This window comes from Cheilinus undulatus, linkage group 11 (assembly GCF_018320785.1).
Source record: "Cheilinus undulatus linkage group 11, ASM1832078v1, whole genome shotgun sequence".
Taxonomy (NCBI): domain Eukaryota; kingdom Metazoa; phylum Chordata; class Actinopteri; order Labriformes; family Labridae; genus Cheilinus; species Cheilinus undulatus.
In genome coordinates this window covers 42,497,265-42,737,065 of record NC_054875.1, presented here as the reverse complement: position 1 = coordinate 42,737,065, position 239,801 = coordinate 42,497,265, and the positions used below count along the sequence as shown (strand labels likewise).

Below are 239,801 nucleotides of genomic sequence, written 5' to 3'. Positions count from 1 at the left end.
CAAATAAACACATAATATAATGTGAGGGGAGTAGTACAAATTAATTCTAATCTGTCCACCTTAAAAATAATGCTCATTAATTTAGGGAAATTATAGTTCAAAAATAAATTAAAATGTGGCTGGAGAAGGGGGCCCTGTGTAATTTTCTTTCTGGGGGCCCAAAATCCCTGGCTACACCTCTGTAAACACGTACCAGATACCACTAGCATCTTTGTGTTTTACACCACAGGTCAGATTGAAAAGAGACCAAAAGATGTCGTGATGCACTCTGATTGCTCTTTTGATCATTAAAGCAAACTCTGAGTGTATTGTATGTTGATGTCATTATTGTTAACTTAATCTATTGAGACATTGAGGTACTCAGCTTGTTTGATCAATACAGCAAGCATTGAGGATGTATTGTGTGCAAGCAGAGACTGCTAGAGTCAACTCTGCTGCTTCTCTTCAGCCTTTGGCTCTGGCTAAACTTACTACTTCTATCCAAACAGCTATAACTAACAGTAATAACAATAATTTATCTTAACAAAAGATAGCTGGATGGATGAAATGCAGGCAGTTTTCACTTTAAAACTTTTAAGAACTTTTTCCAATTTTTTTCTGACTTAGTGACATCACTGATAAGTACAGATAAGATGAATGCAGCCTCCACCTCCTGCTTCTTCCTGCATCTCCCTCTTCTCTCATTTTTTTTTTGTCTTTTTTTAAATTTTAGCATCTCTTTCTTTTATCTGTATCTTCTCTCTATATGCATCTTCCCTTTCTCTTCTTTTGCATCTTCCTCTTTGATTATCCACTTCCACTCTGCTTTCTATCTGTATCTTTTCATTATCTGCATTTTCACTTTTCTTTTTATCCTCTCTTTATTTTTGCATCGTTGTCTCTTTCTTCCTGCATTTAAAGGCCAATTGATTGATTCGCTGATTGATACCTCATAACTTAAAATAACGACACCTCTCAGCCAGGAAAGAAGAAAAAACAACAAAAAAAGAACATTAATGATACATTTCATTCTAGCAAAATTTTATTTCCTAGTGGGAATGCAAACCCTCCCGTACAAACATGCTTACGTAACCTCAATAGTGGCCTTTTGCCATCCAAAGTGTATTTGACTTCCTGCACTTTTGCAACCAGTCATTTAAAAACAATACAAGTTACACAATGAAGCTTTATTGGAAGAATATTTTCAAAATAAAGCTGTTTTTGGTTAGAGCATATTTAAAACTCTTTTATAAGGAGCTGCATGTGGATCAGACCCATACACTCCCCTCCCCCTCTCTGCACAGGCCTGATAATGTCGGGGTCCAGTAAGTTCAGGTATTAGACACACGGCACATTGTCAGATTAATTGTGTGATTGTTCTGTAAATATTAAATGTACCAGACTTACATGTTAATCCCTCTGTCCCGCTCTGGTGTTGCTCCTCTGTGGACGAGTTTCCATTTAATTTAAAAAATGGGTGATTTATGTTTCATGTTTAGGCTGCGGCCCTGAGAAGACAATATTGTAATTACAGTAAGCTTCTTATACGCTGATACAATTATTGAGGTGAGGACTTTGTATTGTCGAGTGAAAGTGGGACCTTATGCTCTTTCAATTTAGAAAACAACACAAGTTTTACCAGGATAAAGACATTTGATCCTCAAGCATATGCCGCGTCTTTGTGGAATGAATTTATGTCAAAGAGCAGCTGGTAATACATTATCACCTTTCTGCTGCTGGTTGGCCTGTGGGGGATTGTGAACGCTTCAGCCCTGATTCACTTGAAACAGGAACGTAACGGACCTGTGTGGAAATTACTAAGACATAGCAGTCAGTAGTAGTCAAAATTTTTGAAATTATAACCTGTTATTTTGATTATCAGTATTATCAGAAAGTATCAAATTTAAAAAAAACTATTTCATCAGCAGGTGCTTAGGAGAGGAAGGAATCCATCCTGAATTGCAAGCTAACAAATGCACGCCATCTTAGTTGCACTGTTACTGAAACACCGCCAACATAACTGTTCGGTTTAGACAGCATGGTGGAGTTTGCTTGCAGTTATTTAATAAAGGATTAAATCAATAAAATAAAAAACAGACTGTATAGAAAATATAAAAAGTCTTTTTTGGTGTCACCCAGTGGGTGTGCAATCTGACTCCAAATTTTGGTCAATTTAATGCCAGGTAAAGCATGGAGCTGAGGGTCTTCCCAACAGTTTTAATACACCCACCTGCCAGGCCATCCACACCCCTAATTATTAATATCTTTTATCCTTCATACAATCAAAACAGATGAAACCTAAATAAAATTCTCTGTCCATTCCTAGTGGACGAGTTTTTCCTTTTATGACCCAGGCTTTCAACATCTTTACTTTTTACCCCCCACAATGGGTATTTTTCACTTGGTAACTTCTTCAGCCAACCTTAAGTGAATGCCTTGAACAGTGGCCTCATTTTCAAGTTGCCAAATGTCTCGTGTTGTACTCTTTGAGCTATATTCTTAAGTGCAGCATAAGAGATAAATCACTTAATAAAACCACCTATTCTCAAATAATGTGCATACACAGAGGCTAGTCTATGTCTTCTGAGAGAATTTGTACAACCATACACTATACCTGCAATGATACAAGAGTCAAAGATGCTGTAACACCAGTTTAAGAGACTATTTTGCATGGATATGGTGTCTCTTTAAGTCTGACATGCCAGATGAATTTATTTCACACATCCATCTGGTAAACCTTCTATAGACAGCGTTTGGGAAACGGCAGAGCCTTTGAAAAAAAAACTCGAAGGGCAGATGAACGTTCTGTCTGTAACATCTTTAAAGGCCAATCAGAGCAACAAAACACGTGACATAGCCGCTACCGAGGACTAAACTCACCTTAACTCTTGATCACCCTAACATAAGAATAAAAAAAATAGATTAACTTCAGTAAAGTGCATGGCCTTCAGAATAACTTGTACTCCTTGTTGCTCTTCTGTAAGAGGGCGAAGCGGGGTTGACAAAATAACAATTAAATGTTAAAACAGATTTTGATCAAACTCAGAAACAAGGCCTCAGCCAAGGTCTGTGATTCTTGAGTGCCCTTCCAGCTCTAGGTTGTTAACTCTTTGTGTCTTGTTTATTAATATGGGAAAATATCTATTCAACAAACAATAGATGCCAACTACATGTGTAATCCACTAATTGATGGATTAAATTGTTGTATATTTGTAGATCTATCTTGTAATAATTTGCTTGATTTGAAAATGATGGGGGTCTTGAACCCAGTTCGGGGTCCAGGAGTCCTTATTTTTAATCAAAATACTTGTCCTTTTTTTCACAAATTTGTGCGCATCTTCCCCTATACTTGGTCCATTAAGATCCAGGCAATTGCCAACCTTCGCTTCTTGGTAAAACAGTTTTTGTTGAGTCTTATTCTCCCTTGTCCCTCTTTTTTTTCAAGGTGACAGTTTTCTTTTTTAGGAAAAAAAAACTGTCGTGTTGTAGTTTCAGCTCTAGGATAAATGTTAGATGCCCATTTTGACCTGATTTGAATACTAATCTGTGTTACAACTCTTACAAATCCAATCTAGGTTTCTGTGCGGCCACTTTGCCTGCTTTGATGCTTTTTCCGGGTCCGTGAGGTCAGAGAGGGGCCAGATGTTCCTGTGCACCCTGTGAAGGTCAAATGCAGCAGCGTGTTTGTACTGATGGAGGGCAGATGTTCACCGGGTTATCCTATCCATATGGCTGCCACTCCACCACGAGCCTTTTCACAGCAGCGCTCTTGTAAACACGCTTTAGTTCCCTGTTGTGTTTTTTTTTCTGCCGCTGTAAAACATGTCCTAAATCCAATCACCTCGGCCTGTAAAGGGGATGATGTTGATGAATGGGAATGTGTGCTGGTTGTAGTGACCTATAAGCCCCTGGTGAGATTACGGGCAGCCGGGCCTGTTCAGGGCAGCAGGAAGCAGCCGGAGCTTAAAGAGGGATTGTTTGGACAGACAATGGTGTCTACCTGGTTTTAATCCGTGCTCACAGAGAGTACAGGGGGATTGGCAGAGTTTAATAAATGAAAGTGCTCCTATAATCAGGATTTGTCAAAGTGCCCCTTTGTGTTAATCGGACATTTTTTACAGCATGCTTTTTGACATCTGCCACAGCAGGTGGTGTTAACCCCTCCACTGCCCCCCAGCTGCAGACAGCGTGCAACTCCAGCAGACGTCATGCAGAGAAGTGTTCTGAAAAATGGCATTAATGATGATGGAAAGAGAGCAGTGTCAAGATCTTGTATTACATATATGCATACAAGTATAGAATGATACAGTACTGGTTAGAATACAAGGAGATTTCCCTCCATGCTTGTCTGCAAAGGCTGGATTCTTTCAGAAGTTGCTAAAATAAAACATAAAGTTCTTAAACTTGGCACACAAGTTGAATGAAGATATTTAGCAACTGATAACGGTGTTAATATTGCACAATAGGGGCATGTAATGCCACTTAACACTCAAAATGTGCACAAATCTGCAAATTCTGTCCAAGTCTGTGTCCAGGCAGGTTCAAGGGGATCAAATGAACCCCCCAACCCCCAACCACCTACTGCTAGAATGGATGCATGCCTCTTTAATACAACAGTCAATATTTCTTAACTAATACAACTAAATAAAAATCAAACCAAGCCATCTATACAGCTTTTATAAAAGCATTCCTTTTTCATTTGTGTTCAGAACTTGCTCGTATGCAACTGGACATCATAAACTGTACAGCAGAGTCCTGCATGGGAATTTTGTTCTTCAGCGAACTTTGCAATATTTCTAATTTTGCTCATTTTAACCATTACCAGTAACTTTCTCCTCTGTAAGGGAGAAATTTGGGTGGATATCAGGCTTGCCTTGCTGTGTGCTTGTGTTGTAAAAATAAGGATTTATGATGTTGGATTTTTGCTGATAACCGATAATCTGATAGTTCTAAAATAATATATATATATATGTTACAGTTTTAGTGTGGAAAAGAGAAAGCAGCACCCTGCAAAAGAATGGGAACAGGAGACCCAGGAGACTTGAGCTCTCAGATAATGTAAGTGTGCGTACTGTATTTACCGCTTTATACTGCACCCCTAATTACTAAATTCTAGATGTATTTCCTGGAAATATTATCTTGATTAACTCTTACCTGCTAATACAAATGATATTGTGCATCTCTAGTTAAAAAGCAACAATAATCTTCCTTTTCACATCATTTGTTAATTCCACCACAGTAAGCTGTCTGGAACAATCCAGAGCCTGCAGTGATTTTTCCCTTCTTCTTGTCTCTGCTTTGCCTCATTGCTCTGGGTTTTGTCACAGGTAATGTTCACATGTTGCTCTGAGGTTTCTAGAAGATTATAGGTGCAACCGCATCATCCTGAAGTGAACATCTACTCAGAAAATAAGGCTGTCTATACTGAGGATGATGCTTAAACATCTGCAGACATTTCTTAGAAGTTATTAGAATCAGGAATGATTTCTTCATCCCCAGAGGGGGAATTTGGTTCTTGCTCATAAATAGTAAACCTGTATGAAATACAGAAATAGAAAAAAAGTGAAAACAGTGAGATAGCATAGCTTTATTATGGCATAAAGATTATGCATATGGCCTTAAAGAGGTTAAACTTTTGTCACCCTTGTTTTGTGTTTTCAGATTTGTTTCACAGCCTTTCAAGAGGTGAGTGCTAAAAATGGTTAAATGCACCAGACACCAGGTAATTGTTCTGCCCTAAAACAAGCATGCATACATACAAATATTCTGCAGCCGTCCTGCAGACACCCTCCACCCTGAGCTGTCTCCAGCCCAGCCTCATTACGTCCATATCTAAGGCTAATAGAACAAGCATGTGTAATTACTTCACTGTTCAATGAAAGCTGCATTTTAATAATTAAAGTCCAGCATATCAGCGATAAAAGCATAATAAAATTGTTTTAAAATCAAGGATTACATGGGTAAATCCTGGCGGGCCAGATGTGAGAAGAGGAGGGGCCACAGCACTCTGGGACCAGATTAAACAGAAAATCCCACAGGACCGCTGCTGTCTTTCCCCTGCAGCTTAGAGAGCTTTTGTGGACTCAACATGCTGTAATCCACCGATTAGCTGATATAATCACCTGTAAATACACCTTGGCCATGAAGTTAGAGCGGCCCGCAGCAGCAGACCTCGCTTGGCTCTGCAGAATGTGAGCTGGTGGACTCTTAGAGTCTGATTTGAGCTCACTGAAACTCACTGAGAAGCAGAGGCGGACAGTGGAAGCGGGCAGCTGGAGTGATCTGAATTCTCAGAAACTCAGCTGAACACATTATTACCGAGTTCTCCTGTAATACGCTAAAAGAGATGTTTTATAATAATTTTTTAGAGCTTTAGATTTATTTTGAGCTTTTTCTCTTTGTTAGAAAGGACAGCTTTAGAGAGAGCACATGTGGGGAGAGCATGTGGGAGCAGTATCAGGAATCAAACCTATGACCAATGTGATGAGGGCATGAGCCTCTGTACCAGGCCCCTGCTCTAACCCCTGCCAAATTTCAGGACAGTCACATTTCTTTTCATTTTTTGTTTAGAATTTTTTAAATTTTATTTAACATTTGGTCTGTATTGAATATTTTCACTCTCCGCATATAAATACAGAGGGTTGGAAAGCGAGGGAGTGCACGCTGGTGCACGGGTAAGCACTGTTGTGCTCAAGGATAAACTGATTTTATTACAGAGGGCATAAGCCAAATTAGATTTGCACATATTAACAGAAATCATGGTATAACATTAGGGCCCGAGCACCGAGTGGGGATTATTTTACTTACACATTTGCCGTCATTGCATGGACTTTTGAGACCCTTAACATTTCTGAATTCGCGGGAAAATTTGCACGTACATCCGGTCTCATGAAAATGTTGATATTTTTTGGGTCTCCAACATAAAAATTCAGAATTGCAAAAATAACGTCCCCTAACAGTTTTCAAAGTTAAAGCCCCCTCCTTTGACTTTGTCGTAGATTCATGAAATTTTGTGTGCAGGTGTGGCTTGGGGAGATCTACAAAAAAGCCTCTTGGGCCTGCACTCTATCTCCAACAGGAAATCCACCATTTTGAATAAATATGAAAAAAGGGGCTGTTTTTGGCCTTTTCCAGGGGTCATAACTGGATTAACTCCTCTGAGGGAGTTCATCCAATCGACTTGTACTTCAGCACAGAGCTCCTTGACACATGGATGATGAATAGTTATTCGGGGTTTGAAAGGTGTGCCCATGGCCAGCCCTTAAATTTGCATATTTCTTTGGTAAACAGGAAGTAGTTTATAACTCAGCTGTGCATTGTCCAATTGGACTAATATTGCTCAGGAATATTGATAGCCATGGCCTGCACCCACTCATATGGTCAGACTTTTTACAGATCAAAGCGCCACCTAGTGGTGACAGGAAATGTCAAGGTTTATGGTGCAAGCTACAGTTTAAAAACTATCCAAGATATTCACTTCAAATTTGTGTCAGGAAGGACTAAAGAGGTGGATTTAGCTTTGTGAAAAGTAAAATTGACTTTTTTGTCAGAGGGTGTGGCCTCGGCGGGGTGACAGAGTCAAGAGTCACCATTTTGTCTCACCAAAAATTTTTAAACAGTCATAACTCTAGTATGCATTATCATATCTAAGACAAATTTAATGTGCTTGATAACAGTCCAGGCCAAAACACATCCATACTTGAAATTTTAAAAACTTGTACAGCGCCACCCTCTGGCAACAGAAAGTCACTACTCCTGAATTTCAAATCGCAGTACCTACATGGTTGGACAAATCATTCTGAAATTCACACAGGCAGTTCCCAAGGAGTTGGCCTTACACATATACAATGGTCAAACGTCTACATTAAAAGGTGTGGCCATGGCAATTTTTTGTTTGCCATAAAACAGGAAGCGGATTTTTCAAATGGTTATAAGACATCTAGAGCAATGAAACTTGACCCAAAAAAATCTCATTGGCATTCTGAGATGATTGATATTCATTTTGTAGGTGGGCATGGCCTATTGGCTCAATGGCGTCCCCTAGAACATTTAAAAAGTTAACACCCCCCCCCCCCAGTTATCCAGTGCTTGCAAAACTTGTAAAGCCATGAAACTTGGCAGAAAAACACCCAGTAGCAAAATGAGATGATTGATAGGATGATTTTGAAAATTCTTGAGCTTGTACATCATTTTAAGTTCTATAAAAAAGCCTTTCGGACCCATGCCATAAAACAAACAGGAAGTCTGCCATTTTTATTTTTGTGGTCAAAAAGCAGCACATTTAGCATAATTATCACTTCAGCCAGCCAGAATCCCTTTTCTTCTTTGTTTTGTTTTGTTTTTTGTTTTTTTAATGTCAATCAGATTCATTAATGTGCCTGAAACTGCTGTAGTAGGCATGCCAGGCCAGTAGTTGGCAGTGTGACTGACAATGAAACCCATGCATGCACACCTTTCCTTCCTCCTGGTGGTGTCTATAGACAAACATGGCTGACACACAAATGTTTGTGTGGACAGATGAAGTCGGGTTGTTTCCTAGTGACAGTCAACCTCAAAATAAATAGATTTAAAAAAAATGGGAACATATAAACGTCGGCAGGAATTGAACAGCACAAACAAACAGCATATTTTTGTGTGGTCTGTGCAGCACCAGGCCAAGATCAAGCCTCTGACGGACTAGATGCAGAACATGGAGCAGAAGAAGAGACAGCTGGAGGAGAGCCAGGACGCTCTGACTGAGGAGCTCGCTAAGCTGCAGGCTCACGGTTTGCACATTTATATTAACCATTAAAACATCTTAGCTCAAGTAAAAACAGGTTAACTTGATGGAATTTTCCTCTTTGTTTTTCATCAGAAAAAAGACACGAGATGTCAGGAGAGGAGAAGGAGAAGGAGGACATCGACACGATGGGGACGGGGACATAAAGGTGAGGAGGAAACACGTCACTGAGAATTTCTGTTACAGAAATGTGAAATAGCTAAATGTTTTTGTGTCTATGTGGCACAGAAAACTCTGGAGGAGCAGCTGGAGAACCACAGAGAGGCTCACCACAAACAGCTGAGCCCACTGAGAGACCAGATCGAAGACGAGCAGAGGATGCTGGACGAGCTCACAGAGTAAGTCTGACTGTTTAAAATCAAACTACATTTTTAAAGACGTTAGAGACCACAGACATAAGAAGAAACACATGGCATGAGATATTTGAATCAAAGTCTGCAGTAAAAAAGTATACTAATTATTTCGACCAGTGTTACTGAAAACTGCTAAAGAAAAGAGCCAAATTCATAAAAAAAAATACCTTTGCAATAGCCACATTTAAAGGCATAAGTGGTATAAAAAGCAGAATGGTAAAAGGTTCAAAATTGGAATAAAATGGCAAAAACTGGTGAAAAGTCTCGAAAAAGGAGTTACAGATAACAAAAATGGTCAGAAAGCAGCAAAAATGTGCTAAAAATAGTGAAAAGTGACTAAAATGGCCAAAAAGCAGAAACAGAATTAGTGAAACGGTGAAAAATAGGCATTAAATGGCAAAAACAAGGTGACAAGTAGCAAAAATGGGGGAAAAGTGATATAAAAAAGGAATTATGGATGATAAAAACAGTCAGAAGCTGCAAAAATGTGGTAAAAAATAGTAACAAGTGACTAAAATGGGCAAAAAGCAGCAAAAATGTGGTAAAAATTAATGAAAAGTGACTAAAATGGTCAAAAAGCTGCAAAAATATGGTATAGAATAGTGAAAAGTGACTAAAATGGCAAAAAACTGAAAAATGTGGTTAGAAAATAGTGGATGGTGACTAAAATGGGCAAAAAGATGCAGAAATATGGTAAAAATGAATGAATAGTGATTAAAATGACCAAAAGCAGTAAATTATGGTGAAAAGGTGCAAAATTTGGATAAAATGGCAAAATGGGTGAGAAGTGACATTAAAAAAGGGGCTACAGATGATAAAAATGGTCAGAAAGTGGCAAAAATGAAGTAAAAATGAATGAAAAGTGACTGAAATGGTCAAAAAATGGCAAAAATGTGGTTAAAGAAAATCAAGAGAAGTGATTAAAAGGTCAAAAAGCAGCAAATAATTGGTGAGAAGTTGCAAAATTGTAATTAAATGGCAAAAATGGGCGAGAAGCGACATAAATAAAGGAGTTACAGATGATAAAAATGATCACAAAGTGGCAAAAATGTGGTAAAATAATGGTGAAAAGTGACTGAAAGTGGCAAAAAGTGGCAAAATGGGCTAAAAAATGATTTGAAAAGTGACTTAAATTGTAAAAAGCGACAAAAATGTGGTATCAAAAAAATGGTGAAAATTGAGTTAAATAGTCAAAAAGTGGCAAAATGTAGTAAATTATTGGTGAAAAGTGACTAAATGGGCAAAATGCTGCAAAGAGTGTTAAAAAAAATGGTAAAAAGTGTCATTTAATGTCAAAAAGCAGCTTAAGTTGGGTGAAAAGTGGCCAAAAAATTGCCAAAAAGGGGAAAGAATTGCAAATAGCAAAAAGCAGGATGAAAGTGGCAAAAACTACAAAATTGGCAAGAAGAAGTGGCACAAATGGACTAAAAGAGGCAAAAATGGATTAAAAGTGTCAAAAAAGGAAAAAAAAGGGAGAAGAATTAGAAATAAGGGTAAGAAAAAAAATAAAGGTTGACAATTAAAGCCTCCTGTATAGAGTGGAAACAAACTGATTAATGTGACTTGATATGGATCATTCCTGATGTAAAAGTTTTTTAAGGTCTTCTGGGGAAAAATACTTTAAATGAAGACATAAAAGAGCCACGAACCATCCCAATGAAGCCACACATTGAGATTTACTCATTTAGACTAATAACTGTTTGTGACAAGGCTTGAACTGGATCTGGAATTTAGTCTAAAACTGTCTAAACCGGGCCTAAAATTTTGACTTCAAGTCCACAGAGACAAATAAAGCAGTAGAAAAATCAACAAACCTATTCATGTTTGATGTTTTTTAGATCTAGGATATTTCCACAGATTTGATTGGTTCTCACTGAACCACTTTATGCTGGTTTAAATGAAAGTTTGTTTTTATTGTTTTTTCAAACCAAAGTAGTGACAGTCATTACGACTGTCTACTGTGTGTGATCCTCATGAGGAAGGATGTAAAATCCTCGTACCACTCCTCTTTACTGAGCCAGGAACTTTTAGCTGCATACAACTGTAGTCTGGCTTTACACTGGCTCTACACACACCTGTTACATTGTTGTCATGTGAAGGTTCCCTACCTGGGGTCCGGGCACCGCTGGGGGGACGCCTATAATGGACTTTTATTCATAGAGTCATGACTGAAAATGTAATGTAAGAGGAAGTATTAGAGCCCTCTAAAAGGTCCAACAAAATAAAGAGGATCTGTACATTTCTTGGAAAAAGGTGACATTTAAAAGTACTTTTTTGAGATGATAAAGTCGTATTTTTTCAAGAACCTGAACTCAGAATTTTCTAGTTCGAAAGTCCTAAATTATTTCATCATGCACTTTAAAATTTCAAGTTTGTAATGTCAGAATTGAACATTCTAAACTAGTGAATGTACAAGGACCCAAACTGAAAACAGTGAATAGAAATGTCTCTTCAGAGTCTGGGGAATAATGATAATGTGATCATTCTTGGATCATTTCCTCATTGATCAATCATACTAAGAAAAATCTCCTGATTAGGCCATCAACTGTAGGACTTATGGAAGGAAAACAGCTTCTTCTCTTGTCATTTTCTTCTTCCACGGCTCTTTTGGATTTTATAATGACAAAAAAATCTACCTTTTAGTTGATGTAAATGTCCAGTTTTATTTTTCTGGTAAATTTATGACTTGTTAAATAAGAAATTTTTGAGATTTTATTTAAAAATTGACTGAACCTTCACATTTTTGTATTCTTATGGTGGCTCTAAATGCTGTTGTAATAATGGATAGTTTATATGCAGATATTTATGAAGAACTCGTTTATGCAGGCTTGTTATGTTGGGATTTAGTCAATAAAACAATTAAAAATGATGTTTAATTTTTCAGAGATTGTCCTGGGGGGCTTTAGAGTGTTTAGAGTAGAGGGACCCCAAAGAAAAAAGGGTGGGACCCACTGATGTAAAGATCTATCATTTCAGAAATGTTCTGCCTTGTACCATTTTTGAAGCTAAATAACTGTTTGGAGAAATTTGGAAACCAGATGAACAAAATGAATCTATGTTGATGTGGTTTGTTGACATTTCTCCAGACAGTTACTCTGTCGTTAAATAGCGTCCAATCAGAGCTTAGCAAGAGTCTCCTCTCAGTCTGAACCAGGGTCTGCTGCTGGAGCAGGAGAGGCTGATGTCAGACTACGACAAACTGAAGACTGAAGAGCAGGAGAAGGATGCCAAGCTGCAGAAACTCATGTGAGTGAAGGACTCATCCATACGTTTATTTATGTGGAATGTGAGTTCATGTGGTTTTTGTTTGCAGGCTGCTGAATGAGCAGAGGGAGCAGACCAGAGAGGACCTGAAGGGCCTGGAGGGTCAGGGTACCAAAGTATCATTTATTTTGAAAGGGCATTTGAACGTACGGAAATCAAGAAAACGGACAACATCACTCGTTTTTCGATTTGTGTCCAGAATCGAAAAACGAGTGAAGTTGTCCGTTTTCTTGATTTCCGTACGTTCAAATGCCCTTTCAAAATAAATGATACTTTGGTACCCTGACCCAGGAGGAGTCAGGTGGAGGAGAGGAGAGGAGAGCGTGGTAAGTATTTCCTGTTTCTACAGCGGCGGAGATGAAGCCCCATGAGGGGCTCAGTGATCATGCATGCAAATAAAGACTCCATCCTGTAAAACTCCAGCTGTGTCTGCGTTTTTGTTGCATAACCCCCTACTTACATCTCTGACGGCTCCCCAGGGGGGCGCTGCGCCGCGTCCCCCCTTCCCCATCAGGCATGCCTTGATCCAGGTACCGGCCACAGTGGGGTTTGAACCCCAGCATCCCTGTGCAGAACTGGTCTAGTCCAGTCCTCTGTGCTACCGCCGCCATACCTTTCACACTGCCATCTCTTCTCCTGGCGCATTTATCCTCTTTGTTCAGGATGTGGCTTTAAAATTCACTGAGACCAAGATGGGAGTCGAACCTGGAACCTCCAGACTCTGAGTCAGTTCACTATCTCTTTAGGCTACAGAGCCAGACATACAGCAGAGTCTCAGAGGGGCTTTTCCTTCTTCATTTGGACTCAAATCTTGAAAACTTAAAGACATTGGTTAGATTTGAAAGGCCAACTCCTGTCCAGGTCTCCTGAAGTCTAGATTTGGACTCAGACTTTTAAAATAGATGAACCCATGGTAAGATTTGAACCTGTGAACTCCTGATTCATAGTCAGTTGATTTTTCCACTAATCCACTGAGACACACGCCTGTTTATGTTTCTCAGAGGATCTGATCTCTGCTTTTTGGGGACTGGACTTAAAAATGCACCAAGAATAAAACCCACAACCTTCCAACTCTATGGCAGTCCTCTTTACTCCTGAGTCAGCGATTTACACCAGCAGCTTCAAAAATCCACAGAAGATTTGAAGACCGTTTTCATACTAGAGAGGAGATATGAATAGATATAGAAGCATTGACGAAAATGATGAAACAAACTTGTACACAAGGGAGAGGGAGTGAGACTGCAAGCATGCAGGAGAGATAGAAAAACAGTGGCTGAGCCAAGCGGAGCAGAAAAAGAGCTGTGAAAATGACAATACAGTGATTTGTTCATAATTTGGAGCTGCATTCAAAATTTTCATGCCTCCTTCTCATATATGTATATAAGAACCATATATGGGTACTACTGAGCATAAACGTGTTTCATGAAGCGGAAAATATGATGACTAGTTGCCTATAAGTATTGGTCTTCCTGGCTACCAACCTCCTTGCTGGTGCTTGGTTGGGACATTTCGCTCCAGTTCTCTTGAGTCTCTGCCCTGGACATCTTCGTACGAGGCTACATACGTCTGCTATTTCCTTGCTGGAGTGTGACGTGATTTGTGTCATGCGTAGGTGCAATTAATCGCGTACAAACTAATAGGGTTTTAGAATGGTATTATCTTTATACTTCTCGTCCAACCACAATCAAATTCACTCTATCTGGATGGCGTGGGTAGGTTTTTGGTTTTTTTACAGGTTTATTTTTGGGCATTTTGTGCTGTTATTTGATGGAGGGGGGGCGGTGGATGGGGTTGGGGGCAGGGAGGGGAATGCGGTGGGGCCAGATTCGAGCCCGGGCCGCCCGCATGCATGGGGCGTGCGCCTTATCCATTCTGCCACCTTCGCCCTGTGCACATCGCACCGTGCTGGATGACTACGGGAACAGGTTACGATCAAACTTAGCTTAAACTGCATTATTACTTTTTAACCGTCAAGTTTTCAAGATGAATCAGAAGTGTTAAAGCGCCAATGTTAACAGCCCTAATACAAACTAAAATAAAGGTTAAAAATTAATTTTGACATTTTACAAGTGTGGGAAACTGATTGATGTGACTCACAACGGATGATTTCAAATGTTGAAATTTCCCTTTTTTTAATGTTTTCTGGGGGATTATTTTTCCAAGTACGACTTGAAAGACCCACAAGTCGTCACTAAGGGGCCAAATGTGGCTCAAGAGGCACACAGTGAGTATCACTGTTCTGAAATAACAAATATTAACAGATATACAGTCGAACACCAAACACCTGGTGTTAACTGCCAGGTGGTAGTTTCTGTCGATTGAGTGAAAAGTTATTTTTTTACAGCAGTTTTATCAAGACAACTTTGTATAAACTATTAAATGCCATGATCATTTTAGTTAATATGGGCTAATAGAATTTTAACTATCTCAGAGCCTAAATTTATGGGTCATGCATTGTGTTGTTTTGGCCTTTTATTGCTGAGCTGGTTTGTTGCAGTTTTATGTGTGTTTTTGAGTGTCATGTAGTTTAAAGGCTGGGCAGAACAAATGAGCTCAGACTATAAATGCTGTTGAGTGTGGTAATGGTTTACTTGCTTTAAACATGTCCCAGGACAAATAAACTTTTAGGGAAGCCCAGACCCAGTTTAGATAGCAGTGATCAATGCGCCTTTTCAGGCTTGTATGGAAAACTTAACGATCACGTGACCAATCTAACATGTGATCTTAAATAAGGAGCACTTATGGAACGGACATTGATGACTTTATTGTTGGAATTCTTTTTTACTGAGAACTTTCTCTCACCATCTGCTTTCTGATTGTGTTAAAAACATGAGAGAATAGTGCTCTGACCAGTTCATGTTGCTTTTAATGCAATATCATTCCTCTCACATCACGCCATCATAAAGGATTAAACCATCAGAGGAGGGATTTGAACGTATTTTATCCTTTTTATTTCTGTAAGACACTTTAAAGTCATGATTTTGGTTCATAGCACATTCATGCCTGGCAAATTATTAAGACTACATCAACAAAAAAAAGAATTTACAAATCATGGAAGCAAATAATATAAACAATATCTTATATATAAAACATAGCAGGCATAATAAATATTACACATAAACAAAAAAAAAACCCTAAAGTAAACAGAGTTAACCTATTTGGTTGGGGTGATGTTTGGAAGAGAAATCACTGATCTGAAAATGTTCAAATCTCCTGGAAAAAGCAGCTCTGCAGATTCACTCGGTACAAAAGATCAACCCAAACTTTTTGTTCAACCTCTTATTAGTGTTGCCATCGCAAAGAAACACGAGAAATGAAACATGCCATTGGAAATGTGCTCTAAAACAGGCTAGTGTAGACTTCTGTGGTGTGGCTTGTGCACTTGTGCATGTTGTTTCTTACATTTAGGCTTCCAGAGTGAAAAATACGCTCATGTCAGGGTAAATATAGTGCAGGAAAATTCTCAAAATAACCTTTATTCAACCATTTTCAGTCATTATTTTCTGAGATTAACTCCACAGGGCAGCTACTGTGTCTGATGGGTCTTTGGGGGCACTTTTCTTGGGAATCTTTCGGTCTTAAATCTTTGGGTGTCACCGCGCTCACAGGAGATGGTAAATCAGTTTGGTTCAGTCAGGAATCAAGGACCATTTTTCATTCGTTCACTCACATTCAAACACATTCACACATCTGTACATAAAGAAATAATTAACTCAAATTCATTGTGACTGTTAATGTAAATTCACTCCTTTTAGTGATTCTTCTACTTAACAAAGATAACTGTGCAATTTTTTAATTTTTTTCTTAAAGCAAACCAGGAGTAGTACAAATATTAGGAGGACGTCCCAGGTGCTGTGTTTCTTCTTTATCTTTCACCACATGTAGAGAGCATTTTCAAGTCTTAGTGTCCCTCTTGTCAGTCGGAGAAGAAGCCCGTCTCCGGTGCAGAGTGCAGGGATGGTCCACGTTAAAGTCCAAGCCCTCCCTGTTTATGCTACTTCCGTTGCAAAGTGCAAGCAGTTAATGTGTCCCTGTGCCTCTCCCTTCTGATCAAAAAATCAGAACAACCAATGCAACAGCAAAAGAAGAAGAAGAAAAGTAGGCTTGTTATTGTTCAAATGCAAAAAAAAGTGGTTCGATCAGTGTCCAAAAAAGGAACCAGGAAGGGAGAGGGCAGCGAGAGAGAGAGTGCATTTTGTGTCTCGACAAATTCAGTCCATCGAAGCAAAACAAGTGTTGTTCCTTAGTTCCACCTTCAGCTGGAGCGGTTATACCTCCCTGGAAGAGAAAAGGCAGAAAACTACATTAGTGCATGGACTTTTTAAAGAAAAGAAAAATGCAATATCTATAGCTAAACTCTATATAACTCTTTTAGGATTCAGGGAAGGCAAACTCATTTATAGAGAGGAAAAACTGCTACTCACAGTGCTTTAAACATTTAAAAACAGAGCATAAAAACCATCAGTAAACACCATTAAACTACAAACTAGAGCAGAATTATTCTGCAATAATGTGGAACTGTGATTATTATGGAATTATGATAAGCTGAGTCTTTTTGCTTGATTTTCATGAAAAATTTAGAGAAAAATGATAGTTTTAAAGTAGGGCTGAACAATTTTGGAGAATCTAATTATGAGTTGTTGTTTTTTTCCCCTCAATATTACGATTTAAAATTGTTTTTTAAGTTCCTTATCCTAAATATTTTTTAACAAACAAGCTATTCTATGTCATCATAAACACAATATTTGTTTCAGTAAACTAAGGCTGAATAATTTGGGAAAAATACCTTATGGTGTTTATTTGGACTTACTGCAAATCAGTATGAACTGTTACATTAAAGGTAATGATGATTTAAAAAAAAACAAACATGCAAAGTAGCATTTTTTGCAAACTATTATAGAAAAAAAACACTTGTTGAATGTTTGCATGATGTTTAAGCATAGCATCTCTACCTCAACAAATATATTTAACTGTTTTTTGACACTCATTTCTGGTCTAAGAAATACAGCCATTCCTGCGATTCAAAAAATAGCAGTAGGACATATTGTGATTTAATCTAAATTGCCCAGCCCTATTTGGAGGAGTATATTTCTCAACTAAAAAAAATATACAAATATTAAAGCATTCAGGGATGACAAAACTGCTTTCATAATAACTTAATATTTTCCAAAAAAATACGTTTTTCCTTTGTTGAAAATAAAACTGCAAAAAATGCAAATACGTAATTGCACAGCCTGATTAATTGTGCATCACTAATACAGACATCACTCCAACTGAGGCTTGAGTCTTCTCTTGAGGTTTCTTTTAAACACAGGGAATAGTAAAAAATGCTTTTTAGAAAAATTATCAGTTGTACTTATTTGTTTGTGCCAGACTTTATCCGACCATGTTACCTATGTATATAATTAACATTTTGGGCAAGTATTTTTTTTATCCCTGATGTTAAAAACTAAAGGGGTATAGCATAGCATGCTGGCTAAGCTTTGCCCATGCACTGGAGCAGGGGTAACAGATACAGCTTATTGTGCATAAAAGTGGACATTAGTTATTTGATTTAAAGTATGGAAATACACAGAATGTAACAATAACCAAGTACCAAAACTTGCATTCTTCCTTCAGACCAGCAGGGGGAGACTCACTGTTTGCTAGGAGTCTTTATTAGAGATGCACAAGTTTCACCTGAAGAATATCTTTATGCTGATTCTGTGTCATTAACAGCAGAATCTATGCATGTACCCCACAATGTTAAGTTTGTAAAGTTTTAAGCAAAACTGATAGACCTATCTCAGCTAAAGTTTGTTTCTTATTTCATCCTCACTCCCTAAACTTTACACTGTGGTCTAAGGGTATTAGTTTTAGCTCTTCATTATAGCTTCTTTTATTCCTTGCTCTTGAGAAGAATATATTTTTGTGTTCTGAGGCTAACACAAGCCTTTTTTCTGTCAAAAAGGTAAGAAATTCAACTAAACAGTACATTTAAAGCTCTAATGCTAACATTATATATGTCATTTGTTTATTACAAACATTAAACATTGAAAATATGATCATTTCTGTTATTTGTAAGACTCTTTATTAAAACAGCATGTAAAATGTTTAGCTTAAAGGTGCTATTTGACTGATGTTACAGCAAAAAGGCCAACAGCTAATGCCTTTGTCAGCTAGGGTGGGTGTTTTCTTCACAGACATTGCAAAGCAAGATCCAATAAGATTGCACATAAAGTGTTATTTTCCTATATAAATGTTGACTTACGATGCAGTGAGGGTGGAGTTGAGGACCAGAGTGGTGCGTATCCTGTACAGCTGAGCTAGTGTTAGCTTCTTGTGCTGCTGGGCTGGTGACTTCCTCTTCTTTGGTGACATTTCCCCTGAATCACTGGTGGCCGTGGACTCGTTTTTCCTATCTACACCACCAGATGGAGCCGTTTCCCCATCTGAGCTGGTGTTACTCTCTGTTGGTCCTGCAGCCTCTCTCTGTGCCCGCCGCGCCTCTGCCCTCCTCAGAGTGGCACATAGTTTGTCAGTGGGCATGCTAACACTCAGGCTGTCGTCTGATTGGTCGAGATCACTGGAGAAAAGCTCCAGGCAGTTCTTTCCGAGCTCTGACATGCTTTTACTGTGCACCAGAGTCGATGTGTCCATGTCCCTGCGTTCTGATTGGTCCTTGGCTTTGTCGCTGAGTGAGTGCGTGTGGGAGGCGGGGGTTTTACCATGGAGGCGCTGTAGTAGGTTGTCTTCAGAGCGGGACAACGTTAAAGTTGAAAGCCTCTGCAGGCAGTGAGGGCGAGGCTGAATGTGAGGTCGCCGTCGAGGTTTAGAGGACTGAACCACAGAGAGCTGAGACCCCAGAGAGCCGGCATCCTCCTCCTCCTCCTCTTCCTCCTCCTCCGCCTCCTCTAACCCCACATCCTCTCCCTCCTCCTCCTCTGTCTCCTCCCCCTCGCTCTGTCCCGGCTGAGGTTGGAGTTCTCTAAGAAGAGACTCGGGGGAGAGGGTCCCGTAGGCGCTGTCCATAGAGAGGGAGCGACACTGAGGGTCCAGCTCCTCGCCGTCTGGCCCCGTCTCTGAGTAAATGTTTGAGTGGACTCTATGAGGGCTGGAGGAGTGAGACTGCTGGACCCCTGAGCCCTCAGATAGAGGGGAATCATCAGAGTCTGTTTTAATGGGTGCTTCCAGGTTCATGATGGGGGTAGGAGGGTCCTGATGTTCGCCTGGTTCATCGACGTCCATCACTGACAGAGTCTCAGTGGAACCGTCAGAGAGACTGAAAGAAAAGGGACGATTGGTTAAATGTAAATGACAACAAAAACTTGGAGCTCAAAATAAAATGTGGAAGTATATTCCAATCTGCTTCTTTCATAAAAGCTTACTTTAACCTTCTGGTATGACTGGATATTTTTGTTCTTAAGGGGAAGATTTTTTTTGCAGTTTTTTTGTGTGCCATGATTTTTCTTTTTTTTTTTTTGTTTAAAGTTTTTTTTTATTGATACATTTTTGAAATTCCAAATTTTACAATGGGCCTTTAGTTTACTGTGTATGAATTGTGCAACCTATTAAGTCATTCCTGACAAAAGAACAATTCTTTGGTGAAACACATTCATTGAAAAAGGATAGACAAAATTATTTTCTCCACAATTTTGGGGGGAATTTTTTTTTCTTCAGCTTCAACCCTGATCAAAACTTCCCAATAGGTAAACATTCTGGGAATATTTATCCTGCAAATAACAGTTAAAATAAAAGATACAGATCCACTATAGTGCTTGTGAAAAAATCCCCCAGTCATTGTTTTAAAAAGTCAAATTTTTGTGAAACAATGGAGACTTCTTCTATTGAAATTGGCATTTAAAGGGTTAAAATCCCTCAAATATTAAAATATTAAAAGTTTTGATAAGGTCTGATGAAAGAATTAATAAACAAAGGGTGGTATGATACCAGAGAGTTAAGACAAAGAATATTCTAAAAATTGTCCTATCTTTGCCAAGTTATTGGGTTGATCTAATAAAGAAATAAAGTAGTATTTAATTTCTTTGTGTGCAAAAGTAGCTGATAAATATTTACTTAAAGAACCTGGTGCATTGCTTTAATGTGTCTGTTTGTATTCTGTTTTCATGATATGTTTATAGGGTTTAATTTTGTTAAAGAATTTTAGACATGATTTAAAGGCAGACAAAAGTCAAAGGAAATTTTCTGCCTTTGCATTAGACACATTTTCATATTCTATTCAGTTTTTGGTTTTATTTATGAATTAGTTCTATGAATTTTAATTAGGGTTGTCAAAGAAACAAGGCTTTTAATTGCGAATAATGTTGGAATTTTTGTAGTTAATTGTGATTAATCGTCCCATTTTGAGGCTTTACTAATATGCATTTAAAACAGTTTTAGTTTTATTCTGGAATTTTTTAAACTAGGGTAACTGTCTGCTTTGGTACTTTTATTTTGAAAGAAAATAAGGAACCTCAAGCAGATCAAAGATCATGACATAAACTGATAAAGGAGCTTGTTATGAATAGAAAAGGAAATAGGGGAATGGAAGAAAGGTAAATGTCTGATATCACAAGGTGACTTCTGACTTGTCCACTGAGCTGTTTGTGAGTTTTTTAAGTGAAATGAGACTTTAAGGATCAGCGGTGGACTGATTTACATCACTGTGGCTGCAGTGGCTTAACCAGAGTGTTCTAGGGACAATAAGCCGTGTAAATAATATGATTTTTTTAAAAATGGATGCACTTATAATGAACCATAATGTATCACAATTAATGCATTAACTCTTACTGCTCCAATTTAAATTGCTCTAATTGCTTTGCCTCATTGAATCAGAGCATTCCAGAAAATTCACATTTTCTCTCCCTGGGTAAATAAATCAGCTGATTAGTCCTGTTTAAGACTGCTATTCAAATTGTTGAAGCTTGTGGAAAAATCTCTGTAAACAGCAGAATTTGAGCCTTTATGACGTTTTAAGTGCCTGGCTTATTTTTTACCAGTCAGTGATATCCTCCCAAGAAAATGACACTAGTATGGTTTCTAAATGTTGAACTATTCCTTTAAGACAATGCAAATTCAAATCTTTTTAATTTGTCTTTAAGGCACAAAGTAACCCCAATCCTACACAAAATTTGTGAAGTACAAAACAAGTTTGTTATCTGCAGATGAAATTCCCTTAACAGCAGTATTTTCAGACATTTTACTGATATAAAGTCTTCTATGGTACCTTGAGTTCTGCTGCTCTTTGTGCCTCAAACACGGTGAACTTGCAGCAGAGTTGCTGCTCTCGTCTTCCTCCTCCTCTTCCTCCTCTCTGTCAGTGCACCTCTTCAGATTGTTCTGCTGTCGGAGAACCTCCTCAGTGCGGAGCCTCTGGAGCTGATTCTGCAGAAGATTGATACAACCATGTTAACAAATGAAACTACCAACCACTCCATAGTATTTATCAAACATTTCAGAGTAAGATTTGCTGTGGCTCTCCAACCTGGACGTTGCAGATTGCATCGATCCAGCTTCGCCCCTGGGAGGCGCTGTTGGCTTGGAAAGTGTAGGCAGCCACTGCACTCTTAAACTCATTGAGGTAGATGAGGATGAATGAACCTGTATAGGCAAAAAGAAAAGGTGCAAAGATTCAGCATTAATAAACAAAACCATCACTGGCATCTGTACTACTTTCAATCATTTCTATAATATCGACAATATGATGATAAATGTTACTTTTTTAAAGGCATTTAGACTTTTTTGGTAATTGATGTATATGTGCATTAACAGTGTGCCTCCTTTTTGATAAAGCTGTCAGAAAAGTGCTTTAAAGGTAAAACTCACCGGGGTCTTTGAGCTCTTTACAGACAATGTTATGAATGAGCAGAGGTTGTCTGATGATCTTAACTTTCTCCACTCTTTTTACTGGCTTTGTTATGAGCAGCAGGTCAGTGAAGAGGACACAGTGAACGTCCATCTGCAGAGGAAATAAAATCATCTCAGGTCAGACAGAAACACTTTACAGGTCTGGTGATTTTATGGGGAAAAATGAGACGACTTTGAAGAAACGTGAGAAACCAGATGTTGAATCAAAGAAGTGAAGAGCTCATCGTGTGAGTCAGACTAACCCGACTGTCTTTGCCCTCTTTCATCCTCAGCGCTCCCTCCAGATGCAGCTGTCGGGTCTCCTGCGGTGACGTTCCTCTCATGGGAGCCATCAGGTCAAAGCGGTTGTACTCCTTAAGGATCTGAAAGTGAGAAGATGAAAGCATGAAGCTGGATCAAACTCAAAACTGAGGAAACCTCTTGAGCTTTATGAATCATTCCCTACCTTCTCCACTTCTTCACTGCTGCCCTCTACAGCCTCGTACGAGTCAATGCGGGCAGATATAGTAGCCAGCTTCTGTTGCTCTTGACGTTGTCTCATCTGAGAGTCAACACTGTTGATGAAGCCTTCGACTGCAGCCACCTTAGGGAAAAAAACACAGAAACACTTCTTTTAGACTTCTTTTACCAGGAAAAAATCCAGCATGTGTATCCACTTACTCTCCATCCTTACCATGCCATTGACGATGTCCCGTGCTGACGGCTCGTCTGTTTTCTTGAGCACGCTCTTCAGCAGGAGTGGATATTTGGTGAGTCTCTGGTGAGGCTTAGCCAGCATGTCAGCCAGCTTCAGACGGTTACACTGTTTATCAGCCTCTGCCCACTGAATAAAGCAACACAAAGACAGGAAGTTCAACATTAGAGAAAACTAACAGAGTGGGTACGTATGGAGTTCTGTAAGTCTGTTTTTAGTGTGAAGGTGAGAGAACTGACTGTGATGTATGTCCTGAAGAGCTCGTTGTCCCTGAGAAGTGTTCGCATGTACTCCATGCAGCCCTCCTCCTCCATGCAGTAATGGATGTAAGGCTGGAACCGTGAGCCACACTGAAAATGCACAGAAGGAAATGTGCATCAGATTAAACTATCCTAATATGCTTTCATCATGTTCCAGAGCCAGTGCTCTAGCAGTCTTCTGCAGGAACTTGACGCGTTTCAATCTAAGAGGCATTATTTAAATGAAGCCCTAAGGAGATTATTTTACCGCTGCTAAGATGATTTGAGCTTAGAATCGCTGTGCAATTTAAAGCCCATTTTGACCTTAACTTTGAGTCTCTTTACTGGCTTTGCAACTGAATTTCAGCCTGATTTTGCACCATTAGTTGTACACTGTACATTTGAGCACAACAGCTGATGGTGGCCTCATCATTCGCTTCCAAACGGTCAGACTATTTTCTTTTTTATCAAGGTCTTTTTCTATTTTTCAAATATATAACAAAAAATATGAACAACTGCAACAACATAGGACAGTTTCTTTTTGTTTCAAGAACAAGAAGATAGATCACACAAATACACTAGGGAAACAGAAGACAAAAAAAGAAAGCGTAACTTCATTATATAATGCAAAGTCTGCATACTCTAGCACAGTATAAGCAGAGTCACAAGCCATTTTCCCAACATCAGGGCCTTTTTTTTCCTAATTGCAACCATGCAAACTGTCTGACAGCATTTAAAATAGTGCTACACAATTTATTAATAATGTACAATTGCAATTGTACTGGACACTGGACACAGAACTTTGCAATTGCAATTACAATATAATACATGCATGGTGTCATGAGTTTACCAGCTTAATTGTCAAGGAAATTGCCGGGATAAAGATAGCTTTTAAGTGTTAATTTTTCTCAACTCAAAACATCCAAATATAGAAAGTAAAGGTACTACAACAAAGTGCAACCGTGGGAGTGTTGTCAACTTAAAGGCTTTTCTGCAGGCATTTTGTAAACCTTAATACAACTTAATACAAAAATAACTGCAGCCTTTTATACGAAGTTACGAAATTGCACAGCCATCTCCCCAATTTTAGGCCTGTTTTCCTGATAGCAGAACTGTCTGGCATAGTTCAAAATGCGATGGCAGCAGCAAGCATGCATGCATATGTGATGCATCTTTCCATTCCACACACTGAATATGTGCACGAGAAAAATGTTGGCAGGGAAAAGCTGCAGATCTCCAGCTACCAGAGAATAATTGCTCTGATTTAGCTTGCTGGTTAGCCTGTGTGTTTTTGTTCATGTGATTGTGTCTAAGCCTTGCAAAGGAGACAATGGAAATACACAAAAATGCACAAACTTTACTGACAACTGTGAATGCTCCAATTGTCATGCCTGACAATCAGACAGAACAGAGTGTTCACATAAATCCTGAGATTTGGTTGTACAGTGTAAGCATCAAGACTTTTATAGGGTCATGAAGTGCACCCCAGGTTTTACAGGACACTTGGGGAATGGGCTTGCAGTATCTATATTTTTTAATTCTGCAGCTGCAGCCAATACTAGTCTTTTAGTCATGTGCTTTGATACATAAATAAGTGTTAAATAAGTTAATGTTTTTCAATCTTAAGACTAATGCTGCCTTTTTGTTCATCCTTGGACTACTTTGTATAATTTTCCCTCAAAGTGGAGGCTGAAGAGGTAAGGCAGATAACTGAGGTAAGTTTCCTTCAAAGGTGTTGTCAGAAATAAAGATCCATCTACTCTTAATGGAGCTCCTGGTGGTTATGAACATTATAAACAATGTCCAAGATGCTCATTTTGAGCCGTATTGTGACAACTCAAAGGGTCTGACTTAACCCTTGAGCACAGTTACTATTATCAGCCTGTAAAATGACTCATTCCCCACTAACTAATCTGTGTTTTTCGTAAAGGCCAAGGCTGTAAGCAGGGTCATGTTTCCTCGATAATATATGGACAACGTGACTACAACTGACCGTCCTGAAGCCGTGGTGCAGGTCAGTGGGGTCGAGCAGAGCCCGGGCTTGCCTGGCCTTCTCCAGGACCGGCAGCATGACCTGATTCCACAGGGATGTGTGGAGGCGGACAATCTCCTGAACGTTACTGAAGAGCTTTGCGGGCTCCACCTCTGTGAGCAGGCCGCTCTCCTGCAGGTTCAGCAGCCCACACAGAAATAGCTGCAGAGAGGCAGAAAAAAAGCTGATAAAAGCCTGAAAAGGTTATCAGTCTTTAACTTCAAACTAAACATTTTATCAGCATGCAGGTTTGTGATAAAGATTCTTTACTAAGGCTTTTACAAGAGGCTCATTGTGTCTGTTTATCTCATAGATTCTATCAGTATCTATTAGTGTCAGAAGAGTACAGCAGTCCTCTTTGGACTTACATCAGTGATGACTCGGAGTTTCTTGATATACGTGGCCTCTGTGTGCAGCAGCTCCCATATCGCCTCCTGCTGGTGGAACTGCCGCCTTGTCAACGTCTGCACACAAACACAATATATGATTAAATCAAACATAAAACCCTTGATTATTGTTCCTTCAAACTGCAAACGCAACATTCTTTATTTCTTAGAAATCTCATTTTAGCAAGGCATTATAAATGTTTGAATAAGGAAGATAATGAAGCTTTAAATTAATGTGAAGCTCACATGGAGGAGTTCTGAGATGTTGGGCATGACAGAAATACAGCAATAGCATTTGCACTGAAGAACTATTTATTATTAGTTATGCATTTTTGCTGGACATTTTATTCTACTACATTGTGTTACATTTCAAATAATTATTAATGCCTTTAAAGCCAACCCTGAGATTAAGTGATGTAAAAAAGCTAAAGGGATTTGAATTAAATAAATTCAGTGTAACTATCTCTCATCCCTAACATGATTATTTAACCAGATGTGGAATTTACCACCAGTCATTCACATGTCTTATGTAACTTATCATCAGAGGTATGTAAAGTATGAAGTACAGCAGATGAGCAGCGATACAGCGCTGTCTGTGTGATAAATTATATAAACATTAACAGCTGGAAGCCAGCGACAGCGTCTGATAGCACGCAGTTACTGACAGCTCAGCGACATACTGTTAAAGCTCTGTGCGCTTCAATCTGGGAACCAGAGGTGTAAAATGTGACAAAGACAAAATGTTAAGGAAGTTCAAGAGTCAGATTGGAAGCAGGATGCCAGTATGTGTTTACACTGTAGGTTAACAGCTTCCCTTTTCAACAGAATAACAATTTAAAGGAGAACCATTTTTCTGTTGAAGCAGGTCATAAAACAGTCTGACGAGCAATGTCTCTGTGTGACCTGAAGGGCAAATGATTGTGTCAACATAAGGTTCATTTAATGCCTGTTACTGTAACTGTCATCACCAGGTCATCATCAGATAGCAATTTACAACATGATAATGCTGACAATAAAGATGTGTCTTCATAAATACCAGAGATGCAACATGTTGGATTTTTGCAGATATTAACACCTATAAATGTATACATAGTTCAGACCTTTGACATGTTTTAAAGTTTAAAGAATGCTAATGATAGAAAAAAATATTTCAGCTCACCAAGGTCTGTTAGTCCTGCCTAAAACTTCAGAGATGTAATTGTACATATGGCTGATAAAGGCCGATATATACAGCCGATAAAAGGCTGACATTAACAGCTGAGAGGGTTCGATATTTACAGCCAAATGTAGGCTTATATTTACCGATGATACAGGCAAATACTTACATTTGATATAGACTGATATTTACAGCCAATATAGGCTGATATTTATAGCTGATGTAGGCCAAAATTCATAGTCAGTATAAGCTGATAGAGTTCAATATTTACAGCCAAATAGTTGATATATTACAGTTGATATAAGCCGATATTTACAGCTGATAAATGCAAATACTTACATTCAAAATAGGCCGATATTTACAGCCAGTATAGACTAATATTTAATGCTGATATAGGCCAAAATTCATAGTCAATATAAGCTGATATTTATAGTTGATAGAGGCCAATATTTACTGTTGATATAGGCAGATATTAACAGCTAAATATGGCCTAAATATTGACAGTATATTCTATTAAAAATAAATATGTCATTTGTAAATATTGCAGAAATGTTCATACCTGCCAATAGTGATTATTGCTTTTTAAGCCTATATCTGCAAATACAGATATTTTGCTGACATTTTGCACATCACAAATAAAGGGAATATGGAAATTATCTTTATTCTGCAAAATCATGGCCAATATGATATTTGAATTTTTTTATATCACAGATTAAAAAAAAAAAAAGAAAAAGAAAGAAAGAAATTCAACTTCCCGAGTGTTGCATGTACTGAGCTTAGGCAGTGAAATAATTTTTCTTTAACTAAATACATGTTTATGGCGAAAAACAGCTCTTATAGTCCTGGATATCCACAAAAAATAAATGCACAAGATAACAGGCAATACAAAAAACACTAGCCTTATTAACATACAGGCAGCCCACACCCCATGTCAGGTCCCCCATACCTCTGAGTTGTCCAGCAGCGCCTGCCAACTGTCCTCCATCACCAGGTTGGTCTCCTCCTCCTCTTCCTCCCAGGAGTCCTGGTGGAAGGAGAGCTGCCGCGGCACCTTGGGTAAACCAAACAGCGTGTAGGAGTGCAGCTTACTCTGCAGCTGCTCCAAACGGTCCACCTCCTATAATCAGACAGGAATAATTCAGATTAATTACTTTAAATGAGGTTAACAGCGTGTCAGTGAGAGGAGACGTGACAGTAACTGTTCATTTCTGTCCCTCTGTCTCGATTTATTGTTGCTTTTAAAGAGTAGGTCAAGACGTGTCCTTGCATTAGCATACAAATCCTGTCCTTACTGGCGCCTAAATTCTTCAATCCAACTGGAGCTCCTATTCAGGCTTTTGTTCAGCCTGCATGGTCTGATGTAGTTATGAAAATGAGCTCTGTGCATTGAGACCACTTTAACAATAGAAGTAGAAAGAGTGGGGGGCAAAAGCTACAGCATGGAGGGGGGGCACGGGCCGGTGGTTCATGGATCGTGACACATGACGTTCTTGTACAACTAATTTAGAAACAAAGTTTGGTACTTCTTTCAAAGTTTGGTGAAAGGACAGACTGACATCAAGACAATATGGAGGGGACACAGGTTGGGGTCCTGGGGTGGGATCTCTGGCCCTGAAGGGGTTAAAGGGTGAGCAGAGATGAGGCCTGCAGTGACAGGTGACTGACAGATACTGTCTCTGTGTGACATCTGCGTCTGTTACAGCCCATGACCTCAGGACAGAGCATGACAATGGGAGCGTGTGTCATTGAGCTTCATTGGAATAAAAGTGGATTAAAAGTAGTTTAATAATTCAGTTTAATAAATTAATAGGATTTTTTATTATTTCATTTGGTGTTTTTGCCTTTAACCAGAGAGAACAGGACAGTGGGCAGTGTAGGAACTCAATAACAAAGAGTGGGGGACATCATGCAGGATAGGAGCCACAAGTCAGATATATATCAGCATCAATAACACAATCAGCTTAATCGAGTTTGTTAATATCAGTATATCAGCTAACACTAAAAACAGTATATAGTCACAGTGTCTTTATACGATAAGTGTATTTCCCATAATGCATCACTATTCTTGTAAGCCTTCAAGCTTGGACAGATTGAGTCTTTTCCTCCGCCTCCTCCTTTCCTGAGGAGGAAAGTGCATGAGCCAACAAGTCAGGAGACGTCAAAGGGAAATTACCTCACCAGGACTCGGGGGATCTGGCCTTCTGACCTCCTCCCACTGCTGCTCTGCTACTGTTCTGTTTGCTTCTTACTGTTCTTTTTCTGATACAAGTCTGGGCAACACATCTGCCCTCTGAAGATTTAAATCTCTGTTCTTCACCACTTGTATCTATTTTGATCTCTGCTGCATGGTTGGAGTTACCTTGCCGAAGGGTCCGGCTCCAGTGTTGGAGCTGAAGAAGCCACTGAAGCGGCTGGCGGCACGGTTCTTCCAGCTGTCAGGTCCTGTACCAACGCCAGGCAGAGAGCCGCTTATCTGTCCCAGAGAATCCGGGGTTGGGATATTCGCCTCCCCAAGGAACTCTGTCATGTTCTTCCTCCGTCTCGCCTGACCCTGAAAGAAGGAAAAAGCATAATTAAAAGAAAAGAAAAATGAAAGAAGAGAGGGTGGCAGGGATAATTTTGTCACTTTGGTGGGACAGCACAGAAGTTTCCAGCCAGACGGATGGAAAGAGACAATGCAGGAAAGAAAGAAATGCTTGGCTTTAGGATAAACAGGAAATCAGAGGGGAATTCTGTGCTTGGGATGACATCAGCAGGACCGTTACAGCCGTCCTGATGATAAGACACAAACAGGAGAGGGAAGGACGGCCACTTCCTCGCTCTGAATGCATCATTACATCACAGGGAGCGGGCGCGAGGTTGTTCCATAAGAACAGACGGCCAGAGTCTGCTCATTGTTCCCTTTTTCTATTGTCACGCTGTCAGCGGGCCCGGTGAGCGGCCGCACTCATGCAATCTCTGTCCACTTTACGAGCAGCAGCAAAGCAAACAAACAGGGGCCAGGTCAGTATCTGAGGAAGCAGTTGTTTTTGCCGTTAGAGCAAGGAATCTGCTGCTGCTGCTGGGGGAGTCACTCAGGCCACTGACCCCCCTCTGAAACACTGGAACTTACATTCCAGGACACTGACACTGCTGCTGAAACTGAGCGACCATTCCTGTGACATTCCTTCACTGATCACCCCACAAACACACACAATGCCTGTAAACACCTTTGGCCAAGGCTGCAGGGCTGCTGGGTATCACTGATTCAAAGGTGGACATTTGCTTCAACAAAGAAATCCAAATACAGTGAATACAGTGACAGAGCTTTCCAAATGAACAGTATGTAATTAGAACTACTATGCTTAATTAAATAGTTCCATATAGAAATTAAATTTAAAGTAGTTTCAGTCCTTTTTCATCCAAAATCAGTCAATATCTGCAAGTTCGAACTTCTTAAATGTAAAAATTGCGTTGAGTGCTTGCATTTGTTTTGCATTGTTCTCAAGTCTGAAGTAAAATCCAATAAATCTATAGGCTTTTAATGTGTAAGTTGGTCAGCTGATTGTTTTTTTCATGTTCTAATGTAAAAAAAAGCGTGATCATTGTTGGATGTCTTGCTGGCAGAATGGGCAAAAACTAGAGAAATTAAGGTTAAATCAAAAGAAAATTTAAAAACAATGGTTGTAACTTCAAAGCCCGAGAGATTGGGACTGTTGTTTTGGACTTTACTAGTGCGCATACATCCAGACAAAGACTTTGCATACAGGTGCAGAACAAGAAAATCATCTACTGCAGAAAAAAAAACTCTGCACACTTTCCAGTTTCCAAGGAGCAACTGTAAAAGCCAAAGGCAACATTTTTATCCGAGTAAAATCCGTAAGATCAAACTAAAGTTACTCATTGGGAGCTGAACAGGGAGCAGACCTTTTCCCTTTTTCTACTGTTGAAATAAGCTGATCATGTCAATTTGGGGCATTGATATTACTCTACTTTATTCCAAATAAAGTTCAGTTAAAAATCTTCACATTAGGAGTTACTTCTAGACTTACATCTTAGTAAAAGAAATTAGCTGCTTTTTAACTGATGTCCTGTATACAAGACAACCTTAAAGGAAGATTCCAAGGATTCTAGGCTATCATCCCAAAATATTCAGTACACTTACATGCAATTTAAAATGATCATATTATTGTGGACTGAACTTTTTAAATCTAGACTTTAAAATGCATGTACAAATGTAAGTCCACAGGTGTAGATGGTTAAGTAGTGCCTCATGCAAATGGGCCCAGGTTCAAGTCTGGCCACCACTCCCTGCCCCTGTTTCTAGCACTACCTACAGTCCTATCTCTCCAGTAAAGGTATAAATAGCCCAAAAAACATATCTGTAAAACCGATTAGTAAACTTGAAATTGTGCTAAATAGAATTTCTTGAAATCCAGCTAACAGTCTAATCAGTCAGGGATGCATGGTAATGGATTGTTGCTTATATCCCAACTTTTATAGATTCATTTAAGCCAGAACCAGCATAAATACGACTGTCAGACCTAAAATTTTACTCCTCAAAACACACTTAATGATTAAAAAATGACACGAAGGTGTGTTGATCCTCGCTAGTCCAGAAGTCCAGAAACTCATTCATACATACAGCTGATGTTCACAGCTGATATTTTGGTTGTACATATTTGCAGAAATGTTGATATGATAACCAACTTTTAAGCTAATATCTCCCGATACTAACATCATACTGATAATATCGTGCATCCCTAACTTCCAAACTGGACAGGGGCGCTCTGTTCAGGCTCCACAGATCATCTCGGACATTTGCATGCATGCATGCATTTGATTTGTACCCAACAAATGTACTCTTCCAAGCTGTAAACTTTCATCTGTTCTCCATACAACTGCTTGGCTGATTGCTAGAATTATGCACGTTCTCATCAATAAATCAGTGCTCCTGCAGTGCTTGTATACTGGGAGAAGGATGGTTGTCCAGTTAAATCCTCTGGTTGAGCTACAGCTGTAGTTTGACTTTACTGTTCTAATTGTCAGCCTCATGATGAAAAGTTTCCACATCAGAAATCCAAAGTTATTAAATCAGATGGAGTGATTACTCCCTTGTAGGCAACAAAACAGACACAAGTACATCTTCACTAAAAAGCTTACTTAAACACTGTCACCCTTTAAAACATGCCAAAGAGTTAGCATAAAATCTTCCAGTCTTACATCATCTATTGAGGCTGAAAAAATTAAACTAGAGGTAAAAATTGAGAGGGGAAAAAACACAGGAGCACAGACTTTCAAGCTTTAAATAAATGGAGACAAAGTGCACAAACCAGCCGATTGGACCCACGCTTTCAGACGTAAACACCCTCCATTACACTCCAGATGAAGACTTATCAAAGTATAGGAGTGCATGGCATGTATATAACAGAGAGAAATGTAAATGTTATGAATAGCTTTAGACGAATTGTTCTGCATTACACAGGTTCCCATTTTAGGAAGAACCTCCCGAGACCTTTTGTGCAAACACTTAACTGGACTAAAAGGCACACAAGTGGCCCGTCCAGGGTTGCATAACAGGATAGTAAATCTGAGTGGGGGGTCCTGCAGGTTTTCAAACAGCTTCTTGGCCTTTTATCTCACTTTGAATGATTACCAGAGAGGAGAGTGACTTTACTGCAAACAGACATGTTGGCTTTAAAGGAAAAAAAGAAAGTAGAGAGTGAAGGAAGCGAGCACAGCGCAAATTTAGGGACTTTTTCTGGGGCAAGTGGTCAAGGACACAAGTGTCAGGAAGGGTGCAGACCCCTGAGGAAAAGTTTGGACACAGTGCGAATGACACGTCTGGGCAAAATTAAACTGAGAGTAAGATTTATGCCTTTATAAAGACAGAAAAAGACAACATTTGAGCTTTTATAATAAGATTGAAGAGAATTCTGTACTAAAAGATGATATGCTTTAGTTAAAGATTAAAAAGACGGATGAAAAATGGAATATCGATAAGAAAGCGGACAGGAAATCGTTATTAACTGACACACAGGGGTGGAAAATAACCAGTAGTTTCCCAGCATGTTAACAGTGCTCACCATTGAAGCCAGTGGCATGTCAAAATTAACAAAAACCATCCTAATCCTTCAGTCCCACTCATGGATGGCAGCCCATTCTGGAGCCAGCTCTTCTCTCTTTCTCATCCACACCGTCTTCTACCGCTCAAGATGCTGGATCAGTCCGACAACTCTAAGTCCGAGACAACTTTAACCCGTTATTCCACCATTAAGAGGCTCGAGCTGAACTTATTTTCAAATGTCCTGTTCCAGCTGACAAGGTCCAGGTTTTAGGTGTCAGTCTTGTGCGTCCCGCCGTCCCCGACAGCAGCGTCTCTTTGAACCCGGGACGTGTCTCTGTCTTGCCCTGCTGTCCAAACAGTCAGTGGGAGCATTTCATACAGACACGGGGCTGAAGTCATAGCAACCAGGAGGATCCTGCCTCATTGTGTCAGGACAGGAAAGAGGAGGCAGGGCCAGGACGTGAAAAAAAAAAAAAAAAAAGAAAGGGACGAGGAGGCTGATCTAAATATTTGGAGGTGGAGTCAGGGAGCTCCCTCGCCAAAAAAAACAACACATCCTGATGCTTAAAGGTGCCAAAAGTTCTTTAGGGTCAGTCTAAACTCATTTCTCAGACGTAGGAATAAGCAAACCAGTCTGGTTTTGTGAATTCAAACATTTTTTCATAGTCATCATTTCTCAAACTGACCAAATATCAGCTTGAAATTCCCAAAAATTTACCAGACAACTGCAGGGTGACTGTAAACCAATGTGTCACTATGTTTTTTTGTTCTCATTTGAAGTCAGTCCACTATTCTTTGTGCTATCTCAGATCACTGTTTGTCCTGGAGACCTCTGAACAATGCCAGGCTGGTTGGCCAAAACAAGGAAAAAAGAATTGCCCTGATAACAACCAAACGGGAAATTCCCTTTGTTTACCTCCATGCTTCAGCACTTTAATAGGCTGCTTATGAGGCTGCTTTACTGCAGATAAGCTACAGTCAGCAACACCACAGTCTGGAGACTCTGCAGAATAAAATATAGACATCTCAGACCTTTTTAGTTTAGCATATAAAACATTTCTCCAGCATTCTGGAGAAAAATTCTGACTCTGGTCTTTTGTTCTATAAAAAAACAATGGGTTGAGATCATTAAAATGTGCAGTAATAGATGATGTATAATGCAACTGAAAAGTTAACTTCATCTTTAAACTTAGTAAGAGTAAAGTAATCCATATTTGGTGAATAAACCTGGTTTTAAACCAGATCTTTCATGCACCTGCATACTCTCCATCAAGTCTTTTACATTTCACAACTAGATGTGTCTAAATATTTGATACTTTGATGCATTTCAATAACATATTTCAGAATGACAACCTCTGTTCTTCTTACAATCAATAGATTAAAAAGAAATCCCCAAACCTTAAAAAACTACTTCCATTTAATAAAACAGGTAAGTTGGAGAGAAATAAATCCGTCCATATTAAATCCATCTAAATTCTCTTAGCTCCATTGTGGCTTTTTCTAGATGCTTCTGCATGCTACTTTTGTTCTTTGTGGTTTTTTTCAAGCCAGTTTCTTAATTTGTTGTTTACTGATAGTTTCTGCATCCTCTCTCAATCTGTATCTCCCTCATGTTTCTTTTTCCATCTTCCTCTTCTTTTTTTTCTATTCTTTTGCATCTTACTTTGTCTTTCTGCATCTCCCTCTTCTCCTTTTCTGCATCTCGCTCTTCTGTCTTTCTGTATCTCCCATCTCTTTTTTCTGTATCTTCCTCTTGTCTTGATCTACATCTCCCTCTTGTCCGTCCCCCCTGCATCTCCCTCTTTTATCTTCTCATTCTATATTCTTCTATTCTTTTTTTATCTCCTTTTGTCTTTTTTCCTCTCCCTCTTGTCTCTTTCTCTGCATCTCCCTTCTCCGTCTTTCTTCATCTCTCTATTCTTTTCTGCATCTCATTCTTCCCTCCTATGTTGTCCTCGCCTTTCATCTGCATTTCCCTCTTCTCTTTTTGCATTTCTCTCTCGTCTTGCTGCATCTCCCTCTTCTGTCCTTCTACATTGTCCTCTTCTTTCTTTCTGCATCTCACTCTTCCCCAGCTGTATGACCCTCTTCCCCTTTCCTGCATGTCACTTTTCCATATTTCTGCACCTCTTTCCGCTCCTCCCTACTTGGTCTTTTTGTATCTCTCATCTCTTTTTTTCTGCATCTTCCTGTTCTCTCTTTCTGCATGTCCCTCTTTGTTTTCTGCATTGCCTTCACCTTTTCTGCAACTTTCTCTTCTCCATTTCTGCACCTCTTTCCTCTTCTTTCTGCATCTCTGTCCATCCCTTTACAACAGATTAATGTTTGGTCTTTGTGCATTACGTAACAAAGAGTACAGTCTAGACCAGCCCTCTTTGTAAAGAGTCTTGAGATAACATTGGTTATGAGTTGGCGCTTTACAAACACGGATGGATTGATAAAGACAGAGTTATGAGTATCACCACCTGGTGTGTGGATACCATGTGGCCATGCTGTCTGACCCGTGACTCTTCTTGATGAACCCCCCCCGGTAAAACTATGACCTTTTGAGTGTCCATGAGGACTTCTGTCTTTAACGTTGAACTCCATAACTTGTTATCAGCCTGCATCGTGCTGTCCCTGTGCATTTTTGGAGCCTATTACTTTAAGAGTGGCTGTTGGAGACCTAATATGGTTCTGTTCTTCTCAGAATAAACTAATGTTGGTGCAAAAGAACACTATTTTCCCTATCACTAGTACTGGTGTGACTAGTGCATTGAAATTTAATGGTGGCATAAATGGCTTCCATGCATACAGAGATGATGATTTAAGGATTTTCAGTCGCCTGATTATTTATCAGCTATATTTCATAGTTTAGCCACAAGGTTTTTGCCTTCCCCTGATATAAAAACAGCAATTTCAAGACTCCTTATGTTCTTAAAAACCTGCCATGGACATTTTCTTCAATGCATTTGGAAACTAACTGTAGAAATCCAGAAAAAAGAGCAACAACTGACTGCTTCACACACAAAAAATCTGTTAATTCCTGAAAAAGTTGGTTATATTTTTACGAATCGCATCACTGACATAGTTTACTCTGGTTCAAACTAAACTCTGAGTCACTCTGGTCGTGTCTGCCTAACTAATTATGTTTACGAGGTTTCCCCTGTGCCCCATGTGTAAACCTGTCAGTCAGAACCGAGGGCAGAGGGAGCTCACATACTAAACTGCTCTCTGGGAACTTCTACTGAGGGTCCGAGGGGGGAGGGGGCAGTCAGGTTAACGATATCAAGCCCCTCTCAGCTTTATCTTATCAGAGAGGTTTGTGGCGTTAACCTTGGCCCGGAAAGCAGAAAATCTTTAAACAGGACGGGATTGTATCAAAAGTAAGTGGTGACAAAGACAGAGCAAAGAAACCCCACCCCACCCCCTGCTACTGCCTCTAACGTTAGCCCACTGATAACGGCTCTCCTTGATCAGGTGGGTTGATTAACGATGGGAAAACAGCATGACACTGACCTTCCAGAGAACTCCGACTCACCAGCACATTTCTGGACAAACACCACCAGGAAATGGAAACTCAATGAAACGTGCTGCACGTTTCAAGGCCGGTCCTGCTGACCGACAAACACTGAAGCTTCTTTCAGCCTCAGGTGAGAGGGAAAGGTGCCAAAACAAAGCTGCTTTAACTGAAGTGAGTAATGGGATCCCAGCCAGCGTCAAAAGCCAGCCAATACACAAACACATGGACTTCACAACTCGGAGAGGATGAGATCAGAGAGCCAAAACAAAGAGGAACCATCAGACTTTTTTACTAGACTGTGTGAAATTAAGTCAGGAATTTAAATCAGACACACTAGGGCTGAATCCAACCTTGTTTCCCTGACAAATATTCTCAAATGATGGGGGTTGTTTTGTATCTGTGTGGATAGAATGCTCCGAAATATCATTGGTTTACTATCAAAGTAACAAAAAAAGTCATTTTGGAAAGAATAACTGCAAAAATAGTAAAAGATGATCAATTTTCCAATCTACTTTTTAGACTTTTTAGAAAATGTAAGGCTCTTTTATGTCATTTTTTTGAATTGTAAATTTCATTTCTGCTTAATTATTGCATGTTCAATAAAGACATTCAGCTTACAATCAAGTAAAAAAGGTAAACACTACTAGAAGTCCATATTTGGGATATGGAAAAGAAAAATAGATGGTCATATATGCAGAAAAAAATACAAAATTCAACAATGATGATGATGTATTTTCTAGTGGTGCACGATGTTATCGGCCTGATATTGGTATCAACAAATATCAAAGTTTCTGCCAATATTTACACACAATATAATACACATAGACTGTAAATTTTGTCTATATATCCTAATAAATATGTGGAATTTCAGGCTGGACCAAGAGACCTATGGTAGTTAAGGTATTTTCTTTATTCTTTAAACTTAAACTTGTGTTTTACGTATTTAAGTTTGTTTCTATGTTCATCCTCAAACCTTACAGTGAGCTCAAGGACTGAAGTTTTAAGACTCATAAACATATTTAAATACCAGTATCGATATCAGTATCAGCTACAATGAATCTGTAAATATCAGCACATCAGATATCAGCAAATATCCAGTATCATGCAGCCTTAATATTTTTGAAATTCCACTTTATTATTCTTCATTGGCAATCACACATTTCTTACTATTTCTTGTATTTGGAATTAAGATTCAGTTTAATATCGTGGCACAAATGAAAACCTCAAATCTTTTTGCCCTTTTTGTTTACATCAGTGAGGTTAAAAATGGAAAAATCTTCAAAATGTAAAAAATAAAGAAAAAAAAATTAACATAAGTGATCACCTCTTTGAACCAGTGTTGACAATTTCTAAATGTGATGCAACTTTTTGAAAGTGTTGTTTTCATTGCTGCTTTTTATTGTCTTTTATTGCATGTCATGAGTTTTTCCATATTGTTTTCTTGAATGGTGGATTAGAAACATTTCTTTCACACCTAGAAGGCAAAACAGGAAAAACAAAAAAAAAACACCCTTATAGTCTGCTAAAAAGAAAAATAAAGTGCATAAATGGTCATTTTTTTATACTTGTTCTTTTTAATTATTCTGTTTAACTGATTTTTATCATTGCCATGTATCGCAAGTTCTTGGGGTTTTTTTTGTACTTTGACTAAAGACCTGCAGTTTACAGGAAAAAAAATCCCTTTTTGTTTAAATTTGAGAGGTAAAAAATGTGCAAAAATAATCCCAAATGTTGTATAAAAATAATCTATTTATATATTGATGCTGTCTTTTTAATGAGTCCCTTTTAAAATCCCTTTCTTTATCTCCATATTGCATTTTGTCATTTCTATGTCTTGTAATTTAAATAAGAATATACAGCTTATCATCATTCTTAAACTAGAAAAGCCCTCACATTTGGGAAACTAAAAACATGATCAAGTTTTAAATCCTTTTTCAATGAGATGCTTTGGGTTTATTGCAGTTATTAATGTAGTAATATTAATTGTTTTATCTTTTTTCCCTTTTATTTCTTTAATTCCTTGTTTTTTTTATTTTATTTTATTTAGCTCCCCTTCTAAATCCTCATCATTTTATTTATCATATAACAGATTGGGACAGTCTGAAGGCTGATTTTAACCTGCAAGACTGTTTAAAATCCCTCTTGAATCCACACCTCTGTGTGCCACTATTTCAGCTGATTATTAGCTGTTATCACTCTTTATTGTTAACTGGGAACTGTGCCGGTCTGAGTGTGTTTGATCTATGATATGATAAATTGCTGACATTCTCGGCCAGGTTTTCTTTGGAAAATAGATATCTGATCTCAATGGGACTGATCTGATTAAATAAAGAAAGAAATTAATTTAATATTTGGGTCTCCATTATGCTGTTTTTTCCTCCATCTTTTGTCCTCTTGGTTTCACTCTGATTATTCTCTGACTTTGTTGTTCCTCTTTTTGGAATTTTGCATGTTTATCAAAGTAAACTCTTTCTTTAAAGCTGGTAGTAGAAACATATAATAATAACTATTAAAATCAAGCATCCTTTTAAATTATTAAATGCTTAAAATAAAAAATGTCAAGCAAGTGCTGCCAAACAGGCAGTAACAGATAGAGTCTTATATAACAATCATAACTGAGTTTTACACATCAGACGTGTCAGCGAACGCCTCACCTGATAGTCAGTCAGTGACGGTTTTGTGTCATGAGGAGGCGACTCAGGGATCTCTGAGTCCACATGCAGCAGGTCCCAGCTGCGCCAGGACGTCAGACGACCAAAACGAACCATTTTCACGCAAAATCCTCAAAAAAACTTCAAAAATATTTCAGTAAACAAAGAAGTAAATCCAGAGAGTCAAGAAGAGTCCATGTCTAGATCATAAGCTCAGATCAGAGAGGAGCATCATGTGTGTGAGTGATCCTGCAGGTAACTCTGCTCTGCAGTCACACACTCCACAGTCACAGAGGAGGAGTGTGTTCGGCTGCCTCCTCCTTCAGGTGTCAGGGGAAGTTCTCCGTTTCATCAGCTCACACACAGGTACACACACCTCCTCAGCCTGCTCAGCATGGAGCTCCACCCACACCACCAGGTAAATAAAGTCGTGGCCTCCCAGATTTAATGAGGCTAATTAGATCATTTACTACCAAACACATGATGGCTCTAAACCGACTGGGTGATCTGGATTTAATGGTAAATGTGTTCAGAAAAACTCCACCCTGAGCTAAGATAAGACACAAATCAAATATTGTAGCAGCAAAAATCAGACCAGTTTGCTTCCTCGATTGCTTTACTATAGTTTGCATGTAAACATAAAAGATGTATAAACAGTTCCTGGTTGATTACTAAATGTTTCACATGCATATTTAAAGTTCCTTGTGGTCCACAGATTTACAGTTACACATTCATGGGCTACTATGAGTTCATATTAAAACAGATACGATGATCTAACAGTTTCTCTTTCAGTCTCATATTTGGGGAAAACACCTTCACAACTCAGCAACTGAAAAGACAACTAGGTATTTACCACAACAAACAGTTTAACATCAAACTGTATATTTTTAAAAATCATTAATCACAAGTAGCAATACAGTTAAAACAATTGCATTTTAGGTAGTTTTTATAACTCTAACTCATATTTTAAGCACAAACATCACTTGATAACTACTATTTTAAATTGGACTCTTTATAACATGATTTTTTAAAATAATATATAAAATATATGATTATAAATCATATTAGATTTCTCATTGTTTTTTGCTAAACATCCCGTGACCCCCCTTGACTGTCTCGTGACCCCCCCTGGGGGTCCCGACCCCCACTTTGAGAACCACTGGTGTAGTAAACAGCTAAGAGAACAAGTCAAATGGCTTCTCCACTTTGTGTTATCAAACATTTACCCTTTTACTTTTCTCTTACTTCCTTTTCAATCCAAACAAGTTCCTCTTTTGTGGTTGAATTCATGTCATAACCTTTGATCTACCCAATGTTCCTTATTTTTTCAAAATAAAAGCAGGTCTTTACCCAGCAGGAAGTTGATAACCCATAGTTCAGGATGGTCCAAAAATCCGACATGAAAAAAACAGTTATAAATGAAGACAATGTAACAAAAAGTGACAAAAATTAGATTAATTGCAATTAAAATTTCTATTATTTGACTGCCCTAACTTTCCTACATTTCTTTATTTTGAACTCAAGATAGTATTTCCTCAGTTTGTCAGTGGCTGTTTCTTTACTGGGTCCTAATGTCCCGATTCATAACATTCTTAAACTCTGTGCATAAATTGTTGGGAGGTGGGATGGGTTTATAAATTCTTTCTAATTTATTTATACGTATGTAAAGCACTTGCTGCTGGTAAATTCAGATGAAAGGTGCAAAACAAATAATACTGGATAAATTGATAGTGTTGTGCATTTCATATTAAAACTTAGACTGTAGAGTGTCCCACCTTTGGTCACTGAAGCGGTCTTTTGAAGCAGGTCGATGTCAGCGCTATGTTAAAAACACTGCCTAGGTCAACCTAGTTGTAGAAGAAGAGGTGGACAAACAGCTTTCTTTAAACATTACTGCTGTACAGAGGGTGCCCCTAAAAATGCAACCTATTCTGACCAAAATTTTAAATCGGACCAGGCTGTAAATATGCTTATTTCTGATGTAAACAGTCATTTTAACATGAGATGTATGTGACCGCTGGTGCTTTAACAGCCAGCCCCAAGTGGACACTTGAGGAACTGCAGCTTGCTACCTTTCAGCACTAACTTCATTTTTGCTTGATTAAACCCCATAAGATGTTCTTTACGTCTCCATTTCTCACATTTCCTCCAAACACATTACCAACTCAATGACAGACAGTTCTCACTCTATTAGCACACTGTACTGAGTGTTTTAAAACAGCTCAGCTTAGAGCTTCACCCTTCAGATCAGACAGCCATTGTTATTCAAAGACCCTCTGTGTTGATAAGTCTGATAGGTCTGCTGTGGGAATATCTCCACAGAGATCGGCCTTTCAGTTGTGTAATTTAGGAGGTAAAAGTGTTTGACCTGGTTAGACAAAGAGGAAATAAACAAGGACAATAGCTTCTGCTGTTGTCTTCCTCTCTATATCAAACACAGAGTTTATTGTATGAGCAGAGATCCGTACATGCATACAGTCTCAATCTCAAGCTGTGTGAATACAGTAAAGTTCCTTCAGCTGTGGAGAAAAGCACACGTGTCTGTTTTGGTTTCAGAGCTCAGACAGTCAGACTCTCATTTATTGTCTGATCAGCTGTAATGTTTTCGCTCTCTCTGTCACCACGGTGTCTACAGCCTCCAGGGAATGTTGGGGCTTTTATCAGATACGGTGTTTTCCAGTGCTGACTCCTCTATTATAAAACAAAACAACATTACCTACATCCTCTGTCTATTACATAACAAACCTTTTCCAACCCAGAGGCAAAGCTAAGACTCCTCTTCTTCTCAGCTGTCACGGAAGTTTATTACTGATGTAGCTGGAGTCAACTTTTTATTGATTACTGTGTGGTTTAAGATGAAAGAATAAAGTTTTAAATAGCCTCAAGCTTGTCCAGGATGTCTGAAAATATCTTTCTCTACTACATTTTGATTTGTTCTTTCAAATTAGAATCAAGAATCAGAAAGCTAGCAGCCCAGTTCAGTTTCATTTTTCCCTCTTTAACAATTTCCAACATTTAAAATGACAACACACTTTCAGGGAACTAATCTAGACCAGTGGTTCCCAACCTTTATTTCCTAAGGGCCCTCCCACTCACATCTACGAAAAGCCAGGCGCCCCAGGACCCACTCAGAAAAAAAACACATTGATTTTTATAGTTTTCATGACAAAATCAAAAAAAAAACAGGTCTACAGACACTTATTCTTAAAAAAGATGTATGCATAAACTATTCACTATTATTATTAAGGATCTGTTGATTATTAAAAAAAAAACTAGAAATTCATAAGTTAATAGGCCATTGGTTTTCAAGAAAAAAATAGAAATTCTTAAGTTTTAGTGGTCATAAATTTAAAAGAAAAAAAAATTAGAAATTTTAAACTTTAAAAGTCATACATTTATGTCAACCAAAACCTTAAGTAAGTGAGATTAAAACGTCAAAAGGTTGAATATCCATCCACTGTTTTGGTTTGGATTTCTTGTACATTTTTTACTTTAAATGTTGTGAATTTATGATTTTAAAAACTTGATATTTTTATATTTTAATGTCAAAATGTAATACTTAAAATAACCTTATATTTTTTATTTTTTTTCACGTAAATTTACAACTTCTTAACTCTGAAATTCTGAGTCAGTTTTCCTGTTAACATAGACTTTATTGTCTCTAAAAATTTTATTTTTTCTACCTCGAAATGTTAAAGGGATTCTCGTATTTTTTTTAATCTTTTAGGTCGCCCTAATGCACTGTCATACATTATGTTTCCTATCATGAATTTTAAAAACACATTTACATCTAGTTTTGACAGCATTTAAGCAGACAAGGTCCCACACCTCCCTGAAATCTGTGGTGCCCCTCCTAGGGGTGCCTGGACCCCAGGTTGGGAACCACTGATCTGGACAACACTTCCTCTATGAAATCTTTAAAAAACTGAGGACACAGACTGTTAGTAGAATTCTATAAACTAGAAAGTGTCTGCTATTTCGAATCACTGATTAACCTTCATAAAGGAGTCTTATATCACCTAAATGCTGCGCCATATATCACATCACAATGAGCGGTATGCACTCTGGTGAGGTGCGCGTGATTCTTGGGATGCTTTTCTCAGCACAACACCGGGTCACACAGAGAAAAGGAGAAATTACATACTAAGAACAAACATGGCCGATTCTTTTTTTAAATAGAAAAGAAAAAAAAAAGTTTTTGTTTTAAAAACAGAAAATGAATTTTCAGTTTTTGTTTCTTAATATAAGATCAAAAGAACAACTGACAGGTTATTTAGGTGGTTTACTGTTTAGCAGAGGTAGGCATGACCTGAGGCCTCAACAGAGTCAAATTAGGTTTAAGTTAGAAATGGCTTTCAGTGATCAATGTGTGTATTTTACATGAAAAAGAGTGAATAAAACAGCATTAGTACAGATTAAAAGTCCCTTTATCTCCCAGAAATAATCAAAATGTTCAAATCAAGTATAATACAGTTATGTTCAATGTCATAGAAACTAGTCGTGCAAACTACAACTTTTGACTTCCTTTCTATTGAAACACAAATATAATGAGTCAACACAACACACCTTAGTTCAGTGGCTCTCAACAGGTGGAACCGGACCCAGAAGTGGGTCAGGAGGCGCTTTGAATTGGGTCACCAATGAGTGCCAGGAAGAATTAAGTTTTCTAAAGCCTATATACGGAATCTCTAAGTGGATGTGCGGTAAATTAATACATGTTTTGTCTCAGGGTTGGGGTGGGTAGGTTTCCCAAAATCACAAGGAAATACCTCTAGTAATCCTGTTTCAGGAAAACGTAAGTACTGTTTTGGACAGTAAGGAAGTTAGCTAAACTACAAAAAGAAATTCTACTTTCAATGAATATTTATTAATTTATTTACTTACTTATTTATTTATTTGATTATGTATGTATGTATGTATTTATTATTATTTATTCATTTTTTTATCTAATTATTTATTTACTTACTAACCTATTTATTTTCATTTATTAATTAATTTATTTACTCACTAATTTATTTTCATTTATTTATTTTACTTACTTATTTTTTATTTATTTATTTACTAATTTACTTTTTTACTTATTTACTTACTTAATTACTTATTTTTTATATATATATTTATTTATTTACTTACTTACTTATTTATTTTTTAATTTCAAGGGACAATGCACATTAATGAACATGCATATTTAAATGGGCCAGGTCATAGTCATAGTTACATTCAATGTAGCTTGAGCTCCTTGAAGGTAAAACAGCTAGATTTTTTTCAGTGTACATTCCTGCAGACATGTTAAAACAATAAATCTGTGGGTTAATGTGTGGTAAAATGGTTTAAAATAAACCGTCTTGTCTTGGTATAAAATCTCCTAGTTGATTTGACAAAAGATGCCAAACTCAACAAGTTAACCTCATCAATAGAAGCTGCGATCCAAGAATCAGAGCTGGAGAAAAACAGTAAAAATCCGCACAATATTTCACATTTTAATTAACGGGAATCGCCTCACTCAGTGCTATAATATATTTAAAAATATCCAACATGCTCCCACCACATTTAGCCTACATCAGGGCTACCGTTCCACCTATTCTGCATGCACAACCCTTCACAAGCTGAACTCAGCAGCAAACCCTGAGTCCTCCAGAGCACCTGTATGTGATCACTACAAAGACCCTGCAGCACTTCCTTTTGTCTTTGTTATTTTTTCCATTACACTTTATTTTGACAATTATCGCTTTGGGGTAAAAGGTCAGCTGGAGCGGTCAACATCCAAAATTTTCCAGAGCTGGAGGTCATTCCTCCAAATCTTTTGTTTTTCTCACCAGAAGGATCTGGAGATGAAGTTCTGACCTCTTCAGTCTTTCTCTGTGCACTGTGAAAGTAGGCCAAGATGTGCCAGAAGCCCCTTTTTATGACAGTCCAAGACCCCGAAGGTTTAAACTTTACTATCTTGTAAAAGAGAGGGAGAAGCAGAAAATGTTCACGTTTACCTGCTGCATGGAGAGAAAGTGAACAGTTTGTCCTAAAACGTGACATTTAGGTCAGACTTAAAGGTTATTAACGTAGTAAGATCTGTGTTTAAGACACATCTCTCTACTTGAACCACATCAGTGTTAAAAAAATCATTTAATCTTTACTAAACTTACTTATAAACAAGCTTTTCAGCAAACAGTTTTAGGAACCATCACCCTGATTTTTACATAACACTTAAACCAGCTCCTGTTTTTATCTATTTCCTGTGTGAAGGTATGACATCGATGCATCTGTGGCATTTTACTGTAATCTGATCTGGAGTAGCAGGCAAAGATACTAATATGAGGCTGTTGTAGTGACAGTATGAATATTTTAAGGCCAAATGAAGGTAAAGACTCATCAAGGTGCCACTTTTCTGTACCTAATTTAAGGAATTATAGGTTTCCAAAAAAACAAAAATCTAGGGGGATTGTGGACAGGCCAGGGGCAAATATTTTTGTAGAAAACCCTGAAAAGTGTATTTTGCATAAAATGTGACCTTTAATTCGCTGGTGAGAGAAACTTATTTTGATTCTTCTGTATGGCCTCCATATAGAAATCTTGAATAACTATTAAAGCTATTTTCTGCCAGTACCAGCATCATGCCGGTGCATCTCTATATAACAACTTTATAACTGAGAGTGTGGTTTTCTCACTATTTCTGACACATATAGAGGATCCATTACTGGTCATTAACCATCTTGGAAAAAAAAACCCAGATCCAACAGAGAACTCTTCTCTGACTCTGTGATGAGATTAAATTATAGGTATGATATCAAAACTGTGATGAACTTTAATGTGGGTTATTTCCCAGACAGTGATTATGTGGCAGTTTACCCACAATCACTCTTGTTTTCATGCTGCTACAGCAGCGAATGACCGTGTTACATAACAGGGCCACCTGTCAGAGCGAGGATCAGCGTACTGTATGTGTTACCGGGAATCACAAAGTCCCGAAGGGTCACATATCATATCTTTATGACGACTGTAAAACCTTCAGTTTCTGTTCCTGGGAAGGAGGAAAGATGAGTGAGCGTTTCTGTGACTGCATGACCCCCACAGTGCAACTGTCAGGATTTAGAAGAAATGCCATTAAAAGATATACGTTTCCTGCAGATTAAGTTTTGTTTTTGCTCAGACCAGACGTCATATCATTCTACATATAGAGCAAAAACTTCCTGAGAGGAGACCCTGGGGATAAACGGCTTCAACAGGTTAAATGAGTCACAGAAACTGAAGTGTATAGACGGGAATCTGAACTTCAGGCTCTACTTTCAGTTACAGCTATTTCAATTCCACTGATTGAATTTAACATTAAACTAAACACAAACACTGTGCGTGGGTTTGGGTTTGATTGATTCCTTGTAAAATATGACGTGCTTAATGTTTCACTGATGTTTGAAAGGTGTTTTTCTAACCCAACACTGACCTGATTCCTGTCTTACATCAGCTCTCGATACAAAAGGACACATTATTTGCAGATGGTGTAATAACTACAAGGCGCAGACGGGTGGCGGTACTTTATGGGAACTATCAGCGAGATCGGAATGCATATTCAACCAATCAGAGAGCCGCGTCCGAGGCTCCCTGTTGAAAGATAATCAATCTGGATCATCAAAGCTCTCTGCAGTGCATCCCAGCGCTGCCAGGGTCCATAAAAGCTAACATGCATGCGATCATAAAGCTGAATACTCTGCAGATAGAGGACATCGCTCCTCTACAGCCTCTCCTGGCGTTAAGACTCAGAGATGCCAGGCAAAGAGACCAGCCGCTTGGCAAATATCTCGTTTTCTTTGAGCAAAAATGCTCGCAATTCAGTAAAAAACAGGCATGCAGGTTTACAGCGAGTGCCAAAGATGCTGCCATAGAAACTGAAAAGGCCGCACTTGGCGGCCGCACGTCCAAGAGGAGCTTTTGTCCTCCAAACAAGTGTTCATAAAACAAGAGCTGGCACTAAAAACAGATCACAGGATTTCTGCTGCTGAGTCTGTGGAGACAAAAGTGTCAACAGACCTTAATGAGCTTTGGTTTCATGGTTCTTAGAGAGACTCAAATAATCAAATGAGTCATTCTTACCAAATCAGTGAACAAAGACAGAGGAGGTGGATGTGCTGGGCTGAAAGTCACAATGATCTGCTTATTATTTCTCAATCAAGTCTGTATTTGTCAGGTCACTCTTTCAATGGAATTCATATGTTAATGTGGCTTTTAACTGGTTAAATAATGACAGATTTGTCTAAAAAAAAAAGTGAAATTCACTCATCACAAACAATCAGGTAGACATATTAGGTGCTTTTTTACAGCAGGAACTGTGCTGCAGGACAGCAGGAACCAGGGTCTAAATGTAGTTCTGGGAAAAAAAAACCCTACCCCTTAAAGCAGTGGTTTCCAACCTGGGGTCCAGACACCCCTAGGGGGCCACCAAAGAGCTCAGGGGGGGGTGTGGGACCCTGTCTGCTCTGGCATTTTCAAAATTTGATGTGCATATAGGTTTTTGAAATCACAAATAGAAACAAAATCTACAACAGTGTGTTGATGCCAGCTTTAAAGATTTTGAAATAAAATTAATAATAACATGATGAGAATCTGCTCATTTTTTATTAAAAAAAACAACAAAATTTTAAGGAGGAAAAACATTTTTTTGAAATTATAAAGTCAAACTTTTTGAGGAAAACAAACTCAGAATTTCTCAGTTCAAAAGGCTGGAAAATTACAAGAATAAAATCAAAATTCCTGAATTTAGAAATTCTTTAGTTTTGACATTAGACACTTCAATTTACAACAGTGTAAAGTGAAAAATTTACAAGAAACCAAACTGAAAACAGTGGTTTGATTTTGGATTTTTTTAACTTCATAATCTCAAAAATTGTGAGTTTTGCTTCATGTTTATTCTCAACTTTCGAAGTTAAATATTTCTCATTTTTTTTCTTATAAACTAGCAACTTTTTAGACATAAGAATTTCAGTTTTTTGTTCTTGAAAATAAACAGATTGTCTTTATTTTCTTCTTTTTTAAATGTGGCCCAAATATACCATCGTAATAATAGAGTATATGTAGGCCTATTTTGATGGGGTGTTCATAATCATAACAATTAAAATTGATGTTAATTTTTCCTAGTGGGTGCTGGGGGGCTAAGCTTTTGTCAGATATCAGTAAGGGGGCCCTGAGGGGAAAAAAAAGGTTGGGAGCTACTGCCTTAAAGAGTCCCCACTTGGGTGTTAGTGCCTACCAAGGGCCCAGGAACTATGAGTGCTGGTGCTGAAGTTTCTGACTGGTTATTCAAGCTGCGTTTCCACCAGGTGGTCCAGTTTGTTTGAGAACTGTTTGGTATGGTTCAGTCTGGTAAACCCCAAAATAGTTTGTTTCACAGATACCTATAACCTCTCTCTGTCCAGCTCCCTGCTCCTCCTGGTCACCGACACTCACCAGGAAGGTCTGCAACTTCGTGGTGCATGGTTGGTGAACTGAAGTGTGTCTATTGTGCATGTAGCTCCTTTGTTTAGGGACGGATAGGTAAGCTTGGTACGCCTACAGAAGGGGGCCATAAAAGTAGGGTGGTAAGGATTAGTTATTTGGACCCTATCTAACTCCTAATAATGGAAATGCAAACAAACACGCACCAAAATGAACAGGACTGCTAGGTGGAAACAACCTATAGCTGAAAGAATGATCACCCACATCATCAGGACTCAAATGGCTGCAAAGTCTTACATTTCTCTCTGTCCCTGTCAGTCAATCTGGACAAGTGAAAATCTACAGACATTTGATAACTTATAGACTGTCTGTCCTCCAACCCAACCCTTCATTACGTACATCAGAATGTGAATAAAATAAGGTGTAAATCACAAAAAACTGATATCAAAACTACAGTAACAGTGTCTGAAAAAGGCAGTTACATAACAGCCGGTTAAACATTAGATCTTTGGCATTGAAATCTTAAGAGGAAAAGATGTTATAAGGCATAAAAATATTGATTTACTTTGTCTTCCTCAACCTGGCTGTATCAGGAGCCTGATTGGCATAATCTTCCTGGGACTTTAGACCCCAGTAGAAACACCAACTGTAGAGCCATTTACTTCCTTTAAGAAAGGCTCCTGGAACTAAACATTCATGGTACATTCAGTCAAAAAGCACCTAAAGATATTGCTCATCTTACTGCCACACCAATGACAACTGCATTCAGCCTATATTTACTCATACAACTGCCCTTGGACACAAACACTTAAAAGAATCGCATTCTGTATTCCTGTAAACAAGAAAAATAACATAAGGCTATTTAGTTTATTTAATAAAGGGACAGGGTATAGGCTTTCTCTATAGGGAAGGTATCCTTCAATGACTTCTGTTGTGATCTAGCGCTTTATAGAAAATAAACTTCAATAAAATTAATCCGACCTTCAAGGAGGGCGGAGGGTGCCGTTGGGAGGGCGGGGCACCCTCCCAGTATAATGGTAGGGGAAGCACTGATGTATATTACTTTAGATTAGAGTGCAGAGAAATCTTCTCCTTTCAAGCCCTGAAGCTGAAACAGCCCTATGATAATTAAATGATAATTATTCAAAATTAATCAAAACAGAGCACCTTTGAATCAACTAGAGCCTTAAGCTAACTGTTTTATCACTATAGAAATGTGTGTTCAGACACAACCCAGCTATTAGTCAGAGTTCAGCAGAAACATGAACACTATCAGAAGCTCAGTGGACTTTCCTGATATCAACAGATGCTACATACACCAGTGCTGCCCCCTTGAGGCCTGAATCTGAACTGATTCTATCGCTGAATTCAATCCTCCCTCATTCACAGCCAACAAAACAAGTCATTACCTGCAGTGTGGTTGCAGTGAAATGGTTTCTCTGAGAGCACTCTCAGTGTTAGGGGTTTGAGGATACAAACAAAACAATAATAAACAGTTCCCTTCACTTCTGGACATGACTAAAACTCTGATTTCCTCAGCAACCTCCTCTGTTTACGTCTCTGCGGTGACTAACTTTAATGACGTACCGCACAGATGTTTATAGCATTATTGAACACAGCCGCTACCTGTTCCTCTGCCCAAGGCATCAATGATGTCAACATCAGCGGATGAACACATGACCAAACTCATGGGTAAGAGGGTCTAAACCTGCCTCAGGAGGTTCAACAATCAATGACATGTTACAGGAAGATAATAGAGAAACGTATGTATGAGCCTAAGGAAAAACAAAACCTCCAAAACAGAAATTAACACCGTAAGGAAGAAAAATCAACACATTTTGAGCTCTGATGGCGAGTTACACCTGGCCATGGACAACCAATATCATCAACAGTCACTGTGAAAATCAGCTGATACAACTGAATGTAGAGAGAAAGATATGTCATGATAAAAGAAGTAAAAACAAGGTTATTTTTGCACAAATTTTGATTATGAATGAACAAATATGTCTGTATTTGCCAAAATAAACTTGCAATTTAGACAATATGTAGGAATTTTCTTGCAGTTTCTAAGGATTCTTCCCTCTACCATTTCTTTGTCTTAAGAGATAAACATCTTTATTTAGAACTCAAGAACATTTTGATGCTTCTGATCATTAAAATTATGGTAATTGTGTTGTTTTTTTTTTTAAAACAAAGCACCAAAAGCTTTTAAACCCTTGTTTTATAGGCCCAATAGTTAAAAAAAAAGGTCAGAATGAAGCTGTTAGTCTATTGCTGCTTTGGTGCTGAGGGATTATCACTGTGTCTCAATGCTAAATCATGGCTTTTAAGAGCTTCAGCTGCAGACCCATGGAGTAATTTGTGAACAGGGATGCGCCACCACATGAACCTGATGACTGTCTGCCCTATTTTCACATCTCGTGTTTGGCAGCCAAGCAAATCAGGATCCTGCAGACCTGTCGGCCTTTTTGTATCTTTCACCAGTGAAAAAAAAAAACACTTCCTGTGGCTGCAGGAAGTGCTGAAGTGGCAAAAAGTGTCCCAGTGTGAGCTCATCATCATAAGAGATTCAGAGGGTTCAGGGCTGGCATGCACATACATGAATGTACGCACCAAATACACAAACAGGCTGCAGACAGAGAGGGAAACCCACAAAAAACATTCCCAGGTTTGATCTGGGCAGATAAAGGTGATGCAAAACAATGAGCTCATGATGGGATTATCATGAGACACTTCACTTGCACAAGGCATCATGGGAGTGAGGGAAGAGGAGGTGAGGTGATGGAAAGAGTAGTAGGTGTGTCAAAGCAGTGCGAGTCACTGGGCGTGTCTGTGTGTGTGGTTTGGAGGGGTGGTGTGTTTTGGTTTGATGAGTCTGAGCGTCATGTGACGTCTGATTAAGGAAAAGCAGCTCACCAGCAGATCGATGCTCTCTTTGCGTCCCAGAGATCCGTGCTCCACCTTCTCGGTGCCGGGGGTGAGGATGTAGGGGCTCTGACCTGCAGATGGCTTCATGTTGGGCAGACTGAGTGACCGCATGTCCTTCACACCCTGCTCCACCTTCAGCTCATCGCCGGCCCGAGCTGCACAGAGAAAAGCAAAGTGTTGAGCTGTCTGAGGAGAGAGTGCTGTCAGACTGAAAATCCCAATCCCTTACATTATTTTTTGACTTTTAGAATGATTTTTAATTGTTATTTCTGAGCCATTTTCAACGTAGTGTCTCACTCTAAGTTTTTGTTTCTTCAAGTCCGATCCTTTAGTAAGCTTGCAGTAACAAACTCAGGATGATTATACTTAAAATGTGCCATAACATCCCATTTTCAGGCTCTTTTTGCATTCTTTTTCATTTGTTCATTTGTGCACTGGATGATTGCTGCTTACAGCTCATGAAAATTAAAAATCCACAATCTTAAAATATTAGAATATTGTGGAAAAGTTTAGTTTTGCAAAGGTTTCCTGATTCTTAATTCTCTCACTCTAGTTCAGCGTACACAACCACGATGACAGGGAAGACTGCTGACTCGACAAATGTCCAGAAGACCATCATTGTCACCCTTCATAAGGAGGGTAAGCCACAGAAGATCATTTCTGAAAGGGCAGGCTGTTCTCAGAGGCTAATCCAAGAACTTAGAGGTGGACTGAGGCTGGAGTCAGTGGATCAAGAGCCACCACACACAGTGTGTGTCTATTGTCGAGCCACTACTAAACCATATACAAAATTATAAGCGTCTCACCTGGGCTAAAGAGAAAAAGAACTGGACAGTGGCCGTGTAGTCAAAATTTCTGTTTTCAGATAGAAATAAATGTATTTGTGCTCTGTTGTGTCTGCTAGATCAGTAGTTCTCAACTGGCTGAGCATGAGGACCCATCTCCACCTCAAAATCTTCAAGAACTTTCCTCTATCTAATGAAATGTTACAGTTTGGGGCATAAACAGAAAATAAGAGACAGTACAAAAGAAGTTTGTCTTACAAAGCACATCATTACAGAAGGACAAGTACGTACATGCTTCATTTTACTCATTTTTTCCTTGAGTCAGCATGGAAATTTGGTAATTTCCCATGATATTTCCTAAGTATCTTGCAAAAAACACCAGTTTTAACCAAGAAAAGAAGATAAAAAAGTTAAAATCTTGAGAAAAAGACTTGACTTTATTTGCCATTACAACAAAAGTTCATGCATCATAAACTTCTTCCTCTATTTTTTCTTTGGCACACATCACGATCCACTGGAAGTTGCCCAACCAGTTGAGAATCACTGGTCTAGATGAAACATTTCATGTGAAAATAAAGGTCCCAGAGTCTAAAGGAAGATCAGAGAGGCACGGAATCCAAGGTGCTTGAAGTCCAGTGTCTTCAGTTTGCACAGTCAGTAATGCTGCTGTTGGTCCACCGTGACTCAGAACTTTCAGACATTCTGATTTCCTTTTCCAGCAGGACTTGGAACCAGCCCATAGTACCAGAAACTGGTTTTGTGACCATGGTATTATTGTGTTTGATTGGCCAGCCAACTGGTCTGACCTGAACTCCATAGAGAATCTTTGAAGAATCGTGGTCAAGAGGAAGATGAGAGACATCAGACTGAGCAATCCAGATGAGCTGAAGGCTGCCATCAGAGCAACCTTCATTACACCTCAGCAGTGCCACTGACTGATCGCCTCCATGCATCCAACCAATTACTGAGCGCATAAATGAGCATAGTTTTCCAGAAGACCAACATTTCTGTAGTATAAAATCTTTTTTAAATCAGTGTTTGGAGATTTTTGTAGCATTTTGAGATAGTAAATTTTGGACTTTTTTTTAGCTGTAATCATCAAAATGAAAACATAAAAGTCTTCAAATATTTCCCTTTGAATGAAATGAATCTAGAATATATAGAAGTTTCACTCCTTGAATTAAATCACAAGCACAATTAAACATTGTCCTGATAGTCTTAGTTTTTAAATGCACTAGTATATAAAAATGTATTTTTTTGGACTTTTGTGGGCAAATTTAGTATATTTGAATGCACAAATGATGTTTTTTCAACTATAACAAACTCATTAAGTCAAGTATTTGCTCATCCAAAAGTTTAAAAAGCAACACAGGCATTTTTTCAAGGCAAAGAGGCAAATTTCAGTCCATCATTTACTGTCTTTTAGCTCTATTTTGGTCTTTCTTGATTTTTAAACTAGATATCCTCTTTTGTAGCTTATACCTCCCTTGCATTCATGAATTAGCTGGTCATTTTGTACATCTACAATTTGATGTTGCCCAAGAGGAACATGATACTCTAGGGAGCTTGCAGAGAGTATTTGCCTTCTTGACAAAACACACCCAATGAGAGGAGGAAGGCGGTGATAAATATTGAATTTGCATGCTGTAAAACCAAAACAATGAGCTGAAAGATGCAAAACTTTCCCCAGAACTGATAGGAGGTGGAGTCAACTGAAACATCTTTAACCACAGTCACTGTGAGTCATGTAACTTCTTGTTAACTCTTAAAAAAACTTGATGTCTACATGAAGGAAAAGTTAAACAGAAAAGGGTTAACAGCAGAGCTGATCATTACGATTTCTCAGTCACCGTCCTCTTAAAAACCTCTAATTCTTCACCCACGTGCATGAACAGCTGCAGACTGTTTGCCCTGTTTGACCTCAGTCCTTCAGACTGGATGTAACTCCAGACTGCGGTCAGAAGCTGTAGGTTTGGAGGGTAACACTTTCTAAAGAAGAGGGATTAGTCACGACACAGGATCTTTTTTATGGAAGCTCTGAATGGGACTTTGATCCAGAGACGTAACCGCAGCGATCGCAGAGCCGAGGCATCACTCCAGTTTCCACTGAAGACAGAGACACTGCGGTGCTACTGACGTCTTATTTACAGTCATGGGAACCTTAATAACACATGTGACATTCTTACTAGAAATTCTGATAATTTTATAAGCATACAGCCCACTCCTTTTTCCTGCTGGTCTGAAAAAAGGCATGAAAGGAAGCTGGACTACAAAAGGAGTCCTGGCTCACTCATTGTTAGAGGTACACTCATAAGAACAGAGTGACGTCTGAAATACACCACGGCTGCAGTCATTAGACAGAAAGACTGATGATCATGATGATGAACATTTCCTATTAATGAAATTATGATCTACTGCAGGATTAAGGGTTATACTTTGTCTTAGACCCATCTAATTTCAGGCATAAAAATAAGCCTATGTGAAAACAAAAAAGAGAACATTTACCAAAAATAAGAGGTAAAGCTTCAGTGTTTTTCACAGAAATGTACATTGTTGTTTGCCATTTTTTTCAAATATTCAGATTCTTTTTTGATAGCACATGCTTTATACAACACAATATCCATAATTTTCATTTTCAAGTGTATAAAAAGCGCAAAATCTACCAGAGAAAAGCAGATATGGTCATATTTTTGACCCAAAACCACCACAAGCAAAGACAGAAGGAGTATGCAGCTGTGGCTGATCAAGTATAGAGAGAGGGACAAACAAAGCTGTGACACAAAGAAATGAGACACTATTTTTTGGTTGTTCAACATCAGTTACACTTTTAGAACTCAGAAACACATTAATACCTCCTCACAAATGTACAGGAAGTTGTAGGATTTTGCTTGATTGATGTTGAAGTTGCAGTTAATCCTGCATTAGGTGTCTGTCTCTCTGCTCAGCGGTCAGAGCAGGGGTTACAAAAACTAAATTAAACAATTTTGGTGTCTTTTCTGAGGCTGTGTTGTTAAAAAGCATCAATATTGTGTCATTTTCAATAGCATTGTACTGCAGTATCTGTGGATATTGATTGGGTTCAAAACAGTGTTATTGCTGCTACACTAGAAAAATTGATAGAGTAGGTTGTTCTCAATCACCTAATCATTTCATCCTCTGCATGGTAGATAAGGAAATAGGAAGGGGGTCCCTGTTGGTGTCTTAAAAAAATGATAATATTATCTATCATAGTGTGCAGGATGGACCTTACTGTATGCATGGAGTATAAACAAATGTTGATGCCAGAGTTTGTCATGGCTGTCTTTTCTTCTTTGAGCAGTTTTGCAAACCCGCCCTGCAGATATCACCACTTACGTGAAAAGCAGATCAGCAGGAGAGATTGAGGGGGAGCAATTGTGCTTCTGCAAGGTGCAAAACAATCATGCCTAGTGTTTAAAATCCTTATATTAGCAGCAGATAAACTCAGTGAATGTTCAGTTCAATGGCTAAAAAAGGAGCCTCCTCTCTCAAGTAGGTGTCTCTAATTGGTTCAGACAAAGGATGAAAGGTAGGGATGATGCTAAGCTTCAACACTCGTAATAGGTCTCGTGTTGTTCTCACCTTTGACTTTGAGGTAGTGTCCTCCAAAACGGTAGGCCTCGAAATTGAGGGATAGCGGCGTGTTGGACTGATCCAGGAACAAGTCGACCCGGGACAGCTCAATGCCATTCCTCTCAAACACCGGACCCAGAACCTCCCTGTAAGCATTCACAGACATTTTTTTAGTTAAAACACACTTCAAACTCCTACAGAACATTAGGAGGCTGCTCCTCCCTCCCTTTCTTACCTCAGGGTTTTCTTTTTCATTGCAGGTACTATTTCCGTGTTTATGTCCACGCTGAGATCAAACTTGAGGCTGAAGCACTCCTTGCTGGGGTCCTGCAGGGGGAACAGATGCTCTGTTAGTTTACACAGATGGAGCGGCTTGTGCTGTATGTGAGCTCTCTGAGGATCCACAGGGGGGCTCTTTCTCCCTGCTCTGCCAGATAAAGAGCAGTCTTGGAGATACCACTGTGTTGCACATATGTTCAGGAGAATAATGGCTGCTGTTGTCGTATTATGTAACTTGTTTCCTGTACCTTTGTGAACCATGCTCCGACTCTTTCAAGGAATCAGAAATGAAACTGATGTGTCACGGGGGACTTTTTATGTTGCACAATAAAGCCCCCATGTCTGTCTGATTACTTACGTCAGTGTGTCGTCTTCGTGGCTTCTTCTTCGCCAACTTCATCCCCCCTGTTTTACGCTCCCTGGAGAACATTTATCCACACATTACCACTTTTATACATCAAACAAGCTCTACACAAGAGAAAAAGCCTGCTTTGTGTGACTCTTAGGGCTTTAAATCTATCATCGGACACGTGTCATGCCTGTATCTTATCCTGAAGAACACAAGAGCTCTGCACTGAGGCAGGACTACATGAACACCAGTGATAAAATCACAGAAGGATTTGCTTACCCGCGGTCGTTGCTCCCCTCATCCTCCTCCTCAAGGTCAGAGGGGGGGCTGGTGCGTGGGGGACAGGAGCGTGTGGACACGTTTCGAGCCAGGATGGAGGCTAAAGGTCAAAAAAACACAGCAGTCAGTCCTTCTGTCAGGTGAGAACTAAGGGGAAACTTTCATCAAGATTTAAAAGGTCAAAGCTGCCTGAATTCACAGTTAGATTTCTCCACTACCAATGCAAGGCAAATAAGTTTCACATCACAATTTCAGCTGGTTTCTGAGATTTCTGCATCCACCATATTACAACATATCGGTCTTGGAATGTTCACATAAACTTATTACAATTCAGTGGGATTTCTCCATCTAGATTCACCATCCTCCAATGATTAAAAATAAAGAGACTTACTACATCTTTGTTTTCTTTAATATCTGATAGTTCTCCGTACATTTACAATCACCACAGCAAAAATGAGCTGCCAATACCTCCTTCAACACACTTGCAATTGTCCTAATTTGCTAAAGTATACACAAATACAAACTCCAGTTCCAAAAAAGTTGGCACATTGCATAAAATGTAAATAAAAACAAGAAACCATGAATTGCTAATCCTTTTATAATCAATTGAATACAGCACAAATACAAGATATTAGTCTTTTGGACTAGTCAAGTTTGTTGGTTTTTGGAAAATCTAGACTCAGTCTGAATTTGATGCCTGCAACACCTTCCAAAAAAGTTGGGACATGAGCATGCTTACCATTATTTTACAACATTTTTCTGCGTAAGCATCTGTGGACCAAAGACAGGAAGTACTGGAAGTGGAATTTGTTCCGTTTCTTTCTTGTTTTACATCTTGTTTCTCAACAGTGTGGGGATTCCTTTGTGCTTCATAATGCACAATACATTTTCATTGACAGACATGTCTGCACTACATGAAAGCCTCTGCAGTACCCGCACTCTTTACTGTGAAGCCATGCTGTTGTAACTCATGCAGATTGTGGCTTGGCATCATGTTGCTGAAATAAGCAGGGATAGAAAAAGACATGATCTGGGTGGAAGCATATGTCACTCCAAAACTTGTACAGACCTCTCAGTATTAATGGTTCCTTTGCAGATGTGCAAGGGACCCAAGACATGGGCACTAATACATCTCAATAGAGGCCTGCCAAATAAATGGCTGGGCTCGCGAAAAGGCCAGTAAATAGGGAACCCTCTTAACAGCATTTTATCAAATCAGAAATCATAACAAAAGGTTTGGAGCAGACTAAGAAATAAACATTGCAGGTTAGTATCCATTAATATCACAAAACAAAAGGCTCAAGAAGAGGTGGTTTGGATTATGGATATTTATCATTTTAAGCTGTTACTAATTATTGTATGTTGCTGGTTGTATTTTCTGTGATTGTCTGTTTCTTTTTAAAAAAGCACTGTTTTATCTGATGTGATATTTTAATTTCATTTTACTGACCATACAATGACAATAAAGGTGTTCTATTCTATTCTGTTCAATGGATCCGGGGCATTCAGTGTTTGTCTTCAACCTTGCCCCTTAATGAGCCTTTCAGGATTTCTCCTTTTACTAAATCTTATACCATCAATTTCATTGATTAACCCAATGACTTCTGGAATGTCCCAGGTATTTTTTGGGTTATTCAATACCTACCCCAGTCTTTTCTTCCCCTGTCCCATCTTTTTTGGAACACATTGCAGGAACCAAATTCATGTGTTTACATAAAAACAACTTAACAACAAATGATATCAGTATGATCAAGAACTTAATATGGTTGAAAAAATCCCTGTATTTTGCTTTTTTCCATATTTCACGTCCCAAATTTTGGAAAAGGGTTTGTAGAAGTTAATAGGAGTCAGGTGAAGTTGTAGCCAGGAGACCAAAGCATCAGGCAGCTCAGGATTGTTTTCTAGTTAACAAAATCAAAAGTACTTTCATAAAAACTGGTCCCAACAAGGTTGTGGATTATCCAGCATAACTAGACATTTTAAGGCCCTGAGTAACCCTAAAGGGATCCAGTTTGATTTTGGTGAAGGCAGGAGTCTTTGGATTATCACCAGATTCATTCCAGGCCTCTAAAACACAGTGCACATTTTAGAAAAGCAATTTAAGTGGTGTTTTTATTTTCCCTCCATGGGGCCAAATTACTCCCTTGAAATTAGACCAAATATCATTGCATTTTAGAAAGGTCAGAATTAGAATGGCATTGTCCTTGTCATGTATAGTTTGTGTCCTACCTTACTATATCCAGAAGTGACAAAAAACAAGCTGCAAAATGTCCACACACATTTTCTAAGTCGACTTAAAGAGGCAACATCTCGCTTGATCTGAAAATTGTGAATTTACTTCTGGCTTCTACAGCCAGAGTTGGCTAAAATGTGTTTAATTAGAACCATGTGTCAGCAACCACTGATACAGATTTGTTCAGTATTTAAGCAAGGATGACATTGGTTTACGTCGTTTCCGTATTTAGACACTCACAGCACCACGACCCTGATGTTTACTCAGTGAAATCCTGTGCTGAGCTAATGGCTATGACACCACAGGAAGACCAGATAAAGACATACCTTGAGGTTGTAAGTCAAATCGGGGGTGCCGGTCAAAGTGCATGTTGTCTGTGTTCTCTGAATGGCAGCGTGAGTCACATGACTCACACAGGTGGAGGGGGCTTTTGCTGTTCAGGTCCTGGCAGTCTGGGTGGTGGCAAACCTAAAGGAAGAGGGACAGAGAGAAATAACAGTCAGAGAAAGTCATTCTGGAATACATTAGGTTAGAGATGTTTCTGTTTGTTCACTTCCTCATGACTAACTCTGATACATAGACTTTGATTTTGGCAAAAAACAAGAATCCCACCAATATTACACTCATTATATGTACTTTTTTACAGCTTTTGGCTTTACGGATGGTTATGATATTATGAGTATGATCATTATGTGACCCTGTTTGGTACACTTAAGACCAAGAAGTGGATTTGCTAGAAATAAAGGTGAACTTTTCCAGCAGCTTGGCTCTCAGCCTTTCTAAACATCCTGCATCCACTTAATATTTTCTTTATTTATTTATTTTTTTTTGGGGATTTGTTGGTCTTTATTTGATAGGACAGCTTCAGATAGACAGGAAGTTTGTAAAAAGAGAGCAGCGGATGATAAGCAGCAAAGAGTGTCATGATCTGGAGTCTAATCTGAGGTCAGTCTGGTGAGCACTGTAGCCTCTCTAGTGCCCCAATGTATGACATTAACCCAATTCACAGTGCTGTTTAAAACCTCCTTATCTCAAGGTGTAGTGATAGCAAAAGCTTCATGGCTACGTCGTGGAAATGCACTGTGGAAATACCTTTAATGTTACATGAATCTCATGTTTTTCACCTGTTTTAACTGTCCTAAATGTATATTTACAAGTCCTAAGTAGTTTGGAAACACCAACATTCAGCATTAAAGTTCCTGTGAGGAACCTATGCTCTGGTATCATGCTTTGGTATGTATAATTTTTGTTTTTTATTTATAACAAAGAATGTCAGACTGCTTTCTTTAAACAGTCGAGTGAACCGCTCATTGAAAATCTCTGCAGTGAAGTGTATCTAAAATGCTTCTTCTACAGCATTTTTTGATCATTTTGTTTGACATCCACCCTGCAGATACATTTATGCCTCATTTCAACTCATATTTCAACAACAAAGTAAGTGAACATGTAGGCCTGTTGAACCTTAGCAGGTGTTGTGAAATAATTCATTAAAAAGTTGTACGAGCAATGAGATTTTTCTGTCAGCACTATTGCGTCATATGCTAGCTGTTTTGATCCTGTTGTAGCTATTTAGCCTCGAGTTTTTCACTTCAAAATTTATATACCTATCAAACTGTCAAGAAAAACTTACTTCATATCAGACTAATGAATGGAAAATAACTATATCAACACAAACGTATTTTGGAAAAATAACTCAGTTTTACAATTTGGCAAAACTAAACTGACACGTTCTTTATAATCTTTAAAACTCACTTGAAAATTCACATATCAACTGATTTGAAGAAAACAGCTAATTAGAGGGTAGTTGGTTAGAAGCCTGTTAGCACACTGTCATACGGTCTCTCTGAAATCTAATGCAAATGTCAAATGCGTTTCTAAGGCCAGTCAGATATCACAGAGATTCCTATGAAAATTATTGGACTTCCAGATGACTTGCTTCTACAAAGAAAACCCAAGTGGAAACGAAGGCCTGAAGACATTAGAAAAAAATCTTTTGAAGTAGCTAGTATTCTCTCTGCTGGTTTCGTTTGCTTTTATGGCTTACGAGGAGGCATCAGTGTTTATTCTGATTTTATTTAAACCAGCAAAAATTCTTCAAAGGAGCCAGTAATTTGGAATTTCCCCTTGTGGGACTAATAAAGGAATATCCTATCTTATCTTATCTTAGTAATTAGAGGGGGTGGGAGAAAAAAAATCAATAGAGCATAGTTTTGTGATATTTTGTCTGGTGATATATCACATCTTCTCGTCCACCAAGTATCGATTTTTTCAAATTAATTGCTAATATGAACTTAACTCTATGATAAAGGAAAAATAAAATCAATTGTTTGGACAGTTGTTTTTCCAGTGAGGTCCCTCTGCTGACTTCACTGGACAAAGGGTGCAACAGCGTCATCTATTGGACAGAAAAGCAAGTGACACCAATTATCCAGTATCATAGACTTCAGCTCATTTTAGCAATTAATTTGAAAAAAATCGATACTTGCTGGAAAATAGGATACGATTTATCGCCAAGTAAAATATCACAAAGCTGTGCTGTATTGATTTTTTCCCTCACCCCTACTGTAAACCAACTTAACACTGCAACAGTAAACTAACTTCAAACTGTAACGATGCAAAGTTCATTTACAGAGGCTGGCTAACGTTAGCAGCGCTAGCACCACCAGCCTTCGATCTTTTTTGCAGGTTAACATCCACACTCCTGAACTGAACATCGTCATTCAATGCTCATATGTGAAAATATATAACCGGACACAGCCTCTGGAAAACTTTATACCCTTTTTCATCAAAATAACACAACACTGGGCTGTTCCCAAGAGATGTTATCGTTGCTAGCAGTTAGCGATTGTTTGCATATGGAATTAAAGAGCATTGTGGCAGCAAGGCAGCAGAAAAACTAAAACCTGTGGGCATGAAATGACAAGAAAAATGTCAATAATTAGTTTTACTGACTTCTAATTCTGGTCCCAACCAGAAAGGAACCCAACCTCAGTCAATTCAGCTGGCTAATTGTGCACATTCCTACTTATTATTTGTCAAACCTTTGCTAAAAGCTGCTGTTTTGGACAAGACAAGGATATTAATGAGGCTAACAAGTTAGAGTCTTGAATCGGCGCATTAGCTGCCATACTCTTCAACACCTACAACAACATTTTAGGAAGTATCCGCTGTATTTCCAGTAGTGATAATGGTACCAGTGATGTTACATTTGCTTATTAAAGAAATATTACATCCATTTAAAATAATGAGCTTCAGGCACAAGGAGAAACCAGTTACATCACATTATTTGCTCGCTCTGTTGGTATATGCCATTGTTGCAGTACCAGAATGGAGAGGATTTGTCTGCTAATAACAAATATGAATACTGGAGATGTGCTCCTATTAAGTTTTGTGGAAGAAGAGGGCTGCAGACAGCTGAAAATGTTTGTCAATTTGGAGGACAGGCTACCAACAAGACAGACAAATTTAAAAATGTGCAAAAGACAAATGAGGAAAGTTCAGTAGATTTGCAATGTGTCTAAAAAGTGCTGGTTACTACAGACTTGCAGAAAGCTCTCACCACACAGTCACACATTACCGTCTCTTGTTATTTCATTCAGACATGCAGAACTGATGAGCAGCACACCACAGAGAACACAGTGGATCACTGCAAAGGCTGTGCCTGACTATGTTGGCTTTGCAAGTCTTGTTCTTAAAAGTCATGGTGGGTATTTGAACACTGATATTGCTGAAAATGCCCATTCTCAATCATACATCTCTATGTGAAGTTCTTGCATTAAATGCAGACATGTTTTAAAGTGCAGAGCCAAATAAAAGGCAGAAAAAAGTCCCAAACATTTAAAATAAACAGCTCCCTGCCTCCCTATTGTTTCTGCCATCATTAAATGACCACAAAGTCTGCCACAGGCATTCCTGAGGTTCACAGACTCCCACTTCTCCACCATCTGTCCCCCTCAGTGGGAGGACGACTAATTGACTTAAAGTTAGTTTTTCACCTCGTGTGCTGACCTGAGACCAGCTTCGCCCTTACATAATCTAAATTCCTACTGGAGGAAATGAGGCAATGAAACAGACTACAGGTCAGGAACTGGGAGGCTTCCAGACCGCAGAGCTCTGAGAAGCTCTGCAGACAAGGCAGCAGAAGGCTGCAGGATTACAGCCCAGACAGATCCCAGCGACCCCCACCATCACCCACTCACCCTACTGCTCTCTCCTTCACCTCACCTCACCACGGGACCCAGTGGCACCAAGGTGCTCCTCTACTACGCCTCACTCCGCCCTGTGTCGGCTCAGGAAGCGAGGATGTATGTGGAGATACAATGGAGGTCCTGCTAATGAACTTCCTGTCATTGTTTCCATGTGCTCAGGAGGAGCAGGGTGTCTGCATGTGAGTAAATATGTGAGCACAGTGGGGGGTCTGAGCACAAGAATGCAGCCTTCATGTAAACACAACAACAACAGACATACAAGAATTAGACTCTAGAGTAGGGATGCTTGATTAAGGCAAAATCAAAACCTTGATCAGAGTTTCAACTGTGTAACAAATCCTGCAGGTTATTTTTCCTTGTTCCATGCCTAACCAATAGACTTGAGCCTGAATTGACTTCTCTGAGTCCCCTGGTTACTCAAAGCAACCCTCACCCCAAAGATCACACATTTCAGATGATACTGACACTCATCCTCACCACATTCACACACTGATTGCAAAGGCTGCTATGGAAAGCAGCCATCAGTATTAACTAATCCCATGCATACGCATGCATGCACATTCATATGCAACTGATGCAGTGGGTGCAGTTTGGCATCCAGTATCTTGCACAAGGACACATCAACATTTGACTGCAGCAGCTGGGGATCAAACCCCGACCTTGCAGTTGATAGATGACCAACTCCTCCACTAATCTACTGCCACCTCAAAATGCACCACCAATGCGAAAAAGGCAATGAGAAACAAGGTTTTTGCATGTAACAATTTGAAAATAGGAAAACAAAAATCTTTGTAAGCTGTTATCATGAGGTTATCTTTGGAGTTCATAACTGTGCATGAGTCTGTGGATGTCTGGGAGGTGGGTCAAGGAGTGTAAATTGTGGCTACAACAGAAGGGTTGTAACCTGACATGTCATGATAGACTTTCACATATCCACTGCACAGGATATCTCTCACATCTACCTGGGCAAGAGCCCACTGAAGCTTTGACTGAAGGCTGTGAGGACTCAGTTGGGTTAAAATCTGGATCTAGTAGTGTAGTCCAAGGCAGCCTTAAAGCACCATCAATCTGAGAGGGGTTAAAGCACAAGCTATTTCTAAGTGATGTTCCTAGGCAGCTTTTTACCTATCTGACTAAACATTGCTCAGAAAACAGGCCAATTTATCACATGGTCATTTTGTCAATGGGTATACGATGTGAGGGTTGTATGCAGAGTAGAGTGTGACTAAAATTAGCATGTAGCTCTGCCAGCCTTCATTCCTCTGTGCAGGTTAATATCAAGCTTAATGTGGCTTTTTCTTTCACTTTGGATGAGTAGGTATACATGAGCCTACAGCAGCCTAAAACACTGCTATATTGCTGTTATAACAACATGCTAACTGCTAACTCCTTACGTTTATGTTCCGCAAAGAGTCCAGAGAAAACTCTGACAGAAAGCTGGCATTCACTGGAGGGGCAGCAGGCTTTTTTATAGTTTTAAAAGAGCATTTGACCTGAGTTTCAAGCCTGCAAATAAGTCTAAATGATTCAAAAAGCTTGTGCTGGCTAATTTGAAAACTGCATTTTAACTGGCTAACCATGCATATTCTCTTTGGAATACTTTTCATTGGTTGAAATTTGTAAAGCTCATTGGCAGACACAGAGTGGACCAATAGCATTGATTTCTGAAAAAAATTAAACTCATGAGAAGTGAAGATACAAGGTTTCTATCTGAGAAAAGTATACAGAGTATTGAGAGCAGAACGCAGGACTGCACACTATCAACAAGAAACACCACCAGCGGATAAATACACAGACCCATATGACTGAGTTTGTTTGACCTTTTTATCGACTAGGGGTTGACTTCCTGTCATCTTCTTTAGCTCTTTTACTTTTCAAACAAACCAGAGGACATGCCATGGCTCCCTCTGCTCCTCACTTAAATTAAAGTGAGAGCTGTTTTGGTGGGAGGGGCAGAGCACACACAGTGCTGTAAAGGAATAAAGGGTGGGCTCCATTTACATCACATGGAGAAATTAGTACAACATTGCATGCAGCACAGAATTTTCTTAATCCCAATATTCTCGATATCATGATCCTTGGAAGGTAAATTGTAATTTAAATCAAAACTGGACTAACTTCTCAGGGCAATTATACGGCAAGGAAAACTCTTAAAAGTGTTTGATTTTAGTTGCTGTCTAATTGCAAATCATGCCTACACAGTTCCATATTTCCTGGCTAAAACCAGACTTTATGTGCAATAAAGTTGCTCAAATTTCGGTACAAATGTCTCTCTGGTACCCTACCGTCACATCCTGCAGACTGGAGCAAGAGTCTCCCCCATTCCTCCGACTCGGCTCTGTTTCCATGCCAGCAGGCACCCAGGACCCCAATAAACATCCGACTTGCCCCCTCGTTGGGTCGCTAACTCACTCTACAATGTGAGCCACAGTTAGGGTCTGTCTTTTAATCCACTCTTCTCAATGTCTAGCCAGGTATAATCACAGATTTTAAAGAGTAGGTCGCCGGGCTGGAAGCGGACAGGACGAGAAAGGGGGGGAGGGATAGGGTTAAGGAAGGGTGAGGAGTCCCAGTAAAGATATAAACCCAAGACAGGAAGAGAAAAAAAGGTCCATCCAGAAGCTTTTCAGAAGTACAAAGCCCCCCCTAATCTTGCAGCCTAATTGGTGCCTGTGCTCTGTCAAAGCCATCTGACGGTCCTGTGGAGATTAAACAGCCCCGCTCTGAGCTCAGAAAGCCAGGGTCTTCTCCTCTTTTTCCCCTCTGAGCCTTTCTTCTCTGTCCTCTGCCACCACCAGCACCGGCTCCTCCCTTCCGCTCATACACCCAGGATCAGTATGCCCGGGCTGAGCCCCCCGACCGGAGCACAGAGGGAGGTTTAAAATAGTACGGGACTGAGAGACAGGAGTCAGCCAGGGGAAGAGGACAGCCTTGTTAACTGTGATGGACGTGACAGGCTCTTCCTCCAGTAAACATGACTGAATCCAAGGATATGAGAAAGAAAACTCACAGGAATGAACTCGCCACTGTGATTAAAGTTCAGACCACTGAGTGTGTGCAAACTTCAAAATACCATTGCTGATTCCAAACTGAATTTTGAAGCTAACTGTGGAGTGGTGTGTAAAAAGGCTCACAAGTGGTTGCACTGTTTAAGAGATAAGACAATAGTTCATCTTTTTAAAAAATCCCTGTAAGTTTTTAACTGATATTGAAGACTGCCTGTCAGAGAACAGTTTTTTTTAATCAAACTGTGCTCCTGTTCAGTCCTGCGCTCTCTGTGTGGTGACTATGACTGCGGAGGATAGGAACACTGTGAAACAAAGATATTTCTCAATCATTGCAGCTGATGACGTTTGAGAAGTTGCAGGTTCGAAGGAGTGAAGAGTCTCACCTCCGACTGAGTCACAGACCTCAACCTATGATCTGACAACCACACGGCTCTGACAGACAGCTTCAGAGAAGCAAACAAGTCACAGAAATCTGTTACAACATCACCCACTTCTGCTTCTCTGAAGTCGACGCCAATGCATGCGCTCATATTTCTCATGTAGCCAAGTCAAATGTCCCATCACACAGAGGTGCCATGTTCTCCAGGAGGTGTGCAGACGGACACTGGGGCCGGAGACACCCAAGAAAATCAGAAGCCATATTTAGACAATAGCTCAGATAGGTAGGCCTTCCTCACAATCTAATAGGGCGTTCACATTCCTCCTGCAAGTAAAGCTCCTGGAAAATATCTGACTCTTTAGCCAAGACAAACAAGTGCATCATGGGAAAAAGAAAAGAAGAGCATCAAAAAGAAAAACCTAGAAAAAGCTTTTAATCTTACGTTCTTGACAAATACCTGGAGAAAAACAGCTAGAATAACTGCCTTTAAGCTCAGGATATGTGCAACAGGGATTTTTGTGATGCTCAACATTCCAATCAATGAGAGGGATGATTGATACTCAGGTAAGAGGATGACTTGACTCTCTCCATCCCAGATCTGGATCAGTTTTTCCAGCACAATACAGACAAGTGGAGAGGAGCGAGAGACCGTGCTGAACAGCTGACAGGAGGCCATGCATGCCTCGGACTGTGAGTGTATGTGTGCGAGACAACATGTGTCATGTGAGCGGGTGTCGCGTGTGTTCCCCCTGCATGCCTGCTCTCAGATCTCTCCGGATTAGTGGGGAGGTTCAGGGGGTGTAGCATGAGTGACCATAGATGAAACGCACAAACACACACCCTCACCAACAGCTGAGAACACACTCCGTCAGACTCGCAGCGGCCCTTGACTCCAGCTTAGCACATCCAACGCCACGTGGCACCTGCTTATGCACCCTCGTTTCCACACATCCTGAAAACATGTGAACACTCGCACATGGGCTGGGCGACACGGAGAGATTTTAAGACACACTGGTACACTTTTAAAGCAATACCATTTAGATTAGTACAGTTTATATTGATGTTAATGTGAAAATAAAAACAGATGCCAGGCACTAATGCTCATTAAAAAGATTATTTACAGTAAGAACCACTGACAGTAATCTGCTTATTGACCACAAGATTATCTTTCTGATGTTAAGCCTAATGGGGAATTTTCATTTTATTCATTCTATCTAACTAAGAAGAATTTACATGATTATTAAAGAGCAAATAATACTGACACCTCTAAGATGCCGTAGTGCAGGGGTCTCAATGAGGGGCCAGATTCTGAATTAAGGTCTAGCTTCAGAGCCTAACAGGGTCAACAATTAGCCAGAAAGTGTCACCTCATTTTTAACAATAATGAATAATGGGGGAAAAAATCCATAGTGCTATGAAGTTAAATGAATTTGAGATTTAAAAAGTCAAAATGATGAGTTTAAAAGCTCAAAATATGAGATAAGAAGTAATACTTTTAAGTTCAAATGGAAAAAACATGAAACTTCAAGTCAAAATAATGTTTTATAGAGGCAAATATGTGAGAGAGACATTTAAAATCATGAGTTTATAAGATTAAAAATTAAAAATCATGTGTCTAAAATGTCAAAACATGAGATTACAGTCTAATAGTTAATATAAAAGGTCAAAACATGAGCTTAATTCAAAATCATGAGTTTAAAAGTTCTGAAATATTTGATAAAATTCAAAAATAGGAGTTTAAAAGGTTGAAATATGAGCTAAAATAGAGATAACATTTGAAGTCATGATATTTATTGGTCAAGATATGAAATTAAAATCAAAATAATTAATCTGAAAGGTCAAAACATGGGCTTAAATTCAAAATCATGAGATTAAAATGTCTAAACTTTTGATAAAATTCTACAATAGGAGTTTAAAAGGTCAAAACATGGGCTTAAATTCAAAATCATGAGATTAAAATGTCTAAACTTTTGATAAAATTCTACAATAGGAGTTTAAAAGGTTGAAATATGAGCTTAAAGTCAAAATCATGAGTGTGCAAGGTCTAAATATGAGCAAACATTTTAAATTATATTTATAGGTCATAATTTGAAATAAAATCACAAATCATGAGTCTAAAATATCAAAACATGACATTAAAGTCAAAATTATTAATTAAAATCACGCATTACACAGGTCAAAATATGAGATAAAAGTTGAACAAATGAGTTTAAAAGGTCAAAACTTGAGATAAAATCCAAACTCAAGAGTTTGAAAGGTCAAAATATGAGATAAAATTAAAAATCATGAGTCTTTAAGGTACAAAAATGAGATTAAAGTCAAAATCATTAATCTAAAATGTCAAAATATAAGCTTAAATTCAAAATCATGAGTTTTAAATGTCTAAATATTTGATCAAATTCAAAATTACGAATCTAAAAGGTCAAAATATAAGATAAAACATGAAATTCATGCATTGAACAGGACATAGTATGAGATAAAATTTGAAATCTTGAGTTTCAAAGGTCCAAATATGAGATAAAACTTAAAATCATGAGTCTAAAAGGTCAAAACATAAGATTAAAGTCCTAATAGTTAACTTAAAAAGGCCAAAATATGAGCTTAAATTCAAAATAATGAGTCTAAAAGATCAAAATATGAGCTAAAATTAAATTCAAAATAAAACACCACGTACAGACCTTCAATTACATATCCCATCACTATGTCAACTCTTTGTCAAAACAGGAAGCAAACCGCTTGACGTGCAAAGTAAAGCCTGCAGTTGATCCCATTAAACTAGGGGTGTAACGATATTTATATTTGCCCTGAGCTGTCACAGCTTGGGGTCACAGTTTTGATATGTCAGAATGGAAAAACAGCATCACACATGGTAGCATTTGCACGCCAGACTAGATGCCAGTGACTCTCGTAACTGTTTACTAAATGAAGCTTAGCATTAGTTCATTCAGGACACTGAAGTCATTCGCCCAGCTGCAATCAGCTGATGGCCAGCTGATTTCAATTATTGTCTCCAAGCTCATTCTCCAACACGGTGCTCCGTTTAAATATGACGTCCTCCTCACTGATCACTGCTTCACCAATGTGGATTACACCACTGCTGCTGGCTGAGCTTCACCTCCACCACCTCGGCCTACTCCTTTCTAGTCTGAAGCTTCTGTTGCCCCTTCATACTCAGTTTTATGCTTCCACAGAGTAGACTGCTGCAAAAGTAATTTTCAGTGTATTCAAATGCAGTGTCATAAGCTGCTTAACTAACCCGGAGAGCATCTTTTGAGCAGAGCCTTAAAACTACTAGAACTAGAAAAGCACTATGCAACATCAGGTCCATTTTCCATCTCCAGTACTAGGAACACCATGTGTTGTTTCTTTACAAAATAGAGATATTGCCATTAAGACAAAAAATATGAAGGTGTGGTTTTTGGTCCATGTCACCCAGCTGTTACTCCTAGACTCCCGTGCACACGTGGACTTACAAACACAGGCATGCCCGCTCTGAGGCTGTGTCATCGATGAGCCAGGCCCGTCTCACAGCTGTAATAAAGCTGCTCTTGTTTGAAAGAAGATGACTGGAGTCTTCTGAGGTGAATCAGGATTATTACCTTAACGTTTAATCCTCCAAACACTGGCACGCTACATCTGAAGACGCTCCAACACTCTACAACACTTACCGGGGCCCCCGACACGCGTTAAGAGCTTGATCTGCTTTGGTTCAAACAGACGGCTTTGCAGGGCACAGCTGATGCTAAAGACATTAAAGCTTGGAACGGTTATAATGACGTTAGAGTTGAATGTCTTACACATGATTTATAATCAACGATGGCGTTTGTGGCTTTAGAGTAACAGGCTTTCAGTTAAATTTGGCAGAGGCGTCCTCACCACCATCTCGATTCTGGCTCCTGAGGACACTTTTAAATCTGTTTCGACGGGCTGCCACATCCGTGCAGGCTGGAAAATCGGCGGGTAATCAGTCTTTGTCGGAGTGTGGAATTATATGACGCATTGAGGGAAAGGCTGATGATAAATTCAAAATCCAGATTAAAGATCTGACTCCATGTGATACCCGGCCCATCCGTCATAAAAACAGAGACACTGAACTCAGTAATGCTCTTTGCTCTGACAAGAATATACTGATAACATTCATGAGTTTGAAAAGTCAAACTTTACTGGCACGGACCTCCTGCCTGTTTATTACCCGCTCCCTCAGCACTCCCCCAGGTTACAGCTTGTCCTGCCAGAGCGCACCTACTACTTATGCAACAGCATGCATCACTGTGTGAGCACATGTGGAGTGTTTGTATCAGGTCAGGGCACGAGTGAAAGGAGGGTATGTGAGCTGTAGGCTACACTTTCTTACACCGCCAACCATCATCCTGTGTCATCAGAGGAACAACGGGATTTCCCAAGCTCACATACGTACTTACAAATATTCCAATCTACTAAATTCAAGTGTTTTCTCCAAATCTGGACTTATTTTCCGTTATCTTGAGATGGTAATGCTGATTTTCCCAAGATGATGGGTTAACAGTTTCATAATGAGCATCTTCCTCAAGGTCTCAAGACATTAACAAGTTGCAATTTTCTTTGCATCAGGGAAAAAAATGAGTAGAGGAAAGATGCTCTGCATACGCATGCACTAATAGAGAGGTGCCAGAGTGAGGCGACTAAGGAGCGGCTAAGTAGTTTGGAGGTTCAGTACCTTGCTCAAGAATACTTTAGTGCCAGGACTTGAACCACAGGTCCTTTAGTTACTAACCCAAGTCCTTACAGACTGACCTACTGCCACCTCCAAGTGTGGACGCATGGCCTACAGGGCTTTTAGTAAGCCTGATATGGTGTATTTTCATATGTGGCACCAGTGCCGGTTTTCCATTATGATATGTACTTGGATAGCACCTCTTCAATGTGGGTGGGTTGTCATAGCAAAGTTGCGCTAAACTGCAGGGACATCCAACACAACAATGAAGGGCATGGAGGCAATGGTTCACCTGGCTACTGGTCCACAAAGTACTTTTGCAAAGTACAGGAGAGTTTGGGAAGTAACCCGCAATTTCATAGGATGACTGCGCCGCGCACCGAAGGTGAGCCACCTCAACCACTGGAAGTAAATCTGAAGCGCTGCGCCACAGCATGCAGCCCTGATCAGAGGGCAGAGATCACGGGAGGAATAGCATGTCAACAGCGGACTATTTTACCTTTTGGGGTTAATTTATCATCCTTTCTGGTATAAGTCCATGATATTATAGGTTCCGCCATTGGGTGAGTACATTAGGAAGTTATAAGGTTAATGTTTGCTTACAGAATCTGTGGTTTTATGTAAAATTATTTGGCTTAATATCCTCAAAAGTTAACTTTCCCTCGTCAATGGCGCTGTTGTAGCTCTGTGACCCACTGACCTCTCGGTGACCCTTTGATCTCGCTGCAGGATGAGACATAATGTTGATGTAGTGATGATTTGCAATCAGGTGTCTGTGCATTGTGTTTTATTTTGAAAGAACCGGATATTCTACGCTTGTGACTTCCTTTTTTGGAGCTTTCTGATCGACGGGTATTGACGCGGCAGCGGCCGGCGTTGAAAATAGACCTGCAACGTATTTCAAACGAAGCGAAGCGAAATGGTGCTCCAGTCACACACCACTGCCGGTCTGGAGCGACGGCTGTGGAAATGCTCTAATAGACTAGAGAGGAAGCCATTTGCTCTGCAGTACAATTCGCCGGTGGATCACGACGCGGTCGCTGTATGTGGAAATTAGAGGTAACAGTTAAAAACAAGAGGGTATTCATTCTCAAGCTGGGCATTCTACTAGTGACGCTCCTTCTGAAGGCACACATTGACAGCAGTTTTCAAACTTTTGTTTGGTCAAGGCATACCTGAAGACATGAAGCCAAAATCTCAAGGCCCACTGTATTCATACCCATGCAAAATAGCTGCTTTAACAACTGTTACGGTATCTTTGGTTTATGTTCAGCCTTAGTAAAAATGGTAAGAAATCCGGGGTGCAGTGGTTAGGTTGCGCCCCATGAATGCAGGTGACCTGGGTTCCCAAGTCCCAAGTCGTTGGCATTTTGCTCCGCTCTCTCATCCTTGCTTCTGACTCTATCCACAGTCCTCCTCTCTAAAATAAAGAGCCCAGAAATTATGCATATCCTGAGATTTCCATGGCACACAAAGACTCGCCTCAAGGTACATAACCATATCTAAACCACTGCTCTAAGACCACTCAGGGGTTGGCAGTGTCTTCACGTCACATTTGAGTAACTTCTCAGCTCGCTTCAAACCTTGGCAGAGGTTATACCACCTAAAGCAGCAGGTGCCAGGGACAATCCCTTATGAAAAATTAAAAAAAAAAAAAATGGCATTGAGTCGAATTAAGACAAGTCAAGCAACAACATAGAAGAAATGCATCTGTAGAGTAAGATGCATTTTGATCCAAATATCTGACTGCATCTATATAACATATATTACATATATAAGGAATTTACAACAAATACATCAAATGCATGACCTTGCAAAATAGCCTTTTAGTCTGCAAATTAGATTGAATTATGTCTACAATATGGCCTGCTGCAATTTATAAACTGCAGAATGTGCAATATTTCTGTAACTTGAAATGTGTGGAAACACCAGTTAAATGCAGAAATTTTGTGCACATTATGCAAACACTGAAGAATCATTTTTTTAGAATGGTTCACAAAAATCCTCCTCTTCATTTTTAATGCATGTTTTTTTTTTTTTTTTTTATCAAAACAAGAACACAGTGGTCTTTGTAAAAGCTGCTGCTGCTGGAAAAGCTCAACCTCCTCCACCCCAGCCTCCTCTTTTATTGCTTAAAGCTTGTTGCACCCTCATCTTCAGATTCATGCATCTATGGATTAATTGCTTTTGAAATAATTTCATTATTTTCAATATACAATGCCATAAATGTGTCTATCCGTACGGGGGTTTTTAGCCATATGCTCCATGGAAAGTCAAGGCATGCTGCTGACTAAATGGGAGCATCTTTAGAGCAGAGCCTTCTCTCTACATCCATGTTACTAAATGTAGGTTCAACAGAATATATTATTTCTTGTATTTGTTGAAAAAAAACATAAGATAAGGAACCCAATACTAATAGCAAATTAAACTGCAATATTCAGGAAAAAAAACAGTTTGATCATTTTTGTGACTCGTTCAGCCCTACTATCAGCTGTGTTATGGATTTGGCTGCATAAGTTCACTTCTAAGCAAGTGTATTTATCTGTAAAATTATCTGCTGAAGGAGCAAAAGAAATTTGTCTGTTGGTGTCCAAACATTAGATCTCTATTAAAGTGAAAGTGCATTTATTTTCCATATTTTTTTCCAGGCAGGTGTCCTTATTTCTATTTTTTATTTTTATTTTTTGTAGACCTTGAAAAGACAGATCAGGTGTCAGATACCTGCAGCTTCCAGTAAGTATTTTAAAAATTTGGACAATAAATGAGAAAAATACCCTTGCTTAGATCTGGCTTTTTGCAATGTTGATAAGTGTAGATAAAATATACCTCCCCTGCTATTGGAATGATGGAGAGAGAGATGTTTTTTGCAGGAAGAGGCCTCACTCTGTTTGTTTAAGTGAACTACAAAAACACAGTTCAGTCAAGGACAGTGATATTAGAGTGATGTTTTTCGACCTTTTCTGCCCTTTCTGCTCAGAAGCTCCCAAAGGTAAGATTCATGCTTTATTGAAGGCATTTTCAGACAATGTTTTTGAGTTAAAAACAGGACCTGAAATTGAGTTTTCCCTCACATGCCACTGTGGAAGGTCACAGAGTGTTTCCTATCCACCACTCTGTATTTTTAGGCCTCTATTAAATCCATGTCTTTTACTGAATCCATTCAAAATAGTGAACAAGACCAGACACAGAACTTACTGACTGATCCTCTCTTATCCATAAATACTCGACAATATTAGGAGCCAAGAAACTAAGACATTAAATGAACAGATCTCTGCTGTGCTGTTTTTTATATGTGTTTGTGTTATTTCAAAGACTAAGGACTGTCTCTGGAACCACCCAGCAAAGCTAATGTTTAACGATGAGAATTAGTTTTAATTTGAAAGTATACGCTTTATAAAAAGGCTCACATTTTGTTACGTTCTCTTACTCTACATCTGTCTGACAGCAGGCTGTTCCAGTGCTTTTTGTTGGTCTCAAAAACACATAAGGCATAAAATAAACATGTAATCCAAATAAATGAATCTCATTTTTTAATAACTAAATAAAGTTTTATATATTTGAAAAGAATACATCTGTCATTTACCGAAAAGTTAAACACTTCCTTTTTGTTTGTTTCAACTTACAGTGCAATAAAGGGCTGAACGATTAAAAAAAAAAAAAATTATCGCCTCCCAGCTCCCACAGCCAATCACATCTCTTTCTCTCAACACAGCAGTGTACCTAAATATGACATACTTTTCACTAATCCCTGCTTGCATTAATGCTGATGCACCACTTTGCTGCTGGTAAAGCTTAGCCTCCTCCTTAATATCATTACAAACTCATAGGAGGGTTTCTAGCTATGCACTCCTAGGAAAGTCAAAGTGGCTGCTTGACTAACTCAGGGGGGATATCCATTTGCAATAAGATGATAAAATGTATGAAGAAAGTGTTCCTGACTTAAAATATCTAAGTGCAATTATTTTGACTCAAATTTCAAATTCTACAGGAATTGTTGTATTGAGGGGAATAATCATTTTCATGTCATTCTCATTTTTTTGTAAGAAAAACATACAAAAGAAGTAAAGTCCTTATATGCATACATTCCAAAAAGGTGACACTTCAGTGCTCACATGATGTGCAGAGCATATCTCTGCTGCAATTTTTTATTACAAAACTGGTAGTCTGACTCACAATTCAGGTTAAAGAAATATTGCTTCATCTGCTGTTTGAAAATTGCAATAGGACATATTGCAATTTAATTCAAATTTTGATGATTGCCCAGCCTTTATCAGATATCAGCAAAAATCCAATGTCATGCTCTTCACTTGAGACCAATGCATGAAGATGCCTCTGTATATGGATGTCTTCTCTAACTGACTAAACTGGTGCCTTGTCACAGTTGTTTCCAAAACTTTAGCTACTAATCACATCAAGGCAGTAAGTATCAACTCAGTAATACACAATCATGAATCATGCTCTCCCCTAGACTGAGGACACAGAGGAAAAGGCTACGATTACACTGTAGCTCAAAGTGACCCAAATCTAATTTTTTTGCTCATATGTGACTCATATCGGATTTTATTCTGACAATGTAAACAGCCCAAGTCACACTGAATCATCTTTTCATTTCGGATTCAGGCTCTTTCATATGTGCGATTAAATCAGATCTGATCTTGACCAGTGTGAACCACCAAACAAGAATAACAGATCTGAGTAAAGGATCAGAATTGAGCATGAAGGTCTGCAGTGTACAGATAGAACAGCGGTAAAAGAAAAAACGCTCCTTCTAACCCTGGAGACTGATGCAAATCTGTAAGATACTCAAAGGTAGGTCATTGATTTTTCGTCATTCATTAATGTTATAAAAATGCACATGCTTCTTTTTTTTGCATGCAGATTATTGTTGGATTTTAAGTTGTTTTTTATTTATTGATTAAACCACAGTTTCTACATAGTGTATCACAAAATTTTTCAACAAGAAAAAGCACGAGAGGTTTTCTGCGATGCTTTAAAAAAAAAAAAACCGATAGAAGAAGAAAAAACTTACAGTTAGCAGAAAAAAACATTTATTTATACTGGATACCAAGACTTAAAGGTGAAAAATTTAAGTTAATAGAAGACAAACACTACCTGACCAGATGTTCAGTTTAATACTGTGAATGATAGATGAGATTTAACAAGCAGAGCTCACCCAGAGATGAAATGTACTTCACCTTGAGGTTTAATGAGGCATTTATTGTGTTTTGTTTAATGTTGAATTATGTTTGCATGCGTCAGACTGAAAGCATGAGAGTGTGGAGGGCTGAGGTGGGTCCAGGGGAAAAGTATAAATGCACAACACATACATTTCTGCAGAAAAGAAACAATATGAGGGAGTAAAAACTCATCTTTCTCTGACATGTTCCCACACATGTGCTGCTCTATCAAATACAAACACGCACACAGCTGTGTGTTACCATGGTGACCACGCCCATAGAGCAAAGTCAACTCCCTGTCATTGTTCTGGGCGGCCATCATCAGCCTCCAAACACACAAACTATAGAAAACATGGAATCAAAGCCAGCCTGAATCAACACAAAGCACAACAGCTGAGCTCACACTCTATACTGAGGACAATGGAGAACACGGTTCGGTTAAATGGAGCTCAAAATGTTTTGTTCAAGCCAAACTTAAGTCCCAAAAGAAAGGCCTTCTAGCACTTGAGTCTATGTTGAGACTGCGGCTGACATCTAGCTACATTGTGTTTAATTATACGGGCCAACTGTAATGCTAACCATCAATCCACTCCCACAGAAAAGTTCCTGTTCTAACATGAAAGTCATCATTTGGCAACAGCCTCTGCAGCAGAAAGTTATGTTAGCGCTCCTCATCCATCAACGCAGCCTGCGAGAGACGGCTAACGGTGGCTTCATATCCAAACTTTACACCCAGTTTGCTCTGTCAGAAGCTATTCTAGACTCAAAAACACACAGAGAAGAGAAAAATAAACTCAAGTGCATCCTAAAAAACACACCTTCATGCTAATGACTGGTTAGCAGCAGACCAGGTTGCAGAGTCATGCACGGTCTTGTTCAAATAGTACGTCTGCTGAGAAGTTAGTCAAACAGCCATACAGACTTTGGTCAGAGCAACTCACTGGTCCTGCAGCACCGAACCAATCAGATTAAGACAAAGTCAGACATGAGGACACATCATCAGTGGATCATAGTCTACGACTGACAGACGCACAGTCGCTGTCTCATTTACAGTCAAATACACCCAGGCACTGACCCTTTGACCTGTGCATACATTAAACTGTGTCATACAGAGGACAGACTACACAAACACAGGTGTTCCTTTACATGTTCTATGCAAATACTGAGAAATATTTCCATAGATCATGTGTCTGTCATTACTGAAGAGCTGTGGCCTACTTTTTTTTCAACTGTCCATGCTCTGTTGATTATTTGGAGATTAAATGCCAAAACCTGTCAGAAAATGGTTTTATATGTTGCCAAGTGTTTTATTCAGCCCAAAATGTTAATCTCAAATATTTTGACACAAACCAAATGAGATTCATTTGATTTGGCACCCTTAAGTCAAAAGGGATATTTGCACCAAGGTTGAAGAAAATTCCCCAGTGCAATCCTGAGTTTCCCATGCACAAGCAAGTCTGGACATGAGGCCTATTTACCTTGACCTTTATTCTGTGGTCTCCAAAATCTATCCACTTTATCCTTGAATTAGACTGGGAATTTTTGCAAAGTTTGAAGGAAATCTCTGAAGGCATTAATTAGATGTTGCATGCACAAGAATGGCCAAGATGGACAGATTGACAGCCTGAAAAACATGCTGCCATAAAGCCTGGCTATCACAGGTGGGGATGCATTAAGTTCCAATTGAAGGGGTCTGAGCCAGACAAAAGCTCATTATTCCATCTTAAGGACATTCTTCAGTTGCTTATACTAGCTGGACATTAGTTTGTACCATCCAGGAATTAATTGTTACAGAGCAGCTGGTTTAGCGGTTAGCCAGTCTACTTAGCTTTGTCGTGTACTAGGGCGTAAAGATGTTCCGAGGTGGCTATTGCCATATTTGGCTAAATGCGTACTTACATTACTTTTAACCAATCAGTCTAAAGAGAGCAGTGAAATTCATCACAGGGTCACTGTGTCAGTGGGTATATGATACAAGGCTGGTAAGCTGAGTAGAGTGTGGCTAAAGTTAGCAGCTAGCTCCTCAAGCCTTTGTTCGTCTTTGCAGATTAATATCAATGTGGCTTTTTCTTTCACTTCGGATGAGCAGTTATACACGAGTATAACTCAACAGTCTACATGCAATCTTATTTCTAGTTCAAAACACTGCCGTAATGCGCTGTTTCCACAACATGCTAAATGCTAAACTTCTCATGTTTAGGCCCGGTGAAGAAGCAGAGGCAAGCTCAAGATCATTGCAGTTTTGAAAGGGGATTTTAAACATGTGTTTATAAAAATGATTGTTTATCCAACCTATAAATCTTGCTCCAGCTAACTTGATATTTAAAGTTAACTGTTTGGCCCGCTAACTGTGCACATCCCTACCACGACATCTTACAGGTGGCAGTGTAGTCTGATTAAAGGAGCAAAAAAAAAAGTCATCCTTAACCAGTCAAAACATGTTTTTAGTTTTTGTGATGCAACAAGTATGCCACAGCAGGGACAGCTAAATTACACAATATGATTAGTCATTCATTACATGTGTTCATTTACGGGAATTACAACAATTATCAGCAGACTGAAAGAAGTTATGTCTATCTAACAGGCTAAACAGAGCAAAGGGTGTAAAAAAGGCAATAATTCTCAGGGCATTATGCAACTGATGCAATTATTTCATTTTGCCAAGAAAATTCCACCTCCTAACAGCCATATTTATTCAAGCTTCTCACCAAAACATGCATTTCTTTTTCCAAGATCAGCATTTGAACACATCATGGCGATGTTTTCTTACTTTCACCTAACAGTCATTCAACTGACTTGGCTTTAAACATATTGAGAATGTAACTTAATACTGCCTTATTTAAATAGCTAAATAGCTTTTATCCTGCTGCTTGCAACATAGCAACCAAACTTAAGTATGCTGTAGCTCAGTTTGAGACCTAGAAACTTCAGGGGGCCACCAAAACCCCTACTCAATAAAAAAATATTTACCTTTCATCTACCATAGTTCTATTTCATAAACCGGAGATTTCAGAGTGCTGTTTTGCTTTCAGATACATCAATTGGGATGAGTTTGTGGGGTAGCATAGTACAATTAAGGAGCCACCGCCATTTATTTTATTTTAATCAGGCATGTACAAAGTCACTTAAATTTTCTTTTCTTACATTCATTTTTATAAATTTACTCTGAGGGCCGGCAAACTCTTCCCAAGTATCATCAATGTCTCCAAAGACACGAATCAGTACTCAAGATTGCCTAGTGAGCAGCATAGTAGAATGCTTAACAGTGTCACCAATTAATCTAACACAAGTTAAACCTGATGGAAAACATCAGACAAAATAATCAATATAAAGATTACAGAAGTTAAAACTTTTGTTTGGTTACTTCTGAGACTTTAATGATATGGAATCATGTATTTTGTTATCCTTTTCTATTTTTTCTTATTGGTTATTGTCAACGATCTATTGTGGCCCTCCTCTAGGGCCTGCATTTTGGGAGGCACTGCATTACCTGACTGACATATTTAACTCAATCAACTTATTACAGAGTTTGGGTAACTTAATAATTGATACTTTGAGTGGAGGAGCATGACCATAACTGACTTGCAGCAGCAGCTAGAGTTAACAGAGATTGACAGTTAAAGGGGTGCATCTTGGCTTGATTTGATTCATAATGTTTATGTGAATAATACTTCTTAGCTGGCAGCCTGACTAGCCGTTTTGATTTTACTACACTTCAGACACAGTGCTTCTCTCAATAGTGGACACTACAGCATTGAACTCAGTTGATCAGTAATGGAGATCAGTGACTGCAAGCATTAATTCAGACCAATCAATCAAATATCTTTACTGAAAATCATCCACTAATGATCAGTTGCCGATCAATTAGGGGCTCTCTAGTTCTTCTTTTTAAAATGTATACTTTACTTTAGCAAGGACAACCATCTGAGACCTTCAAGGATAAACTTAACTTAAAATTATATCAAATATACCAGTATGAGAAAAAGAAAAAGATGCATGCACATTTATCAACATACATTGAAACATAATAATTTCTGTGTATAAATGATGTGTTGTTAAACAACAACATATCACTTTATTAAAAACTTAATTAATGTGTTTTAAATGCCTAAAATCTTAGTGAATATCCAAATCAAAGTAATAAGCATATAAAATGTTGCATAATTCTAAGTCAGTATGCCAATATCCATTACATAATAATTTTTATTGACTCGGTATACTTCCAGGAAGATATGAGCTTACAAGATAAATAAGAAAACCATTATTATAGGGCTGTAGATAAAAATAGCTCTCAATTGTGTTGAATCTGAGAGATTTTTCTTGAGGTAAAACACTCATTTAATATAGTTTAAGATGGTTGCAGCCAAAGTTCCTAAGCATAACTGTGTCAGTTTAATTGCTGACATTAGATTTATCTGTTTTGTGGCTTCTAAGATAAAGAAAATAAAGGAAATATGCATTATAGTTTTGGACTTACATATTCCAATGTCTCATAATTGAGGTTATAGGTCATCCTCTCAATATCCAAGCAGATCCTGTCAGTAACTAAGCTTTCCTGGCTAAACTGTGCCATTAAAATGCCGTTTAGTGCTCAGCTAAAACATACAAGACAATATCTTTTACTGCATTAAGCGTGATTGATTGTAAAAGAAGAGTTAAAAGCCTGCAGAGTGATCCTGCACTTCATCAAGCTGTGCTGACAGACACAGAGGCGGGTCAAACTGTGGCTATTCTGCTACCTTTCTTTTTTCATCGTCCTCCTGGGAGCGCTGCACACGACCCCTAAAAAGCCCCCGTGTACTCTGGACAGGGCCTGCTTTCCTAAACATTACACAGAGTGGCCATTAGCGGCCTGTATGTGGGACTGGAAGCGGCCTGCAGAGAGTCTGCAGGAGATCAAAGAGGAGAGCAGGGGCAGGCCTGACCTGGCTCTGATTTATTTTTCAATAAATACATGATGCATCTGTTGAGGAGTGGCACCGGAGAGCACCGCCGCCACTGCTGCTGCTGTTACACACTTTCTTCTGTTGCCATCTGTCCTCCGGGAGGCAGAGGAAAGCCAGGTTTTTGATTTTTACTGCAAGCCTTATGCAACAAGACTGCCTGTCTGCCTGCCTGTTCTCTATTAACTGACTCCGCTTCATTCTGGTGCAGACCTGAAGACTAAAGCACATATGGAGTTACTCAAACAGAGGCACTTGTTGTGTTTCGTCCTCCCAGGAGAGAATGTGCATGTGTGTTAGTGCAGCACATATTATGTATGTTCATCAAAGGAGCCGCTGTGGTGTTTCATTCACTAATAGACATCAAATGTAGGACAAAGTGTGCTGTTGAACAGGATGAAGTCATTCAAGACCAATTAGTGTAAGTGGAAATAAAAGAATGACAGCAGGTGGACATAATGGTCTCCATAAGGGGAACCTGACATTTATACACATGGAACTTCAAAGCATTATTTCTGCCTATTAATGCTTAATTTATAACTGCCCTGCTTAGACGTGGGAATAACACAACATGAGCAGACAGCTAGTCAGAAAATGAACCACTGGTACAGCATTGTAACATCTAGTTTCTCCAGTTATGTAGGTTAACCTCAACAATGCCATTCATGATAAAGCAAATTTAGTTTTAAAGATTATTTTGGGCTTTTTGCCATTATTTAAAGGCAGCTGAAGACAGGAAATGAGGGATGACATGCTCTAAATAACACCAATATTGGCATTCAAACCTGCAACCAGAGAGTCAAGGGCTTAAAGCACCTGCTCTACCACTTCAGTCAAACAAGTAATAATAAACTTTATCTCTTTACATGATGATAGACGGTAGAAGATTTAATCATCTTTAGTTAGCAAAGTCCTTAATGACGGCTGACGACTATATTAATGTCTCTTGCAAATTTGTTCGGGAAAAAAACCTGCAAAAACGTCTGAATATGTAATGAAGACTAATGCCACATCGTAGGCTAATGATGGCTTTCTGATGATCATTGTAGGAACAGCACTGTGTTGGCACTTTAAAGCAGTGTAACTCAACCCTGCTCAACCAAAGAGCCAAATTGTAAAAAAAATACACTATATTGCCAAAAGTATTTACTCACCTGCCTTGACTCACATATGAACTTAAGTGACATCCCATTCTTAATCCATAGGGTTTAACATGACGTCAGTCCACCCTTTGCAGCTATAACAGCTTCAACTCTTCTGGGAAGGTTTTCCACAAGGTTTAGGAGTGTGTTTATGGGAATTTTTGACCATTCTTCCAGAAGCACACTTGTAAGGTCACGCACTGATATTGGACGAGAAAGCCTGGCTCTCAGTCTCCTCTCTAATTTATCCCAAAGGTGTTCTATCGGGTTGAGGTCAGGACTTTGTGCAGACCAGTCAAGTTCATCCACAGCAAACTCTCATCCATGTCTTTGTAGACCTTGCTTTGTGTACTGGTGCACAGTCATGTTGGAACAGGAAGGGGCCATCCCCAAACTGTTCCCACAAAGTTGGGAGCATGGAATTGTTCAAAATCTCTTGGAATGAGCATTGGAGCACTGGAACTAAGGGGCCAAGCCCAGCTCCCGAAAAACAACCCCACACCATAATTCCCCCCTCCACCAAACTTTACACTTGGCACAGTTCAGTCAGACAAGTACCGTTCTCCGGGCAACTGCCAAACCCAGACTCATCCATGCAGATGCAGAACTGTGATTTGTCACTCCAGAGAAAATGTCTCCACTGCTTTAGACTCCAGTGGCGGCGTGCTTTACACCACTGCATCCGACACTTTGCATTGCACTTGGTGATGGATGGCTTGGATGAAGCTGCTTGGCCATGGAAACCCATTCCATGAAGCTCTGCACTGTTCTTGAGCTAATCTGAAGGCCACATGAGGTTAGGGTTAGGATTAGGGTTAGGGCTCAGTGAAGGGTAACCCTTCACTGAGCTCCTGAGAGCAACCCATTTTTTCGCAAATGCTTGTAGAAACAGTCTGCATGCCTAGGTGCTTGATTTTATACACCTGTGGCCATGGAAGTGATTGGAACACCTGATTTCAATTATTTGGATGGGTGAGTGATTACTTTTGGCAATGTAGTGTACTTTTGCAAGAGCCACAGTCTAAGTGGTGAAAGGTGGCAAAAATTGGTTTAAGTGGAAAGAAAGTGTCAAAAAATGGTTGAAAAGGGGCAAAAACAGGGATAAGATGGCAGGTGAAAAGTGACAAAATGGGGAGAAAAAGTGGCAAAAAAGGTCAGAAAGTGGCAAAAAAGTGGTAAAAAAGGAGTGAAAAGTGACTAAAATGGGTGAAAAGGGGCAAAAAGAGGATTAAAGTGGCAAAAGGCAGTGGCAAAAATGAGCAAAAAGCACCAAAAATTGATTAAAAGTTGCAAAAAAAAAGAAAAAGAAAAAAGAGGCAACAAATTGCAAATAAGGGCAATGGAAATATACAGACAAAAAATAAAGGTTGACATTTAAGTTTGATAATAAAAGCGTGTACTGTAAGTGTGAGGGAAAAAAAGGATTAGTGTGACTTGCAATGGACAATTTCTGGAGTCAAAGTTCCCTTTTTGTAAGTTTTTTGGGGGGAATTATATTTCAAATGAAGACATAAAAGAGCCATAAATCATCACAAAAGAGCCAAATGTGGCTGAAGAGCCATGCGTCGAGTATCACTGTTTAAAAGCTTACTAACTGATTTAAAACAGTTCAGTAATACATGTGTATATATATATAGTGCATCTGGATGCACAATATTATCGGTATAAGCGTTGTTCCGATTCAGATACCAGTAGTGGAAATATAGGCATGGTTACCTAAGTTATGCCTGTGTACACTTTGTACAGAGGCTGGTTTCTTTAAAGCAGATGGCCCAGGGTTTCAAATCCTGCAGGTTTCCTGCATGGCACTCTACTTTTCCAACTTGCCCCCATCTAAATAACAGCACAAAGGCCAAAATAAATCTTTAAAAAAGTGCAGAAGGTTGGCATGCTTCAGTGACAAGTCAAGAGGATGACTGCAAAATCACATCTCAAAGCTCATTTGGAAACAGACACAAAGAATTAAGAAGCAGCAAGGGATGTGCACTAATAGTCGGCTAATCGGTACCCTGTAAGATCCCCTAATTATTGATTATATAGTTGATTATTTACCATGTCTGTTCAGGCCCAAAGTCTCAGTGGAAATAATCAGTTGAAAGTGTAACACAGCTGCCCACCATTAGTAGCCCAGTGGCTGGACTCAATTGCTACTGTGTTGCTGCCTCAACGCTCTAATCCAGTGTAAACGATAATGGACAGACAGCATCAATAGCATCTTGTAGGAGCAGCATGATTAGCCCTACTTTGTTCCAGAAAATGAGGATAAATTTGTATTAGACTGTGTCATGCTGTACTCCTGTATAACAAAATTCTGTATGACAGTATTCAGCAATGGCCTGACGTCATGACCTACAAAAGGATCAAAAGTCTGCAATGCTAACTAATGCTAAATGCTAAGTTTAACCACATTCTGCAAACCAGCCTCATAATGCCACTGTGATCCCATCTTAGATAAACTGTGCAATTGTTTGACTGTTTCGTGGACTTCAGACCAGTTGACTGAATGCAGTCTAACTGTAAGGATGCTTTCACATTAAGCACAATTGTTTCGACCCACACCACAGCACGACTGCTCCCCTTTCCTTCTCCCCCGTTGGCTTGCTTTCAGTTTAGCAAAACTCTCCCATGCCAAGGTCCACTTGCATATATGCTCAGTCTGACACAGCAGGTGGCAGTATGCACATAGCTGGTTACAAAGATGACCACCATGGATATTTTTTAAGAGATATTTTTCTGGCCTTTTATGCCTTTATTTATAGGGGAGGACAGATAGAAATGGAGAGTACAGGAGAGACATTAAGGGACGAGGCCATCCTACGTACATGGGGCACCACCTTACACTAGGCTATCCAAGCGTCCCACCATGGATATTTTTTAAAATCATTTTTAAGATGCAAGCAATGCCCTTCTTTGTAGTCGCACATCTAGGTGCAGCTCAGATGATCAAATAGGCTCATGCTATGTGGATACAGCAATTTGAGGTAACAGGGGCGTTTAATGCATCTGTCACTCCACTTGTCATTTGACACCTGTGGTCATTCATAAGGTGAGTTACAGCAGACCATTTGTTGACTTCATTCTATGATTTCAAACATTTACTGAGAAAAATTGTGAACAGACTGCCACACTGGGAAAAGAAGTTCAACTCATAACTCTCTGTCCTGTATCTGGGCGCGATTACATTTACATCTCATTTGAATGGTGCCAAAGTCCACTTGAAACATGTCTGAGACCACCTTCCTAAGGGGGCCTGGGCCTGTTGCCTGGGCGCAGTTCATTCGCATCCACAGTGACCAAAACAAACCCAACTTTGGGCTCAAGTGTACTCAGATCCAGGACCGGGCCCCTAGTGTGAAAGCACCCCAAGTGAAATTATTTCAACTAGAAGAAGTTGTGAAAAACAACGGCATCAGAATTGTAAAATTTGTCCTTTTAAACCCCAATATGTGCCCGAATTTGTAAAGATTGCTGCGTCTTTACTTGTCCTATCAGACTTCTTATCATGTGTCAGCTCTCCCTGGTTACAGCTGTTATCTTTGAGGGTAAAACCAACAGCACAGGTGGGAAAGCAATGAAACAAAAGTGCTGATAAACCTGAATTGTACTTGAAAGATCCATATCACATCAAGTATATCTGAGTGCAGATCAGTTTATGACTCATTCACTTCTTTTTAAATGCAGGACTTCACAGCGTAACTTGGACGCTGGATTTCAACATAACCTCCTCCTCTTTATGGTAAGAAAGATGAGGTGTGTTTTCCCAGATTGCACTTGAGACATTTAGGAGAATTGGGTCATTTCTGTGACACTGCTTCCATATTTATACAAGAAGAAGTGAATATCTCCATAATCCGCTCAGCATTAGAAGCTTCTATTTGGGTTAAAAATAGGGAAAATGACAGTGTAATAGCTTATTCACAGCAACTGCAATATTTGGTATTAACACTGTTATCTGTTCAGCCTACAGGCGATCAGACACAACCTGGAGCTTTGCAAATAATCAGAAGGTTAAATCAGACTCTGTCCAAAGGTCTATCTGACACAACAAAGAGGCAACTCCAGGTTTGAGCGTCTGTCCCAAGAAAACAACAAACTCAGGAACAAACATGCTCACAGGAAATACAGCAGTTCAATTTTCTGTGAGGTAAACTCTGCATTCCAGTCAAAGGTATGTTTCAACATGCACCAAAGCTTTTCTTCAGAGCAATTTTACCTCTTAATCTTCAAGAACTCGCTACATTTGAATGCATACAGTTGATTTTTTCCGCCATTATTAAAACTGCAGCAATTCCCTGCAATGGAAGAATGTTCCTAATGTCACTGTGGATTTAACTCAGAGGAATTTTCATGCAAAAGCAAACATATCTCATTTCTTTTTAATTGTTTGTAGAGTTACTTAATCTAAACCGACCCCAGGCCCCCGAAGCACAAATGTTTACATGACACCCAAATGACACATGCCACTGTCACTGTGCTGTCAGTGAGGAAAAACAACCCACTCAAACGGCCTCTTAAGGACAGAAACGCCACTAAATCCTCTTAGAACTAAACACAGCCAGGCCTCCACAACGTTCAGCTCAAGATGATCAATACCAGCACATAAAAAAAAAAACAGAAAGCACTCACCAGCAGCTGCTCCCTCTTTCTCTCTCTGCTCTAACAAAGTCAAGTGTACCGATTGCTTGTCTCAGGCAACGCTGGCTGGACTGTGACGCAAGCAGCCTCCCTATCCATAGCTCCAGGGCAGGAGAAGAGAGAGAGATAGACAGACAGGAGGGCGGTGAACGCAAGACCAAAAAAGGAGGAAGTGAGAGGAAAAAAAAAAAAAAAAGAAAAGACGAGCTGGGTACTCCAAGTTAAACTGGAACTGAATGCTCTGAATATGACATGGAAGTTGATTATTTGGAAACCACTTCTAATTACAAAAGAATATGGAAAGAGGAGAGCGCTGCCGGGTGCCAGAGGGTACACCGGTCAGATGATATAAGAAGCAGATGTGAAATATGCAGACATACAAGGAAAAATGTACGCAGAAGTGCTGCTCTGCACAGATGTGAGTGTGAGCTGCTCCCAAAGCTTCATTAAGAGAAAAACAATACAGGGGTTTAAAAAAGAATCAGCCAGAAAGTGAATGTTGGAGACTTGGATTAAAGCTGCAGTGGGTCATTTACTCACTCTAGGAGTGTTTCAGACTTTTGAAGGTTTCTGAAACAGCAGAACTCATTCCTTTTTTTGCCTTTCAATGCAATTAAATCAACAGTTCTTGAGGTTTTATGCTTTTGGTTAAATAAAACATGACATTTGATGGTGTTGCATTGAATTTTTTAAATTTTTGTCTTTTTTTTAATGGAGCTGACAATTAATTAAGAAAATAATGTGCAAATGTCAACTGTGATTTAATTACCTTTCGTCAAATTGCTCTGATATGTTCCCATTTTTTTTGCACCATGGTTTTCAATAATAAAATCTCCATTATTTTGAAAATCAATAGCATTTAAAAGTAAGACAGCCTTAAAAGTTCATGCTTATCATGAGGGAGGGACACTAGAGATGAATCAATCCTGTAAAACTTGCAGGGAAATTCCTGCCAAGTGCACAAATACTTTTGCAGTATTTTGGTAGAAAAGCAGTTTGCATGCAGTTGTAGTGGCTCCATACCAATGTTAGCCAGGAGGCATCGTGCTCTTGGGCAATACATCTATCTGAGCCACTACTGAGTCTGCAATATCTCATTCTGACTCAAGATGAGTGGACCATATTTTGCATGTCAAAGGTAAAAGTCTTTTGGCCTCACGTTCATCTTTTGCTCTTTACATATTAACTCATTGAGTGCCAGCCCTTTTATAAAATGGAAAGTGGCTTGTGCCAGCATTTTTGGTCATTTTGAGTCATCTTTCAAGACCCACAGAATATTTTGTACAGTGATTCTGAAAACACCAAATAGCTCAAATGAAAGAAGAGACTCTCTATTTTATCATGGAAAAAAAACATTTGTTTGTAGCTGTTCTTGATTTATCTGAAGTTAAATAGAGGCTAGTTTCACCAAAAAGACCACTTTTTTCTAGAAAGCTGAGAAAAATGCATTTTTGTGAAAGAGAGTCTGTCAAGCAGAACAGTAATTTGAATGTTATAATTTTGCCTTCAATGACATAAAAGACATCTGAAAATTGTATTAAAAATGTTATTTAATTGTAAAATAAATAACAATGCTTCCAGTCACTGTCATGCCATTCACACTCTGGAACTGGACGGCCTCCACGGGACCTCCCTACACACTCACGTCCTCTCCTGCTTGTCGCTGTATGCATCCAGCTGGCGAGAGGCTGCCTTACTTCCCCGATGCACGGGGGGGAACCTTGCGGCATTCTTTAGCCTCTTTGCCGGCCGAGGCAGATCAATGAAAGCGCCAATCCCTGGATTCGCTGTCGTTAAGTTCAGTGTCGGTTTCAGTGAGTAAGCGATTTCTCAGGCAAAAGTTTAAAGCTTCTTCCAGCATCTAAGTTAGACCTTTTAGCTTAGATTACCTCCGTAACGATCGCTCTGCTCTTTGACCCCAGGGTGTCCACCTCTGATGTTTGATCTACCGTCACTTCCGACTGTAGTGTTCCGACTACGTATCCCAGAAGCCCCAAAATTACTCACAGGGAGCGTCAGAGCACCCCCTCGTGCCAGCCGCCGAAAAAACACTTTGACGTATATATATATGTCAATGGCACTCAAGCATTGGTTTTTAAATGTCGTATATATACGTCAATGGCACTCAAGCGTTAGTTTTTAAATGACGTATATATATGTCAATGGCACTCAATGAGTTAAGAACAATTTTCTTCAAACATTGCAGAAATGTCCACTCAGACTCAAAGAAGAACTGGTTTAATGTTAGAGGTTGTTTGTCAGAGGTCAAGCTCATTTCTTGCATCCAAATGTGGTATCTCAAAAGTACTTTGAGGGGTCTTCAAACCTGGCACAAATGTTAACTCTGACATAAGGATGAACTGGATAAATGTTGGGATGTTCAAGGTAGCCCCAGCATATATCCTTGACCACCACTGTTCTATCTCTACTCCAGTGATCATATACCTCATGCAGGCATGTATCTGCCACGTTATAGTTCTAGTTTGATAATTAAAAGCAAGAAATAACATGATGCTCTATTTTTGTTGCCATAGTATCAAAACAGGACTAGATGTTGTTTAGTGTTTACTGGTAACATACTGAACATCTAAATGGTGCTATTACGACAACCTTAGTCATACTATGCTGCGTCTTATTTACCCTGAAAGTCAGATGTCAAAGCTGGGAGTAACATAACACCCAAGCTGACCACGTTCTAGTCATTATGGGTTGGTTACTGTAGTTACGAGCCGAGTTTCTGAAACAGAATTCCAATTACAGGGACTATTTGGGATGATGCATCTTACTGCCATCTCGGAATTTCTGAGTTCCAGATCAACTGAAACCACAAGTCCGACTCTCAATTTTCATTGAGAAATTTTCAAAATGAAAACAAACACTTTGCTGAAATTAGACTTCGGCTGATGTTTCATTTGGCTGATATCATGTTGCTATTGGCAAATGTGCTTTCCTTATAGGCTTAAATTATAAGCTTTTCAGTAGATGAATGCTGTGTTAAAAAGTCAGTATACTGTGTTAGCCCAACTAAAACTGGACTTCAGAATATACTTGAACATACCAGTCCAACTACAGTTTTATAAAGCTGAATTTTCTTGTATGTAAATATCCAAGTTGGTCTAAAACTGGCCAAGTCAAGCTCTACTGTTTCTGTGCCAGGCTTTGACCCGCAAGTAGAGCAGCATAAATTTGTAGAATGCATCTGCATTAAGAAAGCACTGTAAACATTACAAATAGTATGCTTCTCATTTCTTCTATAAGCAAATTAGCCCATGTATAAAATGTTCGAAGCTGGGAAGTCGTCCATGTTTTCCCGTATCTGGACATGCACACATGTTGCTGCTTGTAAATTTGTTTGTCTAATGTAATGTCTGCATAAGGCATTTTATGTGTAGATGTTTATAGACAACTACTCAAGAAAAAATAAGAAAAAATTATATTTATGATCTGGCTGAAACATCTACAACAGGAACCTCAAACACGGTGCGGTAAGCAATGTACATTACCCAAGCTGGAACCAGAGTAACACACTGAATTATTGTTTTTTCCACTTTTAGAGGTCATGGTAAGTGGCTATTTTTTAAAACGGTGGAATTTTAATTTCCTGAGGGGGGTCAATTTAAATTTAACACACAACAAAGGGAAATCTAAAAGGGTTAGTGTTAGGCACCCAGACCCTAGACGTTAGGTTTAGACAAAGGGGGAAGGGATAATATCAAAAATAACACACCACAAACTAAGGAAAAAACGAAAGAGAGTTAGGGTTAAACACCTGAGCCCAAATGGTTCAGGCTAGGGTAATGCCAAAGAGGATTAAATTAAAAATAACAAACCACAAACAAAGGAAAACCCTGAGAGGGTTTGGGTTAGGGTAAGGCAGAGAAAATCCAGTATAACCCACCACAAACTTAGGAAAACTCAGAGAGGGTTAGGGTCAGGTTAAGGGGGATGAGATCCAAAATAAAACACCACACAATAAAGAAAATCCTGAGAGGGTTTGGTTAGGGAAACGGAACTAAAATCCAGTACAACCCTCCACAAACTTAGGAAAATCCTGAGAGGGTTTGGGTAAGGACAAGAGAGATCAAATCCAGTATAATCCACCACAAACAAAGGAAAACCCTGGGGGGGTTAGAGTAAGGGTAAGGGAACTAAAATCCAGTATATCCCACCACAAACTGAGGAAAACCCTAAGAGGGTTTGGGTTAGGGAGAAGGAACTTAAATCCAGTATAACCTACCACACAATAAGGAAAACCCTGAGAGGGTTTGGGTTAGGGTAAGGGAGATAAAATCCAGTATAACACACCACAAATTAAGGAAAACCCTGTGAGGGTTAGGGTTAGGCACCAGAGCCCTAAAGGTTAGGGCTAGGGTAAGGGGCAGGGGGATAAAATGTAAAATAACACACAATGGTTAGTATGTCACTTCCTGCCTCACAGTTGACGTCACTCCATTGAGGAAGTCTGTAATAGATGCCTTTCAAATTCTGATCATACAATGTTGAGCTTGAAATACGACTTGACCAATACAATAGTTAACTGTATTATTACGACAGTATGGGATTACTGCTGATTTATAATCTGCAAATATTTCTCCTAATATGAGCTGAAATAGCACTGCATTTATCAGTGATATAGGACAATAATCATGCACCTTATTAAATAAAGTTTTCAGTGTGAGCCTTAAAATCATATTTTCCTAATCATATCACTTCCAAATCATTGCACAATCCTCATTAAAAAATTAATACCATGAGCTGACACTAGGGCTGGGCAACTAATCAAAAATTACATTAAATCACAATATGACCTTCTGCCATTTTCAAATCGCAGAAGCTGCAATATTTTTTTTTATCACAAATTGGTGTCAGAATACCAGTTTTAACATTTTTCTGCAGAGATGTTATGCATTACATAACATGCAATCATTCAAGTGCCATTTTTTTAGAAAAGTCCCAAAAAAATCCTTACTTTCTTCATTTTTTGTACATTTTTCTGATTAAATTTTGAGGATGACACAACCATGATCACTCCCTTCAAGACAATAATTGATATCCAGTTTGCAATACGAGCCAAAATCATCACAAGTAGATATTTTTTCAAAATTGCTCAGCCCTAGTTTAATCTAATAATGTATTGGTTGTAATATAGCATTATTTATTGCTTGTGGTTGTTGGAAAATGCATAAGATGGGAAACTTAAGGAATGATTGCGTTTAAAATCGCAATCGCACTACTGGAAGGAAAAAATTGCAATTAGATTTTCTCAAATCGTTCCGTTCTAGCTGACATATTAAACCTTTTCCCCTTAAAAGCTCCCATATTCCATCTCAGTCTCCAGCAGCATTTTGCAATTATCATCATTACTGGTGAAAATATGATTTTCCAATAAAATACATCTTAGTTTCCAAGTGGAGTCTTCCAGTGCCTTCATTCATCCAAATGAACAACCAGAAACCACGAAACACTTCATTTACTCCACTATATGGGAAGTAAGAGCTCATAATCCTGATATTTAAGAGGCAGGAACCAGAAAATGATGGACATTTAACTTAAAGTGTAACCTAAAACTAGACTTGGAACGACTAATCAGTGACCAAAGTATTACTTTAGATCAAGCAACTGATTTAATGCTGCTACACCAAGGTTTAGCGCACAGTAAGTTCCTCAGGAAAAGTGCTGTCACAGATGAATCTGATATTTACCATAGAAGACGAACTCTTCCCAGTCAAAGCAGCCTCTTTGAGCATCAGTGAAAGCTCCAATCAGTAACTTCAGGGTCCGATATAAAACAGGTGGTAAAAGTTTAAGTCCCAACTTGAGTCCAGCTCTTTCTGTAGTTCCTTCCGATGAGTTTTGTGTGTTTGTGTTGCTTTAAAGTTCCAAAAAGAATCTTGAATCCTCGGGGTAAAAACACCGGACGGGTTTTATCTGACAGAAGGCGAGGGTCGACAGAACGTGACGGAGCTGAACGTCTCACTCTGTTTACTACAGCAGCCTACTGGGAGCGCACACACATATCACGGACCCCGCCCATCCTCTCAATCACACCCCCACATGCTCACACACATCCCGGCTGACTCATGTGAACTCCCACTGAAACTGAGCCCTGCTCTCCTGAGAAAATTCAGTTTTCCCTGTGACGAACTTTTCGCTGCTGTTTCAGCTGAACCTGATTTACACCAAATGTCACTGGTTCTCCTTTTTTTTTTCTTTTTTTTTAGGTTTCCGTGCTGAAGTTTCACGCTGGATTTAGAGCTCTGTTTGAACTCTGGCCCTGGGCTGAACAGAGGTTAAATGGAGGGAGGGTCAGCTGGGTTTCTTTAAAGTGCTGACCAGGAGGGAAGAGGGGGAGATAAATCAGCAAAGCTCAATGACACACTTTCAGCGTAAACAGGTAATAAATAACACTATGATCAGTGTATCCTCTGAATCACCACTGGATTTAAGATAAGAGGACAAACAAATAAAGAACAAAAAACTGAATCACAATAAATAAACAATACATTAAATCTTATCAGGTTATGGGGGATTTCCATTTCTGACTGTCTAAGTAATGATCAGGTGTTTTGTCTGCTGTGACTCTTCAGATGAACCTGATGATGTCACGGTGACATCACCAGATTTATCTCACCTGAGATAAGCGTCATGTTTGGAAAATTTACCAACTTTTAACAGAGGCCTTGTTCACATGTGCACGAAGTTTCAGAGAACTTCCTTAAGTTTTCAAGGTGACTTGTATGTGTGATCCCAAATGGTCACCCAGCTCTCTAGTGAATCATGCAGGTAAAGTCAGGGTGATGAAGTTTATATCCTGTAATCAGCACAAAAGAATAGACTGTATGTATGTGACAGGAGCAATCACCATGCTTGTAATAAACCTAGAGATGCCTCGATTGATTATCAACTAATTTTCATTGAAAATACAGTATAGGAACATTTTAACTAATACTTCTTAATACTGGCCACAGACTGCGACTGAAAGAAGCACTGCATGCACTGTAGAGCAATTAAATGGGCTAACTGAACTGCCACGATAGCATATTAGCAAATCAAATTAAACTCAATTGCAGCACCTTTAACTGTCAGATTGAAAAAAAACCTCCATCAACTCATCTGCTGCGTCTGAAAATCAGTCATCCTCCATCCATCTATCCTCTCCCACTTATCCAAGGCCAGGCTGCAATGGAAGCAGACTAAGCAAGTCAACCCAGACATCCCTCTCCCCAGCAACACTTTCCAACTCCTTCTTGAGTATCCTGAGGCATTCCCAGACAGGATGCATGATCCCTCTAGTGCATTCAGGGTCTTCCTGAGGTCTCCTCCCAACTGACAAAGACCTCCAAGTGGAGGCACCCAGGATGTATCCTGATCATTCGCTCAAACTATCTCAACTTGCTCCTTTGGACACAAAGAAGCAGTGGCTCTACTCTTTGTTCCCTCCTAATGTCTGAACTCGTCACCCTATCTCTAAGGCTGAGCCCAGCCACCCTCCGGAGAAATCTCCTTTCAGCCAGTTGTACCGGCTAGTGAGTTCACGACCACAGGTGAGGGTTGGGAAGTAGATCGACGGACAAACTGAAAGTTGTGCCTCTATTCGCGGCTCCCTCTTCACCTGAATGGTCCAGCACAATGCCTGCAGCGCTGCTGACGCGGAACAAATCCACCAGTCAATTTCCCCTTTACCCTCACTTGTGAACAAGACCTGGAGATACTTGAACTCCTTCACCTGAGACAGAGACTCATCCCCCACCAGAAGGGAGCAATCCACTGTTTTTCGACAGAGAATGATGTCCTCGGACTTGGAGATGCCCTCTGATTCAATGATTCAATTCTGATTCAATGAGCCGTTTCTGTGTCTGTGGCTTTAAATGTTAATGAGCTGCCAGACTCCGCCCCTGACAAACACCCCTCTCATGAAATGGATGTGGCTCTCCTGACGTTACAATGTTACAGACACTTTTATCCAAAGTTACGGACCTGACTGAGATTTGAACCATCAATCTCCCAGAGTCAAGTCAGTAGGGTAACCCGCTGAGCTGGCAGCTGAGAGGAAGATCAGGAGAGGTGGGCTGAACTTTCCTCCAAGCAGGAAGGGCTAACCGGACCTGGGGGCGTGGTTAACTTCCCACATGAGGTCATGAGGGGAAAATCTGAGACCGGCTTGTTTCAGTACACATTTCATAAAAAGTGGAGAAAGAGAGGGTGGAAGGGAATGGAATTTTCAGGTATTTGAGGGGATTGTGGACAGGCCAGGGGCACATATTTTTGTTAGAAAAGCCAGAAAAAGTGATTTTTGCATAATATGTCCCCTTTAAAACATAAAATATGATTATATTGGTGTATTGGCTGATCTCCTTCATGGATTATTGGTGTCAGCAGAAAAAAAATCATGGTATGCCTTATTAACACTGCTTTATTATGCTGTCCTTTCACCAAATTGCTCTTCTTTGCTAGTTTGCTAATATTGGGCAAATGTGGAACAGCTTTAGTTGGCACTCTACCTGCAATGAAAACAGAAAAACTTTGCTAAAAAACAGTTGAATTATGGTAAATGAAGGACCCTGTGCTATGCAAGTTTGGCAGTAGAAGTCAGCCTATCTCAACCATGCTACCTTTCTCAGTTAAGTTCTTCGGTTACAAGTCAACTAATTTTTAAAAGATGCAAAACTCTATTGCAGGTTACAGCACACAAAGCCAAAGATGCACTCACACTAGGCGCTACCACCCAGAACTAAAGCACGATTATCCACCATCCCCAGTCTCCCACTAGCTTGCATTCACTCCAGGCCCAAACCATGCCTAAGCAGTTACCTCTCATACATGCATCACCATGTTTACTAAGAATGGCTTTGAAGTACTTTAGTTTACAAGAAATGTGGTCTCAGTCAGCAAAAAGGAGAACACAGAAAATATGACTGCAACTTTACTGACTCTGTGGCTTATTTTGAGTCATTTTGGTCAGAGACGGCGCTCTAGCAATTCTCAATTACACAAGGTGGTCAATCATCTGCAATAACACCTCATATCTACGTTGTATACCTTGTGATTGAGAATGAGCTGTACCATGGCTAAAGCAAACTAGACGTTAGGGGTGAAACGGTACAGACTGCCTATTGCGAGTGCGGCCTTACTCCCATTCAAGATTCCTACATGTGAGAATTTGCTGTCTTCTGCTGATTATATCAGAGCAGAGAGCTGATTTATTGGTTTTGGACCTCTGGTCAGACCATAAATACACATGTGATGACATAATCTCTGAGTTAAAAATAATCTGTTAATAAAGAAAATATTTGGTACATGAAGTGATGATGAAAAATCCTTGTTTGCTGTAACCCTTGTGTGGGAGAGTTTAGTGTGCGTGTGCGTGGTGTAAGAGCGAAGTATGATTCATAGCCTAATGTCCTGTTACAGTCTGTTGCTCTGACCACAAACACTCAGCCCTCTACTCTCTGTTCTTTTGTCATTCTGGTTAATCCAAGATGAAGCATGTTTAAATCCCCCCACAATTAGCCAGTTCGCAAAAACAATTCAAACTCCCCCAGGCAGCAGAGAGGAGGGGAGAGGGTGTTTCGAGTTAAATTAGAGGGAGCAGGGAGGGCTTTAATACCCTCAAAACTCCACCTCTACATGCCCTGTGTCTTCAAAACAAGATGACCTGTTGAGTCCATGTCCGCCTGGATGCCCCCCACTGTTATCCTTCATTAGGGGGGTGCTGTGTTTAAAAGAGTGGACAGCAGCGATGCAATTACCCTGAAGGATTAGACTTCATTGGCACTGCCATTGTTGGAGGAGAGAGATGTGGGAGGACGCGAGTGACATTCCCTTGATGCCTAACCTTGGCATTAACCCTTAAATATCTACACGCTTTGAATGCTTTCAAGTTTTAAGGGAAATATTAGGGTTGTCATGATGTTAGTGTTTTAAATTTCAGTGTGATTCAAGTAAAAATCAAACAATACTGATACTTTAAAGGGTGGGAAATATGGAAAAAGATATTACAATTTATGTAAGGCTGGATCACAATTTTCCCATTGATTTTTGGGGCTAATTCTAAATTACTGACCAAAAAAACCAAACTAATTTCCCATATCATTTTTCAAATAGACAAATAATGAGTTTCAAAGTTGGTTTTATCTTGTTGCTCTGCAACAATGCATGAAATATTTTAAATAATTGCCTTGTGAGGAGAGGTGGAGAAGCTTGTCAATCAAGGAAACTGCAGAACAACATCGTCTCTGATCTCTCACCTGACTTAGGATGCCGTCTCTCGATATCGTCAAAGCAAAGTAAGCAAACATTGTGCAGAATGTGCAAAAGTGGTTCCTTGCACCTTGATGGTTCTAAAAAAAACAGAAGCAGTTCCATACAGGCCAATTAGAGATTAAGTTTTAGTTTCATTTTCCGCCATGATTCCTGGCTTTGCAGAAGCAGAAGGGGGTGACAGAACATAGACATTTGCAACTAGAGAGCAATTCTCCCAATTCACAGCTTTAGCAGATTGTTGATACATTCTATTTCTTCACAATATAAAATCATCCTATCCACATCCACACCCCTAGCACAAACCAACTCATAAGTATGTGGTGCGACGACATTGGCTGCTACAGTGTAGGCTCAACACAGAGGCATAAACCAGGCTTAGCACAGCTGCAGTCTGTTCACTGGGGCTGCATCCATGAAGTGGCTAAAGTCAGCTAGCCTGCCCTTCCTGCTCTACTACCTTTATGCAAACAAGCACAACAAACAGATAGCATCTCATATGAGCAGCACGGTTTGAGAGTCTTTTGCCCCACAAAATTTAGATAAAAGTGTGTGCAGGTTGTGTCAAGTTGAAATGCCGTATTGACCAGAGCAATGTATACCTACGTTGTGCTGGCAGTTCTAGCTCTGCTTACATTAGCCGCATTAACAGGGCTTTCTACTTGGCTACACCCACACTCTTCAATTCTAAGGGGGCACGCTGACACAAACGGACGGGCATCTCTCTCATGAATGTAATGGTTTTGATTCCTTCTGAAATGTAAAAAGAAAAGTAGCCAGGTGTAATGAAGTGAGTAGCTCGCTGTTCGGCTGACAGCTGGCACACGACGATATAAACCACATTGTTTTCACAGTAGAACCGCTATAGATCTCTATATACCTAAAACAGCCAACGGGTCAAATTTACCCGTCGTTAAAGTGCCTTGATTTTCATAAATAGCACTGATCAAGGATTATTAATTAACCACTGACATTGAACAGCTTATTAACCACAGACAGCAAACTAGATCACTGTTGGATCCGTCACATAGATTGCTAATCCCGAAACTTCCTCATCACTGGATTCTTCTTCATTAAAATCACTGAGATTACCTTTTGACATTGAACAATGGTAAATGTCTTTTTCCTCCCTGTTGTATCCATGTTGACGGTTGATCTATCGACTTCTGATTAGGCATTGCTGCAATAGAGAGAAGGTATTTCCATTTTGCCATCTATTTATTACCGGTGTGAAATAAAACAGTGGGAAAATCAAGGATTTCATACGGGGTAAATTTGACCTGCATGGTGGTTCTAGACATATACGCCCATTAACAAAATTTGGGTTTAGGCAAAGATTTTCTCATGACACTACATGCTATGAAACAAACTAGGAAAAGTCAGACTGACAGTCTTTAAAATTGTATACACACCATGTTAGATTTAATTAAAGGGGTAAGTTTTACCCATTGACAGTTCTAGTGTTAAGTAGATAATTTCAAATAAATAATGCTCAATTTTACCTGTTTTGTTAGCATTGTTTATTTTTGGACTAGCTGGACAGCCTGAATTAAAATTTCAGTGTAGCTGGCTTGTAAAATAATTGGCTAGGAACGTTCCTAGTTTAAATGAGCAAAATTATAGGTTAACTCTTGCAGAGCGTCTAAACTGCACACTATTATAGTATTACTGCCATGCTATTGTGTAAAATAGACTGTATGTAGAAGTTTGCTAGCTATTTTGATAGATTACAAACCCATATTCCAAAAAAGTTGGGACACTGGGAAAGCATTCTTCTTGTGATACTTCAAACATTAGTTTCTTGAGATGTAAAACAAGGGTTAACATGCACCTGTTCTAGCTTTTTTTGGAATACGTTGCAGACATCCTTCAGATTCGTTTATTTCCAAAAAACAAAAAAGAATGTGTCAGTTTTACTATCTTGTCTTTGTGTTTTATTAAATTTGACATAGGTGAGTGAGGGTTTGCAAATCACAGTGTTCTGTTTTAATTACATTTTACTGTCCTAACTTTTTTGGAGATTGAGGTGTATACTTTCTCCCCTGTATGAGAGTTGGTTTAACAAAGTTTCTGTATTTTTACCCTCAATTATCAAAATATAAATGATAGCAAATTTTAGTATACAGAGGTTTCCAGGTATTTCGATAGACCAGGGGTTCTCAACCTTTTCAGACTGCGACCCCAAGATAAAGATGCCAGAGACCATCATGCACAATTTTTAATAGTCATGTGCAGACAAGGCCGTACATTAAGGGGGAAAACTGGGAGAGCTTTTTGGCACCCAGCCAAACTGGGGGAACATAGAGGTCAGCAAAACGACGGTCCATTGTAAAGCTTTGATGTCCATATTTCATACTTAACCTGAAAAAATAACCACCCTTATCAAAGTAAAAAAAAAAAATGTTTTTTTAAATCATTCATGTAGTAAAAACCCTTTTTACCAATGTAAATCCCATTTGTTAAAAAAAGAATCTAAATTGTTTAAAAATTTCTACAATGGGTTAATAATGGCAAAAAATGGTCGAAAAGGTGGTGAAATTGGATTTTAAAAGTAGCAGGAATGGGCTAGTAGTGGTAAAAATGTGTTAAAAATGGCAAAAATGGGTTAAAGTGGCAAAAATGGGCATAAAAAGTGGTAAAAGGAATTGAAAGAGTGGCTGAAATGGTTTAAAATTTGAAAAACTGGGTGGAAATTTGGTGAAATGGGATGAAAATTGATATAAACTGGCAAAAAGAGTTAACTGAGAAAGAAAAAGTAAGCAGACATTGGCAGAAATTGGTTAAACTAGTAAAATGGGCATATCAAATGATTAATGTGGTTAAAATGGGGAAAAATTGGTGTAAAAAGTGGTAAAAATTGGTAATAGTAGCAATAATGCATCAACAGAGGCAATATTAAACATAAGTGGCAAGAATTGGTTTAGAAGTGGCAAAAACGGGCAGAAAAAAGTGGTGGAAAAAGGTTTAAAACTGACAAAAATAAGTGTTAAATAGCAAAAAAGTGTTAAAATTGGTGGGAAAAGTGATGAAACGGGTTAAAAAATTTTTTTGACAAAATTAGTGTAATGTGGGAAGTGTTTAATTTAAAAATTATTCTTAGTTTCTTAGGGCATCTGGAGACCCCCTCTCAGTGCCTCGCAACCCCAAAAGGGGGCCCCGACCCCAAGGTTGAAAACCACTGCGATAGACTACAAACCCCTATCTTAAAAAAGTTGGGAAACTGGTAAAGAATTCCTCTTATGTTACTTCAACACTTAACGCCTTGATTCCCCAGATGTTTGAAAAATGTTGGAGGAAAAGGTGATTCAAAATGAATCTCTCACATTTTTTAGGAGTTGGGTGTATAGTTCCTCTTCTGAATGACATGATTTGTTAAGATTCTAGCATTTTCCATCAATCTTTAAGAAAATAAAGATGTTTTAAAACATGTGGTATCAAAGAAGTATTGAGGTACATAGGGAGTTAATTTGAGTGACACAAAGGTGAAAATGACAAGGATGAGCATGCTAGTGTGGGGTGTAAAAAAAAAAGAAAAAACAGTGCAGAAAAAGGATTAAAGATGAATTATTCAGCCGTGACACTGCAGCTGGAAGTTCCAGGGTTTCGTGGCTGGCTTCAGTTAGGGGTGATTTAGAGAGCGAGTGCCGTAATAACAGGTTCTGAATCGGAGATTTTTCAAACCTTATTATCGCCTCTCTAACTAAGCTGTTCTATTCTCACAGCGTTTCATTAGGCAACGCTTGTTTATGTTCTCCAAACACTCAAACCAACAATTAGAGGGGTTTGCCATGAGAGGACTCCTCGCATGCAAGGGATTTAGATGGGGATGGTTGTGGGGGGGTTGTTATCTCAATCTGCCTCTTCACTGGGGGCCTCCTCTTAAGTCTTTGAACCCCAGCTATATTGGTCGGCCCATACGAGGCCGTTTCCATAGGAGCGTCGGTCAGGTACCCTCTTCCTGTTATTCCCTGTCTGCCGCGATGCTGCTTCCTGACAGGGATGCTCCTGGGAGGTTGAACTGGCGTCATTAGAGCACCCCCCCCCCCATACAAACACTGCTACCTCCCTGACAGGACATTGTATAGATGTATGGATGGATGCTCATAAGTCAGTGTCCAGCTTGTTTATTATGGCTGAGTGCCTTTGTTATGGCAGAGTCTCTTTCCACTAACCCTCAGGAGCACACATCCTCTCTTTACATTTCAGCAGCGTTACATCATGATGGCGGGTCAGTATTTGATCTTAAAACTCAGCGGGGAGTCTTACAACAAAGTAGAAGAAGTTTTACATACATAAATGATGAATAGACTTCAAACAGATTATGTAACATTTGTTGAACAGCAGCCACTGTGACCACAAGTAGCAATTACAGGATGATGGCATTTCAATTTCGCCTCACATCCCACAATTCTCTTCAGTTTGTTATTTTAAAGCTTTTCTTTCCAAATAATTACAGGACTAAAACATTTCCATGTGTAAAGTGACAAAGCTTACTTATAGCTGAGAAACTCAAAGAATTATCACACAGTTGTAAAGTTTCCTCCACCACAGGAACATTATAGTTAAAAAGCCTGTTTAGCTTACTTTTATGCAGTTCCCTCTTCCATATCAGTGAAAAAATAATCGTACATCTCAAGCCCTTACTGTGCTCTTTGAGATTAGGTGTAATGGTTAAACAAGTGACCTTGTTAACTGGTGACTTTCAGTTAATTGTTTCATTGGTTATCATCGTTACAACATACTTTAAAACTGAACATTTTCCATTATACTTATCATACTTAAAGTCCCGTGTCATTCTCTGCTCTTGCTCTAGGCCAGGGCATAGGCCTCATCTAGGCTCCGGCTTCGCCCTGCAGCTGTGTGATGTAATACAGGTACGGCAACTCCACATGGACAAACCACACAGAGTTTATTATCTCATTAAAAAAGTCATCAGCTGACTTCAGAGTGTGGCAAGTAAATCATACGTTATTTGCCCATCACATGGAGTAGGTTAAAAGTAAAAGGTCTCAGAAACTGCACTTAAGTAAATTTACTTTGCTACTGTCCACCACTGGTCAGTAGTTAACATGGCCACTCATTACAGCATACCAACGGAGTGTGACATTGTGCCAATTTTGGGTTCTAGAGATTATCTTATTAGATTTTCCCAGTGTGGTGTGAGCAGAGGTGTCAAAAGTATTCACATTCATTACTCAGGTAGAAGTATAGATACTAGGGTTTAAAAAGACTTTGGTAGAAGCTGAAGTATCAACTCAAGCTTTTTACTCAAGTAAAAGTATAAAAGTACCGGTTTCAATCCAATCCAATCCACTTTATTTATATAGCACATTTTAAAAACATTCAAGTTTACCAAAGTGCTGCACAGTAAAATCATAGAAGTCACTAACACTGCTAAAATAAAATAAAAAAAACCCAACAACAACAACAAGAGAAAAGGCATAAAAGCAAGCAAGAACAACATAAAAACAATTAAAAAGAAATAAAAACACAAACAAATAAAAGCCATAAAAACACAGGAGTTAGGACCAAAAAGTCATAAAAGGACAGAGATCACACAACTCTCATGCTGAGTTAAAAGCCAAAGAGTAAAAATGAGTTTTAAGATGTGATTTAAAAGTCGGTAGGGTGGGGGATGTTTTAATTTCGAGGGGCAGTTCGTTACACAATTTGGGAGCCACTGCAGAGAAGGCTCGATCGCCTCACGTTTTTATTTGGGTTTTTGGGACGACAAGCTTAAACCGATCAGCAGACCTCAAGGACCGGGAGGGGGTATAAATATTTAAAAGGTCAGAGATGTATTGGGGGGCTGATCTATTCAAAGATTTAAAAACAAACAACAAAATTTTAAAATGAATTCTAAAATGAACCAAATTGTTGAAAAATACCTTTGCAAGAGCCACAACCTAAGTAGTGAAAAGTGGCAAAAATTGGTTAAAGTGTAATAAAAAGTGTCAAAAAATAGCTGAAAAGTAGCAAAATAGGCAGGTGAAAAGTGAAAAAATGGGAAGAAAATGGAAAAGATGGGTGTAAAATTACAAAAAAAAAGATTAACAAATGAAAAAAAAGGTCAGAAAGTGGCAAAAACGTGTTAAAAAGTGAGTAAAAAGTCACAAAAATTGGCAAAAAGCAGCAAAAAGGTGGGAAAAATTGGGCAACTATGGGGAAAAAATTGGCAACAAAGAGCAAAAGTGGGTTAAATGGGCAAAAATTGGCAGAAACTGGTGAAAAGGGCCAAAATGAAGTGGCAAAAATAGGCAAAAATTAAAAAAAAATTGATTAAAAGTAGCAAATAAGGAAAAAGAGGCAAAAAAAATGCAAATAAGGGCAATGGAGAAATACAGACAAAAAAATTAACATTAACAATTAAAGTGTACTGCAAGTGTGAGGAAAGAAAAAGATTAAATTAGACTTGCAATGGATAATTTCTGAAGTCAAAGTTACCCTTTTTGAAGGTTTTCTCTGGAATTATATTTCAAATGAACAAAGAGCCACAAATCATCACAAAAGAGCCACATTTGGCTCAAGAGCCACGTGTTGAGTATCACCGTTTAAGAGTGTGCAAGGCTTAAAGGGACTTTAGATTTAAAATCCACAAAAAACTTAAAGACCCAAACAAAAGTCAATCTAATTGTTTAAATTCTAAATTGATGTACATTAAAGAGCCTGCATTATTCAGTACAGTTTCTTTCTTTTTATTTAATCTTTTTCATTGCAATGCTAGTTTTTTCCAGGCTTGAATACAAATTTAAAGACAGTTGAAGATTTCTAATTTTTTTTTTTTTTTCTGATTTTCTGGATGGTACAGGATAAGCAAAAAAGCCATTGGCTTCTGCCTATCCCCTTTCCAGTTACTGATTGATAAATCTGACATTAAATGATCTTGTTTGACGTTTGTATTATTCACATATATGCAACCAAAACAAAACCACTCATTCATTGTTCAGTCCTACTACAGCAGCAGTGTGGTTTATCTTAATTGAGAAATTTGGCACAGATCTATCATGAGAATTTTGGGGTTCTCCCATTCGTCATCAGCACATGTTGTTTTATCGTTCCAAGTAAAATAGGAGTAACACCTTTTCTTCATTAGTAAACAAACGGCTTACTCTACATGTGTTTTGAATATTCATAAGTCACCTCTCTGAAGTCACTGTGGTGTGACGGAGACTGAGTCACCGTCTCGGTTTCATCAGCTTCTCTTTCTGGATGATCACGTCCCACGGCGCTGGAAAAGTACAGCAGAGGAAGACGCTCCTCTGTGATTGGCTCACAGATGACTGTGTCTGTACAAGAAGGAGCTGGCAGCCTGTTGTAGCCTGTACGGATGGCTGGGATCCACGCTATTACAGTCTAACTCTGCTGAGGAGTAAAAACGTCCACAAGAAAGTGTCTGATTAACCTAACAGGGCAGACACTAACGACCTTTATAGGATAAGTGAGATGTATTCAACTTCTAATAAAAGGTTTTCTGCTACAATGATGCCAGCTGGCACACAACACAGAAGCGTATCTCTAAGTAAGACTGATGATCAATTCAGTCATTCCCATAAAGAGATTCAATTTTAAAGATCTGTCAGAAGTGGCTGCTGACAAAGATGATGTAAACTTACACTAATCATAGTCACAAAGCTGAAAAACACGTCAAAATGATGTGTGTTTCTTAAACTGAAACAAAGATTTATTATGTAGGCATGTCAATTATAAGAGAACTGAGCTCTAAGAGGAAGAAAAAGTGGTTCATATGCACGAAAAAGTAGCCAAAGAGCAACCAGAGTGCTGTTTTCTTACTTTTAAGACAAATGGAAGCTTTCTAAAACCACTTCTACTCTGTTCACAGTATAATAGTAGCATGACTGTTAAAACTCCCTCATGTATTTCGGCTGAAATAAACAGGTCTGACTGAGTCTCCATTCTTTCCAATTGTCTCTTCCTATTAGCTAAACTGCTTGTCCCATTCAGGGTCATGGGGGCACGAGTCGACCCAGTCATCACAGGGTCAGAGGCAGGGAACGTCCTGGATTGTTCACAGGTCAATCACAGACCCTGAAGCTAGCACATTTACAAAGATCCTCTTTTGCAAAATGGGCTAGCAAACTGGAGCATCAGTTTATCAGGTGGACCACCACTTCAGACCAAACTATTTTCTATCCCTCTCCAGTTATTTGACTGCTGTAAAGTTTTGTTGAGTCACTCAAGACGATGCATCATTGTGGCCTTAAGTAATAAATCTCAGAAACTAGGGCTGTCACAATACCATAATTTTGAAACAACACCAGTAAAAATAAAACCTAACTGGTACTAGGAATGTGCACAATCGGCCTGCAGAACGGTTAAACCAGGTGCTGGCCCATAGGCAAAGGCTTGAGTTCTCAGTACACTGGTTGCGGAGTTGATTGTTGGTCTTGGTGCTGTTTGGTGAATGCTTTTCCCCTATCACTCTCCCCATGTTTCCTGTCTGTCTCCAGCTGTCTTGTCTGAATGAAGGTAAAAAAGTCCCACAATCTTTGTCAAACACTCTGTCCGAACTGTTACGGGGGTCATGCACTCCATAATAATCAGGCCAATTGTCGGGCGGAAACCGTCGGGTCTTCGCTGATCAGTCAGTCACTCAAGGTCCCAACTTGTTGATTCATGGCAGCAAAACTAGTGTTCTGTAAAACATCAATACTTAATGACCAAAACTCCAGTTTTGTATGTGGTGAGCACCAGCTAAGCAGACACAAGCATTAAACAGAGAATCAGGAAGCAAGCTGACTGAAGGAGGAAGAAAACAAAAACACAGCCATGACAGCAATAGTAAACGGGAAGCATTAAGTCAGATGGATGTTAGACATGAAGGAGCAACTTGTTGATTTATGGCAACAAAGGAAGCTGGACTGAAATGGCAATCGTAATAGACTTAGCATGTAGCTAACAGCTAACTACAGTAGCTTCGTCACTCTGAAGTCCACACTACATTTGGTGTTTTGAGAGACGAGATCAGGCCGAGACTCTGGTAGTCATAAATATCAGTAAAATATGTAACTGTGCCATCAGGTATCAATGGTTGCTTATTGCACCACACATTCAAGAAAGCCCATCATTAGCCCTGAAGAGTTTGAATGAAGCCCCAGGAGTAAAACAACCACCAGCCTGCTCTCCTGGCTCTGATGGACTCCTCTCTTTGCATAAGTTTAAGGCATGTATGGTGCTAGGGATTCACTGGGGGCCAGAGTCAAGCTCTACACATGTCAGCCAGTTAAGGCTTGATGACGTCCTCTTTCGTCCGGGCCTTTTCAACCCTGATGATACACCCAGAGACTGCTGGTGGTTTTGGGCCCATTTTTGCCACTTCTCACTTTGCACCAATTTTGCCTCATTTTAACCCATTTTCATCATTTTTTCTGACCACTGATTGCCAATTTTAACACACTATTGCCACTCTAAACCCATTTTTGTCCATTTTAAACCCTCTCCACCACTTTTTTTCTGTCCATTTCTGCCCCTTCTGTTGTTTCCTCCGTTGAGCCATTATTGCCACTATTAACCCCTTTTTTAACCATTTTTTACAACCATTTTTGCCAACTTAACCCTTTTTTTTTGGTTATTTCTGCCACCTTAATCCATTTTTATTGCTAATTTTTGTCACTTTTATCTATTTCTTGCCATTTCTAACACATTTCTGCTACTTTTAAAGTTCCATTTCACCCCTTTTCTAATTCTGTTTTTAAGATAAGGTATTTATATTCTTAAGATGGTTACACTACAGCACAAATGAATAAAAACAGAAATGTATTGCTATGATAAGAGTTGCAGTTATTCAGGTTGAATTTAGAATAGCGGCATTACAGCTTAGCTTTATAATGGACTGTGATTTTGCTGACCTCTATTGCCCCCCAGTTTGCCTGGGTCCCAGAAAGACCCCCCCTTTATTCCCCCCCTTATGGGCAGCCTTGTCTGCACATGACTATTCTTGAATGTGCATGACTGTTCAACCACCTTCAGGTACAGTGGGGGTCCCCGGTCTGTGGCACCTTTATTTTGGGGGTCGCTGGCTGAAAAGGTTGAGAACCCCTGCTCTAGACCAGTACTCTCTACCCCTCACTCTGCCCTTAAGGTGTGGACATTGTTTTCTAAACAGATTATTTTTCCCATTCCTCTGGTAATATGCAAGGGCATCCAGAGCATGACCGGGGTTGTGCCAATCCTCCATCCTGCCTGATGGTGCCCTCAGCGGGGCTTACGTGCCAAATTGACCTCTTACTTCAGCCTCAATTTTGGGCCCTAGCATGCCTCAAAGCTGTGCACAGTACTATATATCAGTTTTGACCAAAAAGAGTTTGAAAATACTGGCATATCTGCAAAAATTCAACATTCCTACAACATGGCATTCTGCACAGCAATCGATCTGAATTATCTTGTTTTCATTATAACTGATTATTTTTAGCTATGCAATGGTCCCCCAGTCGATTTTGAAACTTCTTTCTGCATATGAAGCTCCTTTAGTCAAATCCTGGCCAGCATAGCAGCAACATAACCTGTCCACTAAGTAGCTCCTGATCTAGTACATCTGTGGATATGAGAGAGGAAATAAAATGCTGGAAAAGGTTTTACAGTAAATCTGTCTTCATTAACAAATTATCGCGGCTGTATTTCACGGCCAACTCCATGATAAAATGGATTTTTTCACTATTCCCCAGCTCCTCTGATGTCTAAATGACTCCAGAGTCATCAGAGCATCGCAGACCACCGTTTCCATTTGTGGACTTCATAAATTCAACTTTCCAAGAACTTTACAGCTAATACTAAGCTCACATCCTGATGCATTTTTCCCAGAAAGCAATTTAAAGACTGTGTAGTCTGCAGTCACTCACAGGCTATTAGAAATACATGTGGAAATATCAGCACAAGGAGAGAGAAAAGAAAAGAAAAGAAAGGAGTATAAATCATCCAGTATAACATAAAATGTAAGGCTTTTATCCCTACCAGGAGCTTTTTTAAGCATTAACAGAATATTCCTCAAAAGCAGCAAAGGCAAACGAAGGAGGAGGAGGCAGGTGATCTAAGAGGATACACACAGCTGGTTTAAATCAATTTACAGTCCATACATACTGTGTGTCTGCTTCCTTCCTTGCAGGAGAAGTGAATCCCTGCAGGCTTAAAGATGGACAACAATCAGGCTGATGGGAGGGTGTTAGTGTCGCCGCATGACACCCAGAACTTAATCCATCTCCAACAGCACCTAATAGCAAAAAATAGCACCTAATACCGTGCACCCTTCGACCCCTTCACACATACAGAAAGCGGGCATCGAGCCCAATCAGAGTGTTTACTTAGCGGCCTTAGCGGCTCCCTGTCAGTGTCGGTTAGGTGCAGGTTAACTGAAGTCAAGGCCGGGTTAAATCAGCACATCCAGGGCTGCTGTTTTTTAGAGGTTGACAGCTAAAGGTTAAATGATTCAAAGCCTAGTAATAAGGTGATCCGGTGGTCGCTACATCAAAGAGGTGCGTGCGTGCGCTCATGACTAATATAATATTACTTCCCTGAACGCAGCAGCGAAGGATTACTCATATATGTGACTGAATGAGGACAAGAGAGAGAAAGAACAAGAGAAAAAAGAGAGAATGGGTGCCAAACAAAAACACAACAGCGAGGGTGGGTGACGCCATGAGGCTGACAGGCTAGGTTTCCCTTGAAATGTGAGGCAAGTTCGAGCAGAATTTCCATAAATATACAACAGATAAAGTGCACATGAATACACAATTCTGACAAGTTTTAATCCCATAAATTTATGACAACTGGCACTTTTGAATTATCTCCCCTGCAACCATTGCTGTAAATCAGACTTGTGGTAAACTTCGGCCCCACAGCTGTGTCACGCATACTCCTGTCAAACTATCATGTCTCACTAACTAAACTCAACAATTAGGAACACTCAGTTTGTTTACATGCACTGAGAAACTAGACTTTTTAAAATTATAATTATGGATAAAGATAATCACGATGCTGCGTTTTTATGCCACTGATCATTAAGATAATGGGTGCATCTTTGCAATCCAGACATTTTTCTCTTTTGATATGGCTGAAGATCATCAGGATGCTGTATTTTTTGATGCCACTGATAAATAAGATGATGGAGATTTTTTGTACCTACTTTTCCAAATGATCAGATTTAGATTTAATTCCAATATGGGCTACTGCAATGTTTCCCAATCATTTTTCCTTGGAGCCCCCTCTACATCTACTTAAGAAAATCAGAGCCCCCTCAGGACCCAGGAGAGAAAAAAAAGTGACATACTGCTGTCAAAATCAACATTTATTTCGAATTGTTCCACTGATAAAACCCTAAAAAAGGCCTGTACATGCTTATTTTAATCAAAAGACCTTTGTATAAACTACTTAATAACTGCTTTATCATGGTTTTTGTCAATATTTGCAAATCTACTTTTGCACCCTCAGAGCAGACAAAGCCTTGCACCCCCCCTAAGATCTTTGGCGCCCCTCCTGGGGGGTCCTGGGACCCGGGTCATGAACCAGTAGGCTACTGCAATATTCAAACGGCAGTAGGGTGATGACTGGTGTCCAGAATATCACTGTCTTCGCTCTGTTTCTGCAATATTTCCCTCCGTGCATGGACATAATACTGCAGGTGTATCGGTTTAATTAGTAACTGTGTTAACTAGTGACTATCAGCTGACCTAGATTTATAACTGATGATGGATACATCACTCATCATTGTGTCCTATATGAGAAGGTTGGTTGGCCTTCCATTGAAAATAGGCACAACAGACATTTGATTTTATATATATATTTAAGGCCCTCATTGGAAAACTACCACCTTACATCTTAGTTTTGCTGGGGTGGAGCTCAAGCACTCACCTGACCCGCTGCACTGATTGGTTAATTCTTAAAGTTCCTTGAGCTTGCACCGAACTTGGTAAAACTACATTTTCCTTTGATGCTCCAAGCTCATGGAACAAACTCCAACAAACTCTAAAGGTTGAAGTCCTACCCTCTCTTGCAGAATTTAGGACCTTGGTTTCCAGTTGCTTTTGTTTTAATTGATTTCTGCTGGTTTTGACTGATTGTATTTGACTGTTGTTTTTTCTTGCTTGTTCTAATGTGCTTGTAATCTTGACGACATTGGTAATGAGGGAAACCTCAATGTCCTTTTGAGAGTAAAAAAAGGTTTGAATAAATGAGTGAATGAATGACTGGGTTATACAAATCCAAACTGAAACAAAAGCTATCTTAAATGCAAAACAGTGGAATTTCAAAGTGTGACAAAATACTGAGATAATTCTGTATTGACTGCAGAAATTCTGAGATTAACTGCATTATCCAATACAAAGCAATGAATTTAATTTTAACACCTTGTTGTGATGTGATCTTACTAAATTCTTGCCAATGCAAGCCCTTCTTCCTCACTAATCAATGCAAAATTGATCATTTAAGTTACAGAGTTGCCCCATGCAGCAAAAGCTTTGAAAAGGTTATATAAAGTTCCGATACCAGTAACAGAAATACATCCAATACTGCTTAAAATGCAGGTATTGGTATCGGTGAGTACGCAAGTTTATGCAACAATCTGATGATGTTTGGTTTGACTTTATTTTGTGTCGTTTAGCCATGCTAACTGTTAGCGCTATAAACTGGAAATCAATTCTTGTTTGCCGCCGGAAAACACTGCATGCATGAGCTACCATTTTAAGAGCAGCGAAGAAGAATCAAAGGACCCACTCCAGCAGAGTATGGTGGCTGCGTGACAGTTTTTTTCTGCATTTGTTAAAATGCCTTCCAGACGGGCGCTGTCATACATGACAAGAAGTGACACAGTAAATCTGATATTGAGCGTATTTTTACCCATTTTAATCCAATTACAATCATTGATTACCACTAGCTTTAATGCTAACCGTAATATTGTTTACCCTTTGTGAGGGTCTGTCAGCCAATGGCAGGCTGGCTCTGTAATCATGTCATGCTGCCTGGAGGCGTGTTGGCAAAGAGGGGTGCACCAGCTGCAAAACAAGGGTATATATCTAGGGTGTGTATTGTGTTGTTATAAGTGTAAATCTGTTATGTGCATTGGCCAAAAAGGAAATGATTTGTACTTTAACATTTCGGTGAATGTGTCTTAGGGTCTTCCATAGAAATCCTGTCTTGGCTTTGAGATTTATTCTAAGGAAGCTCAAAAAGTTCTCGTCAGCTGTCTGAAACTTTTCCTCATCCATTCACTCTCTGTCAAACCGAGAGTCTCTGAACATTATCCCTCTGCCTCCAGCTGTTTGGGCTGGGAGGGCCCCGTTTCCCAGGCGACCCACACCTTACGAGTTGTCTTGTCTGGTCCTGTCCTGTCAGAGCTGGGAGAGGGAGGGAGAGAGATGAGGGAGACTGGGATAGGAGCAAAGAGGAGAAGGGGGGTGAGCGATCAGCAGTAATAAACCCTTTTATGTGGGAGTCTGGATCAAGGCAGCAAGCTCAGACTAGCATTGAGCACTAACCAACATAATCTGAAATGAATCCCACCAACTCAGCCAAGAACTGAACCTTGTCTTCCAGTTGGACACCTGCAGGCTGATTTTAAATCCTGCTGGCTTGAAGAAGCCCGCACTAAAGAGTCCAAACACACCAGACGGCCCTGTTGGACATGCATGTATCAAGTATTAGAGCGTGGAGTAAAGTAAGCTCTGTTGTGTAATGTGGTGACAGCGCTGAGCTACGGCAGCCCAAGAACAGAGGCTGACACCTGGTGTGATTTCAGTAAATTATGGTGCAGGTGAGCTCATGCTGTGACTGGAGGAGAGACGCAGCCCCCGACAGGAGCTGATATACAGCAGGAGTGGAGAAAAGGCAGGCACGTCTGGGAATAAACCGGTTTAAATGCACTGCAGGTCCAGGCTGAGTTTCTTCCTCTCTTTCCCTGTCTGTGTTTGTGTCTGCTCCATGTCCTGCTGCCAAACCGCAGGAATATCAAAGAGACTATTCGTAGTACTTCAACTCCAACATAAAAGTTTAATGCTCTTTTTTCTCATTCTCAGTAAGAATTCTTTCTTTGATGCGTCTAAATCTGAAGTTAAAGAGAGCTGCAGTGAAGGGACGAATTTGTCTCTCTTCTCTTCCAAAAATGTGCCTCAGACTTGTGAGGGAAAAGCAGAGGGAGTGAGTTACAGACTGAGGCCTGTAGGTCAGAGTTGCCGTGACATTGCCCCCTGCTGCTTACAGCCTGTTACAGCCAATGAAGGTGTCAGTCTTGAGCAACAAGCAGTGAGAAACACGCTGCCAGATATCGTTACACAGCACAAAAATTTAGCTTTCTATGGTCCGGAAATGCCAGAAGAATCATGACTCACCTTCTTAGAGTTCTCATTTCACACAGCAATGTGCTAAAATCATCAAGATATACGCGTTATTGTGACATCTGGGGAAAACTGCAGTTTACTACAACAGAAAGATCACTGAAGGGTCAAGAAAGAAGTGTAAACTAAACAGTGACTCACAGTGATGTGGATATTTTAAGTCTGGAAGCCAAATGATAAATCTTAACTGTAATGACTGGTGCTTTTATTCAGAGCTGCTCACTGACGACACAGCAGGAAACACAAGGCCAAAACTCCAGTTTTTCTCTTTTTAGGTCATCAGTTTGCAGATTTGTAATCGAGGAAAAAGAACATCATTCAGGAAGTACAGTGAATGCAGTGAGGGCAATCGAATGAATCAAATACAACGTGATTTACTATAAATGTAAACTGTAAAAACCAATTACATTTTAAGTTTCTGTTAAAAAAGGATGTTTATCCCATCCACATGAAATCTGTTTTACTGTTACGAGAGACATAAACGAACAGAATGGATTCTCCCTGTGTAGAAAGCTCATCAAAATACGACCTCTGAAAAAGGCCGTCAGAGTTCAGTAGTAGCAAAGTCTATGAAAAACATGCATCCATACCATTTATTTGACTGTTTTATTGCGATAATGGGTAAATGTAAATGTTTAATCAGTATTTGGACTCATTTATCTCTATGTTTTGACCAAGATAATAAAGTAATTTCTCAAGATCTCTTGAAAATCTGGTAAAAATTACACATCATCATTGGGAAAGGGTGTGTGAAACATGCCAGTTTTGTCCTGTCTTTTTCTAATCATAATTTCTGTTCCTCCAAGAGCTCAAGTGCAACATTTTAACTTACTGAACGTGCATTGCAGTGTTAATTTCGTCGACAGCCTTTTGTTCTATGACAAACTAGACTAAAACTAACAAAAATAGATCTGTGATGACTAAAGCTGACAAAACCTCAGTTCAGTTTTCATCAAGATGACTAAAACTAGACTAAAATGTAATGTAGTTTTCGTCTGATATTCAAAATCTGTGATATTTCTCCACTGTGGGTAAATCTGTCAAAAAACAATGCATCTGTATCTCTTCCATCTCTCAGCTGTAGAAAGCAAGGACCCCAGGTTTGGTAGGGTGCATAGAACACACTACCATGACTTGGTACCAGATTTAGGCAAGAGAATAAATGCTTGGACTAAAAGTAAAGACTAAAATGTGAGGACTTTTTATGGACTTAAACTAGACTAAAATGTTTCTTTTTTTTTTTTAGGTAAACTTGTGACCCTAAATTGCCCATAGGTGTGAGTTTAAGCGTGCCCATTTGTCTGTCTCTATATGTCAGCCCTGGGACTAACTGGCAACCTGTCCTGGGTTCATGCCCCCCTGCAACCCCCAAAGGGATAAGCCGTATAGAAAATGAATGGATGGATGGAAAAGTAGAGATGAGTATTGAAATCCAGTACTAACACCGTACAGGTACCAACAAGTCCAATTCCAACCATACCGCATTACAAGGCAGATTTCGGTGCTTCATTTCGGTACCTCTCTTCCCCATCATTCCAACAATAACGATACAGACAGAGCTTTTATTCAGCTGCCGACTTTTAAAACACTTTTTCTCTTTAAAGTATCGATTCAGGCACCGTTTATGTACCAACACCTTTAACAAAGATTTAGTACTGGTTTCTGAAAAAACCCAAACAATATCTAACACAGCATAAGCAAACTGAATTTTACTTTTGGTGTTAAAGTTGAGCTGTAACCTTTTCTTTACAAGCGCACTTTATGTTAGCTTAAAGGGGTCAAATTTTACCCTTTTGTATGTCTAGAAACCCCTCTGTTTCAGCCCTGCTCAAAGGGAGCTGTTTCTGTGTCTGTGGCTTTAAATGTAACTGAGCTGTCTGACTCTGCCCCTGACCACGCCCATCTCAGGAAATGGATGTGGCTTAATGGATGTGGCTCTCCTGATCTTCCTCTCCAAATCAGGAGAGGAGGGCAGAACTTTCTTCCAAGTGGAGAGGGCCAACCGAACCTGGGGGCGGTGCTAACTCCCCCTTATGATGACATTAGGGGAAAAATCTGAGAACAGCTTGTTTCAACGCACATTTTCTGAAAGGTGGAGGAAGAGAGGGGGGAAGGGAATGGATTTTTCTGGTACTCCAGGGGATTGTGGACAGGCAAGGGGCACATATTCTTGTTAAAAAGCCTGAAAAAGTGATTTTTGCATATGTCCCCTGTAAAACAGACTACAATTAATGGCCCCTGGCTATTGCAAAGGCATAAACAGGCAAAAGCCAAAAAAACACTCATAATAAAACATTTTTAAAGCAGCTGTAGCCGACGTGGAATGTAGTGCAAGATACAGGGCAGTGTGACTTCAGTGTGCTGGCTGCTTTGTTTTTTCTACTCCATTTAGAACCATCAGCGACGTGCGTTGAACCACTTTTGAAGCACACTTTGACCTCTCTGAAGAGACAGATGATGAGGAACAGCTTTAAAAAATGCCTCACAGGTTGAATAGATCATCTGTGAGCTGATACAGGTGTTAAGAAAGCTGTTTTTTAAGGGCTCAGGTAAACCTACTCAACTCTGTTCAGCAGGAGACAGCAGACAGACGAAGTACAGCTGGTAAACAGAGCGGAGCGTTTTGGAGCAAAAACGAGAGTGACATCCATCTTTCTAAGTCACAGTGGGCCACGAGTCTTTCCCTAATCTTCTTACATAATAACCCTGACCCTGACCGGGGGGGGCAGGTGGCATCAGGCATGTTTGTCCTACACTGCCCCCCCTTAAGCCACAGCAGGTCTTTTAAACACAAATGTACCTTTAAATACACACTTGAAAACTCTGTCTGCCTCGTTCACACTTCTGCAAACACATCCTGTTAAAAAGGAAAGATGGAGGGAGACTGTCATGTGAGAGGGGCCAGGAAAAGTGAGGTTTGGAGATTCAATAATGTGAGGAGCAGAGAGAGGATAGTTCAGGTTAAGCTCTTTGGCTCTCTCTTCTTCCCCCCACTTTATTATTCTCTGTTACCATGGAGAAAAACTATATATAACCTCCTCTCTCTGCTCCACGTGCTGTTTGAATCTTTGTCTAGCAGTCGTCTTCTCGCTCTTTTGTTTCTGCAGAGAGGACAGCAGGGGATGACGTCTCGGTTTATGGTAGAATCTCTCCTAAGCTTCACTCTGTAAGCACGAGGGAGCTGACAGACCAAAACAGACAGACAGGCAGACAAGACCAGACACTTTGTCGCTCTCTCTTTACCGTCTGGCCAGAAACCAGAGGCTTCAAAGGAATAATTCATTTCACAGTCTAGTGGCCCAACACAGAGCTCCGACATGCACGCCCTTTTTAACACCTAAAAGAAGAGACACAAAGCTTCATCTACGGCGTCTGTAATCCAACACAAGAGATGGGAAACACTCTGAGAGCATCCAGCCAGTATCAGCCAGGGTGTGCATGCTGGATTTGAAGCTGATGCATTTTAAGTCTTTGAGTGACAAAATCATGTTTGTTTGTTTGTGTCTCAGGGGTTTAAGGCTGTTTGAGAAAAGTCCAAGCAGACGTAACTGTTCCCAGAATGACAAATAAGTTTCTGGTTTGACATCTCTATCAGGAGGATGGTGTTTGTCAGTGACTCAGAAACCTGCTGCAAATCACAGAGGCAGAAAAAGTATTTTTAGGTCAGAGTTTGGTTAGTTCTTGGCACTGATGTGAATTGGTTAAGGTTAGGGGAAATAAGGGTTTGGTTCAGTTTAGAGGATGTGTGTCATCATGGTGACAATAACTGCAGTGTGGTTAAGGTTAGGGGATCGTTGTGGTCATGGTGACAAGAAGCCAGCAATGCTTGTTGGTAGGAAACAGGAAGAAACAAAAAGATAAAACATACAGTACAGTCGTGGCAAAATGAGGATGTGATAATCCATCCAGCTCAAAATTCTTGAACGCTTAGAAGTTTTTTTGGGGACATTTGCTGAAACAAAAGGCAATATCTTATCACAACATCGAGGGAGAGTCTAGACTTCACAATGAAGTTTAAAGCAGTGACATTTAACCTCCTGAGACCTGAGCTTTTATCTGGAAAGCATTTTTTAATGTTCTTCGACTTATCTAGGATAATTACAACCTACTTAGTTTAAAAGCTCAGCCTTCTCTTAGAAAGGAATTAATTTTGACCAAAAATGGTGTCTTATATCAACAAGGAATTACTTAAAAATTTCTGTGAAAAGTTCTTAAATATACTTTTAAGTTTCCAGTAAAAAGTACCCAAAAATGTATTAAAATACACCTGAAATGTTTCAGTGAAACTTTACTGTAAAGCTCCAAAAAATTTCAGGAAAATTCCTAAAATTTTTCAAAAGTTTCCCTTATTTTAAAAAACAATATACTTCCCAAAATATACAAATATATTACCCAAGATTCCATTAAAATTCACCCAAACATCCTGAAATATTCCCTGAAATTTCCATAGAATTCTAGTAATTTCAAAGGACAACCCCAATTTCCAATCAAATAAAAAAAAATCTAATGTTAGAAATTATTAATGTGTTATAGAAAAGCCCGAATTTAATGTTCCCATAAGTGAATGCATGGTCTAAGGAGGTTACGCTTTGCTCCAGCGTTTAGGGACGGATAGGTAAGCTTGGCACCCCTACGAAAGGGTGCTGAAAAAGTGGGACAGTACAGATCAATTATTTTGGGCCCTTTCCAACTTTCATCTTTAGTATTAACACTGTACATGTGTAAAGGGGGCGAGGTGATGCAACAAGTTTTCTACAGGCAGGACAACTGAATTACGCTATGAGATGAGTCCTTCATTGCATGTCTTCATTTATGTCAATTAAGACTTCTTGTCAGCTTCTGCACCAAATCTAAATTTCTTTTTATTAAAGTTACATTTAAACACATGTAGCCACTGACCATCCGATGACCATGCTGCAGGATGAAACGTAATGTTGATAGTGATGATTTACAGTCAGGACTTCCTGCATTGTGTTGTATTTTGAAGTTGACCGGGTACTTTGCATGTTGTTCCAGCTGTTTGGATCGATATGCTCTATGCAGACTGAAACAATATGGCAGTAGCCACTGTGACCTGCAGCGTATCCCCAACGAACCGGAATGAAGTGGCACTTTAGGGACGCACCGGAGCTGGAACAGAGTGCAGGCAATGGATCTGCTCAAACTGGCAAGAGCTCTGCAGTGCGATTTGGATGATTGGGAAAAATCGGATCATAAGAGCCAGCAGAGAAAAACTGCGCTTTGTGTGCATGTTTGGCTGTGTATGCATGTTAAGGCTGTGTCCTCTGCTGTCATGGAAAGCTGAAGCACAACATAAGATACAGATGAGGACACCAAATATCACGCTTTTGCAATATCAACATGGATGTCATGTCAACATACAGTGCTGTTAAAACACTTTTAAATGTCCAAATATGGTTGCAATACTGTCATATAAACAGAAAATATACAAGCTGTTCCCCCAGTACAATAAATAAAATAACTCACAGATATCATCATTTAACCCCTGATATGGTGAATAATGGGCACTTTAAACAAAATAGATAAATACATAAACAAATATGTCACTAGGTCAACTTGTTACAACAGCAGCCCTTAAAATGTGCCCGGAGGAGAAGGCTGATCCCAATCTCATGTCTGTTAATTATCAGTATAAAGCCAACAGTCAGTTTGCTTATTGAAGGATAAACATTGGAAACAGGTACAGCTGGCCAGGCTCAGTTTGAAAGTTGAAAAGGACAATGCACCTGTCAGCATCTATAAAGCTCACCGGGTTTGTAAAATAAGCACTATCTGCTACAGCTGAACGATTGTGCATGACAGTCACATCCAACAGCATGTGATGTTAGATGTTCAAATCCAGAAATGGGGTGGTGGCTCCACTTTTTTAACACTGTTGCTCCTTTATTGGATCATAATCCTGTACTTAAAGAAAATTGTAGTATACTTTTAAGAAAATCCACCTTGTGGCGTGCTGGTGTCATTAAAAAAAGACTGCACATAAGAGATGGTACTATAAGAACTCCAACCTCCCCAAAAGGTGCACACTGTGGACTTGCTGGATGCAATGGAGTTCGTTTTGGCAAGATGATTGTTTTTTTAACTTCAAGGAGATCCCTAAAATTGCCTTCCTCTGTTGCAAACTGATGCAACTTTTGCTTCAGACTTTATGGTTATTATTTTGGATAAAATCACCCGCGCTGCTTCCAACTTTTGTATCTAGTCCTGGCGCTAAGCCAAGCTAAGATATGGCACACTGTAGCTTATGTTGTATGCACTAATGGCATTGATTTTCCCATTTACCCTGCAAAAATGTGACTAAGACTGCTATAACTGTTCCTTCGGTAAGGTTTTTAATATTATATCAGTGTAAGAAAGTGTGATTGAAGACATTCATATTTTCCAGGACATAAGGACAAGGTGATCTTCTGGCTGTCACAGTTGGCGTTGAAATCCATCCCTTCCACAAACCCTCTTAAAGCTGGCGTGCAGGTTTGAGCGCCTTACCTTAGAGGCCCTCCGACGATCAGGACACTCAGGGTGCTGGCACACCACCCAGTCCTCCTCCTGGACGGGCTTGTCATCTGAAACAGAAACCACACATCAATGTGACATCTCTCTTTATCACTAAATCACCAAACCAGCCACCCGGCCGGCCACACGTCCATTAACACACCTTTCTTGGTAAAGCTGTAAAAACACATGAAGACCGAATCCCTGCCTGTGTTTATGTAAAGACCGAGTGAAAAGAGAGGGAGGGAGAGTGACTACAAAAAACACTCTCACAGAGAAGCCATGTCATAAAGTGAAAAAGGAGAAGTCTGGTTAAAGAGATTTCTTGAAGGAAAGGTAAACAGAGGGAAGAGGGTGGGGTGTGTTGTTGGGAGGAGATCACAGAGAAATGAGTAACGACCAAAGAGGCAGGAGGAAAATGGAGCAAATGAGAGGAAGCCCCATTCTGGGTTTTGCTTGAGAGTGCACTCGTCGTGAGGAAGCTCGCCGTTCTCCACTCCACAATAACAAATCACCATTGTCAAATAAACCTTTAAAATCTGCCTGACTGGCCGGCTAACACTGCATTCAGGCTATGATAAAAGGCTGTGTTTACGTCTACATCTTCTACATGTACACACACGATAAAGATATCATAACAGAGACTCTGAGCGCAACAATATTTATCCGTCTGCCTAATGAGAAAAACAGAATAAACGTGCAGGAGGGAGAGAAAAGCAGCAGGAGAGTGAAGAAACGGAGACGGGGGCTGTTGTTAAAAGGTCTAGAGTTTGAGTGCAGTATTAATTCACTGACCAAATAACGAAAACACAGCTAATTATGACTGAAAATGTTCATCCACTAACTTTATCAATGAAGAAGTCTAGGCTTGAGGGCAGCTACAAAGGTCAGGGTTAGGAAATAATTCACCATACATTTTAAAAGCAAAAAAAAAAAAAAAAGTTTTTATTTCTGTTGCATGTTTAAAAATGTAAATAATTTCTTCATAAAATGATACAAGCTTTTCTTTTCTTCCTTTCTCCCTTTTTCCTTCCATCCATCCTTCTTTTCCTTTCTTCCTTTCCGTCCTCTCTTTCATCCTTTCTTCCTTCTTTCCTTCCTTTGTCCCTTTCTTTCCTACCCTCCTTCAATCTTTCCTTTTATCCTTCCTTCTTTCCCTCCATCTTTTCTTCCATCTTTCCTTTCTTCATTCCTTTGTTTTCTCCTTTTTCCTGTCCCTACATCTTTCCTTAGATCCCCCCTTCCATCCTCCTTCTTACCTCTCACCTTCAATCTTGCCTTCTGTCCTTCCTTCTTTCTTTCCTTCTCTCCTTCCTCTCTCTTTTCCTCCCTTCCTTAATACCTTCCTTTCTCCCTATCTTCCTTTCCTTCCCTTATTTTTCCTTCGTTCCACCACTCTTTCTCTCTTTCCTTCATTCCCTACATCTTTCCTTCCACCTTCCTTCTTATCTCCATCCTACAACCTTTCCTTCTATCCTTCCTTCTTTGTTTCCCTGCATCTTTTCTTTCTTCTTTCCTTTTATCTTTCCTGTCTCCCTTTCTTCCTTCCATCCTTCATCCTTTCTTCTTCCTTTCCTTCGTCTCTCTTTTACAATTTTTTTTTCTACCTCACTTTCTCTTTATTATTTCCTTTCTTAATTTTCTCCATTGTTCATCACTCTATCTTTCCTTCGTTCCTTCCATCTCTCTTTCTTACCTCCATCCTTCAATCTTTCCTTTATTCCTTCCTTCTTTCTTGGTTCCCTTTCTTTTTTCCATTCTTCATTCCTTTCTCTCTCTTTTCCTCCCTTCCTTTGTACTTTCCTTTCTCTCTTCCTTCTCTTCTTTGTCTCCCCTTCCTACCTATCATTCTTTTTTCCTCTTCTTTTCATTCCTTCCTATCATCTCTTTCCATTTCCCTACATTTTTTCATCCTCCTTCCTTCCTTTTTTCCTTCTTTCATCCTTCTTTCCTTACTTCCTTCTTTCTGTTTTTCTTTCTTTTTTAATCCTTTCCGTCTTTTCTTCTTTCTTTACATCCCTCCCTATTTCCCTCCTTCCTCCATCTCTCCTTATTTCCTTCCTTCCTTCCTACCCTTTTTTCTCTCCATCTTCATTTCTTCTTCATCCCTCTCTATCTTCCTTGTTTGTTTGATAATATAGCGTAATGAGTGCACCCACTGCACATAACTTCAGTGTCAGCAATGCCAGGATTTCCATAAAAGTTGGGACAGGCTTAAGTGCGAAATATTAGCAAAAAGGCTAGCACCCATTTAAGCATTCATTGACATTAGAAAGTCATCCAGAGTGGGTGCCATTAGGCTCTCATGGACCGAGCATTTCTGTGGGCAGACCTGACTAAATTAAGACTTGCTAGAAACAGAACTCTGACTGTAAAAACTCTGACAAAAGGTAAGTTTAGTTTTCATATTTCTGCATGTCATCTTTCAAAACACAAGCAGAGACCACGTCTGAGTTCATTCATGGTATGTTAGTATTTTCTTTAGTATATCTTAAAGTACTGATAGTGAATCAATTTGAGTGTTTTGCACTGACACAAATTTTACAATATAGGTGAGAAGAACTGGACGTTGTTTGCAGAATCTTTCCAACGTGCTAAGATGACCTGCTCAGTATCTGGCTATCCTGCAGAGCTACACTTTTATATGATTCCTAAATCAGAGGTAATAAAGACACTGCTGCTAGAAAATGAAGTCACCTAGCAGCTGAACTTTAAGGCCACTTTAAACAATAATTTGTCTCCATGAAAGAAACGCTGCAGCCTCTCAGAGCCGGTGAACAGCAACAAGTCACCCTGAGTCATCCACTTGGCTACTGCTACACTCACAGGTCAAGGGTGCCGCTGAGGAAGAGGGAAAAACGCTGTAATTGGTGCATACCGCTGAGCCCGTGACTTCCCCACTGGGGAGGGAAGGGTCAACCTGTCTGCAGTGAATTTGCTCAATGGGAGTAAAAACAAGACTGAGAGTCTGCAGCCACGCTAGCTGCTCTGTGAGACTGGACTCCAGCACAGCAGTGCTCTGAGATTAATGCTAATGTCAACACGCCGGCTCTGCCAATGTTAACATGCTGATGGTTAGCAGGTGGAATTTTAGCATGTTCACAATCGGCCTGCCTGTTAGCATGCAAAGATTTCAAGGAAAGACTAAACAGAGAGAGCAGCTGAGGCTGATGGGATGTGAGATTTTCCTTACAAAAAAAAAAAACGGACACATTTAGATTCTATGCTGGCATCACCGTTAGGGTCGGGTTTAGGCCCCCCAGCAAAGACCAATGAGAGAGCTTCTCCATGCAGCTAAAATAAGCATAGCAAGTCAACATAAAAGCAATAACATGGCACACTGAAATATGAAATATAAAGACATAAATACCCAACAGTACTTGGTGATCATATATGAGTATTTTAGCATGTTTCTAGGCCAGGTTTAACTTGTATAAAATAAAAACATACATGCTCACTTCTGCTGTAAAATCCCGTTCCTGTCACAAATCATACATTTTTATGTAATACATACCATTTTACCACACAGGAATCCACAGATTCATAGTTTCAACAAGTCTCTTGGAACCTACCTAGAATAAGCTAGCCATAATTTGCTTCATATGAAGGTATTTGAAAGGGCTTGAACCTTGCTGTTTGGACAAGGGGTCCTCTCCATGGACTTTTTGGATCATAAAAATCTTTTATGATGCAATTTTATTTGCTCTTGGCCACTGTGTCCTCAGCCACATTTTCATGCTGGCAACACTCATTTTCAGTGCAAATACAATACAGCATTTTCAGAATTTAGCATCCTGGGTACACCGCAGTGACCAGTCAAAGTCAATAAGGGGCAGGACTCATGACACAATTGCTGCCAACAGCAATGGTAGAGGAAATACAGATCTGACTCTTCTTTCTGAGGGTAGAAGTCAACTTTCATAACCACACAACAATAAACGTTGGTGAGAAGTGCTCTGAAATGGAGGTTGTGGCCAGTTAGGGCTTGATGATTTGGGAAAATATCAAATAATTTTTGTTTTTTTTTTTCCTCAGTGTTGCAATTGTGATTTAATAAGCAATCATTTGCCAGACTCCACCTCTGTCATCTTGAAAAAGCTCCAATCCAGAACGTTTGTACCGAACCAAACACAGCTTGGACCAATCACCGTCATTTCAAGAGAATGAGGAGGTAGCTGTGGGCGGGGTTTAGTTATAGTAGCTGTTTGCTATGGCTGCCTCCAGCGTGGTGATTACCTTAGATATAGCTCTAGTTTAGCATCAATTTTACTGGATGAAATAATTTTACCTGCATGAAATAAAGAATAAAAACAACACTGAAAGCTTTTCATGATGGGAAAATGTTTTCGCTCGTCTGCCCACCTGTTTTGGCACGGGTTTATGAGGGAAAGGGTTAGCTGTTGTGCGAGGGGTTGTATACAACGGATGCTAGTGGAGTGATTAGCTCGGACTTAGCTGCAGCAGCAGTTTTGTCAGAACTGGACAATATTTCTTTATTAAAACAAGGACAGAGAGCAACACCGAATGCTTTTCATGATAGAAAAGATGTTTTCGCTCTTCACCTGGTCGGCTTCGGCATGGGTTCAGGATCGTTACAGGTTGGGTTTATCTGTGTGTACAATGGTTGCTGCCGCAGTAGCTTTTAGCTCATATGTAGCTGTCGGAAAGTGGCAGTTTAATCAGAACCAGACCGCATTTCTAATTAAAGAAAAGAGCAAAGAGCCACACTGAAAGCTTGTCTCGGCAGAGAAGACATGTTTTTGAAAAATCCTGCCCTTCCCAAACACTTTCTATGAGAGCTTTCCCAGATGATCAGTAATATATCTATTCAATGTATATTTGAAACAGTTGATTTGGTGTGTCAGGTAAAGGGTTATGACATGAACTTAACCAAGAAAAAGGAACTTGTGATGGAAAGAAAATGAAATAAGGGTAAGGCAAAGAGGTAAATGTTTGATAACACAAAGTGCAGATGACTTTTGGCGTGTCCACTGAGCTGTCTGTGAGGTTTTCAAGGTAAAATAATAATTAAGGCAGCGGTACGCAACATTTTTTCCCCTGTAGCCCTAACATGTGTAGGTCTACACATGTTATTCTAACCAAAAGACCTCTAAATAAACTACTTATACAGTTGAAACCAGAAGTTTACATACACTATATAAAAAGGCACATAAACTTTTTTTTCTCACCATCTAACATTAAATCAGATTAAACTTTTCCTGTTTTTTGTCAATTAGGATTACCAAAATTATTTCTATTTGCTAAAAGCCAGAATAATGAGAAAAGGATTTTTTTAAGACAATTTTTATGACTTTCTTCAAAGTCAGAAGTTTACGTACACTAAGATTACTATGCCTTTGAACAATTTGAGAAAGCCCAGATGATGATGTCATGTCTTTGGAAGCCTCTGATAGGTTTATTGACAACATTTGAGTTAATTAGAGGCACGCCTGTGGATGTATTTTAAGGCACACCTGAAACACACTGCTTTTTTGTGTAACATCATGGGAACATCAAAAGAAATCAGCCAAGATATCAGGAAGAGAATTGTGGACTTGCACAAGTCTGGTTCATCCTTGGGTGCAATTTCCAGATGCCTGAAGGTGCCACGTTCATCTGTTCAAACAATTATACGCAAGTATAAACACCATGGGAATGTCCAGCCATCATACCGCTCAGGAAGGAGACGGGTTCTGTGTCCCAGAGATGAACGTGCTTTGGTCCGAAAAGTGCATCTCAACCCAAGAACAAAAGTGAAAGACCTTGTGAAGATGCTGGCTGAAGCTGGTAAGAGTGTGTCATTATCAACAGTCAAACGAGTCCTGTACCAACATGTGCTGAAAGGCCACTCTCCCAGGAAGAAGCCATTACTCCAGAAGAAATATAAAAAAGCCAGATTACAGTTTGCAAATGCACACAAGGACAAAAACCTTAATTTTTGGAGACATGTTCTGAGGAAACATGAGGAAAGAACATTATGTGGAAATACTGAAGCAACAGCTCAAGACATCAGCCAGGAAGTTAAAGCTTGGGCGCAAATGGGTTTTCCAAATGGACAGTGACCCTAAGCATACTGCCAAACTGGTTACAAAGTGGCTTAAGGATAACAAAGTCAATGTTTTGGAGTGGCCATCACAAAATCTGATCTTGATCCCATTGAAGATTTATGGGCAGAGCTGAAAAGGCATGTGCGAGCAAGGCGGCCTACAAACTTGGCTCAGTTACACCAGTTCTGCCAGGAGGAATGGGCCAAAGTTCCTGCAAACTATTGTGAGAAGCTTGTAGAAGCATATCCAAAACGTTTGACCCAAGTCATACAGTTTAAAGGCAATGCTACCAAATACTAATGAAATGTATGTAAACTTCTGACTCTCAAGAAAATGATAAGAAATTGTCTAAAAAATGATTTCTCTCATTATTCTGGCATTTAACAAATAGAAATAATTTTGGTAATCCTAATTGACCAAAAAGAGGAAAAGTTTAATCTGATTTAATGTTAGATGGTGAGAAAAAAAAGTTTATGTGCCTTTTTATATAGTGTATGTAAACTTCTGGTTTCAACTGTATGTCTTATCATGACTTAAGTTCACATGTGCAAATCTAATTTTGACAACCCCATAGCAGACAAAGTCTCATGTCCACCATGAGATCTACTGCGCCCCTACTTGGAGGTCCCAGACCCTACATTTGGTACCAAGGGATTAAGGAAAGGTGGTGTACTTATTTCGAATAACTGTGGCTGCAGGGAGACTATGCAATGACTTAGCCAAAGTGTGGTGAAAGGGACAATAAAGCATGCAATCTAAAAAGCAATGCACTGAGCAATTCTTTAACTCTGAGTTGGATTGTAACTCATGCAGGGATAAAATCAAGCAAAATAAAGAACCTAATTTCAGACAGTTCTGCAGTAATTTTGCAATACACCCAGATAGAGTGGAATACAAACTGTCCCTTCTTGTTAAATTCAAATCATTGCTATGTGATGAGTATGTTTGATCTTTATTGGACAGTCATAACAAAAGTCATAGTTAAAGTTGGTGTTGGCAGTGGTATAACTTCATGGGCGCTGATATTAGCCCCAGTATCTCACCACACTTAACACTACCCAGTCCTAGTGATAACAATAAGCCACAGCTTTTAACCCACTCAGTTTCCCACTGCCCTAAATCCATGCCTCTCCTCAGCATCCTCTCCTTTTTCTTCTTGATTGTCTGGTAAAATCACTCCATCACTGCTGAAGCTCCATCTTCTGTCCTACTTGCTCATATCTTGCTGACTCTCCCGCTTTTCTCGCTCTCTGACGAACTGGAATTTCTGAACTCAGCACTGCTGATTAAGCCAAAAGCAAACACAAGCACACACTATACACGAACACACGTGACGGCAGACAATGAGCTCGCACTCTAAAGAGACAGTGGAGCATCCCATCCACGCAGCTCTCTGCGCTGGCTCACTCACCACAGAGAGACAACGCCTGGGGCAGAGACCCATTAGGTACCCATAAATAAAACCAGAGAGGCGAGAGGAAAGTTTGAGTTGGTGTTCACTTGAACACGCAAGATTTACAAAGTATTCCAACTTGTCAATCTCAGTTTCCTCATTTTGCAACCACAATATAACAATCCTTCCTTCACGTCATGTAAAATGCTGCAATGGAAATGATCAAGTGCTGGAATGATCCATCTACTGACAACAGAGCTTATCCACATCAAGTCAAGTCATCATTTATTGATTCTTTGGGTTTGCTAGCTCTACCCTGCAACACAAGAATGACACTGGTCCTTTATTTTCATGTCTCATAAATGTTTAATCTGCCGGTGAACATGCTGACTTTTTGTCTAGGAGATTATACAGCAAAGTTGGAAAATACATACTCAAGACTCCTTTCTGCAAGGCTGGGATTTTCATTTAATCCAAGTCAGCTGGAAACATTAAAAAGTCGGCCAGGGAGGGATTTCAGCCGATAAAATAGACCATCGTCGGCTAAAAGTAAGAGACCTGCATTTGTTTGAGGTAAAAGAACAAAAGTGTGAAATTTTACTCTGAATTTTGGGCATTTTTAACCCCAATTCCAAAAAAGTTGGGGCACAGCGTAAAATTCAAATAAAAATGGAAAGCAATGATTTTCAAATGACATAAACCCACATTTCTAACAAATCAGATGTTGAAGCTGGGACATATTACTATTTCATGGAAAATATTAACTCAATTTGAATTCGATGGCAGCAACACATTTCAAAAAAGTAAGGATAAGGCCATGTTTACCATTGTGTAGCATTCCCTTTTCTTTTTAAAAACAGAATAGAAACACCTGGGGAGTGAGGAGGCCAGTTGCTGGAGTTTTGGGAGAGGAATGTTGCCCCATTCTTGTCTGATTGAAGATTTTATTTGCTCAACAGTCCTGGTTCTTCTTTGCTGTATTTCTGTTTTATGATGGGCCAAGTATTTTCTATTGGTAAAAGGTCTGAACTGCAGGCAGACCAAACTCTTCTACTGTGAAGCCATGCTGTTGTGAAGTATGCAAGGTCTTCCCTGAGAAGAGACACTGTCTGGATCGAAGCACATGTTGCTCTAAAACCTATTTTTCAGGAATGATAGTGCCTTTCCAGATGTGTAAACTGCCCATGCCATAGTCACTGATGCAACCCCATACCATCAGAGATGCAGGATTGCAGAAGTGTGCACAGATAACAAGCTGGATTTGCCCGCTCCTCTACAGTCTGCAGGACACAGGGTCCATGGTCTCCAAAAATTCTGATCCATCTGACCACAGAACAGTTTTCCATTTTGCCTCAGTCCAATTGAAATGAGCTTCAGCCCAGAGAATAAGTGTAAGGCTTCATCTTTGCACGATACAGTGATTTCCAGTATAGAATCCCGCCTGTTTTTAATGCAGTACAGCCTGAGGGCCTGAAGATCACAACCATCTAATACTGACATTCAGCCTAACCTTGGCAGCTGTTTTTAATTTTAGTCTTAGTTTCAGTCTTTAAATGAAATGCATTTCAGTTTTAGTCAGTTATTTCTATCCTTTTTAGTTTTAGTCTAGTTTCAGTCCATAAAAAGTCCTCACATTTTAGTCTTTACTTTTAGTCCGGCATTTATTTTCTTGCTCAAATCTGGTACCTTAACTCAAGGTCCCTGCTTTCTACAGCTGAGAGGCAGAATAGCTACATATGCATTGTTTTTTTGACAGATTAACCCACAGTGGAGAAATATCACAGATTTTGAATGTCTGACAAAAAAAAATTACATTTAGTATAGTTTTAGTCATCTTGACGAAAACTAAACTTACTTTTTGTCATTTTTAGTCATTAAAGATCTATTTTGGTTAGTCTTAGTCTAGTTTTTGTCATGGAAAAAAAGGCTGTCGACGAACATTTTTAGTCATAGTTTTAGTAGATGAAATTAAAACTGTTGCACAGAGATTTCTCCTGATTGTCTGAATCTTTTGATTATATTATTTACTATGTTTAAAGTCTTTGCAACTTTACGTTGCATAACATTTTTCTGAAATTGTTGCACAATTTTAGGTGCAGTGTTTGGCGAACAGCTGCCCATCTTTACATCTGAGAGACTCTGCCCCTCTAAAATGCTCCTTTTATACCCAGTCATGTTACTGACCGGTTGCCAATTACTCTAATTAGCTGCAATATGCTCGCCCAGCTAATTTTTATTTGTACCACTTTTTTTTTGTTCCTTATGCACCGTCCTTACTTTTTTGGGATGTGTTGCTGCCATCAAATTCAAAATGAGCCACTACTTTTTGAATGAATTTTCATTGTTTATGTTCTATTGCAAATAAAATATATTTATGGGATTTGCAAATTATTGCAATCTATTTTAATGTACATTTCACTCAGTGTCCCAACTTTTTTGGAAATGGGGCTGTGTGTTGTCCTAAAAGACTGACATTTATAGTAATAGCATACAAAGAGGGGAAAAGTTAATTAAGCAGTTTTTTAGAGTGCATCTACTTTTGGATCAAGACTCGAGTTAAACCAGTTTTGCTTTCACCAACATGTCTTGTTGTACACACTCATCACTCCTCTAACACCGCCACTTCCTTAACAGCTCCACCAAGCCTCCAAGTTTAGGCAGGGAGAGGCAGAGCCCAGCACAAGTTTAGCCGTAAGCCTTACCCACGTTTTTATGAGGAATGTCAAGAATGCTCCTCTCTGCCTTCTGTTTGGTGAGATCTCATCATGGCACATGAAGAGGAGGGTGAACTTGGTCTTTTATTTGGTCAGGCTTCAACTCCTTTCTTCAATCCTACATTGTGTTTTTTAAATCCCCTCAAACTTTCCTCCCTGTATGTCATGTAAAGTGCACCTCCTCACCAGGAGAAGGTTACTGAAATAGTCCTAAGAGATGAACACAGATGGCAGACAGGCGTGATAGCATACGGTAAGGGAAACCTGGCAAGGAGATAGCCGTATCAGCATATGCAGGGAGGCAGCGAGACAGGAAAGTGAGACCATACATTACATAAATGAGGCATCAGGATACAAAAAGTAAGGGGAAAGTGAGGGATGTCTGGCATACTGTCAGGGTCTGGGTAAAAGATGGAGACCTACGAAGAAAGAATGGGAAAAATACATGTGTGAACTAAATGTCCTGAGAGCCAACAGTCAGAAAGGTGAAATATTTCTGTGGAAGAACTGAAAAAACAAAATCTAGAAGTTTCTACTTCTTAGAAAGTGAATGTAATCTTGGCTATGAGTAGTGACTGGAGTTCACTGCCATAAGCCAGGCAGCCAGTATTCAGTCCAGAAAGTCACCAACCCAGCCAAGAAATACTCTTTATACTAAGCTAATCAAACTATCTGGCTACTACTACAACGATGCAATTGTCTAGGAAGTTTCCAGGTCAAGTACAGGACTTTCACCAAGGAGACTGCTGCTGAAGTCCAAGATTAAATTTAACAACAATGCTGACTTGAATTTTACTTAAACTAGACACTTTTCCTGAACCGAACCAAGATGATTTGATGTCTAACCAAGTTTGGTCAAGTTTAGGCATGAATATTACTCAGTAAAGCTAATGAAAGAACTTTGGTTTGAGCCAAAACTTTGAGTCCATGTATTCTTGAGCAAAAGACAAAAGCAGTGGTGTTACAGTCATGATTGAAAGAGCTTTCACAAAACCTTTAATTTCACAGACTACTGGGGTAAGGGAAGGTAACTCTATTTAATACACAGTGGTTCTCAAATGGTGTGGCAAGGCACACCACCAAATAAGTCAGTTTGTCTATCTGGCCACTTCTTCTGTTCTGTAAAAAATCCCCCATTCTTTCTCCCCATAACTCCTGTCTCACTTCAGCTGTCCCATCCAGGTTAGGCAAAAGCCCCTCAGAAAATTATTTTAAAAATCCCACTTGATTCAGCAGCTAGGTATACCAGATGCAAGCATAAAACCTATTGGCCCTGTTCGCGTCATGTTTGCGAACAGGGCCAATATCGGCCGATACCGGTGTTGAACCGATCCATCAGTGCATCTCTAGGTAAAGGGAAATAAAATGTCATCATGGTGCATTATATTATAACTTCAAGAAAAAGAAATGCAGCTGTCAGTGAGGAGTTTGACTGAATATGAGTTAGACATCGAAGGCTGTGATATCATTTGGGCTTTCTGGATAGCAGTGCTGCTCGATGCCCAAACGATGCACAAATTGATACTTTTCAGTAGAGATGCACGATATTGTAGTTTTACCCATATATGTCGATACTTCCAAGCTCATTTTAGCCAGTATGGCACCATTATACATTTTTTTTTAAATTGTTATTAACAACAAGTGTCTTCTGTGCAAAGAGAGACTGAGTCAAACTGGGCTGAAAGAGGAGCAGGGAAGTAGACAGTCTGGTAGTCATTTCACATTTGGGGTATCATTCAAAATGTTGAAGGCTCATGATGGGCCCTCCTGAGTATGTGGCACTAAACCATCTATAACTGGAAGTACAGCTGTAAATTTTGCTGAAATACGATTCCTATACCAAGGTGTTGGGTATCGGCCGATACCGAGTGATCCGATACCAGTGTGAACTTTCTGGACTGACTGTGCAGACTAGCAAATTGTTTTAGACCTATATTTGACTCAGAACATGGCTTAACAAATAGAATCATAATTTACTGCATCTCTGTGACCAAGCTGTTTTTCTGCTGATTATTGAGTTCTACTGCTAAATATTAATACAGGGGGCTTCCCTCTCACTCCATTATGCTCTGTTTTGGTAGCATGATGTGATGATGGAACAGCCTGGGATTGGCTTACAGACCCTCACAAAAGGGTGACCAATACAGTGGTTAGTAATTGCGTTAACATTCAAGCTAGTGGTAATAAATGATTGTAACTGGATTTAAATGGATAAAAAAAGACGTTCAATATCAGATGTACTGGTGTGGATTTAAACATTTAAGTCATCAGAAGTTACACGAGTTCCAGGCTCGCTGAAAATGCTGATGCAAGGGATTCAAAGGCATCAATAGCGTCAACGGGAAGGCACAAAAGCTGGCTTCAAGAAGAAACACAAGTAAGAGGGAACATCTTGGTTCAAAAGTTAATTAACTTTTGATAAACTGTCACTTCCTGTCATGTATGACAGCGCGGGTCTTGAAGGCATTTTAACAATCACAATCAGAGGAAAACTGTCACACAGCCACCATTCTATGCTGCTGCAGTGGGTCCAATGGTTCTTCTTCGCTTCTTTAAAAACGGTAGCCCCTTAGACTGTAGCCCGTGCATGCAGTGTTTTCCGGCAGCGAAGATTAATTGATTTCTGGTTTACAGCGCTAACAGTTAGCATGACTAAACAAAGCAAAATATAAAGCTAAACCAAACAGTATTGGATCAGTGGATAAACTCATCAGAATCAGAACAACCCTAATTTACAAAACATTCTGGTGGCAGACCACCCCTCTCAGATGCCAGTTCTGCGGACCACCACTTTTTTTTTTTTTTTTTAAAGATTTATTTTTGGGCTTCTTCATGCCTTTATTTGACAGAGGAAGGACAGTGGATAGATTCGGAAACAGGGAAGAGAGTGAGGAGAGACATGTGGCAAAGGGCCCCAGGCCGGATTCGAACCCGGGCCGCCCGCGTACATGGGTAGTGCCTTAAACCACTCGACCATCTGTGCTCCCAAGACCACCCCTTTTGAAATAAAATCGGATTTCATGCCGGGTTTGGTTAAGGGTAGGGTTAGAACACCAAAAGTTACTACTCTGACCTGCAAAACCTGCTGACCCAACACTCTAACACTCTAATCACCCAACACTCTAATCAGGAAAAAAAATGTCCTCCACGATAACACACTAACGTTGCTAACGTAGCTAAAGCTAAAACTAAGGAAGCTATAGAAGCTTATGTAGCAAATGTAGTTATCATTTTCTACCCTGACAGAGTTGGTGTCTCACAGTGGAAGTCTGCAGAGCAGTATCTAAAAGACCTCTGTGGATATTAACAAGATATATACTGCTGATACATCAGCTGTAAATGTCAACAGATTTTTTTACATCTGACAACATTCATAACCTTTATCTGCTGATACTAATATCATACTCATAAAATGTACACCCCAATTTCTAAGTAGAAAAACTACTTACTTATTTCATGTTCTTTGATCAAGAAGTTGAAGCTAAAGTTGAAAGGAAAGCACAAATTCTGTATGAAATGTAAAGATATAAAAGCTAAAGGGCAATAATAGACCGTTTTCTGAGCAGGGAAGGCTGAGACAGTTCAGCATCTTTGGCTAAGACATACCTAAAAAATCAAACCAATATCCGACTTATGCTGATTTAACTATTTTCAACAACATGTGTAACATCCATTGTCATGACACCTCAAAGACTGTTCAGTAAATAACAGAGCCAAGCCTTTGCTTCCTCAGCCCCTCAGAGTTCCTCTACAGGTGAATGAGTCTGGGTGAGCAGACGTTACAACACGAGCAGGTTGCAGCTGTTTTTAATGCTGAGGGTTCAGTGGTGGTGGGGGCAGGACACAGCCCTCCTGTTTAATGTTGTTTTACCCCCATAGTGGTTAAATCACACACATGTGCATCACACGCTCCCCTACCCCCTCCCTCCATCTTTTACCCTCCTCCACCACATCTGAGCCAACCCGAGGTCTCGATGTTTTTTAACGGAGAACCACAGAACAACAAGTGTAAACTGTTCCAGAGAGGGGCGGAGGAGCAGATGACTATCTTCAGTTTACAGCATAAGAAAAGGAGTAATAACATATTTATTCAGCTGAATCATTAGGGAATTATTTAATGAAAGAACAAAGCGTCTCTCAGTGCATAACTGGGGCTCTTCATGACTGTTACATTACCGTAAAGTTTTAGACAAAAACTCAATACCCTGTCCCCATGTTTAAGAGGGGTCATGAGGGGATTACTGCATATCTTGAATTTTTGGGGGCATTTATGTCAGACAGTACAGTAATTGGTCAAGTATGAGCTGGTTATTATATAATAGTGTGGCCTTTTGTGTTGGACTGTTCTTTTTATGGGCTTAATTTGTGCTAAAGAAAATAGAAGCATGTTCAGCTGTTACAGGAACCCGTGGCTGAGTATGACCTGAGGAATGTTGGTGTGGATCGGCTTGGTGAACGTAGGTTAAGAGCTGGATAAACCATGAACTGTTTTTTACTGAAGCCCAAATTAGGACGCAGAAAACAGATGGACTTTGTTCATGTCACATCATATATCCAGAGCTTCATTCTGCTGCTCAAAAGAGCTGTGACCTAAAAAAATCAGCTCTACAGTTAGTCTACTGTCAGACCTGAGGCTGCTGGTGAGACCCTTACAGCAGTAAAATATATGAGATTCTCAATCTTTATCAATTTGGATCTGTCGACAGATTTTTTTTAAACTTCAATACAATTAAAAAAATTTAAAACCTGTTTTGTATAGATGGCAACAAAAATACAAACCCTAAACCTAATAAAAACCCTAACTACCCATAAACTCAAGACATCAGTGTCATTCGATGGCAGTTCTTCCTTCGGTAGTTGTGGTTAAAGATGCCCCGATTATAAAAAATCAGGACAGATGCCAATACCAATGTGAAGACTAACAATGCTGATATTTTAGCACTTCTTTTGGTATTACACTCCCACATACCATGTCATAACAGTGCTAAACTTTTAGATAGCATCAGGCAAGTTCTTCTTAAGTTAAAGAAATGAATAAAAATGGTGTAAAGAAATAATTGCTCTTCAAGGTTAAGAGGACAAGAGGTCAAAATACAAATAATAAATGACTGTCCAGGTTATTTATGAACAAAGCCCGTGGTGAAAATTGGTGGTCTACACTGAAAAATGAGGCAAAATTCCTTTTTTCAGAACAAACTTCTCCAAGGGGACAATATAGTGCATCGTATCATATCGTATTGAATGGTATTGTGTTGTATCATTTCATATCCTGTTCTATCATATCATATTGCATTGTATCAATGCGCAGTAATTTAATTTAATTACAAAACTGAAAGAAAGTAAGTTTAGTTTTCAAAAAGATGACTAAAAGTAGACTAAGATGTAATTTAGTTTTTGTCTGGCATTCAAAATCTATGACATTTCTCCACTGTGGGTAAATCTGTCAAAACACAATGCATCTATAGTGATTCTGCCTCTCAGCTGTAGAAAGCAGGGACCCCAGGTTTGGCAGAGTGCACAGAATACAGTACCATGATCTAGATTCATGTGTGAGAATAAATGCTTGGATTAAAAGTAAAGACCAAAATGTGAGAACTTTTTATGAACTAAAACTATAAAGGGTAGAAATGACTAAAATGTGACTACAACTAAAAGGCATTTAATCTAAAGACTAGGGCTGAGACTAAAATTAAAAATAGCTGTGCAAATTAACGCTGATCATATGGTGTCGTACTGTATTATATCGTGTCATGTAGTATCCCATTCTATCGTATTGTTTCGAATCTTATTGTACCATTTAGTATTTACCACATTGTACCACACTGAATCTTATCATGTCATGTCACATTGTATCAAATTGTATCATATCATGTCATGTTGTATCCTATTCTCTTGTATTGTTTCATATCATATCGTGTCATATCCTATCCCATTCTACCATATCGTATCGTATTGTATTGAATTTTATCATGTAATATCGTATCCTGTCATGTCGTAATGTCATGCCATATTATATCCTATTCTATTGTATCGTTTTGTATCCTATCATATTGTGATGTACTGTATCATATCCTATTGTGGTGTGTCATTATACACCATGTATTACTTCTGTCGATGTCCAGAGGAACAATAGCGTCATACATACAGGATCTAGATAAAAACAGAGAAAGCAACTAAATGCAAACTTCTGTAAAATGCAAATACTATCACAGTAGCCAGGGATTACAATATTATCTAGGAGTAACTTCACAAAATTGACATTGACTGGACGCTACATCAAGCTGTAGAGGGCTGTTGCCAAACAGCTGGAAAGGTTCCTGCTTCAGATCCCTGTTGGACAAGGCCTGTCAGTACGGTGTTTGCATGTTCTCTCTGTGCAGACGTGGGTTCCCTTCAGGTCCTTTGACATCCTCCCACATTACTAAAACATGCCGGTTAGGTTAATGGTGATTCTAAATTGCCCGTAAGGCTGAGTATGAGGGTGTCTGGTTGTTGGTCTCTCAGTGTCAGCCCTGTTACTGGCCGGTGACCAGTCAAGGGTGTAACCAGCCTTTCCCCCAGTGATAGCTGGGATTGGCACCGACCCATGGATGGATGGATGGATGGATGGATGGATGGATGGATGGATGGATGAATGGACACTGCATGCATATGCTCTCAGTTCTACTACTTTAATGATAAAAGAGTATTATGTAAGAGTATTATGAAGATTACATTCTTCATTGGAAAGTTAAATAAAGTTATAGATATCCTGCTGAGATTTTTACATCGAACAGAGTTATGCTTTCCGAAAATGAAAATAAACCCTGCTCTCAGACCACACTGCTGTAGCATTGCAGCACTTATAAAATGAAGACATTTAAAAGTCAGAATGATAACAAGACACAAACCTCTACATTCATTTGATTGAAGTAAGTGCTTCACATTATCCATATAGAATTAAAAATGTGTGTTTTGTAATGCTAAACATGAACATGCAATAAAAAGTGTGATTAATCCCGATTAAAACTGCCATAATTTCAACCAAAATATAAGAAAAGGGGAGAAAAGCACCGTTTAAACTAATAAAATAGGTTGAAATATTCAAGTACCAAATATTGCCAGTGCATTTGCACAGTCTAGACAGTGTGCAGGAATTTGCCTGCAACTTCTGCAGATTTAAACCCAGAAATAACCCTATAACAGGCGTCTAGGTCTATTTTTTGTCATTTAGGCATCAGAACAGGTATCAATATTTTTTATTTTTGCTTAGACATTAAAAATTCTGGTACTGTGACAAGACTAGTTGCAAGGCTGGGCTTGTAACTTAGGTTGCTAAAGGCAAAGGTTCCCAACCTGTGGTCCAGGTCCCCCTCAGCAGGTGCCAAAGGTCCCAGGGGGGTATGAGGCTTTGTCTGCATAAGACAAGGCTGGAATCACTAGCTTACATTATAAGAAGTGTGAGTTTTATTACTGATTTGGTTCTTTTTAGAAAAGGAAAGGCATTGAAAGATGAGGATCTGTGCTTTAATAGTAGGAAAATGTTTGTAGTGAAGCTCTGGGCTTGATTACAGAGATGGTGAAAAGGTAAGGATCAAAGCCTCGCTGTTCTCTCTGTGGCATTCCTCCTTTCTGTCTCTGCCAAACAGGTCTGCCTCAGCAGGCAGCGTCCTTAAGCTGACTAGAAAGCGGCCCTGCTTTCTAAAAGTCTGGCTGGCAGAGAGCGGAGGATGAACATTCCTCCCCTGCCCTGCGTTATCACTTCCCCTTCACTAATGGCATAAGTCGGGCAGAACAGTGGAAAGTGAGTGCCCCTGTGCCACGTCAAAAAAAAAAAAAAAAAAAAAAGAAAAAGAAAAGAAGAAAAAAAACAGACAGAGGAGACAGGGAAGCATTTTAGTCCAGCTTTGCACTTCTTCAGCGGTAAATATTTCATCTGTGGAGTTTGTCTCGCCCGCCTTTCCCCTCACTCCACTCTCATGTGAGGTTTTCTTCATGCCAGGTCACTGAGTGCTTTCCACGGAAGAACAGAGCAATGGAAAAAAAAGCTTTCCATGATGGCGCTTAAATCCTCAGCTCTGAAGTTTGAGTGAACCAGGTCATCAGCTCCCAGCAAAGTTACATATAAGAAAGTGAAGTCATGTCTGAGCCATGTTAAATGTTACACAACATCTCTCATGTCATGCTGGATGAATACAGATGAGACTAAGTGGACTGAGTCAGGACTACACACAAGGTTTCCAATTCTTTTTTCATTATGTGGAATAATCATATAATACATAGAGATTTTCATCATACTGGGCAGCTTTATAGCTTTTTACTCATTCCCAAGCATGAATGATTTCCATCCAAATGTCCGGACTTAACTGTTCTTACAGAATTACAGATATTGGAAATGTATTCTGCAAATATTACTGCAATCCAAACACATGAGACATCCAGTCCACCGGGCCTTAGGTGAACCTTTTACAGACTTCTACAATGTCTTTGACACACAAAAATAACTGAATATTTACCAGAATTCTCAGGATCAGGCTGGTATGAGCAGAGCAACAACAGAGCTTAATGCTCCTTTATAATCTTAATCGCTAATTGTGAACATGTCCAATTAGCATTTAGCCTCACAAAGTTGATGGATTGGGCAGATTCCATGTCTGTCATCAGGTTGAGCCATCTTTACAAGCTTCCAGCTGAAATGTTTGTGCCTGATCCAAGAATGAAAGGACTAATCAGTGTCATTTAAGGAGAATGAGGCAGTGGCTGAGTTTAGTTTTACTGCAGGCCAGTAAACATGTTGACAGGTGAAGCTGTTAGCTTGGATGTAGCTATAGCAGCAGTTTTATCGGACCTAGACAACATTTCTTTATCAAAAATAAGAGCAAAAAATCACACTGAAAGATTTTCTGAGTGGTAAAATGTTGTGGCTCTTCTCCTAACCGGCTTTGGAAAGACTTTTAACTGGCTCCACTGATAGTTAGCAATGATAACAGCTGCCTATCAAACAGAAGTGCTTGTGAGTGTACAGAGCTACTGTGTTTACAGCTGCTTCTCTGACCACTTTAACTAGGGATGCACTACACAGCTACATTCGTTTATCAAATTAGCCATTTAGCCCAAGATTCACAAGTTAGTAAGACTAATTACCTGTCATTTTTTTATAAACACCGGCTTTAAATCCCAGTCTGCAATGCACATTTAAACTGTAATAAACCTCCAGCCACTAGAGGCTGCTATAGCTTCAGTTAAGTGTTGCTGCCTTCCTGTCTAAGCTTTCCCACAGCACCATATGTAGAAATGAGAAGCTAAGCAGCTAGCGTGTAGTAGGAACAGTGTGGTATGACAGCTTTTCAAGTAATAAACGGTAATAAAGTGGTATGTAGGCTAGGGGTGGGTGAAAATTTCGATTAATCGATGCATCGCAATACCCCCCCCCCCCAAATTCAATATCGATTCACCAAATCCTCTGAATCGATTCACCCTCTGGCCAGTGGGGGGTCACTGTGTATGTGATTCGCATTGTATGGACGGAGGCCGCACTTCACCAAACAGCAACCAACCATAACCATGTTATGTGAGGTTTATCACAATTTTACAATTTAAAGTTTACATGCACTTTACTTTTTCATTGTTTATACAGAACTGGCATATGCTTTACTTTTGTACTCCTTATGCACAAATAAGTTATTATTGTGCAAATTTTTACTTTCAGATGTTTTATTGCTAAAAAATGTGAGGTGACCTACCACATATGTTCACATGGGCATGAAAATAATAATTAAAAATTGTCAACAGGTCATTTGTGTATTTCTGCTTCTTACTGAATCAACATCAAAGCATTTAAATCAATATCAAATCAATATCGAATTGAATCGCAACCTAAAGAATCGAAACCGAATTGAATCGTGAGGTTCTTAGCAATACCCAGCCCTAATGTAGGCTGTCAAGGGTTGAACTCATGTATAACCACGTATCAAAGCACGATATTTATCTGCAAAGAGGAATGCAGGTTCGCAGAGCTCGCTAGCTCTGAGTTTGTTAAAATTAAGTTCACTCAAACTACCTTAAATCTTCATAAAACCCTTATGAACAGTTCATACCAAGGTCTTTTGCTAATAAAGCTTGTGGTTTGGGCTATTGTGTTTCTTTGATAGCAATATGCCATTTTTTCCCAGTGGATCCTGAGGGGGGCGCAGCTCTTCTTAGATAATACGTGGAGGATGAAGGGGAGGCTCAATGGAAAAAAGGTTGGGAACCACTGCTTTAGATTATAGTTCAATGCAATTTAATTGAGCATTTAGCCTAATGGGAAATAGAAACATAGGAACATCCTTATTTTTCACATCACAGCACACTTCTAGTCATCATGGACAAAACAATCAATTCACAGGTTAAAAGATGCCTTCAGACAGTTCTTTAAGCCATTATTATATAAATCTCTCCAGTGCTGAGCTCAAGATAAACCGGGTCGATTGAGTTCACCTCACAGCTTGTATTAAAGCTCCAGACAAGGCAAAAAGACACTCTGCATAGCAAGAACAGTCGCTGTATGTTGCTGTCATTATACACATTAAACTTAAACTATAATGATAATGCTGCAGAAAGCTTATGTTAATATTAAGGTTCATTTAGACTATGGGGTTGGTGCAATGAAGATCCTGAAATGGGTTAAATTGATCTTGAGAAAATGTGTAGAGTTAATTTAATAATGTACAGGGACTCTTTTTTTTCCAAACACAAAAAACAAAATTGATTTTGATACATTACTGGTTTTTTTGTAGTGTCCAACATAGACTTTTTATCCCTTAAAAGTCATTCATAGACAAAAATGTCCACTTAAAATAACTGCAATGAAAATATTCTAAGGTAATACATTCCACTATTTTTGGTTTAAATCTTTCAATCAACTCCAGTCCTGATCAAAACTACCAATATTCAATTATTTTCCAGATTTAAACCCTTGAAATGCCAGTTTGAATACATGATGTCACTGTTTTATATGCAAATCACGAACAGATAATGAGTTATTTTGTATATGATACATGATTTGGAGCTGGGGTTTTTTTTATGTTCTTGCATGTGTTAAAGATCCATCCATCAATTTTCTAAACCGCTTATCCCATTGGGGGTCGCAGGGGGGCTGGGGCATATCCCAGCTGGCATTGGGCGAGAGGCGGGGTACACCCTGGACCGGTCACCAGCCAATCACAGGGCTGACATATAGAGACAGACAGCTAGGCACACTCACACCTACTGCCAATTTAGAGGCTCCAATTAACCTAACGAGCTGGTGGTGGTAGGATGCCGGAGTACCTGGAGAACCCACACATGCACTGGGAGATCATGCAAACTCTGCACAGAAAGGCCCTGACCGGGAACCGGGGAACCAGGAACCTTCTTGCTGTGAGGCAACAGCACTAACCCCTATGCCGCCATGCAGCTTGTCTGTAACAGTAACATATCTTATCAAAAAAGTATCAAATAATTACATTTTTTGACAATGTTAATGAATACAAATTAGAAAAAAATCAGGGAATTGGAACAATTGAAACAAACTTTGAAGAGGCAAACAATTTTGTAGCTACTATGTGAACCAAATTCAAAGTAGAAGAAACAAATCTGTGAGAGGAAAATTCCATGCACACTTGCTCTGTAAAAATGTCAAATTAGTCTGATCACTCTACAAAACAACTAAGATTAAAAGGATGAAGGTAAACCTACTGCCCTGCCTCCAGGTTCACCTGTTTCATTGTCAGTAAACACACACACAATCACAAATCCAGCACTTAGTCAGGTGATCCGCCTCAGCTTACCACACAGGTCATGGATGACGTCCAAAGAAGAGGACCAGGAGTAGCGCTCCATTCCCACTTGGGTGAGAGAAGTTGGCAGTGCCTCCAGCTCATACGCTCCTCGCTTCTTCCAGTACAGGAACATAACGAGCCCTACAGCTACCTAATTCTTATAATTAGAATAAAAAAAATCAAACTTTTTAAATCATTAGCCTTAAACTGGATCCATCCCATGGTGTTACCTGTATAACTGACATGTCTAACCAGCTCCTGACCTCCAACATAACACGATAATCTGATCTCCTGCAGACAATCAATGCAGACTTTACATCAACCATCTTTCTAATAAAAACCTGCCAGCTTGACTCAACTTTTGCTCTGCCAACTGCCAACCACCTGCACTATTACCTCATGCTTCTAACCCTCAGAACACTTTGCTTTGAATGTCCTTTCCAAGTCTTATTCTACTTCAAGTCCCGTCCAAATGTGCGAACAGATTTCCCTCAAGTCCAATCCATTACACCTCCAGGGGTACTTATTATTGAAGCCAACCCTGGAGCACACTTCAAGGCTGCCATCAAGGCTTGAATACGCAAGTTTTACGTAGGTAACAGGTGATATAACTGTTCACACTTCCTTCAAGAAACAAAGCCCAATACCAGCCCTTCAAGTCAGGATTTCTCTGCTTTATCCTGTTGTTTTCTTTAGTTCTCTGTTCATCATCCACTGAAAGAATCCACCCACCAAGCGGTCCAAAGCACCAAATGCTTCCCTCTCTTAATCCATTTAGCAGAGCTATTCCTGACCAAATTAAAGGCGTCCTGCTGCTAAAAGATTCTGCAAATGCATCTCCACGGGAAGGTAAAACATCCTCCTTCGCTGCCTTTCAGGAGTTTATCCATCGCAAAGAGTTGGTGTGAGAGGAAAGGCTGCTCATGTTAAAGCCCTGTGTAGGATCTCCTGGTGATAGGGGGGCTTTTTCTGCCCACACCATCAGACAAGTGTTGTATTCATGCAGAGGTGAGTTGCATGCTGGGACTGGCAATCTGGTCCAATGGCTTTTTGGACTAGGCGACACAAAGATCTCTTTTAAAACCTCCTCCTACATCCAGAGTGGACACACACTGTAAAAGGCTGACATTTTTCTGCATTAATTAGTGCCCGCGCCCTTTATGTCTCCTGAAAGATTTATGCCTTTTTATGAATGCAGCAGCTCTGTGAGGACTGAGCCCAGTTATTTCTGTGGAGGTACAATGCATACATTGGCCTCCTGGAGATGAGAACACCAATAAGAGTCCATTCTGTCGGCTTCTTATCTCAGAGAGCGCGTTCAGCATCTGTAATATCCTCAAAAAACAGCAGAAGGGTTAAAGCAACATGCAGACACATATCTCAGCCAGGGCATAATATTTTCCCCACTTGCTTACAGCCTGATGCTCTGCTATTATGCATCTAAAAAGGGAGAAGAAATACTGTGAGAATGTGCAGCACCAGCCGGGGGAAGGGAGGGACGTTGTCACACACAACGACCCACATGTCCAATTTTGGGATAAGAAATTAGAGGGTAGGATGGGAGCCGGTTTGCTGCTCAGCTCTGGGCTTTGCAGACATATGGTAATAATCTGAAGCAGCTTTGAGCACGCGGCTTCCCTTTTAATGAAGAGAGCAGCCGTGCAGCATGAGAACTGGGCTGCAAACACAAGGGCCAATTTCCACCTCCTGCAGAAACAAAGAGGGAGGAAGACGAAGCATAAGACAGCCCCGCTTTTATCGTCATCCATCAGATCACCTTTTAATAAAAAGATACCTTTTCCTTAGCTGTCCTAATGCCAGAGAGTACCTGCTTCTGATCTTGTTCAGTTGTCAAGTACATTTGTTCTGATCTCATGCAAAAAATATTTAAGTAATGAAAAAATAATCTCATTACTTTTACTCAAGAGTGGACTAAATACAAAGAAAACAGACTCAAAGTCCAGGGTGAAGAGCTCTGGCAGCTGTGTGCAGACACAGACAGCGTTTCTGACGTGGTCAAGCCCAGATACCTGTTGGACCAGGACGCCGGTGGAGCTTTTATCCCTTCGCCAACTACAGACTGAAGAAGTCCAAGTGACGTCACCCACTGGTTACTGAAGCCGTCTTTTGGAGCCCATCTGTGGTGGCTGCCAAATTGAAAATGTCTCAAAGCAACTTTAAGTCAACCCAGAAACAGACTAAGAGGAGGAGCTGCCTTCTGACAAACAGATACAACATTCCAGCTCACAGCCACACCCCTGATTATGCATAACTTTCATCCTTCTTATAACCAATACAGATGAGTTATAAAAAAAAAATCACCCCCACACTGTGTGCCCATAAAGACGTGAACTATTCTGACTACAGTCGATTTTAAACCAGGCAGTAAACATGTTTATTTATGATGTAAAAAAAAGTCATTTTTACATTTGGTGTGTGTGTGTGTGTGTGGGGGTGTGTGTGTGTGTGTGTGTGTGTGTGTGTATGACTTCCAGTGCTTCTGCAGCCAGCCTCAACTGGACACTGGAGGAACTGCAGTTTTTGGCACTTCAGCATTGGCTTAACCAGAGGTTGCAGCTGGTTAAGCCAATGCTGGATGAATGGATGGAGGGATGGATGAATGGATGGATGAATGTATGGATGGATGTATTGATGGATGGATGGACAGATGGATGTATTGATGGATGGATGGATGGATGGATGGATGGATGGATGGATGGATGGATGGACGGACGGACGGAGGGATGGATGAATGGATGGATACGTGTGTATAGATGGATGTCCATATGCATGGACGGATGGATGGATGAATGAATGGCTGTATGGATGGATGTACATATGCATGAATGGATGTATGTGTGGATGGATGGATGGATTAAAGTGATCTCAAACTGAGGTTTTAAAACAACAGAAAACCACAAATAAACAATTTCAAATAGAAAGAAATACATACTATACCCAGGAAGTCAGCTGAAAATCATTATAAGTCTATAATGCTACCAGTAATACAAAGCTTAAACTAAGTTTAGTCAAACTTTAGGTTTTCAATCCATTATTATGGATGCACAAATGCATTTTTTAAACATCAGTATGGCTCATTACCTACCCCGTTGACAGACATCAAGCATCTGCAAATACTGTCAGCATGAACCGATGTCAGTAACAGACATCCATCTGTTGTGTTGTTTCACATTAATGCTAGCATTAAGCATAATTATCAGCTGATTCAGAAAAGAGTCATTTTTAGGTAGAAGATGTGACCAGGTGGACAATCTTTGACCGTGTTTTATTATCAAATGTGAGAAAATGTCAGCATTGTGGGAGTTTATGTCCAAGTGAAGGTACATGACAAGGTGCTACAAATCTCTGTGAATGGCATCTGATTTGGTCATACTTAATTATTGATTTTACATTAGAGGAAAGTTTAATAGCTGCTGGAAGGAGCCAGGCTAGTCCTTTCCTCTGCTACCTGTCTTTATGCTAAGTCAATGTCTTATACTTCAAGCATAATGTATTGACATACTCCTTTAATAAAGCATTGTCAGTAAGAACTTCTCAAATATTGTACATGAAGTAAATTAAGTCCTTTATTACATATTTATTTCCTACACATTCAGCATTAATTTAAAAATAACTAATTCATAGTGTAGCACCTCTCATTTGGTTTAATGGGAGACAGAAATAGCAGGTAAATTGTCCTCATCGTGTGCCAAGCGTGAGTGAGCTGGCTGCTGAACAGAATCACACTCAGTAAAGTATTAATGGTGTGTTGTGTAATGAGTGTGTGAGCGGCTGCTTTACAACGAGACTGTAAATGAGGCTGTCCAAGTGTGTGCGCTAAGGGCAAAAAAGTGTGTGAGCAGGAGTGTTGACAGAAGGAGTGCAGTTGAAGGCTTGTGCGTGCCCATGTGGAGGAGGTTTGAGGGTTATATTTAGCAAGGTGGCCCATCAAACAGGCTGAGGTTAACCCTTCATAGCCAAAACAAGACCGGGACTAGTCTGAGACTCAAAGAAGTGCAAAGAATTTAATCAAGAAACAACCGTTTTTGGCAGTCTTCTATTCAAATAAGCCAGACTGTGTGCAAACATTTGCTTCCTTAAGCTATCTAATGTGATTATTTGTTGATCTTCTTTGTCTTGTATAATTGCTCCATGGATAATATTTAGGTCCTTCTTAACTTTTATAGTTGTAGTAGATGAAAACTCAAAATATTCTACTCCAGTTTCAGTCAATAAAGAAGTTCTTACATTTTAGCCTTTGCTTTGTCACATTTGTGGTCTTTGAACTCATTTAATCAACCAAACTGTAAAATTATCAGAATTGTAAAACAGTCATCTTATTGGATTGGATTACTTTGATTTAAAATACACTGATGAAAATACTGACATACTTATACACACATTGGAGAAATATCATGGATTCTGAATGTCCACCAGTCCAGCACTATAATTTTAGTTTTGTTTTAGTCATCTTGATGAAAATTAAGCTTCCTTTTTTGACAGTTTTTATCACCAAAGATCCAACAACGGTAATCAGCTTTTATTTTAAGTCACACTTTCAGTAAAAAAATAAATAAATAAATAACACTGGTACAGTTGCTTCTTACTGTGCCCAGACGTAATCTCCTTGATTGTGGCAATCCCTCAAATCAACTTTTTTTATGCTACATGTGGATAATCCTGCAGGCTACTATGGATGGACTTAAGTTCTACACTCAAACCAATCCCTAGTTTGGAAGCACCAGATATTGGGTAATACCATATTTAAATTAACAAAAAAATGCAGGCAAACTCCTGCAGGTTAGTTAGCATACACAAAAACAAGGAAAACACCCTGTGGAAACAGGTTCTACACGGCTGTTGCATTTAAAAGATAGTGGTTTGTATTAGGGACGCGTGAAATTAGGCAGTCACATAGTGAGACACAGGGCTACTGTTGCTAGGTAGAGTTGGCCGTCACGCAATCTAGGGCTGAGCAATTAATCACAAATAAGATTAAAGCGCAATATGGCCTGCTGCAATTTAAAAATCGCAGAAGTTGCAATATTTCTTTAACTTGAAATTTGTAAAAATAGCAGTTTAAGTCATTCATTTCTTGCAGCAGCAGAGATTTTATGCACATCATGCAAACATGCAAGTGTCAATTTTTAAAATAATGGTTTACATAAATCTCCTTTTTGTGTTTCATGTATGTACAGTGCTTAACAAATTTATTAGACCGCCACCCAAAGTAAGGTTATTCCACAGCTGCCCTAAATTAACAGCATTGGGAATTACCAAAATGATTTTTTATGTTTCTGCAATGGTTAATACACCATTATGGAAGCTGAAAATGATTTTTTTAATGCTAATATATAATCATTATTGTTATCCATGAATTTTCTAATTTACTGACTTACAAAAAAACTGAAAAAACAGTAAAGCACATTATTATTTCTTGATTAATTTGTCAAATTATAGTTATTTACTTGCATTCCTAAACAGAAAAATTTGTTTTAATGGTTAAATGTTACGCTTGATGAATTTCTGACTTCTCAGAGAAGCCCAGTGAGCCGGCTCTAATTTGGATATAAAAAGGTGAATTCAGTTTGAAATCCCTCATTCCTGTCGGGAGCTCACTGAAAATGAAAGAGTCTACATTAAAGCCCTTCATGATGCTGGATGGTCTCTGAGACAAATATGACAGGTGGCCTAATAAATTTGTTAAGCACTGTGTGTTTTGTTTTAGTCTAAATGAGTGACATAAAAATTATTATCCACTTCAATAAAGCAATTGGTATCAAATTTGCAGTATGAGCAAAAATAACTAGCCCATTCTATCCTAGCAGCGGGCGAGCCAGCTTCACCTCCTCCACCTCCATTATAGCTTAAAGCTTGTTGCACCCTCATATTCAGGTTCATGCTACTATAATTAATTCCATCTGAAATAATTTCATTGTTTACAATACACATCATCATTTATGTATCCATCCATATGGGGGTTTCTCACCATGTGTTTCCTGGAAAGTCAAAGCCAGCTGCTTTGACTAAACCAGGGAGCATCTTCAGAGCAGAGCCTTCTCTGCCAAGTAAAATGGCAGATCCATTTTGCAATAAAATGGTTAAATGTATGATGAGTAGGTTATAATATAGAATGATTTATTGCTTGAATATGTTGAAAAATGCAAAGTTGAGGGACCTTATAATAATTGCATAATAAATCGGAATCACAACATTAGGGAAAACACACAATTAGATTATTTTTTGCAAATCGCTCAGCCCTAGTGGCAAGGCACTTTTGCTCCCACTTGGAAGCAATGTTTTGCATACTGCCACAGTTTTTGTGTGACATAGACTGTGCTCTCTCTTTTGCTCTGTTGCAGCTTTTGATTGAAAATATGACTGAAGTTCTTGATTGTGAGGGGGTTTGTTATTTCTAAGGGACTGAGTGCCTAAATTTGAAACAATGTCTTTAAAAAGTAAAAATAATAACTTTACCACTTTATCAAAATTCATGTTCAATGGTGTTTTTTAAAATTTTGATATGAAGACTGACACCATAGTAAAGTCCTGCAAGAAGAGGCTACACATGACCAACCCAATGTCATGTAATTGAACCGTCCATACAACTGAAACCAGCTTTTACCAGAAACAAACGCTGTTTAAGTTGTTCATATGAATAATCCTCTAATTGAAAGAATCTGGTTAAGATTGCAGAGGGAGGCTGCTACTGAGAAGCCAATAACAGAGTCAATGGAAATCAAAAACACGTATTCCCTGAAAGTACAGTTATTGTGAAGTGGAGGGTTTCTATACGTATAAACACTCATTAAGCCTGGGTGGAGGCTATACATGTCTATTTAGAGATAAATATTTGCCATTATGTTTCTCAACTTAAAGAAGGTGTGCATTAGAGTGGGAAACCTTTAATTATCTGCTGCAGTATGAAGAGGAGCAGCTCACTGCTGGTGTATTACAGCATGAAGCCCTGAAGTGAGACAATTTTTCATCGTATTCACTAAATTTAAGTCGAAATGTAGAGACAAACACTGAGCAGTGACCAACATACGAGCCTGTAACTAGGTTAAAGAGATTCTGAATGCAAATTGAATGAAAATGCAAAGCAGAGCATAACAGATTGTTCTCTGTCTGATGATGATGCAAAACAGTGGAGCAGGACAAGGACAGAGAAAAGCCCTCGGGGGAAAAAACACAACATCTGAAATTTCAAGCCAAGAAACATGTCTACTGTTAGTAAAGCGCTGTCCCACAAAAGTGAGAAAACAACGACACAAAGGGCCGAGAACAAGGGTAACAAGAGCCGGGGACTTAAGAGTAGTGTAGCAGTCTCAGCCTCTGTTTACTAGTATTTCCAAGTGTTCTGGTGAAAGAAAGGCTTGATGGGAAAGTTACAGTAGACTGAGGAAGGGGAGAAAATTGGCCTCCAGCTGTGAACATGTTTATGAGTTCATCTGTGACTCAAAACAGCAAAAGTGACACTGCAGGGGAGAGAGTGAGGCTACAAGACCTGTTATTTCTGTTCACTGTAATATCCACCTGAGTTTACAAAGAAAACAGGAAAACTTTAACATTTAAGGTAGGTACTTATTTAGATTTTCAGCACTCAGTTACAGGACAAACTGGAGCAAAGAGACCATTAGCTTAGCTTAGCACATATACAGGAAACAGTGAACCCGGGCTGGACCAAACCAAAGCTTTTAGATGCTCTTTACAGCACCAGGAAAGGTTTTTAACACTTCATATCTAGTCTGTGGCTTTTCGCTGACCAGGAATCAGGACCCACCACCTCCTCCTTATTAGAAAAAACAATGTTCAACCACTCAAGCTGATTTCATGTAAACTGTTGCAAGGACTGCAAATTAACCATGGCTAGATGTCTTTTATACATTGCATCGGTTGCACTGTAATTAAATGCAGCAATGCTTATGTATTGTCCCTGATGAATAAACATATAAATAAAAATAAATGAATAAATCTGGACACAAACTCTGCTCCCTGGGTTTGTCAAGCAGCATGCTTTGACTTTTTAGGGAGCACATGGCTAGAAACTCCCATATGGATGGATGCATTAATGAAAATGTGTACTGAATACAATAATATTAGTTCAAGTGCAAATAATCCATAGCAGCATGAATCTCAATATGAGGGTACAACAAGCTTTATGCTATAAAGGAGGAGTCTGGAGTGGAGGAGGTTAAGCAGCACGGTGCATCAGCATAAATGCAAGCAGGAATTAGCGAGAACTGTGTCATATTTAAATACACCACTGTGTTGAGAGAGCTGGGAGCTCCCACAGCCAATCACGGCTGGGCGTATGACTACCGTGTACTGCATGAACTAACACTGAGCTTCATTTTCCTGGGGCAGGATAGGAATTCTATCATTTCAAAAGAAATGTCCTTATTATCTTACTAAAACCAGCTTGGGAAAATAAAATGAAACATTGAGAAAAAGTATGACATCTACTCAGTATCACAGGAAACCCCCTCCCCTGCCAGTGAGCAGAAAATATACATCATTCAGTATGCTATTTTGGTTCTGGCTTGGGTAGCATACGTCATTTCCCTTCCCAAGGTTGATGTCGTCCCATCATAGAAGTCTACAGTGAAATGCCATACCACAGAGTTCTGCAGTCAAGACGCCGCATCACAGAGGTCTGTATCCAAGACGCCTAGAGTTCTGCAGCCAACCATAGATTTCTGCTGCCAGATCCTCTTGCATGAGCTGAAGATTGAATCCACGGCCTACCGACTGCGAGACAACAGACTTACCTACTGAGTCACAGATGCCCCAGTGTACATGATGTCGCTGGAAGAAGGTCCAGTAGTTACTACATGAAAGGGGGCGTAAATCACCACTTACTGCAGCTGAGCTGCACATACCTCTGTCAATAAACCGATTCTACCCTGGTACAGAGGCAAGGTTAGTAGTCAAATCAAATGGTCTAATCAAGCTGTTATCATACCTCAACTTAATTGTGCATGTAAATCTATACTACCTATACTTACACCATCTTTCAATTGTATCTGTATACATCAAAATATATCAAGTAATACCACAAGGAAGTGGCACAAAAAGAAGAAACTCAAACAAAGAGTTTTCAAAGGAGAAAGAACAGTCGTGTTTGAAGTACAACCATTCAATAACATTCATTTTTTCTATTTAGTTTACTGTATACTGTGTAGCTTGTAGTTTCTGCATAAAGAGAAGACATGAGGCCTTTATGTACTCCCTGCTGTAAGGAAGTCCACTTTACAGGAAGTACAATACAGAAAGGATGAGATTCAAGGAAGGAAATTAACTTTCTATCAGATATGAGGAAGAGGATCAGAGAGTCATTGCATCTTTGCTTTCTGATGCAGGCTTTGACCAGAGAAAAATAAGCTGCACTGCAAGGTGGACCAGTATAACAATAGGAAAACATGTAGTCCTCAATCAAGACTAAAAGAGCACAGATAAACCACAGTTTAAGTCATTCAAAAGTATAACAGAGTCATGCTTTTTAGTAATGTTGCAAGCTGTGCAGAGCCTAGACGTTTTGGTGCAAAAATATAAAGATGATTTGCAACGTCACGCATGAAGCTGGGATAAATATTCATGTGCAGTTGGAAAAAAGAGAGAAAAACAAAAGCAGGGATCACTGTGACCCAAAGCGACACCAGGAAAAGGCAGAAGTGCAAAGAGTAGAAAAGAGAAAGGAAATCACTGCCGGAAAAAAGAGGAACAATGGAAAGACAGTCTGAAGAAGGAAGTCTGAACTGTAACAAGCCACGAGCCAGGCAGAAATCACCAGCAGACACACACGTCAGGGCACACACACCCAGATCACACCATCCCAGTCTGGCTCGAGTGCTGCAGACAGACTAAACAGTCCAAATGTTCACTCAGAGAACTCACTGCAGCTCCAGAAGTCTGTTAATAAAACAGTGGAAGGAGCTTGATTGGAGTTTGCCAAGCTGTCACGCAAATGAAGACGTCGTAACAGATTTTTTTTTCCTCAGTAAGACCATCATCTGCTGCTTAGGATCATGTGCTGTGATTAAAAACACCAAAGCAGCTGCCCAGTGCTGATTGTGATCTTGCGGCTGCAGTGTTTTTGTAACTGGTGAACCAAAAGTTAGATCATGTTCACTATTTACACTGAGCAGAAATCTTCCAACTGCAAAGAAAAATCTGAATCTGAACATCTACAATTCACTGCAAACTCAGTCTGCTGATGAAGACGATGCAATATCATCGTCAGATTCATCATAGACAAAGCAATGAGACTGTTTTCAGAGATACTATTTAAGAACAATTTTACAAAGCAGCCCTGTTATACAATAAAAAGCTCCAAAGTGGCTGTTAGAGAGATTTTGTGATCAATTTTCTTTGTTAAAGTGAAGAACTTGACAAGATGTGACAGCTTAACAAAGTCACATGGGACAGACAGCAGCTCAACCATCAGCATGTTTCACTCTGACACTAAAGAGCAGCCAGGTAACAAGCCAAACATCATCCCTTTGAATCTTTGAGGTTGAAATTAAGCATAGTTATGAGGTTAAAGGTGTGTTCTCTCCTCCTGAAGTTTAATGTCTGTAATAACAGCAACTTGAAGCAAGTGTGCAATTTGCAGCTTCTCTGTTTGCCTGTCAGGGGCTTTAATACGAGTTGGGCTTAAGGTGGTTTGTCTTGAGTTCAGTACTGCAGCGACTCATAGTACAACAGCTTACACATGTTTAAAGGTGTGCTTATACTGATGATCATTTGTTTTAAGTCCATGATGTTTCAAAGAAGAGGGCCGTGGGGATAAACAAGGCCAGAGAAGCAGCTGTAGACTCTGTAGTGTAAACTTGCTGGTACCACTGCTAAAGCAAAGTTAAATCAATGACACAGTACCACCGATAAATCCTTCGAATTAGAAGTCTGTATTTGTTGTTGTACCCTGAGAGCTTTAATTGTGAAGGCCCACATCAGGAAATGTTGTGTTTTTAGTAGCAGTTAAAGTGAAGCTTAAAACTACTAGGGATAAGTTTCAAAAAGTGGTACTGTCATGGTACCAGTACCAACACATCTGATACCTACCGGACCGAATTACAACACTAATATCAGGACTTCGTTTTAAAACCCTGCCACCCCAATGCAACCCCCTGCCACCCAATAAAAGGCAAGAAATATGCTACAGAATTTGTGTTTTTTATGTGTTAATTTAAACCAGTTTCCTTTAATTACACCATGTTTAACTGGCACCTTATTAAGATATTTCTGTGACTTATTTATGATACCCATACGGTTTGTTTTTTTCTTTTTTAAGATTTATTTTTGGGCTTTTCAGGCCTTTACTGACAGAGGAGGACAGTGGACAGAATCTCAAACAGGGACAAGAGAGCTGGGGAGAGACATGCAGAAAAGCACCACAGGCCAAACCCGAACTCGGGCTGACTGCGCACACGGGACACGCCTCAAACTACTGGGACAGCTGCATCCCAACCCAGACAGTTTTTATCCTCCCGCTGACTTCAGCACACTTTTTTCCCTCATAAGTATCGATTCAGGCACTGGCACCGCACAAGGAGTATCGATTTAGCAACGGCATCAGACAATACCAAATTGATACCCATCCCTAAAAACTACAGCTTCAATTCTAAAGAAGTTAACACAGCAAGACCTATGAAAACATTTTTTTGTGATTTTATGCTCAGAAATTTTTTTGGTATGCCACTACAGGTTTGTTTAAGGGGGAAAGTGGGTTGTAAACGTTGAATATGCATTTAAATGCATTATCTCTTTTAATTCTGTAATTCCGTGACATAAAACTTTTACCATGAAAGGCAACAAAACACCATGATATGATATGTCCTCATTTCACCCTACAAAATGGGATGTTATTTTGATACAGTGATTAAATATAGAATTGGGAGTCTGTGTATTGTATTGTATTTTGAAATTGACCAGATGCTCTGTGCATTCTCATGCCTGTTTGGGTTGATCTGCTCCACTTGAAATGACGCATTTTGGTTGCGGCTTCGACTGAAAATAGACTTGGCAAGTATTTAAAGTAAGGCAGAGTGGAGTGGTGCTTATGGCACGCACTGGAGACAGTCCAGAGTGCATGCTGTGGAAAAGGCTGACTACAGAGACAGCGATTTGCTTCCGAGTGCACTTCATATATGGTTGCAGCACAGATGAAGTATGTGAAATTTGATGGTCAGGTAAAAACTTCACTCATCAGTGTTCACTCTGGCAGCTCACCCTGAAAATAACTGCAAAAATGCAAAAATTAGGTCAGTGGAGCCTGCAGGGGAGCCATCCTGCAATGTCAAAACACAGGTAATATCACACCACCGTGATATCATCATGAATTTCTCAAGGAATAATGACAGTTGAGCTTTGTTGCAGCACTGTCATTAAAATGCACTGTGTAAAGATCTACTAATTGCTTTAACAAACTGTCATCTAGTCTATTGTTTTGCTTGGTGGTGCTATTATCCAAAGCTCTGGACCTGCTTTATGGACCTTTTTATGAAGAGCTGTGCGGCCGACTGCTCTTTGAAAGATAAAAAAATAAAAACCTGAACCACAGCTTTAGCTTCAGGACAACGTACAGTTGGAAATCTAAAGTTCTGTTGCCACAGGGAAAACTTCATCCACTGATGAAGATCACAACATTATCAAAAGCTCTAAACCAGCTTCATGAACCTTGTGGTGAAATTATCAGTTTGGGGCATACAGTCATGATATATTACTTCTACGGCATAAACATATTGGCACTTAAAATCATGATGATAAAATGTCCAACCAAAACACATTCATGTAATCCTTCATTTAATCCAGAGCGTGATTTAGCCTTCCCACAGCTGCCCCCTTTATTAACAACCGGCACTTTAACACCCTAAAGATTCATCATAGTATAAGAGCTGTGATTTAAAGTCCTTGCTCTTTTTTATGTGGGTGGACAGAGACCAGACAAGACATCTGGTCCGAGATTAGACCAGTGTGTTTAAGACAGGCTTAAGACTCCGGTGGCCTGGAACACTGACGGGTTCCAGACTCAACCAATTAAGACTGCTAAACTTTAACTCCAAGCTCACTGTATGAACCCATCAACTGACAGAACAGTGTACATCAGACATGTAAAGCCTGCAGGGGAGGGCTTACTGGGTCTGGAGCTCCAACAACTAGCAGAAAAATAGATGACAGATCAAACAAGATTGTAAGAGTCTGCAGCATTTAAAACTATTCATTTATGTTCTTGGTCATTTGAAGCAAAAGTGCCAAGAATGAACAGTTCCTGGTAGGGCTGGGCAATAGATCACAATTTTAAGAAACACTTTCATTTGAGATTTAGGTGAAGACACTATCATTTATATCAACATAGCCTATTTTGATGTTTACTGCAAATATACAGTAGATGTCAGGCCTAATGCTCAGTAAAAAGACTGTTTGTAGAAAAACCACTCATGGTAATATGCTAATTGACAACAAGGTAACTGACTTACAATGTTCAGACTCAATGGGGGTTAACTATTTTATTTCGCTAGGAGCATTTCTATTATTAGTATAATCAAATAGTACTGTTACCTATTTAAGACCACAGCAACTACAATAGAATTCCTCTTTAAGCACACTGGAGCTACGCTTGTCATTTAGAATGTGCGATATAAATAAACCCAACTAGACTAGAAAACCAATACTGGGTAATTTGTTGTTTTCAGTTATAAAAAATATTGCAGGCAAACTCCTGCAATATCTAAATGGCCAAAATATGTTGACAACATTTTAAGAGTGGTTGGAAATGGCAAGGAGTGAGGGAAACCCTAGCTCCTTCCATTTCCACCAACTTGGACAATTGTTGCTGAATGTTGCCAATGTATTTGTGCAATTACAGTGCTCTTGCTCTTTGAGTCAGAAATGTGACTAAAGATCATTAAGTTGCCATGCCTATGAATACCACCCATTAATCAAATATTGGAGATTTTTCAGCCCACTTTTCTAAATGTTTTTACCTGTTGCCATCACATAATTGCACAATTTAGACAGTGATGCATCTTTTTGGCTAAAAAAACAAAACAAAACAGAGAGACTCATATCATTAAGTTTCTGTACAGTTCGATACCACTGATCTCCACTCACTTGACCAAATTTTGCCAATTTATCATCCATTATATTTTACAAAATTAGAGGGCACTGTTAATTTGCACAATTATGTTGACAACATCTGAAAAGGTGGGTGGAAATTACAAGGAGTGAGGGAAACCCTTCACCCACAACCTGTTTGCAACTAAAGACTGTGCTTTAGCTCATTTGGTCAAATATATGTCTGAATACCTTTAAGTCGCTGTACATTTTTAAAATGGTCCTTGAAATGATGGAGATTTATCTGCCCACTTGTCAAAATGTTGCCAAATGTTGCCAATGCATTTCTGCAATTCAGACAGAATTCTCTCTTTTAAATAAAAAAAGACTTCATACAATAAACTTTTGTCTCATTTCTATACCACAGATTATTTCAATAATGGATATGATTTGATACCCACTATCCAAAAGTTGCCAATGTATTTGGGCAACTTCAGCATTGCTCTCTCCTCTTTGGCTAAAAAAATGACTGAAGCTCGGTAAGTTACTGTACTTTGATAACACCAATCAGAAAAATAATGGAGATTTTTCCAATAATATTGCCAAAACATTGCTGCAATTTAGACTGTGTTGCTCTTTTTTGATTAAGAAAAAGACTGAGTAGAGATCAGTAACTATGTATCATTTTCAAACCACTGATCATTAAAATCATGGAAATGTCCCTACCCATTATTCCAAGTGTTGCCAAATGTTGCTCAATATAAATGTCTAATTTAGAAATAGCTCTCTCATCCTTGGTAAAAATCAAGACCAAAGACTGATAAGTTTGGTAAGTAGGTTTACATTTGGATACCACCAATTATTAAAATGATGTTTTTTCTGCAGTTTCCTAATTGTTGCCAACACATAACTGCAATTTAGACAGTGCTTGCTCTTTTTTGTTAAAAATATGCCTTGAGGTCATTAAGTTATTGTACAATTTAATACCACCTATAAATAAGGAATGAGGACTTTTTTACACACACTTTTCCAAATTCTGACATACGTTGGCAACATATTTGTGCAATTTACACAAAGCTCCTCCTCTCTTTTGGTGAAAAATAAGACTTAAGATCAATAAGTTGCTGTACTTTTTGCTACCACCAATCATTAAAACTAAGGGTGCCAAAAACTTTTCCAAGTGTTGCAAACATGTTTGTACAATTTAGACAGTGATCTGTCTTTTGGTTAAAATATGACTGAAGAAAATTAAGTGTCTGGCTTTTTGGGACCACTGACCATAACATAATGGAGATTTTTTTTTCTTTTAATAAATCACATGGTATTGAAAAGTTAGCTTGTCAACACTGGTAGATGGAAATGTTGCCAATGTTTTTGCACAACTGTGTACAGGAGTTTATTTGCAAGTTTCTTCATTTAAATATGAAACATTTCCCAATACTTGGTGCCTGAGACTTTGATTTTTGTTGCTGTGGTATCAAACAGCTTTGATAACATTTGCTTTTTACTACAATCAAATCAAAGCCTATATATTGAAGATCTACACATGGAACATCACCATTCATCTAAAATTTATGAAGATATTATTGTTATGATTATTGGTCTATTTTCCCCAGCCCTAGTCCTCAGCTTCCCAAATGCAAATCATCGTCTCATATTGCAGACTTATTTACTCTGGGTTTTAAACTAATTAAAAGCGTATTCTCAGTCTCTTGGAAGTTGAAGTGGCAATATCTCACTGTTCTCTGATTGCAGATGAATAAAGATAAAGAAAATAATTGGAAGCTGCAGTCCAAGGAAAATCTCACGTCAAAATATTTCACTTTGATGTGAATTATGATCTGGGAAAGGGAGAGACTCTCAGATTGCAGGTCTGAAGGGGGGATACAATAACTAGTGTTGGCTGAAGAGATTTATAAGAGCTATTATCTATCATCTGAGTTTACATGGAGTTGTCCCAAGACTCTTCATCTTCTAAGGTAACTTCAGATCAGAGTGTACTGTCCGTGTGTCTCCTGCTTGGATAATTACTTAAGTCACTTGCCAAATTCAACCTTGATGACTAAAGGGAAGCATTACACAAAGATGTGCTGTCTGCAGTATAAAAGTCATGAGGGTTCAGCTGTTCCTGTCCTAAAGGTGTCTGTTAAAGAACAAAGCCTCCAGGTGACTCATTTCAAGATGCTGACTTCCCCAACAGCTGCTCTGAGTAAGATGCTGGTGGTAGCCTGAATATGGAAAGCCTGATCAATAGCTGACTTCATGGTTTTTACTTACTCAGTCGTAATCTGAGCCCAAGCCAGCTCCTTGGTGGCGATTTGTGCAGAACTGAATTCATGGTCCACTTGTTTGGCACCATCTATGCATGCAGTCCTTCTTGGAAAAAAGAATCCCCAGCAGGAACACCAGCAGCTCCTCACGGCTCTGTTCGTAGGTCGAAGCTGTGGAGTCAATGTGATCACCAAAAAATGTTGAATTAGAAATCTTCTCTAGGGCATATTCTCTCGGTTTCTGCAGCCGACCTCCCCTCAAACAGCAGTGCACTGAACCCGGAGGATCTGCTGGTCTGTGTCGAACACAAAGCTGCAACTCACATCACGGTGAATGCACGGTAAAGAGTGTCACAAAAAAGCATCCCTCGATTTGATAAAACAAAAGTTAACTCAGGTCTAATAAGCAGTGGAGTACAGCTGCAAGTTGGACGCCGTGCTAAGCTGTAAATAACCTGTTGCTGGCTGCACGCACGCGAAAAAGAAATCTCCTCGACGTCCAGAGGAACGTCTGCTGATGAAGCTCGAGCGCTGCGGGAATGGGATTACATGGAAAACCCTTCTCCTGGGCCTTTAAAGAAGCAAATCCGTGGATGGGATCCCGGCTAACAACTTTAACCAGCGTGCTGTCGGAGTTGAACACATTTTGTCCGCCGCTTCAGCCTCGCCGCCTCTCTCTCTCTCTCTGCTCCACCATCGGCTCTCTTCATTCATTCAGCAAACCTGGATCCACAAAGACTCAATGCAGTTTGACTCTGCAGTGGCGCAGAGCTGCAGCTAGAGGCGCCAGAGACACCAGACAAGTCCTTTCAACAACACAGACAGCAGTTAGATTTGATTTCACTGGTTTATTTATGCTTTAATACAACTGTGCTGTCGATACGTTTTAGCTGGATCGCGATACACGGTATATACCTCGACATTTTGTCGGCAAATTCATAACAAGTCATGTTGGAAAACTTTGATATGATTCTAGTAAAATCAAACAACATTGCAACCTGTTTGATAACACAGCAGCATAAATGTAAATATGATACCCTACATCGAGAATTTGATTATAACAAAAAGCAAGAAAAACACTGTTTAAATTGTACAAAAACATTGGCAACATTGCTATATATTGATGTGGACCAATTTCTTCGTAATCGAATATCACTATGTGTTTCAAAATAATAAAATAGTACTTATCTTAATGATTGGTGGCGTTAGAAAAGTACAGTAACTTGACAACATTTTTAAATTGTGTGCAACATTTGGACCGAACTGTGAAGAAAAAAAGAAAATTTAAAAAAAAGCTCTCAAATTTGCACAAATCTGTTGGCAACATTTGTAAAAGTCAGTGCAACATCTGGATAAGTATGTGGACAGATTTTCTAAAACTTAATGATTGATGGTACCATAACATTATTGGCTGACAAAAGAAAAAAAGAAAGCTAGATTGAGCAGTTTTAATATTACAAAAAAAAAAAAAAAAAAAAAAAACAGCTGAAAACGAAGATGCATTATTTAGAAAGTAGGTACAAAAATCTCAGTTATTTTAATGATTGGTGTCAGAAAAATGAACTGTACTATTTTAAAAAAGAAAAAAAAAAGAAAGAGCAACGAGTTGTAACTACACTCACAAGTAAAACAAACGCAATTTCATTGCAAGCTAAGAATTATTTTTTGAATTAGCACTATAGCTAGGTGGTTATAGCTAGCTGGTTACATGCAGTGTAACTAACGTAATTACTTAGCCAGTCGCTTAGTTAGCCAGCGAGCAGGTTGGTTAGTTTGTAGGTTAGTTAGCCAAGTAAGTTGGTTGGCTAATTAGTTAGTCAGTCAGATAGTCAGAAACTCAGGTAGTTTGTCAGTTAGCCTGCTGGTTAACTAGTTAGTCAATTAGTTAGTTAGTTAGCTGTTAGTTTGCTGGTTAGTCAGTAAGTCACTTAGCCCAATTAGGCCTATAGTTTGTGTAAAAAATAATTTATTCTTTATCCCTTTGGGTGTTTTATGTAGGGTTGCCATGATGCTACAAGACCTGATATAAACCTATCATGAGACAATGGCCCAGTATACACTGACTAAAGATTTAACTTGAATTAGTCTGAAATTAACACAATCGAAGCTGACTTTGGAATCTGTTGATGTGAAACTGACAGGAGGGTCCTGACAGTGGCCCAATTTATCAGAGGCCTGTCTAGAAGAGAGGCCCTCTGTCAAAGCCTAATTTGAGACTCAGATGGCCTTGCTGATATAATCTTGGTGTGACCTAAAAACAAGAATAAATTGCCTTTGAGTGTGAATTTTAACATCTTTGAACTTTTGTATTTGAACAAAAAGAAAATCGAGTGGTTTTAATATTAAACTGCCTTTGTTACTTTATTCTGCACAGTTGTCTTCGTGGGCGACAGATGGGCTGTTTCTCTGGGAGGCAGAGACAGAATGTGTTACACAGATTATTTCAGAGAAATCAAGGGTTTAATGCCAACACAAGGCTGACAGTTAAAATACTGCTGCACAGCCGAGATTTCTGCATGACTTTGCCTGTTGGCAGGTGCCCTTAATACTTTTTCTGGATCATGTTCAAGGATTTCACAGATCATTGAATCTGCCAGGAGTACCATGTGGGGAATATTTTGAATGTTCATGAAATCAAGAAGTTTAACACTAGGAAAGGTTGGAGATTTTTTTCTTAAAACACATTCCTCTGTTTGTTCGAAGTGCTGGTCTGTTTTGGCCAAATGTATCTAAGGTTAGAACTGAAGGTACTCTGAGTGCTCATTTGGAGTTTGTGCACACATGGCTGAAACATCAAAAAACCTCTAATGAAGCGGGAACAATATTTCCTCCTCTAAAGTCTGTGGTTTCTCCTGGCTTCTTAGGAAATAAATCATTTAAATCTCACAGATGTGTGTTTTGTCTGGGCGCTCATGTTTGTGTCGACTGGTGGCAGCTCTACAGAGGGATTTCTCTTTGGTTTGAACGAGGTCTGGGGGAAAACATCTGACCTGACAAAGCCAAAACAATGACTCTGCCAAAATGAAGCTGTGTTGTGTTTGTGTGCTCCCACCCTCCATAAAGAGGCGGGGGGAGAGGGGAACAAAGACGAGCGAGGGGGCAGCGAGGGGATGTTAAAACAGCCCACTTAACAAATTAGCAATTCTTCACTGCTGGAGTGGATGTTTACGACCAAGTCCTCCTTCGCTTCTTCTTCATTAGATAATTTAAAGGTCAGCTGACATGCAATTACAAGCCTCTCAGATGGAGATGGTTATTTCTGTCTGTGCTTTTAAAGCAATATGAAATATTAAAGTTATTCAGAATTACAGGCCAACGTCTGAACAATTTTATTGTATTTTTCCTGCCTTGGAGCCTTTTTGGTTAGAGAACATCTGCTGCTGTTCAGAGAAAACCACAACATACATCTGCTGCCCCCTAGAGGTCCAACTGATGGCACTAGTAGACTAACAAACTCCCAAAGAGGCTCTAGGCTCTACATCCTGGACTATCCATCCTTCCATCCATCCATTTTCTTCACCACTTCTCTCAATCGTGGTTGTAGGCGTTGGAGCTTATCCAAGCTGTCATTGAGCGAGAGGCAGGGTACACTCTGGACTAGTCCCCGGTCAGTCCCAGGGCTAAAATACAGAAGCAGGCAGACATGTTCTCATTCACACCTACGGGCAATTTAGAGCAGATTTTTCTCATTTAGTTTTGCATCAGGACTCACCGTCACATCCTTTAAAACAAATCACGACCTAAATTTTTTCAGTTTTTCATTCATAACCGAATATTTTCAATGAGATATTGGGCAATTTGGACTTGATATAGTACAACGAGACGGAGACACATCCTTAAAAAAAAAAAGACTTTTAGGCATTTTTTTCACACAACTGTGACCCCCTGGAAATGGCTTTGCAATCAATGTATAGGTCCCAACCAACCAGTTGAAAACCAAGGATTTAGAGTAACCAGCATGTCTTTCGATTGTGGGACGAAGCCAGAGTACCTGGAGAGAACCCACACATGCACAGGGGAGAACAGGCAAACTTAACACAGAAACGCCATGTCCAAGCAGAATTCAAACCAGGAACTTCCTCGCAGTGAGGCAACAGCACTTACCCCTGAGCTGTCTAAAGAGCAGTCATTAGGTAAGAGTAGTCATTTTTGCTGCCAAGTTTGCACACAACAACCATAAGCCAGGTCTACTTGTTGGGTCTGCTGCTCTTTAAAGTTGCACACAGACATCTCCTGTGCATTTCAAATTGTAGAGATAACTTGCATAATACTATTGCCTTTTAACAGTAAATTACTTGATTATTTATAGCAATATATTTCCATTTTTGTTCTTGTGTTTTTCTTAATCCAGTCTTGGGAAAGGTCTGTTTGTGAGTTTGTGAGGCTGAGTGAAATTCTAAGCTTCAACCCCTCCAGGGACAGTGGTGGAAATAGTTATTTTAGGGCCTAAGGCAACTCTAGGTATGGGGCCCTCCACATCTATTGTTCTCCCCATTCTTAACCTTTATTTACCTAGGACAGTCCAGAAAACAACGAAACATATTAACAGTTAACACCACAAACTACTGTAAAATCGTGCTTGTATTAGCAAAATTATCTCTAAAAAATTGCACTTTATCACACAATTGTCTGTCATTTATCATAAGTTTCCATAGTTTCTAGCAGGATCTCTGACAAGCTACAAGGTGATGATGGATCTGTTGTCTTCTATCTTGCTGAGACACTATTTATTTGTGATTTACAGATATTCTAATGAAATTATTTATGGACTTTTAGGACTGGATGAATTAATGACATAAAAATAAACGCTTTACATCAAGTTTATTAGATGCTCATGGGGCCCTAGGGAGTTGCCTGATTGTAAAGGGACCCCCACCGGGGTTGGTGGGGGTCCCTGGTCTCTTGTGGTGATATTTTGGGGGGCCACATGCTGAAAAGTGTGGGAATCCCTGGTTTGAAATATTATATAATGCCCTATTTGCATGGGGCTAGTATTACTTGGGGACCAAACACTGATGTCAGGGGGTAATTCACAAATTATCAGAGGTTCACAGGTAATACTAGCCCTGTGTGAATGGTACTCAAGTCCCAGACTACACTGCAATAATGCATAAAAGTGGTTTGTGATCTTCTTTCTTCCCCATTCTGATGCTAAATTTGAAATTCAGCACATTGTCTTGGCAGTGTCTACATGCCTAAATGCACTGGTTGCTACTACCTGATTGGCTGATTAGATATGTGCATTAATGAGCAGTTGAAGCAGCATACCTTATGAACTGTTGGTAATTGAGAAACTACAGCTCCACAACTGCAACTTAAAGGTGCAGTGTGTAAAACTGAATATCAACATCTAGAGGTGGGTTCTAGATTGCATTTCTCTGCTGGAAACTGTAGCAACCAGTTGAATTTAATGTGTATCTATAATGTGAATACAACACAATACAATAACTTCATTTATCCTTTTTTCCTCTATGTTACCATGGAAACATGTAAAAATCCAAGATGGCGGCATCCATGGAGGGGACCTTCGCTATGTATGAATTAAAGGTTTATTCTGAGTTGTTTTTTTCAAAATAGCTATTTTTGAATTTAGATGACTAAACACTTATTTAGAAATGTTTTGCTTTATTTTACGAAGTTTGTTCAGCTAAATGCTACTAGACTAAATATTACACACTGCACCTTTAAAGGCCTGTGTTCAAACAAAATAACCCTTGCATTATTGGACATGACATGTTTCTAACAACAAAGTGTTACTGGGAGCAAGAAAAGCACAAAGCCTGAAGGTGAGCTGTTTCTTTTCAATATCTGGTTGTTTTTATTTTTTGCAGTTTGGAATGGCACCTAAAAAAAGAGACACGAAACAAGAGCTTTAACTACAAAGTGTGATATTATTGTCCATATGACAGAAAACACAAAGTCAAGATTTCTTCACGAGGCCATCAACTGTACAGATGTTTCGAGACATGTTGAGTAAATTCAGAAAGGAAGTCCAGGAACAAGAAGTCAGTCAGCTCCTCCTAAAGAGTCTGTGATCCTGTCAGACTGATTCTTGAAATGAAAAATAGTCCAGTTCAGCCTCAGCTGTGTTCATCAAACAGCCAATGCTGCCTGGTTGGGGCATGAGACACCAGTGAAAAAGGGCCACAAACCAGTGCTGAGTAGAAAATGTCATTATATCCCTGCTTGACTGGGTCTCGTCATTCCTTTGAAGACTCGTAGCTTTCCAGCACCGGTGAGATCAAAACTGTAATCTGTTGTGACGTAGGGTGTTTCTCCTTCAAAGCCAGGCTGAGAAAAGACCAAAATACTGTAAGTCAGGAGAAGTAAGATCTACATTTGTTTATAAAATTGAGTAAAATAGTGAGGAAAAATTAGGTTTCAAGGGTATGAAAGAACATATACATCTTCTGACCTGTGTTGTGAGGATGCAGGAAGGCAGTGATAGCGCCCCCAGAAGGAGACAGTTGACCTTACGGAGGATTGATGGGTCAACAGGCGTCAGCAAATAGTACAGACCTCGCTCCATGTCAATACCTCGAAGAACACCTACAACACATTCACATGGCATTGAAATTTTCCGGTTCAGTTTACCAACAAGGACAAATATGTTTGAGCCTTTACTCTCTGTTAACTGAAGACACTGGTACACTGACCAGTAAAAAACAAGATTTTTGAACTCTGCAACACTTAAATATCAGGCTTACATCAGGAGAACTGCTTAGAGACATTTTCAAAATCATGTCTGCCACAAAATATGTCTGGCCCTTAAGTTTTGTAGCTTTTAGTACTTAGAGATTTCTGACACCAAAACACAGCCTGCAACATTTCTTACTGGTTAACAATGCTGTACAATTTTTATGATTCACTTTTTCAATACAAAATTAACTCAAACTAGCTGATGAACAACATCAGCAACAACAGTTAAATGGTTCATATTTATTTGACCACTTATACAAAGATGAGGCATGATACGTACCAAAGCCCACACATGGGCAGATGGGTGCCTGGGAAAGCACAACTGGGCCTCCCCTGCTTGTAATCTTTTCTCCGAGGCAGCAGAGTCCAACCAGACTGGCATTGGCAGCATAAAACATGTGACTGGGCGCAATCTCACAATGGGTCACCCCTAAAGCCACCGCTGTGTGGGGCACCTAAAATCATATGGAGAAAACTTAAATACTTCTCCTTCAGTTGCTTAATCTGCACACCTACAAGAAAACTCCTTCATGATTCACTACAAGTAACATATCCTTAGTAATTATAAGCCAAGCCTGATGACAGATTACATTTAACTGCTTGTTTTAAAAATGTAGAGACAGCTCTATAAACTTGGGATGTAGGCGACTAACTCACTTAAAGATAAATGTCGCCACCCTCACTAGTCAGCACCAGAATTAATAGTGGGTTTAACTAGTTATTATATACAGGGTATAGACAGGAAATGTGACCTGAAATTTTATACTTTTTAAGACCTTTTCCAAGACCCTCTTCATATGTTTTAATTTCTGAGCCATTATATTAACAACACAGTTATGAATGTTTTGTCCTGATAGTAAGACAAAACTGTGAGAACATAGAAAAAAAAATGACAGTAGTATTTCTTATGACAGTATGCAAACAAGTCTTTCTTGAAGAAATTGTAGACAAGACTATGAGAAAAAAGTGCCTGATATGAGGTAATGAGGTAACCGACAATCAAAGGTTTCTTTTTTGCTTAAGCTGTCTAAAAAGTAGTTTTACCACAATCTAAAAGTGCCTTTCTACAAGTTTTACACTTGGTGAAAACTAAGAAGTAGAACAGCAGACATTTAGGTTTTAGGAACAAAAATAAAAAAGGTAAATTTGACCAGTTCAGAGTACTTATAATACTCTTAATTATGTTTTTAAAGCATTTTTAAAGCCTACAACCTTTTAAGATTACTCTAAATAAACAGCAATATTTAAGACCTTACAGTCTTGCATTTAAGACTGTTTAATACTTTCTAAAAGCCTTAATTTTGTCTAAATTGATTTATTTTTTATTACTTTTTTAGACCCCACAGACACCCAGTAAATGTTTTTTTAAATGTTGGGCCCCAGTAGGGCTAAACGATTTGGGAAAATAATCTAATTGCATTTTTTTCAACCAATATTGCAAATGCAATTTGAAATGTGATAATTCCGTAAGTTCCTTATTTTATTTTCCAACACACACAAGCAATAAATTATTCTATATTACAATCAACAAAATATTAGACTAAACAAGGGCTGAACAATTTTCAAAAAATATCTTATTCTGATGATTTTGACTCATATTGCAAACTGAATATGAATTGTTGTTTTGAAGGGAGTGACCTTTTTCATGTCATTCTCATATTTAATAAGAAAATAGCATAAAAATTAAGAGAGGATCTTTTTGTAGACTACTCTAAAAAAATGGCACTTGAATGACTGCATGATTATGTAATGCATAATATCTTTGCTGCAAACAAAGAGTTCTAAACTGGTATTTTGACGTAAATCAGGTTCAAACCCTGGAGACATGAGGTTAAAGAAATATTGCACCTTCTGCAATTTAAAAATTGCAGCAGGCCATGTTGCGATTTAATCTAATTTTTGATTAATTGCCCAGCCCTAGACCCCAGTGCTGGTTAAATGCCATGTCTAAGCTGTAACACAGCCACATGTCAGTAGCTGTGACTGTGGCCTTGTTCCAGAGCCGTCTTTCTTCACTTTACCGCCTGGACGTAAAGAAGCACAATGTATGGATGGCACCTTTTTGGAGCAGCACTTTTGCAGTATTAATGTCTTGAAATAATAAGCACTGCTAACAAATTTGACATCATTTACCTTGAGATGCTTTGATCCCACTTAGCCCGTAACTGTACTTATATTTTTTAAAGACATTTTTTGGGTCTTTCAATGCCTTTACTGATAGAGGACGATAGTGGATAGAATCAGAAACAGGGATGAGAGAGTGGGGGAGAGACACTCTTGGGCCGAGAGCCTGCTTACATGGGGCGTGCCTTAAACCACTGGGTCATTTGCACTTAATTTTGACTGCTTCTTGTTATATTACCTTTAGACAGGTGGACTAGTCTACATTTAAATGCATGTTTTATCAACACTGAAACCAGCTGCTATGAACATCCCTAATATAGATATTTACAGACATGGATGCTATCTTCCAATCGTCTTCAAGTCTTCGCAGGTAAGTAAAGAAGGATATTTCCAAACATGATAGACCAACTTCTTAATATTTGGACAACAGGATAAAATTGCGATGTCCACAACAAGTGCTGTTGTCTTAAAAAGACAGAGATTATTGGAAAAAATATAGATTCTCTTAAAAACAATACAACCACATCATTATAATCTCCTGTACCTGGTATGGGGTGAGGCTGTGTAGAGGTCTGACTGGTCCAGGGTCTGCAGACTGCAGCTGACTCAGGTAGGCCAGCAGCGACAGCTCTCTGTGCTCATTACTGCGCTGGTGTTTCCTGTTAAACACAATGCAACAAAAGAAAACATGGTGTCAAGATTGAATTAAGACTTTATATTGTAGTATTTGAAGCTCTGATGAGGAACTTCTGATGTGAGTTTGCCAACCATTGTGGAAAAAGTGGTATATTTTTATTTCCTTGCTGATCCAGTCCTGTACATTTGTTGGTAGCATTTTCTAAAAAATTATAGTGCATCCTGCTGTCTTTTTAAAGTCAAATGGATCACTCGCTGTATTATTAGTAATTGTAAACAGAGGCTTTATGTGAAGCATGCTGACTGTTCCTGCTTTTTCAGGTGACAATTAGAGGCTATAAACTCTTGTAGGTATTTATTCATTACTTATGTAGAGTCATAGTTTGTAATTGTTTATAAATATGACCATAAAGAAATAGTCAGTATTGTTGCTGATGGCCTTGCTTACTTTTTTATGTCATAAAAAGGCATCAGCACAACCTTCTATATGATTTATAACCTCTTTAAGTTCCTTACTGGAGCTTTTATAAGTTAACTGCCATACAGGCTGATAGATGTTGACTTACGAGGTTCCTTGGCGACCCACTCCCTGGAACTCTGCTTGTACATTTAAGTGGGTGTAGCTCCTGGGGGGACTGTGGCTCTCTGTTAACTCGTCCAGAGCCGTCTGAGCAGGTGGATGTGTGTGGTAGCCATGCGCCGTCCTCAGAAAGTCTGGAGTTAGAGCGGGACACTGGGTGATTCCACCATGACTGAGCTGGACCACGTGTGAGACAGGAAAGAAGCGGATCATGTCCACCAGCAGCTGAAAGCCAAATCCTGCAGACAGCAAAGAAAACCTCTTGTTCAGGGACAACAACTTCTGCAGTTCTTTGTATTAATTCACTGAGGACAGTCTGAGCTCTTCGACCTTTGACCCAGCCCATGGTGTTGATGATGACGGGAGTCTCTCTGCTCTGGGAGCGTCTTCGCCACAAGGACTTTAGGGATTCTAGGTAACGGTCTAAGTCCCACTCACATGATGACTGACCATAGTAGATCATGTGTTCTGGTGTGGACTGATGTGTGAAAGGAGGACCTGAAAAATAAAAAGCAACACTACTTATCCTACATATAGTGCCAAAATAAAACCTAAAAAGTAGATCAGCAAACCTGCTTTTCTTTTTAACCAAAGTCAGACAAAAAAAATAGATAACAGCCTATTTTTTGTATGTCATTTTTACAACCAATTTTATTTTATTCTATTCTAACTGGGACCTGAGTACCTGATTTCCCTCTCATCATGTGTCACATGCTGCAGAATGACAATAAAGCTCCTTGAAACCTATCTGGATGGTCTGATTGATGCTACAGCCATGGAACAGCCAACCAAATGGATCCCTCGCCTGCTCTCTGTTTATCATATTGACTGGGAAATGAATAAAATGTTTACTTTTTATCTTGTTATGGTTTGATAGACTACTTTCCTTTGTTTCACTGCAAGTAAGACATTTTGCACCCATTTAAAAAAGGTTGAACTTTCTAAGTTGACAGAATAATGCTTACAGCATAAGCTCTCTATTTCTGAATTAATAATTCTGATTCTTGACAGCACAGGCAAACATATTTTTACCTCCCCTAAAAATGAACACTGTGATAAATGCTATTTCTGCACTGTAAATCCCAAAGTGTCAAGATTTTCCTTCAGCATTTATAAGGGTGTACTAGCTTGTTAAGTACTTAGCATAGCCAACATTATAGTTTGGAGTTTCAGCTACCAACTACACAACTTTCCTGCACATCTAGTGAAATACTGCTCCTGATTTCTTTTTTATGTACTTATTATCATCTGATGGATGCTGTGAACCATGTCTATTAGAAGCTTTAATGTACAATAAATGAAAAAATAAAATACATGAAATAAAATTTTGTCTTCAAAACAATGAAAAACATACCCAGCAGTGGTTCTCTCACAGTGGACAGAGACAGACAACCAGCAGGAGTGAACTCCGTTTGACCGAGGTCTCCTTCCAAATAATCTACACTGGTAGTACTGCACAGACAGAGACATGTGCATGTTTAATTCCCAGTCTCAAAACAGTAAGTACATATTATCAACTTGAATGATAAACTGTCAGCTTTATTTTAAGATTTATTTATTCATTCTCCATTGTAATGCTATGTAGGTAATGGCATTAAATTGGTAACAAGTACAAACACCAAAGTGAGGGAAAAAACAGCTAATGTTTCTGTACGTAGCGATGATAAACTCCACATTCATCCTGTTAAAAGGGAGTCATTGCTAAATGGAAACCAAGGAAATAATCATGAAAACATTAAAAAATGTCAGAAATGATCATACAAAATATATAAATGGTGACTTACTGATTTAGTAAGGTGTTTATGAGGAAGCGGATAAATGTTGATTTTCCCACATTCTTGGTTCCACAGACAAGGACAACTGCACAGCCATCAAAGTCTCCTGAATGAATGAGGAAAAACGGATCAAATATTTTCTTGCCTATTTATACACCAATAAAATCACATAAGTAATGCATTAATTGATGCACTACTTCAAGAAATGTTTTGTTTAAAGCTTTAAAAATACATGACAGGAATCCTTCTGCGAGAGTCAGAACATTCACTTGGGACAAGGGACTCCAGATGAGTTCAAGATGTTATCTTTCATTCTCTGGTAGGATTTATCAATTTTTATTTTGTTTTTTAAGATTTACTTTTGGCCTTTTATGGCTTTATTAATAGCGGAGGATAGTTGATAGAATCAGAAACAGGGATGAGAGAGCTGGGGAGAGACATGCGAGAAAGTGCCACAGGCCAGATTCAAACCAGGGTCAACCTCTGGCATGCCTTAAACCAAAAGGACACCTGCGCCCTAGACTTGATCTAATTTAAAGATATATTTTCATCTCAGAGAGCCCTGTTGTTACAATTTAACACCTTAAAACTTAATTTTTCAGTTTAATTTAAACTTTTAGATTGCATTTTGTCTTATTTAAAATTAGAGGTGAAAGAACAAAATGTGGAAATGATGCTAATATTTGATACCAAATTCCTCCATATATTTCAATGATGACTGAAAGTATACTGGCAAGATGTGACCATTTCTGAGAGTAATTATTTAATTTCTTTAGCTCACATACTAGCTGAGCAGTGGATAACAATCAACATTATCAGTAAACTAAATGAATCTAATATCTGTCCGTGCATTAAAGCTTTTGTAGGCTGGCCTTTGGATAAGACTTGCATGTGTTGTATGTGTTTATGTGTCTGCTTACCGTTGCAGGCATTGACTACTGTGTTGAGAGCATCTCTGTAACTCTCTGACATTTTCAGGCCTTCAATGGTCTTGACCAGGGGAATCATGCCCAAACCATTGAGCGGCGTGTCAAGAACAGCTGACATGAGTTCATTCTAGAAACAGCCAGGAATAAATACAGACTGTTACAAACATGTATGACCTCAAATGAGCTCAAGTTCTAGTCCTAAACTGTGTGGAGTTTGGCTGAATTTAACTGTGCTTAATGTACAGCTCTCAGTTAACTTACCAAAAGAGGACTGAAGAGTTCAGTAAGATCTGTGAAGCTAGACAGAAATCGGGTGAGAGGAGTCTCCATGGGCTCCAGTAGAATGATGGATGAGCTTGATCTGACCTTTTTCAGCAACTTTTTGCATGAGGCTGCAAAAAAAAAAAAAAAAAAAAAAAGATTTAAAAATAGATGGGAAAAGGGACAACATACATACAATATTACAAATATGATGAGAGCTTTGTTTACCCACAGCTCCTCATCTTTAATTTAACTGATCAACAAATTCACTCCTCTCTTATAACACAGGGCTGCTTACCTGGTGACAGATACTTTCTTAGGATTGCTGAAACGTCAGTTCTTTCATTTCTGGCCTGATGAGAGCTTTCCAATGCTCTAATGGTCAATGGACAGTGTGAAGCTGGAGAGAAAAGTGGATACGACTGCTGGCCTTCTTCAATCGTGAACCCCATCACCTCCACCCGACCATACAGACTTGTCAACAAGCACTTCCCACGGAAACAGAGTGTCTGAAGGAAAGAAACATTTACAGTCAAAAGAAACTGCATAATTTGATATTGGACAGCAACAGAAAGCCAGTTACTATGCCCATAGCCTACAAATCCTGGGACATACCTGATTCTCTTGCATGACGAGCACAGCGTGGTTCTGCCGATCATCTCTCTCTGCACAATGATGGAGAGCCTGCCTCTCCAGTCTACTTGGTCGTACATCTCCTGTGATCCTCGAGCTCTCCACACCGTTTCGTTTAACAGACTGGGAATATTCCCTCCACTCCTCTGAGTCATCTGACTCATTGTCCATTGTAAAACCCGAGCTTCCATTAGCTTGAGTGTACGGCTTCTTCAACCCAGATTGAGGAGTGGTTGTCTTCTTGGTGTCAGAGACCGGCTTTGCCTTTTTCTTTAATCTTTTAACAGAGGGCTTCTTCTTCACAGATGCCTGGTGCTCCTGGATCACTCTGGCCATGACGGGACTGGAGTTGAGGTCTGACGAACTGATGGGAGGCCTGGAGCGTTTGCCTCTCACATCCTTCCACTTCTGAGATTTGGGCTGGCTTTTGGCCTGTGTGGGTTTGATCACCTTCATGATTCTGTGATCAAAAAGTACTCATGTAGGTGCTGGGAGTAAATGAGAGGGGAGCCTGTAGAGAGTGGGGCAAAAAAATTAGCAGATGAAGGGAACAGACATGTTGGATATACATCTGTTAGTATCATGAATCTGACTCCTTTTTCTTTGCACAATTAAGTAAGTAATTTTACTTACTTAAAATAAGTTTATTTTATATAGCTAGTGCTTTAAGTGGGCTGGTATGTTGTTGTGCACAGTACCACCACCTCTAAATTTTTACCCTTGACTTACTGGGACTTTTTCTGGCGTACCGGGACTTCCTCTACTCTTCAAAGCTTACAGGTTGTATGGATAGTTCATAATAAGATCTAAAAATGCATTGCTGTGGCAAACAGTGCACTTCCTATTGTGCACTGTTACACTCTCTGTGCAAATTCATTTGCCTGTCACTGTGCTGGAGAAAACCAAAGTAGAAAATGTTCACCTTTCCAGGACAAATCAGTACTGGATTGGATACACTGGACTAGTGGAGAAATAGCATTTGATTGGTCTTGTTTTATCTAAGGTGCTTTATGATAATTTAATACTGTGCACTGTTCCCCAGAACATGTGATTTACTTTTGTCATTCTTAATGTCCATGTTCACACTGTGCAGATGGCTGTTAATAAAAGTGTCAGTATGACATCTTGTGTACTGCAGTTTAAGGTGAGCACCAGCACTGGATATAGCACCTTCCATCTTAAAGAGCTGTGTTTTCAGCTTCTTTTTAGAAGGCTTCAGTTGAAGTGGCAGAGCTTAAAATATAAGGAAGAGAGTTCCAGAGAGTCTGGGCCACAATCTCATCTTTGTTTTTTTTTTTGTTTTGTTTTTTTTAGCCCAGGGATGTAGGGGTGGAGCAAACTGGAGATATATTCAGGTGATTATGAAGCGCTTTAGAAACAAAAACAAGTATCTGTATATTCTGTGTATTCTGATTTTTCTGGAGGCCAATATAGAGACTATAAAATGATTAATCAAAACAAAATTAAATGTTTGTAAAACTAAGTAGCTGGACTGTGATAAACTTGGACATAAAGTAGCAAGAGGGGTGGGATGACGTTTGAGTTTCTTAATAACAGGTCAGTATCAGTTATAAAGAGGAACCAGTTAAATTGATGGACAACAAATACAGTGCTTAACAAATTTATTAGACCACCTGTTATTATCGTCTCAAAGACCATCCAGCATCATGAAGTGCTTTAATGCTGACTCTTTCATTTGCAGTGAGCTCTCCGCGTTTTACCATTTTGAACAGGAATGAGGGATTTCAAACTGAATTCACCCAAATTTGAGCCGGCTCACTGGGCTTCTCTGAGAAGTCAGAAATTAATCAAGCATAACATTCAACCACTAAAACTAATTTTTCTATTCAGGAATGCAAGTAAATAACTATAATTTGACATACTAATCAAGACATATTAATGTGCTTTAGCTACTATTTTTTCAGTTTTTTGTAAATTTGAAAATTCATGGATAACAATAATAATTATATTTTAATATTAAAAATATCATTTGGGTTAAAGAGCTTCTACATATTGGTGTATTAACCATTGCAGAAACATAAAAATTGATTTTGGTAATTACCAGTGCTGTTAATTTAGGGCAGCTGTGGCATAAACCTTACTTTGGTTAGAGTTAGGGTGGTCTAATAAACTTGTTAAGCACTGTATAATGAGTTGTTTTTCTGATTTATTCTATTTGTTGGTCATTTGAAGGTTCTACAGCTGAGGAGTCAGTTGTGTATCATTTGGCTTGAAAACAGCCTGCAGTCGTTTGTTGTAGTTTTCAGCAAGTGGCAGACTCGTCTCCTGAGGAACCCCAGCCCATTCTTCTTTCAGGTTGGATGGTCCTCTGGCATTGACCTTGGCTTTCAGTTCACCCCACAGATTTTCAATGGGACTCAAGTCAGGGCTTGTGCAGGCCAGTCAATAAAATCCACTTTGGTCCTCTGGAGGTAGTTCTTCATCAGGAGCCATGATTTGGGATGGTGAAAGACAAAGCGAAGACCCAGATCAAGTTTTGCTGCTTGAGGTTTTCTTTAAAAAATCTCCTCATATCCTTCTTTCTTCATGATTCCTTCCACCTTTATCAGATTCCCAGTTCCAGATGCACTACAGCGTCCCCACAGCATAATACTCCCAACGGCATATTTCACTTTGAGGAACGTGTTACTAGAATTAAGTACCTCTTCTTTCTTTCTTCAAACATAAACATCTCTACAGCCAAAGAGCTCCAGTTTGGTCTCATCTGACTAAATGACATGCCTCCAGTAAGAATAACCTGTGTTGAAGGTGTCTCTTCTGCAGAAGTGGAGGTTTTCTTGGTCTGCAACCTTGCAGTCCATTCCTGTGCAGCATTTTACTGACTATTTTCTTTGAGACTATAATGTCTGACTTGGCCAAGTCATTCACTAGTGTCTAGACGGTTGTTCTGGGGTCTTTTGACACATCTCACATTAGTTTTCTTTCCAGAATCTTCAAAATCTTTTTCCTTCCTACCTCTGCCAGGCTTGCTCTGTTTTGTGTGGCCCTCACTGACTTTCTTGACCAGACTTCTCAGTCCAGTTCTTGACACTTGGAAACGCTGTGATAACATTGTGCATCCTTCTTCTGCTTCGTCAGCATCAACAATTATTTTTCTCAAGTCTAAACCGATTTCTTTTGTTTTTGCCATGATGCTTTCTCCAGTGACAGCTCAAACCCTTACTGTAGTTTTTATACTGTGTGTATATGTGAAGATAATCTTCTGTTTTAACTGGATTTTGGACACTACAAAGTTAAAGTACATCATTGCACATCAGACGTTTGTACTATGGCGCAACAAAAAAGTCAGTTAAAGGGGGCTTGTACTCTAGACCCTTATACCCTGATAATGTTTGGTTTTGAAACAACATCGTTTCTGTGTGCAAAGTAAAATAATGTAAGCATTCAAAATAAAGCAAGGGTGTTTGAGAAAAAAAAATCCTTGCTCTGTTTAACAGCACTTGGGAAATACTTTTTAAAAATGAAATTTGCATAAAGGGGCTAATAATTTTGTCCTCATTTGCATGTAAACAATATCATATTCGAGGTCGAGATGTTATACTGAATATCAACACTGGTAGGATTTTCTTATCCCGTTGCTTAAGATAATTACAGCTAACACTCCTTCTCGTATTATACGGCATATTAATACCAATAACAAGCTAACGACGGTTAGCTTTAATTTGCATCTTGACAATTGGATAACAATTAATAGCTAAGTCAAGCTTATTGACATCACCAAATAGTTAAGGATATTTCTAAAACGCTGATTTCTTTAGGCCGGTGTGTAAAAGACAAAATACAAAGAATGCAAAGAAGAAACAGCTGTCAGACAACAACACAACGTGATATTTTAACTTGGCGTGAAGTTACCACAGCTAACGTCACATAACAGCTAACCGTTAGCTTACGTTTTTGCAATTAAAGGAAAAACACTTACCTCCACCTTGGTAGAAACCAAGCAGAATAAAGGGATACACCTTAACTTTTCTTCTGGATTAATACAGTGTATAAATGGCTATATTAAATCCAAAAAGCCGCCCAACTGACACAGTGGTAGCAAGCGGGCTAGCTTTACATGTGTGAGCCACAAACAGACGCCGCTCCTTGGTGGTCGACCAAAGACTTACACGGAGTTTCTTTATTTAACTTATAATACACACGTAATAACAACTAATACGCGGCACATTTTAACTGAGTTAATGTAAAAATAACCATTAATCACTTTGTGTGCAAGAAACCTAAAATTTGTGTCTTTCAGTTTTATTGTAATCATGGACAATACAAATCTTTTCCGGAGTTCAGTCGCGCAAACAACGTCACTTCCTTTTACAGTTTTTAGGGGCCTACAAGAAACGAAAAGAAGGTGTTTGTTGCCCTTATGCGTTTTAAACTATTCCCAGCACACCTGGGGCTATAATTTTCAGTAAATGGGAGCGAATACGTAGTTTTTATCGATGCTGCAGATGTGGACGTGAAGATGCTGCTGTCTGGTACGTACTGTACTAAGGGAGCGTCTTAAAATATGTGCTAAGACACAAACGTCGAGGTGCGTAGATAGCAAGGGGTTTGATTTTTAATTTAATAATTTTAAGATAAATGTAGCAACTGAAGCACTTTCATTCAACCAGGAAAACATTATTAAAATAGCTTTCGGCGTTATTTATTTATTTAGCTTGATTTGGATTCAAAGGGGTTGATAATGCAAATTACACTGAGCTGTCTCAATATTCAGCACATTTTCAATTTGTTTTATTTTCAGATATCTTGAGCGAATAAAACTAAACGTATTCTTAGATTTCTGTATGGATATCATGGTAAATGATTCAATTTTAATACAAATATGGACATCTTTATGTCATAAATACGTCGCATTTTTGTTTTAAACAATTAAAATTAATTGCTTTATTTGTGTCGATACAGCTCATTAAATTAGAACTTATAGATAACATACGGAGAATGGCTATTTAATGTCTCTAAAATAATTTAAATAAAATGGTCATTTTTCATGAGTTGACTCACGTTTGAAATTTTTCTGTAAAATAATAAATAATAGTCTAAAAAAATATATAGTACTAACTAAGGGTCGACAGGGATCGATTTTACAGGGCCCATACGGATATATTATTGGTCGTACATGTGATGATAATTGATATTTGGAATCAATATTCAATTGTTATGACAAACAAAATGTACTCAATGTGGCAAAAGTAAAACTGCATGTTTAAAAAAGCAGAAAAATAAACAACTTAGCACCCAGTCTCTCAACATGAGAGCAGCACTGAGCAACACAGCAGCAACAGGAAACCGGAAGTGATGCCATGCACTCACTGTGCACTGTAAAAACAAATATGGGGGCCCCTTATGCCCGTTCCAATTTTATGTGTCAAATAAAATTCGAGAAGTACATTTCATAACATTTATCCTGAAAGTACAAGTTTCCAAGTTTGCAGACATAGATGATAAATGTACATTTTGCGGTAATGAGCCTGAGATAATCATACATCTTTTTGCCTCTGCCCGTCTACATTGTTGTTTTGGAATGCTTTAGAGAACTTTGTTTGCAACAAACAAAGAATCCTATTGTAATAAGACCAAAAGACATAATTACAAAACTTGAAACTAAAAATAATTCGTTATGTTTTATGATGAACCTCATTATATTAATTGGCAAACTCCACATACATAAAGCAAAGTTCTCAAAGTCCTTCCCAAACTTTAATGTTTTCATGATAGAATTTAATTCTTATATGGATACATTAAACTACACGACAAACAAAAAATGTGAACTCACTTTATTATTTTACAAATAATAATACCCTGTAATTTCTAATTGACTTACTGTGACACCTTTATAATATTAATTTCTTGTAATGTTTTTATTTATGTTATTGCTCTTAATATATTTATGTCCTATCATTTTTTAAATACTTTTATACTACTTATATATTTACAAATATGAGGGCCCAATGTAGAATAGTTAAGTGACAAGTTCCACAGATTCTTTGAATCAAGGGGCCAAACTCAGTACTTCCTATTGTCACTTAGTTGACATGGTTATAGCTAGAAATGTGGAGTTGGCAGAACATTTTTTCACTTAAAATGTACATATCAGTTAACCCAACTACTTTAGTTGAGCCCCCAGAAAATATACTCAACTTAAATCTTTATGTTAACTTGGTAAATATCTTACATAGTTTAAGAAACTGAAGTTGGATTCTTTTTACAGTGTGTCAGTGCCACCCAGGCTTTAGTGTTTATTGGCTGGTAGTTACATGAGCATGAGCTTTTCAACAATATATTTAACTTGTTTCCTAAATTATACTTTTCAAACTTTTCAGAAGCAGCATTATTAAGCTTTTCCATAAGATACTCAACATCTTTCATTGAGTTTCCGACTGAACTACTTCAGATGCAGCATAAGCAGTTTGGCACAAACTTTCCCAAAATATATTCCACACTATTCATCATACTTTTCATCTCTTTCAGAAAAAACATAAGCAATTAAGCACCGGCCTTACAAAAAAATTATATTTAACTTGTTTCCTTGACAATTAAGACTTAAGACTTATCTTATTCAGCAGGCAGCATTCACAATGCTTTATCCTTAGAATTGCATTCTCTAGCTTTATTTGTACTTCTTTTATATTTGATGCTATTTGAATGTTTGAGAAATGCAGCACATTAATTGTCTTGTCTTGTCTTGAATTGTCAAATTTTTGGGGCTACGCATAGCACAACACTGCATGGCAGTCCAAAATGAATAAGAAATTAAATAAGTTGGTTCATGTTTTCAAAAATCTAATTTTCCTGTGTCCCTTGCAGCAGCCTGCAGTGAAACAGGAGAAATGTCTGCAGCAGCCAGCATCCATGCACAACGTGTCCTGTCCTCATTAAACCAGCAGAGGGCAGCAGGAAAATTTTGTGATGCAGTGTTGAATATAGGAGGAGGAGTGGTCCACTTGGCCCATCGAAACATCCTGGCCTGTTTCAGTGAACTTATCCAGCAGCCTGACATGCAGACGCCTCCCTACACAGAGTTCTGCCTCCAGGAGTGCCCGAATGATGGTCTGGAGCTGCTCCTGAACTTTGTCTACACCGGAGAGCTGAAGTTGGACCCTGAAAACTTGGACAAGGTGCAGCAGGCAGCAGTCAGCCTGAGTGTCCCAGAGGCAGTCACACTCTGTCAGCAGTTTAGGGAAACATCTGTGAACCCTGCTCCTGGGAAGAGAAGAAGAGGAAGGCCTAGAAAGTCTGCACAGGATGCGACCCCATCTTGTTTGGTTAAAGAGGAGAACTTCATCACAAATACTAAAGAAGAGCCCAGCTATGACGCTGCTGCTGCCAGTTCAGGCACCTCCACTATCACTACCACACGCTCTGGTCGGTTAGTGAAGGGTCCAAGGCGACTAGTGACTGATGAAAGCCCTCATACTGACTCTACATCACTAGATAAAGGCAGCAAGAACACTCTGATTGCTCCCATAGAGAGAGAAGGGGGTGAAGCTTTGGAAAACCAAAGTGTTGAAATTGAGGTAGAATACATAATTATCCTGGTCAGCTATTTATGCCATTAAACTGCAAGAACAAAATGATTTTTGTGGGATTTTTCTTATGCAGGTAATAGAGCTGCAGATCGACTTAAATGCAAAGGACGTTTGCCAGGTAGCAGAGGAAGCAGCAGAAGATGACGATGAGGATGGAGGGGATTTTGAGGCGATGAATGACGATGCAGATGAGGAGTACATCCCCACTGCAGAGCCAAGCTCTTCAGCTTCATCTACATCAGCACTACGAAAACGCAGGCCTGTGTGTAAAGCAGAGAAAAATGAGAACGGTGAGGCCGTGGAGGAAGACTCAAAGAAGGATTGTGTGCAGTGTCCCATCTGTGACAAATCCTTCAAGAGCAAATACTATCTTAAAGTCCACAACAGGTATGAAAATTTCTCCTTTTTCCCCATTTTTTAAAAGAAAGACAGAGCAACATTGTGTCTTTTTACAGGCGACATACAGGGGAGAGGCCGTTTGGGTGTGTTAAATGTGGAAAAAGGTACTTCAGGAAGGAGAATCTTTTGATACACGAGGTCAGAGACTGCACCAAAGTACAGGTAAGTAAGCTAAAGAAACGAAACAATACAAGAAAACAGCATTTAGAAGCTTCTTCAAAGTTAACTTTGTTGTAACTGTTAAACTGCAGACATACACCTGTGTGACGTGCTCAGCAATCTTTAAAGGAAAAGAAGAGCTCCGTCTGCACATCGTCAGCCACACAGGGAACATGCCCTACAAGGTAGAGCCAACGTCTGACAGCATCGGGGTTAACAATGGACAAAATATGTCATTCAAGTAATTCTAAAGGCTATTGTAATTTACATGGCTTTGTTTTCTTTCAGTGTGCCACGTGTTCTGAACAGTTCATGAACAAGAAGAACCTGATGACTCACATGATGAAGGTCCACGGTCACCCCAAACCCAACGCAGTCAGTATTCAGTAACAGCAGAAGTAATTTAAGGTTTAAATTGTGCAAGATACCTGTTCTTTTTCAAGTACATGCCTGTTATCTACATTCTGTCATAACAAAAAAACAATTTTTCTCAGTGCCCCCAGTGTCCTAAAACCTTCCTGACAAAGACGGAGCTGCGGGTGCATGAAGCTGCCAAACATCGAGGAGAAAAGCCGTTTGTGTGTGAGGAGTGTGGCCATCGAGCGTCCAGTCGAAATGGCCTGCAGATGCATATCAAAGCCATTCACAGGTAGTGAAGTAGTGGAAGTAGTGCTTTTTTCTCTCTTTCAGTACGGGGTTCTTAGGAATTAAGAGACTGAGAAAAAGCAAGATTCACCTAGCAATCACACTCACTAAGTGCCTTTTCACTAAACATGTCTGGAACCAGCAGAATCACAGTAGTGTTGGTAGGTTCCAGCATAGCAAAATGGGTTTTGTTTTCCAGTTTTTGGTTCAAATTGGGGAAACGGGCCCGCCCTGGTGTCTTTTTGCTCAGTGGGCCTGATCTGATGTGCACTTACATGACGGATCTGTAACAGTTTTGGACCAGAGTGGGTCTATATTTAAAAAAAATCAAATTCATCCAAAAATGTGGTGCAAATATGCCTGATAGCAGAAACATTCAGCCTCGATCCTGCTCAAAGCTGGAACAGGCTGTGTCAGCCCTGAGCAAGATCTGGGCAAAATGTCTTTGTTATCAGGGACACTGGCCCAGACATGGCTCAAAAGTGGCACAATTCCACCCAGATCCTGCTCCCAGCTTTGAGCCAGATCTGGGCTAAAAGTTGTTGCCATCGGGCATATTTGCACCAGATTTCGGCTGAACATTAATTTGTTTTTTGTTAATCTGGACCCACTCTGGTCCAAAGCTGTTACAGCACCAGATCAGGCCCATTGTGCAAAAATACATGGGGTCTGATCCGTTTTCCCAGTTTGGACCAAAAATTGGACTCCATCTGGCCCCTGTCTGGTCCAGTTACATTTTGCTATCTGAGATGCCTACTGGAGATTTTGGAAATCAGTTTTATAAAGTCTTTATATCATATTTACTATTTGATAAAACGTATGTGTATATTTTTGTTTCAGAAACGAGCGTCCTTTTGTGTGTACCATATGCAGCCATGCCTTCTCCCAGAAGAACAACCTAACTATGCACCTGCGTATACACAGTGGAGAGCGGCCTTACCAGTGTCATCTATGTGGAAAAACCTTCAGGACACAAGGTCAGGGCTGATAGCTGCTTGATGCAATTATGCTCAAAAGTTGTATTACTTTTGATCTCACAATTACAGTAAAAACAGAAAACACAGTCATGATAAATGTGTGTATATTCACTCAGTATGTTTACAGTGAGAAATGGTAAATTTACAGTGTTCGTCCAATTAAAACGGGACCTTTTAAATGCATGTAGGCATGTTAGTCCAGCTGCAATGATACATAATATTTGCTTCCTTGATCTGTATTCTCAAACACTGTGACAGTTGTTACATACTTTCATTGATGTAGATATAATTTAAACCTATACTGCTGTTCTCTTTTCATTCCAGCCAGTCTAGATAAACACAACCGGACACACACTGGTGAGCGTCCGTTTAGCTGTGATGTGTGTGAGCAGCGTTTCACAGAGAAAGGAGCTCTCCTCCGACACAAGGCCAGCAAGCACGAGGAGGGACGGCCACACTGCTGTCACATCTGTGGGAAAACCTTCAAAGGTTAGTAAAATATACAATATGGATAAAGTTTATTGTCATTATCAGGTAACAAAGCATTGATTAAGGACTTCCTTTTTTTGTTTTGATTTGATTTTCTTCTTTCATCAGCAAAGGAGCAGCTTCGAGTTCATCTGCGCCGCCATAAAGGCATGAGGAAGTTTGAGTGTAACGACTGCGGCTACAAGTTCACTCGACAGGTACGACTGTTGATTTTCTCTTTTAAGCACCTGACCCATAAAGGAAGACTTATTATTAAGCGTAAGCACTTTTTGATACATTTCATCAATGTAAAGCAGAATGTGACATTTTAATCATATCAAAAATTTCTAAATTTTGACCTTGCTGCGGACTAACCCTCTGTTAATTAATCAGTAAACTTCTATAACTTGATTTGTTGAGTAACAGTCTCCAAACTCTTCATGCCAACACACCTTCTACTCCAGGCTCACCTGCGACGTCACGTTCAAATCCACAAACGCACCGAGAACTACAACCCGAGGCAGAGGAAGCTGAGGAACGTGATTGTGCAGGAAGTGGACAGGTGTCCTTTAGAAGATCCCTCTCTGACGGAGGAAGCGGACTACAACCCTGAAACCGACAGTGTCCAGGAATCCTCACACCCAGAGCCGGACTCTGGTCTCAGTTCTAGCTGCATAGTGAGGGTTGTGATCGCACCGAGGGATGCGGTGATGGAGGAGGTGGTGTCCAATCAGAACCTGGGACACATGGAGGCAGCAGACGGTTTCTCTGTGCAGGAAGTGTTGCAGCAGACCCAGCTAGGCGATGAGTACCAGTCCACGATAGATATGGAGGGAATGGTTGAGAATATAGCAGGGAGTAAGACCTGAAGACTGAAGACCAGAGACTGAAAGCAGCTCAGAATGACAAAAAATTACATGAGAAGCACTCACATTAGTCACAAGATTATTGTGCTTGTCATTAAAAATTAGGCCTTACGGATAAACAAGGATGACTATTTATACTCTTGACTAGTGAAGGAAGAGTTGCAACAATTTCTCCCTCTATAGATAAAACATGAAATAAAGTGCATGTTTCATACAGCTGCTTGAATGTGAATGGTCATGCTTGACATGCTTTTAAACAGCCGCTTTTATTCATGCTCCTACAGCTGCTGGCATCTCTCAAGATCATTTTGTTTTGAAGTCTAAAATATTAAAATCATCAAGTGCCACTCAGATGGAAGCTCTTGACTTTTTTTTTCCATTTATGGCTATGTCATTGAGTCACAACGAACAGTCAAGTACAAAAAGCCCAGGAAAACTGTGATATTTTATATTTACAGTCAGATGGGAAGGTTGCACTTCACTGGTGATGATTCCCAATAAAAGGCTAAGCCTAAGTTACAAAAGTGCTCAAAAACTAAAGATAAAGCAGCACATATCAAATATCAAATTAAGATTAGACAAACCTCTTACTTTTCACTACTTCATTTGGCTTGTAACATAATAAAACACCCACATGTTTAGGCACAAGGCCTTTTTCAGAGATTTCAATTATCCTACTTTGTGTAGAATTTGGAATGTGCTGCCTTTTTATATATAAAAACAAAAATTCAGGCTGAATCCCAAACTCTGACCTTAAAAGAGTTTGCAGCGTGTTAGGTCTTTATCTGGTTAAATAAATAAATACATTTTAGCCCTTCCCCTTGGTTTTGCACGTTCATATCAGGTAAGGGGTTTCCCAGTTCTATTGAATCAAGGGCTAGCGCTAAAGGCCAAAGGTTGCATAGCCCTTGAAGCCAGTGTTAATTTCATTGACTAAAACTATGATTAAAAATCTTCATTGACAGCCTTTTTTCCATGAAAAAAAACTAGACTAAGACGAACAAAAATAGATCTGTGATGACTAAAACTGACAAAAAGTAAGTTTAGTTTTCATCAAGATGACTAAAACTAAAATGTAATTTAGTTTTCGTCGGACACAAATCTATGATATTTCTCCACTGTGGGTGAATCTGTCAAAAAACAATGTAGGTGTATCTCTTCTGCCTCCCAGCTGTAGAAAGCAGGGACCCCAGGTTTAGCAGAGTGCAGAGAACACACTACCATGATTTGGTGCCAACTTTAGGCCAGAAAATAAATGCCTGGACTAAAAACAAAGACTAAAATGTGAGGGCTTTTTATGGACTAAAACTAGACTAAAATATTTTTTGTGTTTTTTCGTCGACTAAAACTAGTCTAAAATTAAAAAGGGTAGAAATGACTAAAATGTGACTAAAACTAAAAGACATTTCATCTAAAGACTAAGATGAAAATTTAAAATAGCTGCCAAAAGTAACACTGCTTGAAACAGATTTTTCAGGACCACACTTGAAACCAAAGGGTATGATGAATTTCCCACCATGCACTGGGCTCATTTGCGAAATGGCACAATGAAGGAGGCATGTAAATGTAAATATTTTCAGCATTTATAAATGATAGTAGGAAACACAACAGTTGGGTTTTTTCATATATTCAATCTTTAGCTACTAGGGATAGAAGTTTATTGTACTGTCAGTATGTACAAGGGCTGAACAATTTTGGAAAATAATCTAATTGCAATTTTTTTTCTCCAGTATTGCAATTGCGATTTTATATGCGATTATTCCTTTACTTTCTTTTATTCCTAAACAAGGGCTGAACAACTCTTTAAAAGTGTCAAATTCTGATGATTTTGACTCATACTGCATATTGGATATGAATTGTTGCATTGGAGGGTTTTCGTTATCCTTATATTTAATAAGAAAAAAAGTACAAAAATGAGGATTTTTTGTGGACAGTGAAAAAGAATGGCACCTGAATGATTGCATTGCATATGTCATGCATAACATCTCTGCTGCAGCAAAAAAAACAAAAAAAAAAAAAAAAAAAACAGTTCAAAACTGGTATTTTGACACAAATTTCAGGTCAAAGAAATATTGCACCTTTTGCGATTTGATAATTGCAGCAGGCTATATTGCAATTTAATCTCATTTTTGGTTAATTGCCCAGCCCTAGTATGTACACGTGGAAAACCAGGGCTATTAACTGTATAAATATATGGAGAAGATCAACATGGAGATCCATAGTATGAACGAATTGATCGAAACTTAATTGTCATCTCTGATGATGAAGCTGTTTATTGGCAATGTGTGATGAGGAACAGCAATCAAGTCATTTCTTAAGAGGTTTTCACCCCTGCCTCTCACCACTCTGTTTCAAAGGGAAGGGGTAGGCGAAGGGGACGGGTTAAGGATAGAAATGGGATTGGCCCATACTTGAGTTTTTTTGAAAACAGCTTTCTCTTTGTGTTTTGGCCTTTTGTATACTCACAAACAGCATTTTTAGGTCACTGAAAATACACATTTTGAAACTCTAGGGTGAAGATTTGTAGCAACTCAGTTAATGGCATTAATGTGTCAAAAGGGTAAAATGAGTTTTGGCATCACACTCTACACTGATTTTCTCCTTTATGTTATTGCTTTTGATTACATTGCAATAGCATTGATGAAACTTGTGTCAAAGTTGATGATGCTATCTGGACTTTTGGCATGCTTACACACTTGCACACAGTTACTCTCCCACTATGTTGATAAACAGAAACACCTGAGTGGACTAGAGAGGTCACTGCTGCTTCATACTGAAGCCCAAGGACACAAACCCTGCTACCAATGGTAGTTTTGGACAGAACCTCAATTGGATTGGTGAGAAAACTTTGAAAGAAAAAAAAAAAGGACTGAGACATCTTCGGACTGGGCTTTGCCAGCGCTGAGCCATAAATCTCCACAGCTCACCTTTAAAATGTGTTTACAGCCATCCTTCCTTTGAAATAAAACACCACACAGGCTGATATTTTATGTTAAAGATAAAGCTTTATAAGTGAACGCATCATCTTAACATGCTACTTATAAAAATAACTTCACACTCTGCTGCAACAACAGTCTAATATGTATGAGAAACACATTAGCAACATGATAACAGCTCATCAAATGTGACTCAGCAGAATAACGTCTCAGATCTGCCTGCAGTTTAATTTAAAGATACCCACGCTGTAAACATTGTACAACATTGTACACACAGTATGCACGGCTAAGAATCAACTGTAGTAACAAAAATGATTCAACAACAAACGCTTGTAAGAAAACCAAAAAACATCAATGCATAACAACAAAAAAATTAACATTAAATGAAAAACATTTTTACAGACAGAGATGTTTTTGCATTTCCAGTTTTGACTGAACAACGAACAAATATCACTCATTTTGTTTACTGCTTGGCCACCTGAAGCAACCACGGCACAAATATATATCCATAAATATACATAAAAACATTCAAACATCTTTAAATACATCTCTTAAATAAAGTTCTTCATGCATATTCAGCTGGTTATAAACAATGCAGCCTGGTTTATGTTTGGGTCTAGGGTGACACTGAAGATGTCTGATTATCACAAGCAAGGGAGGATAAAGTTCATATCACATGCAACTATTCTGAAAATATACTCAGCTCTTTCTCCTCCACATTCGGCACTTCCTAGAAATGCATTTTTAACGCTGGTTATCTGTTGTGATTGTCGCTTTTGGAATGTAAACAGATTTTAACTGTGTATGATTATTTCTTTGCACCACAGGTTTTAAGGGCAGAATAAAATAATACGATTCCAAGATTAAAGTCCTAATTTTACAAGATTAAAGTAGTAAACTACTTCTATTACTGCAAGAGAACACAGCTGATATTTTAGTCTTTGATTAGATGGGGTGATGACAGAAAAGCAGCATCATGTGTAGAGAAAAACTACATTGTTTTATTTTCTGCTATCTAAGGCTCGCTGCCAAAGGTTTATGAACATATTCCACCAGATTCATAAAATTCCCATAGACACTGATGTTTTCGATGTAACCCACAATTAGGTACTCATCATATTAATCATTTTGGCTAATCTGTAAGAATGACAATAACTTGTTCATGAAAATGACTGCCTATGAAAATGTTTACAGAAATTGATAAAATCCTCATACTTTAAGAACGGACTACAAATGAAATCAATCTAACTTCAGTCTCATACTTTCAGACTTTAATCTCATAAAAAGGACTTTATTCTTGTTAATTTACCACATTAATCTTGTAAAGTTATTACTTTATTTTACTGAATTATAACTATGTTGTTTTATTTTCTACTTAAACTTTCATAATTTGCTAGTTTGATGCTGCAAATGTACCATTTTATTCTTGTAATTTATTCTTACAAATTTAAACTTTCATTCTTATAAATGTTATTGTACTCCCCTTTTCTTGCAGCTTTTTTCATGATTTTATCCTCATAAATTCAAGGCTATACTCACTTAAAACTACAACTTTAGACACATCAATGGACAACCTCAAACTTGTACACTGAAGACTTTAATAACTTTTTACATTATTCTTATAAAATCGTGTTTTTTTTTAAATCTTGTAGTTATCACTATATCGTAAATGCACAATTTTAAATGCTTAATATTACTTTAATATTATATCATAATGATTTTATTCACAACAGAATGTATGACTTGACTCGCATGAATTATTACCCTGTTAATCTTTTAAAATTACCACTTTATCTTCAGAACTTTGAGACTTCTTTCTTGTGAGTGTTCAACTTTAGCACTATTAATCTATGACTTTAATCTTGTAATTTTACATTAATATTGCAAAGCCAAGTCTTTACTCTCATAAATAAATGAATTGAATATTTTTAATTTATGAGTTTAACTTCTTAAATCAAAGACATTTTCTACATGACGTATTCCGTTGGGGGTCGTGGGGGGGCTGGAGCTGTCATTGGGTGAGAGGTGGGGTACACCCTGGTCGCTGGTCAATCACAGCTGACATATACAGACCAGGCGCACTCACACCTATGGGCAATTTAGAGTCACCAATTAACCTAACAAGCATGTCTTTGATGGTGGGAGGAAGCCGGAGTACCCGGAGAGAACCCACACGTGGACGTAGAGAACATGCAAACTGCACAGAAAGGCTTTAACCAGGAACTGGGAACTTTCTTGCTCTGAGGCAACAGCGCTAACTCTGTGCAGCCCAATTCACTACATAAATGTTGAAAAATCAAGCCTTTAATCTCATAAATTAGCTTAAATCCCATCATTATATGACTCTTTTTAAATTGTTTTAATCTTCTAATTTTACGACTTCATCCTCTAGATTTTAGAACTTCATCTTGGAATCTATGTTTTTCTCTGCTGTACTCTTGCTCTGGGCTACAAACTGTTTACTCCTTTACTGATATACACTTTACTTCATACATTACAGGAAGGAGTTGGATCTATAAACAGAAATATTAAAATATTATTTCTTTCATTGTTGTGTGATTATCCACAATTCAACTCTTCATCAGACAGTTCAGTCAGAGGTTTAGTAGTGTTATGGCAGTAGCAGCTAACGTAGCCTTAAGCCTGAGCTTCAAGCTGATACGAGGAGTTGGCAGCAGAGGCACAAAAAAGCTCACCTATTTCTGAAACCACATCCCTTTACTATATTACATCTTCAAAGATACTGTCTGCAGAAATGCACTGTGTTGTTTGGGTCAAAATTAATCCACAGCAGTTCACCTTAAAACAGGGGTGTCCCTCCAAAGCTCAACAGTACTCATCAGTGTTCAAGGTTCAAGAGGAACATTTTGGGCAGTATGAGTCCTCTGACAAACACTACAGCCAGAGTTCCATCATTAACACAAAGCCACATGCAGATTTAAAGGAGTCTGCCAAAACAATGTAAACATGTTTTTAAAAAAAAAGAGTAGTGTCTGCATGCTGCTTTAGCTTCGTACTCAACACTGCCCTCTATGGGGCCCATGGCAATACACTAACCTAGGCTAGGCACACACTGTTAGTATGAAGTCCATTTCCGGCCCTGTTTCTGAGTCACATGACTGATCTTAAAGTTAAACTGAATTTCATTTCAGTCATATGTTGTTCCCTGTGTACAGTGGGGCAGGAGGGCTGATCACAGCTGCACTCAGCTGCTCCTGACCGGTCAGATGAATGTCTGCCATAGCTGAACTTTTATGGGATGCCTATGGTCCAGTCTTTAGGACACACCCCAATTATGGAGGCTGTACCCATCCAAGCAGGTGGTCCAGGTTTGAGTCCGACCTGCATGTCACCACTCACTATCTCTATAGTTTCCCACTCTATCCACTGTCCTATCAAATGAAGGCAAAAAGCCCTAAAATTATTTTTTAACATCAGTTGTTTCTGCTTGGTCGTTAAATACTCAGAGTAAGCTGAAATCCCACCGTGACATTTATACCATCCTACAGTGTTTGCTGGGCCCCAGAGTTAAAGGAGGGGGTGAATGGTTCTTAAGATATGCTAAAGCCAGAGAAATCTACCTTTATGATTTAGCTTTATAAACTGATTTTCATTTTCTGACTTTATGTGATGACTCTGATGAACGACAAAAGATCTGATCCAGACTGACTGGACTCTGAGGATTAATGATTTCATTTTGTTAACTTCCCAACCCTAAATCAAGAGCCATAAAAGGTCGCTGCTTCCCTAACCTTGGGACACGATCCATCGAAGACCGAGTCCAAACATGGCTGACCACTACCTTTCCTTCAGAGTGATCATTAGTGTGACAACTCAACAGCAAAATGGATTTAAAAGAGCTCCGATGACTCTGTACAGCCTTTTCTAAACAACTTCAGCATTACTTTGAGGTAAACACGCATGTACAATGAGAACTGAGACTGAAAAGGAAATGTCACCAGATGTTCAGTGTGCTGGGTTCACATCCTGGTTTTGATTCTGGTTCAGATTGTTGTTCAGATTTTGAAGCGCTTGGTGTCGTTGGTGCCGGTGGAGGTGGATGGCGTTTGATTCGGGTATCTCTGTCGGTTCAAAAGCGCTCGATACCAGGGGCATGAACTGGCGGAAGATGCTGACGCTGCCGTGCCAGAACGTCGGCTGAGGGAGGTGTCCAGCCACAGTCCATGTACGAGTGTTTGGGTCGAAGGCTTCAATCACGTCTGACAGCTCAAACGTATTATCGTAACCTCCAGATACGTATAATTTACCTCCTAGTACCGCCACACTGCCTCCAACGTGGACCTGGAGAAAAGAAATCAGAGGTTAGTTTGTGAAGCAAAACCACTAGGGATGCACGGTACCGAATTTTTGCCAATATCCCATATGCCAATATTTACAGATTGACTTTAGCTCATACCAATACTGATATTTAAATATAATATTCAGTATTTCAGACCTGAAACATCAGTACTTTGAACACACTAAAGTTTATGGACAAACAAAGAAAAAACCTGAGTCATAAAAACAAACGTTCAAGTTTATAAAATGTGGATGAACAAAGAAAAATACCTAAACTGAGGTCTGTTGGTTCAGCTTAAAACTAAAACTAAAACCCACACACTTATCAGAACATATGGCCAAAAATTACAGTTGATATATGCTCATATTTACAGACAAAACTACTGACAATATTACTGCCTTTTTAAGTCTACATCTTCTGATATTGGGCCAATAATATCTTCCATCCCTAAAAACCATTGACGCATAATACTGCAGTTTGCTGATTAAAAATTAAACATATTTTCTAAGATGCTAATACCTTGGATAAATCATTGTCTTGGACATAAAAAGCACACATATTTTCAGATCTTTATAAGAAATAAATCAGGAAATACACTTATGATAACATGTTTTTGTTCTGTTCTGTCAAAAAAGTTAATAAACATGTATTTACATTCCTTTATCCATCACTTTCTCCATATTTGGAGCAGAAGAATCAACAAGCATGAGATGTGAAATACAAACCTGGGTCATTGGACTAATTTTGTCCCACTCATTCTTCTGAGGATTATAAACATCCACCTCGGCTGAGTCATCTCTACGAATAGAAACACAGCAGAGTCAGAGCAGACAAAACAACCACTGCTCAAAATGTATTCATGTGGACCGTACTTGTCGTTGCAAGTATTCATTTTCAAACAGTTAATTATATCCTAATTATAAAAGTGTTTAACAACCAAATTTATTAACATTCGCAATTCCAAAAGCTTTCTTCAAAACAGGGGAGAACTATCAGCAAAAAGAAGCCTTAAGAGCTGCATCTATAAAGCTATAAAATGTTTATATAGATTGAATTTAACTTCATCTACACTCTAACTCATCTAATGTAGAGCAACTTGTATTGGATGATATAAAAAATGTAGCCTATTGTTGATTTTCATAGAATGACCAATTTTCATTAAATTGGCTCTTGTTTTGTAATTTGTCACAAAAGGAAACTGCATCAGAAAATAAATTACATGAGCTCAGTGGCACACTCTTGTGGCAGATCATCAGAATGACAGCTGACTACATCAAACAGTGAATATGCCTTAAAAGTATTCACCAGATACAGATGATATTATTATTAACAAGTAGTAGGGCTACAAAATTAATCAAAATGTCATATTTACATCAATACAACACTATGCAATAAACAGAAAATAAAAACTTTGTAAAAACACAATAATTAAATTGTACAGAAAATAATCACTTTGATTAAAAAGTTACAATTATGGATTTGTTGTACAATTATTTGAATAGTGAGCTTGTGTGAGTGATTTACAATGATTTAGTGTGTTAAGTTTGGTTCTCAAACTTGGTTTCAGTATAAATTTGTAGGGCGCTCAGATAATTAAGAGCAAAAATAAGCAAAAAACATAATCAAATGGATAAATTTAAGCTCCAATTTACAATGAACCAGAAAAAGAAAGATGTTAACACAGTGTCCTCAACACTTTTTTCTTTCATATGAAAGAATAAAGGACTGAATTACATCTGTAACTCACCTGATGAAGTAAATGAGGCTCTTGAGGGTTATGGTTTTGGGTGTAAACGACCAGGGCGGCAGCTGGCCACAGCTCACCATAGACCAGCGGTTTGTGTCTGCGTCATAGCTCTGGATGGCCATGGTTTCCTTTCCGGTCAGAGAGCCGATGGCGTACAGGCGCCCGCTGCAGGTCGTGGTAGAGCAGTTATCCATTGGGTGCAGCATGGGTGGTAAGGCCTCCCAGCAGTCCAGACCTTGATCGTAGCGTTCAGTGCTGTCTGTCGCCACCACGTACAGCTGACCTTTGAGGACGCAGGAGCTGTGGTACTCTCGTGCCTTCAGCATGGGCGACACCTCTGTCCACTCGTTCACACTGGACTTGTAACGCCACACGCCGTCGTAGAGGCGAGAGCCGTCAGAGCCACCTGGGGGATACAGAGATGGTGTGACCTTTCATTGATATTAAGTCAACAAAACAAAAATAAAATGATCAGGATTTGGGTGCCTTGTTGCTGTGATATCCAAGCAGGTATGAAAACCCAACTTTTGACCTTTAAAAACCTTGTCAGAACTTTGTCTACAACAGAAGATCAGATTCAATGTGAAGGAAATTCTAGATCTGTCCAGCTGCGGGGATTTCATATTCAACCTCCCCCTGTTGCACAAAAATATCTCCTATCTCATATGAATGAAACTGTATCCAAGGATATAAAAACTCAGTCTGCCTCCCAACATTATGCAATCCTCACTGCTGTTATTCCTGTCATTGCAGGACTGAGCGAACACATGACTAAATCTGTTGTCTTATTGGAAACTCAAGCTCTGACTTAAAGTGTGGGATGAGTTCTCGAAGGAATGGACCAGTCAGCTTGTGATGAAGACGGTGAAGATGATGACACTACTGTGGTGTTCTGGCAGCACACCATGTCCTGCCTCACTCTGCCTTGTTCCCTCATGGAGGCAGCAGCCAAACAGACTGCAGTTTATTTATAATCATGACGGACATTTCATAAGGTGAAGCAATGGGAATGGAAATCTACTGAGTGGAACGATCGCACAACACTGTATACACACGACTCTGTCCACTGCGTTTTCTTGATCACCTTTATCATGACTATACTATAATGTTTATACGGCACCAGAATTTTGAACTATGAGTATAAATCTTAGAATATCAATACCTGATTTGATACCAAGCAACAGGTTCAAGACATCAAATATTTGCTCATTTCTTGGTTTTACTACCAAAAATTACAAGCAAACTTGTTCACACTGTATAGATTGCAATATAATGATTTTAGTCTGTTTGTATAAGATGTTAATTTAATGTTTTCAGCTTTATAAGAAACCAACATAACTTGCCAAACTTCAGTATTTGCTGACCTGGACTTATGATGCTGCTCCGCTTTTTTCTTGCAGAAGCTTTGACTGTAAAATCTGTGTTTTTAAAGCTTTTCCATACTATTTCCTATTTCTTTAATGCAGATTCCCTCAATAACTTTAATCTGGAGTGTGAAGTTTCAGAATGAGAAGTGATGAGAATATCCACAAAAAATATGTGTAAAGGGCAGACTGTTATTTTTTAAACAACATGAATCCAGTAAAAATCAAACGATATCGATACATGTTAGGAGGATATTATGTCAACTAATCCAATGCACTAAATTCTGCATAATTTCCTGGTTTCGATTATCAAAATATGCAGTTAAACGGTGTATTCTTTTCCAATTGTACATTAGCAACGGGTTTGTGCAATTTATAGTGTTTATAGAGGTATAAACATAGTTTTTGCACCTTTTTGAGATGCCAAAACAGCGTACAAATGTTGTTGTTTACTGATCTGTAAATTAGAACTGACACTGGTATATCTTTTCAGACCTACTTGATACCACTGGTCATTAAAATTAAGCAATCTTGAATTGTTTTTGGAAATAATGGCCACTAGGTCCTCTTGGTTTAAGAGATAAAAGGACCATCGCAATTGTTACCAATACAAAGGTAAAACCTGGTATCTGTCATGGTCTGGGGGTGTATTAGTGCCCATGGAGTGAGTAAATTGCACATCTGTAATCTGCATATTTTTAATTCTGAGGTTTTGGAGCAACATATGCTCCCATCCAGATGACATCTTTTTCAGGGATGTCACTGCTTATTTCAGCAAGACATTGCCAAGCCACATTATGCACGAGTTACAACAGCATGGCTTCACAGTAAAAGAGTACGGGCAGTAGACTTGCCATGCAGTCTAGACCTGTCTCTCACTGAAAATGTATGGCTCATTATGAAGTGCAAAATATGACAGCTTAATTATACATCATGCAAGAATGGGAAAGAATTCCACTCTCAGAACTTCAAAATTTAGAGTCCTCAGTCCACAGACACTTAAAGACTGTTGTTAGAAGAAAAAGCAATGTAACACAGTAGTCAGCTTGCTAGTGTCTCAGCTTTTTGGAAAGTGTTACAGGCATAAAACTCACAAAATGTGCATATTTCCAAAAAACAATACTTGAACATCACCTAACTTGTCTTTCTGCTCTATTTAATAGAAAATAGGTTGAAAAGGATTCACAATGTATTCTGTCCCAACTTTTTTTGGAATTGGAGTTTCTAAATAAGTAAATAAAAAATATCCATAAATCATAAGCACCAAACTCTGGGCAATGCCTTGTCTTTATTGCCAACCAAATAAAGGCAAACTCCTGCACACCTGACAATGATTTGGCTTTGCTTTCTTTCTTTTGCATTTTAGACAGTGCTTTCTTTAAAAGCCTTGGTATTTTTGAGAGTAACAACAAATGAAAGAACAGACACTATCAATTTAAACCACACTGTATCAATGAGTGTTGAGGAATTTAAAATTTAGACAACCTTAGTCGAGAAGTGTTGGAAGGCTTACCTGAGACATACATGTCATTTCCAAGAGCAGCTATACTGTAACCTCCTCCCAGGTGATCAGGAAACTCAGCCAGGTAACGCCACTGTCCTGTCTGAGGGTTGTAACAGTCCACAGTGACCAGCTCATCACAATCCTGATCACAGCCTCCGACCACCACCAGGATTTCAGCCAGCCCTGTGGAGGGTCGCGGCCTCATGCGGTGGCAGGGCCTGTCATGGCGGTCGTACTCACAGGACTGAAAACTGCGAGCTTCGTTCACCATGCGGAGGCAGGTGGGTGATAAGTAAACAAGGGGGTCACTTTCCACATGTGCCAACAGGAAGAACCGCCTAACAAAGGGGAGTCTCACCTGCTGGAGGAGCTCGGGCCAATAGTGCAGCCTTCTCTTAAGATCTGCTTTGACCCAGCGCACAGCGATCTGATAAACTGTCTCCTCTTTGTCCACACAGAGCTCATCCTCTGACACAAACTCAAGCAGACGCTTCCATGACAACCGCTCAAAGTCTGTGCCTTTAGCCAGCTCCATTATGTTTTTTAGGACAAAGCGGCGAGCGCTTGCAGCCAACTCTCTGCAAGCATAAGCCTCTGCAAAGTCCTGGATCTCTAAGCAGTTTGAAACATCAAGCCGCTGCTCCAGAAAAGCACAGCAGGCCTCTTTGACGGAGGGAAACTGAAACAGATCAGCTGTCTTCAGCAGGACGTCCACATTATCCTGAGTGACTGTGACACGTCCTGTGTAGCAGAAGTCCACAAGCAGACCTAAGAGTTCAGCTGATACCTCGTGTAGAACCACGCGGTCCATCGCGCTCTCTCTCAGAGTCCCTGCAAACATGGCTCTGAAGTAGGTGCTGGCAGCCGCTAACACTGTGCGGTGACAGTGAAACTCACGGCCCTCTGCACACAAAGTCACATCGAAAAACTTTCGTTCTGCGCGAAGTTCATGGATCCCTCGCAGAAGGTTGAAGGCGTGGGCTGTGTCGAAAAAAGGTAGGGTGGAGGGCTGCGTCTGAAGGACTGGTTTTTCCATCTCTCCTCTCTCTCTGGGAGTCTCAGTATCAGGTGGTTGTGCTCAGAATGATGTTTTCATCTAAAACAGACCAGAAACAACATTTCAGTCAAACAAACTATTTTGATAAAGTAAATATGCATGTTGATAATTTTGCTACAGAAGTCACGGTTCTTCTTTTTGTACCATGGAAGAAAGTGGTCAGTCAGACACTCTAGATACTTTGCCGAGGTCATTTTCACACCTTCAGGGACCCTAAAGGGGCCTACCAGCTCTCCGGCCCAAAACATGACTCTGCCACATCCTTGCTGACGTTGCAGCCTTATTGGGATATGGTGGCCATCCGCCAACCATCCACTACTCCATTCATCTGGACCATCCAAGGTTGCACGACACTCACCAGTCAACAAGACTGTTTGAAAATGAGTCTTCATGTATTTCTGGGCCCACTGCAACCATTTCTGCTTGTGAGCATTGGTTGGGGGGGCCGAACATTAGGTTTATGCACAACTGCAAGCCTCTGGAAGATCCTACACCTTGAGGTTTGTGGGACACCAGAGGCACCAGCAGCTTCAAATACCTGATTGCTGCTTTGTAATGGCATTTTAGAAGCTGCAATCTTAATCTGATGAATTTGTCTAGCAGAAACCTTCTTCTTTATGCCTTTATCTGCATGAACCCATCTGTGCTCTGAATCAGCCACAAATTTCTTTACAGTATGATGATGACGCTTACGTTTTTGTGAAATAGCTAATGTTTTCATACCTTGTCCAAGGCACTGCACTATTTGATGCTTTTCGGCAGCAGTGAGATCCCTTTTCTTTCCCATAATGCTGAAACCTGTGGCCTGCTTAATAATGTGGAACGTCCTTCTTAAGTGGTTTTCCTTTAATTGGGCTCACCTGGCAAACTAATTATCACAGGTGTCTGAGATTGATTTCAGTGATCCAAAGAGCCCTGAGACACAACACCATCCATGAGTTTCAATGAAAAACAAAAATTGAATGTTTATGACACTAAAATCATATTTGCATAATAATTTGGAACGCAGTGTAGTTGCAGCAGTGTGAACTGACAGTCATTAAGAGCGTCACAGAACAGCTTGTCTTGTCTTGAATCTGTGGTTTGAACTGGGCTTAAAAAAATATAGACAAAAGTAAAATCAGTGATTAATCGAGTTCAATAGCTGTTATGTCAATTCCACATTACCTGTAAATCGAATGGGCATGGGCACAATTGAGGGTAAACGCTGAAACTTAGAATGAAGAATATGGGTCAAATCTGACACGACTTTCTGTGCCTGCCTCACAACAGACTGCTCATAGTTAGCTGGTATGTAACACCCAAAGAAACCTTAAGCATATTACTATTTTAAATTACTTAGACATCCCTACTCAGTAGATTTTACTCAGACAGCTGGTACTGACTCATCTTGCAGAAGGAGTTTGGCAGCCAGTCCTGTACTGCCCAACATGTACTGTTCACTTTGGTCTTTGCTGCCAACAACAAGGCAGCTTCTACTGAGCTCTCCTGGTCAAGCAACTTCTATGATTACCAGAAAAATGAAGACTGGCCTTAGCAAAAGTTTAACTCAGAAGCTGTGGGTGGACATGCCAGGTGAGGGGCAGGCATTACTGTAATGACTCTCACAGGACAAGCAGACTCTGAATGGACAGTCACATTTTGGGTATTCAGCCATAGGCAGACCATGAACAAAGGACAGCATTGACTTATGCCACATTTTTTGGACTAGTAGATACTTCAAATACCTTAATGTATCTGTAAAAACACTGAAAATTGGGTTTTACATAATATCTACCCTTTAATGGGGAAAGAATAAGTTGTTATATATTTTCTTGCACTTAACAAGTCAAAAACTTACAAAATAAAACCATAAAGGTACTGAAAAATTGCTGTGACCACACGTAACGACATTCAAAACTTTAAAGACAATATACAAAACTATGTCCAGTGTTAAATATCTACAACTTAGAGCTACATGTCTGAAAGCAAACACAACCAGATGATCTTCATTAAGTAACCACAAAGTAGTTTTCAACCCAGAAGCTATACAACCAAACCACAGAGATGTAGCTTTTCACCAAACTAAATCAAGAAGTTTGAAATAAATCAACACAAGCTGTTCTTATTCCTACCTGAGAAATTCCTCCAGGTACGATTTACAACCAAACAGCTCTCAACAGGCTAGAAAATACGACAGCGAAGCTCAGCACGACTCTGCTGAACACAACCAGCTCCTTACTCGTGTTTAAGAAAGAGAGCTCGCTTGTGCTCAGGGGCTATAAATACACCCGCAGTGTCCATTTCCAAGCAGGGGTGGGGGGGGGGAGAACACCTAACATGCCGTGGGCTGACGCTGTGGGGAGAGTATAATCCCCCTTCCACTCCCCCTGGTACGTCTGTGGTCAGTCAGTGTGAGTAAGTGGTCTTTGAGAGGAGAGCCAGCTGAGCCTGGACCTCCTCGCCAGCGTCAGCACAGTCACAGACCATAACACAGAGACAACTGTCATGATTTTCTGCATTTAGAGTCAGCAGAACAGGGCTGCTCCGACCTTGGGAAGGGGGGTCTCCTCAAATATTCAAATAGAAAACATATATTCCTAAATAAAGAGCCTTTTAGAGGTAAAACCCTCATCAAGGTTGACGCATTAGGACTGCAAATGCAGGAATAGATCATGTTTCATCATCATGTAATCAGGGTTGTCATCACAGATTCACTTAAAAATATCTTTATTTTTCAGCCACCACTGCTGTTTGTTGCTTACAGTAGCTTTGGGTAAACTTAAAACTGATGATCTATTGTTTTCTTTGAAAAGTCTGCACTTTTTTATACTATGGATCATTAAAAATGTAGTTTGCTTTAAAGCAGTGGTTCTCAATTGGTTGGTTGGGACCCAAAAGTGGGTCATGGAGCAATTTTCAGTGGGTCACAACTAGGTGTCTGAAAAAAAAATGGTGGCATAAGTCCTGAACTTCTTATTAGACATGCATCGATACCTTTTATTTTACCCTGTTTTACTGTGAAATTGGGTAAATTTAAATTTTTTGTAAATATTTCAACTAATTAATCTCCTTTTCTTGCAATAAATGTCTACTTTTCCCATGATAATGAAGTAATTTCACAACTTCTCTGGAATATTGGCAAAAATGGATACATAATGATGGGGAAAGAGGGTACAAAATTAGTCAGTTTTATCCTTTTTCTTTTCTATACCAGGTGTTTTGGTCCAATCATGCTCCGAACTGCGACATATTCAATCAACTAAACATGCGTTGTTGAAAATGTTTTGGAAACTTGGGTTGATCTGTCATAAGACAGACTGGTGGGTCATGCGGGTGGACCAGTTGAGAACCACTGCTTTAAAGTATATGAAGGACTTTCCATATGTGTCAGCTGTCAGCCAACCAGTTGACTAATTATTTAATCACAGCTGGATTCCTGCTGTTGACATTAAGATGTTGTTCCGATTCTGATATTAATGTAGGGAATATGTCCAATACTGCTGAAAATGCTGATATTGTTATTATCAAGTAATTCAAGTGTATAAAGCAGGAAACAATATTTTCTATATACACCAGATTGTAAGAGGCTGGAGGGAATATTAAGTGTTGGATGCACAAAATGTCCTTGGTGAGGACCCTTAATCTGCCTCACTTTATTAAATGGAATAAAAAAAAATACAATAGATAATTAAAGTCATAGATACAGCCCAGGTTATAAAAGTTATGTTATTATATAGGAGAGGCTATATATGTTTATGCAACATTATTTACCAAAAGCCAATGCTTGTCAGCAGGTCTGAGGTCAACTAACACCAATTTTACATTTTAGATGTATAAACTCACTGGAACCAAACTCTGAGGAAACTGAGATTGAATAGTGACATTATATAAAACATTTGAGCACAACCTGCTGCTGAGTTAGTGTGACCCTGCATTAAAGGCCTATCTGAGAGGCTTGACAATATTTAGAGATGATCAGTCCTGCTCAAAATACACAGGTATCTGCTTACAGAGATTTGTTTAAAGGTTGTATTAAAGCCCCCAGCAGCTCCTCCGGCCAAAGGACTTAACAGAAATTCCTCATGAGGGTTCAACAATGCAGCGGTGCTCACAGCTCTGTGAGGGATCAAGCAGAACTCCTGAAGGGCAGACGGGACATCAAAACCCACGGCTGCTCTACAAAAACACATCTGAAGTTCTGTAGCACAAACTGTCGGTATGTTACAACAGATAATAGCATTTCCTTACAAAGACGGGGCGGGCTAACCTGACTCAGATGTGTTTGATTTCTTACTCCCACTGGTCTCCTTTAAAAATACTCAAAATGTTCTTTCATAAAAGTCATTGATCTAAAACATCTGCTCTGTGAATTTTCACAAAAAGAAAATCCCCAGATCTCTTAAAGACTTGTTAAATTGTCAATACTTGTCCATACCACATGGTTTAAAATAAAATGTCCATTATTTTAAGAATTTATGGCACTGAAGAGTACCAAAGCTTGAGAATAACATTTCTACCCAAATCAGCCACAAGTAACAGAAGCCCTTACTATGATGCACAGATATGTTGGACACATTTCAGAACTGAAACACTGTGAACATGTGTTCAATTAGAGCAACAGTACCTACATTTTTGGTGGCTAAAACAAGAAATGACCCAATATTTGATGCCTCTTATATTTGTACTGTAATAGTACAAAACTGGCTATTCATAACTTTTGATTTATTTACTTTGCATCATATCGAAGTCAAATTCTCATCTTGTGACAGCCCAAACAGCTCAATAATCCAACAGTTAAAGGTACTGAGCAACTTAAAATTCTCTCTGAGAATAGCTGACAGAAATATAAACCCACAGAGGAAGGTAGTGAAGGGAGGAGGTGGAGAAAACCTCGCTGCTATGAGAGAAGTCCACAGAGAGAGCAACATATGACCCCCACAGACAGGATATATAGGTGAAATGGACCCTATGCCCCCTTTCATCACCTACCAAACCAAGAATCTCCTGTTTGCTCCTGGAGCTGAACTCATGCTCTGCAGTTATACTGAAGAGAAAAACACTCAGAAAGGAACAATGATGTTAGTCACAGCCACTGACTGTACAGTCTGTGATCACAGCAGAGGACTTTCTGAATCAAACCAAACATCATTGGTATATTTATTTCCTATTCCTTGAAGATGATGATGAGTTGGTCTATTTCGGTATTTGAGAACTACATTACCAGAATATCTGTTGACAAACTGCAAACAAAATGGTTGTACATAGAGACCGCTATTACTGACAGTGTCTAACAGAGCCAAATGAATCAGACTCAAAGCATCCAACAGGACTATGGAGGAATTACGTAAGACCTCACTGAGACAGAGATGCTTTAACGGGGTTTTAATATCATCAACATGCTGATATTCACAGATGGAGATTCACAGATGTGATTCTTTGTGTTTTCATCACTCCTTTTGGTGCAAGACTCCCACACTGACAACATACAGTATCTCTCATGTTTAAACATAAAAACAAATCATTTGTCCAACAGGTGACCTCCTCTGCTCAATAAAAAGATCTATTATCTGAATCAGCAGTTACATAAAGTAGAATTCCAGCATTAAATGGATGCAGCACAACAGATAAACATCAGCTGCTGGCATCAGTTCATGTAGCATTATTTGCTGATGTCTGTCAGCATGACCAAAACCAGCTGATGCTGCTCCAGAACCAATAGCTCAGTGCTATTGGCAGGTGAGATGTCTTTAGAACACTTTTTAGCTTTTGTTTTCAACACTTAAAAATGGTAATATTTCTAGTTAGTCCAATACATTGGAAGACTTATGATAAAGGTTTTCAAATCTTAAGTATATCAATATTTTCAAGTCCTGATACATTTCAATATCATTCTAAAACATTAGCTTTGAATGATGATGAGCAAACCTGATCCTGGTATCAGATCTCAGTCTGATCCTCACTAAATACTGTAAAAGATAGTGGACTAATCCCTGAGGATGATGCATAAAGTCAATTTCTATGCAATTCAGTGTTTCCTCTTGAATCAGGGTGGACTGATAAATGGCCTCACCAATCATTGATTTTTGGCATTCAGCCGGCCATCAGTATTGGCATTTTATTTTATCAATAATATTCCAGATGCAATCAATGCAAAGGTGTGCTACTGCAAGGTGTGGTTTTGTTTTCACTTTCTAGTCTCACCTAATGTCCCTCCCACAACATTTCCCTGACTGGTTTAATGTCACATAACTACTAGCCAATCAACATCAAGGCTTTAGTGACACTGACACTGAGAGATTATGGCATCATTTCCTGTTTCCTGCTACAGCATTGCTCTGTTTCTCATGTTGACAGAGCTAGTGCTAAATTATTTATAACCTCTGCCAAGGAGGTTATGTGATTGGCAGAGTTTGTTAGTTTGTTAGCAACAAAACTCAAAAAGTTATGGATGGATTTGATGAAATTTTCAGGAAATGTCAGAAAAGGCATTAGGAAGAACTGATTAGATTTTGGGAGAGATCCAGATCACCTTCTGGATCCAGGAATTTTTTAAAGGATTCTTTACTATTGGGAGATGGGGCTAATGGCAGAGGACTGCACTCTATGAGTGCTTTTCTTGATTTCCTTATATTTTTAACATGCAGTTTCACTTTTGCTGCATCGAGCACATTTTGTCATAACAAATACATATTGGATCCAAATATTGGTTATCAGTCACATGCACTACTAATAATCGGTATTGATATTGGCCTTGATGAACCAATACTAATCAGCCCTTACTCTAGAGATGCACTACTTTTAAAATTCAGGGCCAGTTCTGATACTGATGTCTCAAATAACAATTAAGCCAATGGCTGATCCCAACGCCAATGTTTATTTCATCACTTCTCTGCGTGACACACTAACTTTTTGTGTGTCTGTTTGATCAATAACATATTACAGAGTGTTTCCAACAGGGTAAATTTTTCTGTCCAATAATGAAGTCCAGGACTCGGACTCGAGTCCTGATTTGGAGGACTCGTGACTCAACTTGGACTCGAGCACTGATGACTCGGACTTGGACTCGGACTTTAACTGCGTCAGGGCGCAAGGATGAAGAGGAGGACTCAAACTTTTTTTGCTGAAGACTTTTTTATTCTGTAATATTTGTTGTTTTTGTGTGAGAAAACCCCTCACAACTGATCAGTGTTCACACAGTGCCTGGTGTTCGTTCAGCTGCATGCGTGTCTAACCTGCTGTCTGTGAAAACAACCAGAGGAGAGAGAGCAGAGCAGGAGAGGCAGGGGAGCCTGGGTGACAGAGAGAGGAGCTGATAGGTAGCCTAAACCTGTGGCTCTTCTCTGTAGTCCCGCGGTAATTTTTACTTAAATTCAACTAAAATGCAGCCAGCCTACCTTTGAATCGCAGAAAATCTCCATCAGCTGCTCAGTCTGGTCATATTAGCTGCTGTTGCTGCTGTACAGTAATCCTCCTCAGTCTTTGACAGAGTGATCAAAACTCCTAAACCTTGTAGTGAGTCCCATTAGTTAAATATATCAATCCAACGTTAAAATCTGCGTTAACATCGGCGAGATAACGCTGATTAGTGAGATAAACAGGCTGACATATGGAAAAATAGGATGCATTTAATTGCAACTCAGATTTAAGAGTATTGGTGGGGGGGGGGAGACCTTTTCATGATGTGGTCAAATGTCCCACAGGGAAAATTGGAATTTTAATTTTAGTGAGAAATCTGAATAAATCCAGTTATTTTAAAGGAGTAATATTTCGTATAAGACAGATGTAAAGCATGAGTTCAGTTAAAATCATGTCTCATTTTTCCACCCTAAATACACAATTAATCCTTTTAATATAACTAACATTATCAGTGAAGAGTGTAACAGCTCCTGTAGCCCTTAAGGATAAAAAGTTGAAGAAATTCATACATTAATGAAACACATCAACATAGCCCACCAGGAAAGCTGGAATGGCTTAAAAATGATTAATACTTCAATTTAATTTGGCTGTAGTTTTTAGGTACGGGGGACTTGTCTAGGACTCCAACACTGGTAATGGGGACTCGACTCGGACTTGGACTCAAGTAAAGATGACTCCACTCGGATTTTTCTTCGGTGACTGGGACTCAACTTGGACTCGAGGTTTGGTGACTTGACTACAACACTGCAACAAAGGAAAAACTATTAGGACGTATTTCATGTTTGATATGCCAACCTTCATGACTATGTACAGCTCATGTTTGGAGGGGTGGTGGTTTCCCCACCAAAAAGGGTTATCTAAGAAAATTTATCAAAAGAGTTAATGGATGTAAAAGCTTAAAGCTGCAGATGCTGCTATACAGATAGAGCTAGGACACTACCTCACGGTACATACATGGCTTATAACTTCCACAGTGCACTCCAAGGAAATGCTTTGTCTGTCTCCTAAGTACACAACATTTTCAAAAGACAGATGCCAGCAACAAGAAAAAGCCCAAGGAAACAAAGGACCACACAACTTCAGCAGCTTTGCACATCTAGCGCAGCTCAAAGAAGGTTCACTGTGACAGCAGTAAACCTTTTTGAGCTGCCGCAAAAGGTCCACAGTGTGGGGCAGATTGTGATAACAATTATAGTTTTTAAGGTATCTATTTAAAGTTGTTTTACAGTATTGGTGCCAATGCTGCCTTTCACATAAATGATTACCAGTCAAAATTACAAGAGTACATCAAAATGTGTATCTGCTGCTGTATGTCTTGTTGTTTGCTTTGAGATCTCAGAGTAAAAAATAAGACTATGTTTTTTGTTTTGTTTTTTTTAAACCAAAATTAAAAGTCTATTTTATTCAATTTGGAGCTAAAATCACAATAGTACTACCAAGAAATAATAGCTCGAGATAATGGAAACGACAATACACAATCTACAATATGACCTGATGATGACACTAGTTTAAAACCTAAGGTATCAAAGATAGTTTTACAAGTAACTCTTACAGAGCTAATGATTTTATGCAGATGTTATGATGAATAGTCCATAAAGTGTAGGCATATTATGCAAACTCTGAAGATCAACCTCAAAGTGGTCAGGCAGAATACAAACAAACCTGATCATCTTATAAAAATCATTTTGCATCATTTAAATCTTAAAAATATTGTTTTTTATGTATTTCTCTGGGGACATCTCATACTTCAACAGCTCCACAATCCTCTAAGCATCCTGGAGTTAAAGTACTGAGGGGCGGTGTTTATTCACGAGTGTTCTGTGTATGCAAACAGACTAAATCAACAACAGGCTCAGTTTACAAGATGGTGTTTACTGTGTTTACTCTGCATCTCTCTGTCTGAAAGATAATGTTGCCACTCGCTGGTGCAAATTTGCAATTACCATCAGAGACTATTTGCATGCACAGATACTTTGACGCTGTTTTGCATTCATATCATTTCAGTATCACTCATCAGTCATCACAGCTGCAGAACAGCTCTACTGTTTACTGGATTACCATACAGAAACTTGATAATTAATCATTGCTAATCTTTTCGTTTGCATGTTCAAAGCGAGGAATATCAAAGTATCAACTGACTAACAGAGAACGTGAAAAGATGCTTCCACTTGGGAGGCTTTTTATGCAATAAAATAGCACAAAAGTCATGAACATATTGGCTATATCTGCAACATAACCAGGCGAAGATTCATGAGGTCTAGAACAGCACCTGGTGGTGTGACATCCACACAGAGACAGCTGCTCTCTCTGCTGTCGCTCCAGGCTGCTGGGGCCAAGTCAACCATCAGAGCAGGGTGACATAAACCCCTGGTTCCCCACAGCTGAGCCCGGTCTGGCCATAAAAAGGCAACCATGCCACCACACTCAAATCAACCCCCGCAGAGGAGTGCCTGAAACACTGACAGCAACAATACTCAGATAACAGGAAGAGTGAGAAAGGATGAGTTTCTAGTGTAATGACGCCACTTTATTGTAAGAGACTATGTCTTAAGGCTAATCCATGAAACACTACACACAACTGGGGAAAAATACACAACATAAATGTAAAGTTTGACAACATTTTGTTGTAGTCCCTCATTATCAACTCCTGGATACTCAGTCTCATCATGTGACATGTTTAATATGATTGATTTTAAGCCTGTACAAATAATAGACGTCATTCAGGTAAAGGTTGTCACAATACCAGAAAATAAACTATGATAGATCCTTTTACAAATCATACGATCTTGTCACAAGTTGTAGGCACCCAAAAGTAGGAAATGACTCTTCACCAAAATTGCAGGAAATCTCCTTCACTCAGTCTACTTCACACTGGCAATTCCACAGTGCTGAAATGTTGCCAAAAGGCAATTTGAACTGTGTCATTTCAAAGTATTTGACTATCAAAAACTTTGACAACCATAATCCAAATAGCAATATGTCCAAGGAACGGTTTTAACTAACAGTTTCGGACTCTTGGGACATCCAAAGCATGATCAGGGGCTTGTGGCAACCCTACCACCCGCTCAGACGGTACCCTAGGCCATACTTACTCGCCACATTGCCTTAAAAGGTGTGGACCTGCACGCCGGTAGTCGAGTGGTAAAGGCGCGCCATGTACGCGGGTGACCCGTGTTCGAATCCGGCCCATGGCACTATTTCCTGCATGTCTCTCCCCGCTCTCTTCCCTGTTTCCGACTCTATCCACTGTCCTATCCAATAAAGGCAAAAAGGCCAAAAACAAATCTTAAAACCAAAAAAAAAAAGCTGTGGACTTTGTTATTTTTTCAACAGATTATTTTAACATGCCCCTGGTAATATGCAAAGACATCCAAAGAATGACTGGGGTTGTGTCAATCCTCCTTCCTGCCCCACGGTACCCTCAGGTGGCTTACTCACCACATCTACGCCTTCAGCCTTGATTTCTGGTCCAAATGTGCCTAAAAGTTCTGCGCAGTATGAGCATCATTAGCATAATATATGGAAACAATTTGTCAACACTACAAGTCACTGATGATTGAATGCAGCTGTTATTACGCGAGCTCAGTGTTTTCACATGTTTACAGCAACCATATTCCAACATATCTAGTGTGTTAAGAGAAATACTTTGGATTTCGCTTTACAGGATCTTTAAGTGTAATTAACTGGTTCCCCTAAGTCATCTTTTCAATGTAGAACTATGACTTGTGAAGGGAACACTTTCATGCTGTTTTAATCCTCCTTTAACTAAAATATAAGCTTCTTTTCTCTACTTTTCCAGTACTGTGCCCTCTGAAGTGTCCTTGACCAACTCTGTTAACTCTTACCAAGTCAAATAGGACTTTTATGACTGAGCTTACAGTCTGGATATTATACGTGAACAAAGAAGCATTATTTACCCCACTGTAATAGGAATGCAGGGGAAAATATGTCTTACTACAACCCAGGAGGCTTGTTTTTATGTTACATCTCACCAGGGGAGACCAATGCTCTCCTTCATCTGCATTCCTCTAATTCCTGCTCCTGTCACAAGAGCAACAGTTTGACGTTATAATAAACATTTGCATTATACAGGCCATAAAGCCGCACAGAGAGGCCTATGTGCTTTAAAATAATGTCACTCTCCTATTTCAAAAACCTTTTTTACATATATTAAAACGCAGCAGCTAATACTAGATGATGGCTCAAAACAAAGCTAGCATACCACCATAAACAAATACATACTTATTATGCTAATGAGGTTCAACTTCTCTCCTGCTAGCTTAATCTACTTCCCACATAAACGTTGACAGACATTGAGGTACTGTGTTATCTGTTTTGTGAAAATTACCGTGCTGAACATAAATATAAAGTTCTCACTTTCACCCTTTACAGTAACGTTAGGTCTATAAGAAGCTACTATCGTCATATCTCCAGTCGGACTTAACATATACGTAAAGGCTAATCTATCTTCGGTTCGAGAGATTTAACGACATTAAAAACAGAACAAATCAGCACAAGGCAACTTACCTGTATTTTCCTTCAACGTATCTCCAGGACTCAACAATAATAACGGATTAAATAAATACAAATCGAGCTGAAATCAAAGTTTGATGCCGCGGATCTGCTCGGCCTCTTCTGCGCCATGACACACTGCAGTGTAATGCATGCTGCGTTCATGGGTTGTCGGAAATATTTGGTCTGACACACAAATTTTACCCTTAGTTAATTTTTTTGGCATTTCACACACAGTCTATAACATCAAGAAAATATTCGCCGACATTTTCTACAGATGTTGTCAGATTGTGGTAGAATAACATTCAGCTTTGCATAAAATCACGGCACCTACGGCAAACTACCCTTGACGCCTATATGTACTGGGCTGCTATTACTACCACTGTGCGGGAAACAAACGTAATTAAATGCTAATGACAAATAAAAAACAGTCACAATCACAAATGCTAATGGGTGTTTCTTTGAAACAGCAATGTTTAATAATAGTTGCAAATAGCCTAATGAAATACACAAAAATCTTGATGCTCTAAGTCCGGAGGAGTACATGAATGCGACATTTATACATCGCAAAACCTCCCTGCCTTTATTTGGAACAGGACCGGCGTTAGTATGAGACAGGCTTTTGCTTATTTTAAACAAAAGCCGCACAGCAGAGACAATAAAACTGTAGATGACCACCACGGGAAAGATTTAACCACATGTATTAAATTAGGATATTGATTAAAAAAAAAAAAAAAAAAAAAAAAAAAAAAAATATATATATATATATATATATATATATATATATATATATATATATACACACACACACACACACACATATATATGTGTATATATTAATATCAACAAGTAATATCTGATTGGATCTTTGTCAGATGCTTAATGGCAGGAGTGTCCAAACTATGGCTCAGGGGCCAAATGTGGCCCGCGGTCCATTGTTGATTGGCACGCACCAAATTGTAGAAATTAAATGAACTGTGGCCCACAGTAGAACAAGATGCTTGTGCTTTGCTGTATTTCTTAGTTTCAGCACAAGATGGTACCACCATGTTGATTCTGTAAACAAACATTTTGACAGGAAGAATTTACTTATGTGTTTTTGGGTGACAAAATTGAGACAACACTATAAATGGTAAACATATTGGCAACCAAAATAATAATAATAATACATGTGTCCATGTGGCCAACTGGGAAAAAATTTGTACACCCCTGCTTTTATATACAAAATTGTGCAGCTACACCAGCCCAGTAAGAGACTACTGGCCATGAACTGAGAAAAGATGTCTATGAAGTTTTGCAAACACATTTAGCAAATCTCAGTAGAAATTCTCAGATAGAAGAAACACATTTAAGTCAGTGATGTATTTGTGTCTGGAGGAGTGGGCATGCTTTCAAGCTATCCAACATTTTTAAACAGTCCAACCAGCGAAGAATATTTGATCTGCATTAACTGCTGCTGCTCCAGGAAGCAAGAAATTAAAGGCCACAGAAAGTCCAGATTTCACCATTACCACCCGTCCCCTGACTATAGGCAAAGACAACAACATAATATTGCATTTGAATGCATTATTTAATATTTCTCAACAGTGCTTTTGTCTTTCTTTAGAACTACTCCAAAGAAACCATGACGGTTGGATTTACTGTTAGTAGGGGTTACAGTTGAGATCATCAGTTTGAGGACTATTATGAGGCAACAGATGGTAAGACTCATTTTATACTTGGAATGTGGAGTTTTAATGTGGTGTCTAGTTAGGAGAGCACTGGTTAGCTATTTGTTGGGACGATTTGACAGTGTTTTCAGTGGAGGACAGTATTTGGCTGTTGTAAGCTGCCTAATTATGGTATAGTAGCCAATGGACCAACTTAGAGCTGGCAATTCTAAGCACTGTTGTTGTTTATGTGTTGAATGCAGGTGCATATTGTGCAACTGGCTGCATGTGTGTAGAGAACATGTGTAACGCTGTATCACAGCTGTTTTTGTATGTTTTATTGCTGTTAGATGCAGGTTATTGGTCACATATGGCTATCTAAAGCAAATGTCGGCCGATTGCTCAAACACTGCATACCAAAACTTGAACCATTTTTGAAATTGATGGAAATGTGGTGTTGAAGAGTAAGACAGCAGCATCAAAACCAGACCAAAAAAGATGGAAAGGTTCTGATATGAAATGGTTGGAAGCTGTTATGCTGCTTCAGTTTCAGGGTATTACAGTGCATGCTAGCTCCCTAGCATTGGTGGCTGGATTCTTCCATAGGCTGTATTTGCATACATTGCTGTTAAATCAGTGTAAAAGTATTATAAAATAGTGTAGGAGTTGTACGAGCCCTCCACTATGCCTTGCAGCTCTGGCAAATATTTCATTAGAATTCAAACCAAACAACCTCCTTTCCTCTGCTTACCATTTTTTCATTAAAATCCCAGAGGTGATTCACAACCAATTCTTAGTGCAAACAAACCTTATGTATGGAGTGATGTGTGCTGTATGAGTTTTTTTAAATAATGTTAATAATTTCTAAGTGCCTAAACAATCATAACTGCAGCAATGAATATGAAATTGACCTTTACATTCAGGCGATCCCAGCTGGATTCATAATTCCTCCACTGTGTGCTCTCAGTCACTTTGCACCAATTTTAACCTGCAGAGCACTGGCAGTGAAAATACACCAAAGGCTATCACAATGTTTTATTCAATGAAAGTGCTTGAAATTCAGCCCATGGAGGAAAAATATACATTAAGCTGAAGCTTTACTGCTCATCGCTCAGATGGGGATAATGAGAGGAAGAGCAGGATGATGACAGGAATGTAAAACAAAGAGTAAAAGATCCTTCACAGTGTAATTAAGAGCAACCTGCTGCTGAACTTTGTACGTCCTCTTTGTGTCCCTCAGGCTCTGTGGATGTGGGAAATGCTGACAGACATCTTCTAAAGGGGTCACTGTGACATTGGATCAGTGCTGCTGGATTTTATACTCTCGTTTGACTGGTCACACCAACATTTTTCTTTGTAATTTTCAGCAGGATTTGAGAGAGGCCTTTTGGTGCAGAATAATCCTCAGGGGTTACTGAAGCACAAAAATACACACGTAGGGCCAGACGAAATGGTCCAAAGATCATATCTGTAAATGTTTTAACTGGATTGCAATATGCAGTATATACTGGTACATACACATATACAACCCCAATTCCAAAAAAGTTGGGGCACTGCATAAAATGTAAATAAAATTGGAATTCAATGATTTGCAAATCTCATAAGCCTATATTCTATTCACAACAGAACAAAAGCAAGTCTGTAAACATCTGGGAAGTGAGGAGGCCAGTTGCTGGAGCTCTGGGAGAGGAATGTTGTCCCATTCTTGTCTCATGAAGGGTTTCAGCTGCTCACCTGGGTCTTCATTCAATTTAAAATGCACCAAATGTTCTTCATTAGTGATAGATGTGGACTGCAGGTAGGCCAGCTCAGCACCCAGACTCTTCTATTGTGAAGCCATGCTGTTGTGATGGATGTAGAATGTTGTTGAGCATCGTCTTGCTGAAATATGCAAGGCCTCCCTGAAAGAGCCGCTGTCTGGATGGGAGCATATGTTGCTCCAAAACCTCTACACTTTTCAGCATTAATAGTGCCTTTCCAGATTTGTAAGCTGCCAACACCAGAGGCACTAATGTAACCTCATACCATCAGAGATGTTTGAACTGTGCACTGATAACAAGCTGGATGGTCCATCTCCTCTTTAGTCCACATGTCACACCCTCTGTGGTTTCCAAAAAGAACTTTGAATTTTGATTCATCTGACCACAGAACAGTTTTCCATTTTGCCTCATTCCTGTGCTATCAGACAGTGATTTCTGGAAGTGTTCCTGAGCCCATGCAGTGATTTCCAGTAAAGAATAAATGCCTGTTTTTAATGCAGTGCTGCCTGAGACCATGAGGATCACAAGCAACCAATATTGAACTTCAGCCTTGTCACTTGCAATCTATTTTTCTTACTGCACAGCGCCCCAGCTTTTTTGGAATTGGGGTTTTACATTTTTTGTAAATTATTAACAAACTGCATCACCACTTTTGCCCGCTTTTGAATGTTGCTTACATATTGGTGCAATTCAGACAGTTCATCTGCGGTGTTTGATAATTAGAGACAAGAGCTACTGGGTGTATAGGACATCTGCTCTTGTTGATGTGGTAGCAAACAGGTATCAGTATCATTTTATTTAAGATTTTTACAGCCAGTGCTTAAACCAACTAGAAAACATAAATTATAATGTTTAGACCAAACATTCTAATAGTTTATCTTTTGGCTGATAAACATAGAGTATTTTTACTCAAAATAGTCTTTTAACTGAGCATTAGGCCTGGCATTGATTACTGATATGAAAGTTCTGAAACTGCAGGTGTGGGCACTGCCAGCAAAAAAAAATGCACCGTAGGCTGACACAGACCCAAGAGGTGCTTTGGAGCATCATATAATGGTCATTATTACTGGGAATTAAACTACACTGACACTTAATTTACTGTTACAGTTATTCTAAGAGTTTCAGAGTGAAAGGGGAACAGGACGGTACAGGAGAAATCTAAGAGAGAAATGGTCATGTTTACACCTTTTCTCCACTAGATGGAGGCATTTAATGGATTTTATGTTCAAGCCACACTTGCATCAGTGACTCTCACAACAAAACTAAAATCTCCCTTCACTAATTACAGAATAATGATGGGTATTACATGTCATGATCTTTGAATTATAACTGTTTGGGGTTTGTCTATATTGTTTGTTAAAGTTTTCTTATGTGAGTCTATTACACACAGTCTGATTATTTACATTAGGTCGGCATTGATCACCATCTGAACCATTTCCTTATAAATCAATATTTGATACCATGAATGTTTTTGTGGGCAGTGATATTGAAACCTCAGAAAACAAATGAATGGTTTTGCTAATATAAAGTGTAAGAACTTCCAGTTGATTCAGCCACCATTCCTTGGTATCAAAATGTAAGCAAAACTCTTTTATTTATATGTACAATCTTGAAAATATATATGTGACTGTAGGACCATCCATGAGTTTAACTGCAAAACCAAAAATTGAATGTTTATGACACTAAAATCCAATTTGCATAATAATGTGGAACGTGGTGAATGTGCAAAATTTTGGAAGAATTTTATTTTCCCCATAAGGCATCTGTGTTTCATGCTACTTTACAATGTGAGATTTGACTGCCAATTACATGCTCTTCCACCTCAGGGTATCTTATCAGCTGTCTGGGTCTGTGGGCCTCATTAGAGGAAACAAGATGTAGCTATGCTAAAACAAGTTATTTCAGCTCAGCTTTCCACTTTAACGGCTGAAAAAAGATCACAACTAGAAAAGCACTCAGAGAGCGCAGACCTCCACCATTAGCCCTATCTCCCAATAGTGAAAAATCCTCTAAAAAATTCATGATGAGGCAAAGCATTGGCTTCACTACGTGTGGACTGTCATGGCAGAAGCATTGCCTGCCGGGGCCATCGGATGCACTGACAGTCTCACTGGACGACTGGAAGTCATGGCAGAGGGTGAATATTCCTCTATACCTCCCAGCATTGTGAGTATTCTCGCTACAATTCGCTGTCTTTCTTTCCGTTACGGTCCAACTCGTCTCCTCGACCGGGCGTGCATCTTTCAAACTCTATAAACTCCAAAACTTTGAATAGGAACACACCCAAAATGCTGCTGGGGTTGAAGTTATTCATGTCCACCATCTCCTGGTGGAAAGTGGTAGCAGCGCAGACCTCCGCCATTAACCCTATCTCCCAATTGTAAAGAATCCTTTAAAAAATTCCTGGATCCAGGCAGTGATCCAGATCACTCCCAAAATCTATTCAGTTCTTCCTTATGCCATTTCTGACATTTCCTGAAAATTTCATCAAAATCCATCCATAGCTTTTTGAGTTATGTTGCTAACAAACAAACTAGCAAACTAAAAAACAAACTAAAATACAAACTAACTAACAAACCCACCCAATCACATAACCTCCTTGGCAGTGCTAATAAGCTATAACTACACAAATATGACTTTGACTCAAATTATGATGACATGCCGTTTACTGTGGATACGAGGGGATACTTGTATGAGCCGGAGTACACAGAGGAACTTGTCCACAAGAGCAACTGTTGTCATGAGCGGGACTTAGTTATAACAATTCTACAGGATCTTTCTGATTGAGGATAGCTGCTAACTAGCATAGATGCCTGCAGCCTGCATCACTCCCCACCCAGAGTTCCCTGCCTTGCTGAACACCGGTGTTTCACCAACCTTCTTCAACTTCCTGAAGATAAATTAGAGAAACCAACCCTGACCAGAAGAGCTGAATGGAAATTTGTCATCCAAGTAATTTCATGGCCGTCACTGTGTTCTCCTAATGGTTGATAATTATACAAGCTATTGGTGGAATGATATTTTTACTTTATAAACACTGTGTTTGCTGTTGAAATGGGAAACAGAGCTGAAATTGCTAGTTGTAGCTTAGGTATTTCTTGTTCTCCTTCGACGAAGCCTGCAGACCCACATGGCTGATCAGACGCGTTGAGGAAGAAGAGGACATAGCCAATACTCTCATTGCAAAATAGTGCCAAACACAGAGGATTTCTGGGTGAAAAATAAATCAAAAAATGATCCATTTTGCATATAACTGAGCCACCATTGTTTTTAAAAAATTACACTGTTTTAAATTACACTGTAATAGTACCCATCTGTAGTGCTGTACAGCCTAGGTTCTCTGGGTGCGGAGAAGCTAGGCTGTACAAAGAAGCTTGTTTGAAGGGCCAACACTCACCGAAATCCCCGGAGGCCAATGGCACTACTATCACCAAGTACCTTATACAACCTAACTTCAAACATACAGAAATATCTCTTTAAAATGCACTCATGAAAACACTGACAAATTTAACATTTTAGTCTTAGTATTAGACGGTGAAATTAAAACTGGTATACTGAGATTTATTTGTGAAAATTTATTGAAAAAACCACCAGGTTTACATCATAAAAACACAGGCCAGATTAGTCAACCATATTTCATAATGCCTTTCTGTTGACAGAGAGCTGAATTATTCAACTTTAGCTTGCCAGTTTAATAAGTTTGCTGAACTGCAACACCAGGCAGTAGTGACTGTAAATATTTGGAAACATAATCAATATCCAGGTGAGAACTTTACACAGTGGTTTGTGTTTACTTCAGTCATTCATAATTGAGCAGGTAAACACTTGTCTTCTAATACAGCTTAGAGACAGAGAGATGCAGCTTTCATTGTGCTCTGTTTTTGTAAATTGCAGATGCCTTTTCTTTTATTTATAATGCAAATGAATAATGCACATAAATATTCAGATGTGTCAGAATTTCTTGCAAAAAGTCAAAAAGAAAAAAAAAATAAGTTAATTTTGTTTTGGCAGCAGAGATGGGAACTCCGGGTTTCTGCTCACCTGAAGGACAAGACATTAAAAATGAAAGAGCACAAGAACTTTGGAGTTTGATTGACTCCAGCAGAAGTTTTCAAGATCACAAGTAAAAATAAGCTTTCTGTGACCTTAAAAAATAGCCAAAGTCAGGGAAAAAGCAGGACTGGAAAAATTGATTCAGACTTTTATCTCAGGCACAAATGTGATAACTTCCAAGTCAACTTCATAAAAAAAAAAAACTTTCAGTTTACTGTTACTTTTCCAAATTCACCTGCAAGACTCCTGACCAAAACTACAAAAAGAAAGACAGCACACATTGGCCCAGCTCTTAAATCTGTAAACTGGTTACCAGTAAGCCTCAGAATTGATTTCAAAGTCTTATTACTTATTTATAAATCTCTGCAGGAGTTAGTCAATACATGACTGGTCGTCTTCAGCAGCATCACCTTGTAAGACCTCTGAAATCAGCGAGGGAGAGGACTGAGAGTAATGCTTCAGGCAAAAACTGAACCAAAGAGGCAGATCTCATTGATGCTGCACACAGCTGGAAGCAGCTGCCTACTGGTCTGATGAAAGACGAACAACCAGTCAGGCTTTAAAGCTCCTGGTTAACTGTAGGTTTGTGCTGATTTTGGTGCCCCATGTGGACAGAGTGGACAAATCTTATCTGCACAGGTGTCTGTCAAGCTTATTTTCAACAAGACAAACCACAGCTATTCTGAAATCTGAAAAAATTGAGACCACTGTGGCTTATTGCTGACTTTGCATGGCTGTATTTTCTTTTCTTTTTTTTAAAGATTTATTTTTGGGCCTTTTCTGCCTTTATTAAAGGACACTGGATAGACTTGAAAACAGGGACTAGAGTGGGGAGAGAAATGCAGCAAAGGACCACAGGCCAGATTTGAACCCGGGTCGCCTGTGTACATGGGGTGCGCCTCAAACCACTCGACCATCTGCACACCCCTAAAGCACTATATTTTAATGAATTAATCTGATTGAAAAATATCAGAAATGTCAACATTGCTCATTGAGAAGTTGATGTTGGGTAACAGCAGTTGAGAACCACTAGTCTAGAGAACTGCCTTGCCTTGTATTAATGGTAAACTGCATTGTAAGTCTGTGAGGAATATTTGCAACCATACTGGTGCAACTAACCTTGCAAAGCAGATGGATTTGGCGTCTCTCATCAAGGCAAACCATCTTGAAAAGCTCCAATCAACATAGTTTTTTAGAAATCAAAAGCCGTTTGGGCCAATCAGCATGGTCTGAGGAAAACGAGGTAGTAGCTATGGTAGTGATTTAGGTGTACTGAAAGCCCATTGAAAGTGATGATTAGCTCAGATGTAGCCAAGTTGTGGCTTCATATGATTGCAGTTTTATGTCTCTATTACAAAAAGAGGAAGAGCCACTCTAAAAGCATGTCTTGGCAGAGAAGATGTTTAAGCATGTCTTCCAACCAGCTTCAGTAACACACTCCATTATTCATATATAACAGCAGCCACAGCCTGTAGCACTCAAGATTGAACTGTGGCTGTGCATACCCAACTGCCTCATTTTGTCTTGTCTCTCTGATTGGCCCATAATGAATGTGACCAGTGTCCAATCACAATTGGAGAAGTTTTTACAAAGTTCTGCCCTTCCCAAACACTTTCTATGGGAGGTTCCCAGATGAGATGACTCTATCTGGCATGTCAGGTAATGTTTCAGCACCTATAGAGGAAGTATTTAGCTAGTGTGCACAGAAATGAGCAGCATTCATTTACCCTATCTCCAATAGCCATTCCTACTTTTACATAAAACAAGAAAATGGCAACATAATCTTTCCAGCCTGATTCTTTATGGGCCTAAAAAGACAATAGTTGTCTAAATCACAGTACATAAAGGACTGCATACAAACTTTTGCAAACTGGTCAGAATTTCCTGCCCAAACAATGTCTGACTGTCTTTAACAGCTCATTAGAATAAAGTGCATGGTGTATAACTCAGATCCAGGAAGCAGACAGGAAGCAGACGAATAAAAAGCTTACATCCTGCAGGGCTCCAGCGTCTGCCTATCTAATAAAGCTCCAGAGTGATGTTTGAGCATGGCTGCTCTTCTTCAGCAACAAAGGTCTTCATAAGCCCAGACAAATATTTGATCTTTTCTATTAATATGACTGGAGTGTAATCTGATTATCTCTATTCTGCTAAAATCTGGGAGTAGAACAGGATATATGAACTGACATAAAATGGATAAAGATCTTAAAAAGCAAAAAGTTCACTGAATAAGTTTTGGATGATGAAATGCTTTTTAAAAAAATACACTATTTTAGTTTTGTGATTTATAAAAACTCTCCAGGGAATACTAAAGCTATGAAATAAATCAATCAAAGAAATCAATTAATGTAAATAATTCAAATGGAAAATAAGTTTACCTCTGAGAAAGTGTTTGAAGTTGATTTAAAAGAGCATAATTCATCAGGCGTGAGTCACTCCATCAATCATCTCATAGCCGTGTTCTTTCTGAGTAAAGGACGCAGCGCTGACGCACATTAGCTTCATCAAAGCCTCTTATGCTGCAGCGGTAAATCCACCAGACGTCTATAACATTGATGCTCTATGAACATTTGTTGTTGTCGTGCTTTGTTGCATATTTGGGGGAACAGCAGAGTCACTGTGTAAATTATTGATACAGACAGACTGCATCTTTTAATGTCGATACAGCTCCCTGGAGACAGAGAGCAAAAGGAAACCACTGATAAAGAAGTCTGATCAATAGAGACAGAGGGGTGGCTTTAGAAAAGTTTAAGCGGAATAACACCGAGGAAGCAGAAAGAGCTGATAAACAAGTAGAGCTGCTGATGAGGGTGGACTGTGAAGCTGCAAAAGTCTGAGTCCATGTTGTTTCATCTGAATATGGTTATACAACACACGATGATAACAAGCCTGTCATGTTGTACAATGATATCAAAGGTCAAGATGTGCTTTAGTTAATTAAATTCCACATTTAACGTTGCACAGCGGTGCTTCTCAATGGGGTGACAGCTTTGAAGGGCTCGATAATAAGGCACCCCAGGCTTGTCTGATAAGTAGGTGTAATATTTGTAGATCTGGGTATGGGGGGGCAGAACTTCAGACTGTAAAGCTGCTTAGAAAGAGGGAAAAAGGATTTTAATTTATCACACAAGAAGTAGGATGCAGGCAATGACAAGGTTACTCATAGACAAGGACTACATGTTATAAGCATGGTTATAGCCCGGTCAGGAGGGTTTTGGGGTCTGTCTGCATGTTAAGATAATTTTATCTCAAGTTGTGTGGCTTTGACCCAAATTAGACGATACATTAACACAAATTTATATTTGAGATGGGCATTCCAATACCAAAAGGTAATCCTTAATCCTTTTGTGTGTGGATCCCTGAAAACTGTTTGCTGCAGAGGGGGTCTGGGATACCTACATCCAGGTAGGTTTGGTTTCATAGATGTAATTTGTACCGGCACGCATCAAAGACCATCCTGTCAACAGAAATGATCTCCTGTATTCCACTAGCAAGCATAAAGCATAGCTGTATTTATGTTTGTCCAGCCCCACTTAGAGTGATGGGAACTGTGGCTCCTTTTAGAGATCCAGACCATTTGTCTTAGCTCAGAAATAAACAGGAGCTGGTCTTATATAGCTTCCTAATGGCTCCTCATTTGGTGCTTTTTTTTTACATGTAAAACATTAAAATAAAAATAAAAATGCAAATAGTTAAAGGGGAAACAGTCCCTCAAACATAAGCCAGTGCCCATTGGTCACAAAAGATCCAGCTTTTACTCTCAAAATCCACATACTCAGCCTTGCCCGATAGAAATGTCCCTGGAGCGCTGCCCTAAGCAGCTGGAGACTTGAGATCATAAGATCCCTGCAGAACTAGGGGTTCACTTGGAAAGAGTGTGTAAACTGCACATTATTTTGCCTTTCTGTGATTGATTTGCCTTTCTTTTCAATATCACTCAAGGAGTGTTTTTTGCTTCTGCCATGGGTGACTAATGGAGCTTCTGTAGCTCCATTAGCCTCGCAAAACTTGTAGATAACTTAGCTTAAGCTTAAGCTCACAAAGTAGGTGAATTTATGCTAATGAAGCTAACCTTAACTAAGTAGCTAATATAACCTTGTAAGCTTTAGCTTCATAATCTATTTAACGATATTTCACTTTTGCTAAAGCTCACTTTGCTAAGGCTAACTTAGCTAAATTGGCTTACATAGTAACATTAACTATGTATCTAGCATACCTTTGTTAGCTTTAGCTATATAAGCTACATTGCCATGCTATGCACATAGCTTACATAGCTATATTAGCTGTAATTACATTTATTAAAGCTCAAGCTGTTAAAGCCAACTTAGCTACTCTGGCTTACATAGTAATATTAACAGCATAGCTAGCATGGCTTTGATAGGTTTAGTTACATAGCAAAGTAGCCATTTTGTGTGCATTGCTTACATAGGTACATTAGCTGTAACTACATTTATCAGGGCTCAAATTGCCTAGTCTAACTTAGTTATACCGGCTTACATAACAACATCACTATGTAGCTAGTATAGCTTTGTTAGCTGTAGCTACATAGCTATGTTGTCCATGTTGCTCAATACAGTAGCTACTTTCGCTGTAACCACATTTGTCAAAGCTCCCCCTACTAAAGCCAACTTAGCTACAGTGGCTTACATAGTAATATTAACTACATAGTCGGCACAGCTTTGATAGCTTTAGTTACATAGCCAAGTAGCCATTTTCTGTACAATGCTTACATAGGTACATTAGCTGTAACTACATTTATCAGGGCTCAAATTGCCTAGGCTATCTTAGCTATACCGGTTTACATGATTACGTTAACTACGTAGCTAGCATAGCTTTGTTAGCTGTAGCTACATAGCTATGTTGTCCATGTTGCTCAATACAGTAGCTACTTAAGCTGTACAATTATCAAAGTTCACCCTACTAAATCTAACTTAGCTACAGTGGCTTACGTAGCTAGTTTAGCTTTGTGAGCTTTGTTAGCTTTAGCTAAAGTGAGCTATCGTTCGCATATCTACCTTTAAACCGGGTCTATATAATTTACCCCTGGGTTAGACCTCTAGTCTTTTTTCTGTTTTTTTTTTTCATGGAATGTTGCTTGGTTTGTGACATTTAATATGGTTATTTCAAGAATGCCAGATTTTGTCTTTCAATAAAGTTGGATTTAAAAAATCTGGAAATACATTGCAACGGCAAATTATGGCACTTCCATTCTGACATTGACAGCATCTCACAGCAATGGTCTTCAAGAAGGGCTGTCTGAGATCTGCAACCAGACTTTTTCAGAGTAATAGCTTCTGGGACATGCTGGAGACGGACTGTGAAGTGGAATTGCAACGACAGACTAAAGAGGGAGCAATTTGTACCGCAGTATGCTTCACAAGCAGATCACTGCCGACTGAAGCATATAAAGTGGAGTATGTGGACATAGGATGTTAGAGCTGGCTCATCCACAACACACAACCATCCTCATAACGCTTAAATTGAGCTGTCTACATACTAAATAGTATGTATTACAGCTTCCTTTACAAACATCTTTATGACAACATGAGGGAAGCAAATGTCAAGAGGACCTCTTAGCTTGTGGCTTATCCCCCTGTATGTGTCATCAACAGCTTTACTGCACATGGCATTGATGCAACAGAGGTTCTGGTATAAGGTCATTATCGAAGATGTACTCAATATGGATGAACATACTAAAGTGTAGGCACTTGGTATCTGTAAATGGATCATTACTCTGCAACAGTGCACTGTCTGAATGAAGAAAGAGGGACTAGCATGCTTGATTTTTATGCCTGGTTTCTATGAACCAAATGGTCAAGTAAAAGAAGAAATATAAAGTTGCTGTGAGAAACATCTACGTTTGTCCACATCTGGCAACTACATTCCTGCCTTTTTGATGTGTTGCAAAGGGATTACCCTTAGTAGACTGAAAATGAGAAATGTTGTTCTGTTCCTTTACCCCCTTCCACCAAATCATTCCCCAAACTACCACAAAGCTGAGGAGTAAATGCCAAACACAAATAAAATGTCACGTCTGTCAGTCAAGTCACAGCATGAATTTATGGCTCTGTGATCATCCAATCTGACACAGCAACCATCATAGCTGAGGAAAAGAGTGTGTATTCAGATGTCAGTACAAGTTTTTTTCCAGCAAAGGCTTATCTATTAAGTAAAGAGTCATCATTATTGTTATCATGCATTTGAATTTGCATTATTTTTATTTGGATTTTAATTTGTTTTCAGCACTTAGAAAATACACCTGGGCAGATTTCTTTCAGCTGAATAATTATGAAATTGTTGCACTGAGACATTCATTTATGTATTCTAGATAATTAGTTTGACTGACATGGAGTTAAGAGGTTTATCAACAGCTAATTTACTTTTCCCACAAAGGCAAAATAAATAAAACTCATGCTTGTTTAAAGCCTCAGGAAATTTGGCTTGAAAAGCTAAATGGAAATTCAAAATCTGAGAGTCTCATGAAGTGTTCCCAAAAATCGGAGTGAAAATAAACCTTTATACGCATGAAAAAGAGAACATGTTCAAAAGCAGCTCGTTTTCCCTTTTAGTCCATTTCTAAAAACTGTGTTGGCGTGGCAGATTGCCTTCTGATTGACATCTCCCTGGCTTCAAATACAATAACAACACATGTTTCAACATTTTGCAGCCCAGAGCATTATGCTTTGGTCATCTGATTCAGAATCAGAGGAAAGAGGAGAAGCTCTGAAAATATTCTCTCTATTTGAATTTGTACATAGACTAACTGAGCAGCAAAATAGGAAAAACTGAGCTATAGTGGAAGTGCAAAAAAGCTGCAGTTCCCCACCTGTCCACTTGAAGCTGATTCTGAAAGCAAACAAATGCCCTTTATCATCAATGTTGAAATCCCCATGTTTCATGTCTCTGTTGGTACAGACAAGGGCTGGCACCCTTCAGATGGGTGTCAGTTAGTTAGTTAAAGCTCTCACTCGACCAAAATCTCACTAGCTGGACAACTGCAGAGAGACAGAGAGAGAGATAGAGAGAGTGCTGCAGTTACAAACAGGAGTCACAAGTGGGTCACTAAACCATTTCAGTGGGTTTCACATGGGAGCCCAGGAAATGTGGTGAAAAGTCTTTGATGTGCTTTTATCTTGAAGGATATTTCTCCATCTCTTTGGTATGTCACATCTTTTGCTTCATCTCTAAATGTAAGAAATGTGGGTTTCAGTTCATCAAAGAGGTGCTGATGAGTCCTGGTGCTAGATTACTTGAGAAACACTACTCTAAAGAACCTAGAAACACATCGACAAATCGACACATACAGTGCTTAACAAATCTATCAGACCACCCTAACCAAAGTAAGGTTTATGCCACAGCTGCCCTAAATTAACCAAAATCATGTTTTATGTTTCTGCAATGGTTATTCCACTAATATGTTGAATCTCTTTAACCGAAATGATATTTTTAATGCTAAAATATAATTATTATTGTTATCTATGAATTTTCAAATTTACTGATTTGCAAAAAAAACTGAAAAAATTGTAAAGCACATTAATATTTCTTGATTAATATGTCAAATTAGCCATTCAGCCTCAGTGCATCACACCACTGCATGTAGGTTACCAAGCCACAGTAAAAGAACAACAGAAAGGATGTTTGGGCTGTTGTATAGATATGAGAGGAGCAAGTGAGTTCTGATATTAAGCTGTCACTTGAGATGTTACACTAATATGTAATATGGATGACCGTACTAAAGTGAAATCATTTGGTATCTGAATGCCCAAAATTGTTATTATCCAAACAGGCTCATAGATATTTAGTACCTCTGGACTTTGGTTGATACAGGTTTTCTGGAACACTGGATGATAGCATTAATGTTATATTTTGCATCATAATAGCTCTGCTTAGCCATCAGAAAGGTTCAAGCATGAAGATGTTTTGGTCACATATTAAATGCAGTGTTGGAAGGGTGTGGTAGGTTTGAGTTAACAGAGGTTTTAACTTTGCTTCAAACCTCCCAGGTGTAGTCTGACTTATACAACTCAATCCACTGTTTCACATTTCTCCAACAGTCCAGACTTTGTGTTGAGGATTTAAGGTCTTGCAGCTGCTGTTGTGTTTATCATGTATTGATGGAGACATGGTAGAGCAGCGTAATGGGCTCCCTTGTGCTCCAAGGTGATCCACATGAGCCTCGTTTTATTTGTTGTTCCACGTTGCTGGAGCCAAGCTTCACTGTTTATGTGCTGTCAGCCATGTTCATAAAGAGCATCATTCAGTCAGCCATCACCCTGTGTGAGCTAGGATGAAAATCCCCTGTCAAACATTGGGCTGTCACTGCCCATGACTCATATGTAATACATGGTTAACGCTGAAATTACACATTGACACCGTGTTCTTTAAGCGTTTCACTCTTTTCATCGAGTCGGTGACTACATGCCCCGGAGAGATAACAACAAAATTGGAAAAGTATAACATCACATTCATGGCCAGTCATCTGTGAGTGTTGATTATTATCGGATGTCATCTTTCTGGCTCTTAAGCGATTCTGCTCAGCCAATTGCTGAGAAAAACATAATTGCACAGCGTAATTATAAAACCTGTCATTAGTCAGGGATGAAGCAAACAAAGGTGATGGAAATGTGTTTCTTTTAATGTGTTTATTTGCAGTAAATTGCACAGCATGTCTTTACAAATTCACAAAAGTGCACATTTTCTGCAGACAGTCATCAGTCTTGGTGTGCTGTGCTTGCAGATGTGTATACGCTTACGTGTAAGGTTGTTTTTTTATGTTGCTGATGCTTTCAAATGAGGATAGAGGACTTTAGATTTGGTTTACTGTGATTAATAATTTCTGAAGGCATAGTTATGTGCTTGCCTGGATCTCCCAGCCTAGATGATAATCTGCAGTCTAATCCAATCATATGCTGCTGATGAAGGGGACACGACTTGTGGATATTACCTCTGCTGGCACATCTGCATCCGCTGAGTGCACACTAAAAGAAATATAGGTTGTATTTGCAAAATCTTCTGTTTTCTCTGCATCTGCAGTAAACTTCTCCGATGTCCCTGCTCGGTCTTTCAAATTGAATATGACTGTGGTAGTTTATGCTGCCATTACAGAGGCCATCAAAGTCATTTATCCTGCTGAAAAATATATTGTTTTGAGTTTCCTAGACAGAGTTTTTCTAAGACATCAGCGGAATGTTTCTGTGGTTTCATTTATCATTATACCACTCTACTTTTTCACACAAGAAATAAACTGTTACTTCTCCCACCACTGCTGAGGGATCCTCACATACCCATCTGCTAGCTTAGCTTTCCCTGCCGCACACGGAGCGATTAATCATGCTGTCACACAATGTATGCATGAGTGCTACATGGCCCATGGCTATGGAGCACAGAGTGACACAGTCAAACAAAATACAAGAGGATGTTAACTACTCTCTTATGGGCAAAAAGTGATTTTCATTATCCCTGCCACCATGCACCGCTTTTACATTTGAGCATGTTGGAGGGCGCATTAGTCATCTGGCCTTACGTAATTATTTTGTCCACTTCAAGTCCACTTTAATCAGTCAGTCAGCTGTCCTAAAAGATGTCATGCTCTTTATGTGGGCCAGGAAAAACAAAGCTCTCTAAAATGAATACAAATTAAGAAAATATTGGTCTAAAAAGCTCTAACTGTGCTCATGTGTGATACACAAGGGACTAATACACTCAAGTTAAATATATAATAAATTTGTTGTCCATTACTGCATTTAAATTGGTAAAAAGGCTAAAAGAACATTCAGAGCCATGATAAAGTATTGCCCCTTTCCAGATTTCTTTCTCTTTTTTTGCATAAATGTTTTAGATCATCAAACAAAGTGCAGTTTTAAATTATCATTCAAATATTATTAACCTTATAACTGGACGTGCCACCCTTGGCGGACACAACTGCAAGGAAGCGTTTGCAAAAACTGAGAATGAGTCTTTCACATAGCTATGGAGGAATTTTGGCCCACTCATCTTTGCAGAAATGTTTTATTCCATCCACATTGGTGGGTTTTCGAGCATGAATGGCCTATTTAAGGTCATGCCACAGCATCTGACTTTGACTGGGCCGCTCCAAAACCTTCATTTTTGTTTTTTACGCCATTCAGAGGTGGACTTGCTGGTGTGTTTGGGGTCATTGTCATGCTGCATAACCCAAGTGAGCTTAAGCTTGAGGTCACAAACTACTGGCTGGACATTCTCCTTCAGTTTTTTCTGGTAGAGAGCAGAATTCATGGTTCCACCAATTACAACAAGTCATCCAAGCCCTGAAGCAGCAAAGCAGCCCCAGACCACCACCATGTTTGACTGTTGGTATCATGCTCTTTTGATGAAATTAAATGAAGCCTGTGAGTTAGTTCTGCCAGTAATCTTGAGCACAATCATGTACACCTGACATGTATCTTAATCAAACCACATGACCACATCCTCCTAAACTAGTGGGCTATTTAAGCTGCAAGATTCCCTTTCTCTGCCTCTGTTGCATTGCTGCGCCTGGATCAACACTGTGCTCTCGCCTTCAGCCCACCTCCACCCCAGCATCCACCTGTTGGCTCCGACTGGGGGTTAAAGGTGTTATATTATCCCTCCTCAAATTCTGTATGTAAAATCTGTAAGGAGTAATTAAGTCGGAGCCCGACACCAAACATATTTGTTGCAAAATAAATGGTTAAACAAACTTCAACGTGAGATTATTGGCTGAAATACTGTTAGTTTTACTCCAGATGTAATGGACACATACCCTCCAAAAAGTTCAACTTTTGTGTCGTCGGTCCTGCGACTATTTCCTCAAAAGTCTCGGGGATCATCAAGATGTTTTTTGAGTTCTCTTTGGTCAGCAGGGGTTTCGGCTTGGCACTCTCCCATGGATGCCATTTTTGCCCAGTCTCTTTCTGATTGTTGAATCATAAACTCTGACCTTAACTGAGTCAAGTGAGGCCTGCAGGTCTTTAGATGTTGTCCCAGGTTCTTTCGTGACCTCCTCGGTGAGTCGTCGATGCACTTGTGGAGTAATTTTAGTGGGCTGGCCACTTCTGGGAGAGTTCACTACTCCTCCAAGTTTTCTCAGTTGTGGATAATGGCTCTCACCATGGTTCACTGGAGTCCCAAAGCTTTACAAATGGCTTTGCAACACTTTACAGACTGATAGATGTCAGTGACCATGTTCATTGTTCTGGGTTCTTTTATGACCTCCAGAGTCACTGATGCAATGCTGGAGTAATTTGGGGTGGAGGGGTGAAATTACTTTCTTCAAATAGGGCCAGGCAGGTTTGGATGACTTTTTTCCCAGAGCCTTCAGTGCTGCAGCTCCTACCCTCTGGAACACTCTTCCTGCAGACATCCGTAGCGCTCCATCTCTGGACATTTTCAAAAAACGTCTCAAGCACCACCTGTTCACCATAGCCTACAGTCTTCACTAAACCACCTCTTACACTCATCCTACCCCTCACATAGTTTGTCTATGTCTATGAGTTCCTGTAAAGTGTCCTTGGGTTTCTTGAAAGGCGCTATATAACAAATATACAAATATACATATACAAAATGACTCACTGCTATCCAGTGACCCCCAGGTAATGTGACAGCATTTTACTGTTTCAGGAGTTTCAGTTTAGATGCTTTTTAAATTCAAGTAATGTAACGAAGCTTGCGAGTAGGTTCTGTCAATAATCTCGAGTGCAATGATTCACAAGTACATGCATCTTAATTGAATCACGACTCACATCCTCTTAAATGAATGGTCTATTTAAGATGCAAGATTTCCGGTCTCTTTCTCTGCTCTGCCCTGAATCAGCACTGTGCTCCAAGCAAACCCAACCCACCTCCACCAGTTTGCTCTGATAGGGGCTGTTATCTTATCACTCCTAAAATACTGCATGTAAAAATCTGTGAGGAGTGATTAAGTCAGAGCCTGACGCCGAACATGTTATGTTGCGATAATAAATGCTTATACAAACACCAATGTGAGATTATTGGCTGAAACTCAACTAAGACTGAAAAAATTAAGCAAAGAAATTTTCTCAAGAAACTACTCTTTTTGTGAATTTCCTTTGTAAATTTCCTCCTTGATGAGGCTGCATGGCGGCGCAGGGGTTAGCGCTGTTGCCTCACAGCAAGAAGGTTCCTGGTTTGCTTCTCTGCCTTTCTGTGCAGAGTTTGCATGTTCTCCGGTTCTCTCCGGCTTCCTCCCACTACCAAAAACATGCTCTTTAGGTTAAGTGGTGACTCTAAATTGGCCGTAGGTGTGACTGTGAGTGTGCCTTGTTGTCTGTCTCTATGTGTCAGCCCTGCGATTGACTGGTGACCAGTCCAGGGTGTACCCTGCCTCTCACGCAAAGACAGCTGGGATATGCTCCAGCCCCCCTGCAACCCTGAATGGGATAAGCAGTATAGAAAATGGATGGATGGAATTTCCTCCTTGATTAAAACCTGCTTTTCTTTTGAAAGAGAAAACGGAACTTCTGTTAAGGACGTTAACAAAATTTTATTTAATGCTAACCTGCTGTTAGTGAACAGTGATAGGCCCAATTTATGCGTCTGCATGAAAGCTACACCAGAGCTTACGCCATGGGTGTGCACAGCTCTTACACTCTGTAGCATCACATTATCTAATAACGCCACATCATGTAATAACTATAACCATAGGACTTAGTGTGGGCTCCAAGGTATGCCCTACCCAACTACCCTGCCCTAACTCTAACCACTCGGTGACTTGTGCCTAAACCTAACCCCCCTTCAGGGCTCTAGACTAAACACCTAACCTTAACCCTAGGACTTAAGGTGGGCTCCAGGGTATACCCTACTTCCTCGCCCTAACCCTAACCGCTTAGCAGCTTACAAAATGCAGCGTTATTACATAATGTGGCGCTACACACCCTATGTAGAGGCCTAAACATAAAACCAACATGCACATGCTCAAAAATGTTACTAAATGTTGGAATAAAGCAGACTGCAAGCTCCAGAACTGGTCTGCTGTTTTAATATTTAATACTGGCTAATGTTTTTTTACTCTGGAGTGAGAAAAATTGCAGTAGATGATGATACAACTAATCACATCTGAAGCCAACATCCACGTCTCTCTTGGAGGCTGAGGGGGCCCTCTTTTCTCATATCCTCTTATGTCATATTCCCTCTTTGCATTGCCGATGCATTTACAACTAATCTTACCCAAACTCTAATCCATATTAGCAACAACAAAGTTTTGACCCATTCCTGCCATCAACTGTGGTATAACAGTACAAGTTTCACTTCTGGTCTGAAGTCGGAGGTCTGCAGTCAGACTGTCTTGTGACAGTGGAGGAGTGTGAACTCATCCAGTACCCACCATCAGCTGTTGCTGAATAGTCTAAGTTTGATAAAGAGCCCGACATTGAAGATCTGCAGCCACACTGTCTTGTGAATGATAGCGTATATTTCCCCGTCCTCTGCCTCAGAGAGCATTTCATCTCCCATGCCTTCTCCCTCTTCCTCTTTGCAGTATAACCAACAGCTGTTCAATGTTTATCAGCTCAGACTCCAGCATAATACACTTGGTTTCAGCTGCCATGCTTTACACAAACAAGCAGGAAATGTGGTGGAGGGACTGGGCTCAGCCATAAAATTACACTGCTGAGTAGTGTATGGGCAACTTGAGGATACTGCAGAGCAACATGGGCACAGTGCAAAAAGTAATGCAGTGCTCATGACTGTGTAGGTCATGATGCAGAGAAAAGAGAGAATAAACATGAATAATCCTGGCTGTTAACATGTTTATCTGTTCAGTAAAAAGCATTTTAATATGGGATGAAGTGGAGATTCCTTAATCCTTTAGCATATGACTTAAAAGGATGCTTCGGTGTCTGTATTCACAAATATTCTGAAAATATTTCAGAGATTAGTGGAATTTTATCTCTGTAACTAAAACTGCAGGTTTCTGCACTTAGACACTAGTTTAATCTTTAAACACAAAAGCACCAGTGGAAAAATAACTGCAAAAGTACTCCCTTGTAAGCCTCTATGGAAGATATACACAATAAAGTGTCAAATTTGGCAAAGTGCCCTCATAAGGGCCCTTTGAATAGATAAAATTGGACAAAGTGTCCTCTTATGTGGAAAAAATATGAAAAGTGTCCTCTTAAATGCCCTCTGGATAGACAAAATCTGACAAGACAGAATCTAAGTACCCTCTTAGTACTCTCTGTGTGGACAAAATTTGACTAGTGCCTGCCTTAGTGCCCTTTAAATGAACAGAATTATGAGAAGTGCCCTCTTTAGTGCCCTCTGAATCGATAAAATTTGACAAGTTCCCTCTTAAGTGCCCTTTGAGTAGACAATTTTTGACAAGAGCTCCCTTAGGTATCCTCTAAGTGGACAAAATTTGACCAAATGTCTCTTAAGGGCTCTCTTGATAGAACTTGCCCTCATAAGTGCCCTCTATAATGAAGTTGAAAATAAATGAAAACTAATAGAAAAACAATCAACACAAGTATCAATTGGGACATTACCTCATTTAGGTTTAAAAAAAAAATGCAGAATTACAATAGTAATAATACATGTGTGGAAAACACATTGATAAACTGGAGGTATATTCACCATATGATAAAAACTTCATTTTCTTCAGGGAGATAGTAAGTGTCCCAGACTTCCTTCCTAATAGAACAGACAAACTTCAGGAAGGCATCTAAAGGACTACAAGTTTACTCACAAATAATTGCAAATAATACAGTTGACACAATTGAGCCACTACTGACTAAATTCAGAAACCTCATAGCAACTTTTTTAAGTATTTACACATAGCTACCTCACTAAACAGATCAGAACAGATCCAGAGATTGCATGGGGTTAACAGAATTTATAAACAAAAATAAAGACAAGAAAAATAAGAAAATCTCAAAATTATATAAGATCTTACAAGACACAAAGAGACACCTCGACAATACCAAAGAAAACATGGGAAACAGAAATGGCAGTGCCAATTTCAGGAGAGGACTGGGAGGAGCCCTAAGCCGTTTTTACACAGAGATTCTGCAATAAGGCGAAAAGGAATGCCCATCTCTGTTCCGCAACGAGCAGTTCACACAAAGGTGTAACAGAGCCATGCACGCTTGAGCTTACACACACCCTGGCGTCCCATAATCAGATGGCAGCCGCTGCCCGAGCTGCTGCTTTCAATGAAACTCAAAACTCTGGATTTCTCGGTTCAAAACTTTGTATTTTCTTAATGAAATACGGGGATAATAAAATGAACATTCATTTTGATTGATTAGATCCAATAGACATTTTTTTCCTCAACGTTTCTGAGTTGGAGGTCTGACTTTAAGCAGTGTCAAAGCGCACGTATTTACATCGGAGGTCAGAAACTTCAGAGTACCGAGCTCACTTGAACACATCATGGACCTTTTCATACGCTGCTGTGAGCAGAGATGTGTCTGCTCTCTCCTCTCCTGTACGGAGTGTGATCAGCTCTCTAACCTCACAGTCTCTCCAGTTAATCCACATTATTCTTAGTTTTATCCCCCTGTTGTTTTCTCCGATGAAATGCCGCTCGATTAAACTGCGCTGTTTTTTAAATCTCCCGTTTATGGAGACAGCAGCGCACACTCGCCGTTGCAGAATGCCGTGACGTCCTTTCACACTCGTTGCAGAAAAGTCTGTTATGGCTCTGATACTACCTCTCGATCCGGATCAGAGGTGGGGCGAGATCGACCCCCATTGCGGAACGAAGGCGTAACAGACACGGAAAAGAGAGGCAGTGTGAAAGTAGCTTTAAAGACAACACGATCCAAATATTAGAAAGAGTTTGCCTGGAAAATCAATATGCAGGATTTTATAACACCAAAAATCACATCAATATATCATCTATCTATTTAAGTTTTGTAAAAATAAATGAGATTACAGTCTTTACCAAGAAGACATCAACCAATCAAGCTGGCTCTTATTTCTCCATGGTGGGGTTACAATTACATGTAATCAATATGGCCTCCAGCACTATAATGATTCATCTTGTTATAATGAAGGAAATGCCCTAATCCATCAATGTGAGGGAAACAAAAAGATCCAATAAGTCCAGTGATATAACCAGAGCAGCAGCACAGATGCGATGACACACCTCAGGACAGTGACAGCAGCTGAAAGAAATAATTGGATAACTCTATATTTAGCTTTATGTTTGTGAGTCCCAATCCTCAGCCTAATTTAATTCTAACTGAGAACATGACGGATCCCTCAGCAGCTCCTCCGAAATAATCTCCAGATATAAGATGCCAACTAAATGAACAGCTTATAATAAAAAAAAGCATACTTCTTTTTTGGTTTCCCCTCATTCGTCAGCCTGCCGCCTCCCTCTCTGTGTGTTAAGAGGAAGTGACACCAACACAGAAGCGTCCCTGCTGACAAAACTGTTCATTTTGGTGCTGTGTGCACAAAATAATAAGACATTAAACCCTGGGAGGGCTGGAGAGCCTTATGTTCCTTGCTGCTTGTCTTGGAAGAGCAGCTTTGCCTCCTTCTCACCAAAGGCGCTTAGATTCGGGGGCTCCTGCCTCCTGCCACATTTCGTAGGCAGCTGTGTTATTACGGATGGAGATTACCGAGTGTTGGTGGGCAGAAGAAGGCCTCAAGTGATTATTAGAGAAACAAAGAGCACTGACGGCAGAGGGTGGCCTGCTGGATTGCTGCTTGAGCACACTAATCCGACTGCCTTAAGAAATTTCTCTTAAAAAGATTCAATAAGGAACCGCTGAGTTCAATCTCCCGAATCAAAGAACCATTTGCTACAAATATATCCTTCTTTAAGGGCTTCTTTGACTACATTTCTATGCTGAGGGGGTCCTTGGTAAGCCATTAGAGAGTCCAAGTGGAACTTGAGCCTCTGGATTTTTACTTCAAAAGCAAGAAAACCTCATTGAAAGCCCCTTTGACTTTTTAATAATGGAATCAAATCCAACCCACTGACTGTTTACCAGCAGGGTCAAGCATCTTTATCTCCTTCTGTTGAACCAAGACTACCCCCATCATGGACACTGATGAACTGTGCTGGTGCAATACATGGGACAATTGACCTTATGCCCTCTCCACTTAGCTCAGCACAAACCTCTTAAGACAAAACGTCACAACTTCCTCAGGTGGGTACAGTCCACAGCAGAATTTTTGTCTGTTTAAAGCAGTAACTGATGGAGCTGGATGGCACTGTTTAGTTTTTTGTTTCCTCTTACCTTTCCACATCCAATCTCCAGATGTGTGTGGTAAAACTGTTAAATTTGTTTATCAAATTAGCCAGCGTGAGATTATGAGTTGGTTTAACTAATTTTTTATAAACACAGGCTTGAAATCCCGGTCTATAATGCTCTTTTAAACAGTGATGAATCTCACGCCACTAGAGGCTGCTGTAGCTTCAGTGAATTGCTGCAGACTTTTTTTTTTTTTTTTTTTTTTTAAGACTATGTGCTCCAAGTTTTACGTCTCATCTCTTTCCTGCTGAAGTGTGTTAAGCTGCTAATGACCAGATTACCTTTCCTGTTGAGGGCGTTCATGCATATCAGAAAAACAACTGCAAACTTTTATTGTGAAGAGCTTGACGGAAGTAGCCTATCAATGATTTAGCTTAGCTTTGGCTGCCATACTGGCGAGTTTATGTAGCTAATTTACCAGCTGCTTCTCTAACCTTGTTTACTGTTGCAGTCTGGATCTTTGACTCTGGATCTTTGACTCACTATGGACTTTAAAAAGTGAAGCCAATGCGGAAGTGCATAAAATTGCAATACAGCGAGTGTTCACTTGAGGTTGGCTGCAGGAAAACCGGAAGTCCCGTCTGGACACCTGTTAAAAAGCCGTTTTTTACACTAGAAATAAACTGGATTACAGCCTGGCTCAAAAAACCAAACATTAGTAGGCCTGTTAATATAAACACATTAATGCTCGTGATTAATCTGGAAAGCTTAACACATTATAAAATAACAATTTAATCATATGACTAAGCCTGACCACAACTGAAAACTGAATAAAATAATGAGTGCTATGATAGCTAATGTTGCTAATGTTAGCAAAGATGCTAACAACAACACGGGGTCAAGCCATAACTCCAAGGTACAACCGGCGCAGTCCAGCAGACCTGGATTTGACCCCAAAACGACAACATCCAAGCTAACTAATGCAATCGCTAATAGGTCGCCAGAAACTGCAGACCATCGACATCATTGACAACAAGGGGCTTCAAGGCTTGATTGGCGCATCTCATTTGATTGACAGATAGCTCGGCAGGCAGAAGCTACGTTTCAGTTGACCAGAATGCTAGCTAGCTAGCTGACAGGAAATCGAGCTTAGGTTAATCCAAAGTCTGGGTTGAGACCGCAATTTCAATATGGAAGCCCCCGCAGAATGGCTTCCAAAGCAGTTTGGATCCACCTATTGTAAGCAGATGGCTGACATCACACAGGGGTTTGTCCAATTCTTTCTACAGTCTATGTTAAAGCCCCAGGCAGGCTGACAGAGACGGCACACTGACTGTTGTGGTACAGCCATTAAACTTGGAGGGGAAAGCACACACGTATTGCATGTTAACTGTTCTTAGTTACAACGACAAGAATGCGCGGCATTTGGTTAGTTACCTGGCTAGAGGTAATGCTAATGCTAAACATGCTAATGAGTGGACGCAGCCAGAGCTATCCTTCACAAATCGCCCACTCTGCCAGCTGTGAGCGCAAATATGCCTGCATCACAGCGCATTGTAGGCATTTAAACTGGTGGTGATGGTGTTGCAAAAATCCATTCCATGGCAGAAATTTTACTGGTTTACCACCCACCTCTATCAGACAGTGACAAAAAAAGGTTATGCATCATTTTAAAGTGAATGTAAACTTCTGGTTTAAACTGGAAGAGCAGAACTTCTCAAACTGTTCTCAGAAGGTGATTAGACGAACGTTTTGTCTGTCACATTCACGACGGGTCAATCAGAGCAACAACACTAAATGAGGTAGTAGACATGTGCAGTTCCAGTGCTAAGCTGAGCTGTACAGGCTAGTACTGCTGTAGGTTATGAAAAGTAGAGGTTGTCTGTGTCTAAAATGCATGCTGAAGTAGGTTGACCACATTTTGATTACCGAAAACCAGGACACTTGGCCCGGCAACAAGATGCTCAAATTATACTCAAAGTTTACTCAAAGATGCCTTATAATTTCAATACATTTAATGTATGCCTCCTCTGAAAATTGTTATATTACAAAATACTATCTACACACAAATTCAGATAGGCTTCTCAGAGGTTACTCAACATGTTTTATTATGACAAGTTTAAAAAATAACAAATAAAATAATTATAGTAATAATGTCTTTTCTGTATTAGAAAAAAAAAACGAAAAGATACCTCTGCTATATAAGCGATCCAACTTTAACAAAAATAGCTCTCACAAACTTACAAAAAATAACTAACAAAAAATATCTATATCTTTAGTTTTCTTCTTCATCCTCGTTTTTCTCTTCATCCTGTTTTTCTTCCTCATCCTCCTTGTTTGCCCATCTATATTTTGCTGTAGAGTTGATCTTTCCCTGCAGTTTTTGTTGCTTAACAAATAAGCATGAAAGTCTTTGCAAGAAGTGTCTTTGAAGTTGTATTGCACAAATAGAATCCCTTTCAATGACTTAACAGAGAGCTGGTTCCTCTCCTTTGTCCACTGGCTCTGCATCAGCGAGAAAACCCTCTCAACATTTGCATTGTGAGAGGGAAGTCTTAGGTACTTGATGCAGGCCTCCACATCATTTCGATCTGGTGGCTCACTCATATCCATCCACATAAATGTTGAGAACTCTTCCATGGGAGTCATCCACTTCTCCAGATACTCCAGACTCCTCACCAAGTCCATCTCTGTGATTTTCTGCCAGTAATCCCTAAACTTTAAGGGACATGAAATTGTTGCTCTTGCGTTCAAGAAGACTGTTGTGGATGCTGTTCAGTATTTTCTTCACATCTATAATGGAGTTGTTCTCCTTTTCCATTTGTTGAATGTGGGTGTGGAACACAGACATGAGTGAGTGCATGTGCCACAGGTATATCTCACTGAAGTCGTTGATTTTAAACACGATATTCTCAAGGTCAACATCTATTGTGTCTGCCCCATGATGAAAACAATTAATCAATATGTGTGCTGGGAAACCCACACCAATCAGAGTCTTGTTCTGCAGCAACCTCTTCAAATTTGCAAACACATTGTTTCCCCATTCATCACGTCAGAGTCCACCAAAATTTGTGTTGCAATTGTCTCCAGTAAATGCAATGCATTTTTCAGACAAATTGGTTTTTTGCCAGTGTTTCAGTGAGATAATTTGCAATGGTTTCTGCTGTCTCATTAGGTGTGTCTTTCACCTCAATTAATTTTGTTTGCACACCGCCCTTCTTCCAATCATAGTACTGGATTATGATTGGGTATATTTTCACTGCTCCGTGGTTACTCCCTTCTGTACAAATAACACAATACTGGATTTCTTTCAGTGCTTAATGCACAACTTCAACAAAGTGGGGCGCTAAAACAGCATTCACAATGGCTTCAGTCTTAGTACGGGCACTATTAAACTTTTTGGCGGTGTCAGAATCTGGAAATGCCATTTTTTAGCAATGTACTAGTGCAATCCATGGATCTGTAGCTGTTGAGGTGTTTCACAGTATGAATGCCAATGCATCCTCCACTGCATTCACGGCATCCTCTGTTTTTCTAACAAAGAACTCTGTCAACTTTGTTGAACTACCCTCACCTCTCACAGCTTTTTTATGTTTTTCGGTGTGTGTGTGAGCTTTAAGATCACTGGCAACCCCACTGGACACTGAAACATATGTGCCAGGTTTGCAGACGGTGCATGCAGCCTCCCACTTGTCCCCATCGGGACAGTAAGTGGGGAATTTCTTCCGCAACTCATCGGTAAATATACATTTGCGCTTCGGCATGTTGCAGGCTGAAGTGCTTTGATGGCTGTCTGCTTGCTCATTGTGAGTGTAAAGAGAGCCGCCACATGGCAGGGATTACATCACATGTAGCACCGCAGGTGCAGAGGGCCCTGGTGCCGGTCAATTCAGTGGCCCAATGACAAACAATGAAAACCAGGACATTTTCATCACTTTATAAAAAACAACCAGGACGGCCAGGATAGGACGTGAAAACAGGGACATGTCCTGGGAAAACAGGACGTTTGGTCACCTTATGCTGAAGCAGGCCAAAAGAAGAGTGAAAACTTTTTTTTTTTGTCATGAAAGGCTTTCAGTGTGGCATTTTGCTCCTTCTTTTATGAAGGAATGTTATAAGTTCTGATAAACTGCTGCTGTGGCTACATCCTAGCTAATTGCTCCACCAGGAGCCATTGTATGTATTGTATATGCCAGTTTACACCACAGTAACTCTGTAAGTAGTTTGTAATAAGTAATGATCAATTTAACACCAGATTCTGTTGGTACGGTCACTTACTGTCACAAAAAAACATTGAATGTAACGTCATGATTGACCGCTCCTTTGATAAATGAGGCTTCATAAGGGATGTTTCCCTCTTTGGTCTCCTAGTGTTTGGACATCTCAAATAACCTTTAACCTCTGACTGTTTGTGTTCAATATCTGCTTTTGCCAGCTAAGAGTCAAATCTTCAAAGAGAAGGGAAGTCAATGGTGAGTCAAGGAGCTAGTTAGTCACATCTTTGAATAGGAAAATTACATGCACAACCATTTACTGTCATTGATTCGGTTTCTAGTTAAGAATTTTTTGCTGCTAAAGAAGATCTTTAACCATTTACAGGGGAAGGAAGTAGGTCAATTTGAAGAGAACCAGAAAAGAGCCAGCACTTTCAAAAGACCCCGGATCAGTTTCTGTGAGCTAGCCAGGTCATGGCAACACCGATACATCCTATCCTAAAATATGGTCCCAAATGACCCCTACACCTCAACCATGACAGCTGATGGGCAGTAAGTGCCAGCCCATCGCAGGGAGGTTCCAGGTATGGATAAGAGTGACTTTCCACGAAGACTAACTTGGCAAAATTGGTGGTGAAAAGGCGACAGCATTCTTGGAACTAAACCAGTTGTCGAGTCCTATGATATTCTGTGGATAGGGAATAGGCTGAAGATGACAGCCTGTCACTACTTTTAGAAGAAGTAATTCAGGACTTTGAAAAACTAGAGACATGTCATGAATATGTATAAAATTTAAAAACGTGTTGTTATCAAATATCTGCAGAAAACGGGTTTTGCCCCCCAAGGACCTTCATGCCGACATGGTTGCTACATTGGAAGATGATGCTCCAGCTTTATCAACTGCAAAAGTGAGCAGCTGAAATCAAGAGGGGTAGGCAGAGCCTTTAAGATGACCCCAAGGTCCGGACATCCTGCCACAGCCACCACCCAAGAAAACACTGACCGTGTTCACCAAATGGTGATGGATAACAGACGTTTAACTGTCAATGAGAAAGCTCATGCTTTAGGCATTCTGCATGACGAACTTGGCTTGTTAAAGGTTTCTCCTTGGTGGGTGGCAACAGCTTTTGACGCCAGATCAAAAGCACACCAGGCTGGTCATGTCCCTGGTGAATTTGGAACTTTTTGAAGCAGATCCAAATGGTTTTCTGGAACGCTTCCTCACTCAGGATGAATGTTGGGTCTACCACTTCCAGCCAGAAACCAAACAGCAGTCCATAAAGTGGAAACGCCTTCCAAAGAAGGCCAAAATGGTGTCATCAGCAGGGAAGGTGATGGCTCCCGTCTTCTGGGATGCAAAGGGCATTGTGTTCATTGACTACCTTCAAAAAGGCCAAACTATCAGTGGAGAGTGTTATGCCAACTTGCTGAGGCAGCTGTGAAATGCAACCATGTTAAAATGGCCTGGAAAACTGATGAAGGGAGTCTTGTTTCACCAGGACAATACTCCTGCACACAAGTCTGTGGTTGCCATGGCTGCTGTGCATAGCAGTGCATCACCCTATGTATTCTCCTGATTTGGCATTGACCATTTTCTGTTCCCAAACATGAAAAAACACTCGGCAGGGAAGCACTATCAGACTGATGATGAGGTCATATCTGCTGTTTTGAGCACCAGGAATCTAAGCGCTGCAATATCAGTGGAAGAAATATATGGACCACAGGGGAGTCGGTTTTAAGAAATAAACATTTGGTCAAATTTAACCATTGCATCATGGTCAGCAAAGGATCCAAGTTTAAAGTACTCTAGAAGGTTTTCCTTGCTGTCTTAAGCACTGTTGTCACTCTGTCTACCACGTCTTGTCCTGTGCAGTTTATTTTGTGCAAAATGATGTCAATTTCCCTGTAAAATAAACCTATGAACTGGGAAGAACAAGCTAACCTGACCATAACTAATGCGTGACGTAGAAAAAAACCCACTACTAATGTTGACACCACTTGACAGAAATCAACCGTCCTCAGTGCATGAAGTAAAGATGCATGCAACCCAGAGAAGTAGTTGCAGAAACATTGGCTCTCCTACTCGCAATCTTGTTGTTTACTGCATGGATCAGTGTCATGCTACCCTTCTTCACATCCCTTCCTCTGACACTCTCCACTGCTCCTGCTGCCTCTGTTGCATCCTCCTGAGGCTAAGCTAGCAGTTCAAATGGCTCTGAACCAAAGTCTTGGCCATCAGAAGAGGCAGAGACTCGGGGGACCTGAAGTCAGTTTCACTGCTTTCAGCAGCTGCAGGAGAGAGAGTGAGGAGAGTGCACAGCAGAGATTACAGCTAGAGAGTTGGAAATGTGATTTTACAAGACTTTTGGTGAATTTTATAGATATGGAGGAGTTTGAGGGAGTTATTTTTACTCTCTTACAAAGCAAGCATTGGTTGGACTTTGTGTTTTCTCAGAAGTGCAGTGTTAGTTGGTTTGGCTTAAATTATGGAGATATAATCCAGAGAGCATTTGTCTTCTGAGGGACCCAAAAGTATCCTGCAGAAGGGATTGCACCAAGTTACAGATGCTCGTCAGAGATGACTACATGAAAAAGGCTCTAATTACCTCCACCAAGGAGGTTATGTGATTGGGTGGGTTTGTTCGTTGGTTAGTTTGTTTGTTAGCAACATAACTCAAAAAGTTGTGGATGGATTTTGATGAAATTTTCAGGAAATGTCAAAAAATGGCATAAGAAAGAACTGATTAGATTTTGGGAGTGATCCGGAATTTTTTAAAGGATTCTGTACTATTGGGAGATAGGGCCAATGGCGAGGGTCTGCGATGTTACCAATTTACACCAGGAGATGGCGGACATGAGTAACTTCAATCCCAGCAGCTGAGGATTGAGTTGGGGAAAAAAGCATTCAGTTTTGCTGCCCCCTCTGCATGGAATACTCTCCAGACAACTTAAACTGTCTGAACTCATTTCACTCTTAGTCTTTCATTCTGTCTTAAATGACAGACATTGTGAGACCATGAAATAGTGCCTATGTTTGGAAATCTGTTACTGTGAGTCATTTTCCAGCACTTTATCTACAATCACCTATGCACTTTCCAAATTATTGTTTGTTTTAATTTATTGTTGTAATCTTGATTATTAATTGTGACATGTGCTGCTGACCTCTTGGCCAGGTCACCCTTGTAAAAGAGATCTTGATCTCAATGGGTCTTTATCTGGTAAAATAAAGAGTTATATAAATTGAAATAAAAGTTTACCTTTCACTCGAGAGGTCGATCAAACAGGATTTTAACCAGAGGGCTGATGAGGCCCTAACCTGCAAAATCCACAGTCTGTTCCAACAGTTTGCGCCATGGTTTTGCTGCCAATGATGGGGCGCGCCATTGTCCACTGGGTTTGTTCCTGAAGCAGAGAGGAGCACAGCTCGTCACATAGCAGATGGATCATGAGGTTACAAGTTCACATGGGAATGAAAGGAAGCATAACAGCATGCTACTTTGCTTGTCCAAGGCAGTGTTTTTGTTCATTTGCTTCCTGTTTTGATGTAATGTTTATGTAGCATTAAGATCAATAATTGGCAGTCTGTGCAAGACGTCTTATTCTGAAAATGACAGGATGCCCTGTGTGTTCCTGTGTGCGTTTTCCTGTCTGAGTTCATCAGCATCATGTAAATTGGTGCGTTCTGGTAGTGGGCTCCAATCATAACACACTGTGGGTAGATTTTAAGGATGTTCCTAAGTGTCTATTGCCATGTTTGACTAAATGCTCATTTAAATTTTGTTTAGGTGACCAAAGAGGAGAAAATCCTCCGAAAACAGACAAATTCCTCACAGGGTTATAGTCAGCGGATGTGACATTAGCCTGGTATACTCTAAAGCAAGCTAACATTACAAGCTAGCGCCGCCAGCCTTCATTACCGTTTGCAGATAAATATTGGGCTTTGATATGTGGAGTCTTTTCACTTCGGATGGAAGTTATCCATGAGTACAACCCCCGAAAGCCTACACACCACTGTATTTCCATTTACTACTTCCTATACACGCTAACCCCTAAGCCACCTCTGAGCTTCTCATGTTTACATCTGTGAAGCGCCAGACATTA

General features: G+C 39.4%; 4 protein-coding genes across 9 annotated transcripts; 1 reads left to right on the top strand and 3 right to left on the bottom strand.

Annotated features, from left to right (window-relative positions):
• Positions 1–15,287: 15,287 nt before the first annotated feature.
• Positions 15,288–158,035, bottom strand: plekhg5b (pleckstrin homology domain containing, family G (with RhoGef domain) member 5b). Of its 4 annotated transcripts, XM_041799446.1 has the most exons (21): positions 157,354–158,035; positions 119,082–119,158; positions 59,118–59,259; positions 56,559–56,658; positions 56,289–56,349; positions 55,887–55,978; positions 55,661–55,797; positions 51,264–51,430; positions 29,088–29,279; positions 27,675–27,845; positions 25,555–25,650; positions 25,148–25,348; positions 23,155–23,265; positions 22,895–23,044; positions 22,667–22,804; positions 22,464–22,583; positions 22,180–22,312; positions 21,839–21,954; positions 21,581–21,738; positions 18,626–19,636; positions 15,288–16,653 (listed from the first exon to the last, which is right to left on the bottom strand). In XM_041799446.1, exons 1-21 carry the CDS (start codon positions 157,433–157,435, stop codon positions 16,644–16,646), a joined length of 3,465 nt encoding a protein of 1,154 aa, XP_041655380.1. In that variant the 5' UTR covers positions 157,436–158,035; the 3' UTR covers positions 15,288–16,643. The 4 variants fall into 4 exon arrangements, with proteins under 4 accessions (XP_041655380.1, XP_041655382.1, XP_041655383.1 ...); XM_041799448.1 differs by lacking the exons at positions 119,082–119,158; positions 157,354–158,035 and adding an exon at positions 92,679–92,944 and having other exon boundaries at positions 15,289–16,653; XM_041799449.1 differs by lacking the exons at positions 119,082–119,158; positions 157,354–158,035 and adding an exon at positions 86,968–87,033 and having other exon boundaries at positions 15,289–16,653.
• Positions 158,036–163,140: 5,105 nt separating this feature from the next.
• nol9 (nucleolar protein 9) lies at positions 163,141–175,266 on the bottom strand. The gene is made up of 13 exons (XM_041798316.1): positions 174,924–175,266; positions 170,966–171,494; positions 170,649–170,859; positions 170,351–170,481; positions 170,081–170,216; positions 169,170–169,266; positions 168,740–168,837; positions 167,716–167,883; positions 167,372–167,624; positions 166,714–166,828; positions 164,326–164,500; positions 163,762–163,895; positions 163,141–163,637 (listed from the first exon to the last, which is right to left on the bottom strand). The coding sequence occupies exons 2-13, from the start codon at positions 171,437–171,439 to the stop codon at positions 163,521–163,523; spliced, it is 2,109 nt and encodes a 702-aa protein (XP_041654250.1). The 5' UTR covers positions 171,440–171,494; positions 174,924–175,266; the 3' UTR covers positions 163,141–163,520.
• A 57-nt stretch (positions 175,267–175,323) lies between these two features.
• On the top strand, positions 175,324–182,397 carry zbtb48 (zinc finger and BTB domain containing 48). Its single transcript, XM_041798550.1, has 11 exons — positions 175,324–175,476; positions 177,809–178,518; positions 178,604–178,917; positions 178,986–179,091; positions 179,181–179,273; positions 179,377–179,463; positions 179,583–179,737; positions 180,574–180,710; positions 181,035–181,199; positions 181,308–181,396; positions 181,643–182,397. Exons 1-11 carry the CDS (start codon positions 175,464–175,466, stop codon positions 182,045–182,047), a joined length of 2,274 nt encoding a protein of 757 aa, XP_041654484.1. The 5' UTR covers positions 175,324–175,463; the 3' UTR covers positions 182,048–182,397.
• A 1,906-nt stretch (positions 182,398–184,303) lies between these two features.
• klhl21 (kelch-like family member 21) lies at positions 184,304–207,008 on the bottom strand. 3 transcript variants are annotated; one of them, XM_041799119.1, is made up of 5 exons: positions 206,878–207,008; positions 193,905–194,991; positions 191,028–191,433; positions 190,006–190,078; positions 184,304–189,282 (listed from the first exon to the last, which is right to left on the bottom strand). In XM_041799119.1, the coding sequence occupies exons 2-5, from the start codon at positions 194,929–194,931 to the stop codon at positions 188,947–188,949; spliced, it is 1,842 nt and encodes a 613-aa protein (XP_041655053.1). In that variant the 5' UTR covers positions 194,932–194,991; positions 206,878–207,008; the 3' UTR covers positions 184,304–188,946. The 3 variants fall into 3 exon arrangements, with proteins under 3 accessions (XP_041655053.1, XP_041655054.1, XP_041655052.1); XM_041799120.1 differs by lacking the exon at positions 206,878–207,008 and adding an exon at positions 205,443–205,501; XM_041799118.1 differs by lacking the exon at positions 206,878–207,008 and adding an exon at positions 197,067–197,197.
• Between the last annotated feature and the right edge of the window lie 32,793 nt (positions 207,009–239,801).

What these genes read in the sequence shown, in the direction of transcription:
- plekhg5b (XM_041799446.1), bottom strand. Translation starts at nt 157,435, where the DNA reads ATGGTGCCAAACAAGTGGACCATGAATTCAGTTCTGCACAAATCGCCA. An exon ending in GAGCCGGACCCTTCGGCAAG is followed by an intron (nt 27,846 to 29,087) that starts GTAACTCCAACC and finishes GTCTGATTATAG; the next exon opens with GAGGTGGACCGTTTGGAGCA. An exon ending in ATGCAATCTGCAACGTCCAG is followed by an intron (nt 21,739 to 21,838) that starts GTTGGAGAGCCA and finishes AATCTTCTGCAG; the next exon opens with AATCAGCTCCAGAGGCTCCG.
- nol9 (XM_041798316.1), bottom strand. Translation starts at nt 171,439, where the DNA reads ATGAAGGTGATCAAACCCACACAGGCCAAAAGCCAGCCCAAATCTCAG. An exon ending in CACCATGGGCTGGGTCAAAG is followed by an intron (nt 167,625 to 167,715) that starts GTCGAAGAGCTC and finishes TGCTGTCTGCAG; the next exon opens with GATTTGGCTTTCAGCTGCTG. An exon ending in GTGGGTCGCCAAGGAACCTC is followed by an intron (nt 166,829 to 167,371) that starts GTAAGTCAACAT and finishes TGTGTTTAACAG; the next exon opens with GAAACACCAGCGCAGTAATG.
- zbtb48 (XM_041798550.1), top strand. An exon ending in ACCAAAGTGTTGAAATTGAG is followed by an intron (nt 178,519 to 178,603) that starts GTAGAATACATA and finishes TTTCTTATGCAG; the next exon opens with GTAATAGAGCTGCAGATCGA. An exon ending in AAAAACCTTCAGGACACAAG is followed by an intron (nt 180,711 to 181,034) that starts GTCAGGGCTGAT and finishes TTTTCATTCCAG; the next exon opens with CCAGTCTAGATAAACACAAC.
- klhl21 (XM_041799119.1), bottom strand. Translation starts at nt 194,931, where the DNA reads ATGGAAAAACCAGTCCTTCAGACGCAGCCCTCCACCCTACCTTTTTTC. An exon ending in AAATGACATGTATGTCTCAG is followed by an intron (nt 191,434 to 193,904) that starts GTAAGCCTTCCA and finishes TGTATCCCCCAG; the next exon opens with GTGGCTCTGACGGCTCTCGC. An exon ending in AGCCTCATTTACTTCATCAG is followed by an intron (nt 190,079 to 191,027) that starts GTGAGTTACAGA and finishes TTCTATTCGTAG; the next exon opens with AGATGACTCAGCCGAGGTGG.